We start from the raw sequence: 236888 nt of genomic DNA on the forward strand, positions 1-236888 counted from the left end.
TATTGTAAAAACCCATTTGGTTCACTATGTCTTTTAAGGAAGGGTATCTGCTGTCCTCACTTGGTCTGGCCTACATGTGATTCCAGACCCACAGCAATATGGTTGACTCTTAAAAATGCCCCCTGAACAAGGGCAATTAGGGATGGGCAATAAATGCTGGCCCAGCCAGCAATGCCCACATCCCATGAATGAATGAAAAAAAAATAGTCACTGCAAAGGATCCAAAGATGCTCAGAAATCTGCTGATCACTTTCATAAATGTAAGACTTGCTCTTTTGAAATAATAAGCAATCCTAATGGACAGGGCTTTATACATCCTCCTGAACTCACTATTAATCTCTAATGCTAAGTTAGCTGTGTGTTGACTGGACTGGAGGAGTTGATACCTTAGCATGTTGAAGTAACAGGATTGGATGATAAATGACAACTTTTTCTTATTTAGTTTGTACTTTGATGAGTGATTTTCTGCTTCTGTAGGTGCTGTGTCAACGAAAACACATGCCACCTGTCACTGAGGTGTTTTCTCACAACGAAAATTTCTAGGTTACCACTGACAGCAAAGAGCATTATATCAACATAATTTTATGCCTTCCATTAAAAACATTAACACATGCAATGTTGGAGCCAAGATAACATGCTTCAGCAAAATCAGCCACTTATCATCAATGGTGGAATCTCATTCACGAACTTATTAGAATAAAAAACATCACTGGGACATAAGTTATCCAATCAAAACAATATCCAGTAAAGTCACTGTTCATTGGCTGAAAGAAATGCTACAAAATTAGGACTGTAGCCAATTAATATATTTTGTATGCTCTCAACTATGGACAGTTGTTATGACGTGACAGGTGATGTGCGCCAGGTAGACCAAATCCACAAGGGAAACTTGGCCACACTATCACAACGGTTTTGCAATTTGTTTTTATTATGAGAAGACTTGTGCACTGAATTTAGAAGTAATGAGTCCACTAACATCTTTAGAGATTTTAAAAACTAAATTAAAACATTTATTAACAAAAGAAAAGATTTCAAGCACATATATAAGATTACAGTTACTTAATACTATAACAACTTCCAAAATTCCTAATTAACCTGACTCCCAAATGCACACCCCTCTTTAAGGCAACAGTCCAAAATAGATTTTAAATTTAAATAACAAGCCAGCAAGTTAACCACAGCACCTACTCAACAGTGGAATTCCAAAGGCTTTCCTCCACCTTTTGTTACTGGATACATAAAACTTCTGCTAAAGTGGCTGGAGGCTTCCCCAAGGTTGTTTCCTATGGTCCTTCCATCTTTATATACATTTCTCTCTCTTTAATTTGTAAATTCCGTTGTTATGTATGTGTTTGGAAATGTATTTTTCTCATTAAATTAAAATCTTTCATGTTGCCAATATGGTCAGTGCCTTTTGGGAAAAATAAACTTAATAGCCTTGCCCTCTCCCTCCCACGGGACCTTCCCACGCAACCGCAGAAGGAGCAACACCTGCCCCATTACTTCCCCCCTCCTCACCGTCCAAGGGTCCAAACACTCCAAGCAGCACTTCACTTGCACTTCCCTCAATTCACTGGTCCCAATGCGGTTTCCTCTATATTGGAGAGACCAAACGCAGACTGGGTGACCGCTTTGCGGAACACCTTCGGTCTGTCCGCAAGCATGACCCAGACCTCCCGGTCACTTGCCATTTCAACACACCACCCTGCTCTCATGCCCACATGTCCATCCTTAGCCTGATGTAATGTTCAAATGAAGCTCAATGCAAACCAGAGGAACAGCACCTCATCTTCCGACTAGGCACTTTATAGCCTTCCGGATTGAATATTGAGTTCAACAACTTCAGGTCATGAAATCTCTCTTCCATCCCCACCCCCTTTCTGATCTCCCCTTTTCCAGTAATTTATAATTTTTAAAAAACATTTTTCTTTCCCCACCTATTTTTAAATTTATTTCAATCTACCATTTTATCTCCATCTTTAAGCCCATTTCGATTCCTTTCCCCCACCCCATCCCCACTAGGGCCATTTGCCACTTGCTACCCTTAATGTCCCCATTAACACATTCCTTAGATAATATCACCACTGTCAACACCCCTTTGTCCTTTTGTCTATAACATCTTTGGCAATCTCTCCTTTTCCTCCAGCTATCACTGGCCCTCTATCCAGCTCTACCTGTCCCACCTCCCTCTACCAGTTTATATTTCACCTCATTTCTCTATTTCCTTAGTTCTGATGAAGGGTCATACGGACTCGAAATGTTAACTGTGTTCCTCTCCGCAGATGCTGTCAGACCTGCTGAGTTTTTCTAGCTATTTCTGTTGTTGCCCTATTAATTGTTAGATGTAAACATCCTACCATCCCTTTGAAACCCAAACAACTCCTTCACTTATCTAAAAATGCAAATTTCCTTCACACTCTACATGCTAAGACCTCATCCCTGTTTACTCATTAGCATTTCAAATGCCTTTTACCCCTAACCTCTTTTGATCATCTCAAGCTTGCAGCCTACCGGACTCTAATTTAAATCACAGACAGAACTACCTGCACTCACACTCATAAACCTACTTTACAATAAACCACAATAATTTTATGAAACTTATTACAGTTTGATGAATGAACAATAGACATTCTCGCTATGTGTAGAAGAGGGACAGAAAGAGAACAACTGACAGAAAAAAGGTGATTTTTGTGTAAACAGATCATAACATTTTAAAGAACTGTGGTTCGGTTGTGAAACTTGGCTAAAGCATATGAAACGCATTTTATTAATATATCAACTATTAGTTTAATCTCGACATTCAGGTGAATAATTATTCTATATAAATAATTCCTGTTCTTCACTTAAATGAAGTGTAAAATTAAAACAAGATCCATCCCAAGATCTACAAAATATTCTAGAGATGCAGACACCCGAAGACATAGTAACCCCTTAAATATTATCACCTATGATTGCACACACACGTGTAATGAGAAAAGCAATGTTTCTTGCTTCAGCTACTGGAGTTGACAATCAAAGAAGTCAAATGGAGATTGTTTCTAGGCTATAACATGGAAAATCTTGCATAACTGTTTTGTGAAAAAATAACTATAGGGAAAATCAATGTAGGAGAAATTGGGCTGTGTTGCATCAGGTACACCGGGGACGGATTTGAGCAGCTGGCATCTCAAACTCATTCTTTTACTGAAGTTTTGGCAGCCACATTATTGTCAGGGCATTTTCAGGATGGCCACTTGAAAGGAGTGCTGAGCCATTTGAAATTGAGAAGAGTCCTTACCTGTAGGATGACCGCATTTGAAAATTCACAGATTCCTAGGTTTGCCTGGTGATTTGTGGTAACAAACCAGCAGGCTGTATCAGTGATAGTTAAAGAGATCCTCAGCTGCACTCAGTCTCTCATTAGCTGTATTAGGCTGCTAGTGGGCTTGGAAACTTATTTCTGGGTTCCATGTTTGAGATATTTATGTGGGAAAATCCTGAAAGTGACGTTGTCACTTTGTATAGGGACTTCAGTGGATTACTGAGGTAAAATGGATGTGTTGCTGGGCCTGCCTTTGGAACTAGAGAATGAGTAGCAGGAAGCAACTGCTGGCACAACAGACCAAAGGAGGACAGGGCCTAGGAGGCGTTACAGCACATTTCTACAACAGGATCTCCTACCTTAACCATGAGTGGGGTGCAATATGTTTGTCACCTCTGCTTCAGCAGGAAGGCTATGAATGAGTTCTCTTACTTGTTGCCACAACATTTGCAATGCAGCAGCACAGCTCACACCACACTGCCTGTAGCTGTTAAAGTGACTATGGCCCTCAGTTTCTATAAGACAGATCATTTCAGGCTGCAACTGGCAACATCAGAAGTGCACTGCAGCATAAGACAGGTAACAGCTGCACTCTTCCGCGACAGGAACAATTTCAGTATTTTCCCCATGGAGAATGCTGAGCAACAGGAAAGAGTTTTGCAATGCCTGAATTGCTGACTTCTCAAAAGTCAAGAGAATAATTGATTGCACAGACTGGATAATACAAGGCTGTGCTCTGTTTACTGGCAGTTGTCAAGACATCTTTGTCCTGCTCCAGTACTCAATTTCTCCTCTCTCTTCGACCCATACAAATGGCTCAGAGGCTGATTAATTCGGATGGTGGTTACTACCTGAGCACCCGGCTTATGACATTGTCAGAAACCAAGAACAAACACAGAACAATTCCACAATCAAAGAGACACAGCTACAAGCACTCTCATAGAGCAAACCCATTGGTGTTCTGAAATTGGCTGCCTGGGAGGTCTTGGGTGGTCCACTAGTACTTTCCCAACAGGATTTGAGAGTCAACCTGGTCTGTTGCGTTCCTCATAACTTCACCCAAATGAGGGAGCAGTCCTTGGAGCCATCTCATGAAGAAATGGAGCAACAAGATAAAGAGAAGGACCAGGCAGGCAAGGAATAGAGAAGAGAAAAGATCAGCAGTTCTTCCGGCTGCCACGGCTCTGCGTCAACACAAACTGATTTTTAAAATTCGTTCTTGGGTGTAGGCTTCACTGGCTAGACCAGCATTTATTGCCCATCCCTAATTGCTCTTGAGAAGGTGGTGGTGAGCTGCCTTCTTGAACTGCTGCAGTCCATGTGGTGTAGGTACACCCACAGCGCTGTTAGGGAGGGAGTTCCAGGATCTTGACCCAAATGAATGGTTCTGTTGAATCATCCCACTACCACCATCTCCCCTCCCCCGCAACGCAATAATATTCGCTCCAATCTTCACAACAAATTCTTTATACCCAATTGATTCATACCCCAATCATGAACTTGAACATCATTGCAAAGAAAGTGTAACGCAGCAGCAAACTGGTTGATTGTGGTTTATTTGAAATTGATTTACAGTGATACTTGAGAACAGAAACCATGCCTGTGCAAATGCCTAGTTCCTGTCTTCTGTGCTTGGTTGCCTAATCTGGTACACCTCCAGAGTCCTTCCATAGTGGCAATAACATGAGATTTGGAAAACTGCTGAACTTCCATTGACTGCACCTGAGATAAACATGCATGGTGGCCCTGTGGAGATCTAGCCAATGGTGCAAATGCCACTGTCACGGGGTTGTGTCTCAGCACACATAAGTGCTCCAATGTTGCATGGTGTACCTGTTGCTCATGTCATTGGGTACAGATTTTCAACATATTAAAGATTTTGTGCTGTGATCACTTCCTTGTACTGCATTTATTTAGTAAGTGAATTTGCACTGCAATTGAATAATAACTAGAATTAATGTTGCATTATTGTACACAGTCAACTATTCATTCACACTTGTTCAATCAAATTATTTGAATTATGAAACTGATTTTCACATTTTTGTCATTTATCTTACTTATTTGAAATTATTTGATAATTCATTGTGTTGGTGCAAAAATGACATTATCAGGTTTAGACTGTATTAATACAGTGCTGTTTACTGTCCTTTATTAATTGCATACAAAATCACAGGAGGTAGCCATTAGGGGAACATTATCAAAATACTTTTATTGCAAAGTTAAGCTGCTTCAGGGCAATTATCTGCTACAAAAATGCTTTCTTTAAATAATACTGTAAACATTGATAAACTATTGTGATTGATGCAGATATTGTCTTCACATAAGACAGAAATATAAAAACTTAAGTTCTAACTTAGAATTATGAGCAGTAGGTTCACCAAAATTGTCATTCTACTATTAATTATCTGCAAATAAAAATAATAATCAGTTTTGCCAAAATTATTTCAAGATGTTAATTAAAAATTGAATAGTATTTTTTAGTGCGATGTATAATGGAGTATAATGGGGAAAATGTGAAGTTGTTCACTTTGGCAGGAAGAATAAAAAGGCAGAGTATTACTTAAATGGAGAATGATTGCAGAATTCCGAGGTGCAGAGGGATCTAGGTGTTTTTGTGCATGAGTCACAAAAAGTTAGTATGCAAGAACAGCATGTAATCAAGAAGGCTAATGGAATGCTATCCTTTATTACGAGGGGAATTGAACAGAAAATTAATGATATTATGCTTCAGTTATACAGGGCATTGGTGAGACCACATCTAGAATACTGTGTGCAGTTTTGGTCTCCTTATTTAAGGAAGGATGTAAATGCATTGGAGGCGGTTCAGAGGAGGTTTACTTGACTGATACCTGGAATGAGTGGGTTGTCTTGTCAGTACAGGTTGGACAGGCTGGGCTTGTTTTCACTGGAGTTTAAAAAAGTGAGGGGTGACTTGATTGAAGTATATAAGATCCTTGACAAGGTGGACATGGAAAGGATGTCTCCTCTTATGGGTAAGTCCAGAACAAAGGGGCACTGTTTTTAAATTAAAGTTCACCTTTAAAAGACGGAGATGAGGTGAAATTTTTTCTCTCATGGGGTTTTGCAACTTTGGAACTCACTGCCTCAGAAGGCAGTGGAAGTGGGGGTCATTGAATATTTTTAAGGAAGATGAAGATAGATTCTTGTTAGGCAAGGGAATCAAAGGTTATCTGGGATAGATGGGAATGTGGAACTTAAAACACAAACAGATCAGCCATGATCTTATTGAATGGCAGGGGGCAGGCTCGAGGGGCTGAATGGCCTACTTCTGCTCTTATTTCGCATGTTTGTATGTAAAAGCTCCCATTTTCAATCTTCTAAAATTGATGGAATTAACCTGCCTCTTATTTTGGTATCATTTTCAAACTTGGGGATATTGCTTATAACATCTTTATCCAAAGCATTAATATATATTGAAATAGTAAGGTTTCCAAAACTGATCGTGAGATAACCTACTCATAACCTTTTCCTTTCTGAAAGATTTTCATTTCCTCAGCTTCCTGTTCCCAAACTTTCTTTATATCTAACACCATGGACTGGATTTCACTGTTAGCTTTGGGAGACAAATGTTGGGACTGGTGGCACAATCTTCTGGAAGGCAGCCTGCTAATTGGCCGCTCTGTGTTTCTCATCCTATTAAGGAAGGTGGGCGGGCTCCCAATGCTGCACATCCAATCAGAAGGCCAGAGGCTCTGGAGCCTCAGCAGTCCCACCAGGAGAAGTGGGTGCTGCTCAGACAGGTCAAGACACCTCTCCTCAGGGGCACCTCACCATGGTGGCACTCTTGCTGGCCAACACAGAGGGACTGCACTGATGATGTCTGAAGCTGGTAGGGACGTCGAAATGGAGGGGAAACCCCTCTGCAGGTCTATTCAATTATAGGACAAAGGACATTCAACTCCAACTCAGTTGAGCCTCTGGCCTCAGCACATGGATTTATTGGAGTTCTTTGAAGGAGTAACTTGCACCACGGACAAAGGGGAGCCTGTAGATGCACTGTACTTGGATTTCCAAAAGGCATTTGATAAGGTGCCACATCAAAGGTTATTGCAGAAAATAAAAGCTCATGGTGTTGGGGGTAACATACTAACATGGATAGAAGATTGGCTGGCTGGCAGCAAACAGAGAGTATGCATAAATGGGTCATTTTCTGATTGGCAAAATGTAATGAGTGGAGTGCCGCAGGGGTCTGTGCTGGGGGCTCAATTATTACAAATTGTATCAATGACTTAGATGAGGGGAGCGAAGGCATGGTGGCTAAATTTGGAGATTACACAAAGATAGGTGAGAAAATATGTTGTGAAGAGAACATAAGGAGTTAGCAGATGGATGTAGATAGGTTGAGTGAGTGGGCAAAAATCTGGCAAATGAAGTATAATGTGGGAAAATGTGAAGTTGTTCACTTTGGCAGGAAGATTAAAAAAGCAGAGTATTACTTAAATGGAGAACAACTGCAGAATTCTGAGGTGCAGAGGGATCTAGGTGTTCCAGTGCATGAATCACAAAAAGTTAGTATGCAGGTGCAAAAAGTAATTAAGAAGGTGAATGGAATGCTATCCTTTATTATGAGGAATTGAACAGAAAAGTAAGGATGTTATGTTTCAGTTGGACTGACAACGTCTCAAATACTGTGCAGTTTTGGTTTCCTTATTTACGAAAGATGTAAAGGCTTTGGAGGTGGTTCAAAGGAGATTTACTAGATTGATACCTGGAATAAGCGAGTTGTCTTATGAGGAAAGGTTGGACAGGCTGAAATTGTTTCCACTGGAGTTTAGAAGAGTGAGGGTTGATTTGATTGAAGCATACAAGGTCCTGAATGGTCTTGAAAAGTTGGACGTGGAGATGTTTCCTCTTGTGGGTGAGTCCTGAACTAGGGAGCAATATTTTAAAGTTAGAGGGTGCCCTTTTCAGACAGAAATGAGGAGAAATTTTTCTCTCAAAGGAACTCTCTGCCTCAGAAGGCAGTGGAGGAGGGGTCATTGAATATTTAAGGTATTTGAGGTAGATGGATTCTTGTTAGACAAGGAAATCAAAGATTATTGGGGTTAAATGGGAATGTAGAATTAGAAATACATACAGATCAGCCTTGATCTTATTGAATGGTGGAGCAGGTTGGAGGGGCTGAATGGCCTACTGCCGCTCCTATTTCATATGTTCCTATGTTTGTATGTTGGGGTTGTGATAATTGAGCCGAAATCAGTAAAATACTGGTGCTGGCTCAAAATGGCCCCTAAGTTGGTTCTTCATTGGTCTAATTGCCTGCCTGCCTCCATGCAACAGGCAGCTAATCTGATTCCCAGCCCACCCCAGGAAAGTACCCACGAGGTGGGAATGCATTGGGAAGCTATCTTGGCAGAGATCGGGAAAAACCAGCTCCATAATTCACACCATATTGTGTGCCTCCTAACCCGAGTCTTTCATTGCAGATATGATATAATTTTATAAACTTTCTGAAAATCCAATATAATATTTACTTTTGTGTCAGCATTGGCTCAGTTGGTAGCACTCTCACACCTGAGTCAGAAGTTTGTGAGTTCAAGACCTATTCAAGGATGTAAGCACAAAAATCAAGGGTGACATTCCAGTGCAATACTAAGAGAGTGCTGCACTGTTGGAGATGCCATCTTTTGGATGAGGCGTTACTCTCTGTGCCCTCTCACAGTGGTCATAAAAGAACCTATGGCACACTTTTGATGATGAGCAGGAGAGTTATTTCTGTATCCTGGCCAATATTTATCCCTCAAACAACATTAGTAAAACAGATTATCTGGCAATTATCACATTGCTGTTGGTGGGAGTTGCTGTGCACTAATTGTTTGCTATGTTATCTTTGTTTTATGTGAGTATCACTGCCAAGGCCAACATTTGCTCTTGAGAAAACAGTGAATACACTTCAAAAGTACATCATTGGCTGTAAAGACCTTTGAGATACCCGGTTGCCATTAAATGTGCTAAATAAATGCAAGCCTTTCTTTTTGTTTATTTTTTGCCTATAATGTCAGTAATGTGTTCAAGAAACTCCAGAAAATTAGGAAAACATGGCCTCCCTCTTATGAATCGGTGCAAATGCCCCTTTATGTATTTCAGAGTGCTTACAAGGCCTTTATATTATCATTTCAAACTTTCCTATAAAATAATGTTAAACTTAGAATCGTAGAAGGTTTATGGCACAGAAAGAGGCCACTCGGCCCATCATGTCTGCACCAGCCAAAAAACAAGCCACCCAGTTTAATCCCACTTTCCAGCATTTGGTCCTTAGCCCTGCAGATTATGGCACTTGAGGTGCATATCCAGACACCTTTTAAATGAGTTGAGGGGTTCTGCTTCCATTCTCCTTTCAGGCAGTGAGTTCCAGACCCTCGCAACCCTCTGGGTAAAAACATTTTTCCTCATCTCCCCTCTAACTTTCTACAAATCACTTTAAATCTACGCCCTCTGGTCATTGACCTCTCTGTTAAAGTATACAGGCCCCTCGGAATTTTGTACATCTCAAATAAATCTCCCCTCAGTCCCCCTGCGTTCCAAGGAGAACAACCCCAGCCTATCCACTCTTTCCTCATCGCTGCAACTTTCCAGTCCTGGCAATATCCTCATTAATCTCCTCTGTAGCCTCACTAATGCAATTACATCTTTTCCATAATGAGGTGACCAGAATTGCACACAGTACTTAAGTTGTGGCCTAACTAATGTTTTATACAATTCCAGCATAACCTTCCTGCTCTTATATTTTATGCCTCAGCTAATAAATGAAAGGATTCTATATTAAAAGCAAAAAACTGTGGATGCTGGAAAAAAAAACGAAAATACCTGAAAAAACTCAGCAGGTCTGGCAACATCTGCGGAGAGGAACACAATTAACGTTTTGAGTCCGAATGACCCTTCAACAGAACTAAGTAAAAATAGAAGAGAGGTGAAATATAAGCTGGTTAAGGGTGCGGGGTGGGGGGGGGTGGGGGTGGTATAAGTGGAGCTGGATAAAGGGCCAATGATAGGTGGAGATAACCAAAAGATGTCACTGACAAAAGGACAAAGAGGTGTTGAAGGTGGTGATATTATCTAAGGAATGTGCTAATTAAGGGTAGAAAGCAGGAGAAGCAAGGTACAGATAGTCCCAGTGGGGGTGGGGTGAAGGAATCGAGAAAGGCTAAAAGGTAGAGATAAAACAATGGATGGAAATATATTTAAAAATAATGGAAATAGCTGGGAAAAGAAAAATCTATATAAATTATTGGAAAAAAAGGGGGGGATTCGGAAAGGGGGTGGGGATGGAGGAGAGAGTTCACGATCTAAAATTGTTGAACTCAATATTCAGTCCGGAAGGCTATAAAGTGCCTAGTCGGAAGATGAGGTTCTGTTCCTCCAGTTTGCATTGAGCTTCACTGGAGCAATGCAACAGGCCAAGGATGGACATGTGGGCATGAGAGCAGGGTGGGGTGTTGAAACTGCAAGCGACCGGGAGGTCTAGGTAATGCTTGTGGACAGACCGAAGGTGTTCTGCAAAGCGGTCACTCAGTCTGCGTTTGGTCTCTCCAATGTAGAGGAAACCGCATTGGGAGCAACAAATGCAGTAGACTAAATTGAGGGAAGTGCAAGTGAAATGCTGCTTCACTTGAAAGGAGTGTTTGGGCCCTTGGACGGTGAGGATAGGGCAAGTAAATGGGCAGGTGTTGCACCTTCTGCGGTTGCGTGGGAAGATGCCTTGGGAGGGGGTTGAGGTGTAGGGGTTGATGGAGGAGTGGACCAGGGTGTGCTGGAGGGAACGATCCCTGTGGAATGCCGCCGGGGTTGGGTGAAGGGAAGATGTGTTTGGAGGTGGCATTATGCTGGAGTTGGGGGAAATGGCGGAGGATGATCCTTTGAATGCAGAGGCTGGTGGGGTGATAAGTGAGGACAAGGGGTACCCTATCATGTTTCTGGGAGGGAGAGGAAGGTGTGAGAGCGGATGCACGGGAGATGAGCCGGACACGGTTGAGGGCCCTGTCAACCACCGTGGGTGGAAAACCTCGATTAAGGAAGAAGGAAGACATGTCAGAGGAACTGTTCTTGAAAATGGCATCATCAAAACAGATGCAACGAAGGCGAAGGAACTGAGCACAAGCCCACCGACTCCCACAGCTACCATGACTACATCTCCTCACACCCCGCTTCCTGTAAGGACTCCATCCCATTCTCTCAGTTCCTTCGCCTCCGTTGCATCTGTTCTGATGATGCCATTTTCAAGAACAGTTCCTCTGACATGTCTTCCTTCTTCCTTAATCGAGGTTTTCCACCCACGGTGGTTGACAGGGCCCTCAACCGTGTCCGGCCCATCTCCTGCGCATCCGCCCTGACACCTTCCTCTACTTCCCAGAAACATGACAGGGTCCCCCTTGTCCTCACTTATCACCCCACCAGCCTCCGCATTCAAAGGATCATCCTCCACCATTTCCACCAACTCCAGCATGATGCCACCACCAAACACATCTTTCCTTCACTCCCCCAGCGGCATTCCGCAGGGATCATTCCCTCTGGGACACCCTGGTCCACACCTCCATCACCCCCTACACCTCAACCCCCTCCCACGGCACCTTCCCACGCAACCGCAGAAGGTGCAACACCTGCCCCTTTACTTCCCCTCTCCTCACTGTACAAGAGCCCAAACACTCCTTTCAAGTGAAGCAGCATTTCACTTGTACTTCCCTTAATTTAGTCTACTGCATTTGTTGCTCCCAATGCGGTTTCCTCTACATTGGAGAGCCCAAACATAGACTGGGTGACCACTTTGCAGAACACCTTCAGTCTGTCCGCAAGCATTATCCAGACCTCCCTGTTGCTTGCCATTTCAACACTCCACCCTGCTCTCATGCCCACATGTCTGTCCTTGGCCTGCTGCATTGTTCCAGTGAAGCTCAATGCAAACTGGAGGAACAGCACCTCATCTTCCGACCAGGCACTTTATAGCCTTCTGGACTGAATATTGAGTTCAACAATTTTAGATCATGAACTCTCTCTTCCATCCCCACCCCGATTTTTTCCAAAATTTATATAGATTTTTCTTTTCCCACCTATTTCCATTATTTATCAATGTCTTTCCATCCATTGTTTTACCTCTACCTTTTAGCATTTTTCGATTCCTTCACCCCACCCCACCCCCACTAAGGCTATTTGTACCTTGCTTCTCCTGCTTTCTACCTTTAATTAGCACATTCCTTGGATAATATCACCGTCTTCAACATCTCTTTGTCCTTTTGTCTGTGATATTTTGGTTATCTTCACCTATCACTGGCCCTTTATCCAGCTCCACTTGTCCCACCACCACCCCCCCAGACCAGCTTATATTTCACCTCTCTTCTATTTTTACATAGTTCTGTTGAAGGGTCATTCGGACTCAAAATATTAACTGTGTTACTCTCTGCAGATGCTGCCAGACCTGTTGAGTTTTTCCAGGTATTTTTGTTTTTGTAAAGGATTCCATATGCCTTGTTAACTGCCTAATCAATCTGTTCTGCTACCTTCAGGGATCTGTGGACATTCACTCTAAGGTCTCTCACTTCCTCTACACCTCCCATTTATTGTGTAATCCTTTGCCTTGTATGACATCCCCAAATGCATCACCTCATACTTCTCTGGGTTGAATTCCTTTTGTTACTTTTTTCCCACCTGACCAGTCCATTGATATCTTGCTGCAGCCTACAGCAATCCTCATCGCCATCTACTGCATGGCCAATTTTATATTGTTTTAGACTTAGTGTCTATTTTTCACATATAACCTTTTGTAAATGATGGAATTATGTTAGCCATTATCCTGGCCTCTAGAACCCCTCATTTAAAGAAATTACACAAAAATAAACAGCTCAATTTGGTTAAATTGAATTTGCAGTGTGACCCTTAAAATACATTTGACGTTATACCTCCAGCCAGAGCTCATTTAAAGAAAATAGAATTACTTTGTCTAAATTTTTAGGATGTAGATTGTTTTAATGGGCCACTTAGTTTATGTTTCACTAGTGACTGATTTTATTTTGCTTACAGCAAATTTCTTGTCTGTTAAACAAAATTGTGAAATGAATCATGAAGCTTTAACTTCAGTCCAGATTGTTTTGTTACAAACAATGTTACAGCAAATAAAAATAATATTCCCTGCAATTGCTAATGGATAAACAAAAAATAAAAATCTAATTACTGTCTCTCTGACAATCTGTCATTCTCTTCCAGTTTTGGGGTGGAATTTTCTGTGCCCGCTGGGATTAGGCATCATGGTGGGCGTGAGCAGACAATATGATGATAGAGCCAAAAATCGGCTTCACAGCGTCGTGAAGCTAGCTTGCAATCGTCCACTCCGCCCATCAATGGCGGGCTGTGGTTCCTGTCATTGGACATCAGGAACCTCATTATAATACATATGCATATCATTATAAGCCCAGCTTGCCAGAATCATCCCCCCATGTCAGATCATCCGAGCATGTCAGCGTCATTGCACGCTGATGTGTTTCACAACAGCATTTATAAGGTGTGTGCACTTGGCGAGCTGCATTTTGAGGGGAACTTGGAGGTAAATGCAGCCATGCATTCAAGCGAGGACACAGGCAAGATGCATTTTCCTGGCTGGTTAACTGTGCATGCTCGGGCAAGGGGCAAGAGCCCTACTGTGGTTGAGATGAGTTGGGTTGTGGGGAGGAAAGGGCTAGACTGCTAGAAGGTAGTGGCACAAGCATATGTGAGGTTGGGGGAGGGAAGCAGCCATGCATTAGGGAAACCTTATATAAAATGACCATTTCTCCACAGCTGAGACAGTTCAGGCAATGCCACATTGACATGCTTGGAGTTGGGCCACTAGCTTACCTGCCCACTCAATCAATGCAGAGGCATGAAAGTGCCACCAAATGCTCCAGAGCTTTTCAGCCCTGCAAACTAATGAGCATTTTAGTGGACTGCAGAACAATTGGATGACTGGACATGTTATAAAATCTCCTTGTGAAAGCTGGCCATGGAGCAGTCACTGGTGGAGTCGCTCACAGCCCTCTGCAATGTCATCATCCCGGTTTGAACCAGTCTCCCCCATGGTTCAACTAACAATGCAGCCTTGCAGTGCGGTTTAGGAGAATGTCTGCGCCTGAGCTGAGAGCACAGCATGCAGTCCAATGAGCAAATCTGCCGCCAATCAGTCAGGTGGAGTGGGGCAGAGGTGGGTGAGGTTTCGGGCAGCCATGCAGAGCACTAATCTCTGGCCATCCAAGTGGTGGCCAACACTCTCCGGGAAGCATTAAGGGGCTGTCAGACTTAACCAAGAGAAGTTCTTAATACATTCAAGCTAACCCACGCATCTCTCTCTTTCGTCCTGCAGGAGAAGTACATCAGGAGCTTGGAGACTGATGAACTAGCTGTATGCCTCATGGCTTACTGAGAATGGAAACAATGGAGAAGGGAGTGATGGAGGTGCAGCACCTTAAGGAAGAAGGGGAAGCTGGGGCTCCCATACATAGCACTGAAAAGCCACAGCTGGTCAGTGCCTAGCTAAGCCCGGGGTTTATAGATGGCGCTTGTCATTCCTGCAGGTGACCGAGAACCAGTGTCAATGAAGACTGCGCATGTCCAGGGAACTGGTCAGTCACATATGCCGCCTGCTGTAGGATTTGGCACCATGGGGACCTGGAGGGCATTCACTGCTAGTGGCTGTGAAAGTGACTGTGGTGCTCAATTTTTATGCCAGTGGTTCCTTTCAGGGCTCCATAGGTGACCTCCAAGGGATATCACAAACTTCCACCCAGAGATGGACATCCATGAAGTCACGGACACCATCTTCACAAAGACACGCAACCTCGTGCATTTCACCATGGAGCAGGAAATCCAGGATGCAAGAACACTGGGATTTGTGCAGGTCTCAGGTTTTCTACAGGTGCATGGTGACATCAACTGCACTCACATGGCATTCAGATCTCTGTGGCGACAAGCAGTCAACTACGACAACCACAAGGGCATTTTTTTTCTATTCATGGGATTTGGCAGCGACTGCTGCTTAGGGCCAGCAGCATTTATTGCCCTCGTTCAGAGGGCATTTTAAGGATCACATGTAGGCCAGACCAGGTATGAATGGCAGATTTCCTTCTTAAAATCTCCCTAAAGCGACATTAGTGAAGCAGATTTGTACAATAATTGGCAATGGTTTCATAGCCATCATCAGACTTTTAATTCCATATTTTTTTTTTACTGAATTCAAATTTCACCATCTGCCATGGTGGGATTTGGACCTGGGTCCCCAGAGCATTACCATGGGTCTCTGGACTACTAGTCCAGTGACAATACCACTACGCCACCACCTCTACTCACTGAATGTGCAGCTGGTGTGCAATCACCACTAGCGCATCCTAGTCTGCAGGTCTACGCATGGTTCCCAGGGACTGTCCACAACTCCTACTTTCTCAGTTAGTCACAGACCCCGGCAGCCTTCCGGGGTCCACAGAGGCTGAAGGATTGGCTCCTCGGGGACAAGGGCTACCCACTGAGAACGTGGCTGATGACACCCATGTGGCAGTCTTAGAGTGCAGCAGAGAGAAGGTACAATGAAGCTCATGTTGCAACTTGCACCTTTTGGTGGAGCAAACCATCGTAATGTTGAAAATGTGGTTCCAATGCTTAGACCAGTCTGGTGGAGCCCTGCAATACAGTCCACAGAGGGTGTTATATATCGTCATCGTCTGCTACGCCCTTCACAGCCTGGCGCTGCAATGACAGAGGATGGGGGAGCTGGCTGATTAGGGGATGGAGGAGCTGTACAGCTCTTCTGATGAGGAGGATGTTGAAGAGGATGAGGCTGAGGAAGCCCTCAAAGGCAAGGATGATGGCAATGAGGCCATTGCACTGGCCAGATGAGCAGGCGTGCTTGGGAGGCCCTCATAGCTGCTAGACTAGTGGAGGATAATGACATTATGCAGTGAGGAGATACCATAGATCCTCACATTCCATCTGTGAACGTTTGACTCCTGCCTGGCTGCTGGCAGAGCACATACCCTCTGTGATAAGGCTTCTGTCATGGAGATGCAACAGATGCCCATAGTCCCTATGTTCTAGGAGGATAATGATGACATGCAGTGGAGACACTACATAGAGCCTCACGTAACTTATGTGAATGTCTGACTCCTGTCTGGCTGATGGCACCTCGCTTATGCTCTGTGAACAGGGTCATCTCATGGAGATCCAGTGGGGAAACTTTAACTTCTCCTGATCCTATGGCATCCTTTGTGAACTGAACCCTTCAGAACCACACTGTCACTGGACATAGATACTGATGAGATGGGTGGGCCAGCCACACCTCAAAGGTGCTGGGAGCGCTCAGAGGGAATGACGGAACTCTGTGTCGCTAGCCCAGGACATCCTGGCAGCAATGATATGCCCATCGAGGTTCAGGCATGACTGATATGACCAGTGACAGTGAAAGCGCACCATCAGTGTGCTGGGAAGGTTTCACAAAGCATTGGGAAGAGACCCTGGACTGAGGCACCTGCCTTTATCTTTTGCAGGGACCGAGGTTTCACATCTGAGTGACATGAACACTGCTCATCAGAACAAGGAGTCATAGGCTGGGAGACATTCTTGGGAGTTTATTAAAAAAGTGAACATTATGGACAAGTGATTAATTCCAGTGCCCAGGCTGTGCAACCACGTCTTCTTAACCTTCCTAAACGTGCTGCTACATCTTGGTGCTCCCGCGACATCCACAGTGGAGGCAGCCACTATACCCTGCTACACCCTGTCTGTGATTAACTTGATTGGTGTCCTCTGGAGGGCCAAAACCTGGAGGGCTCCAGCCTGCTTTCGAGGTCCTTCTGTGTGGCAATGACACCCTCCATGGCCTATGGAGCTGGATTTGCTGGGGTCACAGGAAGAGGACATTCGGATGGGCTGGACACTCTCCAAGTCACTGGGTGGATAATCCTGGGGTGTGTACCTGCTGATCCTCCTTCCTATGGGTGCCCGAGGGCCCTTGGCTAACTTCTTGAGGAGTAAGGGAAGTTGGACTGAGATCAAGCTGTCCCACACCCCTCTCACATTGAAACTGTTGGGGGCCAACTACAGCATCAGTGATGGTATTCAGCCTGCGCAGCAATCCAGGACCAATGTCCTGGACCAAGGTCTCTGTGGAACCATCCTACCAGTGTTGATCTCGGTGCTTTGGCATGCCGGCGCTATCACCTCAGACTGAAGGAGGATAGACTCCTCCATCATCCCTTGCAATCTGACGAGTGCAGCGGACATCCCTTCCTGATGTTTCCGAGCTTGCCTTTGCAGCTCCAGCAACTGAGGTATAACTGAGTCCAGAGGCTCCTCATCTGACTCGGACTCAGCAGATTTCTGCTTTCCAGCAGTCCTCCAAGTGCTGGAAATCTGAGATGCCCTTGCCTCTGCCTGCTGTGAATCAGACAGTGCAATGCGCTCAATGTGCTCACCAGATTGTGGCCCCAAGGTTACTTTAAAGCTTGGTCCCACCAAGGTGTGTGTCTCTACGCTGATGGAGAGTGTGGGTGAGCGCTGTGACAGGTCATCAATGAAGGTTTCAGCAGATTCCTCTTCTGAGCTGCTGATTTGTGGGCTCCCTCAGCTGTTTCCCAGATATGCCTGCAAAAGCAAGGAGAGATAATTAGTTCATGGCAGTGTTCTGTGAAACAGGACACATCACTCACAGGATGGTTGTCTGATGGATAGACTGCTAGATGCTCACTTGGTTGAACACTGCTGACCTCACTGTCAACACAGGAATGGTCCAGATCCTCATCAGCCAGCTGATGACTCTATTTTCAAAGTCTGTGAGGACCTTGACTTCAGGAATTCCTCCACCGGTCTGCGATATCTCCCTTTTGCTTTGTGCCAGATGTCCTGCATGAATACAGATGAAGACGCCTGCCAGGCCAGAAGATAAGTATGCCTGGCACATGTGAGTGGTGAGTGGTGCCATGGACAGAATGAGGACAATGAAGGTGTGTGTATGAGAGAGTGAATGTTGATGTCCCTTTAACTGGCAGTAAGTGAGACCCCTGTGGATGTGTGATGGGTTTGTGAGTGTGTGAGTTGAGAATGATGAGAAAAGTGACTTTCCCTGGCGGAACGAAGGAGATCGTTCATCCTCTTTCGATGCAGGGTGGCTGTCCCCTTTTGCTGGGCATTGGTGCTGACCACCACGGCATCCAAAAGGCATTCCAGGGACGCATCATTGACTCAGGGGGAGGGTGCTGCAGTACCCTTGCCTCTCAGGGCCATGTCTTCTGTGCAGCAGCACTGAACTGGAAGCACTGAGAGGTGTGCATGCGGCTGCACTTTAAATATGGTGCCCGTCATGTAGAAATGTGAAGTGATGGCTTGGTGGGTAAATCGGAGGCCGCCTGCCAGTGAAACGGCATGATTAATGAGGCGAGATTGGGACGATACGATATGAAAAGCCACCAATCTGACAATAACATAATAAATATTTATCATTAAGTTCTCCTCCACACATTCCATGTTTTGGCTATTTAGTTCAATGTCTTTGTTGATTTCTGGTCAAACATTGATTGAATGTTTGATGTTGAATCTATTAAGGCTCTTAGGTCTCTTTCAGCTTCAACATTAGTAATTTCTCTGCTACCTCTTTCGATTGCATTCAGAGCTAACTGAATGTGACAGTTGGGAAGTGGGGTGATGGTTGTGAGGATCTTCCTAGATGGATGAATCAAGAGGGACCAAATGTCCAAATTGTGTTTATGTTGCGAAAATTGTAGAGGAGGGTTGGGGTGTCAGTTATACATTTTGTGTAGTGCTCCTGGGAATGCAGCGGTGAGTAACTTTGAGGGTGGGGTTGAGGGGGAGCTGTACAGCATAGGTTGGTGCTGTAATGAATACATTGGGAGGTTAGTGTTTTCACATTTTTTTTATTCCATGGGATGTGGGTGTCACTGGCTAGACCAGCATTTATTGCCCATCCCTAATTGCCCTTGTTCAGAGGTAGTTAAGTGTCAACCACATTGCTGTGGGTCTGGAGTCATATGTAGGCCAGACCAGGTATGGAAGCCAGATTTCCTTCCCTAAAGGGCATTAATGAACCAGATGGGTTTTTTTTACAACAATCAGCAATGGTTTCAAGGTCATCATTAGACTTTTAATTGCAGATATTTCTTGAATTCAAATTTCATCATGTGCCATGGTGGGATTTGAACTTGGGATCAAACCCAGGTCCTGAGAGTATTACCCTGGATCTCTGGAATACCAGTCCAGTGACAATAGCACTTGCCACCACCTCCTCAGGCATTCTTTAAAATTTATTTGTTCATAGGAAGTGGGCCTCACTGGCTAGGCCAGCATTTATTGCCCATCCCAAATTTCCCTTGGTGTCCTGTGGTGAGCTGTCTTCTTGAGCTGTTACAGTCCATGTGATTTAGGTACATCCACAGTGCTGTTAGGAAGGGGGTTCCAGGATTTTGACCCAGCAACAGTGAAGGAACAGTAATATATTTCCAAGTCAGGATGGTGTGTGGCTTGAAGTGGAACTTGCAGGTGGTGGTGCATGTGTCTGCTGCCCTTGTCTTTCTAGCTGGTAGAGGTCGCGGGTTTATAAGATGCTGTTGAAAGAGACTTGGTGAGTTGCTGTAGTGCATCTTGTAGGTTGAAAGAACAACAATTAAAGTCACAGATTAAACTACAAGAACAACATAATTTAATCTGCCATGCTGGCTAACTCCTTAATGTGTGATATCTGACCTTCCAACATCCCAGGTCGGGTGACCCCCATATGTAGTACAGAGTGTACCCTACAGTATCTTATCCGAGTACCGTATCTAGTATCTAACACTCAAGACCACACACACAATCAGCTATCATCATGACATCCCTCCTTTATCAAATCAAAACATGTTCATGATTTTTTTCTGCCTGGTGTATGTAGCTTAAACTCCATCCCATACTAAGCATACTGCAATAAATTTTGCAAACAAACTTAACGAACCAGCTCTGAAGAAGAGTCACACACACTTGAAATGTTAACTATATTTCTCTCGCCACAGATGCTGTCAGACCTGGTGAGTTTTTCCAGCATTTTCTGTTTTTATTTAACAAATCATTCTCGCTCAGAAGGAGGGTCATATGGACTCAAAAATGTTGACCCTGTTTCTCTTTCCACAAATGCTGGTCGACCTGTTGAGGTTTTCCAGCATTTTCTGTTTTTGTTTCATTATTTATCTACTCACAGTAAATGAATTTACGAATGCATCACAATGCAATACAGTTTAAGTCTTTTGTTCAGTATTTCACTTTCTGAAACTGTTATTTCTCCTTCATTATTTAACTGTGGCATCCCTTGCAATAAAGATCAGTATGCAATTTGATGCTCCTCAATGATCCAATCCAAACGCTTTCACGTGAATTTGCAAACATCACAAACAAGAACTTCAAAACCACAAGTGCAGTGTTCGGCCCTTGGCAGTGCAGGAGGCGTCTTTTCCATATTGCCCCAAGTTGTCATATCTGAAACACTCTCTCTCAGACTTTTGCTGTTTACATTTACATGTATCTGGATTCCGTTATGCCGCTCAGTTAACCTCAACTTTTGTTGTGCCACTGGCAGATGTGGGACCAAGTTTCATGCTGTGAAATGGTCCATCCACTGCTTCTAATGCAGCTGCTATTTTCAAATTGCCACCCAACAATAAATCACCTCCTCTTTCCAGCAGCTTAAGCCTCAACTTATCTAACTTGCAATTTGGACCACCTGATCCATTATCTGGTTATTCAGATTTGTCACAATGGATCACAATGTCACAATTGCATCCATCCAACACCTGCCTCCCATTGAGCCTCAAATTGGCTGACTGTTTCCCTTGTCTCATCTGACGGAAAACATGCCTTTGATATGTGGCATTTGGTATCACCACATAATGGTCCTTCAAAACTTTCACTGCATGTTCATAATACACCTTTTCTCCCATGTCAGATAAACTCTTGAAAGTCTCCCTCACCGAAGCACCCACATTGAACAACATTAAGGCCATTCACTCTGCTCTCTGCGCCACTGTCACCCTGTCCAAAAACAGACCACGAATGTCAGCTTACGCTTCAAACTCCTCCAGTCTGGTTTTCCATTTCACGCTGACAGTACTGGCATCATTGTGGATTGGCACCCCTTCCACAAACATTCACTACCTCCACCACCGTGCATATTGGCAGCAGTGTGTACCATCTCCAAGATGCACTGCAGGAACTCACTAAGACTCCTTAGGCAGCACCTTCCAAACCCATGACCACTACCATCTAGAAGGGCAAGGGCAGCAGATTCATGGGAACACCACCACCCCCCAAGTCACGTACCATCCTGACTTGAAAATATATCACAGTTCTTTCACTGTCACTGGGTCAAAGTCCTGGAGCTCCCTCCAAAACAACACTGTGGGTGTACCTACACCACATGGACTGCAGCGGTTCAAGAAGGCAGCTCACCACCACTTTCTCAAGGGCAATTAGGGATGGGCAATAAATGCTGGCCTCAGCAGCAATACCCACATCCCATGAATGAATAAAAAAAACCCGTCGGATCAAATGGCTTAATTCCCCAGACTGCAGACATATCAGCTCTGATGAATGTCATGACACAATCCTAAATATCTCCATATTTATCCTCATTGCCAATGTCACATCTCAGGCTGACAACAACGCTCAAAGTCATTGATTTAACTGCAAGGACAACATCATTTAATCCGTCATGTCGGTTAACTCCCTAACATGTGCTATCTGACCTTCAACCCACCCCACCAACTAGGTTAGGTGACCCCATATGTAGAACAGAGTGCACCTTACAGTATCTTATCCAAGTACCGTATAGTATCTAATACAGCCAACTCCCGCTGTTTGCAAGGGTTCTGTTCCTGTGAGATCTCTCAAAGGGTGAAATTGCCAACAGAGAACTCAGTTTATGATGGGACTAAATTAGATATGTTCCAGCCATTCCCAAATTTCACATTTTTACAATAATGGATTCAATAAAACTGTATTTTTTCTATTAAATTGAAGACAATTTTACTGAAGAAATTGTCAACACAAGAAAACAAAAGCAATTTAAAACTCTTCAGTTACAGAATACAGTAATACAATTTACTAATCACAGTAGTACATTACTGTACAATACATTGGAGACAATTTTACTGAAGAACTTGTTTGTCAACATAAGAAAACAGGAACAATTTAAAACTTGTCAATTACAGAATACAGTACGTACCTGTTGTACAATTTACAAATCACAGTACTGTACATTACTGTACTGTGTAGTACTGTACGGTACAGGTACCGTACTTTACCTGAGAGTGGATGTAGATAGAGTGGGGAACATGCCGGATGAAGATGTTGATGTGGATGATTTGAATGAGAAGAACAATGTTATTGTTGACTGCTTCGCCTTTAGTTTTTCAATTTTGTAAAGCTCTCTGTAAGGAGCAAAGCTGTGTTAATCACTGTAGAAAAGGTGATGCTTCTTTCCATGCTTGTATCATAGCCTGTTTGTTCAAATCTTCGGCTGACCTTATGAGATCTGCCATCTGCCATCATCTTGGTTGTAAACTGAGCCTTTTTAGGCTCTTCTTCCTGCTCCTGCTACTGCTTAGGCTCATTTAATCTGATCAGTTCAACCAATTCCCCCAGAGAGAGTTCCTCTTGATGAGATTGAAGCAACTCATCCACTTCAGCTGTGGTCATGTCTTCAAATTCCTCCCCTCCAGTTTGTTTTGCCAAGTCGACAATCCTGGCCACTTTAGTATCCACATTGGGGAAATCTGTGAAATCGTTCACAGCCTCAGGCCAAACATTTTTCCAGTAGGTATTTATGATTGAAGCTGTAACTACATCTTGTGTGTCCTTAATTATGCCTGCTGCTATGAGGATATTGAATTCCTTCCAGCAATCACAGACTGTGGTTCAAGGGTCTGCTTCCAGAAGATGAAAGAAGTGGCTGTAACTTGGTCAGGTGTAGTAAGCCTCGGATGAGGCCATGACCCCCTTGTCCATTGATTGGATAAGTGGGGTCATATTTGGGTGTAAAAACAAAATGTCAACATCTGGATGGTTCTTGACGAGTGAATGTGGATGCCCAGGTGCATTATTGAGGATTCGTAGGACTTTGAAAGACAACTTTTTTCCCCACAGATAAATGTGGACCTCTGGCAGAAAGCAATTGGCAAACCAGTCTTCAAAGTCTGCTGCTGTAACCTAGGCATTGCTGTTAGCCTTCCAAAAGACTGGCAGATGACATTTATTTTTCTCTTTGAAAGCTCAAGGGTTTTCTGGCCTATAAACCAGCATTGGTTTGCATTTAAAGCCAGTGACATTGGCACATTGCTGCCTTAAACCCAGGAGCTGTCTTTTCTTCTTTTGAAATGTAAGTCCTACTTCCAGAACAGGTCAGTTTTGTCTGCATTGAAGACCTGCTCTGCCTGGTAGTCTCTCCTCAATGTATCCCTGCAGCACCTTTGGAAACTCTCCTGCAGCTGGATGGTCAGCAGAAGCAGCCTCCCCCACCAACTTCGCATTATGCAGCCTGAAACGCTTTTTAAAATGAGTGAACCACCCTGTATTGGCTGACATTTATTTGGAAATAGAAGGAGAGGTACCTTCTACATCACCTTCATCGTCACCAGCACTACCCACTTTACTACTTTCTATGTTCTAGTACAAATCAAGGGCTTTGTTTCAACTGATTGGGTTATTAGCTGGGATCCTCCTATGATCCTGATGTTCTTTCACTCATTGAATATCTCATCCATTTCCTCTAAATGTGGATCTCTCCTACTCACAAAAGTTAACTTGGCAGTATGACTATCAGAAACACTAACACTGGCCCTTACTTTTTCTTCAGACTGCTTAATATACCTGATTGTAGATTAACTCACAGAACATTCCTTGGCCAGCAGGGAAGCACTTGCACCATTTTGCAGTCTATCTAGGATTGTGACTTTTTGTTCAAGTGTTATCACCTTCCTGGAACGTTTTCTGCTTGGCTCTGACTCACACGTTTTTAATAAAGCGCTGTACTGTCTTTTAATTGTAACTTGTAACCCACGTGCATGGGGAGACTGCACATGCGCAGTGAAGGGATGTTTGCAGTGCACACTTTCTTCCAGGAAGAGAGGACAAACAGCGTTTTTTTATGGTTTCTGAAGAATTTTATAAAGTAAGTTCTTTATTAGCCTTTCGGGATCATGTGCAGAAACTTGAAATGTTCGCTTCTGTCAGAAGCATATCTTTTAAGACTGAATATTTCTCTTACAAAATGGAAGAACTTGACCTGAGCTGGACAGGTGGACACTAGCCTGGGATCTAGTTTCACTTTTGAAATGGAGACAACAAGTCTAAGGTTCTATCGTATACCTGGTTTTTTAAAGGAGTTTTATGATTGGAAGAGTCGTTTGCATTAATTAATGGAAAGTTTTACAACCAGGCAGTCACATGGGAGAGAGGGAAAAAACTGGGACTGTTGCCTGGTTGCCAGAGGTCACAGAGAGAGAACAGATAGTAATTATGGTTTTATTTAGTGTGTAATGTACCTTTAAGAATAATACTTGTTAAGGAAGATCACATGATCTGTAGTAACCTATAGTAGAGTAGCGTGGGCTACCTCAGCAGTCATTGTAGAGTCAGAATTAGAGTTGAAGGTACATATATAGTTGCTGTTGAGTGTATTGTAAATATACTTAATGTTTCCACCCAAGAAGTTCTGCAAATTAGGTCTATCACTCGTAACACAACTCAGCCACCTTACAACAAACTGGTGACAAGGATAAAATAGGATTGAACAGAAGAAATCAAGTTAGAAAGAAATTGGCACTGTACCACGCCCAGTGATTGTAAGTAGCAAGCTCTGTTAGAATTGAAGAAGTTACCCCCTCTCAAAATGCCACAATTTGGGAGAATTGATCCTTTTAAACCTGCCACAGATGATTAGTCTCATACGTAGAACGCCTCACATTCTTTGTTCAAGTGAACGAGATTACAGGAGAAGAGAAGAGGCGAACAATCCTCTTGTGTGCTTGTGGGAGCAAAACCTACAGCTTGATTCGAAGTTTGATGGCACCCAGTGCCCCAGATTCAAAGAATTTTGATGAATTGGTGGACCTCGTGAAGGGTCACTTTAAACCAAAGCCCTCAGTCATGATGCAGAGGTTCAGGATTAATTCACGAAATAGAGCCATGGGTGAGACAATTGCATGCTACATGGCAAATTTGAAGCAGTTAACGGAACATTGTGAGTTTGGCACAACTCTGAATGACATGCTCAGAGGTTGTTTAGTGTGTGGTGTGAAAGAGGACACTATTCGGAAAAGATTATTGTTTGAAGTGAATTTGGATTTCAAGAAGGCACTGGAGATAGCGCTGGCCATGGAAAGTGCAGTAAGAGATTCAAAAGCAATATGGGGTACGCAAAATGGTGCTATCCTCCACAGCGGGCAGGAAACCTCAGGCGCAAAAAAGTGAGACTGCCAAGAAACGGGAAAGAACCCCTTTTAGCCGAAGAATAAAGAAAAATAACTTAACAGCGAAATCGAATATTAATTTTAATAGAGGTGGAAATGGTCAGTCTTTTAGCGATTGACAGTTTAAAAAAATCGAATGCTACTATTGTCATAGAAATGGACATGTGATGTGGCAATGCAAGGAAAGATTCAAGCAGGCTTGTAATCAAAAGAAGAAGCCCAATGAAATCTACAATGTAGAAGAGCCTGAAACAAATTCAGACATTCATTCATTGTTTAATCTGAAAGTTGGAAAGACAGAACCAATAATTGTCACAGTGAAAATAAATGGCAAACCTGTTAGAATGGAAGTGGACACGGGAGCTTCCACTACAGCAATTGGGGAACATACATTCAAATATCTGAATAATGGTGAACATGAATTAAGTTTAGAAGAAACAGACGCCAAGCTAAGAACATATACAGGTGAAGACGTTCAAGTAAAAAGCATAAGCAGAGTAACTGTCCATTATGGAAGCTAATCGGCAAAGCTACCCTTGATGGTGGTAGCAGATGAAGGGCCAAGCCTTTTGGAATGAAACTGGTTAAAAGAGTTTAAGTTAGAATAGTCTGAAATTTTCCAGTTGAGAGCAAGTGGGCTACAAGAGCTACTTAGAAAGTATGCCACCATCTTCAAGGATGAATTGGGGAAAATCCAGGGCCTGCAGGCCAAGGTTCATGTGGATCTGGAAGCAACCCCTCACTTCATGAAGGCGAGACCGGTGCCATATGCCCTGCAAGAGAAAGGTGACATTGATCTGAACAGACTAGAGAAATTGGGCATTATACAACCTGTTCAGTTCTCTGAATGGGCAGCACCCATAGTCCCCGTCCGAATTTGTGGTGATTACAAACTGATGGTTCATAAAGTAACTAAGCTACACAGGCAGCCATTCCAAAAATTGAAAAGGCCTGTGTGCCAAGCTGGCAGGAGGGACAATGTACACAAAGTTTGACATGAGTCAGTAGAGTTGGAAAATGCCTCCCAGGAATTTGTCACAATTAATACCCACAAAGGGTTGTACCAATATACCTCCACTTGTGCCATCTTTTAGAGAACAATGGAAAGCTTATTACAGGGACTGCCCCAGGTTGTAGTCAATCTAGACGATGTATTGGTGACAGGATTCACTGAAAAAGAGTATTTGCAAACTTAGAAGAAGTCTTAAAATGTTTCTTGCAAGCTGGAGTGTGTTTAAAAAAAGAAAAGTGCACATTCCAAGTGAGAGAGGTAATCTATTTGGGTCACTGGGTAGATTCACAGGGCCTCCACCCGGTTGAAGAGAAAGTGAGAGCCATAAGAGAGGCACCTGCGCCAAAGAATGCCTCAGAGCTCAAATCATTCCTAGGAATGATCAACTATTATGGGCGGTTCTTACTCAATTTGTCTACAGTGCTGGCCCCCTGCATTCTCTACTCAAAAAGAGCCAATGTTGGTCCTGGGAGGTGCCCCAGAAAGGAGCTTTCATAAAGGTGAAACAATTGTTGCACTATCCAACCTATTAGTGCATTATGACTAGACGAAAGAATTGGTGCTGACATATGGCACATCTCCCTACGGAGTGGGAGCAGTGCTCTCTCATTGGATGGACAACGACACATAACGGCTATTAGGTTACGTATCAAGAATGCTCACCACAGAGTAAAAGGAATACTCGCAGATAGGAAAAGAAGGCTTGTCCATCATTTCTGGTGTCAAGAAATTTCACCAGTACATACATGGCTGCCATTTTACAATTGTTTCAGGCCACAAACCATTGCTAGGATTGTTTAGTGAGGACAAGGCTATACCACCCATAGCCTCAGCAAGAATACAATGATGGGCTTTAACTCTGGCAGCATACGAATACACTTTCATACATAGGCCTGGCAATCAAATCACAAATGCCGGTGCCCTTAGTTGTTTGCCTTTACAAGAAAATGAGCAGCATGTCCCAGTTCCACAGGAACTTGTTTTATTGTTAAATTTCTTAGATACCTAGCCGGTTTGTGCTCGACAGATCAGAGACAGGACAAGTCAGGGCCCAGCCCTATCTCAGATATGAGAACAAAATGACAAAATGAAACCGTACTTCAACAGAAGACATGAAATAACCATCCAGGATGGCATCTTACTGGGGGAAGCATGAGTGATAGTTCCTCCAAAGGGAAGGGAGCCACTTTTAATTGAATTACACAGTGCCCATCCAGGAATTTCCCTAATAAAGACCATAGCACACAGTTATCTATGGTGGCCTGGGATGGATGGAGAAATAGAGAGTTTAGTAAAGCACCGTGTGCAATGTCAGCAATTGCAAAAGTTGCCAGTGACAGCTCTTTTACACCCATGGGAGTGATCAAGTAGACCCTGGGTGCAGTTACACATTGACTATGTCGGACCTTTCCTGGGAACCATGTTTCAGCTCATTGTCGATGCCCATTCAAAATGTATATGAGGTGAAGTCACCAATGTTGACCACCACAATTGAGTGAATTGCCATTTGTGGATTACCTGAAGTAGTCATTTCCAATAATGCCATGGTATTTCAGTGAGTTTCAACGGTTTATCAGTCTCATGTGAAAATTGAACTGTACCACCCTTCCTCAAATTGACTGGCCAAAAGGATGATTCAAGCCAGTCATGAAAAAGCTAACTGGTGAGTCCTTGGCAACCGAGCTAGCATGCTTTCTTTTTCATTACAGGATTACCCCTCACACAACAACAGGTGTCACACCTGTGGAGTTATTTGAAACATCGTCTTAGGACGGGATTGAGCTTAATAATGCCAAATTTAGAGGGGAAGGTGGGAAGGAGCCAGTGAAGCCAGAAAACCAGACACAACTGGCATAGTCATGAGAGGAAATTTACCATGGGAGAGATAGTATACTTAAAGAACTTTGAAGAAGGACCAAAGTGGTTACCGGGTGAAATAAGTGTGGTGACTGGACCTCTATCTTACCACTTGGAGGTAGAAGATCAGATTATCTGTAAACGTGTGGACCATTTAAGGAAGAGAGAGACAAATCATCAAGATATGGTTCCACCAGTGATCCTGACCCGGTCTGCATTTCCAGTTGAGGATACTCAACCCAGGACGGGCATGTCTGATGTTTCTGTAAGAGTTGAGGATATAGAACTGCAAATGCACACTGAAGCACCGGATGTTTAGGCAACTCCGGAAGAGGAGGTTCCTGACAAAGAGTCTGCAGTTGTGGAGCTGCGACATTCCACATGTACCAGGAAACCATCTGAAAGACTTGAACTTGTAAGTTCCTTACCCAGTGTAAATATTATGTGTCTTGAAAAATATGTACTTGTAAATATAATATTTATAGCTGAGTCAAAGGGGGAGGAATTTAGTAATTATGATTGTATTTAGTGTGTAATGTATGTTTAAGAATAATACTTGTTAAGGGAGATCACATGATCTGTAGTAACTAATAAGAGAGTAATGCGGGCTCCCTCAGCAGTCAGTGTAGAGTTAGAGTTGGGGTTGAAAGCATACTTGTAGTCACTGCTGAGTATATTATAAATAAACTTAATGTTTCCACCCAAGAGTGTTTGCAGAACAACTCTATCATTAATAACACAACTCGGCCACCCTACAACAGAACTTTAGTTTGATTTGGAAGCTGTTGTGGGCAGTTTGGTTGGAGATTGCAGAGATAGCAGATCCAACTGAAGCTGAAGGCTCTCTCTCTCTCCTCCTTTGCTTAAAGTGTGTATAGCTATCAACTGTAGTCAGAACCCGCATGAGTGCAACTAGTCTGCAATTGGGCACAGCTGAACAAGGCTCGTGAGAACTCCTAGGCTTCCACCAGGACCAGTGGCCCATCATCACATGAGAGAACTCAAAGTCAACAGTGTTGAGACCCTACGGCCTTTATCCTTTATTTTTAAAACATCCTTAAAAGCCAACTCTGCTGGGAGACATTATCTACTTGTCCTTTATTTGTCTGTGTGCATGTTTTGAGGAACTATTTAGGAAGAAATCAATAGTTACACTGTAATTGTTTGTTAAGTAGTGCTTTCAACTTCTTAAAATAAGTTTTGTTTTCAGAATAAAGTAATAATTCTGCATTTTTGAAAGAAACCTAGTCATTGTCTCTTCTTCAAGGTACTAGTAATTTGGATACCCAATTGGCCACTTTGGGATAAAATTAAACTTAAAAATTAATGGTAAGGTCTGTGGAGTAGTGGGCCTTGATGACTCATGCATTCCTCCCATTCCGGTCATAGCACTTCTGTAAATGCTGTTTAGTTTGTGCTATAGTATTCCAAGGGTTGGAGGACAGGGGAGCAGTGACTCTTTGAGTTTAATGTTTCTCTGTGTGCAGTGACATCTGTGCTTTAGGAGGGTTCCAAGTCACGGGATTTCCCATCCATTATGCAGGTGTGTACTGTTTAATTGTCACTGTGAACTTGTGGCTTTGACAGGCTGCTTGAGCTTGAAGACCTGCAAAAAGAGGCAAGTTTGTGTCTCTCAAGTGAGGGTCATGAGGACTCGAAACGCCAACTCTTTTCTTCTCCGCTGATGCTGCCAGGCCTGCTGAGTTTTTCCAGGTAATTCTGTTTTTGTAATAGTTGCATGTGTTTTTGTTTTTTGATTTGACTTTTTAAATTGATAGCATTTGCATTGTTGCATTTTTAATTGCAGATGAGCGAAGCTTTGGATGGCAAACTGCGGTTGGATATGCTGTTACGAAAGTATAATAATTTTAAGAATATTTTTCTGGTTTGTTGTGAAGTAGGTTTATGCGTGTGAGTGTAGATTGTTCTGTCTGTGATTTAATTTCATTTGGAGTCAGGTAGACTGCAAGCTTGAAATTATCTAAAGAATCTAGGTATAGAAATGTACTTGAAATGTTCATGAGTAAACATGGCTGGGATCTTAGCATGTAAGCTGTGAAGGGAATTTGCATTTTTAGACATGTGAAGGGATTGTTTGGATTTCAAAGGGATGTTAGTCTGTTTACAACTAGCAAGATAAGCAAGGCTAAGGAGTGTGTTTATTTTTCCCAAAGCTAACTGACAATATTGACATGAAGGTTTTTATATCATGGGAAAGGTACAGTTCCAAAGACATATGGAACAATGGAATTTACATATTAAAGAGAGAGAAGCATATATAAAGGAGAATGAAAGGCCATGTTGACGACCATCTAACATCTAGCAAGAGTGTGTGAAACAGCCTTCGGGAAGCCTCCAGCCATTTATGCATTAGTCTGCTATTTCCAGTAACTAAAGTTGGAGAAAGCTATTTGGAATTCCACTGTCAAGTGGGTACTGTGTTAACTTGCTGTTTTAAAAAAAAAATCTTTTTTTGGAGTGTTGCCTTAGAGGGGGTGTGTAACTGGGAGTTAGGTTAATTCAGAATTTTAGGATTTGTTGTAGCAAGTAACTGTAGTCTTGTGTATGCGCTTGAAATCTTTTAATTTTTTAAATCCCTAAAGGTCTTAGTGGACTCATTACTTCTGAATTCAGTGCACACATCTTGTAATAAATACAAATTGCAAAACAGTTGTGTCATCGTGACCAAGTTTCCCCTGTGGAGTTGGTCCGCCTGGCACACATCATCTGCCACGTCACAACATACATAAATAGATTTGTGTGGGTAAACAAAATCATAATGGAAGGGAATGCAAATGGCAGGAGTTGACTGTACTTAAGTCCAGACACACAATCAGCTATTAACATGACATGTGCAATCCCTGGGCTATGCATCTGTGAATATATGGCTGGGGGGACGGTGTACATGATGTTCTTCTACCTGGGAGGTGCAGCAGTTATTAGGTTTGGGGGTTTGGAGCACCTCGGGTGGGGGTGGGGGTGGGGGTGGGGAAGCTGCAGTAAATTGTGGGTGTCAGTGTGCAGGTTTTGTATGGCATCAGGGAGGATTGCAGTGCCCACGAGTGGGGTTGGGGTGGTTGGAAGGGATTTTACAGTGCTGTGGTTAGGGGGTTTTGCTGTGTTGAGGGGATGGGGGTTTGCAGTGATGGAGGTTTGGGTGTAGGGGTTTTGCAATGCTGGGGTAGGTATGGGACTTACAGTGCTGGAGGTTTGGAGGGGGGGTGGTTTGCAGCGCTGGGTGCGTAGGGGGTTTGCAATGCTCTGGGATGAGAGTAAAGGTTTTGCAGTACTGGGGTATGAGTAGGGGTTTTGCAGTGCCGTGGGGGGTAGGAGGTTTTCAGTGTTGGGGGATGGGGTAGGGAGTTTACAGTGCTCTGTGGGGGTGGGGGTAGAGTGTTTGCAGTTTTATGGGGAGTGGGAGGTGGGTTAGAGGGTTTGCACAGTTGGCGGAGCGGTCTGTAGTGCTCCGGAGGTAGGAGCCACCTCAGTGTCCACGCCGTCAGCTCGCTCTCTCTGTGCTTTGGAACGTTGCGGGGCGGCTCGCGCGCTCTGACGGTTGGTTGCCCCGGTAACGGAACAGGCGGCGGAAGATGGAGCCAGATTCGCTGCACCGGCAGCTCTCGGTCACCATCGCTCACATCGTGCAGCGGCTCCGCGGCTCTAAGCTGCACTCGGAGTTGGAGCGGGAAGCTAGGGTGAGTCCGGGCCCGGCGGGGAGGAGAACCGGTTGGGGGCGGGTGTCGGGGATTCGACATTGAGGAACTTGATCCGCGGCCGAGCCCTAGTCCAGGCCGGGGCTGTCCTGGTTCTGGGTGCACTCGTGATGTAAAGAAAAATAAATAGCAAATCGGTGAGCTGCACATTGTAACTGGAGCACAATTTCACTGCAGGGAAGGCAGGAGCTGCATAGCACCAGCCAGCACCCACAGGTCGAAGTTTGGGTTGATGCTGGGAAACCCTCATTCCCCCATCCACTCTGCTCTCCTTCACTACCTGATACACCTGCTGTCTGCTTCCCGCATAACCTGCAATAGTCGTGGTTTTCTCACCCAAGACCAGAGAGGGTTTTGGAGAAGGACCTGTGTTTCCTTCTGTTGGAGAAACAACCGACTTTGGTGACTGCTTTCTCTCTCTCCAGGTACCATGCCCTAAGAAGGTGTTGGTGACCATGGACCTCCATGTTAATGTTATTCTGGATGTGTGGATTATCTTTGTTGGTGGTACATTCATCCAGTTTGCAACACTCCTTAGAAAAATAATTCTTTGTCTACCTTTTCCCAGCATCAGACTTTTTAAATCATGATTTCTTGCTTCATGCCCAAGAAATTCCAACTGTCTCTTTCTGATCTTGGTCAGCAGAGTTCTTTTGTGATTTTACCAGCACCTCTTCATTGGCAGTGTGACTTGTTCAAGATATGGTGACTGCTTTACATTTTTAAAATCCTCTGGTCGCTTCACTTACAGACTTCTCAGTAAATTGCTTTTGTTTTGGGTTAAATGATGGCCCCATTCCTGCCAGTTTGTTTTCATTGTTTGTTTAGGCTTTTTGAGCCTGTAGCTTTACAAAGGGTGGTTTCAAATGCTTTTGATTTATTGCTGAACCAAACCAAAATCAGAACACCAACTCCTGTTAGCATCAAAAATCTGATTTTTTTTTCCAAATTAAATTAAGTGGCACATAGATTTAAATTTGACGTGCTTCCTCCCACCCAGAACTTCATCGTCCAACAAAAAGCTTTGGACACCCTCTACTTTAGTTCTGTGCTGGTGTCACCTGCTTGTGAATTGCAACTCTTTGCATAATCGATTAATTTCAAGTAAATTTGTTGGATTAACTAAAAAGACTGCTAGAAAGATATTTTTAAAACTGAGTCTTTGTACTACATGGCATTTGCAAATCTGGCAAGTTTACTTTGTATTGATGTCTGCTGTGGCAGAAATGTCTGATGTCTGCTGTTTTGTAAGGGACAACACCAGGACTGATGTCAGGTCATATAAGGACAGCCAAAGAAAGCAATACAAGTCAGTAGGTTTAGGTGAAGATCAAAGTACTGTGATTGTTTCAAGTGATTGTATCTCTAAACTATATGATATCTGTTTTTATAATGTATATATTTATAGTTCTTTTAATTTTTCACCAAGTTTTCCACCAAATTTTGATTGAGCTGTGATTTTGGAGATGTTTGTTTCTTGTCCTTTGCTTTCTCTTTTACAAATACTACCTTTCCCATGCAGAAACCTGTAACTTCAAATTTTCAATCAGTGACAGGAGATGTCAGTAGGTTCTTCAAACCCTAGCATTGGCCTGCATGCTGTTCAGGAATTGACCATGTTAGACAATGGCACTGCCAGAAATCCCAGATTTGAAGGCTCGTGCAGACAATTACTTCATTTCAAATGCTGGATACTCTGGTGTTAGCATGTTGCACCATTGACGAAAGGGCATTTGCGCAGGACATGTTGAATAGCTTGACTGAAAATTGCCGGCTTAGCTCACCTGCCCCGGGAGAAAGTGCCTGCAAAGGCAGGATCTTCAGTACTGGGGACTAGTGCGGGCTGGAGTCAGGCCAGCAGACCCAGGAAGAAGTGCAGAGGCGGCCGTAGGGGCTGCCAGGTGCTGTTTAAAAGGCTCGCCTTGGTGCTGTGAGATATTATCCCAGTGAAAATAAAAACACAAAAACCCTCAATCCTTCACCGCTTACATCCCTTCTCTCCAAACACTCCCCATGCCCCATCCATGCCACTTCGTGTCCCCCACCCACCCTCTTTTTTTCTCCCTCATGCCCCCTATGCCAAGCTCTGCCCTTCCACCCACCCCTATGTCACCTCATGCCCCCTATGCCCCTCTACCCACCACCTGTGATCCCTCATGCCAAGCAATGGCACCTCCATGCCTATTGATCCACTGTACACTTCCTAGGAACAACGAACCCATAGTGTATAATGGAATGTGTAGAATAAAAGCTTTTGAAAAAAGTTATTGTTGATAACTTTGTCTTATGTTTGAAAAAAGATCTGGACTGCAAGCTAATAAAAGTGTCAATCATCTATTGAAGTTTGAAGCTTTGAAGTTTCAAAAACTACAAACCCTTGAAACTAATTAACTTGTGTCAACAAACATTGTAAAATTGACTGCAGAGATCAAAGAACTGAGCTGTCAATCAAACAATGTTTCCTCTGGGGAGCAGGTGTTCTGTTAGTCTAATAGATGCTAGGGCACTCGGCCGAGTGTACATAATGAAGCTGATATCTCACTCTTTGGCTTGGTGTCAAAATTTGACTGATATTGTTTTTCCTTGGATTATTTTACTACATTATAGATGTTTTATAAAAACACATTGTTGTAATATCTGGTTCCTAAATACCATTATCTTGGAGATTTTATGACTTGCAAACTTTGGGATACAACTAGTTTACGTCTAAGTGATACTTCTGTGGTATTAGGTTTGCTAGAATGTGATTATTTTGGCGTAGTATTCTGCCAATACTGAGTATGCATAGACTCTGTGCTGAGAGTGGTGGTAATTTGTAAAAATAGGAGCCGGAAGAATTTGTGAGCTACTTTTTCTGTATTGAATACTTGAAGTAAAATGATTTATTTGCTGTCAGAAATTGAATTTATACTGAACACTTTGGGATTTGAAACCAGTGTAAGACCAGCTCTTGGAGGAACCTTGAACCACAAGGCTTTAATGCACTTAAACGATGGTTGAGATTTACATTGATGCTTATCCAAAGTACTTGCATCAGTTCAAGAGTGGCAGCATGAATGCCACCTACATCTTGATTTCCATTTTTGCAAATTCTGCTCTACCGTAATTATTGGAGAAATTTTCTAAAAACTAACTTCAAAGGAAGGTATTGTGCTGTCATATATATTTTTTAAATTATTGCTGCATTTGTATAGCTCTAAATGAAATTCATTTTTTTGCATATGGCTGAAGGCCAGAGTTGGAATTGTTTAATGGCTGTTTTGTGTTGAGTGGTGCACACTTGAAAAATTGGGGTGAAATAGTTCCAGTTAAGATTTAGTTTTGTCACACATTGCATGAGTGTTATTTCTTAATTCATATGAACAATACAAGTATCAAATTAGTATTCATTTTCCAGTTCTTCTCCCCCAAATTGTTTGCAGTTTGATCTCTTTTAAAATCACATGTGTATGGTCTTATATATGTCTAGTTGTTGACAGATTTTTCAGAGAAGTCCAGGAGGTTTATGTTTGAAAACATTGCTTTCAATGTATGCAAATTTTGATAACCTTAGGGAGGATCTCTATGGAGTTCCTCAGTAAGTGTTTGAAATATTGGCATTTATGTTTTCTCAAACACTGCCAAGGCTGAGTTAACAGTGATCTGATGATAACTGAGTGACTTCAGTCTTGTGCTTTATGGAATCGCAAGAACTTTTCAATAATGTTCCAGCATACAGAGCTAATATTATTTGTAGTAAAGAATACTCCTTAATGTTTACAAAATGAAGCATGTTTCACTCGCTTTCCCCAGCAGGTAAAACTACCCAACATTTCTCCATACTGTAACTGCTTATTTTGACTTATTTTGTTGCAGTACTGCATGTTTTTATTTACAGTTAATTGTCAGGCTTTGCTGTTCTTAGTGCACATTCTAGATTAATATACCGTTATTCATTCATTACCAGAGGATTTTCATAAGTATGAAACACCATTAATGTGTAAGCCATGGCTCAATTGGTAGCAATTTTGCCTCTGTGTAAGAAGGTTGTGTGTTCAAGTCCTCCTCCAAAAGCTTGGGCTGGGATTTTCTGCTCCCTCCTGCGGTGGGCGGTAGCGGAAAATATTGGAAGAAGGCAAAAAATCAGTTTTACATCATCGTAAAACCAGTTTGCGATTGGCGCTGCAGCCTTCAATGGCGGGACGCGTTTCCTGCTGTGACACATTGGGAATGTAAGTTCAATAGATTTGCGCCTCATTATAAGGACTGCTCGCTGGAATCAACCCCCCACACTGGATCATCAAGGAATGTCAGTGTGCAATTAGAATGATGTGTTTCACAGCGATATATAAGTGAAGTGCACCTGGCAACCTGCACTTCGTGTGTGACATAGAGGTTCATTCACCTACCTTGCATCGCGCAACGCTCACAGTAATCAGCGCCAGGCTCGTAGGCAGCAGCACATCGCTTTCAGGGGGTTATCACAGGCAACTCTTTACCTACCAGACCAGTGGTAAGGCAGGGGTGTCTTTCAATGGGTTGCAGGGTTAGGGCTGCACTGGGGAAAGGGGGAAACTGGCCCTAGGCATGTGAATGTGCTGTAGGGGAAGGGCTTCACTGAGGGGGTGAGGAAGAGTTAGTGTCCTCAGTGCCAGGATGGGGAGAGAGTATGTTACAGAATGACATAAGCCACTTGAGGCCAGAATGGGAGATGCGCTGAGTGAGGAAGCGCTTCAGTTTATATTGTTGAGCTGGTAAACACTGTCCTTGTCCCAGTCCAGGGAGGGGGAGGGCATGTTAATCCAGTCTCAGTTGTGCCCTGCTTGTTATGGGCAGGGCATTGTCGTAAAATCACATGCCTGGGTCTGTGGGGTTTCTGGCATCATACTGGGCCACAGATGGCATGCTTAGTCAGGGCAGGCAACTACAGCCTACAGAAGGGGAGAAGGTATTGTGAGGGCATCCGAAGGTGAAGGTCAGGTATATGTTTAACTGTGCAAATGGCCTCAAGATGGATAGGGGCGAGGTCCACATGGGGCATAGACACATCCACCTCGAAGTGTTCAGGGGCTAACAAATGGATAGCTACCACAATCATGTTGGGATCAAGGAATATAGTGGAAGGATTGAGAGATCTTGGAGGGAGGGAAACTTGAACATTAAGCTCCTCTGGGATGATGGGAGGGGTTTCCACACACTCACAGGGAGGGTCCAAAGCTGGTCTGACAGTGAGAGCTCAGCACCACCATCTTCTAACCTGCAGCGATGCTGCAGTACAAAATTAAAATGAGTAGAAAGCCTGCTGGTGAGGGTTCTGAGGGTCGATTGGAGGGCAGCTTCATACCCTGGGGGACCGATTAGAGGGGCACCCAACTGAACTGTGCATTCCCAAATGAGGAGAGAGGCACAACTGAGACATGTTAGGAGTATTTCAATGAAGATGCAGAGAATCAGGAAAGTGAAGCAATGAAGCACATCCATGCAAGACTAATCCAGATAGGTGGCACTAATCGTTCTCCTTGTACCGACCACTTGTTCGTAGTGTGGAAATTCCCCAGAGCAGTAACGAACTCCACAACAATTGGGCGCCTGGATGAACTTCAGATGCGTGTTAGAATTGTGGTGCTGGCTGGCTCACAGAAGAGAAGCCTCAGGCCTCCCTCAAATAATCTTATTCCCTTGTTAAACATTTTCCCTCATGTTTATTCCAAAGAGTGTAGTATTAGAGTGCAGTGAATGAAGATCCCATTGCCTTGGCTGAAAGCAGGCCATCCAAATGCCTGGCCAAAGCAATCTCATAGCAGTCGATCCACGTAAAGGGAATGGGGGGTAGTGGAAGGAGCATCTTGAAATGTACCCTGCATTGGCTAGGATTTCAGGGGCGAATAGTTGCCAAAACTGGAACAAAGCCCTTGAACCCACATTCATTGACAAGTCATTGATAGAAATAGGACCTTTTGGAGGCTAATGCTGACTTATGTCACAATAAGTTAATATGCAGGTACAGTCAGTAATTAAGAAGGCTAACGGAATGCTATCCTTTGTTACGAGAGGGATTGAACCTAAAGTTAAGGACATTATGCTTCAGTTATGCAGTGCATTGGTGAGATTGCACCTCGAATACTCTGCGCAGTTTTGGTCTCCTTATTTAAGAAAGGATGTAAATGCATTGGAGGTGATTCAAAGGAGGTTTTCTAGATACCTGGAATGAGTGTGTTGTCTTATGAGGAAAGGTTGGACAGACTGGGCTTGCTTCCACTGGAATTTAGAAGAGTAAAGGGCGATTTGATTGAAGTACACAAGATCCTGAATGGGTGAGTCCAGAACTAGGGGGGCACTGTTTTAAAATTAGGGGCCACCCTTTTAGAACAGAAATGAGGAGAATTTTTTTCTGAGGATTGTGCAATTTGGAATGTCTGCCTTAGAAGGTGGTGGAGGCAGGGGCATTGAATATTTTTAAGGCAGAGGTAGATAGATTCTTGTTAGGCAAGGGAAACAAAGGTTATCAGAGTTGGATGAGAATGTGGAAATCAAAACACAAGAAGATCAGCCTTGAGCTTATTGAATGGCGGAGCAGGCTTGAGGGGCCAAATGATCTACTCCTGTTCCTATTTCTTATGCCTGGTTTTCAATGATGCTGCAGAGAGGAGACCATCAGGAGGATGGAGCATAGTGTTATTGCTACCTGCATAATCGCATACAAGCAGTAGAGAAGAAGGAGAAGATTGTGACAGAGGCGCCTGGCTCACCAAAGGGAGGAGTAAAACCCTCAAGACCAGGGGGCAGCAGGGCCCCCACTGGACACAGAGGATGAGGCTCACAGAAACATGCATTGGAGACTTGCAAGGCCAAGGTTTTACACAACTTGCAGATGAGTGAGCAACAGGATTGTTGATGCCTCCGCATGTCCAGGGATCTGGTGACACATTTGGCACATTCTGCAGGAATTGGCGCCATGGTAACTGGGAGGGCATCCATTGCCAGCGGCTCTGAAAGTAACAGCTACACTTAACTTCTATGCCACTGGCTCCTTCCAGGGCTCCACTGGGGACCTCAGCAGGATCTGTCAAGTGTCCACGCACAAATCCGTACATGAGGTAACACGCCCTTTTTGCCGATAATTACTTAAACTTTGACAGAGATCAAGCAAGCCAGATGCCAAACCACTGGGCTTTGCTGAGATTTCTGGGTTCCCATAGATACAGGGTGTCATCAATTGCACTCATGTGACTGTAAAAGCTCCCTGGCAGCAGGGACTCCATTACGTAAACCAGAAAGGCTATCACTCGCTCATTGTACAGCTGCTTTGCGACCATAAGAAAATGATCATGCAGGTTTGCACCAGATAACCAGGAAGTGTCCTTGATTCATACATCTTGAGTAGATCGCAGATCCCGGACATCTGCAACGGACTACACAGGATACAGGCTGGCTCCTTGGTGACAAAGGGTACCCTCAAAGGACGTTTTGCAGGTATGCATCTATTCAGAGATGACTGAATCATAAGAACATAAGAACTAGGAGCAGGAGTAGGCAATTCAGCCCCTCGAGCCAGCCCTGCCATTCAGTACGATCATGGCTGATCTCATTTCGGCCTCAACTCCAATTTCCTGCCCTCTCCCCATAACTTTTCAACCCGTTACTAATTAAAAATCTGTCTATCTCCTCCTTAAATTTATTCAGCATTCTGGCGTCCACTGCTCTCTGAGGTAGTGAATTCCACAGATTCACGACCCTTTGAGAAAAGTAATTCCTCTCCATCTCTGATTTAAATCTACCACCCTTTAATCTAAAACGATGGCCTCTTGTTATAGAATGCCCCACAAGGGGAATCATCCGCTCCACGTCCAATTTGTCTGTCCCCTTTAGCATCTTATATACCTCAGTTAGGTCTCCTCTCATCCTTCTAAACGCTAGAGAGAATAGACCTAAACTGCTCAATCTCTCCTCATAAGACAAGACCCGGATCTCTGGAATCAATCTAGTGAACCTCCTCTGAACCGCCTCCAGTGCAACTACGTCCTTCCTCAAGTAAGGGGGCCAAAACTGTGCACAGTGCTCCAGATGCGGTCTCACCAATGCCTTGTCCAGTTGCAACAACACTTCCCTATTTTTATACTCTAATTCCTTTAGCAATAAATTTCAAAATTCAATTTGCCTTCCTTATTACCTGCTGTACCTGCATACTAGCTTTCAACAATTCATGCACAAGGACATTCAGATCCCTCTGCGCTGAAGCAATCAGAAGTTCCTCTCCATTTAAATAAGTCGCCTTTTTATTCTTCTGACCAAAATGGATAACTTAATACTTTTCCACATTAAACCCCATCTGCTAAATTTTGGCCCGTTCACCTAATCTCTGTGACACCTTCTTCTCAATCACATTAAGATCTGGCACCCTCAGTTAGGGATGCTGGCCTGCTTTTATCCTCACCTTACCATGCATTTAGACTATCATGAAGCTGTTAATATATATAATATTATTGGAAAATATTTTTCTTTTAAAATAGAGGTTTAGTCTGTGGGTGTGTCTTAATTGGATTAAAGTCAGCTAGTCTGGGTGCTTTGATGAGTATTAGTTTTGATATGTGAGGGAGATAGTGTGCATTTGTATTTTTTGAATAGGACATTCAAGAAGTGCGGTGAAAAATGACACCTATCTAGCAGCCATCAAGCAATATGTTTATATTACTAATTTATAGTACCAATATTAAGGGGTTTCATTGTTAAAAGGTGGAGTTCAAAGAGGCTGGTGTTACAATGAGAATTTACATTCAATCAGTGGTAGGTATAACTTCAGTTTTGTGTGTGCAGGGCAGAGGCAATGAGAGATGAAAAGGCAGCTGTAAGCATCCAATTGGCTCTATAGGAACCAAAGTGAAAAGAACCTTGTTTTGAATTCGTAAGGTGAAAATACTTTGACTGGTGTCTGGCTAAGTCTATGGGCTGCTGTTGCCTTAATGGAGATTAGTTTGGGAATTTGTTAAAAGTTATGATAGTAGTAATCTGTAGCCAGCTGTATTTATATTTTAACCTGTGTAAATTAATAAAATGTTTAATTTAGTTTAATGTAAAACCTCGAGAACTGGTGGTCTGATTCCTGAATTTAGAGTTGCATCTCAAACATAACACTTAAAATTATAGATTATGACAGTTGTTTAAAAATTTCCCACTGAGATTTTTAAATAACTCAGCTTTACCAACTGCATCGGTCATAACTTAGACCACCTGAGGATGACGATGTTCAACCACTTGCATGCCAGACATTGAAATGCCTCATTTTTAAGACACACATTGTGCCCTCATGGCCAGCTCTGGCCCTTGCAAACTTATAAATGCTGAGACACCATGAAGCCCTTAGGTGATGAGTCATTGTTAATAAAGAGCACACTTCAGCTTCGGTACATCCTTGCTATTATACCATTGCTACCCTCACCAAGGTTCTGTACAACTCCAACATGACCTCCCTACTTTTGTAACCTATACTCAATTGATAAAGGCAAGTGTCCCATATACCTTTTTCACCACCCCATTAACATGCCCCTCTGCCTTCAGAGATCTGTGGACACACACGCCAAGGTCCCTTTGTTCCTCAGAACTTCCTAGTGCCAGGCCATTCATTGAATACTTCCTTGTCAAATTACTCCTTCCAAAGTGTATCATCTCACACTTTTCAGGGTTAAATTCCATCTGCCACTTATCTGCCCATTTGACCATCCTTCTATTTCTTCCTATAGCCCAAGATACTCAACCTCACTGTTTACCACTTGGCCAACCTTTGTGTTATCCGCTTACTTACTAATCCTACCCCCCACATAGTCATCTATGTCGTTTATATAAATGACAAATAATAGGGGACCGAGCACAGATCCCTGTGGTACGCCACTAGACACTGGCTTCCAGTCACTAAAGCATCCTTCTGTCATCATCCTCTGCCTCCTACAACTCAGCCAATTTTGAATCCACCTTATCAGATTACCCTGTATCCCATGTGCATCTGCCTTCTTTATAAGTCTCCCATGTGGGACCTTGTCAAAGGCTTTGCTGAAATCCATATAAACTACATCACCTCACTACCCTCATCTACACAGCTGGTCACCTCCTCAAAAAATTCAATCAAATTTGTTAGGCATGACCTCCCTCTGACAAAGCCATGCTGACTATCCCTGATCAAACCTTGCCTCTCCAAGTGGAGATAGAAACTCTCCTTCAGAACGTTCTCCAATAGTTTCCCTACCACTGAGGTGAGACTCACTGGCCTGTAGTTCCCTGGCTTATCTCTACAACCCTTCTTAAATAGCGGAACCACATTAGCTGTTCTCTAGTCCTCTGGCACTTCCCCCGTGGCCAGAGAGGAATTAAAAATTTGGGCTTGTTACACCTTCCTATCACCCTAGAGGGAACATGTTGAGCCTGTACCCTCCCTATATCCTTTTTGAACATTCCCTCCACTGCTCCTCTGTGGATTTCCCCACAAGTAACTGTTCCCAGTCTACCTTGGCCAGATCCTACCTTATTTTACTAAAATCCACTTTCCCCCAATCCAAAACATTTTTTTGCAACTTGTCTATCTTTGTCCATAACAAACTTAAACTGTACCATGTTTTGGTTGCTATCAGTAAAATGCTTGCCCACCACCACCTCAGCCACCATTCCCCAGAATTAGGTCCAGCAATGCGCCGTCCCTTGTTGGACCTTCTTCATATTGACCTAAAAAGTTCTCCTGTACACATTTCAAGAAATCCACTCCATCCAAGCCCTTAATATTGTGTCCATCCCAATTAATGTTTTGGAAAGTTGAAAGCACCTAATATAATTACCCTATTGTTATTGTTTTTTTTACACACCTCCACAAATTGTGCAGATATTTGCTCCTCAATTTCCCGCTGACTATCTGGAGGTCTATAATAAACACCTAACAATGTGGCTGCCCCTTTTTTATTCCTAAGCTCTACCCACAAAGCTTCATTCGATGCCCTCTCCAAGATATCATCTCTCCTTACTGTAGTAACTGACTCCTTAACTAATAATGCAACGCCTCCTCCTCTTTCACCCCCTCCCCTGAAGATTCTATATCCCGGAATGTTGCGCTGCCAATCCTGCCCTTCCCTCAACCACGTCTCAGTGATGGCTACCATATTACAATTCCATGTGTCAATCCTCACCCTTAACTCATCCATTTTACCTGGAATACTCCTGGCATTAAAGTAGAGGCCATCCAGCCTTGCCTTGCTCCCTTGAAGCTAATGCAGCTGTACTCCCTCTGATTTGATTGTTTTACTGTATTATGATGTGTCCCTATTCTGCTAACATTCTGTGTCCCCCCCCCCCTGCCGAATTAGTTTAAACTCCTCCCAACAGCACTAGCAAACCCACCCGCAAGGACGTTAGTCCTGCTCTGGTTCAGATGTAGACAGTCTCGTTTGTACAGGTCCCACCTTCCCCAGAAACAGTTCCAGTGATCCAGGAATCTAAAACCCTCCCTCCTGCACCAACTCTTAAGCCACATACTCATCTGCGATACTCTCCTATTTCTGAGCTTGTTAGCATGTGGCACTGGGAGTAATCCAGGGATTACAACCCGAGAGGTCTTGCTTTTCAGTCTACTACCTAACTCCCTAAATTCTTGATGTAAGACCTCATTCCACTTTCTACCTATGTCATTGGTATCAAAGTGTACCATGACCTCTGCCTTATCACCCACCCCTTCAGGATGCTTTGCAGCCGTTCAGTGATATCCCGGACCCTGGCACCAGGGAGGCAACATACCATCCTGGAGTCATGTTGATGACCTCAGTAGTGCATCTGTTCCCCGACTATAGAATCCCTATTACTATTGTTCTTCCTCCCCTCCTGTACAGACTGGCTGCTTGTGTGCCAGAAGCTTGGCTCTGTCTGCACTCCCTGGAGGAACCAGTGCCCTCATCAACTTCCAAAATGGAATATTGATTTGCGAGCAGGACCCCAGGGGACTCCTGAACTACCTGCCTGTTTCTCTTGAACTGCCTGGTGGCCACCCATTCCCTTCCTTCCTCAAGTCCCTTCATCTTCGGTGTGACCACCTCTCTAAACGTGCTATCCATGATGCTCTCAGACTCGCGGATGCTCCACAGTGTCCCCAGCTGCCATTCCAGCTCTGAAACCCAAGCTTCCAGGAGCTCCAGCTGGATACACTTCCTGCACACATGCTGGTCCCGAGCAATGGAAATGCCCGCGGCTTCCCACATGGAGCACACCACGGCTTTGAGCGCTCCTACCATGATTTATCACTTTAACTTAAACCTTTTAAGTTAATTACTGTAGGGCCCTTCTTTTCTGATCCTCGTTACTGTAGAATATACAAACTATAAACCACAAAAGGACCTTAAACTATAAGCAATTAAAGTGGTAAACACCTTACCCACTACTTACCAGTGATTCTTTTCTCTTGTGGCCCCTACTGCTGCAGCAGGGCAAGACCCATGCTCTGAAGATTGAAGAAGTTGGATAGCAAGGAAAAAATGCAAAGTGCATCTCATCCCCTATGCACCAAATTGCCAATACCCACTCTGGCTGTGCCCCACTCAGCATGTGCTCTCTTCCCTGTTCATGTGCAAGCCAGACTGTAGTGTGCTTCTAGATTGTCCTTTTCTTAAATAGAGCTCAGGTGACTCACCACTAGTTTAGCTTCAAATAGTAATTAGCACCTGTTCAGGCCCTAATCAGGCTTCAGGTGATCGACAGTTAACTGTCACATAGTCAGCTGAGTCAGGTACCTTAACAACCTTTTACCTAGACTACTGAATTTACAAAAATAAAAGTGAAATTAAAGAGAAAGACTTACCAGTTCAATTCCCACTTTGCACCAAATTCCAAATACGCACTCTGGATGTGCCCCACTCAGGATGTGCTCTCTCCCCTATTTGTATGCAAGCACACTGTAGATGTACATTCGGAAAGTCGGAAATGCAGTTGGCAGACAGGAGCGTGCACAAGCTCTGAATATGGGCTCATAGCATGAAAACCCTGCCGGATGACAGAGAGGATATGGAGTTGTGTGATATATGATCCTTGTCCATACATAAACACACCTCTCTTTGTACACTATACCTTCACTTTTCAAGAATGCAGACGAGCTAGAAGAAGTCTTCCTCAATCTTATACAGCCAAGAATAAACATGACATGATCCTGCAAAGCATGCGAATGAGGTTCCTTCCACAAGCAAACCTTAAGACATCACTGATGTTGAGAATGATCTGAAGAAGGGGTATGCATAAGGGGTATGGTGATATGGAAGCATACTACTTAGATGAGAGGTAGCGACAACTGCGATAAGTGGGGGAGGGGTCATGGTATCACACCTGATTGACAGCAATACAGCTCATCATAAAAAGGAGACATACACTAGAGGAGATGTGAAATGGGTGCAATTCTATTTACATTTGTGCACATTAGATACATATTGTGAATACCGTTGTGCTCCTAAATTTTTTAAACTTTTCTTGCTTTCCTGACATCCACCATGGAGGTGGAGGCAGCCTTGTTGTCTGTAACAACTTTGGTGGGTGTCCTCTGGAGGGCCGAGACCTGGAGGGCTGTGGCTTGCTTTGGGTGTCCTGTTGTGTGGCAGGTGCACTGTCCTTGGCCTGTGGAGCTGAAGTGATAGGGACACAGTAATACTAGATTGGGATTGGCAGGACAGTCCCAGAGTCACCTGGGTAATGGCTCCGGGGTGTCCAGCTGTTGGTCTGCCTCCCCATGCGTCCCCAGTGGCCCCTGGCTGACTCCTTGAGGAGAAGGGGCAGCTGGAGTGAGATCTAGGTGCCCAGCCCCCTTCTTGCGTAGCCACTGATGGATTCCACCGATGGAGTGCACAGTCTATATGGTTTTGTGAAAGGGAAAAAATGTTTGACCAATTCATTGGAGTTCTTTGAAGGAGTCACATGTGCTGTGGATAATGGGGAACCAGTGGATGTACTGAGATTTCCAGAAGGCATTTGATAAGGTGCCACATCAAAGGTTATTGCGGAAAATAAAAGCTCATGGTGTAGGGAGTAACATATTAGCATGGACAGAAGATTAGCTAGCTAACAGGAAGCAGAGGGTAGCCATAAATGGCTCTTTTTCTGGTTGGCGGGATGTAACGAGTGGCATGTTATAGGGATCAGTGGTGGGGCCTCAAATTTTTGCAATTTATATAAATGACTTGGAGATAGATACCAAAGGAATGGTTGCTAAATTTGCTGACGACACACAGATAAGTAGGAAAGTAAGTTGTGAAGAGGATGTAAGGAGGCTAAAAAGTGACATAGGTTCAGTGAGTGGGCAAAGATTTGGCAAATGGAGTATAATGTGGGCAAATGTGAAATCATTCATTTTGGTCGGAAGAATAACAAAGAAGCATATTACTTAAATCGTGACAGGTTGCAGAACTCTGAGATTCAGAGGGATCCAGGTGTCTTGATGCAAGGAATTAGGAAAGCTAATAGAATGTCATCATTTATTTTGAGAGGAATTGATTACAGAAGTAGAGAGGTTATGCTTCAGCCATACAGGGCACTGGTTCACATCTGGAGTACTCTGTACAATATTGATTTTCTTGTTTAGGGAAGGATGTAAATGCGTTAGAAGCAGTTCAGAGAACTTTTACGAGACTGATACCAGGAATGGTTGCCTTATGAGGAAAGGTTGGACAGGTTAGGCTTGCATCCACTGGAATTTAGAAGAGTAGGAGGTGACTTGATTGAAACCTTTAAGATTCTGAGGGTTCTTGACAGGGTGGATGTGGAGAGGATGTTTCCTTTTGTGGGAAAATCTAGAACTAGGAGTCACTGTTTAAAAATAAGGTGTCACCCATTTAAGACAGAGATGAAAATAATTTTTTTTCTCTAAGGGTAATGAGTCTTTGGAGTTCCCTTCCGCAAAAGGAAGCAGAGTCTTTGTTCTCAAGGCAGAGGTAGATAGATTCTTGATAAACAAGGGGGTGAAAAGTTATAGGGGGTAGGCAGGAATGTGGAGTGAAAGTTGCAATCAGATCAGCTATGATCTTACGGAATGGGCAGCAGGCTTGAGGGGCCAATTGGCCTACTTCTCCTAATTTGTATGTTTATATGTATGTTAGTATGTCCTGGACCAAGGTCTCCATGGTGACTGCCATCCTACCAGTGTTGACCTTGATGCGTTGGCATGCCGGTGCTATCACCTCAGACTGAAGTCAGACAGACTTCTCCATCATCCATTGCAATCTGAGCAATGCAGCTGACGTCCCTTCCTGATGGCCCTGTGATTGTCGCTGCAGTTCCACCAACTGATTTAGGACCGAGTTCGGAGGCTTGTCATCTGACTCAGACTCCGCAGATTCCTTCCTCCAACAGTCCTCCAGGTGTTAGTGATGTCAGATGTCCCTGCCTCTGCCTGCTGTGGACCAGATTGTGTGCTATGCTTACTAGATTGTGATCCCAAGGCTGCTCTAGCACTAGGTCCCACCGAGGTGTGTGCTTCTGCGCTTCTGGAGGGTGTGGGTGAGTGCTGTGATGGGTCTTCAACAGTGCTGTACTCGGGTCCCCCTTCAGAAGTGTCATCGGGGCTCGAGCTAAGGGCCTGGCTGGTTGAGGGCCTTGGGCGCTTGGCGGAGATGCCTATGAAAGAAAGTGGAGATAATTAGTGCATGGTAGGTGACTCTAAAACAGGACAATACACTCACAGTATCATTGTATGAGGGTTGAGCTGCTGCAAGATCCTCATGTGGGTGTTTGCCGCCGACCTCACTGTCACCACAGGCACAGTCCATGTCCTCTCCAGCCAGCTCGATGGCTCTGTTCTCAAAGGTAGTGAGGACCATGTGTTCCAGCGTTAAACCTCCTTCCAGGACCTCTCCCTGCGATTACGTGTGAGCTTATCCTGCATAAAGACAGATGGATAGTGTGAGCAGAGCACACACCAGGGCAGATGGTAAGGATGCCTGGCATGTGTGGGTGTTGAATAGAGCTGCGGACGAGATGAGGATGCGAACTGCAGAGGATGTGAAGCCAGATCGAAATCTGAAGGTGTGTGTGAGAGTGAGCGGTGATGTCCCTTGAGCTGGCAGTATGTGAGATCCCTGTGAATGTCTGATGGGCTTGAGTGTATGAGCTGAGAGTGATGAGATGATTGACTTACCCTGGTGGCACAGATGAGATCATTCATCCTCTTTCTGCGCTGACCTCTTCTGTGCTGCATTGGCACTGACACCGCTGCCACCACTGCCTCCCAAGCCGGCGTGGTGAGGTTGGTAGACCTCCTCCAGCCATCGTGGGAGTAGAGAACATTGTGGTGGGCTTCAACTGTATCCAGCAGGAGTTCCAGTGAGGTGTAACTGAATTTTGGAGTAGCATGCTTCTTCCCTCTGGGAGCAATGTCTTCCGTGGAGCAGACCTGGGCTTCAGACATTGAAAAAGTTGTGCATGGGTATCATTTAAATATAGTGCCTGGACTGAAGAGGCTGTGAGTTTAAGGCGGGGCGGGTGAATCAGAGGCCGCCTGCCACGATCTGGTGTGTTTCCCATGTGTGCATAATTAATGTGGCGGGAAGTGGATGATATGACGTGAAAACCTGCCATTGCAGCCGGCAGGTAAAGTGCTGTTTCACGCCTGCCATCTTTCTTAGTGCACCAAGGGGAAAACCTTGCCCTTGAGGTCAAACTTTAGGCTGACACTTTAGAGTTGTACTGATGGATGCTGCACTTTTGAACTGCAAGAACAACTTGCATTTATATTACACCTTTAATGCAGAAAAAAAACCCTAATGTGCTTCACAGGTGTAATCAGAAACGTATTGGATGGTGACCCAAAGAAAGGGAGGTGTATCAGGATGATAGACCAAAATCTTGATCGAAGAGATGCATTTTTAAAGAGACTTAAAGAAGGTGAGGAGAGAGAGGAACTTAGGCAGGAAATTGCAGATTGAGGGCTCAGGTGGCAAAAGTGCTTGAGTGTTGATGGTTAAGGTCAGCAGAGAAATATGATGTATTCCTCAACCTTGGCAAGCAGTGATTTGGTGAGCTACTTAATGGAGCTGCAGATAGGCAAATGTGACTAATGTAGTAGCCTTGAAGAAGCTAATAGATACTAATGAGTAATGTCAGAAGTGAGGATATTCACTGATGATTGCGCAATGTTCAGCACCGTTTGCGACTCCTCAGATACCGAAGCGGTCCATATCCAAATGCTGCAAGACCTGGACAATATCCAGGCTTGGGCTGACAAGTGGCAAGTAACATCGCGCCACAGAAGTGCCTGGCAATGACCATCTCCAACAAGAGGGAATCTAACCCCATTGCCCCTTGACACTCAATGACATTACCTTTGCCAATGTTCCCACTATCAACATCCTAGGGATTACCATTGACCAGAAACCTAACTGGACTAGCCATATGAATATTGTGGCTAAAGAGCAGGTCAGAGGCTAGGATTCCTACGACGGGTAACTCACCTCTGGACTCCCCAAAGCCTGTCCAGCATCTACAAGGTACAAGTCAGGAGGATACTCTCCTCTTGCCTGGATGAGTGCAGCTCCAACAACATTCAAGAAGCTTGACACTATCCAGGACAAAGCAGCCTGCTTGATTGGCATCCCTTCCACAAACATTCACTCCCCCAACCACCAACAAACAGTGGGAGTATTGTGTACCATGTACAAGATGCACTGCAGAAAGTCACCAAGGCTCCTTAGGCAGCACCTTCCAAAACCACAACCACTACCATCTAAAAGGACTATGGCAGCTGATACATAGGAACACCACCACCCAGAAGTTCCCCTCCAAGTCACTCACCATCCTGACTTGGAAATATGTCGCTGGACCTCCATCCCTAACAGCACTGTGGGTGCACCTACGCCATATGGACCGCAGTTGTTCAAGAAGGCAGCTCACAACCACCTTCTCAAGGGCAATTAGGGATGGCAATAAATGCTGATCTAGCCAGCGAAGCTTACAACCTGTAAATGAATTTTTTAAAAATGTGGTATATGAATTTCAGTGTCAGTTTGATGCTAGGTATGTAGGCCGTACATCCCAAATACTGGCGGATCGTATTAAACAACATGTCCCAGCCACTGTTTGCAATGGGCAAGATACAGACTGTACCCAACCAACCTGTGCTTGCAAAACTCAAAACATAGTGTCCAAAATGAGATGTGATTCTGCGATTGGACAATATTTGCGAAATAATCCTCAATGTCAGTCGGGCTTGCGTTGTGGTGCATTTGCATGTACTGGAAGCTACATATATTAATACACAGGGCCCTGTTCTTTGCAAACAGAAAGAGCATGTACACACGTTGCGCCTGTTTCAGCTAAACAAAATAAGTGACAGCCATTCCTTGGTTCATTCCCCAGGGCAATAGGGCCAATCAGAGTCAAGCTGCCTGGTTTAAATTTCAAACAATGCTTGGCAGTTAACTGTCAGTGACCATCAATTGGTGCATTCCCTATGACAACACCTATACCAATCAGAGTCTACTTGCCAACTAATCAGCACTGTCTCCTCATACTGTATAAATTTGCTGTTTCCTCTGACATTGGCATTTTCTTGCGAATTGTCCTGGTAAATGCAAGACGAAAAACTTCGACTAAAATGTTTCTTTTTTAAGCAATTTACAATTATTATTGGAGATTTTAAAGCATTTTTTACTTTTCCTTTCTGTCTCTTTTCTTGCTCTGCCTTCATGCTATCTTTATTTCCCTCTTTATTTTGCTTTTTGTACCTGATTTGACATTGAATTTATTATTCTAACTTCCTGGTTCAGAATCTGCATTGCCCACTAACAATTTTTAAATCTAGTTGTGGAGATATGCAGTTGCCCTGAAGACACAGATCCCAGATGCCTTGTAGAGGGCACCACATTATTTTACTCTCCTGCTGATAGCAACTTACCTTGCGAAGCCCCATAGAAAGTCTATACATAAAGGCAAGTTTAATTGCCGCTCACAGCAAAATCTTGCCCTTTGTTTTGGAAAAGTGTATATCAACATTCAGAGCCTTTGAAATGAGTCACTTATGGGATTAGTAAGCCAGACAAAGCAGTTTACATAATTTTCCTGCTGGTCTTAATTACATTCAGTGCAATTCTGGCTTAAATAATACAACTTTTGGGACAGCAGGTTTTTGCCTCATTATTGTCCTGTTATTTGCATGCATTCACAACTTTGGGCAATGGGTGTAACTTTTGTTGGCAGTCCCTTCCATTTGAATTTAACATGTATATTTGAATTGGTGTAACCCTGGTCTGTCTGATTCGCACCCCAAAAGTCACTCCTATGCATGAAACACAGTGGCGTCGTAGTAATAAGAATATAAGAACTTAAGAAATCAGAGCAAGAGTAGGCCATTCGGCTCCTCAAGCCTGCCCCGCCATTCAATAAGATCGTGGCTGATCTGCCCAAGGCCTCAACTCCTCTTTCGTGCCACCTACACCTAGCCCTCAATTCCCTGATATTTCAAAAATCTATCTACCTCTTTTTTAAATACTTTCAGTGATCTAGCCTCCACAACTCTCTGGGGTAGAGAATTCCAGACAATTACTAGTCTTTGAGAGGAGAAATTCTTTCGCATCTCAATTTTAAATGAGTGTCCCCTTATTCTGTAACTATGTCCCCCAGTTCGAGATTCCCCCAATAGTGGAAACATCTTCTCAACATCTACCCTGTCAAGCCCCCTGAGAATCTTGTACATTTTAATAAGATCACCCCTCATTCTTCTAAACTCTAATGAATAAAGGCCTAAGCTGTTTGGCCGTTCTTGATAAGCCAACCCCTTCAACCCAGGAATCAGCCTCGTGAATCTCTTTTGAACTGCCTCCAATGCCAGTGTATCGTTTCTTAAATACGGGGATCAAAATTGTACACAGTGTTCCAGGTGCAGCCTCACCAACACTCTGTACAGTTGTAACACGACTTCCCTATTTTTAAACTCCGACCCCCTAGCAATACAGGCCAAAATTCAATTTGCCTTCTTAATTACTTGCTGCACCTGCATGATAACTTTTTGTGTTTCATGTACAAGAACACCTGGATCCCTCTGTGCTGTACTTCTTTGGAGCCACTCTCCATTTAAATAATAGTCTATCTTTTGATTCTGCCAACCAAAGCGCATGATCTCATACTTTCCTACATTAAACTCCGTTTGCCAAGTTTTTGCCCACTCATTCCTCTTGCAGATTCCTTATGTCTCATCGCTACATGCCTTCCCACCTATTTATGTATTGTCAGCAAATTTGGATACGTTGCACTCTGCCCCCTCCTCCAAGTCATTAATATAAATAGTAAATAATTGAGGCCCTGGACTGATCCTTGTGGCAATCCACCAGTTACATCTTTCCAACCTGAAAAAGACTCATTAATCCCGACTCCCTCTCTTCTGTGTGTTAACCAATTCTCAATCCATGCTAATACATTCTCCCCAATACCGTGAGCTCCCATCTTGTGCAATAACCTTTTATGTGGCATCTTATCGAATGCCTTCTGGAAGTCCAAATATACTACATCTACTGGTTCCCCTTTATAAACTCTGCTTGTTATATCCTCAAAGAACTCGAGCAAATTTGTCATACATGATTTCCCTTTCACAAAACCATGATGGCTCTGATTGTGTTAAGCTTTTCCAAATGTCCTATTTCTTTCTTAATAATGGACTCTAGCATTTTCCCAACGACAGCCATGATGGCTCTGATTGTGTTAAGCTTTTCAAAATGTCCTATTTCTTCCTTAATAATGGACTCTAGCATTTTCCCAACGACAGATGTTAGATTGACTGGCCTATAGTTTCCTGCTTTTTATCCCCCTCCCTCCTTGAACAGGGAGGGGTGTCACATCAGCGGTTTTCCAATCCGCTGGGACCCTCCCAGGATCCAGTGAGTTCTGGAATATTTCAATCAATGCCTCCACTATCTCTGCAGCCACTTCCTTTAAAACCCTTGGACGCAGGCCATCAGGCCCTGGCGACTTGTCTGCTTTTAGTCCCATTAGTTTGTCAAATACTTTGCCCCTCGTGATAGAGACTGTTACAAGGTCTTTCCTTCCATTCACTCTTTGCTTATCTGATATCTTTGGGATGTTTATAGTCTCCTTCACCATGGAGACTGATGCAAAATATTGGTTTAAATTATCTGCCATTTCCCTGTTTCCCGTTATCAATTCTCCAGTTGCATCATCCAAGGGTATCATGCTCATTTTAGCCTCTCTATTTCTTATCATATACCCATAGAGGCTCTTGCTGTTTGTTTTATATCTCTTGCCGATTTACTTTCATAATCAATTTTCTCCCTCTTTATTAGCTTTTTAGTCATCTGCTGCTGGTTCCTAAAAAATACCCAATCCTCTGGCCTACCACTAGTTTTATCCGCTTTAATGTTAGTTGTTGATTGGATACTCTCCTTGACCACCTTTGCTAACCACGGGTGGTTCATCCTTCTCATTGAGTCCTTCTTTTTGACCGGGATAAATTTTTGCTGAGCGTTACAAAATATCTGCTTAAATGTTTGCTATGTCACTGGACTCGTGTTCCAGAGTCCAGGCTGATGCTCTGAGGGGTTCAAATCCCGTCATGGCAGCTGAGGGAATTTAAATTCATTTAATTAATAAACCTGGAATTAAAAGCTAATTGCAGTAATAGTGACCATGAAACCACAGTCGATTACTGTAAAAACCCATCTGATCGCTAATGCCCTTTGGAAGGAAACCTGGCCTAGATGTGACTCCAGACCCACAGCAATGTGGTTTGACTTTTTGCACATATGCAACAGTGTGTATTGCAACAATTCATTTCGGCTCCAGTGACACTTCCAAACCTGTGACCTCTACCACCTAGAACGACAGGGCAGCAGATAAATGGGAACACTTGTAAGTTCCCCCCCCACAAAGCAACATACCATCCTGACTTGAAACTGTATCACCGTTCCTTCATTGTCTCTAGGTCAAAATCCTGGAATTCACTTCCTAACAGCACTGTGGGTGTTCCTACACCACATGGACTGCAGAGGTTCAAGGAGGTGGCTCACCACCACCTTCTGAAGGCAATTAGGGACGGGCAAAAAATGCTGGCCTGGCCAGCGATGCCGACATCCCATGAAAGAATAAAACAAAATTGCCCCAAATATATTGTAGAATTGGTAGCCCTGTATTTTTACATTTAAGTGTACCTATGTTTAATTTGCAGACATTAGTTTTAATTGCTTCACCTTTGGTAGCCATGCCTTCAGCTGCCTTGCCCCTAAGCTCTTAAATTCTCTCCCTAAACCTCTTCACCTCTCCACCTATCTTCATCTAAGATGTTCCTTAAAATTTACCTCTTTGACCAAGTTTTTGTTGTAGTAGCTGCTCCTATGTCTCAGTGCCAAATTTTGTTTGTCAACGCTCCTGTGAAATGTCTTTAGCACTTTATAGGAACTATATAATTACAAGTTGTTGTGAGCCCATTAGACCCAGTAACTGCACCAAACCAGTTTCTTTACAATACCAGTATTCGTTGTAGGGAGAAACACCATGAAAATTGCAGATAAATTATTCATAATTCTTTGAAACAAGAAGGTAGAGGTTAGGAGAAGATTTTTTATACAGTGTTTGCCCTTTCAGAAATGGTCATAGAAGCCAAACTTGTAATAGCTTTCTTAAAAAAAAAGTTGATTGTTGTTAGAAAAAGTCAAATGTAACATGGAACACAGAGGCGGGGTGTTGGCGGGGAACGACAACAGAATGGGATTGCTCTCTCCGAGAGTCAGCACAGGTGCATTGGACCAATTGACCACCTTCTGTCCAGTGTAAAATTCTATGACTGTATGATGATGCTTAAGTTTTAAAAAATATTTTCCAGTTAAATTTGCTAAATGCCAATTTATAGCACATAACAGTGGAGCTGGAGCTTAACATTGCATTTGTCACGTTGGATATTCTGAATGTTATTCGTAACCATGAAAGAGTCAAAGTGAAAAATGCGGTATGCTGTATATTAAGGAGAGGGGCACTTTTTTCCTCCAAGTCTCGTGGTTATACTTTCTTAACCATGACCGAGCTACAAATAGAAGGACTGTCTGGTTTGTTAACTTATATTTTGCATCAAACTTTTTCACACTCTGTCTCTGTCTTCTTTGCAGACCTGCCTTCATAAATCAGAGGTTCGGATTGAATCTTTGAAGGAGGACCTGAAGGACTTCTTGCGAAAATCAGGTTAAAAAAATTCCACCTTCGCTTTTTGCCTTGCAAATCAAAACTCGCATTAAAGCCTAAACCGATATTTAATAAAATAAGAGTAGAAAAAAATAACATTATAAAGGAAATGTAATTACTGAACTTTATATGGACCTTGTGGTATATAGTTTGTAGTGCTTAACATTATAAGTATAGATGATAGTTTTGAAGTTGCATGTAGGGTTTTGCTGCTGTTCTTCATATTATTAACTGTATTGTTGTAATTTTTGATAAGCCACCCTGCTGGTACAGTACTGCCATTTTCTTTGAAGTCTAGGTAGGCTCTGAAATATGCCTCAAAATTTACAAAAGTATGTCCTCTCCTCTTAATTCTCAGTCTCTTGGTTCCACTGCAATGTTGTGTTATAATGTTGTGGAGTTATAAAAAATTCTGCTTTGTATTCTTGTCTTCCTCAGTTTGTAAAGGGACCACTCAAGATGATGAGATATTTTTCTAGAGTTTATCAAACCATTTATAAAATACAAATCATATACCTAGGCCTGTATTTCTGTCTCAGGCTCACGAACCGCAAGTTAGACCCTTTTGCAATTTCTGAAGCAGGAGCCCGCCTTCCAACCCAATTCCTGCCATACTTTTGTCTCTGAGAGATGTGGGGAGATGGTTTGGGTTTTGCGAGCTGTCAAGCAGTGCAGGAGGAATGTGGGTGCAGAGGCAGGCTGGTTAGAAGGCCCGCCTTGGTCCTTGGGGACAGCAGTTCCACTCTCAACTTCATTATTATGCCCTCTAAACCTCACCCCTTAGTCCCTCACACCCTCATGCCCACTCCATGCCACCTCATACTCCCAGTGCCCTCAAAGCCCCCTTATATACCCATGCCTCCTATTTATCCACCGAAGCACTGAGCCAGTAACCACTATGGGCAGAACTCAGGCTGCTTTGAAGTGAGTATAAGTAAATTTCTAACAATCTCATAAAGCTGTCATTCAACGTACTTCATACTGAAAAAAACTTTTAATTCGTAAATCCGTTCAGAAAAAATATAGATCTGCTCAAGTTGTCAGTCTTTTGTAAAACCAAATATCTATTTCACTTACCGCATCAAAGACAGATTATCCTTTAGTAACTTCTTAAAACTGTCAATCTGTAAACATAGCCCGTTGCTGAGATAAGTGTTCATTAGCTTTTGAAACACAATCAAGCATTCATAATAGGCTCAGCTGTCAAATAAACCTTGGGAAATGTAAACAATGAAGTCCATTGATTTGGAAACTAGATGGCCTTTTTCCCCCTAAGCCTATACTACTAGATACCTTGTCAATCAAAGTAGACCCAAGAGCAGGTAGCTGTTTTTTCTCTAGTTAAAAGCTGCACTAGGTTTTTAGTCAATTTAAAAGGCGTCTGGGCATTTATATCATTTCAGATTGTTACATGAGAGATCTCAAGCAGTTTTGTTTGTGTAGGCGCACGTTTCCTAATGAGAAAGGTACTCTAATGCATCTCAAAGCTAAACAATGCTCGCCAACGTAATGGACAACTTATCTTTTCAGGAAACAGTCCTATGATGAATCACTACAGTTAAGACACATCTACATTACAATATATCATCTAATAGTGACATTTGAGAGGATCAAAAAATTTAGCTGTCAAAGCGTTCCTGATTCCTCAGCAGACTTCTCTCCAGCAGTCACAAACTCTCCAACAAGGCAGGTTTTTTTGGGTTTCCAAAACCTGTGCCAGCACATGAAAATAGTGGGAGTGGAGTGCGTGGGGGGTGCAGGAAGTGGTTTGGGGTGTTCGAAATTCAAATTTCCTATGGGGCTCACAGGAGGGCGTTTTTCACAATGGCAACCTCAACCTCAGAAGACTTGTGTCACAATCCAAGGCCCTCTGATTAAAATTGCCACATAAAACTACTGCAGAGACAGAAAGGCACTGCAAATTTGAAATCAATGCAAACATTTCTAAGCTTTTCTCATTTCCCACCCCATTCCTGGATCCACCACCAGTAAGAAATCCGGCCCCTTGTGTTTTAAGTTATATAATTTCAAAAATGTAATGCTTCAAGTCATCACATAAATCTTGGACAAGCTGACAATAGACATAAAGTATTCATTTGCTGTATAATGAATCTTTTCTTTTAAAATTATCGATGGAAAGACTTAAGCAGCTGACCTACTCCACTGCGTTGAGCTTTGGTTGAGGCCACTGCCACCAATAATAGGACAGAAGAAGATGGAGAAGAATGTACAAAAGGTCAAAGTTGGAGGAATGAAGATTCAGTTGTCGGACTTGAAGGGGTTACAGAAAGTGAGGGGCTAGGCTCCAAAAGGATTTAAACATGAGGATGGGAATTTTAAATTTGAGGCATTGAAGCCAGGAACCCAGATAAGCAAGGGTAATTGGTGAGATGTACAATGCGCTAGATTTTATGCTCCCCCACATACAGGATTAGAAGGTGGCGAGCTGGTTAAATCCAGTGGGCAGCCTCCCCGCCACCTCCTTGCCCGTTCCTGCCCCATTGCAGTTAGACCAGTGGCAGGGGTGCTTCAGGTGGCCTGCCCAGCAGTGGGCCATTTGAGGCGCTTAAGTGGGAAATTGATGCCCACTTAAGGGAATCATTTTGCTACTGCCGGGATAGAACCTGCAGCAGGAGAAGCCCAAACCAAACAGCCAGCTCGGCAGGTTTCCTTGTGTGGGTTGGTGGTGGTTGGAGGTGGATTCCATCTTGACAAGCACCCTAGGTCCATCGCACCTACCCACCACCCCCCCTTCCCCACCCCCCCCAACCCCAACCCCGAGGTTGCTCCTGCCTCTCTGCCGATGTCCTCTCAAAATTCAGCTGCTCACCTCTCTCACCCCTCTCACCAGGGCCTGCTAGCTTGGCACCTGGTGAGAACCCCAAAAATATACACAAATCTGATTCAACGCTGTATGCCCATCCCGAAGTGCTGGCGAGCTGATGACCTCCGATTGGCAAGTGTCTAAGGTGTCTAAGGTCTTGCCTCCAGCCTAGTGGCTGCGGGGTGGCATGGGGTTCCCCTCTGCGGGTTCATCCCCCCCCCCCACCCTTCCAACTTTTTACTTGGTGTGGGAACCTGGTGCCTTTGTGCAATTCAGCTCATTATGAAAGTGGGGTATGAGCCACAAAGTTTTGGATAAGCTGAATTTATTAAGCGTGGAGGATGGTAGGTTAACCAGTTAAATTTGGAGATGATTGGCTAAGTTGCGACAGTGGTGGTGTTTTTACGAAAGTGGAAGTAGGTGATCTTTTTAATAGAAAGACAGCTTGGGGATAGATAGGAAGCTAAGGTTACGAACTGTCTGGTTCAGTGTGAGACAGTACCAGGGAGGGGGGTGGATTTGGTGGTGAGGATACTTAGCTGTGATAGGGCCAAAGACAATGGGCTAAATTTTTGCCCCCCCCCCCCACCCCGGGCTGGATGTGGAGGGAGGCTGGGGGTAAAAATAGCCCCCTTGGCCAGGGTGGCAATTCCCCGGCTCCATCCTACCTCTGGGCCATTTTTGTGGTGGGTAACCATCCGGCTTTAAAAGAACCACTTGTGTCCAATTAAAGGAGACTGTCTAGAATTTTTAGTTGGCCTCCAGGTTCCCGCAGGCAGAGGGAGCAGTTTAAGTGTGTCTGGTGATGGCCTAGAGCCTCACTTGTCTGCCTGGGTGGAGAAGCAGCCTCAGGACCCTGTAGATGGTTTCCACCAAATTAAAATGGTGCCTGACTGCAAAAAACAATTTTTAATGTAGATTTGAAAAAATTGAAGAGAGGGCATCTCCATCTTGAAGCACTTGTTCTCTTTCTTGCCATCCATCATAGCCTGCTGCACTTTTCAGGCTGTAGTGCCTCTGGCCTTCCAGCTTTGAGAGCCTGCTCACCATCTTTAATTGGACGGCAAGCTTGTCTCCAGGCTGGTTAAGGGGCGCTGCCATGAAAATCACAATGAGTGACTGCTTTTTCCGGAGGTTAGAGTTCAGTACCTGGAAACAGTCCTGACCTCTATGGCAAAGGATCTCTCTTCCTTCCCGTACATCATTACCTCTGGAGTCCCTCACAAATATACTCCTGGCCCCCTCCTCTTCCTCATTTACACGCTACCCTTTGGCAACACAATCTGCAGAAACCAGATTTGCTTCCATCTGTATGCTGATGAAGTCTGGCTCTTCTTCCCTATTATCTCTGTCAACTCCTCCATTGCTTTTGTTCATGCTTCTCAACCTTTTAAACGAGTGGGCCTTTAACTTAGCGGTTGGATTCCCACTCCTGAGTTAGAAGACCCTGACAACTTTCGGTGAGTGGATCTCCAGGTTCTGAATTGGGTTAATACCCAGTGGGAAACTTGTGTTCTTCCACTACTTCACGTTATTCAGGTACTAAAACAACCGTCACCTTTTAAATACTGAAACACTTTTTAAAAGAAAAAGTTCATTTCTTTGAGTTTCCTTTTGTAACTTTAATTTTCCTTTTGTAACTTTTGAGACTTTATTCTTAGAGCCTAGTAGTTCTTATCTGGATTTTCCATGTATTAATATCCTTTTGAAGGTAGAAAGGGAAAACTTGTTACTTCTAAATTATTTCAGATTGGTTTTACCAACACATTTTGTTTGTTTTACAGGTTGGGAAAAGAAGTTGCAGAATGCTGTCTACCGTGAGCTCAATGTGTAGGTGTTTTAAAGATGTGCATTTCTATAACAAGTGTGGGAAAGCTTTGCATATGTAAGCTTTCCTCCTTTTATTCTTGTATGCTTTAGATGTTTTGCAAAAAAATTTTGAACAAAAATAACACTTTTAAATTTCTAGTTTGTGGGTTTAATTTTCAATTTGCAGTGCAGCCCTGGTATCCATGGTCAAAAGAGCAGGTGGGAATCAGCTCCAAAGTTTACAAAGCACTACATTTGAGATGGGAGATGTGTGCAACTAACCTTGGCATGACATGTTATTGATATTTTATCTTTCCCTTCAAGGAGGCCCCTGGTGTTGATTCAACATTGCACCTCAGCAAAGTATTTGAAAACTGAGACTCAGCTGAGTGGCAAATCCAGCCTTTTTTTAAAAAAAAAACTCTGCTGGTGTATGTTTGGATTGTTCTACAGTGCTGTTAAAATGAATAAACTTATAACTAAAATATTACAGAAACACCTGGAACTATTTCAAATAATATTTTTGCATAATAAATTATGGCAATGAAATTAATTGCTTTTTGTAGCATTAGAAACGATAGCAATTCTGGATTAAGTATCTTCTGCACACTGCAGTATAGCCTAAATTTGATTTGTTCTAAACAAACCCTGCTTGTACGCACATGATGATGTTGGTAGCAGTGCAATTAGGAGATGCAACACATGGTCTCAAACCCCTGTGTGATATAAAGTCTGGATCTGTGGTATTTTGCCAATTTTTTGTTGTTTTTCCAAGCAATTTGAAACATCTGTACTGTTGGTTAGTTAGTCTAAATTGCAGATGACACAAAACTTGGAAATGTTGTGAACCATGAGGAGGATACTAATAGACTTCAAGAGGACATAGATAGGCTGGTGGAATGGGTGGACACATGGCAGATGAATTTTAGTGTAGAGAAATGTGAAGTGATACATTTTGGTAGGAAGAATCAAGAAAGGCAATATAAAATAAAGGGCATAATTCTAAAGGGAAATTAAGAACAGAGAGACCTGGGGAGGGCCTATTTGCAGAAATCATTGAAGATGACAGGGCAAGCTGAGAAAGTAATCAAAAAGGCATACAAGATCTTGGGCTTTATAAATACAGCCAGAGTACAAAAACAAGGAAGTTATGATGAACCTTATTGAAAAAACTAGTTTGGCTTGAACTGAAGTTTTGTGTGCAATTCTGGACACCGCATTTCATGAAGAATGTGAAGGCTTTAGAGAGGTGCAGAAAAGGTTTATGAAAACACTACCAGGATGAGGGACTTTAGTTATCTGGATAGATTGTAGAAACTGTGGTTGCTCTCCTTACAGAAGAGAAGATTGAGAGGTATTGAACATCATGAGGAAAAGATTAAAACATGGATTATTTGGAAAGATCACAACATATTCACCTAGCATTACTGTTTAGATAGACTTACTGCACATGATGTCATCTTTGACAGGCCTGTTCTGGTGGCTGGTGTTACAGATCACCTGGATTGGTGTTCAGCCCCATAATTTTATTATTGTACATTATTCTCCTACAGTGTGAAAAGCTGCTTAATGAAGAAGAAAAACAGATTACCTGTTTTGTAGGGCTTTCATACTTCTTGCAACTTCCACACACAATCTTACTTATCTATCCCATTCGACCCTGAAGCTGTATAAAGTTTGGGATTAAAGGATTGATAGCTTTCAGTCAAAACAAGCTGGCGTAGTGATACAACTTCTAGAACTTTATACAACATAGGTACAGATCATATTCAACATCACCCATTTGCAATATCATGGGTTAAAATTTGCTGTGCATGCTAAACATGTGGTTTCACAAAATCAACAGATTTTACTCCTGTGGTGTATAGAGGATGCACACCATTTGAAGAATGGTACAAGGTAGTCAAAATTTGAATATTTACTTTGTAGCTTTCTACTGTTTTGGCCTTTTAACCTATTCCACTTCTTTATGAAATTCTCTGCCATTGACAGTTTTATGCAATTTTTGTTAGCCTGTATCCTAAATTGAAACATTTTAGGGGATTATTTACAAAAATGTAATTTGAACTTTTGCTTTTAATTAATTTTTCTGTCTACTTAAGTTATTTTCTTCGTTAGGGCTAAGTACAGTGTCATTTTCATGTAGCTGACAATATAGCTATTGAACCGATCACAAATCAAGGCTGAACAGCATGTCTGGTTTTATTCATTGCTCCCTTCTTCATCAGCTTTTTGGAGGCAACTTTCCCTTGATTGGTTGGCTGAGATAGAAACTTGCAACATGTTGACTAATAAGGTTGAAGATAGTCGAGCGTAGAGTGACATTGTGATAATGCATGGATTTGTAGCAGTATTCTCCATAGCCATCTCTATTTATTGTTTTAATTATGTTTGTAAATCCTGAGACTGTCATTGCTTAATTGCTTCAATTGATGAGACTGACTCTCACCCTAAATGCAAATCTTTTCCATGTGCAGCCTTCCCCAACCTGGTCATCCAGCTGCCCCACCTGAGCACACCAAGGAGGGATTGATGTACATGAGACGTGCACAGGTTGGTACAAACTAGGTAGTTGTTATTTGACATCAGCTTAGTGCACTATCTTCTAGGTTTTACTATACTCTAGAAATTAATTAAGGTGGATAACTTCAAAATTGTAAAGATTTTCTAAGCTACCAATTTAGAAATGAGCATACTTAATAAAAAAAACCTGTCTTCTATGCTCAGGGACCACCTGAGCATACTTACACATTTTTCACCACTGTACACCCAAACCAATTTTACTTGTACTTTGCCATGCCGTTTTGCATCAGATTGAAATTCAGCATATGAAAGCGTCTGTTTTTCCCCATATGTTTAGTGCGGTTTGTTCATCATAAAGCAAGGCATTTTCTTGTGTGACTCCCTCAAAGATGGTAACATTTAAAAAAAAAATCCTAGCCATGACAACAGTTTGTTACTCCAAAAATTATACATTTTGATACTTCTGAAAGCAGAGGATAGAGTAATACTCATTGCATTAACATGTGATGATTCTAAAACCATGTTCGCTGACTTTGCTCTTTTCCTGCCTAGTTTCTACCCATCTACTATTATGACACAGCTGATGGTGAATGCTGAGTTGTTCAAATCCCTGAAGGAAACTTGAAACAGCTGTCTTAACTAATTTTTGCAATTTGTATGTTTCGAGATGCAGGCTTTGAATTCATTTTTAATAAGACCACCGAGTCTCAAGAGGTTTTTATAAAACTAAATTAAACATTTATTAATTAAAAGGTTGTAAGCACATACAGATGTCTACAAATTACTGCGATAATAACTTCTTAAAAAAAATCCCCAAATTAATCTGACTCTCAGTTACACCTCTATTAAGGCAACATAGATTTAAACAGATCCCTGGCAAAGCACACTCTGGACAGCCGCATTTAAAATGCGTTTCTTTCAGCTCTGAGTCCTTGCAGACAGCCTCTTGAGGCTTACAGGTTGTAAGCTTTAGATCTTAGAATCCCTCTTCCTTTACCAACAACCTTCCCTTCCTTTATACATATTTTCCCCTTTGAATGCAAATTCTCATTGTATCACTAGGTTTTTTGAACCTTATCTCTTCTAACAATAAAACCCTTTCATAACACCAATTTTTTTAGTAAGGTTTGGAAAAAGTGAACACATTGTTTGGCTTCTGGCTAGGTGTAATATATCACTCATTCTTTTGAATGGTTTATTTAAAAAAAACAAATTGCCCCCTTTACACTTCACCTTGTAACTTCCATATGTTTAGCTAATTAACATTTCAAACCTACTTCTCTTCTGTACATCAAAGCCTTTAGACCATCTGGCTTTAATCCAATTAAGGCACAGACATACACACACGCATAGACACAGACACCACTAGAAATCTATTTTAAAATAATTTCCAATAACATTATAGACATTATTTTATCTTCTGGACACTACACTATTCTTTGTTGTTTGTTCCTCTTGGTTTTCTATGTACCTTATCTCTTCTCTTTGTTGCTATGTCCTGGTGCCCTTGCCATGTGAAATTAGGTAAGCAGTCCCCAGTCCCCCCATAGTGCTCATTAATGTCCCTATGAGGACATTGGTTCCAGTCCAGATCAGGTGCAGCCCATCTGGCTTGTACAGGTCGCTCCTGCCCCAGAACTGGCTCCAGTGTCCAAGGAATCTGAAGCTCTATCTTCTGCACCACTTCTCTAGCCGCACATTCATCTGTGCTAATCCATGTTTCTGTGCTTACTAGCATGTGACACTATGAATAGGCCAGAGATTACCACCTTTAAGACTGTTCCTTAACCTTTTTCCTAGCACCCAACATGCTGTCGATAGGACTTCAACCGTTTTCCTACCTGTGTCATTGATTTCAACATGGCCCATGACTTTTGGCTTTTCCCTTCCTCCTTGCAGGATGTCCTGTACCTGTTCAGTGATATCCTTTACCTTGTCACCAGATAGGCACACATCATTTGTGACTCAGGTCTGTGGCTGCAGAAACAAATGTCTATACTCCTGACTGTTGAATCCCCTATTACAACAACATTTCACACTGTTTTATACCCCACAGTGTGGCTTGGTCTCCCATGATAGTGTGGATTTGCTTTTGACTGCAGTCCCCTAAGGCGTCAACACCCTCACTGATATTCAACACTGAATATCCTTGGGTTGCAAGTGCTGCACTCCTGGGCGGTTCTTGCAGTGTCTGCCTGGAGGTCCCCCCTCTCCAGAACTCTGTAGCTGCAGGGTGACCACTTCCCAAAATGTGCTATCCATGAAACGGTCAGCTTCTTGTAAACTTTCCTACTTTTATATTCCAATCCTTTTGCAATAAACAGCAGCATTCAATTTGCCTTCCAGATCATTTTCTGTACCTGCATACTAATTTATTGAGATTCATGCACTAGGACACCTAGATCCCTCTGTACACCTGGATCCCTCTGTACACCGAGTTCTGCAATCTCTCTCCCTTTAAATCGTATACTCCTTTTCTATTCTCCCTGCCAAAGTGGACAAGTTCAGATTTTCCCACATTATACTCCATATGTCAATTTTTGCCCACTCACTTAACCGATCTGTATCCTTTTGCAGATTCTGTACCTCCCCTTGACAGCTTACTTTCTTCCCTGTCTTGGAGTCATTGACAAATTTAGCAACTATACATTCGGTCCCTTCATCCAAATGATTGATATAAATTGCAAATAGTTGAGGCCCCAGCCCCGATCCTTGTGGCACTCCACTTGTTACAGCATAACAGAACATATCCATTTATCCCTGCTCTCTGCTTCTTGGTAGCACTCACTGTACCTCCCAAAGTTGTCCTTTTTGTTAAAAAAAATCTCTGATCATGAGTATTGCAGGTATGGCCAGCATTTGTTTTCCATTCCTAATTTCACTGAGAAGGTGTGATTGATCTTTTTGATTTGCTGCATTGTAGCAGTTTTATACAACTGAGTGGCTTGCTAAGGCAGTTTAGTGTTATTCAAGTTGGCGTGGGACTGGAGTCACATACAGTTCAGACTGGGTTAAATCAGCAGATTTCCTTCCCTAAAGGACATTGAAAAAATAAACTACATTTATGTGATGACTTTCACAATCTCAGGACATCCAAAGTGCTTCATAGCCAATGAGGTATCATTTGAAGTGTAGTCACTATTGTAATGTAGGGAATTGTAACAGACAACTTGTGTATAGCAAGGCCCCCCTAAGCAGCAATAAGGTAATTGACCAGCAAAACTGTTTTAGCTGAGTTGGCGAGAGAGAAATGTTGGCTAAAGCAGCATATCCTCAATACTGCTCTTAAGTCTGTGGAGTGAGGCTTGAACGCACAACTTACTGACTCAGACAAGAGTGCTATCACTATTAGTAAACGTTTGATTTTTTATGACAATCAGAGTTTTATGATTGCTTTTATTGAAACCAACTTTTTATTTCTGGATTAAAAAAACATAATTGGATTTTTCCCAGATAGACGTTGAGTACTTTTGAAGATGGGCATTGTATAATGAAATCAATGAAAGAGGGCTTAGGAGTGAAAATTAAGCAAACAGGAAATGAGAGGGGAGCAGGAGGTTTCATGGCCATGATGTGTTTGGTGAGGCCTGTAAAGGAGATGAATGAGAACTGAAGTATGGAGGGGCTTAAATGCAAGGAGTGAGAAGACCTCTGGTTGCCATGGAGAGGCAAGAGAACTAAGCAGATTGCTCCAGTTTTAATACAGAAATCCACCAGTTACTCTCTACCTTATCCAGATAAGGATGACATGGAAGGAGATCAAGGGGAGTAGTTGATGAAGAGAGTTGGAGTTGTTCATGCTATCTGGGATGATTTTGGAGCCCAGTGTAAAAGTAGACAGCTATTATACAAAAATGCAGCATTCACAGTTAACTTAAAAAGCATTCGATTCCTTGGAACTATTATTTGGGATCCATTTAGAAGAAAGTTACATACATAAATGGTGTGCAGTTTCAGTTTAAAAAAAAGCCTTGAAGTGCCAACTCTGAGATGGAGGTACTCAAAACAAAGCGAGAAAAAGATTGCCTCATTTTTTGATTGATGAGCAATGAGTTATGTCTTTATAAAAGAGCAGGAAGCTTTTCTTTAACAATTACCATTGTAACACTGATGCTATGTTGCTGAATTGTTTTGAAGATTAGTTTAATAGCTATACAACCCAATTATAGTAAAATATTTGTTAGTTGACATGCTCTGGGAATGGGTGGCGCTGTTTAATCAAAATGCCGGTTAATGGAGCGTTACATTACTCTGAACACAGAAAAGTGGTGATCTGTCTTTGAGAGGTTGAGAGGAGAGGGGAAGCAGCTGGGCCGTCAAGGGCCCTAGCAAAACAGGGCATCACAGTAAAGTCACAACTGAAGTCCAAGCTGACACCACAACTGATACCATAACCTTCAGACTGGCTTTTAAAACAAAATTGATCTGTCAGTTTTACTGACAGTTGCTCTTAGTGGTAACTGCTGCTTCCAGTTTTCAGGCAGCTTTGTTGGTTTCTGGCCAGCTTTTAAAAAAAATCAGAACCAAACAGATCACCACCATGACTGTAGACCAAGCTGACAGCACAAATGAAGACCTACCCTAACATTGGGGTTTCGGAAACTTCTGATCCCGCCAGCAGTGGGGTATGCTTGGTGGTCGGGGAACTTAATTTGGCATGAAGCCAAAAATCAGTTGAATTTTAGCAATTATGTTCTTGGGACTGTAAAGGTGAGCTGAACTTCCCAACGAATAATGTCGGGAAGCCTATTTGCGTGCATTAGCATGTCATGCATGCTCATTGAAGGGCCAGCTTGCTGGAATTAAGTTCCCCCACTAAATTAAGTTCCCCGTCAGCGGGGAATTAGGACGTTCACTTCTATGACTGCTCATAAGTGGTGTGCACCTGGTGAGGTAGACTTCTTCCATTATCACTGGTGCGTTGTGCTGCATTGTCCTCCTGGGGAGCATCTGTAAATGCCAGGCTATGTTTGAGACCGGGTGGTAACCGTGCAACTTGCGTGGAGGATGACCAAGAGAGGGAGAAAGGGTTAGCGGGGAAGGGTGGAGCAGTGGCCAGGTAAAGGTGGAAGGTATAGTGCAGGCTGTCCATGTGCCCCTTAAAATGGCCCCCAGATCTTCGACTCCATGAGGTAACGATGGGGACAACTTCCTGGTTGCCCCCACCATGAGAATTGGTGAGCTCCGTGCAGCTGCACATTTAATAAGCTGAACAGCGCAAGATTACGTGTGGTCAGCAGTCAGAAGATGCAAAAAGTAACATTCCACAGTTTTGCTTTTGGATTAGTGTCCCATAATAGCTATTTTATTTATTATCTCTAACCAATTAGGAGAAAACAAATTATAAAGATGTGCAACAATACTGATGTTAACAATGCAGTATTATATTAAATGATAAATAAGGAAATATTTATAGGGATTCATAAAGCTGTATGTAGTGTATGCATATGCAGCTCTGTAATATTCATGAGCATGTCTCCTGATATCTTAACCTCCTTTTTTGCAGGTGAACTGGGAAAAGCGTGTTCTGAAAAGTTTAAATAGTATGTGTGCAGAGCTGGCTATCCCTTTAGCAAAAAAGGTATAGAAGAACCAGCTTTACTCGTTAAAATGAACCTTTTATGGTTAATTGAAATATGGGGCAGAATTTTGCTGTTAGCGTGCAGGGGGCGGACCCGACACGCCGAGGGGTAAAACGATGCGCGATGACGTCGGGCGTGTGTCCTGACGTCACCATGAGGCATCACGATATTTCGGAGGGCGCATGACTTCTGAGGTGCGCCCACCAGTAATTAACGGGCGCTACAGGCAGGTGGGTAGGCCACATTTAAAAAAAACCTCATCCACAGGCATGATAAGAGGGGTGAGTGGGCTTGCGAATGCAAACTGTTAGCACTTTACTTTTTAAACTTACTGCTACTTGCTTGAGTGAACAGGACAACTTCAATTCTCTTCAGAGCTGCTTTGACAGAAAAAACAGGCTTCAGTTCAGGACTCTGGAGGAAACACAGAAACACAGGGGTCTTGCAGGTTTCATGGAGTCCCCCCTTACCCTGGGAATGGGGATTGTGCTCTCCACTGGAGGCATCTGAGGAGGGCCAGAAGGGGGAGGAGGCCAGGAGTCCATATTCAGCCGCCAGGGGAGCCACCTTTGGGAGGACAGGCACAGGGCCAACAGGAAGTGCAAGGCAGAAGGGGCTACAGAAGACGCCACTATCCTGCTGCCAGGGTTTACAGGCGGTGATGCAGCTACCTCAATATGTCTGAGGTGCAGTGCCGAAGGAGGCCTCATCTCTCAAGGGAGACAGTGACCTCCATCTGTCAGATGATCGGCCCTGAGGTCAGCTCCAACTGGATGGGTGGACACCCCCGTGCCAATGGCTCTGAAGGCCATGGTTGCCCTCAACTTCTATGCCTCCGGCTCTTTCCAGGGGTCAGTGGGTGACTTTTGTGGAGTTTCCCATTCAGCTGTCCACAGTTGCATCAACCTGGTGACAGACCAGCGTGCATTGACTTTCATTCGCTACCACTCGGACGAGGCCAGCCAGGTGGAGCCAGAGGCTTTGCAGCTATTGCTGGGATCCCCCGTGTCCAGGGTGCAATTGACTGCACACGTGGCCAAAAAGGCGCCGGCGGGTGAGCCGCATGCCTTCGTCAATAGAAAGGGATTCCACTCCATGAATGTGCAGATAGTCTGTGACCGTAGGTTGTAGACTCTGCAAGTCTGTGCAAGGTACCCAGGCAGCTCCCATGACACCTACATCCTAAGATACTCCCAGGTGCAGAGGCTCTTCAGTGCTCCAGCCTGACTGGATGGATGGCTGTTGGGTGACAAGGACTCTCCCCTCAAAAGGTGGCTCACGACGCCCCTCTGCTATCCAAGAATAGAGGCCGAGCAGCGGTACAATAGGAGGCATGCTATAGGAGCGGTACAATAGGACTGTGGTATAGAAAACCATCCGTCTTCTCAAAATGCGCTTCCAATGCCTGGACTGTTCAGGGAGCACACTCCAATACCCCCCAGATCGTGTGTCACTGATGGTGGTTGCATGCCGCACTCTCCACAATTTGGCGCTGGAAAGGGGGGACTCAGTGGGGGAAGAAGGTGTAGGCACAGATACTCTGGTTGCAGACGATGAGTCTAGTAGTGAGGATGAGTATGCTCAGGAGAACCCTGAGGGGATAGACGCGGACCCGGGCAACCTCCAGGAAGGCAGGGACACCTGTGAGGCTTTGATCCAACACTCCTTCAGCTAGCCTACCAAAGATGAACCTCCAAAACATGCCAGGGCTGCAGGCTCAATACTCGATACCTGAGAGCAACATTTGCCTGGTTAGGAACGTTAACTATGTGCCTTGTCAGTAATGTTCAATGACAAACAAGTCATTCATAACATCTTGGGTTCCCCTTCACCTGCAGAACTAATGAAGCACCCAGAGGTTTGTTGAGAACCAAAACATTTAATGATTAGCTACTTGCATACAGAAATGAAAGTCCATTAAAAGGTGTTGAGCAGCACACCTATTGAAAAACAACTGAAACAGAGGGCAAAAGAAAACCACCAGTGATAAGTCAATTGTCTTCCTAAGGTGATTTACGTTATGTTTGCAGGTGCGACGTCTAGGTGCTCCCCCCTCACTGGTATTGGCATTTGAGACAGCCTGCTCACTCTGCTGCCTTGTTGACCTTGATGACTCTGGCCTGTGGAGCTTGTGCTGGCCCCGACTGGGTGGGAGCAGCCAGTGGCATGGCTAGCATCTTCCCAGTCGCTGCAGCCTCATCAGATGCCGGGGCGGAGGGGCTGCAGCTCTCATCTGGAGTGCCCTGAGAAAAGCCCACAGAGATGACAGGCAGCTCGTGCGCCAACGTGAGGTCGCTTTGGACCTCCCTGCTCACCATTGCTGGATGGACACCTAGCTGGGATACTGGGTGCCCAATCCTTCTCCCACACTGACACCTGAGGTCAGTGCTGCTGTGAGGGCTTGAACGTCTGAGTGCATCCCCTGGAAGCCCTGATTGTTTTCCTGGAGGAGCCTCTCCATGAGAGTCGCCTCTCCTCTCCATGGAGGAGGCATTGCGCTCAGCCATGAGGTACATTGCATTGCTTATTTTCTGCATGGACTCCTCCATCACGGAGACCATGGCATGCATTCTCTCATGTATCTCTGCCAGATCCTCCTGCACACCCTGCTGGACTTCCAGCATCTGCTGCCTCAGGAACGACTCCAGAGGCACATCATCAGCCTCCGACTGAGTATGTTCCTAGTCCCCAGCAGTCCTCCGACTGCTGGTGCTCTGGACACTCTCTGCCTTCGCCTACACCTTAAGTGCACCGAGACACTAGTTGATAATCTTATCCCCACTGGTGCGCTGGTGGCTGCCTGGCTGAAAGGGTGTGACGCTGCTGTGTTTATATTTTATGGGCCCTCAGGGGTCAGTCCCTCTGCCTCCTGAGTGTGGGTGTGCTCTGGAGAGGCTGAAAGGACATTTGATTAGTAGAAGTCGTTACACTGTTAATGTGCATGCCTGGCACCTGGATCAGGATGTGCACCTCCTCCCGTTATCAATGGACAACCCAATATACAGTCAACAGTGGAATGTTTGCGTTGACAGACATTGTGACCTCAGTGCACGGCACTCTTACCTCCCAGTGGCACCCCAACCTCACTGCGGCCAGTTGACCTGGGCGCATGGCGCCTCTCCAGTTCAAGAGCTTCCTGCTCGTAACCAGTCAGCATGAGAAGGCACGCCTGTCCGCCAGTACCCAACTGCTCGGCATTATTGTGTGGCCTTCCCCTGAAAGGAGAGAGGAGCATGAATTAGTCCACCCTGTACCAGCATTGCCATTTTAGCTTTGCCACCCCCACATCGCCACCTGGAAGTTCCCCTCCGAGTCATTCAGCATCCTGACTTTGAAATACTTCGCAGCTCCACAACTGTGCCTTGGTCCAAATCCTGGAGCTCACCCCCAAACAACACTGTGGGTGTACCTGCTCCACGTGCAGCAGATACAGAAGGCAGCTCACCACCACTCTCTTAGAGGCGACTAGGGATGGGCAATAAATGCTGACCCACTCAGCGAAGATCACATGCTGTAAATGAATGAAAGCAAAAACAAAATTCTGAGTTGGGGGGAGGGGGCAACCTAACTGCTGTGCTAAGTGACCCATGCCAACACAGTATTCACCCTTCCCGATCGGAAGAGGTCATTAAACCTCTTGCAGCACTGCACCCACATGCGTCTAATCACATCTGGTCGACCCTTTCTGCCACCTCCTCCTAGGCACGTTTTGTCATCTGGGGTGGCCACCTCCTCCCATCCCTTGGCACAAGGATGTTGCGGCGTGCTACTAGCTCCTCAAGGAGGGCAGCAAGGCACTCATCTGAAAATTTTGAGGCACACTGCTCTGCCGACCTGCCCTCACGCCTGGTCTGCTCCCCGAGAGCGCTGTCAAACAACCTCCTGTGCGACATCGGTGGCAGCCTTTGGAAGGCTGCCTGTGCCATTTTTGAATAGGCCGCCGGGTCGCCATTGGGCCCGGTGGTCATTGGACTCCCGCTGCTGCCCGCCCATTCCTGCTGTTTTTGGGAGCTGTGATTCGTGCTGGGCAGGCCTTAATTGATCCGCCTGGGTAAAATGACAGTGGGGAGCCAATCGCAGACCGTGTTCGGCTCCGCGCCTGCTCCCAACCAGCCCGCCTGCAATAAGTAAAATCCTGGTCATGGAAACATAAAGCTTGAAGCCACTGAATAATAATCTATTCAATCATATTCTTTCCCCATACAGCGGTCAGCAGATGAGCAGAAGGAGCTTTTGAACAAATGGAATGAAATGGGGACCGATGAACCAGGTATATAATAACAAATATTTGAATGACGTGAGGCATTTAATGACTGTTGCGACATAGGAACTGGTTCATCTGACATTTCGCCATATTCTGAATTGACAAATGTGCTTATAGCTGCTTCATCCAATGAGACTGCTGGTTAATGGATGCATTTTACATGATTTAATTTTGATTTTGTAGTTAAATGATTTCTTCAGATTTGAAATTTTTGTGTTTTGGGGGACAAGATGGCAATATGGTTTTTCAGCTTCAGAACCAGTCTAACATGACCAAATTTCAAGATATCATAAATACATGTTGAGTCCTGTATAACTGATGCAAAGTTAAATTGTTTCTTTCCTTTACATGCTGTGTATAGTGTGAACACTGCTATCAAAGCTGTTATCCTTAAATATTCTGTGGATGTAGCTATATTAGCAGGAATATAATTTAAATACTGTTGTCTGAGGGAACTACTCATACTGTTGTTACCTCTCAGTAGGAGTGTCCTGATGTTATGCCTCTTCCCAATTAATTGATTTGTAGTGACCTTATTCACTGAAATGTATGTTGCTTTTTCGTCTGTGCTAAGTATTGAAACCACTGGATCAAAATTCTTGGGCATCGTTTTTTCCTAGATTTGAGCCACTTTCGACCCGTCTATGCCCCTAAAGATTTTCTAGAGGTAAGATTTCCTACCTGAAATGACAATTATCCACAGTTAAAAATTCAGAATTATGACTTGGTTTGCTATTTTGAGTGTGATATCATTAACTTATGCATTATTGCTTTTTCAATGTTTGATCTAAAACTTTAGCAAATAATATTGGTGTTAAAAACTGAGAGTAAACAAATTTAGTTATCAGGGTAGAAATTTCGCTATTTGCTTTTTGACATCTCTTTGTTAAATTGTCAGCCATCTGTAGTAGTGAATAAATAGAAAACACTCATGTGCAACACTCAGAGGCTGAAAGTTTGCAGCATTTCCAATGCTGTCCAGCAGCGGGAGGTTTTGGAAAATGGATGTGGGCGGCAGAGGCACAATAGTTACATCAGTGGTGCGGGAAAGTGTGCATGTGCCTGAGGACGGAGTGGAAACTGAGTTCCTGTTTAAAGGCAGGAGTTACAGTGATCTAAATGTGTTTCCCCATCAGATAGGGTGGGCGGAATTTTCTGTGCGCGCTGGTTGCAGGCATGATAGGTGGTGTGAGCGGACAACATGTTGCAATTGGTTTCACAACAGTGGGAAGGCAGGTCACGATTGTCTGCTCAGCCCGCCAATGGCAGGATGCGTTTTCCACCATTGGCAGTCGGGAACGTCATTGTAATACATCAGCATATCATTATCAGACCATCCGGTCAGGCTCTTGCACCCCTGATGGATCGTCTGTCCACATCGGTGGGAAAGCACGCCGACGTGTTTCACAACAAACAGCACAGAGGCGACGCAAACTTGGTGGCCTGCACTTTGGGTGAACTGGAGGTCAGTGCATTGCAACATTCTGCAGAGCTTGCCAGGGTCGTCTACTGCTTTGGAGGCTTCAGGGGCACGGCGGGGGGGTCGAAGTTAAGCGCCGCCCTGCCCGACTGATGGTGGAGGAGGGAATCAGGGGGTAAGTGCAGCCCTGCCTCTGAGGTGACTTTTGAGGTGAGGGGTGGGGGGGGGCGCGCGGGCTGCGGCGGCAAGTACAATCTTGCTGTTGAGGCAGCTTGTGAGCAGGGTGCAAGTGCCATTGAGGCGATTTGTAAGGTGGGGAGGCAAGTGCAGCCTTGCCGTTGAGGCAACTGGTGGCGGGGTCAGGGGGGTGGTGGGGAGCATGGGCAGCCCTCCCGTTGAATATAGCACACAAGCGTTCGGGGTTGGGGAGTAGGGTGGACGAGGGAAGTGGCTACGCTTTTGGGCAACCTGTGGAAAGTGACCTTCCTTTGCAACTGAGACAGTTCAGGCGCAGCCACATTGATATGATTGGGGTCAGGCTCCTTGCATATCTGCCCACTCAAGCAACACAGAGGCATCAAAGTGCCACCAAGTTCTCCAGAGCTGCTCCCCCACCCCGCACCCCCGGCACTGACTGCAAATTCATGAGCACTTTAGTGGACTGCAGAGCAGTTGAACTGCACACGTTCTACAATATCCTTGCTAAAGTTGGCCATGTAGCAGTCACTGCTGGAGGTGCTCACAGCTTCTTGCAATGTCAGCATCCCGTTTTGGACCAATCTCTCCCATGGTTCAAGCTAACAGGGCAGCCATGCAGCGCGCTAATCTCTGGCCGTCCAAGTGGCGGCCAGCGCTCTCCGGGAAGCATTAAGGAGCCGTCATGTTTAACCAGGACAGGTTCCTAGTACACCTATGCTAACCATGTGCTCCCTCTTTGATCCTGCAGGAGGACTACATCAGGATCATGGAGCCTGGTGAATTAGCTGTATGCCTGATGGTTTACAGAGCGCGAAGAAGAGGGAGGAGAGAGCGACTGAGGCTCCTGGCTGCACAGAGGCAGGAGCAGCAACCTCAGGAAGAAGGGGCGGCTGAGGTTCCCACATACACCGCCCAAGAGCCACAGTGAGCCATCGCTGGTCAGTGCCTAGTGACACCCAACGTCCATAGGCTGTTGTAGGTGCGCACACCTACAGGATGCATTTCTGGTGGTTGCACACCAGCTGCACATTCAGAAAATGGAAGCCCTTGTGGTTGATGTAGCCCACCATTGCCGCCTTTCATTCCTGTAGGTGACTGAGAACCAGTGATGCCAAAGATTGCGCATGTCTAGGGAACTGGTCGCTCACATCTGGCATTTACTGCAGGATTTGGCGCCACGGGGACATGGAGGGCATCCATTGCCAGTGGCTGTGAAGGTGACCACGACGCTCAATTTCTATGGTAGTGGTTCCTTTCAGGGCTCCACAGATGACCTCTGTGGAATCTCTCAAGGCTTCACCCACAAATGCATCCATGAGGCCATGGATGCCATCTTCATGAGGACACACAACTTTGTGTATTTCACCCGGGACCAGGACAGCCAGGATGCAAGAGCGATTGGATTCGCCTAGATCTTGGGTTTCCCACAGGTGGAGGGTGCGATTGACTGCACTCATGTGGCACCCAGACCTTCGTCACAACACATGGTGGGCTACATCAACCACAAGGGCTTCCATTTTCTGAATGTGCAGCTGTTGTGCAACCACCAGAAATGCATCCTGTAGGTGTGCGCATAGCTTCCAGGGAGTATGCATGATGCCTACGTCTTCAGTTGGTCACAGATCCCTGGAGCCTTTCAGGTTCACAGAAGCTGCAGGGATGGACAAGAGCTACCCACAGAGGCTGTGGCTGATGACACCCATGCGGTGGCTTCAGACTGCAGCAGAGTGACGTTATAATGAGGCTCATGTTCAGCTTGCAACTTTGTGGAGGAGACCATTGGGATGCTGAAGATGACGTGCCTGGTCCGGTGTTGTGGTGCCCGGCAATATAGTCTGCAGAGGGTGTCACGCATTGTCATCGTCTGCTGTGCCCTTTACAACCTGGCGCTCCAGTGGGGAGATGAGCTGCCTGAGGAGGATGTGGAGGAGCTGCACATCTCCTCTGATGAGGAGGATGCTGATGTGGATGAAGCTGAGGAGGCTCTCAGAGGTGACGATGACGGGGATGAGGCCCTCGCACTGGCTAGACGAGGCAGGTGTGCTCGGGAGGCCATCATGGCTGCTAGATTTGTGGAGGATGATGATGACATGCATTGAGGTGACCCCATAGTTCTTCACATTGCATTTGTGAATGCTTGACTCCAGTCTGGCTTATGACAATGCAAACTTGCTCTGTGAAAATGCTCCTGTCATGCAGACATGGTAGAGGCCGTAATAGTTGCTTGATTGCAGGAGAATGATGACGACATGCAGTGAGGACACTCCATAAGTCTTCACATAGCCTCTGAGAATGCCTGATTCCTGTCTTGCCAAGGGCAGCTCGCTTGCACTCTGTGATTGGGGTCATGTCATAGAGACGCAGCCATGGAACTCCTGATGCTTTGTCTGCCTTCAGCACCTGAACCCTTCAGGAACTGGAGCACAGTATCAGTGGTCACAGATGCTGAAGATTTGGGGGCTAGTCCCTTCCTAAAGGTGCTGAGAGCACACTGAGAGAATGAGAGAACTCTGTAGCGCCTGCCCACTACATTCTGGCAGCAATGACAAGCACCGCTGAGGTGCAGGCATCAGTAATGTCTCCAGGGAGTGTGAGGCCAGACTATCACTTTGGTCTGAAGGCTGCACAGAGCACAGAAAAGAGGCCCTGGATTGAGACACCTGCCTTTATCTTGTACAGAAAGGTTTCACATCTGAGTGACAAGAACACTGCTCATTAGAACAAGGAGCCATAGGCAGGGAGACATTCTTGGGAGTTTATGGACAATCGTGAACAATATGTACAAGTGATTAGCACCCGTGCCCATGCTGTGCAACTAATTCTTCTTAATTTTCCTAATCCTGCCACTGCTACGTCTTGGTGCTCTCCGGACAACCACGGCGAAGGTGGAGGCAGCCTGCTGACTGCGACGCCCTGTCTGTGATGACTTTGGCGGCTGTCTTCTGGAGGGCTGAGACTTGGAGGGCCCCGGCTTGCTTTCAGAGTCTTGTTGTGTGGCAGTGGCACACTCCTCAGCCTGTGGAGTTAGACCTGCTGAGGTCACACGAAGAGGGGAGTCGGATGGGCTGGATATTATCGGAGTCACCTCGATGGATGGGCCCAGAGTGTGCACCTGCAAATCCTTCTTCCTGTGGGTGCTCGAGGGCCCCAGGCTGACTCCTTGAGGAGTAGGGGTAGCTAACTTGACTTCAAGCTTCCTGGCACACTTCTCGCATACACACTGTTCGAGGCCAATAATGGCATCAGCGATGGAGTTGATCCCATGCTGCAGTGCAGGAGCGAAGTCCTGGACCAAGGTCACCATGGCAGTCCCCATCCTACCAGTGTTAACCTCAGTGCATTGGCATGCCGGCACTATCACCTCCGACTGAAGGTGGATAGACTTCTCCATCGTGCCGTGCAATCTGAGGAGTGCAGCAGACATCTCTTCCTGATGTTCCCAAGCTTACCTTTGCAGCTCCAGCAGCTGTGACATGACTGAGACCAGAGGCTTGTCATCTGACTTGGAATCAGCAATATTCTGGCTTCTAGCGGTCTTCCGCGTGCCGGACACCTGGGAAGTACCTGCCGGAAGTGGATCAGACAGTGCAATGTGCTCACCAGATTGTGATCCCTAGGCTACTCTAAAGCTAGGTCCCATCAAGGTGTGTGTCTCTGCGCTGGTGGGGGGTATGGGTGAGCGCTGTGATAGGACTTCAGGGAGGATGCCTCCAGATTCCTCTGCAGTTGTTTCTTCATGGCTTGTCGGAGGCCCTGGGTCATGGACTCTGTTGGCTGTTTGGCAGATGTGCCTGCGAAAGCAAGGAGAGATAATTAATGCATGGCAGTGGCTTGTGAAAGAGAACACATCACTCATGGAATGGTTGCCTGATCCATGTTGCACTGCTGGATCCTCACTTGGTAGAACAGTGCCAACCTCACCGTCAGCGCAGAACTGGTCCAGAGCCTCGCCTGCCAGCTGGATGATCCTGTTTTCAAAGTCCGTGAGGACCTTAATTCTGGAATTCTGCCACTGGTCTGTGACCTCACTCTCTTGCTGTGTGCTGGCTTGTCCTGCATGGATAGAGATGGAGAATGTGTAAGTAGGATGCCTGCCAGGCCAGATGACAAGTATGCCTGGCCTGTGTGGATGTTGAGTGGTCCCATGGACAGGATGAGGACAACGACAATGATTGTGAGAGAGTGAATGATGATGTCCCTTGAACCAGCAGAGAATGCGGGCCCTTGTGAGCATGTGAGTTGAATGATGAGATGAGTGACTTACCCTGGCGGAATGGAGGAGACCATTCATCCTGTTGCGGCACTGGGTGGCTGTCCTCTTTTGCAGGGCATTGGCACTGACCATTGCTGCCACTACCTCCAAAGCCGGGTTACTGCTTTTGTTGCTCATCCTGTGACCAGAGCGGCAGTAGAGGACATCCTGGCGAGCCTCCACAGCATCCAAAAGTCACTCGAGAGACAGATCGCTGAACCTGGGGGCTGCAGTCTTCTTCAATTTCAGGGCCATGTGTTCTGTGCAGCAGTGGTGAGCTCGAGGCACTGAGATGTGTGCTTGCAGCTGGACTTTAAAAATGGTGCCCGGTGTGATGCAGCGGCAGAGTGATGGCAGGTGGGCGAATGGGAGCCCGCCTGCCATGGAAACGGCGTGTTTCCCGGGAGTGCATAAATAATGAGGCGGGTTCAGGATGATACAGCGTGAAAACCCGCCATGGCGGCCAGCGGGTAAAATGTCGTTTTACCCGCCTGCTACTGCACTTAGTGCAAATTTGGGAAAATTCGGCCCAGTATACCTGTGGGGGAGAGGCTCCCAGTATGGGAGTTTCCCTGTCTGCCTGGATGGCAGGAACTGATATCATTCAGTGAGAGGAGGCACTCTGACTGCTACAGAGGTGCAAGTGCCTTCCTCCACTCTACCGTGATCAGGGTCAGACTTAAGGCCTGGATGCCGATAGGAGTTTTTATCTAACATTCACCTGGACTTTGCTTTACTCACCGCTGCCTCCAGGAAAGTTTCCAACATAGATCTTGCGATCAGTATAGCATGGATTTCCATTTTTCTGTCGTCAGTTTGAATCTGGTGCCAAGTCAAAGGGATTTCCAGGTTTCCAGTGGCAAAGTGTAGAATACCTGACACCAATTCCTAGATTTCCACTCCAGAAGTTGCTGTTAATTTCAGAGGATCAGTGATAGCGAATGCTGGCGGTTTCGCTGTCATTATTACTGCAAAATCTGGGCTATTTGTAGCTCCTTTATAAAGGGGCCAAATGTACACCCATGTGGAATGTTTCTGGAGGACTCCTAGCACTTCAATCACTCCCTTGCCCCAAAGTGACAGTGAATTGGGTGTAAAAGGAGTTGACCACTTCCTAACCCGGCAGGTTTGAAGGCAAGAGGGACTTAAAATGCATAGCAAGACTTGCCTGCCACCTACCTGCCCACATGTCTCCCATTTTGCGGGGGTCAGTGGAAGCGTTTGGGGGGGGGGGCGGGGTGCGCCCACCTTTTGAGGCCCTTAAATGGCCCAATAATGGCCACTTAACTGCCTCATCCTGCCCCTGCAGCTATTTTACATATTGCAGGGGGAGGCCCATGCCAGGTGGTAGCATGGCAGCTTTTACTGGGTGAGCTTATGTCAGGCAAGGGTAGGAGACCTCCTTTGGGGGACCCTGTGCTCATCGGCGACACCCTCCCCACAAGGTCATGGCCTCCCCTTTAACCCCCCCCCCCCTCCCCCCCGAGGCTCTCAAACTTGGCCCCCTCACCCCCCTCACTGTAGCCTGCCAGCTGGGCCCTATCAATACGGCGGACTTATCTATAGTGCGGCCTCTATTAGCTCCTCTTCTTCAGGGACTGCCTATACTCCCAGCAATGGTCACTGCTTGAACCCGGCACTGCTGGGACTAGAGGGCTGCTGGCCATTCTGATTAGCCAGCACCTTTCTAAGACAGGACTTCCTCCCCAGATGGGGGCAGGTGTCTAGCCTTTGGCCAAGTAGCACCCCACTGAGCATTAAATGGATGTGGGACAGCCGGTGTCGGCGAGGTAGCATTCCCCATCGACTCTTCGGATGGAGGGGTCGGGAAACCCCACCGTCTGAAAAATCTTCCCCATGAGCTTTGATGACTGGCAATTGCAATATGTCAGCCCTACAAATTTGTATCCCTTCTAGATTTACATACAGCTTCAGAAGAATTATTTAGAAGTACTATGTGATATTTCTGTGCTTCCAAACAAACTTTGTTTTCTTCAAATATACTATTAAATCTGCTGTGGCTTTACTCAGTGACTTGCAGTTAATTTCCTGGAAGAGGGAGTGGTTCTTGGGTTTAGAGGTGGTGGAACAATGAGTATTTACAGTAAAATAATTCGAAAAGTAAGAGATCTTTCAAGAAGATAGTGAAGTGTGTTTTTTGATTACTTTTTGGAAGAAATATTTTTCTTACCATCTAGATAGATAAATGTGTATTTTTGGATAAGCAAATAAATTTCTGCATTTCGTAAGAAGAATCAACTTTTTCATCTTTACTGTCCATCTGTTTAGCATGCAGTTATTTGTGGTAAAGACCAAAAAATACGGAAAACATCATTTTACTCTTTTCTTTCTTCATTAAAAAAAGGAAAGTCTAAATATCTCCTCAATGTATTTAGTCAACCTTTCTATAAACAATTTTTAGTTGAGCTCCCTCTGAACTTCAATAATTGTGGCAATTTTCACGTTAATTGCTCACTCTTCCACTTTAGTGCAACAAGAAGCAGTTATTGGAAGAAAATAAATGCAAGGATCGAAAAAGTATGTAAAAATATATAAAAAGAAGATATTTTTTATCCATAAGTCATTATTGGTCTTTCAGGTACTAATTAATCTTCGCAATCCAAATTATGATGGTAGTGATCCAACTGGTCTGCGTGGCAGCTGGGGTTTAATCAGCATTCCTTTGCCAGTAAAAGACCTTTCTGAGCTGGTAAGTGGAATTCTACTAAGAAAAACTAACTGGTGAGCTAGTCGGCAATTTCTGCTTTGCCAGTACGAAAAGAAAATAGAAAAATAATCTGCCAGTTTTGGTCCACCGATGAATAAACCACAGTTCAAGATGATGGAGGTGGAAAATACTCTTATGCTAAGAAGTTTTGCAATAAGTCACGATCTCTCCCACTCTTCCTTCCTCCTCAGCCCACCCCCAAATTTGCAGTATTTGTTAGATTGTTTCTTCAGTTCACTTTATCCTCTTCCAGTAATAAAATTCTGATATATTACTGATGTATTAAACAAAAATGATGAAAGAGGCACCAGACCCTAATGTTGCACATCCTAGAATGCTGTGGGTAGTCAGATAGGAGATAGATGCAATATCTTGAATACCAATTTATATGAAACCTGTGTGAGAAGACTAGCAGGTTGCCAATGTAACCAATCTTTTCAAAAATGGATAAAACAGCTAAACAGAACTGGCTTGGAATTATAAAAGACCAGCTGTGTCGAACCAATACAGGTTCTTGAGGAAATAATATTGTATTGATAAAGGAAATGGAATAAATGTTTTGTATATGGATTTTCAAAAGGCATTTGATAATGTGCTGCATGGAAGGCTCCTTAATAAGTTAAGGCACATGTTATTACAGAGACTGAGTCAGTACGGATAAGACGTTGACTTAAAGGACTGCAAACAGATGGTAGGGGTAAATAAATTTTTATTTTGAATTGAAGTGATGTAAATAGTGATGACTCTTGGGTCAGTGTTAGAGTTATTGCTCTTAAATAATTAATTAGATGCATTGGCTGTAGGGACACTATTAAATTTTGCAGATGGCACAAAAAGTAAGGAGCATGATTAGCTCTGACCTCAGGAGGGCAAAGGCTGGCAGATTTATAAGGGCCCTTAAAGCACTTTTTTCTTGCAGATTTTAAAAACTAGTGTTAGATTTTATATAAAAACAAAAAACTGCGGATGCTGGAAATCCAAAACAAAAACAGAATTACCTGGAAAAACTCAGCAGGTCTGGCGGCATCGGCGGAGAAGAAAAGAGTTGACGTTTCGAGTCCTCATGACCCTTCAACAGAACTGGGTGAATCCAAGGAGAGGGGTGAAATATAAGCTGGTTTAAGGTTGGGGGGGGTGGGGGTGGTGTGGTTGTAGGGACAAGCAAGCAGTGATAGGAGCAGATTATCAAAAGATGTCACAGACAAAAGAACACAGAAGTGTTGAAGTTGGTGATATTATCTAAACGAATGTGCTAATTAAGAATGGATGGTAGGGCACTCAAGGTACAGCTCTAGTGGGGGTGGGGGCATAAAAGATTTAAAAATAATGGAAATAGGTGGGAAAAGAAAAATTTATATAAATTATTGGAAAAAACAAAAGGAAGGGGGAAGAAACAGAAAGGGGGTGGGGATGGAGGAGGGAGTTCAAGATCTAAAGTTGTTAAATTCAATATTCAGTCCGGAAGGTTGTTAAGTGCCTGGTTGGAAAATGAGTTCCTCCAGTTTGCGTTGGCCTTCACTTGAACAATGCAGCAAGCCAAGGACAGACATGTGGGCAAGAGAGCAGGGTGGAGTGTTAAAATGGCAAGCGACAGGGAGATTTGGGTCATTCTTGTGGACAGACCGCAGGTGTTCTGCATAGCGGTCGCCCAGTTTATGTTTGGTCTCTCCAATGTAGAGGAGACCACATTGGGAGCAACGAATGCAGTAGACTAAGTTGGGGGAAATGCAAGTGAAATGCTGCTTCACTTGAAAGAAGTGTTTGGGCCCTTGGACGGTGAGGAGAGAGGAAGTGAAGGGGCAGGTGTTGCATCTTTTGCGTGGGCATGGGGAGGTGCCATAGACGGGGGTTGGGGAGTAGAGGGTGATGGAGGAGTGGACCAGGGTGTCCTGGAGGGAATGATCCCTACGGAATGCTGCCAGGGGAGGGTGAAGGGAAGATATGTTTGGTGGTGGCATCATGCTGGAGTTGGCGGAAATGGCGGAGGATGATCCTTTGAATGCGGAGGCTGGTGGGGTGATAAGTGAGGACAAGGGGGAACCCTATCGTGTTTCTGGGAGGGAGGAGAAGGCGTGAGGGTGGATGCACGGGAGATGGGCAGGACACGGTTGAGGGCCCTGTCAACGACCGTGGGTGGAAAACCTCGGTTAAGGAAGAAAGAGGACATGTCAGAGGAACTGTTTTTGAAGGTAGCATCATGGGAACAGATGCGACGGAGGTGAAGGAACTGAGAGAATGGAGTCCTTACAGGAAGCGGGGTGTGAGGAGCTGTAGTCGAGGTAGCTGTGGGAGTTGGTAGGCTTGTAATGGATATTGGTGGACAGTCTATCACCAGAGATTGAGACAGAGAGGTCAAGGAAGGGAAGGGAAGTGTCAGAGGTGGACCACGTGAAAATGATGGAGAGGTGGAGATTGGAAGCAAAATTAATAAATTTTTCCAAGTCCTGACGAGAGCATGAAGCAGCACCGAAGTAATCATCGATGTACTGGAGAAAGAGTTATGGAAGGGGGCCGGAGTAGCACCGGAACAAGGAATGTTCCACATACCCCATAAAGAGACAGGCTTAGCTGGGGCCCATGCGGGTACCCATAGCCACACCTTTTATTTGGAGGAAGTGAGAGGAGTTGAAGGAGAAATTGTTCAGTGTGAGAACAAGTCAGCCAGACGGAGGAGAGTAGTGGTGGATGGGGATTGTTCGGGCCTCTGTTCAAGGAAGAAGCTAAGGGCCCTCAGACCATCCTGGTGGAGGATGGAGGTGCAGAGGGATTGGACATCCATGGTGAAAAGGAGGCGGTTGGGGCCAATTTCCAGTTCCCTGCGGAAGCGGTTGGGGCCAGGGAACTGGAAATTGGTCCCAACCGCCTCCTCTTCACCATGGACGTCCAATCCCTCTACACCTCCTTCCCCCACCAGGATGGTCTGAGGGCCCTTAGCTTCTTCCTTGAACAGAGGCCCGAACAATCCCCATCCACCACTACTCTCCTCTGTCTGGCTGACTTGTTCTCACACTGAACAATTTCTCCTTCAACTCCTCTCACTTCCTCCAAATAAAAGGTGTGGCTATGGGTACCTGCATGGGCCCCAGCTATGCCTGTCTCTTTATGGGGTATGTGGAACATTCCTTGTTCCAGTCCTACTCCAGCCCCCTTCCACAACTCTTTCTCCAGTACATCGATGATTACTTCGGTGCTGCTTCATGCTCTCATCGGCACTTGGAAAAATTTTATTAATTTTGCTTCCAATCTCCACCCCTCCATCATTTTCACATGGTCCATCTCTGACACTTCCCTTCCCTTCCTTGACCTCTCTGTCTCAATCGCTGGTGATAGACTGTCCACCAATATCCATTACAAGCCTACCGACTCCCACAGCTACCTCGACTACAGCTCCTCACACCCCGCTTCCTGTAAGGACTCCATCCCATTCTCTCAGTTCCTTCACCTCCGTCGCATCTATTCTGATGATGCTACCTTCAAAAACAGTTCCTCTGACATGTCGTCTTTCCTTAACCGAGGTTTTCCACCCACGGTCGTTGACAGGGCCCTCAACCGTGTCCGGCCCATCTCCCGCGCATCCGCCCTCACGCCTTCTCCTCCCTCCCAGAAACATGATAGGGTCCCCCTTGTCCTCACTTATCACCCCACCAGCCTCTGCATTCAAAGGATCATCCTCCGCCATTTCCGCCAACTCCAGCATGATGCCACCACCAAACACATCTTCCCTTCACCACCAACCCCCCCCCCCACCCCGGCGGCATTCCGTAGGGATCGTTCCCTCCAGGACACCTTGGTCCACTCCTCCATCACCCCCTACTCCTCAACCCACGTCTTTGGCACATCCCCATGCCCACGCAAAAGATGCAACACCTGCCCCTTCACTTCCTCTCTCCTCAAGGGCCCAAACACTCCTTTCAAGTGAAGCAGCGTTTCACTTGCATTTCCCCCAACTTAGTCTACTGCATTCGTTGCTCCCATTGCGGTCTCCTCTACAATGGAGAAACCAAACGTAAACTGGGCGACCGCTTTGCAGAACACCTGCGGTCTGTCCACAAGAATGACCCAAATCTCCCTATCGCTTGCCATTTTTACACTCCACCCTGCTCTCTTGCCCACATGTCTGCCCTTGGCTTGCTGCATTGTTCCAGTGAAGCCCAATGCAAACTGGAGGAACAGCACCTCATCTTCCGACTAGGCACTTAACAACCTTCCGGACTGAATATTGATTTAACAACTTTAGATCTTGAACTCCCTCCTCCATCTCCACCCCCTTTCTGTTTCTTCCCCCTTCCTTTTGTTTTTTCCAATAATTTATATAGATTTTTCTTTTCCCACCTATTTCCATTATTTTTAAATCTTTTATGCCCCCCCCACCCCCACTAGATCTGTACCTTGAATGCCCTACCATCCATTCTTAATTAGCACATTTGTTTAGATAATATCACCAACTTCAACACTTCTGTGTTCTTTTGTCTGTGACATCGTTTGATGATCTGCTCCTATCACTGCTTGCTTGTCCCTACAACCACACGACCACCCTTCACTTCTCTTCTCCCCCTGCCCCCAACCTTAAACCAGCTTATATTTCACCCCTCTCCTTGGATTCACCCAGTTCTGTTGAAGGGTCATGAGGACTTGAAACGTCAACTCTTTTCTTCTCTGCTGACGCTGCCAGACCTGCTGAGTTTTTCCAGGTAATTCTGTTTTTGTTTTAGATTTTATATTTGTCTCTGCTCCTAATATTGAGTCAATCTGGACAGAATTGGCAAACCCAGTGTAAGAGATTGGGGGGATTTTAAATAGACGTGAGTTACACATGAAACCACATGTATGTTTTCTGTGATCTTTTACATTGGTTAATGGTTCAACTAATTTGGATCAGGCCCTGCCTGCAAAACTGGTCACGGTCCCCTACCCCCAAGTCGAATTGCAAGATGCTGGTTCAAGAAGGTTCTTCAAATGATGCACATTTCTTAGGCACAGAGGCGCTGTGTGAGATGTTTTCATATCAAAAAATATTTCTTTACTAAGAAACTGACTTGTGTACATCAATGAAACTGTTAAATGGTTCACCATTTTTTGGGGGTAATTTCCAGTGATTTTACATAAGGGTATTCACAGGCGGAGGATGGACACCTTAGTAGAAATGCTAATTTTTGCTGATTAAACCCTTTTTCAGTTGTATTTATAAAATTGCACCAGGTTATCACTATTCAACACATAAAGGAACGCATTTTAATGGAAATTGGGGAAGAGTCTATTCGGCTTGTAGAAGATCCTAGGTTTGTGATTATTGAAATGTGTATTACTGGAAACAAACTATAACTTAACGAGTGCAATTTTGAACGCATTTCCCTACAATTTCCTGATTACATCCAAAGTGGAAACTCTACTCCTGAAGTTGGTCAGTTGGTTTTCCATTTATCCTTACCATCAAAAATTAGGGGGAAAATTAGAGCCTGGAAGCCAGTGAGAAGTTTGGGGGGAAAAAAATCAGTTTTTATTTCTAACATCATTCAACTGTAAGAATATAAGTGAGAATAACAAGGTATAGTTCAGCTAAATGATAACTCATGATTATTTACACAGTTCAGACGCTCCTTTTTTAGCCCCAGTGGCAGATCCAGAAGTAATATAAGTTTTCTGATCACAAAATACTATCAGGCTAGTATTTCAAACTGTTCACTGCTAAAATTAACATTTAAGATAGAACATCACCATAGTATTGTGAAGTACAATTTTTTTTAAAAATCTGACAGAAATAGTTGTTAAGATGTAAATTTGCATTATGTGTAAAGGATGATTTATTGAGATTATCGTATGCCATGTTTCCATCTGTACTAACATAGCTTTAGTAATTACCAAGACACCAAAATGCATTCTAAAATTATGGATGTAACCTGCGTACATCCCTGGACTTGATTTTTGCTGAGGGAAAAAAATGCAAGTTTTAGGAAATTGTTTTTTTTTTCCAATTCACCATCCCAACAGATTCTGGAATTTATTATGGAAATTAGAAGGAACTGATTGTAACAGTAATAGAATAGGGAGTGAAGTAGGGAAGGATGATGCAGCTAATGATTTACAGAATGGATCACTTGTACGAGTGGGAGGGCAAATGGCAATCTAATTTAATATTTGCAATTGAAATTTAATACAGACTGTTGTAAAATATTTTGGGTGAAATTATGAGTGGCTTAAATATACAGTGGAAGGAGTAGAATTAACAAAGGTACAGTTAGGAAGGGACCTGAGATCGGTTAAAAGCAGAATTGGGGAAAGGTCTTGAAAAGAAATGATAGAGTGGAAAAGGGGAATTCTTTAAAATGAATCCTATTCTATTAAACTAAATTAATGTGACGTTTTGTAATGTTGCTTTTGGACAATTAGATTTTACAACTTCAAAATTGATAGTTACCATAATTATTGGCCCTCTTGCTAGTGGAATTATTATTCGTAAAATTTTTGTTATTCAGCTTTCTTATTATTTGAACAATGAACTTGTTTTGGATCTGTTCAGCAAGTGTTAATGTGTTTTGGTTTGGCGATGCTTTTCTCCAGTTTATCTTGTTCCTGTGTGCATCATTTCCCAGCAAGATAGAAGGCAGGTGACCTGTTCCTAGGCCTATCCCTGGCCTGAATTTTTGCTCTCACATCAGGGAAAACTCATGGCTCCACAAACACAACTCCTGAAAAACTGCCCCAAATGTTAAGATTTTGGTTCCTGGTTGGTGGGTGGTGGTGAAGTGGGTGGGGGGGAGGGGGCTGGGGCGCTAGGAATGGTGTTAACAGGAGTACAGGAGTCAGATCCGCTGCCCCCGGAAACAATGGGGAGGCAGCCACAGGGGTTGCCGGGTGCAGGAGTGAGCTTTGTGAAAGACCTGCCTCAGTGCTGCGGGACTTGGAAGGAAATTAATAAAACAAAAAAAGCTCTCTAGTCCTGAACTCCCCCCTACCCTCATGCCCTCCACCCACCCCATGTCCATTTATAACTCCCATGACAACATAGTGTCAAGTAATGGCAACCCATGCATGCCCACCTACCACCCTTTTCCCCTCGCATCCTCCATGCCAACTCAACCAATGTCCACCATGGGCAGAACTCAAGACCAATGCTAAGATGGGGAGGCGATGGTGTAGTGGTATTGTCGCTGGGTTAGTAATTTAGAGACCCAGGGTAATGCTTTGGGGACCCGGGTTCAAATCCCGCCACGGCAGATGATGGAATTTCAATTGAAATTGAATTCAGTAAAAATCTGGAATTAAAATGATGACCATGGAACCATTGTCAATTGTTGTAAAAACCTATCTGGTTCACTAACGTCCTTAGGGGAAGGAAATCTGTTGTCTTTACCCGGTCTGGCCTACATGTGACTCCAGACCCACAGCAATGTGGTTGATTCTTAAATGCCCTCTGAAATGGCTTAGTTGTAACAAAAGTGACCAAAGAAGAATGAAACTGGACGGACCACCTGGCATTGACCTAGGCACCAGAAACAACAAAGGCAATCTCAGCCCTGTCGACCCTGCAAAGTCCTCCCTACTAACATCTGGGGGCTAGTGCCAAAATTGGGAGAGCTGTCTCACAAGCACAAGCAACGGAATCATACCTTACAGATAATGTCCCAGACACCACTATCACCATCTCTGGATATGTCCTGCCCACCGGCAGGACAAAGCCAGCAGAGGTGGCAGCACAGTGTTATACAATCAGGAGGGAGTTGCCCTGGGAGTCCTCAACATTGACTCCGGACCCCATGAAGTCTCATGGCAGCAGGTCATACATGGGCAAGGAAGCCTCCTGCTGATTACCATGTATCACCCTGCCTCAGCTGATGAATCAGTGCTCCTCCATGTTAAACACCACTTGGAGGAAGCACTGACGGTGGCAAGGGTGCAGAATGTTCTCTGGGTGGGGGACTTCAACGTCCATCACCAAGAGTGGCTCGGTAGCACCACTACTCACCGAGCTGGCTGAGTCCTAAATGATACGGCTTCTAGACTGGGTCTGCAGCAAGTGGTGAAGGAACAAACAAGAGGAAAAACATAGTTGACCTCGTCCTCACCAACCTGCATGCCACAGATGCATCCGTCCATGACAGTATCTGTAAGAGTGACCCGCACAGTCGTTGTGGAGATGAAGTCCTGCCTTCACTTTGAGGATGCCCTCTATTGTGTTGTGTGGCACTACCACTGTGCTAAATGGGATAGATTTTGAACAGATCTAGCAACTCGAGGCACTGTGGGCCATCAGTAGCAGCTGATTGTACTCGATCACAATCTGTAACCTCAGGGCCTGGCATATCCCCCATTCCACCATTATCACCAAGCCAGGGGATCAACCCTGGTTCAATGAAGAGTGCAAGAGGGCATGTCAGGAGCAGCACCAGGCACACCTAAAAATGAGCCTGGTGAAGCTATAATACAGGACTACTTGCATGCCAAACAGCATAAGGAGCAAGTGATAAACAGGGCTAAGTGATCCGACAACCAATGGATCAGACCTAAGCTCTGCAGCCCTGCTGCATGCCACCTTGAATGGTGGTGGACAATTAAACAACTCACTGGAGGAGGAGGCTCCACACATATCCCCATCATTGATGGAGGAGCCCAGCACATCAGTGCAAAAGATAAGGCTGAAGCATTTGCAACAATCTTCAGTCAGAAGTACTGTGTGGATAATCCATTTTGGCCTCCTCTGGAGGTGCCCAGCAACCTAAATGCCAGTCTTCAGCCAATTTGATTCACTCCACATGATATCAAGAAATGGCTGAAGGCATTGGACACTGCAAAAGCTATGGGCCCTGACAATATTCCGGCAATAGTACGGAAGACTTGTGCTCCATAATTTACCACTCCCGTAGCCAACCTATTCCAGTGCAGCTGCAACACTGGCATCTACCCGGCTATGTGGAAAAATACCTAGGTATGTCTTGTAAACAAACAGCAGGACAAATCCAACCAGCCAATTACCGCCCTATCAGTCTACTTGCGATTATCAGTAAAGTAATGAAGGGGATATCAACAGTGCTATCAAGTGGCACTTGCTTAGTGGCACCTGCTCACTGACGCCCAGTTTGGGTTCTGCCAAGGCCACTTAGCTCCTGATCTGATTACAGCCTTGGTTCAAACATGGACAAAAGAGCTGAACTCCCAAGGTGAGGTGAGAGTGACTGCCCTTGACATCAAGGCAGCATTTGACCGAGTGTGGCATCAAGGAGCCCTAGCAAAACTTGGGTCATTGGGAATCAGGGGTAAACTCTCTGTTGGTTGGAGTCATACCTAGCACAAAGGAAGATGTTTGTGGTTGTTGGAGGTCAGTCATCTCAGCTCCAAGACATCACTACAGGAGTTCCTCAAGGTAGTGTCCTCGGTCCAACCATCTTCAACTGCTTCATCAATGACCTTCTTTCCATCATAAGATCAGAAGTGCGGATGCTCACTGATGATTGCACCATGTTTAGCACCATTCACAACTCCTCAGATACTGAAGCAGTCCACGTCCAAATGCAGCAAGACCTGGACAATATCTGGGCTTGAGCTGACAAGTGGCAAGTAACATTTGCACCACACAAGTATCAGGCAATGATCATCTCCAACAAGAGAGGATCCAACCAATTAAACCCCTTAATGTTCAATGGCATTGCCGTCACTGAATCCTCCACTATCAACATCCTGGGGGGTACTATTGACCAGAAGCTTAACTGGACTAGCCATATAAATACTGTGGCTACAAGAGCAGGTCAGAGGCTAGGTATCCTGTGATGGGTAACTCACCTGCTGACTCCCCAAAGCCTGTCCACCATCTACAAGGCAAAGGTCAGGAGTGTGATGGAATACTTCCCATTTGCCTGGATGAGTGCAGCTCGCACAACACTCAGGAAGCTTGACACCGTCCAGGACAAAGCAGCCCACTTGATTGGCACCACATCCATAAACATTCACTCCCTCCACCACTGACGCACAGTGGCAGCAGTGTGTATTATCTACAAGATGCACTGCAGGAATTCACCAAGGCTCCTTCAACAGCATCTTCCAAACCCATGACCACGACCATCTAGAAGGACAAGGCCATCAGTTGGATGGGAACACCGCCACCTGGAAGTTCCTCTCCAAGTCACTCACTACCCTGACTTGGAAATGTATCGCGTTCTTTCATTGTCGCTGGGTCAAAACCCTGGAACTCCCTAACAGCACTGTGGGTGAACCTACACCACAAGGACTGCAGCGGTTCAAGAAGGCAGCTCACCGCCACCTTCTCAAGGGCAACTAGGGATGGGCAATAAATGCTGGCCCAGCCAGCGAAGCCCACACCCCGGGAATGAATTTAAAGAAAAGTGTCTTTGATGAGTTCACTGCTTAAAAAACACTCTAATTGATAGAGAACCCATTTATTCAAACATTTAACCCATATTTAAATTCATTCAAGTACTTAATCCCTTGTAAAATAAGCATTTTTATTCATAGTCCCCCCATCAAAGACTTTATAACCACTTGGAACTGTCAACGAAACTGAATTGACAAGCACCCCACTGTGATAATGATAGATTGTGAAATCAGTCATGCAACCAGAATTCTATACTGATAACCCGCAGGCCTATGTGAACAGACAGAGTAAAATAGCAAACACTGACTTTTTTCAAACTTTTGTTTAAATTTAAAGCAAACAAGATTTAAATTCCTTGATAGTTTAATAGTTCCAAGGGAATTTAATTACTTCACAGCTTGATAGTTACAATAAGTTTATCCACATGTTATATACATTCATGTCCATTTGTAACAATCCCACAGGGGATTTGACCACTCCCAAAGGGTATCCTACCTCTCCTAAAATCTCCGGTAAGATTAGACTTTCTCCCGAAAAGTGTAAGCCTACAAGTCATGTTTTGGACACCCCACTGATGAAAGTTGGATCTTTTTGAAGGCAGCTACACTTTTACATTTGCAGCTGCCTCCGTGAACCATGGATGTGTAAACAATAACCCACCCCTGTTCCCCCCTGGCAAAAATTTGGGGAAGGGATTTCTGGAATCGGGGTTCCTGTGCCAGTTTGGCTAACCTGGATGCACACTCTGGCCCCGTGAAAATTCAGGCCCCAGTGTAGCTCTTGAATTGTTGTGAGCTAACTTAGAATCTTATTCATCTACCTATTCCTCTGTTAGCTTGCTTTCCCTTGGATCTTCTTTTGGCATGTCTGATGTCAGGAATTTGTTTTTTGTGGGGTTCTGGAATGGAACTGTGTCTGTGATGCAGTATGTTGGAGCATAAAGACACTGTGGTGCCTTAAATTTGCTTCTTAACACATTTGATACCATTATGTTCTGAAAAGCTTTTTATTGAAACAAAGTCTTCTTCAATGCATACAAACTTTTTGATTAAATTTTCCTCTTTTTTTATGCAAAGAGAGATCTGTTTACTGAACTCGGTTTAAACTATGAACAACTTGGTGTTGATGACTCGATGCAGATCCCGAATGGTGAGCACTTTTTAATGTTTAATGTTTTTAGAGCATTAAGGAATTCTTCATATTTGGACTTTTTTCACAAAAGAATTTATAGCTGGAATAACTGACCATTCAAACCAACCTTATTTTCTCCTGTAAAATACATATTCTATGGCTACAATCACTAAATAGTTTTATTTGCATTGTCAAGATTAGGAACTAATTTTGTAGGAAATCCTATGCACAAAGTCATGCCATAATAGCTTGTGAAATGGTGTTGTGTAGAGCCAATATAAAGGTCCATTGCATAAACAGAAAAAATACCTTTTAAATGCAATATTTTTCATAGATTTTTACATGTCTGTTATGAACTGATTTCTCCCTCCTTCCCATATAGGTTTGGGAGTAATTTTCTGGAGTGAGGCTGACAGTGTAAGGTCTCACGAGTTAGTGCTATAACATTGTAATCCTGGTTATTTGATTGGCACTTGCTGTATTGTGCAAAATTTATGCCCTTTTTATTATTTACTTTATCATCGCCATCACCTGCAAGTTCCCCTCCCAAGCCATGCAACATCCTGACTTGGAACTATGTCGCCAGCCTTTCACTGTTGCTGGGTCAAAATCCTGGAGCTCCTTTCCTAACAGCACTGTGGATGTACCTACACCTTGGGGACAGCAGCATTTCAAGAAGGTGGCTCACCACCAAATTCTCAGGTCAATTAGGGATGGGCAATAAATGCTTGTCTAGCCAGTGATCACATCCTGTGAACAAATAAATAAAAAATAATTTTGTTAAATGCCACAGTATTCTAGTGCTGATCTGCTGATTTTTTTTGACTTTGATGGAATTATGTAATGTAATATAAATGCAATTGAGTGTATCACACTTTTAAAAAAAAAACTCCTTTACTTCAAATATTGAACTGCTGTTTGTTTCTTGCAGCAATTATGGTTTTAGAAATAAGCATGGAGTAAATGATAAATTTGTATAAAACGTTGGCAAGGATACAATTAGAGCATTGTGTGCAGTTTTTTGGTGCACCATTTTAGAGAAAGTATTCTAGCCATAAGGTGTGTACAGAATTGATTCAGTAAGATAATGGGAGGGATTTTCTGGCCTTGCCCACCGCAGGGATCATCCAGTCCTGCCAAAAGTCAGTGGACTTTGGTTGCCCCGCTGCATCCCCTGTGACGCATCCTGCCATGGTGGGGCCAGAAAATCCCGGCCAATGACTTGGGTGGAAAACTCTAGCCATGAGTAAGACCTTGGGCAGAATTTTACCATCGGCGAGCAGGGGGCGTGGCCCAATCACTGACACGGGATGACATCGGGCGAAACCCCCGACGTCACCCCACCCGATTTAAATTTTCAGGAAGGTGGGGGTGCAGCAAAATCAGCTGCGAGCCTGCCGACCTGTCAATGGCCACTTGAGGTTGGCGGGTTGGCCAGGAGCCCCAGCGGCACCTAGAAAAAACATGAAACCTCATCCAGCGGCGGGATGAGGTTTCACGTCGGGTTTTGAAAATTGTAATTAAGTTGGTCTGTAAATTATGAATATGTCCCAACTCATTGTCACATGAGGGGACATGCAAGGGATTTTTCTTTTTTCTATTTTTAATATTTTTAAAAGTCGAGGCAATCTCCCTGAGGCTGCACTCTCGATTTTAGGGATTCCCCCCGCCCGCACAGGGAGCGCATAGCACTTCCTGGCGGATGTCACGCTGAGCAGGCCTTAATTGGCCATTGGCCCCCTCATGTAAAATGGTGGTGCGGCCCCAATTGCTGGCGACGATTGGCTCCGCGCCCGCCTGACAAACAGGAAATTCTGCCCCTTGAGATATTGGATCCACTGTAGAATGGAGATTCAATTGCAGTGTTTTTTTCCCAAATGAAGGATGAATAGGAAAAAAACTAATTTCTATAGTGGGGTCTCAGTAATGAGGGGTCATCAATTTAAGATTAGTACCAAGAACAGCAGTAGGAGAAATTTATTTGCATAGAGGGCTTTTGGAGCATGGCATGCTTTAAAAAGAGCAGTGGGATGGATTTTGGATTGCACTAGCAAAGAGGTGGCACAGACATGATGGACTAAATGTTCTCCTATGTTGTAAACTTTTATCATTCCAAATACAGTAATTTCTGTCAGTGTTTTCTGATTTGTAAAATTTTGTTAAATGACCTGGAGGCTTTATAGAAAATGTGGAGTTATTTTCTGTTTCTGAATATTACAATACTTTAATTGCACATTGTCTCTTACAGAGCTGTTTGAAAGCGAGTATATACGTCTTGGACAAAGAGGTAAGAACCTAATGGAAACAAACCAGAAGTGCACAGTTGACCTGATTTTCTTTTTTATATGCCAAGTCCGTGGTGCTAATAGGGTTTTCAAGAGATGTGAGCAGCTCTATTGATTGCGTAGAAAAGGAGTGACGTAGTTGGCTTTTAGTTATCCGGGCTCATACTTGAGCCGATTACAGGACACTAGGCAAAAGTCTGGGAGCAGATATTTTGTCCTCTCATTTAGATAATTAATTATGTATGGTGTAAGGAGGCTTAGTCAAGAATAAGTAGTAAAATTGTGCACATAAAAAATATTTAACTTTAAGGAATACCAAAGTTTCTTGAAGCACTCAATGGGCTGGATTTTAAGCTCCCCCGCTGTTGGGTTTTAAGGCAGTGGTGGGGGCAGTGGGTTTGTAAAATCCAGTGGGTAGCCTTCCCGTGGCCTACATACTCTCCCCCACCTGAAGTTTTACAGGTGGGCGGGGGAGGCACCAGATAATGGCCACTTAATGGCCTCATCCTTACCGGCAGGGGAAGGCCCACGCGATGCTGGAAGCCTGGCAGCTTTAGCTGAGTGGGCTAATGTTGGGCAAGTGGGGGTGATTTCCTTTATGGGTCACCTGGACTCATCGGAGGCAATGCCCCTACCCCCAGATCATTCTTTCCCCTTTACCCTCCCCCCATGCCTCTCGAACCAGGCCCCCACCCCCTTCAGCCCCCCTCGCTGGGTCCTGCCAGCCTGGCCCCGGCGATACCCCGGATTTACCTCCGAGTCTGGGCTCCTGTTCGTTGGGACTGTCGCAGCAGTAGCCACCTCTCCTGCCTGGCACCGTTGAGACTACAGAGCTCTAGCTATCCGATGGGCTGCAGTTCTCTAAAGTGAGACTTCCTTCCGAGATAGGGTTGGAAGTCTTGCCTTAAAACAATTAACGCTGCTCTCGGCATTAAGCTGATTCAGGGCATCCTTTTTTAGCCGAGTGGGGCTGACGGAGACTGAGGAGCCCTGTAATATCCAGCCCGATGTTATTTACAGTGAAGAAGTTGCTAGTGGACTATTTTCTTCCCAGCTGGGATGTAGGGAGCTAGACGCAAGTTGCTTGTTTGTGGTGTTTGAGGCTTTTCACACATTTTCACAATACATTTTCATTTCATCAGTAGGTCCTGCTAATGTCAACCAAATTTATCTGCATTCAGTAATATGGTTGCTTCAAGTTCTCACCATTTAATGTTGCTCTTGGGGGAAAATAATCTCCATTAATCTTACCTTTCCATTGGTGGTCTAGGTCACTGCTCCCGTGCTTGTTAGCCGCTTGTGCTGTTCATTGTTACTGGAGTTACTGGGTAATGGTTAAAGCATTATACAGCCTTACTTTTCTATTCCTCTCATTTCTTTATTTGTTATCATGTGTGCAGTGGAAGCTGTGGCTCAATTGGTAGATGTATTGCCTCTAAGTCATAAGATTTTGGGTTCAAGTCCTGTTCTAGGGAATTTAGCACAAAAATCAAGGAGTGCCGCCCTTTCAGAGGTGCTGTCTTCCTCTTGGGTGAATGTAAAACATGCCATGATGTTATTTCAAAAAAGAGCTGGAGAATTATCCCCTGAATCCTAGAAAATATTCATCCTTGAATCAATATCATTAAAACAGATTATCTGGCCATTATCACATTGCTGTTCACGAGAGTTTGCTGTGCACAACACTTCAAAAGTACTCCATTGGCTATAAAACACTTTGAGACATCCTGTAGTTGTGTAAAACACTATATAAGTTCTTACTTTTAATATCTAATTACTTGTGCATATTTTGTTTAGATTTTTATTTGGAAACTGGTGTAACAACCCAATGGATGTTAAATTGAGAGTCTTTAATGTGATCCTGTCATGTGAAATTACGTTGGTAATGCAACCTATTGGCACAGCGCTCTTACAATGATGCAAATATGCAACCTTTTATAATATATAAACTACTTAACTTTTGGGAGCGGGAGATGAGAAAAATCATTTTCCTCAAATTACATGCACTGAATTATCCAAAGACAGAAGCAGCATGCTCTTTGTAACTTTTGATGACTTCTGTATCACCCATTCATTACCAAGTAGTGTGGAACTGACTCCTTATTTAAGCTAAGGTGCCTCATTTTCTCATTATAAATGTATCAGCTACTGATATAGCTACTTGTCTATAATACATGATATTAACGTCTAATTATATTTCTATTGAATAAAATTAAATACTGTATGACTACAGACCATTTTCTGTTTTGCATATAACCTGTATCTTCAGTTTTTGACAAAACCTAATGTTGAAATGTTGTAAACCTGTTTGGCAGGTTGTAAGGGAAAAAATACTTTTGCTCTTGGACTCAATCCCAAACCACTTACATCAGTGGATTTCATGCAATAGTTAATTTCTTTGACGCTGGAGAGATGTGACTGAGTTACCACAAGGTCATAACTGCAGCATCATATGAAGCATTGCTACCATTGAAGTCCGAGCTTTACATTTGGGCCAGAAACATATGTTCTGCAATTTCACTTTGACGTTTTTGTATTGAAGTCTACACAAAATGTTATTTCACTAGCATTTTCTGATTTTATTTCACTAGCCAATCCCCTTGTTTCTGAATGCTATCTGTTTAAACTACGTCTTTTACCAGCATGCATCCAATTTGAGTTCCTGAATCAGGGTTGCTAGAGTGTGCTAGAGTCTGCAGGAGATATTGACATGAATGTTGGAATGCCACCATCAGCCATTAGAATCAAATCTTGAGAGGCACCTATCCTTGTTACAGTTCGTTCTGGTTGCTATCTATATTTCCAAAAGATGTGAAAAATAAACAGTCTGCATGGAGTAGGACAAATTAGAGTAACAACATTTTTTGTTGGCATAAAGACAAAAAGTAGAATATAAATGTACTCCTCGGGGTGCTTTAAAAAAATTATATGTAACTCTTAAAATAAATTTTAAAATCTGTTTGCTTTGCCTGTAGACCAATTATTACATAAAACATGTATATATTACCTTCAAGAGTTGTATAAAGGAGAAAGTGGTTGTCTAAACTAATAAAAACATACAATATAAATGTTTACAGATATTATTTGTAGGATAATGCACATAGAACAACCAACATATATTCTATTTTAACTATACTGAGTATAGAAGTTGTCTTTCAAGCAAATGTGGTCACAGCCAGCCTTGTTCCAGTTCCTTATTTTGTATTTCCTTTGCGCTTCCCTTCATTAGAAAATATTCTTAATAGCCTCAACATGACTTTTGATGTTAGTTCAGTTTGTCATGCATACCTAATTTTTTGTTTGCCTGTAGTTTTGTCTGAACAAGATAGTGCTGCAGCTCAGCAGTACATTCGACAGGGTTGCCCCACAGGACTGCGTGCGGATATGTGGGCTCTTATTCTGAATATTGACAATCAACTGGAGGTAACAAACGACTAATTATGCTTACTTTTATGAATCAATGTTGTTATTTCATGCAGACAGATGAGCTCCATTTGCACTACAAGCTTTTGTTCTGGCATGAATTTGATATTTGCATGACATTGCTTGGTGCCATTGCACTTTGAAATCATGCCTTTCAGCTTACATCTCAGGATGCACTGGAAAATTTTGCAGTTATATTGACATTTTGTAAAATCATAATTTAGATTGTTACAGCATTGAAACAGGGTCTTCATCCCATAAAGTCTGCACTGGTGTTTTGCGCTACACGATCCACTTACTCCAAACACACTTTGCTGGTCATTCACTTGTCTTTTCATGTTCCTCTTTTTGAAGCAACTGATTTCCTTTTAAAATAATTTATGGACCTGAATAAACTAAACTGAAATAAGATAAAACAGTTGGTCTTAATTCTTTGTATGATAGAATTTAAATGTCATCCCTCTTTTTACTGATCAGTGGAAACAATCATTATTTATCTCATCAACCCTTCAGAATCTTGAAGATCTCTATCAGATTAACCCATAATTTCCTACGGTCTAGTTTAACAAAAAAATGTAATTTCAAATCTGCCTTCATAACAATAATCGCTTTCCCCGGTAATGTCCTCGTATATCCACCCCATATATTTTCTCTGGTTTTCTATTCGTCATGTAATGGGGTGTCCAAAACTGTATGCAATACTTCACATCCAGCCTTACATAGATCTTACGCAATATTAACATCTTACTTTTGTATTCTGTGTCTCTAAATGCAAAGTGAAGAACTGCATTTGCTGTTTTTAATGATCTGTTTACTGCTACTGCCACTTTTTTAATGACCTGCGTCTATACATCAAGATGGTGGTGTGATGATGTTGTTGGACAGAAGACCTGAATCTCGGACATGAGTCCTAATCCCACTGCGGAAGTAGGTGGAATTTGAATTCAATTAATAAATCTGGAATATAAAGCTAGTCTCAGTAATGGCGACCATGCAGCTGTCATCAATTATTGTAAAAACTCATCAGGTTCATTGTATTTTCGAGAAGGAAATCTGTTGCCCTTGCCTGGCCTGGCCTACATGTGACTCCAGGCCCACAGCAATGTGGTTGATTCTTAGTTGCCCTTTGAAATGGCCTAGTAAGCCACTCAGTTCAAAGGCAATCAGGAATAGGCAACAAATACTGGCCAAGCCAGTGGCACCCACATGAAAGATTAAAGAAAAGTCTATTAGTACTTGAAGAGAGGTCCCAAGATTCTAGAAACAGTGGAAAAGAAAGCTACTGGAACACAAGGATAGGCTTGGGACTTAGAATTAATGAGAGGGGTGTATCTGGGAGCATTTAGAAGGGTAGCTGGAGTCCTTGGGCATTTGTGGTGGTTCTGGGATCAGGGTGTGCTAGAAGCATTGTCCAGATATTTGTGAGCATTGGTAAAGGGGGTGTGGGTGGGGAACGGGTGATTCCTGCATCCCTTACCCAAGAAAGCGGTCATAGGATTCTGCAGGAATGGGAACAGGACTTTGAAACATTGTGAGGGCCGCTGTCTGGTATTGAAGCTTATTGCGACTTGGCCATATAAGGGTGAGGATAAGGGACCAGCAGCGTGTTGGAGAAAGAGGGCTGAGGAGATTAGGTACCAAATTGTCACTACCTTGTTTCAAACCCTCTAATACATAACCCCACCACACCCAACACCACCATGTTCCCATCTAACTACTGTAAGACCATAAGATGTAGATGAAGAAGTATGCATTTTGGCCCTTCAAGTTTGCTCTGCCATTCCATGAGATCATGGCTGGTCTCGTAATCCTCAACTCCACTTTCCTGCCTTTTCCCCATAACTCTTGATTCCTATACTGATTAAAAATCTGTCTATCTCCACCTTGAATATACTTAATACCCCAGCCTCTATAGCCCTCTGTTGCAAAGAATACCACAGATTCACCACCCTCTGAGAGAAGAAATTCCTCCTCATCTCTGTCTTAAATGGGTGACCGTTTACACCGAGATTATGCCCTCTAGTCCTAGACTCTCCCACAAGGAGAAACAACCTCACAACATCTACTGTCAAGTCCCCTAAGAACCTGATATGTTTCAATAAGGTTGCCTCTCATACTTCTAAACTCCAATGAGCACATGCCCAACCTACTTAACCTCTCCTCATAAGAAAATCCCTTTATACCTGGGATCAACCTAGTGAACCTTCTCTGAACTGCTTCCAATGCCAGATGCACTGCAGGAATTCACCAAGGCTTCTTGGACAGCACCTCTCAAACCCACAACCACTAACATCTAGAAGGACAAGGGGAGTGGATAGATGGGAACATCACCACCTGGAAGTTCCCCTCCAAGCCAACACTCCTGACTTGGAAATATATCAGCGTTTCTTCACTGTTGCTGGATCAAAATCCTGGAACTCCCTCCCTAACAGCACTGTGTACCTACACCATATGAACTGCAGTGCTTCAAGAAGACAGCTCAGCAGCACCTTCTCAAGGGCAAATAGGGATGGGCAATAAATGCTGGCCCTGCCAGCGAAGCCCACATCCCATGAATGAATTTTTAAAAAATATATCTTTCGTTAGATAAGGGGACCAAAACTGTTCATAGTATTCTAGGTGTGGCCTAAATAGTGTCTTGCATAGTTTTAGCAGGACTTCCCTATTTTTATAATTCATTACCTTTGAAATAAAGGCCAATATTCCATTTGCCTTCCCTATTGCCTGCTGAACTTTTATGCTAGCTTTGTGTGATTCATGCATGAGGACACACAAATCCCTCTGTGCTGCAGCTTTTTGCAGTCTTTCTCCATTTAAATAATATTCAGCTCCTCTATTCTTCCTGCCAAAGTGCAAAACCTCACACTTTCCCACATTATACTCCATCTGCCAAGTTTTCACCCACTCACTTAACATATCTATATCGCTCTGTAGACGCTGTGTCATCATCACTGTTTGCCTTCCCACCTATTTTTGTATCATCCACATTCACTTCCCTCATCCAAGTCATTAATATATATTGTAAATAATTGTGGCCCCAGTACTGATTCCTGTGGCACTCCACTCGTTACAGGTTGCCATCCTGAAAATGCCCTGCTTATCTGTCTGTCTTCTATTAGTTAGCCAATCCTCTATCCATGCTAATATACCACCCCCAACACCATGGGCTCTTATCTTATTAAGTAGCCTTGTGTGCGGTACCTTATTAAACACCTTTTGGAAATCCAAATATGTTACACTTACTGGCTCTCCATTATCTATCTTGCTTGTTATCTCTTCAAAGAATTCTAATAAATTTGTCAGGCATGATTTGCCCTTCATGAAGCCATGCTGATTCTGCTTGATTATATTATGCATTCCTAAATGCTCTGCTATTGCATCCTTTATAATAGATTCTAACTTTTCCCAATGACGGATGTTAAGCTAATTGGCCTATTTACTAAACCAACCTGTGTTTTGTCTCCCTCCCTCCCTTTTTGAATAAGGGTGTTATATTGGCAGTTTTCCAATCCTCTGGAACTTTTTCAGAATCTAAAGATTCTTGGAAGATTACTACCAGTGCATGCACTATCTCTGTAGCTACTTCCATTAATATCCTAGGATGCAACCCATCAGGTCCAGGTGACTTATCAGCCTTTAGCTCCATTATTTCCCCTAGTACTTTTTCCTCTAGTGATTGTTATTTATTTCTTCCACTGCACCCTTTTGGCCGTTGGTCATTTAGTATCTTTGGAATGCCGTGAAGACTGATGCAAAGTATTTATTCAACTCCTCTGCCATTTCCTGGTTCCCCATTATTATTTCCCCAGCCTTATTCTCTAAGGGGCCTATGTTCACTTTGGCCTCTCTCTTTATATATTTAAAGAAGCTGTTACTGTCTGTTTTTATATTACTTGCTAGCTTACCCTCAAAGTTTATTTCCTCCATCTTTTTGTTTTTGGTCATCTTTTGTAGGTTTTTCAAAACTTTCCCAATCCTCTGCCTTACCACTAATCTTTGCTGCATTGTTTGTTCTTTTCTTTCAATTTGATACTATCCTTAACTTCTTTTGTTAACCATGGTTGGTTTATACCCTTTCTGGAATCCTTTTTCCTTAATGGGATGTATCTTTGTTGTGAGTCATGAACTATTAAATGTCCGCCATTGTTCACCAACTGTCTTTTCTGCTGAATTCCTTTCTCAGTCCACTCCAGCCAGCACTGCCCTCATTCTTTTGTAATTACCCTTATTTAGCACAGTTGTTTCTGACCAAAGTTTCTCAGTCTCAAACTGAATGCTAAATTCGACCATGTTATGATCACTGTTTCCTAGGGGATCTTTTACACTGAGATCATTTATTAAACTTGCCTCATTACAAATTACCAGATCTAAAATAGCCTGATCCCTCGTTGGATCCACAGCATATTGTTCGAGGAAACTGTCCCGAATACGCTGTATGAATTCTTGCTCGTGGCTACCACTTCCATTTTGACTTTCCCAATCGACATGAAGATTAAAGTCAACCATGATTAATGTACTGCCTTTTTAACATGCCCTCATTGTCTCCTGATTTATTCTCTGTGTTATAGTATAGCTACTGTTAGGGGGCCTATAGACTACTCCCACCTGTGTCTTCTGCCCCTTGTTTTTTCTTACCTCCACCCATGTGGATTCTACATCTTCCGATCCAGGATAATTTCTTGCTATCGTACTTATTCCATCTCATACTAAAAAAGCTACCCTAACACACTTTCCTTCCTCCCTGTCCTTTCGAAAAGTCACATACCCCTGAATATTTTTATGATTTCTTACCCCCTTTGACCCACTTTGCTGCGGTTTTTTTGTTTGTACACTCTGTCCCTTCCTGTTACACTCTGTGTATCAATCCTTAAATAGCCACCCTGCAAGGTTGCCATATCCTTTTGCTTTGTAACCCTACGTAACCCCTCTCCAGAACACACCACCACCCCCCCCCCCCCGATTTAGTTTAAAGTTCTCTCTACAGCCTTAGCTATTCAATTCCCCAGGGTACTGGTCCCAGCATGGTTCAAGTGAAGCTCATCCCACCAGAACAGCTCCCTTTTCCCCCAGCATGGGTGCCAGTGCCCCATGAACTGAAACCCATTTCTCCCACACCAATATTTGAGCCACACATTTAACTCTTTGACTTTACTTACCCCATGCCAGTTTGCCCGCGGCTCAGGTAGTAATCTGGAGGTTATTACCTTGGAGGTTCTGCTTTTTAATTTAGCCCCTAACTGTTCAAATTCTTTCAGCAGAACCTCCTTTCTAGTCCTATCAATGTCGTTGGTACCAAGGTGGACAAAGACAACTGGATCCCTCCCCTCCCACTCCAATTTCCTCTCCAGCCCTGAGGAGATGTCCTTAACCCTGGCACAGGGCAAGCAACACAGCCTTCAGGAATCACGCTCATGGCTGCAGAGGACTGTATCTATCCCTGTAATTACACTGTTCACTACCACTTGTACATTCCCATTTTCTCCCCCTACTTGAATGGCTCCCTATACCATGGTACCTTGGTCAGCTCGCTCATCGTCAATGCAGTCCCCGATTTCATCCGTACTGCTTACAAGACCCTCGTAACTGTTGGACAGTTGCAGGGGCTGCAGCTTCTCGAATGCTACCCCTGGGTCCCCATATCTGCCTCACCTGCAGTCACATCCTCATAGACCACATCTGAATTACCTAATCTGAGAGGTGTGACCACCTGCTGGAGCAAAGTGGCCAGGTAACTTCCTCTCTCCCTGATATAGCACTGTGTCTACAGCTTGGACTCTAGCTCCTCAACTCAGATCCGAAGTTCCTCGAGCTGCAAACACTCACTACAGATGTGTTCGCTCTGGATCACCTTGGTGTCCAGCAGCCCTCACAGGCTGCAGCAACAACACATCACCCCTCCTGCCATCACAATCATATTTTATTTAATTAAGTACTCTAGTATCCCTGCTCTTTACACTTGAAGAATCCCTGCTCTTTATGCTTTATTGTAATTACTTTCTTTATAACAGTATCGATCTTTTACTTCACAAGCTATTTTTAAGAAAAAGAGAAAAAAAGACTAGAGACCTTAATACAAACTAAAGATCTTTCTTTTACTTTAAAGACTAGAAATACTCACCGATTCTACTCACCAATCAGCTGTTTTCCCTGCACTCGTGTCACGCTGTAGTTTGTGACGTCACTCCGCTGCTGGTCTCACATGAACCCTCCCGCTCTTTTTAAAATGAACTCTCCGCACCCTTCCCGTTCTTTTTAAAATGAACTCTCTGTGCTCTTTTAAAACGAACTCTCTGCGCTCTTTTTAAAACGAACTCTGTGCTTTTTTTAAAATGAACTCTCCCCGCTCTTTTTAAAATGAACTTTCCCCGCTCTTTTTAAAATGAACTCTCCTTGTGGGGTAGGATTAGTAAGTTGGCGGATGACACAAAGGTTGGCCGGGTGGTTAAAAGTGAGGTTGAGTGTCTTGAGGTACAGGAACATATAGATGGGATGGTCAAATGGGCAGAAAAGTGGCAGATGGAATTTAACCCTGAAAAGTGTGAGGTGATACACTTTGGAAGGAGTAATTTGACAAAGAAGTATTCAATGAACGGCATGGCACTAGGAAGTTCTGAAGAACAAAGGGACCTCGGCATCTGTGTCCATAGATCTCTGAAGGCAGAGGGGCATGTTAGTGGGGTGGTGAAAAAGGCATACAGGACACTTGCCTTTATCAATCGAGGCATAGATTACAAAAGTAGGGAGGTCAGGTTGGAGTTGTCTCGAACCTTGGTGAGGCCACAGCTAGAGTACTGTTTGTGGTTCTGGTCGCCACTTTAGAGGAAGAATGTGATTGCACTGGAGGGGGTGCAGAGGAGATTCACCAAGATGTTGCCTGGGATGAAACACTTAAGTTATAAAGAGAGGTTGGATAGACTTGGGTTGTTTTCATTGGAGCAGAGAAGACTGAGGGGTGACCTGATCGCGGTGTACAAGATTATGAGGGGCGTGGATAGGGAGTAACTGTTCCCCTTAGATGAAGGGTCAGTCATAAGGCGACATAAGATCAGGGTGAGAGGCAGGAGGCTTAGGAGGGATGTGAGGAAAAACTTTTTTACGCAGAGGGTGGTGATGATCTGGAATGCACTGCCTGGGAGGGTGGTGGAGGCGGGCTGTCTCACATCCTTTATTAAGTACCTAGATGAGCACTTGGCCTGTCATAACCTTCAAGGCTATGGGCCAAGTGCTGGTAAATGGATTTGGTAGGTAGGTCAGGTGTTTCTCACGTGTCGGTGCAGACTCGATGGGCTGAAGGACCCCTTCTGCACTGTGAGATTCTGTGATTCTCCTCACCCTCCCTGCTCTTTTTTAAAATGAAGTTTCCTTGCTGTCCCCACTGTTTTTAAAATGAAGACTCACTCTCCCCGCTCTTAAAATGAAGTTTCCTCGCTATCCCCACTCTTAAAAATGAAGTCTCCTCGCTCTTCCCGCTGTTTTTTAAAATTAAGTCTCCTCAATGTCCCTGCTCTTCTTTAAATGAAGTCACCTCGCTCTTTTTGAAATGAAGTCTTCTCACTCTTCCCCACTCTCTTTTATAATGAAGTCTCCTCGCTCTCGCCGCTCAATTTTAAGTGAAGTCTCCTTGCTCTTTTTTTATAATGAAGCCTCCTCGTCTCCCTGCTCTTTTTTGAAATGAAGTCTCCTTGCTTATTTTAAAATGAAATCACCCCATTCTCCCTGCTGGTTTTAAAATGAAGTCTCCTCACTCTCCCCGATCTCTTTTACAATGAAGTCTCCTCGCTCTCGCCGCTTATTTTTAAGTGAAGCCTCCTCGCTCTCTTTGCTTTTTTCAAATGAAGCCCTCCCGCTCTTTGTAAAATGAAGTCTCCTCGTTCTTTTTAAAATGAAGTCTACTTGCTGTCTGTGCTCTTTGTAAAATGACATCTCCTTGCTCTTCATGCTCTTATTTATAATGAAGTCTCCTCGCTCTTCCCGCTCTTTTTAATAACTTCTTCCCCCAGCCCGTCTGTAACTCATTTTCTACTTACAGATTACTAATCCCACTGCTTTCCTCATTGTCAACAGCTTTCTAATTTTTTTAAACATGTTTGCTTTTAAAGCATTTAAAAATAAAATTTCTACTTCCTATAATGTAGGGCTGAGTGTGCATTTCCTTGATGGTACCCCCCCACCCCAAGAAAAGGAAATTATCATTGAGTTTGTCAATTTATACAATCCTTAATAAAAATATCTTTCTATAAACAAACAAAAAGCTATTTCAGAAAATGCTCAAAAGTTTGTTATTTACTCCTATTTCACAGGATTTAATGCTGGGGATAGGGGTCTCATTGGAGAACTAGTGGGAGTTCGTATTGCTTTTTTCTGGGATGCCTCATGCTATTTCATTCCAATCAAGCACTTACCTGTGCAGCATAAGGCCTCTTGTCCTATTACAGCAGAAGTCCCGCCAGCAGCTCTCCAGTATTTGGAAGCCCCAATGGGAGCGGTGGCTATTGCCGGTACTGAAGCAGGGCCTTCAGGCATCGCCAATGGAGAGAGGTGAGTATGAGCGGAATGGGAGCCACAGGTGAGTGGCAGGGGAGTTGGAAGCAAGGGCATGGGGGCGGGTCCTCATTGAATTCATGATTCTTGGTCAGGCCCAAGGTACCCCTGAGCAAGGGACCCCCATCCTGGCATGCCGCTGAAAAATCCAACAGGGTTTGCTTTTGGGCCTCCCTGGCGAGTCCCTGCCCACTGCCAGTTGAATATTAGCAGTGGTGGGATAAGGGCCTGAATTGACCTCCAGGTGGGAAGACCACTTTCGTGTCTCAGAATTGATTGGAGGGAAGTGGGAGGGTTGTGGGATCTCTACTTTGCACCCTCCTGCGCAATCACCTACCCCACTCCCAAACTTGCTTGGCATTACATAAGATTTTGCCCTTTGAATCCAGGAATGATGTCCTTCTAATTAAAAGAAAAATTCATAAAATTTTGGGATAGGCTTTCAGAAAAGCATACAAAAATTAACTAGCACCATGTTAATCGAGAAGACTTATTTTTGAGCATTGTTCAGAGATTTTGGAGGTACTTAATCCTGTATACAATTGTGCTCCATTTATGTTGCAGTATACTTAAGAAGGAAGGAATATGCAGATTATGAAACACAGCCACTGAACAGTCTTGCTTTTATCCTGACAACTTAATTCACATTGGTCTGGGTTTTGCGATAAAAATAATGGTGTGACTACCAACGCTCACTTAATAAAGAATAACTTGGAGAGCAACTTCTGCCAACCACAAGCGTAGTTAAATCGGGTAGTTGCTGTACGAGTTGTCCTGTTGCTCCATAAGTTTCGCAGTAGTATTATCTTGCCAAGAGACTGCATTGAAATACATGGGCCAGAAATTTCCCCCCATTGGGCTGGTTGTGTGGGGGTGGGCGGCTGCACAGAGGTGCCTCAGGGAGATTTGTTCAAGTTTTAAACATCTAAATAAAGGAATTAAAAACTTTTAAAACATGTCCCCTCATGTGACAGTGTCACATGAGCTGGGAAATGTCAATGAATTTTTTAAATAATTTTTATTTAATTTAAAAACACTTCATGAAACCTCACCCTGCCCATTGATGAGGTTTTTTGAAAAATGCAAAGGCTGCCTGGCCTATTCACCTGCCTGCCAACCTTAAGGTTGTACGGGCAGCTCACTTAACTGTTTAAATTAGTATTTAGCAGGCATTAATAGGCCTTTCACAGTTTGGCAGGTGCGCAGCCAATTGGCTGTGCTCCCACTGAACTGAAAATCTAAATGACGCGTGGTGACGTCAGGACGCCTGCCTGAGGGCACCGCGTGTTATTTTACAAGTCGGCGAGTGGACCCCGCCCCCGCTCACTGACCGGAACATTTTTCCCATGGAATTCAAATGTGAATATGTGCTACTTTTGTGATAGGTAGACACAGAACTTGCCAGGAAAAGTTGGGGCTTATCCATTCCAGTACAAATAAATATTTAAGACTTAATTATTGCCGAACAGCATCTTTGACATTGAAAATTAACTATTAAAAGTGTGGCAATTCATTCCTTTAGATTTTAATTATTGTAGGAAATTTTAAAAAATTTAAAATTTAAATAATTTATTTTTAAACATTTTCTTTCTGTCTCTTTAATCATTTATTTCATGCTCTCTTTATTTCACTTTCTGTACATAACTTGGCATTGAATTAACTATTCTAATTTACACTTCCTGATTCAGCGTTTGCATGGCTCACTGAAGATTCTTCATTGTGATTGGGTAAGGAGATACTCAGTTGCTTGCCCTGTTCACAGAGGTCCCAGGCCCACTGAAGAAAGGGCTGCACTGAAATGGGTTTCTAAGCACTATAAGTTTCCGTGCAAAATCACATAGAAAGTCTGTGAGTAAGTGTAATGAAGGCCTTTTTTGTTCATCATTAAATGCAAAACCTGTAAGAGTTGACTGTTATCATCAAAAAGTATAACCCATCTGGTTCTATTCCCAGGAGCACCTGCCTGCATTTTGATCCCCTGAAAAATAAATGTTTGACCAAACGTTGGAAAGAATAAAAGAAGTTTAAACAAATTCAAGGTTACATTAATGCCTTTTTTGTTCATATTTAAAGATTGTTGACAAAAAAGGCACATTTTTAAAGTGACTTCATTATAGCTTTTATTTTCTGTTGGATTTTCAGGCATTCTGACTACAGCTACAAACCCAGAAATGAAATGATCTAAGCATTAAATACCATGCCTTTTAATTGTATTAAATATTCAGGAACAAGATAAAATTAAATTTTAATTTGTTTTACTTGGCATTCTTTGTTCATTTGATCTCTGGTACTAAAGAATGTTTTCAAATTAAGAAAGTGAACACTGAAATTGCAAAGAATATAGATGTTCCAAAATACAATCGTAGTAGTTAGTTGAGCATAAATTAGCATTTTCAAACCATGCAACATTTTGTAAAATGAATAAGAATTAATTTGATAAAAACAGAAAATGCTGGAAATACTCAGGTTAGGCAACATCTGTGGAGAGAGAAACTGAATTAATGGGCTGGATTTTCATTGAGTCAAGATCACTTGAGAGTCCTTTAAAATGGCTGGCACCCGATTCAGGGACTCGCAACCCCATTCCTGGAGTTTCCTATTTTCGGGAGTGCCTATGGGCTGGTTTGGGTCAATAGCTCGTACCGTACACATTCAACCTTGCCGGCTGAAGATGCAGGGTTAGACATGCCCTAGTCCTCCGTGATTTTCATGCAGTCAGGCCAGGTTTTTAATGAGTCATGGTTGACAGCACCTCAAAGCTGTTGTGAGCCATAGTCTATATGAGGGGACCTTTTAAAAGGCAAGTTCACAAGGTCCTCCTCATGCCCCCCATGTCAAGGTATATCTCTCACCTATCCCCCCATACTGCCTATGCCAAGCTATGCCCCTCCACCCCCCCCCCCCCCCCCCCCCCCCCCATGGTCCCTCATGCCAGTTATTACTACAGGCACTGAAAATGCCAACTGTTCAAAACCTTTGAAGTTTCAGTAGCTGAAACTGCAAGTTCTAAAACCTCTTAACCTTGTGTAAATAAACATTGTGGAATTGCCAGCAGTGATCAGAGAGCCAGAGCTGTCAATCAAGCAGTATTTTCTTGGGGCTCAGGTGTTTTAGTATTCTAATGGTTGTCTGGGCTCTAAGCCAAGAATGTATAATGGGGCTTGGCTGAGAGCCCAGAAATTCATGAGTCTTGAAACACCTGAGCACCAGAGAAAACATTGCTTGATTGACCGACTTCTCTGCTTTTTGCCTTACACGTGCATCGGAACAATTCACAAGAAAATGCCAATATCAGGGAAAACAACAAATTTATACTGTATGAAAAGAGAGTGCTGACTGGTTGGCAATTGGACTCTAAGGCAAAGCCTCTACCAGTCGGAGTCTAGTTGCCAACCAGTCAGCATGCTGTTCTCAAACCGTATAAATTTGTATTTTCCCTGACATTGGCATTTTCTCGCAAATTGTCCTGATGACTAAAGACACAAAGTTTTGACAAAAATGTTTTTTTTCGGTAACACTACAGAATTAATTGGAATTTTAAGTGATGGACCTAGAAATAACCCACAAAAACACATTTTGCATGTAATAGAAGCCACATACCAGAATTATTGATAGCAGAAAATCCTTCATGGTGGCAATTTCCATGTATGAGCAATTCAGAAGAAAATTCATTACAATAAAATGTTGCTTGTTCAAGACCAAATGATGTTCCAAGGATAATTCTCTAACAGCTGTGAATTTTTTGCTGCTCTCCAATGCTTCTGATTGCTCATTTAAACATGTTTAGTGAGCGGTATTTATGTACAATGTACATTAGAAGGTTACTGCACAAGCTAGTAACTTTCTCCAGAGCATAGGGACACAGCTGAATGCAACAACATATGTCAGGTGGCTTAGATGAAACAGGAAAGTGCTATTAAATAATGAAAATATAAAATCAAACTAATTTAGCAAAGTCTATATAAAGGCTCTGTAACATTGGGCCTAAACTTACTGTGAGCATCCTTTGTTAGATTTGACCTTGCTCATACACTTGCAATAAAAGTTAGAGATTCAAATGACACAGCGCCCTCTACAGGGCAAATGGGCCCTTTGTGCACACGATAAGCAACTTTATATCTCCATGACTAAATTGAAGAATTACCAATGAGCAATGCAGAGTCTGAACCAGAAAATATAAATTAGGATAATGAACTCGATGTCAATTTAGGCGCTGAAAGTTTAAAAAAAGGAAGGGGAATGGGGGGAAGGTTTGATTTTGGAGAGAGAAGGAGACAAAGAGAAAGTAACTTCTTTTCCCAATCTCCAAAATTAATTAAAAGCTTAAGGAATAAGATTCCACACTTGCAAAAAATAATTTTCAGTGCCAGAGACATTGTTTGGAAACAACTAAAACTTATCACATTGGTGCTTAGACTTGAATGTGTAATCCTTAAAATATTTTAATGAGTTTAGTCCCTATGCACCATGTCAGTACAGGAACTTCATACCATTCAATGTGTTGGAGTGGTGAGCCAGATAGCCAAAAGCTGTTTTTGCAAAGCTGTTAGAGGTGTGTTGTCTCTGACAACAACTTGGCTCGCTATAAGTTGCTGTTGAGTGAAAAGGGAAGGTGGTTAAGCGTTCTGTTTTCAAAGGTAGTCTTTGCCTAGCATATGTCGCATGAATGTCACTTGCCACTTATCAGCCAAATCTAAATGCTGTCCAGGCCTTGTTGCATGTGGGCACTGATTGCTTCATTATCTGCTTTTGTAAATGGAACTAAATATTGTGAAATTGACAGTGAACATCCTCACATCTGACTTTGATGGAGGAAATATCATTGATGAAGCAGCTGAAGGTGGTTGGGCCTAAGTCACTGTCCTGAAGAATTCCTGCAGTGATGTCCTGGGGTTGAGATGATTGGTGTTCAGCAACCATAACCACCTTCCTTTGTGCTGGGTATGACTCCAGCCAGTGAAGAGTTTGCTCCCTGATTCCCATTGACTTCAACTTTACTAGGACTTCTTAGTGCCACACTCAGTCAAATGCTACCTTGTTGTCAAGGACAGTCACTTTCACCTCATTTGAAATTCAGCTCTTTTGTCCATGATTGGATCTAGGTTATAATAACACTGGAATTAAGTTCCCCTGGCTGAACTCAAATGGAACATTTGAATGAACTGGTTTTGCTGAGTAAGTGCTGCTCGCTACCACTGTTGACAACACTTTCCATCACTTTGATGGTAATTGAGAGTAGGATAATGGGCAGATAATTTTCTGGAACAGCTTTTGTGGGAAGGGAATACCTGGGCAATTTTTCACTTTGTCAGGTAGATGCCGGTGTTGTTAGATATACTGGAAAAGCTTGGCTAGAGGTGTGGCTAGTTCTGGAGCACAAGTCTTCAGTGCTACAATTGGGTTCTTGTTAGAGCGCATAACCTTTGCTGTATCCATTGTGCTCAACTGTTTTTGTAGAATGAATCAAATTACCTGAAGACTGACATCTGTGGTGGTGGGGTCCTCAGTGGGAGACTGAACTGAATCATGCATTTGGCTGAAGATGATTGCAAATGCTTCACCCTTGCTTTCTGCAGTCATGAGTTTGGTTTTGCTATGATTGAGGATGGGGATATATGTGGAGTCTTCTCCTGCCATCAGTTGTTTGGTTGTCCGTCATTATTCAGGACTGGATGTGGCAAGACTGCAAACCTTTGATCTGATTTGTCAGTTGGGTGATCGCTTAGCTCTATAGCATGCTGTCTGTGAGCACTGTTAGCCTCAATGTTATTTTCATTGTCAATTCTAGCTATTGTATAACCTGCTTATAAAAACAATAATTGTGGCCAAACAACTTGTATTTATGTAGTACCTTTAATGTAGAAAAAGAGATCAACATGCTTCAAAGAGGCATAAGGACAAAAATCAACCCATAGGAGAGATTAGATTCAAAATTTTAAAAATATGGCCAGCTTTTCTTTTGCATCCATTCAGAAAGCACATTTGTTGTTTTTTCTGCAGTTAGTTACAAGCACTCTAATTTTAGCTCATTCACCTTTTAATTTGTAATTTGATTGGTGTGCGTTTTCATTTCATTCGTCTCGATGAGGTTCAAAGAATGAAAGAACAACAAATTCTCAAAGTGCATCCCAGATCTTTTCTCAGTATACTGGGTGGAATTTTCCCAGAATTGCACTAAGTGCGGTAGCCACCTACCCACTGACAAAAATGGGTTTGCACGCCATATTGTCCCAAGCCCGCCTCATTATTAATTCCCAGGAAACACGCAGTTTCCATGGCGGGTGGGCTCTCATTCACCCGTTCGCCATCACCCCACTGTTGCATCACGCTGGTTGCCAACTTTAAAAGGCAGCTGCCAGCAAAGCGCTTATCGCCACCAGCTCATCACCGCTGCCTGGGAGACATGACCAACAAAGCAAAAAGGACTGCAGCCCCTGCTTCAACGATGGGTCCCTCGAGTGTCTGCTGGATACCGTGGAGGCCTGCTGGGATGTGCTTTACCCCTGCTCTGGCCGCAGGATGGGCAACAAAGTCACCAGACCGGCTTGGGAGGCTGTGGCAGTGGTGGTCAGCGCAAGCGCCCTGCAGAGGAGGATAGCCACCCATTGCCACAAAAGAATGAATGATCTTCATTCTGCCAGAGTATGTAACTCTTTTCATCACTCCCAACTCTCACACTCTCAAACCCTTCACACATCCACAGGGCCATCACTTGTTGCCAGTGGAAGGTACATAACCATTCACTCTTTCACACACACTGTCATTGCCCTCATATTGTCCATAGGACCAATCACTGTCCACACAGGCCAGGCATACTTATCATCTGGCCCAGCAAGTGTCCTGATACACTCTCCCCATCTCTATCCATGCAGGAAAAACTGGCTCACAACAGGAAGGAAAGGTTGAAGACAGGTGGAGGAATGCCAGAGATCAAAGATCTCACAGAATTTGAAAACAGAGCCATCAAGCTGATGGGCGAAGACCGGGACCAGTTCTGTGCTGATGGTGAGGACGGTGCTGCTCTACCAAGTGAGGATCCAGCAGTGCAACATCCATCAGACAACCATGTCATGAGTGATGTGCCCTTTCACAGGCCACTGGCATACACTAATTATCTCCCCTTGCTTTCGCAGCCACACCTGCCAATCAGTCGACACGGTCCATGGGGCTCCAATTAAGCCCCAAAGACACCTCTGAAGAGGAATCTGAAGGCACCCTGCCTGAAGTCCCATCACAGGGCTCACCCACACTTTACACCAGCGCAGGGACACATACCTCGGTGTGACCTAGCTTTACAGTAGCCTCGGGATCACAATCTGGTGAGCACATCACCTGCTGTGGGTCAGAAAGTGCGGAGGCAGGGACTTCGCAGGTGCCTGGCACTTGGAGGACTGCTGGAGCCCAAAACGTTGCTGAGTCTGAGTCAGATGACGAGCCTCTGGACTTGGTCATGTCACAGTTGCAGGAGCTGCAAAGGCAAGCTAGGGAACATCAGGAAGGGATGTCCACTGCACTCCTCAGATTGCAAGGCACGATGGAGGAGTCCATCCATCTTCAGGCTGAGTTGATAGCGCCGGCATTGCAACGCACCGAGGTCAACACTGGCAGGATGACGGCCGCCATGGGAGACCTTGGTCCAGGACATCACTCCTACACAACTGCATGGGCTTAACTCCACCGCTGATGTCATTGTTGACCTCCAACAGTATGTACGCAAGAGGGGTGCTGGGCAGCTTAATCTCACTCCAGCTACTCCTTCCGCTTACGGGACCAGCCAGGAACCCTCAGGCACCCACAAGGTGGAGGATCACGTGCACACTCTGGGGCCATCCACCCAGGTGAATCTGGGAGTGACCAGCCCATCCGAATCCCCTCCCGTGACTCCGCAGCTCCAGCATCACAGGCCAAGGAGGGCGCCATTGTCACACAGCAGGACCCCGAAAGCAGGCCAGAGTCCACCAAGCCTTGGCCTTCCAGAGGACGCCACCAAAGTCACCACAGACAGGGCGTCACAGTCAGCAGGCTGTCTCTACCCCTGCTATGGATGTCCAGGGAGCACCAGGACGTAGCGGCAGTGTTGGGAAAGTTAGGTAAAAGTAAATCTTTCGAGTACAAACCCGTTTCCATCTGTTCCTATTCAGATGAAGTTACATTGTTTCATAGTTTGCCATTGTGAGATTTGAACTCTTGATCTTGAGGTTACAAACCCAGTACCATAACCACTTGGCTATTTAGGCCAAGCTGCAACCACTGGTTGAGGTGCAGTCACTGTTGTAACTCTTTTGAGTACAAACACGTTTCCATCTGTTTATACAGATGAGGTTACATTCTTTCATAGTTTTGCCATTGTGAGATTTGAACTCTTGATCTTGGGGTTACAAGCCCAGTACCATAACCACTTGGCTATTTAGGCCAAGCGTAAGTTAGGTAAAAGTAGTTGCACAGCCTGGGCATGGGTGTTGATCACTTGTACATAGTGTTCAGTGTTGTCAATAAACTCCTAAGAATGTCTCCCTGCCTGTGGCTCCTTGTTCTGATGAGCAGTGTTCTTGTCACTCAGATGTGAAACCTTTTTGAACAAGATAAAAGGCAGGTGTCTCCATCCAGGGTCTCTTCCCTGAGCTCTGTGCAGCCTTCAGACCACAGTGATGGTCCAGCCTCACACCCCCTGGAAACATTACTGATGCCTGCACCTCAGCGGGTGCTGGTCATTGCTGCCAGAATATAGTGGGCAGGTTCCACAGAGTTCTCTAATTCTCTCTATGTGCTCTCAACACCTTTAAAGTGGGGTTGGCCTCCATCACACCAGCATCTGCAACCAGTGATGCTGTGCACCAGCTCCTGAAAGGCTGAGGTGCTGAAGGCGGACACAGCAACAGATGTGTCTAAAGTTTCATGGCTGTGTCTCTGAGATGGCCCTGATCATGGAGCGCAAGCGAGCTGCCCTCAGCCAGACAGGAGTCAGACATTCTCAGAGGCTATATGAAGATCTATGGAGTGTCCTCACTACATGTTGTCATCATCCTCCTGCGATCGAGCGACTATTAGGGTCTCCATTGCATCTCCTTGACAGAAGCATTCTCACAGAGGGCACTGGCGCTGCCATAAGCTAGACGAGTCAAACGTTCACAACAGCGATGTGAGGATCTATGGAAACCCCTCACTGCATGTTGTCATCATCCTCCACAAATCTGGCAGCTATGAGGGCCTCCTGAGCACGCCTGCCTTGTCTACCCAGCGCGAGATCCTCATCCCTGTCATCACCACCACCGTGGACCCCCTCACCCTCATCCCGGTTGGCGGCATCCTCATCGGAGGAGATGTGCAGCTCCTCCATCTCCTCCTCAGCCAGCTTCTCACCCTGTTGCAGTGCCAGGTTGTAAAGGGTGCAGCGTACAAGATGATGCGTGACACCCCCTGCGGGCTGTATTGCAGGGCTCCACCAGACCAGTTCAGACACTGGAACCGCATCTTCAGCATCCCGATGGTCTTTTGCACCAAGTTGTGAACTGCTGCATGAGCCTCATTATAGCGTCACTCTGGTGCAGCCTGAGGCCGCCACACTGGTGTCACCAGCTATGGCCTCTGCAGGTAGCCCTTGTTCCCAAGGAGCCAACCCTTTAGCCTCTGTGGACCCTGGAAGACTGTAGGGATCTGCGAGCAACTCAGGATGTAGGTGTCGTACACACTCACTGGAAACCGTGCGCACACCTGCAGGTTGCGTTTCTGGTGGTTGCACACCAGCTGTACGTTCAGTTACAATTGATGAAGTCCACCGAGTGCAGCGACAGAGACCTGAGTGCCACATGAGTGCAGTCAATAGCAACCCTGCACCTGTGGGAATCTTGAGATCAGGTGGAATCCAATGGCCCTTATATCCTGGCTGTCCCAGTCCTGGGCAAAATGCACAAAGTTGTGTGCCAGGGAGAAGATGGTAACCGTGACATCATGGATGCATTTGTGGGTGGTGGATGGTGAAACCGCATAGAGGTCACCCGAGGTGCCACTGGCATAGAAATTGAGTGCCGTGATCACTTTCACATCCACGGGCAGTGGATGCCCTCCATGCCCCCTTGGTGTTGAGTCCTGCAGTAAGTGGTAGGTGTGAGCCACCAGGTCCCTAGACATGTGCAGTCATCAGCGACACTGGTTCTCAGTCATCTGCAGAAATGGCAGGCGGCGTCTATAGACCCTGGGTGTTGCTAGGCGCCGACCAGCCACGGCTCGCTGTCACTCCTGGGTAGCATGTGTGGGAGCCCCTGCTGTCCCTTCTTCATGAGGTTGTTGCTCCTGCCTTTGCGCAGCCAGGAGCCTCAGTCGCCCTCTCCTCAGTCTTCTACAGTTTCTGTAGGCCATCAGGCATACAGCTATGTCATCAGGATCTATGACTCTGACGTGTTCCTCCAGCAGCATGAAAGAGAGAGAAACATGGTTATCATGGTTGTATTTAGCATCTTTCCTGGCCCTCTCTTACTGCCCTTTAACGCTTCCCGGAGAGTGCTGGCCCCTCTTGGATGGCCAGAGATGAGTGTGCTGCGTGGCTGCCATGTCAACTTGCGACATGAGGGGACGCTGATCCAAACCGGGTGCTGAGATTGCAAGGGGCTGTGAGCACCTCCAGCAGTGACTGCTACAGGTCCAGCATTGGCCTGGAGATTGTATGCTGATTGTACATTGTCCAACTGCTCTGCGGTCCAATAAAGTGTTGGCGGATTCAAGGTCTGTGCTGGGGGGTGATGGGGGTGGTAAGGTATGGAGCTCTTGGTGGCCATTTGGTGCCTCCACGTTGCTTGCATGGGTGGGCAGGCTAGGAGCCCGACCTCAATCATATCATCGTGGCTGCGCCTGATCTGTCTCAGTTGCAGAGGCATGGTCAGTTTGTACAGTTGTCCCTAATGTGTGGCTCCTTCTCTCGCTTACCCTGCCCCCCACTATGATTGCTCATGTGTGGGATGCAGTGCCAGGGCAGCACTTGACCCCCACCAACAATGGTGTCGTCACCGAACTGGCCCCTTTCTCCGGCGGATGTGAAATAAGTTCACCTTTTATTCTTTGAGTTGGCCTGTGCCAATTATAGTACAAAAAATTAGCAATACAAAAGTGGTGCAGTTTTTTTTGTTGTCACAAGCTCAATAATGGAAAAGAAATCCAGAATCTCATTAAAGTTGGTAGATTGCAATTTTCTTCTGTGGGTTTTTGATGGTTTTATTTCCTAGAATTGATTGAAGTGAAATACTTTCTTTCTTGACACTTACTTGACACTTAATTCACAGAAGGAGCTGAAGGTCTGTTTAAATCAAGGCATGGTTAAAGTAGAAAAATCTTCAATTTTTCTGTGTTGATAAGTATTTTGTGATTTAAATTAAACTTGCTGTGATGGGGAAGAAAATTGAGTATAATTATGTCAGTTCACAGAAGTGACCAGATGGAATCCTTTTAAGGTGTTGTTGACAATATAATTGTGCATTGGTAAAGATTGAGGTTTGGAGAGAGATCAGTTAGTCTTTTGAAAATAATTTTTAGTACTTCTGTGTTTCCCCTTTTATGGCATGGCAGATGGTAAATGTCAAGCTGCTCAACTCGCAGAGGGAATCTTGAAACAGCTGCCAAAATGGTTTCTGCAGTTTGTATTATATGAGGAGCAGTTCTGAAATCAGGAAATGATTTCCCCTACTACTTGTGATGATTTTATAAAGTGAATGTTTTTTAAAAGAATAAAGGGGAAAAAAACACAATTACTTTTAAACACAAGAATGGCTTCACACAACGCAAACTGGAGGAACAGCACCTCATCTTCCGACTAGGCACTTTACAGCCTTCCGGACTGAATATTGAATTCAGCAACTTTAGGTCTTGAACTCCCTCCTTCATCCCCACCCCCTTTTTGTTTCTTCCCCCTTCCTTTTGTTTTTTTTTTCCCAATAATTTATATAGATTTTTCTTTTCCAACCTACTTCCATTATTTTTAAATATTTTTAAATCTTTTATGCTCCCCCCACCCCTACTAGAGCTATACCTTGAGTGCCCTACCATCCATTCTTAATTAGCACATTCGTTTAGATAATATCACCAACTTCAACACCTATGTGTTCTTTTGTTCTTTTGTCCGTGACATCTTTTGATGATCTGCTCCTATCACTGCTTGCTTGTCCCTACAACCACACCACCCCCCTCCACTTCTCTCCCCCCACCCAACCCCCCCCCCCCCCCCAAAACCCCCCCAACACCCCACCACACACACACACACACACACACACACACCTTAAACCAGCTTATATTTCACCCCTCTCCTTGGATTCACCTAGTTCTGTTGAAGGATCATGAGGACTCGAAACGTCAACTCTTTTCTTCTCCGCCGATGCTGCCAGACCTGTTGAGTTTTTCCAGGTAATTCTGTTTTTGTTTTGAATTTCCAGCATCCGCAGTTTTTTGTTTTTATTTTAGTACTTTAAAACAGTTACTTGAATCTTATCTTAACTACTCCCTGAGCTAACCTTTCCCTTTTCTGTTCAGCAACTATCCTTATAGATTTTAAAATCTATAGAAGTCCAGTAATTTTACCACTCAGCGCTTTTCCCTTGGAGTGTCCTCTGAGACTGACAGCAACTGGGTCTTCAGGTCTGACCTTGTTCACACTATCTTCTGGGAGCTCTAAGTAGCTACCCTGCTGACTTCTGGGAGATGTAAGCAGCCACTCGTGCTTGCCCACAAACAGGAGAGAGAGCACATCCTGAGTGGGGCGCAGCCAGAGTGGATATTCGGAATTTGGTGCAAAGCGGGAATTGAACTGGTAAGTCTTTCTCTTTAATTTTTGTAAGTTCAGTAGTCTAGGTAAAAGGTTGGTAAGGTACCTGACTCAGCTGACTGTGTGACAATTAACTGTCAATTACCTGAAGCCTGATTAGGGCCTGAATAGGTGTTAGTTACTATTTCAAGCTTAACAAGTGGAGAGTCAACTCAGCTTTATTTAAGAAAGGGACTATCTAGAAGCACGCTACAGTGTGCTTGCACATGAACAGGACAGAGAGCACATCCTGAGTGGGGCACAGCCAGAGTGGGTATTCAGAATTTGGTGCAAAGTGGGAATTCAGTGCAGAGGGGACAAGGTGCTCTTTGCACTTTTTCCTTGCTATCCAACTTCTTCAGTCTTCAGAGTGTGGGTCTTGCCCTGCTGCAGCAGTAGGGGCTACAAGGGAAAGGAATCACTGGTAAGTAGTGGGTAAGGTATTTACTACTTTAATTGCTTATAGTTTAAGGTCTTTTTGTGGTTTACAGTTTGTATACTCTACAGTAACAAGGATCAGGAAAGAAGGGCCCTAAAGGTTTAAGTTGAAAGGATAAGTCAGGGCAGGAGCGCTCAAAGCCATGGCGTGCTCCATGTGGGAAGCCGGGGACATTTCCAGTGCTCGGGACCAGCATGTGTGCAGGAAGTGTGTCCAGCTGCAGCTCCTGGAAGCTCGGGTTTCAGAGCTGGAACGGCGGCTGGGGACATTAGAGCATCCGCGAGTCTCAGAGCATCATGGATAGGTAGTCACACCGAAGATGAAGGGACTTGAGGAAGGAAGGGAGTCCAAGAGAAACAGGCAGGTAGTTCAGGAGTCCCCTGGGGTCCCGCTCGCAAATCAGTATTCCGTTTTGGAGGCTGATGAGGGCGCTGGTTCCTCCAGGGAGTGCAGACAGAGCCAAGCTTCTGGCAACACAAGCAGCCTGTCTGTACAGGAGAGGAGGAAGGTAGGAAAAGCAATAGTAATAGGGAATTCTATTGCCAGGAGAACAGATAGGTGCTACTGAGACAGTCAACGTGACTCCAGGATGGTATGTTGCCTCCCTGGTGCCAGGGTCCGGGATATCACTGAACGGCTGCAGGACATCCTGAAGGGGGAGGGTGATAAGGCAGAAGTCATGGTACACTTTGGTACCAATGACATAGTTAGAAAGAGGGATGAGGTCTTACATCAAGAATTCAGTGAGTTAGGCAGTAGACCAAAAAGCAAGACCTCTCAGGTTGTAATTTTTGGATTACTCTCAGTACCACGTGCTAGCGAGCTCAGAAATAGGAGAATAGCGCAGATGAATACATGGCTTAAGAGGGAGGGAGGGTTTTAGATTCCTGCATCACTGGGACCGTTTCTGGGGAAGTTGGGACCTGTACAATCGGGATGGTCTACATCTGAACCAGAACGTGACTAACATTCTTGCGGGTGGGTTTGCTAGCGCTGTTGGGAGGAGTTTAAACTAATTCGGCAGGGGACACAATGTTAGCAGAATAGGGACACATCATGATACAGTAAAACAATCAAGTCAGAGGGAGTACAGCTGCATTAAGCTTCAAGGGAGCAAGGCAAGGCTGGATGGCCTCTACTTTAATGCCTGGAGTATTCCAGGTAAAATGGATTAGTTAAGGATGAGGATTGACACGTGGAATTGTGATATATTAGCCATCACTGAGACATGGTTGAGGGAAGGGCAAGATTGGCAACTCAACATTCCGGGATATAAAATCTTCAGGCAAGACAGGGGAGGGGTAAAAGAGGAGGAGGCGTTGCATTATTAGTTAAGGAGTCAGTTACTGTAGTAAGGAGAGATGATATCTTGGAAGGGGTATCGAATGAAGCTTTGTGGGTAGAGCTTAGGAATTAAAAAGGGGCAGCCACATTATTAAGTGTTTATTATGGACCCCCAGATAGTCAGCGGGAAATTGAGGAGCAAATATGCGCACAATTTGCGGAGGTGTGTAAAAACAATAACAATAGGGTAATTATATTAGGTGATTTCAACTTTCCCAATATTAATTGGGATAGACATAGTGTTAAGGGCTTGGATGGAGTGGATTTCTTGAAATGTGTACAGGAGAACTTTTTAGGTCAATATGTAGAGGGTCCAACAAGGGACGGCGCATTGCTGGACCTAATTCTGGGAAATGAAGCTGGACAGGTGGCTGAGGTGGTGGGCGAGCATTTTAGCGATAGCAACCACAACATGGTGCAGTTTAAGTTTGTTATGGACAAAGAAACAGACAAGTTGCGAAAAAAATGTTTTGGATTGGAGGAGAGTGAATTTTAGTAAAATAAGGCTTGATCTGGCCAAGGTAGACTGGAAACAGTTACTTGTGGAGAAGTCTACAGAGGAACAGTGGGGGGTGTTCAAAAAGGAAATGGGGAGGGTACAGGCTCAACATGTTCCCTCTAAGGTGATAGGAAGGTGTAACAAGCCCAGAGAATCATGGATGACCAGAGATATTCAGGTTACGATGAGAAGGAAAAGAGAGGATTTTAGCAGGTACAAGGGAAGCAAATCAGCAGAGGCATTAGTGGAAGACAGACAGTGCAGGGTGGAGCTTAAGAAAGCAATTAGGAGAGCAAAGAGGGGATATGAGAAAGCTCTGGCTGGTAAAAGTAAGGAAAATCCCAAGATATTCTATAAGTATATCAAGAGGATAACCAGGGAAAGTAGGGCCCATAAGGGACCAACAGGGCAATCTATGGGTGGAGCCAGAGAACATCGCTAGAGCATTGAATGAATACTTCACATCCATCTTCACCCAAGAGAATGAGGATGAAGGTATCGAACTCGGGGAGAGAGACTGCGAGGTTCTTAAGCAAATTGATATGGTGAGTGACAATGTATTGGAGGTGTTGGCAGGCTTAAAAGTGGACAAATATCCAGGTCCAGATGATTTGTGTCCCAGACTGCTGAGGGAGTCAAGGGAGGAGATCGCAGGGGCTCTAACCCAAATTTTTAATTCCTCTCTGGCCACGGGGGAGGTGCCAGAGGACTGGAGAACAGCTAATGTGGCTCCGCTATTTAAGAAGGGTTGTAGAGATAAGCCAGGGAACTACAGGCCAGTGAGTCTCACGTCAGTGGTAGGGAAACAATTGGAGAAAGTTCTGAAGGAGAGGCAAGGTTTGATCAGGGATAGTCAGCATGGCTTTGTCAGAGGGAGGTCATGCCTAACAAATTTGATTGAATTTTTTGAGGAGGTGACCAGCTGTGTAGATAAGGGTAGTGCAGTTGATGTAGTTTATATGGATTTCAGCAAAGCCTTTGACAAGGTCCCACTTGGGAGACTTATAAAGAAGGCAAATGCAGATGGGATACAGGATAATTTGATAACGTGGATTCAAAATTGGCTTAGTTGTAGGAGGCAGAGGATGATGACAGAAGGATGCTTTAGTGACTGGAAGCCAGTGCCAAGTGACGTACACAGGGATCAGTGTTCGGTCCCCTATTATTTGTCATTTATATAAACGACATAGAGCACTATGGGGGAGGTAGGATTAGTAAGTTTGCGGCTGACACAAAGATTGGCTGGGTGGTTAACAGTGAGATTGACTGTCTTGGGTTACAGGAACATATGGACGGGATAGTCAAATGGGCAGATAAGTGGCAGATGGAATTTAACCTTGAAAAGTGTGAGGTGATACACCTTGGAAGGAGAAATTTGACAAGGAAGTATTCAATGAACAGCATGATACTAGGAAGTTCTGAGGAACAAAGGGACCTTGGTGTGTGTGTCCATAGATCTCTGAAGGCAGAGGGGCATGTTAGTGGGGTGGTGAAAAAGGCATATGGTGAAGGGTCATATGGACTCAAAACGTCAACTGTATCCCTCTCCACACATGCTGTTATACCTGCTGAGTTTTTCCAGGTATTTTTGTTTTTGTTCCCCAGAGCATTACCTTGGGTTTCTAGATCACTCGTCCAGTGACAATACCACAATGCCCTCGCCTCCCCTATCGTCAGAAGAAAAATATTGCAATTTCTTGTTTTCTTGACACCCCTTCTCTCTCTCTCCTAATAAGTTAACTGATGATTGTGTCAACATTGAAAAATAAATCTGTATGCACAAATGCTAACTTTTAAAACATTAATTTAGTTGCTGTAATGTAGCAGCTTCTTTTTAAGAGTTTTTTTTAAATGGTTGCTTCCAATGAAGGTGATGTTGCATATTTATATTTACCAGTTCTACTTGCTGAAATTGAGTTGTTTTGTATTTTTAGCTTCCCGGTTTTCTGTATTTAATTTATTCATGTTTGGTATTAATTTTTGTTGATTAAATTCAGTGTTTGAACTCTTTTGTTGAAGCTCGTTGAATAATACTTAAGTTATAATATTCATCACAATATTGTCGACATTATTGATTAAAATTCTAAAAATGTAAAGCAGCAGTTCATTTAAAATGAGTCATGTTCATAAATCAAGCTTGCAATAAATCATGTTGTACATTTTCATATTCTCATTTAGAACTTTTACATCTTTGTTCCTTTTCACTTTACTGTAATTATGGTTATGTGGTGCTTAAATTTCTTTCTGAATGCTTCACTGAGCAAAACTTGTGAAGCAGCTTGCCAACTGCTTCAGTAACTGATTGCTTATTGTTTTCACATGAACTGATATTTAAACAAGAAACCTCAGTGAATGACAAAATCAACATTTGTGATTACATTTGTGGACTTAATATCAAGTAAATGACTCAAATCACCAATTAGAAAGCATTTGTAATCAGGGTTTTGGAGACCGTCAGAGGATTGCTACAGAGGCATATACATCTTTCAGTTATCAAACAATTTCTAAATCAGAGCAGCAATGGGCACAGTATTATAGAATGTCACAATATCTAGGTCAAGCGTTGGACCTGTCTATATACTTTTGTTTATGCATATGAAAAGTTGTGGGTACATATGCACCTCATGATTTCATTGGCATGGAAAGCTCAACACTGCAAATATGGAATTTTTGCCTTTACACGGCAAGTAGATAATTTTCAAATATTTAGGTCGACTATGGTGCCTTCTTGACACCTACTGTGCACTGGCAAAGATTATCAATGGAGACATCAGTTTGATTATACTAATTCCATGTGCAGGATTTTGGTGCCAATTATGGGGGCTGGAACAGAGGTGGGCAGGCAGGAATTTCCCGATGCTGGCCTGCTTGCTATTTCCCTGCTACGGTCCCAAAGCCTGTTCATTTTCCCAAAGGCTGAATTGTATGCAGAGTGGCTGCCCACTGCAAATGGTTTGTAGTTTGTTAAGACATTTAAGAGCCAATTAGGGCCATTTCTCAGAATTCAACTGGAATTTTCCAGTTAACCTTTGGACTCCTGTGGCATCAGGAGCAGGGCAGATGCCTAGAGGTAGTCGCCAGGATCATTTTGAGGCCCCACTGCCACCATACTAACTTGGCTGCAGCTGTGGTTTCCCTCCTCAGTGGTGGTCTGGCAGTTATGGCCATTTCTTTTCTTTGGTTTTATGCAAAGTGCTGTGAGGGCACCTCAGGATGGAGGGCCTCCTGTTGGCCCTCCATCTTTGAGATCCCCAAGAATGACAAGTGGCCCCTCTGACCACTTATTGGATAATCCAGCAAAAATTGCTCTTGGGTGACTAGTGTCAACACGGTGCAGGGTCAGGATCCGGATTTGTTCCTGATATTGGGGTTCCAACACTATATGGAGAATCCTAGCTCAGATTTAACAACAGATCCAAATTTTGCACAGCATCTTTTTCATCCTCTTCCTTTTGAACCTAGTTTTTCTAAATCTTAATAATGGATATGTGTCTTGGTTTTTGAATTTGGCATTTGTCTGGAATTATGACTATTCAAAGGCTGGTTTTAACATGATATTGTTAAATAGCGATACCTGCAGAACAAAATTTGCATCGTTACCAGTGAAATTAGGATTATCCCTAACAACAACTCATTTTATATAGTGCTTTTAATGTAGTAAATGGTCCAAAGATGCTTCACACGAGTGTTATCAGATACAATTTGATGCTGAGCCACCTAAGGAGTCTTGTGGATGGGTGACCAAAAACTGGGTCAAACAGGTGGTTTGTAAAACGTTCTATAGCACCATGTGGTCTTCAAATCATTTGGAGCTGTGTAATACAAGGATTTAGGATTTCATGGAGATTTAATGAGCCTGGCAGTGTGTCGTTAGTGATCAGAAGCAGTGTGAAACTGAGCCACATTGAAGAAAAGATATGAACATGATGAATCTCTTTGTGATAAATTTCCTGATATAATCATGGAAGCAGCTGTGTTGAGCTTAGAAACTTCAGAAAATTGGGAGAGATGTATAAAGGGCAACAGATTCAATATTGCCTCCGTTATATTACTATTCAAGGTCAAAGTTACCCAGCTGGCATAAAAAGCCCAGTGTGATTGACTTTTATATTTATTATGCTAGATGATTTTCTGTGACTCTTAACACCTGCATTTCTGGTGAATATTGTAGGAAAGGACCGCACCTCGGGAGTTCCCTTCCCTCCCAAATCACTCTTAGTATCCCATCATATCCCCTACACATTTTACCTTCTCAATATCTACTCCACTCCTGACATAGGAACATGGGAGTTAGGAGCAGGACTATGCCATTTGGCCTTTTGAGCCGCTCTGCCATTTAACAAGATCATGGCTGATTTGGTTGTGGTCTCTCCTCCGCTTTCCTGTCTTCCCCCATAACCTGTGACTCCCTTGTCTCGCAAATATTTATTTAACTCAGCCTTAAATAAATTCAGTGACCCAGCCTCCACTGCTTTTTGGGGAAGAGAATTCCACAGACTGACGACCCTCTGAGAGAAAAGAATTCTCCTAATCTCCATCTTAAAAGGGAGACCTCTTATTCTTAAACTGTGTCCCCTCATTCTAGTTTTCTTCCAAATGTGAAAACATCCTCCGGTATCCACACCATCAAGTCCCCTCAGGATCTGATATGTTTCTGCACTTAGAGTGCTTAAGTTGGAGTTTGGTGAGTGAGGGACTTTTAGGGGTTAATTTATATTTAAAGTCTAGTCTTTCTTCAATTTAGCAATGAATCAAAAGTTGCTGTTTGGGTTGGGGAAGGTGAGTTTTAGTCCAGCTTTAAAACAGGGGTTACACAGATTCTGCAGCTACTTAATTAGATAACTGGCTTAAACATGTTTTCAGAAGCTAGATTCAGAGAGCATAAAATCAGGCCATCCACAGTGCTGCCTTGGGCTGCATTAGAGTGCATAAGTTGGAGTTTGGTGAGTGAGGCCATTTGGTGAACATGGAAGGAGGTGATCCTTTCATTTTCTATCTTTGCTCAGAAAGAAGAGTGGCAGCCTTGGTAAGTAGGACCTGATGAGTATTTCTACTGTCCTAATATTCTCTCAACTAGAGAAAGTAAAAGTAAAGGGGGTAATTTAAGGGTAAGTCATGGCAAGGCAGCTCAGCCATGTGGAATGCTCCTCCTGTGCAATGTGTGAAGTCAGAGACACATCCAGTGTCCAGGGCAACCATGTGCACAGGAAGTATCCAGCTGCAGCTACTCAAAATCTGCATTTTGGAGCTGGAGCTGTTGACTGGAGTCACTGTGGAGCATCTGCAAGGATGAGATCTTTGTGGATAGCAGATACAGTGTGGTGGTCACACTGTAGGTAAAGAATGCACAGGCAGAAAGGGAATGGGTGACCACCAGACAGATTAAAAGCACTAAGCAGGTAGTGCAGAAGTCCCCTGGGTCCATCTCTCTCTAACAGATTTTCCATTTTGGACACTGCTGGGATGGTTTCTCAGAGGAATGTAACAAGAGCCAAGTCTGTGGCAACTCGCATGGCTCAGCTGCACAGTGGGCGAGAATAAAGAGTGGCAGAGCAATATCACAAGGGAAACAGAGGTTTCTGCGGCTGTAGGCGTGACACAAGGGATGGTATGTTGCCTCCCTGGTGCCAGGGCCAATGATGTCACTTAGCAGCTGCAGGACGTTGTGATATTGGTACCAACGACATAGGTAAAAAGAAGGATGAGGTCCTGAAAGCTGAATATAGGGAGCTAGGAAATAAATTAAAAAGCAGGACCTCAAAGGTAGTAATCTCAGGATTACTCCCAGTGCCACATGCTAGCTAGCTCAGGAATAGGAGAATAGACCAGATGAAGTGAGGGAGCGATGGTTTAGGAGGGAAGGATTTAGATTCCTGGGGAAGATGGGGCCTGTACAAGCTAGACAGGCTGCACCCCAGCAGGACAGGGACCAATATCTTCACAGGGGTGTTTGCTAGTACTTTGGCGGAGAGTTTAAACTCGTTAGGCATGGGGTTGGGAACCTGAGTGTGGAGACACAAGAGAGGGAGACAAAGGTAGGAATGAAAGACAGAAAAGTAGAAAGCAAAGGTGGAAGGCAGAAGAAACAAAGGCTAGCAGCAAATGGGGCCATACTGCAAAAAAAGGTGTAAAAATGTTAAAAAGACAAGTCTAAAGGCACTGTATCTGAATGCACAGAGCACTCGCAGTAAGGTAGATGAATTAATAGCGCAAATAGTTGTAAATGGTACATTGTGATTGTGATTACAGAGACATGGCTGCAGGGTGACCAAGACTGGGACTGAATATCCAAGGGTACTTGATAGTTAGGAAGGACAGGCAAAAAGGAAAAGGAGATGGGGTGGCATTGTTAGTTAAGGATGAAATCAGGGTAATAGTGAGAGAGGATATTGGCTCAGAAAAAAATAGATGTAGAAACAGTCTGGATGGAGCTAAGAAGCAACAAGAGTTGGAAAACCTTAGTCGGTTTTGTTGAGAGGCCTCCAAACAGTGGCAGTAAGGTAGGGGACGGCATTAAACAGGAAATTTGAGATGCATGTAACAAGGGTGCTATATTAATCATAGGTGGCTTTCATCTATGTATACACTGGGCAAAGCAAATTAGCAATAATACTGTGGCGGATGAAACCCTGGAGTGTGTACGAGATGGTATTTTAGACCAGTACATCGAGGAATCAAGTAGGGAACCAGCTATCCTAGATTTAGTATTGTGCAATGAGAAAGGATTTATTAATAATCTTGTTGTGTGGGGTCCTTTAGGGAATAGTGACCATAACATGATAGAATTCATTTGGATGGAAAGTGAAGTAGTCTGATCCGAAACTAGGATTCTAAATCTAAACAAAGAGAACTACGAAGGTAAGAGACATGAGTTGAGTAAGATAGATTGAGGAACTTCATTAAAAGGTGGGCAGGTAATGGCTAATATTTAAGGAACAAATGTATGCATTACAACAGTTATGCATTCCTGTCTGGCACAAAAATGCAACAGGAAAAGCAGCCCAACCATGGCTAACAAGAAATTAAGGATAGTATTAAATCCAAAGAGGAGTCATATAAAGTTGCTAGAAAAAGTAGAAGCCTGAGGATTGGGAGCAGTTTAGAATTTAGCAAATGAAGACCAAGAGATTGATTAAGAAGGGGAAAATAGATTATGAGAGTAAACTTGCAAGGAACATAAAAGCAGACTGTAAAAGCTTCTATAAGTATATAAGAAGAAAAAGATTAAAGAAGACAAATGTAGGTCGCTTACAATCCAAAACAGGAGAATTTATAATAGAAAGGAAATGGCAGAGCAATTAAACAACTACTTTAGTTCTGTTTTCACAGAGGAAGACACAAATAACTTCCCAGAAATACTAATGAACCAAGGTCTAGTAAGAAGAAGGAATTGGAATTGAAGGAAATTAGTATTAAGAAAAAATACTGCTGGAGAAGTTAATGAGACTGAAAGCCGACAAGGGGTCACAGTCTTTGGATGTGGGGTAGAGACATTTTAGGACTGAGAGGAGGAGAAACTTGTTCATTCAGAGGATGGTGAACCTGTGGAATTCTCTACCACAGAAGGTTGTGGAGACCAAGTCACTGGATATATTTAAGAAGGAAATAGATAAATTTCTGGACTCTAAAGGTGTCAAGGGGTATGGTGAGAGAGTGGGAGTATGGTTTTGAGATAGAGGATCAACCATGACCACGTTGTATGGCGGAGCAGGCCTAAAGGGCTGAATGACCTACTCCTGCTCCTATTTTCTAGGTTTCTATGTTTCTACTGATGTCATCTCTCATTCTTCTAAACTCCCACGGGTAAAGAGCCAAACTATTCATCCTTTCTTCACAAGATAAGCCCTTCATCCCAGGTATGAGTTGAATGAGCCTTCTCTGAACCCCTACTTATGCGTTTATATGCTTTGCTAAAATAAGGAGACCAAGATTGTACACTACTCAAGATGTGTACTATCCAAAACCTCTGCCATTTCCTTGTTTTTTAAATTCTCCAGACTCTTTCTCTAAATGATCAACACTAGGAGTACAATCTTCAGCTCGGTGAGCGGAGGCGGGGTCCGCTCGCAGAGGCATAAAATGCCGTGGGGTGATGTTGGACGTGTGTCCCAATGTCACTATGTGTCACTTAGATTTTCAGTTTGGCGGGCGCGCAGCCAAAGGCCTATTAAGGCTATTTAACAATCAAATAAATCAATAACCTGAGTTGCTCATCCAACCTTAAGGTTGGCAGGCAGGTGAAGAGCCCAGGTAGCCTTTGCATTTTTCATGGAACCTCATCCACGGGTGGGATGAGGTTTCATGAACATTTTTAAAGTGTTGGAAAAATTTTCATTAACGTTAGTGGACATGTCCCAGCTTATTTGACGATTTCACATGAGGGGACATGTCCTTAACATTTTTTTCACCCTTTGTTCAATGTTTTGTACGTGAAACTAATCTCTCTGAGGCACCTCTGTGCCTCAGGGAGATTTCTGTGATCTTTCGCGCACATGCACGAAAGGGCGCACTCCCTGACTCAGCCTACTCCCCCAGTCTGCACAGGGAGCGCTTAGCGCTTCTGGGTGTGTGTCACGCTGGGTGGGTCTTATTTGGCTCCCCCATGTAAAATGGTGGCGTCCCGCCGATCAGCTGCGCGCTCGCCCCCACACAACCCCCCTGACGGGGAGAAAATTCTCCCCTAGGTTTACAATGTAATTGCCGCAGATTTGCACTAAGTGTGGTAGGGAGTGTGAAAAAAGAAGTTTTACCCGCTGGCCAAAATCGTGGCATTTCATGCCTTATCAACCCAATCATTCCTCATTAATCATACATTCATGGGAAACACATTTTGCTGATGACGGCCTCTGATTCACCTGCCACACGGTCACCTCGCTACTTCCTCACCCAGGGCACCATATTTAAAGTGCAGCCGTGTGCACCCCTCTTAGTGGCTCCAGCCCAGGACTGCTGCACAGAAGACATGGCCCCGAAAGGCAAGAAGACTACAGCCCCCTGATTCAGTGACGCATCCCTGGAATGCCCTTTGGTCGCCGTGGATGCCTGCTGTGGTGCCCTCTAGCCCCGCTCTGGCAGCAGGAGGGGCAGCAACACCACCAATCTGGCTTGGGAGGTGTTGGCAGTGGTCGCCAGTGTCAACGCCCTGCAAAAGAGGACAGCCGCCCAGTGCCAAAAAGGGATGAATGATCTCCTCTGTTCTGCCATAGTTAGTCACTCTTCTCATCACTCTCAACTCTCACACTCTCAAACCCATCACACATCCACAGGGATCTCACTTTCTGCCAGTTCAAGGGACATCACCTTTCACTTTCTCATGCACACCTTCATTGTCTTCATCCTGTCCATGGCATTACACACCACCCGCACATGCCAGTCACTCATCACCTGGCCTGACAAGCGTCCTGCTTACACTTTCTCCATCTGTATTCATGCAGGACAAGTGGCATTCAGCAAAAGGGAGAGGTCGCAAACTGGTGGAGGAATGCCTGAAATCAAGGTTCCCACGGAGTTTGAAAATAGAGCCATCCAGCAGGCCCGCGAGGATCAGGACCGCTCCTGTGTTGATGCTGAGGTTGGCAGTGCTCTAACAAGTGAGGATCCAGTGGTGCAACATCCATCAGACAAGCATCCTGTGAGTGATGTGGCCTGTTTCACAGAACACTACCATGCACTAATTATCTCTCCTTGCTTTTGCAGTCACATCTGAGAACAGCTGAGGGAGTCCACAACCCAGCACCTCAGAAGAGGAATCTGCTGAAACCCTCATTGAGGGCATGCCACAGCACTCACCCACACCTTGCACGAGCTCAGAGACACACTCCTCGGAGTGATCAAGCTTTAGAGTCGCCTCAGTGTCACAATCTGGTGAGCACATCACGCTGTCTGATCCACAGCAGGCGGAGGCAGGGACTTTTCAGGCTTCTGGCACTCGGAGGACTGATTGAGACCAGAAATCTGCTGAGTCTGAGTCAGATGATGAGCCTCTGGACTCGGTCATACCTCAGTTGCTGGAGCTGCAAAGGCAAGCTCAGGAACCTCAGGAAGGGATGTTTGCTGTGCTCCTCAGGTAGCAAGGCACTATAGAGGAGTCCTTATTTCAGTCTGAGGTGATAGCACCAGCATGTAAATGCACTGAGGTCAACACTGGTAGGATGGCGGCCGCCATAGAGACCTTGGCCAGGACAACGGTCCTGCACTTCTGAGCCACCTGAACTCCATTGCTGACACCATAGTTGGCCTCCAGCAGTGTCAACTTGAAACAGATGCAGGGTAGCTCGATCTCAGTCCAGCTTCTCCTTCTCCTCAAGGAGTCAACCAGGTGCCTTTGCGCACCCATAGGAAGGGGGACCAGCAGGTGTACACCCTAGGGCTGACCACCCAGGTGGCTCGAGGAGTGTCTGGCCCATTTGAAGCCCCTCTTCCTGTGCCCCCAGCAAATCCAGCTCCACAGGCTGAGGAAGGTGCCACTGCCACACGGCAGAACCCTGAAAGCAGGCCGGGGCCATCCAGGTCTCGGCTCTCCAGATGACACTTATTAAGGTCATCACAGAGAAGGCGTAGCAGTCAGCAGGCTGCCCCCACATCTGCTGTGGTTGTCGGGGGTGCACCAAGATGTAGTGGCAGGGTTAGGAAGGTTAAGAAGATGTAGTTGCACAGTCTGGGCATGGGTGTTAAACATTTGTACATAATTTTACCTTTGTTTATAAACTCCCAAAAATGTCTCTTTGCCTATGGCTCCTTGTTCTGATGAACAGTGTTCATGCTGCTCAGATGTGAAAACTTGGGCCAGAATTTTCGGCTCAGTGAGCAGGGACATGCGTCCTGATGTCACCGCGCATCATTTAGATTTTCAGTTCAGCGGACGCCTGCGGGCGGGATAACATTTCATGAATCATTTATAAATTAAATAAATTTTTTCATTTATGTTCCTTGACATGTCCCAGCTCATGTGACACTATCACATGAGGGGACATGTCTTAAAATATTTTCTTTTCTTTATTTAAATTTTTAAACTTTGAACTAATCTCCCTGAGGCACCTCTGTGCCTCAGGGAGATTTCTGTGCTCTTTCATGCACACAAGTGAAAGAACGTAGGCCCCGAATCAGGGAACCCTCCCCCCGCACAGGGAGTGCACAGTGCTTCCGAGTGTGCGTCATGCTGGGTGGGCCTTAATTGGCCCACCCATGTAAAATGGCAGCGTGGCGCCAATTGGGTTTGCACCCGCCCATGCTCCCGCCCATTCCCGCACAACCCCCCCAATGTGGGGGGGGGGTGGATTCTCCCCTTGGTTCCTGCACAAAACACAGACCGGTCTCTCATTTCATGGCCTCTTTCCTGTGCTTTGTGCAACCTTCCCAGTACACGGATGGTATGCTTTCAGATACAGAACCTTTATCTCTGTGTTTTTACTATTTTTGCAACGTCTGGCCTTATCTACAAGTGCACACTTAATTTTGTAAGTTCTATCCCTTCCTGCCACTCTCTGGTTATCATTACCCTAATCGCCACCCTGCTGTGTATCTTGTCGTTTCCCTTTGATTTAGCACATATAGCTGGTAGATTGGGTCTGCAGCATTTGATGAGAGAACCAACTAGAGGGAAAAACATGCTTGACCTCATCGACACCAATCAGCCTGCCACAGATGCATCTGTCCATGACAGCATCGGTAGAAGTGACCACTAGACAGTCCTGGTGGAGGCAAAGTCCCGTTTTCACATTGAGGATGCCCTCCATCGTATCATGTGGCATTACCACCGTGCTAAATGGAATAGCTTTCAAACACATCTAGCAACTCAAGACTGGGCGACCATGAGGCACTTTGGGCCATCAGCAACAGCAGAATTGTACTCAATCACAACCTGTAAACTCAGGCCCGGCATAGGCCCACTCTACCATCACCACCAAGACAGCACCTTCATACCCACCATCAATGCCATCTAGAAGTACAAGGGCAGCAGACACATGGGACTACCACCTCCTGGAAGTTTCTCTCCAAACCACTCACCATGCTGACTTGGAAATATATCGCTGTTCCTTCACTGTCGCTTGGTCAAAATCCTGGAACTCCCTCCTTAACAGAACTCCCTCCTTAACAAAACTGTGGGTGTACTGACACCACATGGACTGCAGCAGTTCAAGAATGCAGCTTACCACTGCCTTTTTAAGTGCAATTAGGGATGGGCAATAAAGGCTGGCTTAGTCAGTGATGCCCACATCCCATAAAGGAATAAAAATAACACGATGGAGGGTGTCCTCAATGTGAAGACAAGCTTTGTCCTCACAAGGACTGTGCAATGGTCACTCCCACCAATACTGTCATGGGCAGGTGCATCAGTGACAGTGGTAGTTTTGTGAGGACAAAGTCCGGTAGTTTTTCCCTCTTGTTGGTTTTCTCCACCTCCGCAGATCCCGTCTAGTGGCTATCACAGAATCACCGAATTTTAATGGCACTGAAGGAGGCTATTCAGCCCATTGTGTTTGCACCGGCCCTCCAAATGAGCATTATGACCTAGTGCCATTGCCCCCCCCTTTTTTCCGTACCCTTGCACATCGTTTCTATTCAAATAATTATCTAATGCCCTCTTGAATGCCTCGATTGAACCTGCCACCACCACATTTCCAGGCAGTGCATTCCAGACCCAAACCACTCATTGGTTTTTTTCTTACCTCACATTTGCTTCTTTTGTAAATCACTTTAAATCCATGTCCCTCTCATTTTTGATCCTTTTACAAACGGGAACAGCTTCTTCCTATCTACTCTGTCCAGCACCCCCCCATGATTTTGAACATCTCTATCAAATCTCCTGTTAGTTTTCTCTCCAAGGAGAACAGTCCCAACCTCTCCAATCTATCATCGTAACTCAAGTTTCTCATCCCTGAAACTATTCTTGTAAACCTCTTCTGCACTGTCTCCATTGTGTTCACATGCATCTTATAATGTGGCACCCAGAACTGTCCACAATATTCCAGCTGAGATCTAACAAGTGTCTTCTTTAAATTCAGCATAACCTTCCTTGCTCTTGTACTTTATGCCCGTATTAATAAAGCCTAAGATACTATATGCTTTATTAACTGTTCTCTCCACCTGTCCTGCCACCTTCAATGATCTATGCACACGTAAATCCAGGTCTTTCTGCTCCTGCATCCATTTCAGAATTTCACCCTTTATTTTATATTGTCTGTCCATGTTCTTCCTACCAAAATGCATCACCTCACACTTCTCCGCATTGAACTTCATCTGCCACTATCTGCCCACTCCTCCAACTTGTGTGTGTCCTTTTTGAAGTTCTGCACCGTCCTCCTTGCAGTCTACAACACTCCCAAGCTTTGTATCGTCCTCAAACTTTGAAATTGTCCCCTGCACACCAAGATCTAGAACATTAATATGTATCAGAAAAAGCAAGGATCCCAATATCCTTTAGGACACAGCCAGCTCAGTCTGTAGCGGTACTATTGAGCCACTCTTGCTGATGGACATTGAAATCCCCCAGCCAGAGTACATTCTGTGCCCTTGCCACCCTCAGTCTCCGAGTGGTGTTCAGCGGGGAGGGGTACTAGTTCATCAGCTGGGCAGTAGGTGGTAATCAGCAGGAGGTTTTCTTACCCATGTTTGACCTAATGCCATGAGGCTTCTGGGGTCTGGACTCAATGTTGAGGACTCACAGGGCAACTGCCCCTGACTGTATATCACTATGCCGCCACCCCTGGTGGTCTGCCCTGTTGGTGGGACAGACCAACTGAGGTGGAAGCACAGTGGTGGTGGTGGTAGATCTGGAACACTGTCTATAAGATATGATTTGTTGAATATGCCAGGCTGTTTGACTGCCCTGTGAGACAGCTCACCCAATTTTGGCACAAGCTCCCAGATGTTAGTATGGAGCTATTTGCAGAGTCGACAGGGCTGGGTGTGCCGTTGCCACAGCTCGATGCTGGGTAACCTGTCCAGTTTCATTCCTTTGCAAATTTTATTTAGCTGTTGTAATATAACCGAGTGGCTTGCTAGGCCATTTCAGAGGGCACTCTTAAATGCTGTGGTCTGGAATCACATGTAGGCCAAATCTGGTAAGGATGGCAGTTTTCCTTCCCTAAGGAACATTAGTGAACCAGACGGGTTTTTATAACAATCAACAAGGATTTCATGGTCACTATTACTGAGACTAGCTTTATTTTTAGATTTATTTAAATTAATTGAATTTGAATTCCACCAGCTGCCGTGGCGATATTTGAACCCATACCCCCAGAGCATTAGCCTTGGCCTTTGAGTTAAGTCATACTGTTTCATATTAAGAGTGTAAGAAATTGTGTGTATATGGCAGGTTTTACAGTTATTACAAACATTATAGACAAGTTGCACAAAGTGAAAATTGTTCTTTATAGACCATGATTTATTTCGATTTCCTTCCTTATAAGAACAGCCACTGTATCAAACCCAGAAGAGTGATGTTCCAGTACTGGCCATCACAGCAAGAATTACCTTAAGAAAATAGCTGAGCAAAAAAAATTTGAGCAGATACTTGTGAGGAGCCATCTGTCTGGTTTATATAACATATACAAGATGTTTTGAACTTTATATAAAACTTCTATATGTGTTTAGTGACTAAAGTATTGACTTTTTTCTGCATTTACAGGATTCTTTATATTATGAACAGCTGAAATCGAATGTGATTCAACATGATCTTTTAGTTGACAACCTCATCTACAAGGTATGAAACAAGTCTTTTTTTTCCCCTCTTTCCACCAGTGGCATAGCTGGTTGATAAGAAAAGAAGAGATCTGGCACCTGTGGCATTCTTCTCTTCTTCCTGGCTCCTGCACACTTGTGGCCGGTGACCAGCATGAGATCCGTCATTTACCCGAGCCTCTAATGCGCATGTAGTGTCAGTCTTTGAACTCGTGGCTGCAGGAGTATGTTCAAGTGACCGTGCACCTTCATTATCCCTCTATTCATCATTCTGCACTGGCCGAGGCCGTTGACCTGAAATTAAAAAGGGTCAAGGGATTGCTTTTGGGTTTGACAGAGCAGGGAAATGGAAGTGTGCGCTGACAGCACCTGTAATTTCTCATTCAGAGTCCAGCCTGAAGGAGATGTGAGAGTAGAGAAGGAGGATTAGACATGCAGAAACCCAGCCATGCAATTCCTCTGAAGCCAACAGTGACCATGGTCCAGCCATTATGGACAGCACCATTTCCTCAAGTGGGAAAGGGATGTGCAGTCACTGTTCCTCAATCAGTGACCACCTACATCATCCTCTCGTGCATGAAAGAGGGAAGTGTGTTGGTGAGAGTCTTGCAGTGTGTTTGAGTGATGTGACTGTTGTCTTGAACATCTTGCTACACCCCTCTCCTCTGTCTCTTCCATCCTCACCTCAAATAATAAGTGTGAGCAGCTCATGGGCTTCTTTGTCATGACTGTTACCATCTAGAAGGACAACGGCAGCAGACACATGGGAAGTTCCTACCTGAAAGTTTCCCTACAAGTCACTCACCATCCTGACTTGGAAATATATTGCCGTTCCCTCACTGCCCATGGGTCAAAATTCTGGAACTCCCTCCCTAACAGCACTGTACCCACACCACATGGACTGCAGCAATTCAAGAAGGCAGCTCTCCACCATTTTCTCAAGTGCAATTAGGGATATGTAATAAATGCTGGCCTAGCCAGCATTAAGAAAAAGATCGAGGCGATCCTATGGTGCCTGAGCTATGTCCTTCCCTTCCACTAGCCCACCATACCCAAACTTCCCCTAAAATTCTCCCCTGCCCGAACCCTGAACTCTCATCTTTCTCTTGTTTCTCTCCTATCTCTTCTGATTCTCTCACCTTGTCCACAAGATCCATCTCTTGCTCCCTCAACCCTATTCTCACCAAACAACTGTCCTTCCTTCCTTATTTTCGTGTTAGCCAATGTTGTTAATGGTTCTCTCTCTTCAGGCATTGTCTCTCTATCCTTTAAAGCTGCTGCCCTCTCCTCAAAACACCAACCCTTGACCCTACCACTATCCTTACAAACTACACCCCCTCTCAACCTCCCTTTCCTCTTCAAAGTCCTTGAATATGTTCTGTCGAAGGGTCATGAGGACTCGAAACGTCAACTCTTTTCTTCTCCGCCGATGCTGCCAGACCTGCTGAGTTTTTCCAGGTAATTCTGTTTTTGTTTTGGACTTCCAGCATCCGCAGTTTTTTTGTTTTTATCCTTGAATATGTTGTTGCCTCCCAAATCTGTTTATAACATTTCCAGAACCCAATTTTTGTATCTCCAGTCAGGTTTTTGCCCCTGCCACAGTATTGAAACAGCCCTTATCAAAGTCACAAATGACAAACCTAAGCTATGTCTCCTCAACCTTCTTGACCTGCCTGCAGCCTTTGTATAATTGACCAAAACATTATCCTCCAATGCCTCCCCACTGTCATCCAGCTGTGTGGGTCTGCTCTCACCTAGTTCCATTCTTATCTGTCTAATTGTAGCCAGAAGCAATAGCTTCTCTTCCTGCTCCTGAATCGTTTCCTCTGATGTCTCCTAAGATTTGATCCTTGGCCTTTTCTTGATTTTCATCTACACGCTGTCCCTTTGTGACATCGTCCAAAAACACAGTATTAGTTTCCAGATGTACGCATGACATCACCACCAGCGCTCCCGACTTGCATTGTAACATCCAACATCCAGTGCTGAATAAGCAGAAATTTTCTCCAATTAAACATTGGGAATACTGAAGCCATTGTTTTCAGTTTCCACTTCCAACTTAGTCCCTAGCTATTGACTCCATCCCTCCCCCTGTCAACCGTCAGAGACTAAACAAGATTGTTCGCAACCTTGGTGTCACATTTGATCTCGAGATGAGCTTTTGATCACATAAGTTGTGCCATCACTAAGGCTACTTATTTTCAGCACTGTAACCTTGCCCTGTCTCAGCTCATCTGCTGCTGAAACCTGTATTCTTGCCTTTGTTACGTCTAAGCTTGACTATTCCAACATACTCCTGACTGGTCTCCCACATTCTACCCTCCATAAACTTCAGTTCATCCAAAATTCTGCTGTCCTGCGTCTTAACTTGCATCAAATCCTATTGACCTTTCATCCATGTGCTCACTGACCTACATTGGCTTCCTCAATCAACATCTTGATTCTCAAATTCTCAGCCTTGTTTTCAAATCACTGCACGGTCTTCCCCTCTCTATCTCCGTAATCTTTCCCTGCCCCACGACCAGCCAAGATATTTGCGGGCACCTGATTTTGGCTCCTTGAGAGCATTCCCGATTTTAATTGTTCCACCATTGGTGACTGTGTCCTAAGGTGTCTGGGTCCAATGCTCTGGAATTCCCTCCCTACAGCTCTCCACCTTTCTATCCTATTTTTCTCCTTTAAAACACTCTTTCACGCCTCTCTCTTTGACCAAGGTTTTGGTCATCTGCCTCCTGTCTCCTTATATGGTTCAGTGTTAAGTTTTGTTTTATATTGCTCTTGTGAAGTGTCTTGGGAAATATAATTTATTACATTAAAGATGCTCTAAAATGTTGACGTTGCTGTTGTCATGATCGAATAGCTGCCAGTGTGCAATTTTCATGCCCGTTTTCCTGCATTATTGAATTTAACCTCCACTAAGTACTAATGCAGAGATATTAATTACAAAAATGTTTCTGATTCCGTTGAAAAATAAAGAAATGTATCTTAGATGTCTCCATTCAATATTTAAGCATTTCAAAAAATAGGGCTAGAAAGTGGATATGAGGGGCTACATCTCAGCCTGCCTACACCAATTCAGATTGAGGTTGGCAATGTGCAAACTTCATGTACCCACCCCATCTGAATCATTGTATTGTTGACCCAAGAAAATCCCATGCTGTACTCTTGAACATTGCCTGTGGCCTCTGGACACAGCAGGAGGGCCCATGGCGTAGTTTGTATATTACTTGTTACAGCCACCCTGCTCTTAAAGGCAGGCAGTACCTTAAAAGGGATATTGCATAAAAATTTCACTGCAATATGTAAATTATTACAAGGCGAACTCCAAGACAGAAAGTAGGATCCATAGTGTTGGATGCGGCACTGGAAGCATTAGTAGTGCAGGTGGGCAGTAGCAGGGACACCATGGATACAATGCCAGGAGACCTTCAAAGGCCGTCCTCAGAAAGGAGAAAGGAGCTGGTGGCCAGAAAAGTCAACTCTGGAGTCTAGATCCAAGGACCAAACAGGAGTGCCACAAGAATGCTGCTCAGTACACCCCCCCGCCCCCCCCCAATAACTCACCCAGCAGTGCTTTCTGACACTCAGGACCCATGCCTAACACCCAGATACTCCACTTCACTCTCACGCCTGTCAATGCTGACAGCCTTACACCCACCTCTCACTCCCTGCATCTACCTCCTGTTATTTAGTTTGGCAGGCCTATCACTCAAACACAGCGCTATACAACTATTTATATCCTGCCCTCTCTTTTGCAGGACTAGATAGTACACAATAAAAAGGGGCAGAGTAGAACTTGTGGAGCATATTGATGTCTATATCTCCTGAGTCCTCAGAAGAAATGGCTCCCCACATCATGGGGCTGACTGCAACGGGACTTCATGGTATCTGATATCACTCAGAAAATTGAGGATGTTGGTGTGTTTTTGCCTTGTGCACTTTCTTAACTCCTGGCTAACTCTCTCTGCTATCAGACATGAAGTGCAAGCTGCTGATGGTGTCATCATGGGCCTCTTGCTTCTCATCCACTCGCCTTGCCTCATATCTTCCTCTTTTGAGATCCGGCTTTCAGTCATCCATGAATTGCCACATGCCCAGCCACAGGAACCCCAGGAGAAGGAAAGAAAGCAACAGGATAGCACTAATGAAGATACCCTGTCACTTGATCTGACAATCACAGCCGCTGGCTCAGATGCTGGCACTGCATATAATTTGTGAGACTGTCAGCATTAACAGGTGCGAGGGTCAGATAGAGTATTTGGATTTTAGGTGTGACTTCTGAGTGCCACAAAGTGCTACTGGGTGAATTATGGGGGTGCAGAGGAGTACTGTTGCAGAGGACTCAGATGAGAACCTTGATGGTGAGTCATACAGAAAAATGCTTAATGGGCATACACACTGAAATGCTGGCTGCAACAGTTAGCCTGCCACAGTGCCTCCTGTGAGTAGGGAAGAATTCAACTCCAACTTGACAGAGAGGATGGCACAGAGGTTGCCTTCTCTGTTTCATCTCCCTGCCGTTCTACAGACTCAAGTTGCTGCCACTGCAGCACAGTCTACCTTTGAGGCAGCCTTTGAATGTACAGGTCACCTGCTTCTCTGGTCCCTCACTCCTGAGGAAGCAACAACACTATCTGGCAAATCCAGGGACTTACTTAAACACCTCCAAAAATACACAAGAATACTTCCAGACAATTTGCAATACAAAAATTCCAAAAAATTAACTTACCTGCAATCAGGATGCCTGGCCCTTCAAACAGTGTTCCTGCAGGGCTCATCTTAGAGCTTCACACTTGTTTTATTTTGAGTAAATATTGCTGATAATGCCTGGACATTCATTGGCCAAATTTGAGAACTTGGCACCAAATCAGCAGGCTGGGCTGTTTGATGTTAGGACAGTACTTAATCAGAGCCTTATGCCTGGGACCTTGCTATCCTGGCATAACGATGTGCAGGCCATGGAGGTGTGGTTTGAGGAGGCAACAAAGTGTTATTTCCCTTGGTACACTCTCCCTCATCCATCCTCCTGACCCAGAGCAGGCATGTTTTAGCTTCACTGGCAAGTACCTTAGCTTCTTGCGGCATGGATAACTGCATTTTGACATGCAAAGTACAGAATCTCCCCAGATCCCACAATGCTTCAATATTGAAAGTTGTGGCAAGCATCTCTCACCTCTTTCACCAAGATGTGCACTCCTCTGCAGGAGTGGGGGGTCAATGGTAGGACTGCACAAAGCCTCCGAAGCACTGCTACAAGCATGCTCCACACAAAATTTCTCGCCCGTAATATTTTCATGCGTGTAGGAAGATTCCAAAGGATGCTGCTGTATAATCCTTTTCCCCCTATGTTTCCAATCCATTTTGCCAAACTAGGAATGCTGTTTATATAAGGCACAGTGATTTATAATTTTTTTCAGTTTTAAATCTGAAGATCAAAAATTTTTAATGGTTGATCACCAAATGTGGTGTTTCCTAGGTGCAGGAGTCTAAATGGAAATTCAGTTCTCTATCAGTGAATTGTGGGATTGAAGAGCCTGCATAACTTATAAATAATGTATGACATTTGCTGCATGTTTCTGATCAAACTAAAAGATGCTTTTACTTATAATCTTCTTTTGAATCATCCTTGATCAGTGTTGGACACCAGCTTCTGAATCTGTTCTGCAAAATCTGACATTTCTCCTCATTAATTATCCAGTTAATTATCTTACTCAAATAATGAAAGTGGCACTGTATTCTGTATTGTGGGTGTAAGGTTAATTTCAATGATATGTTCACCAGATATGTTTCTTTGCAGTAGTACTTTGTTCTTTGCTGCTGGGTTGTGTAAAATTCTGATTATTCCCAGCCTTGGCTATGCATTCACCATACTCCCTGACCTTTCCCTCTCTGATGCTGAACATTCAGTGCTAAGCAATGGACTCAGTTCCATACCCTTCCGCCCTCACTTCAATGAACTCCGGGCTCGGTATGATGCTGAACTCTTCTTCCGCTGCCTTTGTCCCCATGCTCACTTCTTTGGGCAGGAGTCCTCCCCGGTTCAACGGATCCTTTCACCCAACTCCAATATTCTCCCTCCACCTGGACTCCTCCCTCTTGATCTTTTCATTGAGAAATGTCGGCGTGACATCAATCATCTCAATTTCTCTGCTCCTCTCAACCACTCTAACCTGTCTCCTCCTGAACCTGCCGCACTCCGTTCCCTCAGGTCCAACCCTGACTGTGTCATCAAACCTGCTGACAAGGGTGGTGGTGTTGTCTAACGTACTGACCTCTACCTCATAGAGGCTGAGAGCCAACTTGCAGACACTTCCTTCTACCTCCCCCTGGACCATGACCCCACCACTGAACATCAAGCCATTGTTTCCAGGACTGTCACTGACCTCATCTCCTTTGGAGATCTTCCCTCCACAGCTTCCAACCTCATAGTCTCCCAAACTTGGACGGCCCGCTTCTACCTCCTACCCAAAAAACAACAGATAGGACTGTCCCGGCAGACCAGTCGTGGCAGCCTGTTCCTGCCCCACGGAACTCATTTCTTGCTATCTTGCCTCCATTCACTCTCCCCTTGTCCAGTCTCTCCCCACCTTCTGTGATTCCTCTGATGCTCCACATCATATCAACAATTTCCAGCTCCCTGGCCCCAACCCCTGCTCTTCACAATGGATGTCCAATCCCTCTACATCTACATCCCCCACCGGGGTGGTCTGATGGCTCTCCGCTTCTTCCTTGAACAGAGGCCCGAACAATCCCCATCCACCGCCACTCTCCTCCATCTGGCTGAACTTGTTCTCTCACTGAAGAATTTCTCCTTAAACTCAGAGATAAAATCAAAAAACTGCGGATGCTGGAAATCCAAAACAAAAACAGAATTACCTGGAAAAACTCAGCAGGTCTGGCAGTATCGCCGGAGAAGAAAAGAGTTGACGTTTCGAGTCCTCATGACCCTTCGACAGAACTTCTTGGTCGGCGGGTGCTTGCAAAAGCCAGAAGTGCACCTGCTGACAACTAAGCCCATTAATGGAGCAATTGACTCCTATTTTTCATGGTCCAACCAACGTTATGGTTGGCAGATGGGTGAATCAGCCATGCGGCATTTACATTTATCATGAAACCTCTGATGCTTGGAGAAAGTGCCGGAGCAGAGTGGCATGCCTTCCACCTAGCCCACCTCCACACCTGGTAGCCTATTTACTCGTTCTGGGCTGGAGGGCTGGACTTTTAATCCACGCCCATTTCCCACCCCTGGGACGAAAGTCAAAATTGCGGGCAGCCAATTTTAAAAGGTCAGGTTCGCAGAGCTGGGAATTCTTCTGTCTCTGCGCGCCCAACCTAGGCGTGAAAATGTGGGCCTAAATTAGGAATTCATTCAGAGAAAAAGACAGCTGGGTACACTGTTTTGGTTGAGTTTAAAGCATAATGCTGAGGTAGTGGAATGGAAGTTTCATACTGGATCTCATTTCTCTCTGCCAAATTTGTGTGTGTTTGATGCCAAAAATTCTCTTCCTCGGTATGGACATTTCTCACCTTAATGACAGTGTAAGTTCATTCACTTTCTCTGCCCCCACACAAAATAGAACATTTATAGAGCAATTGGAAAAAAATGTAGCAAGGTTTTGTTATTTTTTGAAACATTTCCATTTTTTTGTTCTAGGATGTGAAGCTAACAGCTAGCAATGATGACTACTACTTTGTTTTTGAAGATTATTTGTATCAGGTCAGTTAAAATATTTCTGATGAAGCTAATACGTACAGAGGAATAGGATGCTTAATTTCATTGCAGCTCTTTTTAGAGGAAATTTGAATGTGAAGTTTTGAAAGGTTAAAAGATACAAATAAGAAAAAGAAAGTGTTGAGGTGTTGACTTTTTATGTCTAGGCCCTTTGCATAAGCTTTTCATATTCTTATTCTTTCAAGAATGTATTTTTTTTAAGTAAAATTTTTGTGGCTTTCATAGTATAGCAACTAGTTTGGGACAGATAGCTGCTTGGATGCTGATCGCAGAAACCATTGTGTCTGCACTGAAAAGAAAGAGAAAAAAGAAGCTAACCACTCATTTTAATCCCACTTTCCAGTATCTGGTCAGTAGCCTTGCAGGTTACAGCTCTTCAGGTGCATATCCAGGTACCTTTGAAATGAGTTGAGCATTTCAGCCTCAACCACCAGCTTAGTCAGTGAATTCCAGATGTCCACCTCTCTCTAGGTGAAAAAGCTTTCCTCATGTCCTCTCTATTCCTTCTACCAATCACCTTAAATCTATGCCCCCGGTAATCCAGCCCTCACCGAGCGGAAACAAGTATTTCCTGTGTACCCTATCTAGGCCCTTCATAAGTTTGTACACCTCATTTGGGTCTCCCCTTAGCCTTCTCTGTTCTAAGGAAAACAACCCTAGCCTATCCAATCTTTCTTCAAAGCTGCAATTTGCAAGCCCTGCGCTCTCTCCAGAGCAATTATGTCCTTCCTGTAATGTGGTGACGAGAACTGTACCCAACATTCCAGCTGTGACCTAACCAGCCATTTATACAGTTCCATCATTACATCCCTGCTTTTGTATTCAGTACCTCGCCCAAAAAAGGAAAGCATTCCATATGTTTTCTTCACCACCTTGTCCACCTGACCTGCAACCTTCAAGGACCTGTGGACATGTACCACTCCAAGGTCCCTCATTTCCTCAACCTCTCTCAATAACTTCCTGATAAAAACAAAAAACTGCAAATGCTGGAAATCCAAAACAAAAACAGAATTACCTGGAAAAACTCAGCAGGTGTGGCAGCATCGGCAGAGAAGAAAAGAGTTGATGTTTCAAGTCCTCATGACCCTTGAAGGGGGTCAAGACCCATGAGGACTCGAAACGTCAACTCTTTTCTTCTCTGCTGATGCTGCCACACCTGCTGAGTTTTTCCAGGTAATTCTGTTTTTGTTCTCAATAACTTCCTGTTCATTGAGTATTCCCTTGCTTTGTTTGCCCTCCCCAAATGCATTACCTCGCACCTTTCTGGATTGAATTCCATTTTCTGGCTTTTCTTAATTAATCTGCATTTGTCCATGTGACTGTTAATTTTGTCTTGAATTATTGTGTCTAGAAGTTAAATCACCACTGAAGTTAAACTGACTGGCCTGGACTTAACTTTAAACGCTTTTTTGGTGTAATGTTTGCAATCCTCCACACTTCCGGGACCATCTTTGAGTCTAAGGAAGACTGAAAAATTATGACCAGTGCCTCTGCAATTTCCACTGTCACTTCCCTCAGTATCCTTGGGTGCATCTCATCCAATCCTGGTTCCTTATCAACTTTAAGTACAGGGAACTTTTCCAATACCACCTCCTTTTCAATTTTAAACCTTTCCAGTTTTCTGAATTACGCCTGCTTTTACCAGGGCTTGGGTAGCATCTTCTTCCTTAGTAAAGACAGATGCAAAGTATTAATTTAATACCTCAGCTATGCCCTCTGCCTCCATGTATAAATCTCCTTTTTGGTCCCTAATTGGCCCTACTCCTCCTTTTACTACCCTTTTACTATTTATATGCCAATAGAAAACTTTGGAATTTGTTTTTTTGTTAGCTGCTAGTCTATCTTAATACTCCCTCTTTGCTTCTCTTATTCTCTTTTTCACCTCCCCTCCGAACCTTCTATATTTAGCTTGGTTTTAATTGTATTTTCTACTTGACACCTGTCATAAGCACACTTTTTCTTCTTTATCTTAATTTCTATCTCCTTTGTTACCAGGGAGCTCTGGATTTGTTTGCCCTATCTTTTTCTTTCGAGGAAATATACCTTGACCATGTCCGAATTATCTCTTCTTTGAAGGTAGCCCATTAATCAGCTACTGTTTTTCCTGCTAACCTTTGACTCCAATTCATTTGGCCCAAATCCATTCTCACCCCATTGGAGTTGGCTTTCCCCCAGTTAATTTTTCTTATTTTGGAGTGTTCTTTGTCCTTCTCCATAGTCAGCCTAAATCTTATGACACAATGATCACTGTTCCTTGAATGTTCTCCTGCTGATATTGATCTACTTGTCCCACCTTGTTTCCAAGAGCTATGTCTAGCAGTGCCTCCTTACTTGTTGGACTGAAAACATACTGTTGAAGAAAATTTTCCTGAACACACTCTAGGAACTCTTGCCCCCCTCTATCCTTTACACCACTACTATCCCAGTTTATATTTGGATAATTCAAGCCACCATTATAAGTACTCTATAATTCTTACACAGCTATGTAATTTCCTAACAAATTTGTTCCACTACATTCTTCCCAATAGTTGGTGCCCTATAGACTACATCGAGCAATGTAATCATATTCTTTTTGTTTCTTAGATCTAACCAAATAGGTTCTATCCTTGACCTCTCAAGGACATTCTCTTTCTCCAGCACTGCAATGCCCTCCTTAATCAATACCCCCTCCCCTCCCCTCCCCCTTTTCCTTTCCTTTCTTTCCTGAACAACTTGTATCCAGGGATATTTAATATCCAATCCTGACCTTCTTTGAGCTATATCTTTGTTATAGCCACAACATCATATTTCCACATGGCAACCTGCACCTGTAACTCACCAATCTTATTTACCTTTTATTGTAGTTGGGCAGCTATACATACTGTCTAGTTCTTGCCAATCTTTAGCTCAGGAGAGAACTCTGGACCGAACTCCGCTACTAGTGGTTACAACTTAATTGTTTAACGAGTGTGCATTGGAGCACCTGCCTTGTTTTAAACATTTGACTCAAATTCAGGTAAACTTACGAACTGTCCAGAAAGCTCAAATGACCCCTTTGAGCACGTCTTAAACCTGATTTGACACCAAACTGGAGTTGGATTCCATTTGAGGTCAAGTCAAAAACATGTGAGACTGTCTGCCATGGAGCTTTCAGTAGAGAGCGTGGACCAGTCTTGACATCTGCTGTTCACAACCAGGTCAAGCCCTTACTCTAGGTTTATACTGTAATTTTAAGCATTGCTACATTGTAGAATTATAAATCCAGACTTTATTGTCTAACGAAAACGATAGATGGATCCTCTGTTAATTTGGAAAATTGTACCAGTGATGCAGTATCCTGGGATTTTAAAATTTGTTGTGAGCTAGGAAGAGTTATAATTGAACCCGTTGTTCCAGATTTCTACTGGCTAAGGAAATGGTGGTCATAGATATCTACAATTTTCATAAATATTAAATAATGACAAATGCAAGATTTTTATTAGAAATTGTAACCAAACAAATTTAGGAAAAGTTATTCATATTTTGATGGACCTTCCAGCCTAGATTTTGCAAAGTTTAGCACAATCGATATTAGTATTGGCATTATAGTTCAAAGGCCTGAGAGGTCTGCAAAAGTGGTAGACCTTCCTCCCTGACTTCTGGGTGCAAACCCCTGTCTGGAGAGAGTGCATCCTTTGAGAAACATCAAGCTATTGCATGTGACCTGCCTCTGGAAATATGGTTGGGTTCAAGTCAGTTATTTTAGGTCTGCTCCATCTAGCTAAGGGAAGGGGGAGGAGGGAATTTTACCCTCATTAATTGTATTAAATTGCAAGCTATGGCATTTATGTATAACAGGAATTTATCAGTTGATGTTAAAAAAAGCTTGAATCTTTTTGTTGCTTGAAAACATAATTTGTAACTTTTCTGATGTTTGATAATTATACATTATAGCCCAATATTTATCTTTTTTAACTTGGTTGGGATTTCTGCACCTAAATGTTTTATTATAAATGGATAATTGAACTGGAAATTTCCTGTGTATCTGATGGTTCTGACCAAATGACAGGTACTAAAATAATGTATGGGAATCTGCTTTTGAACTTGGATTAGGTTGGAAAGCAGAACTAAAAACATGATGCACTTCATACAATTTAAGGTGTTACAGTGTATAATTATGTTTGAAAAGGCAAAACTCTTCCGTGTACTGAAAATATTATTGGTCATCTCTTCATTAACAGTGTGACTATAGTGGATGTTTGTTCAGTGGGTGATTTTCTGTTGTGTTGAGAAAAAAGGCTGACTGTTACCACAATCTGGGCAAATTTAATGCAAGTGTGCACAGGCTTGGGCAGGGAACACAGAGAAATTGATTCATATCTTGTGAGATTAACCCTTTCTTCTTGCTTTAATACACTTTTTGTGCCAGTGCAACAAGTACAGGAATGCACATGATTGGGCAGGAAGTGGGAAATATAGCTTAGTGGTAGTTCGTAAAGGACTGCTGCCTGTAATTAAAAGGGAAGGGATTTTTTTTATGGCCAAATAACTAACTTTATTAAATGTATCAGATGAAATATTATCTGAAAGCAGAAATGCCGGGAAACTTCCTTCACCTTTTGATAAAAGAAGAGCTGATGGGCATCCTCCTATGAAAATAGAATTGTAAACTGCATAGCTTGAAACTTTTGAGAAAATGAATTATGCAAATATCAGTATACCTACCATTATACAGCTTGCCACTGAATTTCTTTGGGGATGGTGTTGGCATCTGCAGGGAATTCCTAGCAGATTGAAGCTAGATCTTTGTCTTAGTCCAACTTGTATTGAGACACCACTTGAACAAATGATAATAAAACAAAAATGTTGAAATGTCGTAATTTACGAGAACAAAGAAATTATGTTATCAGCTCTTAATTTTGTAAGAGCTGAGCTATTGAAAGATCTCCAATTTATTAGATCAAATTGATCTTGCTTAAATAGAGGTGCCATTACTCCAATTATGTGGAGATTCCAGAAAGAAAAGAAACACTGCCCGTTTACCTTATATGAGTTTGGTGATGAAACTCTTTCAGGATATGTAGTAAATGAATTACATTGTATATGACATTCAAGAAGAATAGGAAGCTAGGTAAAAGTGGAGAGGTAGCACAGTTAATCAAATATTGCATTTGTGCAATTGTTAAAGATGACCTTGGTTCAGGAGATCAAGATGTTGAATCAGTTTGAGTGGAGATGAGAAATAGGAGCAAGAAGTCAATAGTGGGAGGGGTCTACAAGCCCCCTAACAGTAACCACAATGTAGGACAAAGTATACAAGAAGAAATCTTGGGTGCTTGTGAAAAGGACAGCAATAATTACGGATGATTTTAATCTACATATAAACTGAAAACATCAGATTGGCAGTGTAGCCTGGATGAGGAGTTCATGGAATGTTTTCGAGACAGTTTCTTCGAGTAGCACGTTCTGGAACCAACCAAAGAGCAGGTTATATTGGACTTGGTATTGTGTAATGTGACAGGATTAATTAATGACCTCAGAGTAAAGGTATCCCTAGGTAGCAGCGACCACAATACAATTAAATTTTACATCCAGTTTGAAGGAGATGTGGGCATGAGAGCTGAGCTAGCTGAAGTGAACTGGGATATTAGGCTAGAAGATAGATCAATAGAGGAACAGTGGGAGACATTAAGGGGATATTTCAGAATATTCAGAATAAGTACATTCCTTCTATAAAGAAATATTCTCTGGGCAGGACCCCCCATCTTTAGTTAATTAAAGTAGTTAAGGAAAGCATCAAACTTAAAGAAAAAGCATATAACTGCACAAAGATGAGTGGCAGCTCAGACGATTGGTCAGAATATAAAGAATGGCAGAAAATGACTAAAAGGATAATCAGGAGAAAGAATTTGGAGTATGAGAGGAAGCTAGCTAGAAATGTAAAAACGGATAGCAAGAGCTTGTTCAGGTATTTAAAAAGGAATAGAGTAAATAAAGTAAATAATGGTCCTTTACAGAGTGAGAATAGGGAATTAATAGTAGGTAACAAAGGAAATGGCGGATGAAATGAACAAATATTTTGCTTCTGCCTTCACTATGGAGAATACAAAAAACATTCCAGTAATAGCTGTAAATCAAGGGATGGAAGGGAGAGGGGAACTTGGTGAAATTACAATCACTAGGAAAGCCTTTGTGAGCAAACTATTGGAACTGCTTGCTGGCAAGTCTTTGGGTCCTGATGGACTTCATGGTCTTAAAAGAGGTGGCAAATGAGGTAGTAGACGCGCTGGTGTTAATTTTCCAAAACTCACTAGATTCTAGAAAGGTTTCATCAGACTGGAAATGAGCAAATATAATCCCCTATTCAAGAAGGGGGAGAAGCAGAAAGCAGGAAACTATAGGCCAGTTAGCCTGACGTGGGGAAGGTGCCAGAATCCATCATTATGGAGGTTATAGCTGGGCACTTAGAAAACCCAAGGTAATGGGGAAGAACAGCATGGATTTGTGAAAGGGAAATCATGTTTAATCAATTTATTGGAGTTCTTTGAAGGAGTAACTTGCACCATGGATAAAGGTGAGCCTGTAGAAATACTGTATTTGGATTTCCAGAAGGCATTTGTTAAGGTGCCACATCAAAGGTCATTGTGGAAGATAAAAGCTCACGGTGTAGGGGATAACATATTAGCATGGAGAGAAAATTGGCTGGCTGGGAGAAAACAGAGAATATGCATAAATAGGTCATTTTCTGTTTGACAGGATGTAATGAGTGGAGTCCAGCAGGTGTCTATGCTGGGGCGTCAACTTTTTACAATGAGGTTAGCGAAAGCATGGTAGCTAAATTTTCAGACGATACAAAGACAGGTAGGAAAGTATGTTGTGAAGAGGACAAAAGGAGGTTGCAGATGGATTTAGATAGGTTGAGTGAGTGGGCAAAAATTTGCCAGATGGAGTACAATGAGGAAAAATGTGAGGTTGTTCATTTTGGCAGGAAGAATAAAAAAGCAGAAAATTATTTAAATGGAGAACGACTGCAGAATCCTGAGGTACAAAGTGATCTAGGTCTTCTAGTGCATGAGTCACAAAACAGTTAGTATGCAGGTATAACAAGTAATTAAGGCTAATCGAATGATATCCTTCATTACGAGAGGAATTGAACATAAAAGTAAGGATGTTATGCTTCAGTTGTACAAGGCATTGGTGAGACTATATCTCGAATACTATGTGCAGTTTTGGTCTCCTTATTTAACGAAGGATGTTAATGTATTAGAGGCGATTCAGAGGAGGTTTACTAGATTGATACCTGCAATGAGTGGGTTGTCTTATGAGAATAGGTTAGACCGGCTGGGCTTGTTTCCACTGGAGTTTAGAAGAATGAGGGATGACTTGATTGAAGTATATGAGATCCTGAATGGTCTTAACAAGGTGGACACTGAAATGATGCTTCTTCTTGTGGGTGAGTCCAGAACTAGTGGCCACAGCCTTAAAATTAAGGAGCACCCTTTTCGGACAGAGATAAGGAGCAATTTTTTCTCTGAGGGCTGTGTGACTTTGGAACACTGCCTCAGAAGGTGGAAGAGGCAGGGCCATTGTATAGTTTTAAGATGGAGGCAGATAGATCCTTGTTAGACAAGGGAATCAAAGGTTATCGAGGGTAGATGGGAATCTGGAATTAGTGACACAAACAGATCAGCCATGATCTTGAATGGTGGAGCAGGTTCGAATGGCTTACTTCTGCTCCTATTTCATATATTCATTTGTTCAATTAATGAGGAAAATTACATTGAAGATAGGTGGTCTTTTTTCTTCCCTACAATAAGAAATCAGTATTTCTGTCTCTGTAGTTTATTATTATCACAACATTCTAAGCTTACATGCTCCCATTTATTCCTAGGTGCTATTGTGCTTTTCTCGAGACACATTAGTTCTTGATCATTTCAGTTACAGCAGTGCTTCTCCCCCCAAGTCATATATCAGAGGTAAGAAAATCTGCTTGCCATTGTTTTCTGTATTACACATGTATAACGGAGAATTCAATTAGGTTATGAAAGGAAGTGTCTCGGTATGCAGACTTTAATTGCTATCCATATACCAAAGTACCTCCAAACAATAAGTAATGTTAAAATCATTTGAATCTCAATCAGGATCTTTCAAAGACTGTTCAGCTGTTTGTATCAGAAATTGGTTTAATTTTTGCATGATGGAAAAGATTGCTATTTGTGACTAAGGACTGTAACTTTAAAAAAAATACTAAGCTATACCATAGCAGCATATTTTCTATTCACTTCCTTGCTGTTTTTTGATAGGGAAGCTTGCATTAGAAGATTATACCGTTGTGTATCCTCCAAATGGTAAGTGTGATGGAAGGGATTTCTCCAATAGTAGATCTGATACTTACAATTACAATATATGGATTTTGTAGTTTCTCATTTTTCTTTGTTTCATGTGTATCTTTTTCTGTGGATATTGATGTTGAATTCAACATTTAAATTGGTGACTACTAGTCATTGCTTTTAATGGTTAGGGCATACCTAAGCAGTATTTCACATTGTTGAATAGATGTCAGTTGTTTGATAATTCTTTATTACAGATATATCTAAACTGAAAATGACAGTTAATTCTAATATACTCACTATATTTAATAAGATGGCCAAAACGCAATTATAAAACAAAGATCCATTGTCTGTCATATTCAACTAAATATATTTGTTTTGCGCAGGGGTAATTCCATTTCATGGATTTGCAATGTACGGTAAGTAATCTTTCCCCTCTAAATGTAAAACAAGTCACTAGAGGTTAGAATAGGCGTTTAGCACACCGTTTGATTATTTGCAATTGACACTGTTTATGATTCGACCTTACTGCATTTCTTAATATGCTATAGGCTTAGTTTCTGTGCTTTATCTGTTGTCTCAGCTTCTCTACATATATTGTATTTTGGATAAGGGGTGTCTATAATTGTTCTTTTCATCATCAGTGCCCTGTGGGAGTGACTTAACGTTGCATGTTCATGTTTATCAATTTTCCGCATTTACAATCTTTGCAATTGTAGAGGGTGAGAACAAACTGTACCTCAAATTAAAACGGCTTTTCCAAATTGTCAAGCACAAAGAATTCTAGGTTTCAATAGGGATCAACCTCCTAATTAATGCCAACATTCATTAAGAATGAATAGAAAATTACTTTTTCCATCTGAACGGTCATCAACTTAAAATGATCATTGAGAGTGGGGAGTGAAGTTAGGAGAAATTTCTTCGCAAAGGGCATTGCCAGATCATGGAAAGCTTTGCAGCAGGGAATGGTTGAGGCAGAAACTATTGTATTTGTCAAGGAAATATTAGGTAGATATATGAAGCAAAAGAAAATATGGGGCTGTGGGGAAAATACGTGAAGCTAGAGAAAACAGCAATAGTATTAGTTTTGGAATGCTCTAGCAAAGAAGCAGAGCAAACTCGATAGGCTGAATAAGTTCCTGTGCTATCAACATCAGTGGTTCTGTGCTTCAAGGTACAGCGAAAGAAGAGCATTGTCACTGATCAAGGAGGGAAAGCAAATAGGACTCAATAATAAAACTTACAGCTCCACATGCAGTTAGGCAAGTCCTTTCACATCCCCTGGAAATGGTCATCTAACCTTCTCCCATTACAAAGGCTAACCCTTCTAAATTGTTCACACATCTGGTTGGGTTATATTTCCCTCCAGCTATATTGATACAAAGGTAGGGCTGAATTTTAATCTTCAAGGGGAAATGAGATTAGGCGAAGATAACAGGTTAATGACCCCCACCAAATTCCACAATTGACTAGGATGTGTTAATTTGTGTACACACAAATCCCTGTGGAAATGCACGTTGTCAATTTCTACATCGCCATTGCTCAATTAAACCAATATTGACACACTGCTTTTAGTTTAATATTGGATTCATGGATTTCAGGGCTTCCTGAAACTCATCAGTGAAACCAAGGCAAGTACACAATGGCAACTTAGGCGACTGAAATAATCTCAGGGCAAAGGGTCAATAAACACTCAGTGCTCACAGTTGCTTTCGTTTGTGAATGGGAAAAGGTTTCTTCACAGTACTTTTGCTGAGAGGTGATTTTGTATAATTTAGGATCAACCCAGGTTCAATGAAGAGTACAGGAGGGCATGCCAGGAGAAGCACCAGGCATAGCTAAAAATGAGATGTCAACCTGGTGAAGCTACAACACATCCAGTCGTGAATGGTAATGCACAATTAAACAACACACTGGAGGAGGAGTCTCCACAAATATCCCCATCCTCAATGATGGGAGAGTCCAGCACATCAGTGCAAAAGACAAAGATGAAGCATTTGCAACCATCTGCAGCCAGAAGTGCCGAGTGGATGATCCATCTCAGCCTCCTCCACAGAGATATCAGTCTTTAGCCAATTCAATTCAATCCACATGATATCAAGAAATGGCTAAGGGCACTGGATACTACAAAGGCTTTAGGTCCTGACAACAATCCAGCAATAGTACTGAAGATTCATAGATGTTTAGAGCACAGCAGGTGGCCATTCGGTCCATCGTGTCCGCGCCGGACTGCAGTCATCACGTTTTTCAGCGCTTGGTCCATATCCCTGGAGGTTATGGCAAGGCAAGTGAATATCTAAATACTTCTTAAATGTTATGAGAGTTTCTGACTCAACCACCCTTTCAGGCAGTGAGTTCCAGACTCCCACTGCCCTCTGGGTGAAAAAGATTGTCCTCAACTCCCAGCAATACTCCAGTTGTGGCCTAACCAGCGTTTTATACAGTTCCAGCATAGCCTCCCTGCTCTTGTCTTTAATGCCTCAGCTAATAAAGGCAAATATCCCATATGCCTTCTTAACCACCTTATCTACCTGCCCTGCTACCTGAGGGATCTGTGGATATACTCACCAAGGTCCTGGTGATCTTCAGTACTTTCCAGGGTCCTACCATTCATAGTGTTATCTCTTGCCTTGTTAGCTCTCCCCAAGTGCATTCCCTCACACTTTTCTGGGTTGAATTCCATTTGCCACTGCTCTGCCCACCTGACCAGTCCATTGATATCCGCCTGCAGTTTACAGCTATCCCCCTTACTATTTATCACCCTACCAATTTTCCATGAATTTCTTGATCATACCTACATTTAAGTCCAAATCATTTATGTACACGGAAAACAGCAAGGGCCCCAGCACCGAGCCCTGCGGAGCCCAATTGGAAACAGACTTCCAGTCATACAAACATCCTCCAATCATACCATCATCCCCTGCTTCCTGCCTCTCAGCCAATTTTGGATCCAATGTGCCACTTTGCCTGGATCCCATAGGCTCTTACTTTTCTTGACCAGTCTGCCATATTAGACCATATCAAAAGCCTTGCTAAGTCCATGTAGACCACATCAAGTGCATTATCCTCATCAACATTCCTGGTTATCTCCTCAAAAAATTGGATCAAATTTTTCAAACACGACCTTCCGTTAACAAATCCATGCTGACTATCCCTGATTAATCTGCCTCTCTCCAAATGCAGATATATCCTGTCACCCAGAATTCTTTCTAGTAACTTCCCCACCACCGAGGTTAGACGAACTGGCCTGTAATTTCCTGGCCTATCCCTTCCTCCCTTTTTTAATAATGGGACAACGTTAGCAATCCTTTGGCACTTCACCTGTGGCTAGAAAGGATTTGAAATTTACTGCCAGGGCTCCTGATATCACTTCCCTTGCCTCCCTCAACAGCCTGGGATACACCTCATTTGGGCCTGCAGATTTATCCACTTTTAAGGCTGCTAAACTCGCAAGTACCTCCTCTCTCTGTCTCTCTCTCTCTCTATGTTAATTTCCTCTAATATTTCATAGTCCTCCACCCTGATGTATATATCTATGTCGTCCTTTTCCATTGTGAAAACTGACGCAAAGTATTAATTGAGGACTGTATCCACATCTTCCGGGCCCACATACAGATTACCTCTATGGTTCTTAATTGGCCATAATTATTCTTTTGCTCTTTATGTATTTAAAAAACCCTTTGGGTTTTACTTTGTTCTGCCCACCAAAGCTTTCTCATGCACTCTTAGCTTTCCTAATTTCCTTTTTTAAGTCCCCCCGTGCATTTTTTATACTCCTCTAGGCACTCTGCCGTATTGAGCCCTTGGTATCTGCCATAAGCTTATCTGTTTTTCTTAATCCTAACCCTTATGTCCCGTGACATCCAGGGTTCTCCAGACTTGGTCATCCCCTTCATCTTTATGGGAGCATATTTGCCTGTACTCTCACTATTTCTTCACTGAATGCCTCCCACTGCTCCAGAGCTTGCTGTGTCCTTTGGCGAGCTGTTCCAGTACAGCTACAACATTGGCAATGTGATGGAAAGTGTCATCAACAGTGCTATCAAGCAGTACTTAGTCAGCAGTAACCAGCTCGTTGATGCTCAGTTTGGGTTCCACCAGGGACACTCAACTCTCAACTTCATTACAGCCTTGGTCCAAACATGGACGTAAGAGCTACAGTTAGGAGGTGTGGTGAAAATGACTGCCTTTGACATCAAGGCAGCATTTGACTGAGTGTGGCATCAAGGAGCCCGAGCAAAACAGAAGTCAGTGCGATTCTGGAGATAAACTTCCACTGTTTGGAGACATACCTAGCACAAAGGAAGATGGTTGTGGTTGTTGGAGGTCTGTCATCTCAGTCCCAGCATATTGCTGCAGGAGTTCCTCAGGATAGTGTCCTACGCCCAACCAACCTAAGCTGCTTCATCAATGACCTTCTTTCCATCATAAGGTTGGAAGTGGGGATGTTTGCTGATGATTGCACAATGTTCAGCATCATTTGCAACTCCTCAGATACTGAAGTAGCCTGCATCCATATGCAGCAAGTTCTGGACAATATTCTGGCTTCTGCTGTGCTACATTCTATACAACTTTTCACAACAGCAAGGCTTGGATCTGCAGGAGGAATAAGGTGAACTCAAACCTTCCTCAGATTGCTCAATGAGGGTGGAGGAGAAAGAAAAGGAGGAGGATGATGAGAGCAGTGCACTCCCAGCTGCTCCCGTTGCTGCCAAGGATGCCAGGGATGCTGTTATGAATACATGGTTCAAGGAGGGGGGGGTGGTGGAACAGTCATAATTTTGATTGACAAAACAGTAATAGTTGTGAGTATGGGTAATATCTAGAAGGAGCATCAAATGAGACTATATGGTTTGAACCAGGAAACAAAGAAGGGACAATCACATTTCTGGGATTATACTATAGACTCTCAAACAGTCAGAGTGAGAGAAAAACAAAACTGTGAGCAAATTGCTGTAAATTGCATGAAGAAAAGGGCAGTAATAATAGAGAATTTCAACTACTGTAACATTAAATGGGATAAATTCAGTGTGAAAGGTACATAAGGCACAGAATTCTCAAAATATATCCAGGACAACTTCTTAGCAGTATGGAGCAAGTTCATCAAGGGCAGGGGCAATTCTGGACTTAGTTTTAGGGATTGAATTTGGACAGGTGGAAGGATATCAGCAGGAGACCATTTTAGTGACAGTGATTATAATTCAATTAGATTTTATGTAGTTTCTGAAAGGGATCAAGATAGATCAAGAGTAAAAATTTTAAACTGAACGAAGGCCAATTTTACAAAACTGAGATGTCATTTGTACAGCATGTGCAGTCTGATTGCTCTGTGGTCCAATGAAGTGGTGGTGGACTCGAAGTCTGCACCCCCTCACCCCCTGGCATAGTCTTCGAGTCCACCATCACTTTATTGGATTGCAGAGCAGTTGGACTGCACATGTTGTACAATCCCCTCGCCAATGCTGGCCATGTAGCAGTTACTGCTAGAGGCGCGCACAGCCCCTTGCAATCTCAGCATCCTGGTTTGGACCAGTGTCCCCATGTCGTAGGTTGACAGGGCAGCCATGCAGCGCACTCATCTCTGGCCATCCAAGGGATGCCCAGCACTCACCAGGAAGCATTAAGGGGTGGCCACACAGGGCCAGGAAAGGTGCTAAGTACAGCCATGATAGCCACGTCTCTCTCTCTTTCATGCTGCAGGAGGACCACGTCAGGATCATGGATCCTGGTGACCTAGCTGTATGTTTGATGGCCTACAGAGACCATAGAAGAGGGAGGAGAGCGCAACTGAGGCATCAAGCTGTGCAAAGGCAGGAGAAGCAACCTCATGAAGAAGGGGTCGCAGGTTCTCCCGCACATGCTACCCAGGAACGACAGCGAGTCATGGCTGGTCAGTGCCTAGTGACACCCAGGGTCAATAGACGCCGCCTGTCATTCCTGCGGATCACTGAGAACCAGTGTCGTCGACGACTGCGTGTTTAGGGACCTGGTGGCTCACATCTGCCACTTACTGCAGGACATGGCACCAAGCGGATATGGAGGGCATCCACTGGCAGTGGATGTGAAGGTGGCCGCTGCGCTCAACTTCTATGCCAGTGGCTCCTTTCAGGGTTTCCACTCACTGAATGTGCAGCTGATATGGGACCACCAGAAACGCATCCTGCAGGTATGTGCACGGTTTCCAGGGAGTGTTATGACGCCTACATCCTGAGTCGCTTGCAGATCCCTTCAGTCTTCCAGGGTCCGCAGAGGCTGCAGGGTTGGCTCCTTGGGGGCAAGGGCTACCCGCAGAGGCCGTGGCTGATGACACCCATGCGGCAGCCTCAGACTGCAGCAGAGCGATGCAATGATGAGGCTCATGCAGCAGCTCGCAACCTGGTGGAGCACATGCTGAAGATGTGGTTCCGGTGCCTGGACCGGTTTGGTGGAGCCCTGCAATACAGTATGCAGAGGATGTCACACATCACCGTTGTCTGCTGCCCCCTTTACAATCTGGCACTGCAAGCGGGTGAAGTGCTGGCTGAGGAGGTGTTGGAGGAGCTGCATGTCTCCTCCAATGAGGAGGACGCTGTCAGGGATGAGAGTGAAGGGGTGCTAGATGTTGACGATGACGGGGATGAGGCTCTCACAATGGCTAGATGAGGTAGGTGCACTCAGGAGGCCCTCATAGCTGCCAGATTTATGGAGGATGATGACGACATGCAGTGAGATGTTCCCATAGATCCTCACATCGCAGTTGTGAGCGTTTGACTCCAGTCTGGCTTATCTCAGTGCCAATACTCTCTGAGAGAATGCTCCTGTCATGGAGATGCAGCGGAGGCCCTAATAGTCGCTCAATCGCAGGAGGACACTCCATAGATCTTCACATGACCTCTGAGAATGTCTGACTCCTGTCTGGCTGAGGGCAGCTCGCTTGCACTCCAAGACCTGGGCCTTCTCAGAGACGAAGCCATGAAACTTTAGATGCATCTGATGCTGCATCTTCAGTACCTCAGTCCTTCTGGTGCTGGTGCACAGTTTCAGTGGTCACAGATGCTGGTGTGATGGGGGCCCTGCCCCACCTTAAAGGTGCTGAGAGCACATAGAGAGTATGAGAGAACTCTGTGCGGCCTACCCACTACGTTCTGGCAGCAATGACCAGCACCACCGAGTTGCAGGCATCAGTAATGTTTCCAGGGAATGTGAGGCTGGACCATCACTGTGGCCTGAAGACTGCACAGAGCACAGCAAAGAGGCCCTGGACTGAGACACTTGCCTTTTATCTTGTGCTGAAAGGTTTCACATCTGAGTGACAAGAACACTACTCATCAGAACAAGGAGCCAAAGACAGGGGGACATTCTTGGGAGTTTATTGACAGTAGTGAACATTATGTACAAGTGATTAACACCCGTGCCCAGACGGTGCAACTAATTCTCCTTAACTGTCCTAATCCTGCTGCTACGTCTTGGTGCTCCCCAGACATCCACAGTGGAGGTGGAGGCAGCCTGCTAACTGTGACGCCGTGTCTGTGATGACTTTGATGGATGTCCTCTGGAGGGCCGAGATGTGGAGGGCCCGGCTGGTTGTGTGGCAGTGGCACCCTCTTCGGCCTGTGAAGCTGGATGTGTGAAGCCCACAGGAAGAGAAGAGTCAGATGGGCCGGTCACTCCCAGAGTCACCTGGGTGGATGGCCCCAGAGCGTGCATCTGCTGATCCTCCTCCCTATGGGTACCTGAGGGCCCCAGGCTGACTCCATGAGCGGAAGGGGTAGCTGGATTGAAATCGGGCTCCCCACCACCCACCTCGCGCACACGCTGTTGGAGGCCAACAATGACATCAGTGATGGAGTTAAGTCCGCGTAGCAGTACAGGAGTGATATCCTAGACCAAGGTCTCCAAGACGGCCGTCATCCTGCCAGTGTTGACCTCGGTGCATTGCAATGCCGGTGTTATCAACTCAACCTGAAGACGGATGGACTCCTCCATCGTGCCTTGCAATCTGAGGGGTGTAGTGGCCATCCCTTCCTGATGTTCCCGAGCTTGCCTTTGCAGCTCCAGCAACTGTGCTATGACGTCCAGAGGCTCGTCATCTGACCCAGACTCAGCAACGTTCTGGCTTTCAGCAGTCCTTCGACTGCCAAGTCCTGGGAAGTCCCTGCCTCCACCTACTTTGGATCAGAAAGTGCGATGCGCTCACCAGATTATGGTCCCAAGGCTATTCTAAAACTAGGTCCCACTGAGTTGTGTGTCTCTGTGCTGGTGGAGGGCGTGGGTGAGCGCTGTGATGGGACTTCAGGGAGGGTGCCTTCAGATTCCTCTTCGGAGGTCTCTTCGGAGCTTGCTTGGAGGCTCTGGGTCGTGGACTCCCGTCTTCTGCTTCCTAGACGTGCTTGCGAAAGCGAGGGGAGATAATTAGTGCATGGCAGTGGCCTGTGAAAGAGGACACATCAGTCACAGCGTGGTTATCTCATGGACGTTGCACTGCTGGATCCTCGCTTGGTAGAGCAGCGCTGACCTCACTGTCAGCACAGGAACAGTCCTGGTCATTGCTGGCCAGCTGGATGGCTCTGTTTTCAAATTCTGAGAGAACTTTGAATTCTGGCATCCCTCCACCTGTCTGCGACCTTTCCCTCCTGTTGTGAGCCAGTTTGTCCTGTATGGATAGAGATGGGGAGAGTGTAACAGGACACCTGCCGGGCCAGATGATAAGTATGCCTGGCCTGTGTGGGTGGTGAGTGGCCCCATGGACGGGATGAGGACAATGACGATGAGTGTGAAAGAGTGAATGGTGATGTCCTTTGCACTGACAGCGAGTGAGGACCTTGTGAGTGTGAGAGTTGGGAGTGATGAAAAGAGTGACTTACTCTGGTGGAATGGAGGAGATCATTCATCTTTTTGCGGCACTGGGTGGCTGTCCTGTTCTGAAGGGCATTGGTGATGACTACTGCTGCCACCACCTCCCAAGCTGTGTTGGTAACATTGCTACCCATCCTGCAGCCAGAGCAGGGGTAGAGCACATCTTAGCGGGCCTCCGTGGCATCCAGCAGTTGCTCGAGGGACCAGTCATTGAAGCGGGCGGTCACAGTGTTTTTGCCTTTGCAGGCCATTTTTCCCAGGCAGCAGTGGTGAGCTGGTGGGGATGAGCGCTTTGCTGGCAAATGTCTTTTAAAGACGGTGGCCAGCGTGGTGGAACAGCGGGGTGATGGCGAGCGGGCAAATGAGAGCCCACCCACCATGGAAAGGGAAATGTTTTGCGGAAGTGAACATATAATGAGGCGGGCTCGGGAAAATACGGCATGAAAACCCACCATTTCATCGGCAGGTAGGACTCCATTTTACCCACCAGCCATCGCACTTAGTGTAATTCTGGGAAAATTCAGCCCAAGGTATAAATACATGCAGAGCAAGAGGATGACTAAGAAAAAATGGAGTGGATCAGAGCCCATAAAGGTAATGCGTGTGGAGGTCGAAGACATGGGCAGAGTTCTTAATTAATAGTTTGGGCCATAGATTTGCAACTGAGGCGAGTAGCTCAAGTTGGGAAATTTCCTGACTTGACGGACCACCTCAGTAAAAAGTGCTCCGACATGCTGAGTTTTCGCTCCATAGATGGGGGCGGGGTGGCTTTGGTGCTGGGGTGAGATAGAATTGGGTCTGCCGATCCTGGAGGTAGATCGTATCCAGAAGGCAAACAGTAAAAAGTGGGAAATGAGAATATGGGTCCGAACTGCTCTTGGAAACCTTATAATGGAATAATAGTAAAACGGGTAAATAAGAGTACTGGTCCGAACTGTTTTTTCCTTCTGGGTAGGCAGAAGCGGGCCCTGATGACAAGGGGAAGGATCACATCTTGGACCCAATACAAAGGGCCTCCCTGGACTCAGTCCCAGCTGTGAAGGTGGAAATTGGTTCCTGGGAAGAGACATCTCTCAGCAGTCAGGTCAATCAGAACTGTAAATTTTGGCCGACTGGTTAGTTACACTGGAAGAGATGGCTCACCATGGACCTTCCTTAGGAAAATATTCAGATCAGTGTTGCCTATTGACCTTGTCTAATAAAGGATCACACCGCAGTAACTTAATGCTTACAAAGCTTCACAACATCCAACCATGGAGATGGCTGCATCTTGGCGGGTTCAGCAGGTCCCAACAATCTGCATTAAGTGAGATTATCGTAATGCCTTAGGGGCTGATTTTTAGACACTGCATTCAGAAACTTTGTCCTTTCACTTTTCTTTTCACCAACCATCTATCAGGGTATAGGCTACCAAATGTGCCTTGTCAGTGCACTCATGGCAGCGCACTGTCATCACAGACTAATGTGACTCAGGGAGCAGGCCAGCACGGGACATGTGCACTCCGGAGCAAACCATGCCTTGTTGGCATGGCGTGTAGGCTGTGGAAGGAGCCGGCCGCATGGAAATTGAGGGTATCGATAACCTTGAGCGCAACAGGCAGGGCATGGGGATTGGTTGCTTGTACCACAAGATCTTTTTCCACCATGGCACAGATGCCTCTATTTCTCTTGACGTTCAGAAACTTCGCCTGCATTGCCTTTCACTCATATCAAGATAGCTTCTTCGAAGATGTACATCCTTTGCTCAGGGTAATATCTCCTCTTCCTCTTCCCCCTTGCTGCACTCTGTGACGGCTCTGCCAACTTCTGGCCTGGTTCCTGTTTGTATGAAGGTGCCATGCCTATTTTTTTCAACAATTCGTCTGCTACTCACTCTTCACCCAGAGAGCCTGGCCGTCTGTCCTGTTTCCCACTTGACTGCCTAAGGCAAGGAACATTCCTGGGGGGCCAAATAGATATTCCCTTCCACTATCACAACCACCATCCCCCCCCACCTCCCACCTCCCTTGTGGTCTGGCACCAACCTCTATCTTTGAAGTAAGGCTTCTGTGTTCAAAATTTAACTTTGCAGAGTTCTCCACAAGGGAAACACACCTAGGCCTTCAGAAGCATTTACAACTCCTCCATCAATTCATGACTTCCATTTTGCAATTTAAGGCAATTGCAGCAGTGAAAATTGTGTCCATTTAAATTCTCCACTAATTTTAAATGGATTATTAGACTCGTGATTCGCGGCAATGCGAATCACACCCTGCCCCCTTTCCCCTACCGGAGAAAGTGGTTTCGGCCTGAAATGGAAGCAGATCTTCCACATCCTGGTCCCACCAATCATTTTTAAAGTTTTGGAGAACCTTCCTGACTCCGTGAAAACCTGGCGCTTTTTGTCTATTTTCTCAAAAGAGAGGGATAAAGCAAGCACTGTAATTGAAGAGGAGTGTAAAATATTTGATGGGATAAAGAGGAGAAGAAATATTAAGATGTTTAGCATCCCTGAAAATGGATAGATCGTCACACCTGGATGAAATGTATCCGAGGGATCTAAGCTAAGCAAGGGAAGAAATAGCAGAAACTCTGACCATAATTTTTCAATCCTCCCTGTAATACTGGCATGGTGCTGGAGAACTGCTAAAGTTGTACCATTGTTTAAAAAGGGAGGAAATGTTAGACTTGTTGTGATATGATGTACAGGTATTTTTAAGGGAGCATATCTTAAACTTCTGTCAATCACTACCACTGAGACAGATGTGATGTAGTAGTCCCATGACGTTGAACTCAGTCTACAGCAGCAGTGGTCAAGGTCAGACATGCACGCACAGCCTTCCAGTTAACATTATGTATATAGTCTTATCATCAAATAAATAACTCGTTATTGTTTCACCAATCCTTGTGATATGATTGGTACGTATGCCATATAGAAGAAAGTAACAAGGTGGCAGCGTGATTTTTGAAGATTTTATTGAGAAATATACAAGCTTCAACCCCTTCAAGTGTTGCAAAAGAACTGGTGTGGAAGTAAAACACCCATCAAATACTAATTCACCATGTGTATGTAACCATAAGACGTAGGAGCAGAAGTAGACCATTCGGCCCATCGAGTCTGCTCTGCCATTCAGTGAGATCATGGCTGATCTGATAATCCTCAACTCCGCTTTCCTGCCTTTTCCCCATTACCCTCGATTGCCTTAGTGTTTAAAAATCTATCTCAGCCTTGAATATACTTAATGACCCAGCCCTCTGCAGTAAAGAATACCACAGATTGACTACCCTCTGAGAAAAGAAATTCCTCCTTATCTCTGTTTTAAATGGGCCCCCCCTTACTCTTAGATTATGCCTTCTGGTCCTAGACTCTCCCACAAGGGGAAACAACCTCAGTATCTACCTTATCAAGCCTCCTAAGAATCTTATGTTTCAATAAGGTCACCTCTCATTTTTCTAAGTTCCAATAAGTTTAGGCCCAACCAACTTAACCTCTTCTCGTAAGAAAATCCCTCCGTCCATGTGATCAACCTAGTGAACCTTCTCTGGTCTGCCTCCAATGCCAGTATACCTTTCCTTAGATAAGGTGACCAAAACTGTTCACAGTATTCTAGGTGTGGTCTAATTAGTGCCTTGTATAATTTTAGCAAGACTTCCCTATTTTTATATTCCATTCCCTTTGAAATAAAGGCCAGCATTCCATTTGCCTTACCTATTACCTACTAAACAGGTATGCTAGCTTTTTGAAATTCATACACAAGGACCCCCAAATCCCTCTGTGCTGCACCTTTCTTCAGTCTTTCTCCATTTAAATAATATTCAGCTCCACCATTCTTCCTGCCAAAGTGCATAACCTCACACTTTCCCACATTATATTTCATCTGTCACATTTTTGCCCATTCACTTAACCTGTGTATCTTGCTCTGTAGACTCTTTGTAACATCCTCACCACTTGCCTTCCCGCCTATTTTTGTGTCATCCACAAACTTGGCAATAGTATATTCATTTCCTTCCAATATTGTAAATAATTGTGGCCCCAGCACTGATCGCTGTGGCACTCCACTAGTTACAGGTTGCCAATCTGAAAATGCCCCAACTCTCTGTCCCCCAACACCATGGGCTCTTATCTTATTAAGTAGCCGCATGTGTGGTACCTTATTGAAAGCCTTTTGGAAATCCAAATATATTACATCTACTAGTACCCCTTTTTCTATCCTGCTTGTTACCTCCTCAAAGAATTCTAATAAATTTGTCAGGCATGATTTCCCCTTCATGAAGCCATACTGACTCTGCTGGATTAGATTATGCACTTCTAAATGCTCTGCTATTACATCCTTTATAATAGGCTCCAACATTTTCCCAATGACAGATGTGAAGTTAACTGGCCTATAGTTACCTGTTTTTTTTTGTCTCCTTCCCTTTTTGAATAAGAGTGTTACATTGGCAGTTTTCCAATCCTCTGGGACTTTTCCAGAATTTAAGGACTCTTGGAAGATTACTATCAGTGCATCCACTATCTATGCAGCTATTTCCTTTAACATCCTAGGATGCAACCCATCAGGCCCAGGTGACTTATCAGCCTTTAGCCTCATTAGCTTCCCTAGTACTTATTCTCTAGTGCTAGTTATTTTATTTATTCCTCCCCCCCCCACCCACTGTTTTGCCCTGTGATTATTTAATATTTTTGGTATACCATTAGTGTCTTCTACTGTGAAGACTGATGCATAGTATTTATTGAACTCCTCTGCCACTTCTTGGTTCCCCATTATTTTCCCAGCCTCATTCTTTAAGGGGCATATAGTGACTTTGGCCTCTCTTCCTTTTTATATATTTAAAGAAGCTCTTACTATCCGTTTTTATATTACTTGCTAGTTTACCTTCAAAGTTTATTTTCTCCCTCTATTATTTTTTTGGTCATCTGTTGGTTTTTAAAACTTTCCCAATCCTCTGGTTTACCACTAATCTTTGCCATATTGTTTGCTTTTTCTTTCACTTTGATACCATCCTTAACTTCCATGGTTGGCTTATCCCCTTCCTACAATCTTTCTTCCCCACTGGGATATATCTTTGTTGTGAGTCATAAACTATTTTCTTAAATGTCTGCCATTGTTCATCAACCCTCTTTTCTGCTAAACTCCTTTCCCAGTCCACTCCAGCCAACTCTGCCCTCATTTCTTTGTAATTACCCTTATTTAAGTTTAGCACAGATGTTTCTGAACTCTCAAACTGAATGCTAAATTCCACCATGTTATGGTCACTGTTTCCTAGGGGGTCTTTTGCTCTGAGATAATTTATTAAACCTGCCTCATTACACATTACCAGATCCAAAATAGTTTGATCCCTGGTTGGATCCACAACATATTGTTCTTGGAAACTGTCCCAAATACACTGAATTCTTGCTCGTGGCTACCTCTGCCAATTTGATTTTCCCAATCTACATGGAAATTAAAGTTGCCCATGATTAATGTACTGCCTTTTTTTACATACCATCATTATTTATTCTTTATTTATTCTCTGTCCGAAAGCATAGTTACAGTTAGGAGGCCTATAGACTACTCCCGCCAGTGTCTCCTTCCCCTTGTTATTTCTTACCTCCACCCATATGGATTCCACATCTTCCGATCCAAGATCATTTCTTGCTATCGTACTTATTCCATCTTATACTAACAAAGCTATCCACCACCCATTCCTTCCTGCCTGTCCTTTCGAGAAGTCACATACCCCTGAATATTTAGTTCCCATCTTTGATCTCCTTGTAACCATGTCTCCATAATGGCTATAAAATCATACCCATTAATCTGTATTTGTGCCATTAATTCATTTATTTTGTTCTGAATACTACGTGCATTTAAGTAAAGAGCCATTTTGCCTTTTTACCATTCTTTCCCCCTTTTCTTTTTCCTGCTTTTTTCAAATGTCTATATACTCTGTCCCTTCCTGTCACACTCTGGGTATCATTACCTAATTAGCTGCCCTGCAATGCCGCCATATCATTTTACTTTGTAAGCCTACTTATCCCCTTTCCAGAACCCTCCCCCCCACCCCATTTAGTTTAAAGCCCTCTCTACAGCCCTAGTTATTCGATTCACCAGGACACTGGTCCCAGCATGGTTCAAGTGAAACCTGTCCCACCAGAACAGCTCTCTTCTACCCCAGTACCTGATGCCAGTGCCCCATGAACTGAAATCCATTCCTCCCACACCAATCTTTGAGCCATGCATTTAACTCCTTGACTTTATTTAACCTATGCCAGTTTGCCCATGGTTCAGGTAGTAATCCCAAGATTATTATCTTGGAGGGCCTGCTTTATAATTTAGCTCTTAACTGTTCAAATTCTTTCAGCAAAACCTCCTTTCTAGTCCTATCAGCATTGTTGGTACCAACATTGACGATGACAGCTGGATCCCTCCCCTCCAACTCCAACTTCCTCTCCTGCCCTGAGGAGATGTCCTTAACTCTTGCACTGGGCAGGCAACACAGCCTCGCTCATGGTTGCAGAGAACAGTATCTATCCACATATTATACTATCCCACACCGCTACTACGTTCCTATATCCTCCCCCCACTTGTACCACGGTGCCATGGTCAGTTTGTTCATCCTCCTTGCAGTCCCTGCTCTTGTCCACACAGCTTGCAAGAACCTCGTAACTGTTGGACAATTTCAGGGGCTGAGGCTCCTTGAACGCTACCCCCTGGGTCCCCACACCTACCTCACCTGCAGTCACACTCTCCTGTCCCTGATCACAGATCAAATTCAACTTATCTAACCTCTGGGGTGTGACGGCCTCCTGGAGCAAATTGTCCAGGTAACTTTCCCCGTCCCTGATGTGACGCATCTAATGGGTCTGCAGCTCAGACTCCAACTCCTTAACTTGGATCCAAAGTTCCTTGAGCTGCAAACACTTACTACAGATGTGTTTGCTCAGGATCACCTTGGTATCCAGCAACCCCACATGCCGCAGCAGCAACACGTCACCCGTCCTGCCATTGCTATCTTATTTAATTTAATTTAGTTTATTAATTAATTACTCTAGTATCCCTGCTCTTTACACTTTATTGAATTTAATTATTAACACCAGTATCGATCTTATACTTAACAGGCCATTTTTAAGAAAGAGAAAATAAAAACCAGAGCTCTAAACACTAACTGTAGACCTTAATTTTAATCTAAAGACTAGAAATACTCACCAATCCAACTCGCCAATCAGCTGCTCTCCATGCTCGTTTTAAGTGAAGCCTCTCCGCTCTGTTTTAAATATAGTCCACATGCTCACCTGTTCTCTGTTTTAAATAAAGTCCATGCTCATCCTCTGTTTTAAATGAAGTCCACATGCTTACCCACTTTGTTTTAAATTAAGTCCACACGCTCACCTGATCTCTTTTAAATTAAGTCCACACGCTCACCGACTTGCTGTTTTAAATGGAGTCCATGCTCACCCATTCTCTGTTTTAAATGAAGTCCACAAACACTCTGCCTGTAAATGGCCCCACTGCTTTTCTCACGCGCTCTGCCTGTAAATGGCCCCACTGCTTTTCTCATGCGCTGTAGCTACAGTACTGTAGGAATCCTACACACTTTTGTTCTGGGTCATCGAACCTCGCTGCAGTCAGCATGCACTAGGTCCTTGGAAGATTGTGCTACTTGGGAGAATGTCAGTAGTTTAAACTTTTCTGCTGCTTACTATCCCTCGCAGGAGGTTAGGGAGAAATTAAACTTTGGGCACTGGGCTAGGGTAGAAGAGTCCATCCGGTAACAGCCCCCAACAGCTTGAATAAGGTAGAAGACATTGCTGTTGTGGTACAAAGCATTATGCAACAAGATAGGATTAATTTATATCCTCATTGTGAAGGCACCCCTAAGTAACAGCGGTATGATTGAATTTTACATTCAGTTTGAGGGAGAGGAGGATGAGTCCAAGACTAGTATTTTAAACTTAAATAAGGGCAGTTATGAGGGCATGAAAGCAGAAATTAGTTAAAGTGAACTGGCAAAGGGATAGGTGATGTAATAATAGACATTTAAAGGGATATTTCAGAACACACCGAATAGATAAATTCCAATGGGAAAGAAAAATTCCAAGGGGAGGATCCACCATCTGTGTTTAACTAAAAAAGTTAAAGACAGTATCAAACTTAAAGAAAAAGCGTGTCATTGCGCAAAGACAAGTGGCAGGTCTGAAGATTGGACAGAATATAAAGTACAGCAAAGAATGACTAAAAGATTAGTAAGGATGGAAAAATTAGAGTATGAGAGAAAGCTAGCCAGTAATGTAAAGATGGATATTAAGAGTTTCAATAGATATTTAAGTACGAAAAGAGTTAACAAGGTGAGCATTGGTCCTGAAGAAAATGAGTGTGGAATTAATATTGGAAACTAAGGAGATGGCAGATGAATTGAACAAGTATTTTGCATCAGTCTTCACTATAAAGGATGCAAGTAACATCTCAGAAATAGCTGTAAATCAGGAAATGGGAGGGAGGAACTCAAGAAAATTACAATCACTGGGGAAGTGGTATTGAGCAAATTGTTGGAGCTGAGGGCTGACAAATCCCTGGGTCCTGATGGACTTCATCTGAGGGTCTTAAAAGAAGCAGCTAGTGAGATAGTCGATACATTGGTTTTAATTTTCCATAATTCCCTAGATTTGGAGAAGGTTCTATTGGATTGGAAAATAGTACATATAACTCCTTTATTCAAAAAGGTAGGGAGATAGAAAGCAGGAAACTACAGACCAGTTAGCTTAACATCTATCATTGGGAAAACGTTAGAAGCTATTATTAAAGATGTTATGGCAGGACGCTTAGAAAAATTCAAGGCAATTAGGCAGAGTCAACATGGTTTTGTGAAAGTGAGATCATGTTTAACCAATTTATTGGAGTTCTTTGAAGAAGTCACGTGCTGTGGGTAAAGGGGAACTGGTGGACGTACTGTAATTAGATTTCCAGGAGGCATTTGATAAGATGCCGTTTTAAAGGTTATTGCAGAAAATACAAGCTCACAATATGTAGGGGGTAACATATTGGCATGGATAGAAGATTGGCTAGCTAACAGGAAACACAGAGTAGGTGTAAATGGGTATTTTTCTGTTTGGCTGGATGTAATGATGGTGTGTCACAAGGATCAGTATTGGGGCCTCAACTTTTTACAATTTATATAAATGACTTGGATGAAGGGACCGAAGGAATTGTGGCTAAATTTACTGATGACACAAAGATAGGTAGGAATGCAAGTTGTGAAGAATTAGGAGGCTAAAAGGGAATCTAGAACTAGGGCTCACTGTTTAAAAGTAAGGGCCGCTCACTTAAGACAGACATGAGAAATTTTTTTCTCTGTGGATCCTGTGTCTTTGTTTCTACTGCCTTTTGAGGAAGAGAGTTACAGAGCCTTTGAATAATTTTTAAGGCAGGGGTAGATAGATAGATTCTTAATGACCAAGGGGGTGAAAGGTTATTGGGGGTAGGTGGGAGGCTACAATCAAGTCAGCCATGACCTTGTTGAATAGAGGAGCAGACATAAGGGGCTGAGTGGCTGACTCCTCCTCATTCATTTGTTCACATGGAACACAATTGAAGTTTGCATTTCCTGATGGAAACTGCATGCAGAGAAGGTCTTGTGTTTAATACTCAGAGATGCAATTTCAATGCTACACAGACAGCTTTTTCGTATCCATCTATTCTGACAGGCATCTGCCTTGACCTTAGCAAGCTAGAAGACGTCAGTGCAATACCCACTCTGCAAGACAAAAATGATCTGCAACGTTTTGGGTTGTTTAATTTCCTTTCACCCTATGTACCTAACTTTGCCCAGAAAGCAGCCCTTGTGAGCTTCTGAAGAAAGAACTTTTTTGGTGGGTGTGTCACCAACATGTTTTCAATGACCTTAAGAACTCATTAACCAAAGGACCGACAACTCCAGTTTTAACACCTGACTGAGGAACTACGCTTGAGGTTGATGCATCACAAAAGGGACTTGGAGCATGCTTCTTCCAGAAGTGGAAGTGTATTGCTTTGCCTCGCAGAGTTTGTCCACTGCCTATGCTTATTATTCAATATAAAACATGAAACTTTAGCACTCGTATTTGGAATCCAGTGGTTCAGCATTTATTTATTTAGAAAGTAGTTAGTTGTGGAAACTGACCATAAGCTGCTTGAAATGATTGGCAAAATCCCCTATCTTGTGCATCACCAAGATTACAGTGCCTACTGTTCAAAATACAAGGCTATGATTGTGACATACGCCACAAGTCGGGTAATTCCATGGACACATCCAACACCCTAAGTTGTTTACCAAATGTACAAAAACTGCGGACATCTCCCTAGCTGCGAGACCATAAGACGTAGGAGCAGAAGTAGGCCATTTGGCCTGTAGAACCTGCTCTGCCATTCAATGATATCATGACTGATCTGATAATCCTCAATTCCACTTTCCTGCCTTCTCTTCATAACTCTTGACCCCCTTACTGGTTAAAAATCTGTCTGTCTCCACCTTGAATATACTTAATGAACCAGCCTTTATAGCCCTCTGCAGTAAAGAATTCCACAGATTCACTATCCTCAGAGGGAATTTTTCCTAATTTCTGTATTAAATGCGCAACCCCTTACTCTGGTCCTAGACTGTCCCACAAGGGGAAATAACCTCTCAGCATCTGCTCTGTCAAGTCCCCTAAGAATCTTATATGTTTCAGTAAGGTCACCTTTCATTCTTCTAAACTCCAATGAGTACAGGCCCAACCTACTCAACCTCTCCTCAAAATCCCTCCATACCTGGGATCAACCTAGTGAACATTCTCTGGACTGCCTCCAATGCCAGTATATCTTTCCTTAGATAAGGGGACCAAAACTGTTCACAGTATTCTAGGTGTGGTCTAACTAGTGCCCTGTATAGTTTTAGCAAGACTTCCCCATTTTTATACTCCATTCCTTTTGAAATAAAGGCCAGCATTCCATTTGCCTTCCCTATTACCTGCTGAACTTGTGCAAATTAGATCTCATAGACATTGAAACAGAAGTTGTTCTACACGTTAATCTTATGCATTTTCAGTAATCTAAGTATCAAGCATTACAGTAGGAGACGCCCAATGATCCTGTACTACAGCAATTATGGATGACAGTGATTGGCATATGGCCAGGTTCCTTCCAGGACATTCCAGAGGCTTTTACAACCACTGTGGCCCTATAGAGATGAACTAGTGATATCGCAAGAGATCATATTTAAAGGCAATGCAAGTAGTCATTCCAGGATCCATACAACCTGACATCCTCCAACAGTTGCAACAGGCACACATGGGAATTGATTGAAGCAGAAGATTGGGTAGCAGGATGGTCTATTGGCATGGAATCCACTAAGACATTGAAATGGTCATGAGGGAATGTCAAACCTTCATGCCTAGCAAACAAAAAGAACCATTATTATCTCACAAGGTAGCCACACATCCATGAACCAGACTCGCAACTTACCTCTTTAGTGTCTTGGAGATGATTGTTTGTTGTAATGAATTACTTTTCCAAATTTCCCATTATCCGACAGTTACATGACAGATCTAGTACAACATTTACGACATATTAAATTTGATATTCAGTCTGTTCGGGACATGACAAGAAGTCTCTGACAACGGACTCAATACACTGGATGACCCTTTAGGACGATGTGTGAGAAGTGGGGAGTCAACCATATCACTTCATCACCACATATCGCCAGATCTAATGGACTGGCGGAGCATATGGTTCAAAATGTAAAATCGTTAATCATGAAGTGCCAAACAAAGCATTATCTACACATGGCCATGTTGCATGTTAGAGCTCAGTGCGACTCTTCCCTCACCTGCAAAATTACTATGTGGCAGACAAGCATGGACAACCCTTCCCAGTCATCACTCATAGATACTCCCAGGTGTATGAGATGCATTAATTGAAAAACTGGGGAAGATGAAAGGTACCCATGGCCAGCATGCAGGCAATGAATTACCTAACCTAAATGTCAGACAAAAAGACCAAGTACAGCATCCAACTGATGGCATGTGGAATCTAGCAGCAATCAGCACATGCCCAAAACCAAGATCTCACCATGTATGAACTCCAAGTGACATAGTGCGATGAAACAGATCTCAAATCAGAACAATACCACAGCCATAAACACGGACGAACCCTGTTAAAGCCATTTCTAACTTCCGGATAACTCTTGTAAAGACCCAGACTGACCTCTGCAGGGGACTCCCCTCACCCTCCAACTACACTGATCCAGTTGTAAAAATATTAACATCGTTGGTGATTTCTCTATATAAAAAAAGGCAATTGAAAAGGATTTTTTACGTAACTGCTTCCAGTGTCACAGTTGATTTTATTGAAGAGAAACGATGAAGAAATAGCAGAAGTTGACAGCTGATGTAAGAAACTATTGGTTTTTTTCCCCTCAAACTTCCATTTTACTCAATTGGCCTCATGGGAAAAACAGGACTGGGTGTGAGGGGGCATTCTGGAAACTATTGCAATCTTGGATTTAATATTAGTGACTTATCAGTACTCAAAGCTATAACATACATGGGTAGAGTTTCCATTAGATTGCACTAATATTTCCAGCATGGTTCACCCAAAAACGGCCATACCTGAGAAATAGCAGAATTTAAAACCCAAGCTACGTTCAGCCAGCTGGATCTGTCCAAAAAGCTGCATTGTGCCCAGATCAAATTAATGGCCATGCAAGGGGACCCTTAAAATTAAGCTATTTTTAAGCACAAGGGCATTTAAAAAAAATCACCATTTAAAAGATTTTAAATGTGAAAATATATTTGACTTACCGAGAAACTGACTTCCATACATCAGTGAAACAAGAAATTAGTTCTGTATAGTCATTTAAAGACATTTTCAATTTAAAATCTGGTCACTCTCAGGATTTGGACCAGGCACTCCTGTTAAAAATGCTTTTTCTTTGGAAAAACCATTTTCAGCTGTATTAATAAAAAATGCACCAGGCTACCAATCTATATCAAGGATGCTTTTAATGTAAAAATGAAAATAAATACATTATAAAACTCTGATCGAATTGGTTCACAGACAATATCATATTTGTGATTATACAAATAAGAAACTTGAAGCATAACTTCTTTTTTGAAATTGTAATTTTGAGCACAATTTGTGCCTGGATTGCCAACTGCACTATTTTTAAAAAAAATTATGATGGTGTCTCATATACTAGGTTGAGGATATAGTTAAGGATTGTTTTAAGTAAACTGGCTCTGGTCAATATAGGATCCAAGATATAACTTATGTCGTGCAATCTTGGATTTTACTTTGTATTGTTCCCTGCTTATTTGCAGTTGCTCCACTCTGTTTCCTCTACCATGAACCGTCCAAACTATACCAAGTTTTCAGAGAGATGTATGTGCGATATTTCTTCAGGCTTCATTGCATATCATCCCATTCCTCGGTAAGTTTTGTGAAGGCCTGAAGATTCAGCAAGAAAAAAATTACTTATTTACTTAAAGGGTTATGCGTTCTTCCTGGAGGACACGATTTGCACAAGTCAAGATGGATAGTATCAAAATGTAACAGAAGGTAAACCTACTTAAGTAATGTATTATTTCTTTGCTCTCGTTTTTTTAAATAATAGCAGTGCCCACTGTTTGTGCTCAGCCCTTTGTCTTCAGCAGGGATTAAGTGAAATGAAGAGAGAAATAAAAATATTAGTGCCAAAACCGCAGAAAGATTATCTGGCCTTATGACTGATGGCAGCTGCCTAATCCATCTCAACTGAAGAACAATGACACACTGACATCAGTTTCATTTCTAGTCCTGAATACTAAACTACTAATCTGCACAATATTGAGATTATCAAAACAAAGAAAATTACTAAATCCAAAACCCAACAAGTCAAAAATGAAACCAGAAGGTCTCCTGATTACCACATTATTTCCTGATGCTTCAGCAATTAAATTCATCTAATCTGTTTTGCTGATATAAATAGATGGTAATTTAATCTACATTGCTGTTTGGGTGATTGAAATTAGCGTTTGAACTCCTTGTAACTTTACAAATATGCTCTAATTCAATTAACATATTAATTGCTGGATAAAACAGGACCAAGGTACATCTAGTTTGCTTTGTATCATCCTAGTCATTATATGTTACAACAACAATGGAGTTGCTGGATAATTGTGACTACCAATCTCCTATCAGTTGGACATGAAACTTTGAATTAAGAGTTCTCCAGCTATCATGCATAAAGTTAACAGCAGGACACCCTCTAGATTTTATTTTGCGGGTTTCCCACCTGACAGCCAGTCAGATTAGTAGGCTAGTTGCCTGTTGGGTGGGAAAGCCTGTGGCAGAAGACGACGGAGGAGTGGAAAGAGAGGGAGGGAGAGATTACGGGAGAGGTGTTGGTAGATGGCAGGATCTGTGACAAGATAAGCTACTTGATTCAAATGAAATGCTCAAGCTTCTCCTGGTCCAGAGTCAGTGTTATGAATACATTCACCTTCTTGCCCCCTTTTATTGGCCAGGTTTTCTGAGCCCTGGGAAACCTGGCCAGGGTTAACATTAAAAATTGCGTTAAGATGGAAGCACACAACCTCAAAAAGAATTTGGTGACCCACCAACCACCTAAGAGCAAATTTGCCATCCAGCTGTCTCCCATTAAAACTGGAACTGGACAGGTTGATTTTAAAATGATAATTTCCCATCCACCACAAATCCACCTCAATGCTTCCACAGGATAATTCTGCATTTACCTGTATTTCAAGTGCATGTGTGTTTTCTTGCTCTACTATTCTGGGCATATTGAAACAGCTTGTTGTGGTCTACCTTTCCCAATCCCTTTAGAATTCTAAAAAGAACAACATTCACATAATTTCTCAACCCACTCTTCCAGTGACAACATGCTTAATTTACATAATCCAATCCCTCCATCCCCTCTGTCATTCTGGTTGCCCGTTTCGGTATCCTTTCTGTGATTATAATATCCTTTTTTTAATTGCAGCGACCAAAACTGTATTTTAAGCATAACCACACCAAACATTTATAAAGTAGCAGGATTACCTAATTTGTTTGACTCAGTATTGAACTTTTAATAGCTCACAATATCTGATATGGTCCACTTGCCAACGAATATTGTTGCGATAACTTCAATATATTATCGACTAATTAACTTGGGGGACAAAGACTTCTGATGCGTCATCCCATTCCCACCATCTGCTGTTACTTACCACTTGTTAGCCCCAGCCCGGATATTGTCCAGGTCTTGCTGCATTTGGAAGTGGACTGCTTCAGTATCTGAGAAGTCGCGAATGGTGCAACCAGCGAACATCCACACTTCTGACCTTATGATGGAAGGAACGTCATTGATGAAGCAGCTGAAGATGCTTGGGCCTAGGGCACTATCCTGCAGTGATGTCCTGGAGCTGAGATGACTGACTTTCAACCACCACAATCATCTTCCCTTATGCTAGGTATGACTCCAACCAGCAGAGGTTTTTCCCCCGATTCCCATTGACTCCAGTTTTGCTTGGGGCTCCTTGATACTACACTCTGTCAAATGTGGCCTTGATGTCAAGGGCAGTCACTCTCACCTCACCTTTGGAGTTCAGCCCATTTGTCCATGTTTGAACCAAGGCTCCAATGAAGCCAGGAGATGAGTGGCCCTGGCGGAACCCAAACTGGGCGTCAGAGAGCAGGTTATTGCTAAGCAAGTGCCGCTTGATAGCACTGTTGATGACTGCTTCCATCACTTTACTGATGATGGAGTGTAGACTGATGGGGCGATAATTGGCTGGGTTGGCTATGTCCTGTTTTTTCTGTACAGGATATACATGGGCAATTTTATACATTGCTGGGTAGATGCCAATGTTGTAGATGTTTTGGAACAGCTTGGCCAGGGCACGGCAAGTTCTGGAGCACAAGTGTTCAGTACTATTGCCAGAATGTCAGGGCCCATAGCCTTTGCAGTATCCAGTGCCTTCAGCTGTTTCTTGATATCACATGGAGTGAATTGAATTCGTTGAAGACAGGCATCTGTGATGCTGGGGACCTCCGAAGGATGCAGAGATGGATCATCCACTCAGCATTTCTGGCTGAAGACTGTTGCAAATGATTCAGGCTTATCTTTTGCACTGATGTGCTGGGCTCCACCATCATTGAGGTTAGGGATATTTATGGAGCCTCCTCCTCCTCCTGTGAGTTGTTTAATTGTCCACCATTAATGACTGGATGTGGAAGGACTGCAGAGCTTAGATCTAATCTGTTGGCTGTGGAATTGCTTAGCTCTGTCTATCATTTGCTGCTTATGCTGTTGGCATGTAAGTAGTTCTGTGTTGTTGCTTCACCAGGTTGACACCCCTTTTTTAGGTATGCATGGTGCTACTGCTGGCATACCCTTCTGCACTCTTCATTGAACCAGGGTTGATCCCCTGGCTTAGTGGCAATGGTAGAGTGGGGCATATGCCCAGCCATGAGTTAAAGATTGTGGTCGAGTACAATTCTGCTGCTGCTGATGGCCTACAGCGCCTCATGGTTGCCCAGTCTGGAGTTGCTGGATGTGCTTGAAATCTATCCCATTTGGCATGGTGGTTGTGCCAAACAACACGATAGAGAGTATCCTCAATGTGAACATAGGACTTTATCTCCACAAGGCCTGTGCAATGGTCCATCCTACCGATCGTATCATGGACAGAAGCATCTGCGGCAGGCAGATTGGTGAGGATGAGGTCAAGTATGATTTTCCCTCTTGTTGGTTCCCTCACCACCTGCCGCATACCCAGTCTGGCAACTATGTCCTTTAGGACTCAGCCAGCTTAGTCAGTTGCGGTGCTACCGAGCCATTCTTGGTGATGGACATTGAAGCTTCCCCACCCAGAGTACACACTGCTCACTTGCCACCCTCAGTTCTTCCTCCAAGTGGTGCTCAAAATGGAGGAGTACCAATTCATCTGCTGAGACAGGAGGTAGTATGTGGTAAGCAGCAGGAGGTTTCCTTGTCAATGTCTGACCTGATGCCATGAGACTTCATAGGATCCAGAGTTGATGTTGAGCGCACTCAGGGCAACTCCCTCTTGACTGTATACCACTGTGCCACCACCTCTGCACGGTTTGTCCTGATGGTGGGACCAGACATATCCAGGGATGGTGATGGTGATGTCAGGGACATTCATACTTACAGAATCATACTTTACAGACCATGTCAGGCTGTTGCTTGACTAGTCTGTGAAACAGCTCTCCCAATTGTGGCACAAGCCCCCAGATGTTAGTAAGGAGGATTTTATTGGGTTGACAGGGCTTAGATCGATGCCAGGTGGTCTGTCCGTTTCATTCCTTTTTGACATTTTAAGCAGATTGATACAACTGAGTGGCTTGCTTGGACATTTCAGAGGGCAGTTAAGAATCAACCACATTGCTGTTGGTCTGGAGTCACATGTGTAGACCAGATCAGGTAAAGATGGCAGATTTCTTTCTCTAAAGAGCATTAATGAACCAGATGTTTTTTTTTACAACAACCGAAAATGGTTTCCTGGTCAACATCGGAGTTTTAATTCCAGATTTGTTTTGAATTCAAATTTCACAATCTGCCATGGTGGGAATCAAACCTGGGTCTCCAGAGCATTACCTGGGGATCATTTATAGAACATATCAGTACATATTTTGAACTGGAAAGCAATTTTATGTGATGTTAGTATACTGTGATTTACAAAAAAAACTGATAAGATGGAATGCTATTATATAAAAACTTCTCAAACTACTATTTGAATTTTCACCTCTGCATTTACCCTCCACATTTTCCATGCTGTAGTCCATTTGATTATGAGGCTTTTGATCACATTTACATGACATAATTTTATTTCAAATAATATGTAAAATGATTGCATAAAATTTCACTGATGGGCACTTAACCAAATACTGACCAGGTCAAGCAAAAACAATAGTAGATCCATCAGTGAAAAGAAATGGTATGTTAACATTTTGAATACAACCTTTATAAGTTATAAATGCTGCCTGTGTGTTTCTATATTGTTTTTGTTAGATTTCCAGCAATTGTATTTGTTTTTTCACAAAGAACAAAATTGTTTTAAACAGAGATAGTTGCTCTCTAGTAAATTTTTCACTTTTGAAATGAATTGCACCTGTAATTTATGTGCTTGCTCTAATTAGAAAATTAGAAAGAAAGAAAATGTATTGAATAGTGTGTTGCACACTAGGAGGCTGAAACCTATTTGACTTCATACCAGAATTGCTGGCTCTTGCTACCTTTCAAGTTTAGTTATTTTACAGAATTCACATTAATCATTTTGGTTAAATTTCTAGAATTCAGGCTTTTTAATAAACTAGAATGTCAGTTCTCTGGTGGTCATGGTAATCATCTGTTTTCTTTCACTGAATATTACAGACCCCAAATTAGATGGTCTCAGTCATTGGGCGATTTATTTTTGTCCCGATTTCTTTTTGTCATTCATTTTATTCTGATTCCTTGACCCAAGATGAGAAGCACAATAAAATAGCCTTGCTCAAAATCATAATCCTCAGACTTGCAACAAGTAATGTTTTGTGAATAAGAAAACCATTGGTCTAAGTAACCAACATTTGCAAATCTACCCGCTTAATTCTACTTATAGCTCTGCATTTACTTCTATAGCAAGAATTCATCCCGACCCCTTAAAGAACTTTGCATTGGCTTTCTGTTTCATTGACCCCTACTGGTAGGTTGTTTCAGCTTTTTACCAAAAATAAACCTACCTAAATTTCCTATTTTCAATTGACACCATTAAATAATAGCCCAGAACTTCCGATCTCTACCCAGGAGGTATCCCAGAAGATACGCCAGAGGACCCTCTGGAAGTCCTCAAGCAAGAACTGCATGGCAATTGTCCGGCAAGTCCAAACTTCTGATGGACAATTACCTTGCTCTGGGAACCACCCGATACTTGGATTTGAATTAGAGACTTCAGATGGTTCTGACTCTCAGCAGAATAGTTACCCAGGAAAAGTTAGAAGGATTAAAACCACTTCTAACTCCTGGATAACTATAATACTGACTCTCCCCCCCACCCCTCCATCCCCCCTTTCATCACCTCCCCAAACCTATGGCTCACATTGAATCAGACTGCAAAATCTTATTATTAAGCCTTCATTTCAAAAATTCATTTGAAAAAACAGTAATACTCTATGTAAAACAATTTTGCTCTATGTTGTAGAAAAAAATGAAACTGCTGGAAATCTAACAAAAACAATCCATCGCCAAGGTGGTAAATTTCTAGCCGTGCAATATCATTCAACTCTTCCCCTTAATAAACCTTCATTCAGGTATTTGTCATCTGTAGATTATTCAGTAGCCTATTTTCTGACCTGTCATCCTCCAATATCCAAAACTCCATCTTATCAAAAACATAGATGCCAATATCCAGTCCTCCTCCAGCCTTGCATTTCCCCCATCCTCTCATTCCTCCATGGTACTCTATTCTTAAAACGCTTTGCACTTCCTCTCACATAGTTGAAAGAAAGCTTTGAAAAATCTTGAACAAGCATTTGGTCACTCCTCACTTGTCTCTCTCTTCCTATCTTGTTAATTTTTGAACTTAACCTTTGGATGTTTTGTACATTAAGGTGCTAGATAAATCCAAGTTATTTCAATAAGTATAAACAGAAGTTACACAAAGACCCACAAGTAAAGAATAAGTTACTTGAATGATCAGTTAATTTGTTTTTGGTGATGTTGACTGATGGAAGAATGTTAGTTAAGAACTGGAAGAACTTCTTGCTTGTTTTTAAATTGTTCCACTGGATTAATGCTGTCCTTAATGGTCTTTTCTGATAGAAAATTCTGTTTTTATTGTGATCACTTTGGATATCATAAGAATGCTGTTAATTGTCTATTCTTAGGGAATTGTGTCACTTTGCCTCGTGTTTGAGACACTCGTTCAGACCTACCTCCCTCAACTCTTTTACCATCTGCGTGAAATTGGAGCACAACCGTAAGTCCTTTCATTTTATGTTGAATGGTTAAATGTTTCCCAAATCTTCCAGAGAAACTTAGAAGAGTATTCTAGCAATTAATCTCTAGCAAGGAAAAATTTGTTCAGATCCTTTTTTGGGCATAGGAGCCATGATTACCCTGTGTCCAGTCCCATTGAGGCAAGCAGCATTCAAACTTCTTGCGATCTCCTCACCTAAATGATTTCAGTGTGCAACTCTGCATGGAACTGCTGCTGCCTGGCTACTTACTCAACAGGACAGTGGGTGGGGGGATGGGGTTCAGAGGCAACCAGTGTGCCTATCATGACACATGGCTGGCTTGCACCTCTTAAATGCAGCCTCCCCTTCTTAAAAGGGAAATGCACTCATTGTACATAAACTGTTGCAGACTATTGAAGATTTGGATCAAAGGAGAGAAACATACCAAGAGAAAAGACTTCCAGGTATACTAATGATAGTCCAAAAGATGGAAAAGAGGAGATGCCATATTTTGACAGGGGATTAGGAGACCCTGAAAGCACACTGAGATGCAAATGGGAGCAGATGGCCAGTTTCCAGAGTCTGACCCCAAGAACCTGGCTAAAACGCTGGAAAACATTCAGTAACCTCACATGGGTGCTCGAGGTCAATGACTGCATCTTTACATGACATCACTTACCCACTGCACCACCTACCTCTCACGCTGCTCAATGCACTACACCCCAATCACTCACCCGTCAATAATCTTTAGTAATTCAGAACTCGTACCTAACATTCAGATATTTCATCTCACACGTATGCTTATGCTACCAGCCTCATACCCACCTCTTGCTGCTTCCTCATAGCTATTCAGCTATGACAGGGGCACCAAACCAAAATATTGCAATGCACACATGGATATTCTTCCCTCTCTCTTGCAGGGCAAGTTGGCCAACCACCAACATTCTCTGTAATTTTGTTGGATGCAAGACTTAAAATTTTTTTCCCACAGCAACTTAAAACTAGTTGCCCAAAGCCATGGGGAGCAGTACCAAACCGATGGGGGCATGTCTGCATACCTGGGCCCTCTGGGGGAGACAGTGCTCCACATCATAGAGCCACTGTGAGTATGGCCATTGCATCCAGCTTTGCTGAGAACATTCAGGATGGTGGTATGTTTCTGCCTATGGCCCTTATCAAATCCCACCTTGCCCTCATCCTGGTGTCTGGCATGATGTGCAAGCCGTTGATTTGGTTTCCACCCCGCCCCTTCTTCCCGACCCAAACTGCTTTCAGGTACAAAGAATTTCTGTCTAAGCATCCACTGCACCCTCATGACTAAGGGTGACAGCCACACCTGACTTCTATTGAAGAAACATCTGACATTCACAGCCACCAACTCAGATACCGGCACTGCGCAAACTTTAGAAGCCAGTATAGAGTCAGATTCTGCCTGTGGTGAGTCATTGTATTCTAGTGGGCTGCAGCTAGACCAGGAAAGGAAGTCACATTTGCAAGCTCACCGGAGACTCCTGCCAAAATTCCAGGTGTAAGTGTCAGATTGTTTGACATGGAGGCAACATCAGCCTGATTCTGTAGTCATCCAATGTCCACAAATGCACACTCTGGCAGATTTGTTTCCTCTAGTTACTCAAAAACAGACTAATCAACCTGTGCAAAGAAAATTGATTAGGTTAATGTTTTGGATGTAGGTACTTCATCAGAACCCAGACTGAATTAAATCCAAAATCTAGTCTGTTGCTAAATAGTGCTCTGTCGGTACCTCCTCCCATTAGGCCATTGTGGAAACCAATCTTGGCAAAGGATGGAAAATACATCAATGTAAATGTCTTTGGTTAGGCGTGTAAGTCCTCAGTACAGTTCATGCTCACTAGAGTACATCTCCCTTGTGTGGTTAAATATGGACATTGCAGTATTTCACTGCTAGGCAAACTACTGACAAACTGAGAGTTTGCCAGTTAATGTTGGTTTCTATTCAATCATACGGCATTGCTCGTTGACCCCAACATGGTTTTCACTCAGTGGCCACACATGTATCAGGATAGTGATTAGAACAAGGAATCCCAGATGATCCTTGCTGTCCAACCTAAAGCACTAAAGCCAATAGAAGTGCACTGTAATTGTTGTGACTGAGATCAGCAAGCTCAGCTACACAGCAGGAAATAACCTGAACTTCAAACTTGGGACCTTTCAGGTCTGCATGGCTTGCTGACAAAATTGTTGAACTACCAGGGACCTTTGTCATAGCATTCATCAGATGTCGGATGAATATTCAGATCCATTTTTTTCTATCCTGAAATGTTGGTCTGAACTCATGAAATTTTAAAAAATGGACAAAATTAAAATTGTGCCCCCTCAATCCTGGTTTCTGTCCAATGCTAGTATAGCTCCTCTTACACGACCATCTGAACTCAATATTTCTTCCATTTCTTTTTTCTAGACTTCGAATATCGTTTAAATGGATGGTACGGGCATTCTCTGGGTACCTAGCAACCGATCAGCTCTTGTTTCTTTGGGATCGGATTCTGGGATACAACTCACTAGAGATTCTTGCTGGTATGAGTACAAAGAAATTGGTATTCTTTTCATTGCATTTGTAATTCTCTATCAGAGTTCCTGCAATATGTTTTAATTCTGACTGACTGCCACTAGAGGGAGCTACAATCTTTACGTGGCTCACTGTGTGCCCAAAGAGCAACACATTTCTGCATGAGCACTTTAATTGATGAAAGGCCCGAATGTTTTGAAAAATGCTGATAGTTGGCCTATTATGAACACCCCCCCCCCCCCCGCATCAATTAATTTTCCAGACTAGCACAGTACTGTTACTCGGTTGGTTTGCTAAACTTTGCTTGTATTTCTTCCTCCTCAAATTGACAAGCTAACTTTTTTAAGCATGGTGAGGTAAAAATTGGCTAGGGCCCATTCTTCAATGTAAAACTGGTGGCATGCCATCAGCATGCACCCAAATCCTGTCTTGGACCTCAGTTGCATTATTGAGGCTGGTGCCTGTCATGCCTCCACAGGCAGCTTGACCTTTTTAAATTGATGAATATGTGGATAGTAACCTCACTATCAGCAGCCGTTAAGGTAAGCCCTGGGAAAGGAGATACTGTCGAGTCAGGGGAGCACTACTGCCTGACACCTACCCTGCTCTCATTGCATTCCAATTTCTACTTGAGGACCATTTTGACATTTTACAAAACAAAGTACTTTACAGATATAACAATGACCAAAGTAGTGCATGTTGATCATTTCAATATTAAAAAAAAAGAGAGTATGAAAGTATTTAGTACGTGTACCAATTTTACTCCCCAGGGATGCAAACCAACATCAGAAATTAGCTGAGCAGCTCTGAAACATTGCTACTGTGCTGACTCAATTTCTTTGCGATTGACATGTATATGAAAATAGCTTTGATATTTATTTATGGTTGTACTATTGGTTACATTCAGGGACAACAAAATACACCAATCAGTAAGCTACCCAGGTACTTGATTATACTGTCCTGGAGACCTGTTAACTCTGTTGAATACAGTTTATTTTATTTCAGTGTTGGCAGCTGCTGTATTTGCTTTCAGAGCAGAAAACTTAATGGAGGCAACATCACTTGCTACAGCTGAAGTAAGGAGTTCTAACTTCACTTTGGAATTGGGGGCACTATACTTTCTTGGGGGAAGGAGGTAGAATCATTGGGGTGGGGGAGGAAGGAGGGTAACAGCTGTTGCTTTTTCAGCAGTGATTGTCAATCTCAGTCATGTGGTTGTAGAGATGTGCTAATTGGTGGCTAGGAGTCCAAAATTCAGATCTTCAGCACTCGGTTCTTGGGCATTTAGTATAGTATATTAGAGGTCCAAAATGGTGTTTGTGGTGTGTTGTGCAAGTTGTGCTGGAAGCCATATCGGCGAGGCTCTGAGTGACCAACAGAAGTATGCACATTAGGTAGATCATAGCATCAATCAATGTGCAAAGCTGCTTTGAAGTCAGCACCGCCATTTTGGAACTCAACACTTTAGCTAATGCTCTTCCCTCTTGAATGCTTCGATCGAACTTGCCTCCACCACACTGAGGCAGTGCATTCCAGACCATAACCACTCGCTGTGTGCAAAAGTTCTCAAACCGCTTTTGCTTCTTTTACCAATTACTTTAAATCTGCGCCATCTGGTTCTCCATCTTCGTGCCAATGGGAACAGTTCCTCCCTATCTACCATGTTCAGGCCCCTCATGATTTTGAATACTTCTGTCAAATCTCCTCCCAGCCTTCTATTCACCAATCTATCGTCATAACTGAAGTTTTTCATCCCTGAAATCATTCTTGTAATCCTTTTCAGCACTCTAATGCTTTCACATCCATCCTAAAACGTGTTGCCCAGAACTGTATTCTGGAGCAGTACTCCAGCTGAGGTTAATTAGTGCCTTATACAAGCTCAGCATAACCTCTTTGCTCTTGTACTCTATGCCCCTTTTAAAGCCCAGGATACTCTATCAACCTGTTCTACCCTCCCTTTAATGACTTATGCTCCTTCACCCCCTTTAGAGTTGTGCCCTTTATTTTATACTGTCTCTCATTGTTCTTCCTACCAAAATACTAACATATGAATCAGAAGGAGGAGTGGTACGCCACTTGGCACCTCGAGCCTGCTCTGCCATTCAATAGGACCGTGGCTGATCTGATTATAACCTCAATTCCACTTTCCTGCATACCCACCGATAACCTTTCACCCCCTTGCCTTTCTACCTCTGCTTTAGTAATATCAAAAACTCTGCTTCTACCATCGTTAGAGGAAGAGTATTCCAAAGACTCTCGACCCTCAAAATATTCTCCTATAAGACCACAAGATGTAGAAACAGAAGTTCATTTGGCCCATCAAATCTGCTCTGCTATTCAATGAGATCATGGCTGATTTGATAATCCTCAGTTCCACTTTCCTGCTTTTTCCTCAGAACCCTTGGTTCCCTTACTGATTAAAAATATGTATCTCAGCCTTGAATATACTTAATGACCCAGCCTCTACACCCCTTTGCAGTAAAGAATTCCACAGATTCACTACCCTCTGAGAGAAGAAATTCCTCCTCATCTCTGTCTTAAATAGGCAACCCATTGCTCTGAGATTATGCCCTCTGGTCCTAGACTCTCCCACAAGGGGAAACAACCTCTCAGCATCTACCCTGTCAAGCCCCCTAAGAATCTTACATGTTTCAATAAGGTTGCCTCTCATTCTTAACTGAGTTCTGTCGAAGAGCTATGAGGACTCGAAACGTCAACTCTTTTCTTCTCCGCCAGACCTGCTGAGTTTTTCCAGGTAATTCTGTTTTTGTTTTGGATTTCCAGCATCCGTAGTTTTTTGTTTTTATCTCACTAATCACTTCTTTTAAGATCCTAGGATCACAGCTCACAGCTCCATCAATTTGCTCAGTACCATTTCCCTGGTGAGTGTAATTTTATTGAGTTTCTCCCTCCCTTCCATTTCCTGATTTACAGCTATTTCTGGGATGTTAGTTATTTCGTCAATAAGGAAGACCAATGCAAAATACCTGTTCAATTCATCTACCATCTCCTTATTTTCTATTATTAATTCCCCAGACTCACTTTCTGTAAGACCAAAGCTCACTTTGTTAACTCTTTTCTTTTTAAAATCTATAGAAGACTTGTGCTGCACAACTTGCCGTGCCCCTAGCCAAGCTGTTCTGGTACAGCTACAACACTGGCATCTATCCCGCTATGTGGAAAATTGCCCAGGTATGTCCTGTACACAAAAATCAGGACACATCCAACCTGGTCAATTACCACCCCATCAGTCTATTCTCTTCCATCAGTAAAGTAATGGAAGGGGTCATTAACAGTGCTATCAAGCTGCACTTGTTCAGCAATACCTGCTCATTGGCCTCATTATAGCCTTGGTTCAAACATGGAAAAAAGAGCTGAATCCCCGAGGTGAGGTGAGAGTGACTGCATTTGACATCAACGCAGCATTTGACCGAATGTGGCATCAAGGAGCCCTAGCAAAACTGGAGTCATTCGGAATCAGGGGGAAAACTCTCCGCTGGTTGCAGTCATACCTAGCACAAGGGAAAAGGCTGTGATTGTTGGAGGTCAGTCATCTCAGCTCCAGGCCATCACTGCAGGAGTTCCTCAGGGTAGTGTCCCCGGCCGAACCATCTTCAGCTGCTTCATCAATGACCTTGCTTACATCATGAGGTCAGAAATGGGGATGTTCGCTGATGATTGCACAACATTCAGCACCATTCACGACTGCTCAGATACTGAAGCAGCCCATGTCCAAATGCAGCAAGACCTGGACAATATCCAGGCTTGGGCTGACAAATGGCAAGTAACATTTGCGCCACACAAGTGTCAGGCAATGACCATCTCCAACAAGAGAGAATCCAACCATCACCCCTTGATATTCAATGGCATTACCATCACTGAATCCCCTGCTATCAATATCCTGGGGGTTACCATTGATCAGAAACTGAGCTGGACTAGCCATATAAATACTGTGGCTACAAGAGCAGGTCAGAGGCTAGGAATAGTGCGACGGGTAACTCACCCCCTGACTCCCCAAAGCTTGTCCACCATCTACAAGGCACAAATCAGGAATGTGATGGAGTACTACCCACTTGCCTGCATGATTGCAGCTCCAACTACACTCAGGAAGCTTGACACCGTCCAGGACAAAGCAGCCCACTTGATTGGCACCACATCCACAAACATTCATTCCCTCCCCCACCAACGCACAGTAGCAGCAGTGTGTACCATCCACAAGATGCACTGCAGGGATTCACCAAGGCTCCTTCGACAGCACCTTCCAAACCCATGACCACTACCATTTAGAAGGATAAGGGCAGCAGATAGATGGGAACACCACCACCTGGAAGTTCCTCTCCAAGCCATTCATCACCCTGACTTGAAAATATATCGACGTTCCTTCACTGTCACTGCATCAAAATCCTGGAACTCCCTTCCTAACAGCACTATGGATGTACTTACACCACATGGACTGCAGCAGTTCAAGAAGGCAGCTCACCACCTTCTCAAGGGCAACTAGGGATGGGCAATAAATGCTGGCCTGGCCAGTGAAGCCCACATCCCATGGATGAATAAAAAAAAGCTCTTACTATCTGCCTCTATATTTCTGGCTAGCTTTCTCTAGTACTCTAAATTTTTCTTCCTTCTTAATCTTTTAGTCATTCTTTGCTGTTTTTATATTATGTCCAATCTTCCGACCTGCCACCCATCTTTGCACAATTATATGCTTTTTCCTTAAGTTTGATACTATCTTTAACTTTTTTAGTTAACCATGGATGATGGGTCCTCCTCTTGGAATTTTTCTTTCTCGTTGGAATGCACCTATTCTGTGTATTCTGAAATACTCCCTTAAATGTCTGCCACTGCATCGTTATTGACCTATCACTTAACCTAATTTGCCAGTTCACTTTCGCTAGCTCTACTTTAATGCCCTCATAATTGTCATTATTTAAGTTTAAAATACTAGTCTTAGACCCACTCTTCTTTCCCTCAAACTGAATGTAAAATTCAATCATATTCTCATCTCTGCCACTTAGGGGCACCTTCTCTATGAGGTCATTAATTAATCCTATTATTGATCCTAAATGTATCACCTCACATTTCTCTGCATCGAACATCATCTGCCACCTTTCTGCCCATTCCACCAACGTGTTTATGTCCTTTTGAAGTTCTAACTGTCCTCCTCACAGTTTACAATACTTCTTATTTTTGTATCATCTGCAAATTTTGAAATTATTCCCTGTATTCCAAGGTTGAGATCATTAATGTATATCAGGAAAGCAAGTATCACAATACCAACCCCTGGGGAACTCCACTATAAACCTTCCTCCAGCCTGAAAAACATCTGTTAATCATTATTCTTTGTTTCCTGTCACCCAGTCAATTTTGTATCCATGTTGCTACCGTCCCTTTTTACCCTTATCGACACCTCCTTGTTACTGCTTAGGATTTCAGTCAAGTTAGTTAGACATGATCATCTGACAACAAATCCATGCTGACTGTCCTTGATTAAACTGTGCTTTTCTAAATGACGATTTATTCTGTGTCTCAAAATTTTTTCCAGTAATTTGCCCATCGCTGAAGTTAGACTAACTGGCCTGTATTTATTTAGTCTAATAATTCCTTTTTAAATAACAGTACAATTTTAGTAGTCCTGTCCCAAGCCTTTAGCCAGAGACAGCAGAAAGGATTGAATGTTGATGGTGAAAGCCTCCACTATTTCTTCCCATACTTCAGTTCGCCTGAAATACATTTCATACGGGCTGCGTGATTTATTCACTTTCAAGGATACTAAACCCCTCTCTCACTATGCTTACCCCATTCAATATCTCACACATCTCCTCCTTAACTACCATGTCTACATCATCACTGTATTTTCTGAAAACAGAGTTAAATTATGTACTAAGAACCATGGCTACGTTTTCTTCCTCCACACACAAGTTACCTTGTTGGTCTCTTATTGGCCTTTCTCTTTCCTTAGTTATCCACTTGCTCTTTATGGTTTTTATAAAATGTCTTTCGGGATTTCCTTGATTTTATTTGCCAATACTTTCTCATATCCTCCTCATTGTTTCCTAGTTTCCTTTTTATTTTCACCCCTGTGCTTTCTATACTCCTGGAGACATTTTGCAGTATTGCGCTCTCGGATCTGACATAGGCCTTTCTTACCTTACTGTATGCTCTTAGACATACGGGGTTGGGGTTCTAGATTTAGAAGTCCCACTCTTTTCCCTTTGTTCTGAACCTTCACTATCTCTTGAATACCTCCCATTGCTCTTACACTGATTCTTAATGTAGCTGTTTCCTGCTAATTTTTTCCAAATCAAATTTCAGCTTAGTAAATGGGCTTTCCCCCAGTTTAAAAGTTTTACTCTTGGCCTATCTTTGTCCTTTTCCAAAATTGCATTAAATCCAACTGAATGATCACTTCCAAAAAAATGCTCTCACTGATACCTCTGTCACCTGCCCAAATTAATTCCTCAAAGCTAAGTCGAGAACTGCCCCTTCTCTTGTTGGGTTTGCCACATACTGGCAAAAAGCTTCCAAATGCATTTTAAGAATTCTGGTTCCTCCTTCATACTCATGCCAGTTAGTATGAGGGTGGCTGAAATCCCCTAATATTTCTGCCTTGTAGTTTCTGCATTTCTCAGTAATTTTCCTACATATGTGCCCTTCTGTCTCCCTCTAGTTGTTTGGTGATCTAAAGTATACTCCCAGAAGTAAGATTGCCCACTTTTTGTTCCTCAGTTCAGCTCATTTGATCTGATTTGATTATCTTTCTAGCAAATTATCTCTTCTCCCCTCCTTTATTATCCCTATCTCATCTGAAAACCTTGTAACCAGGAATGTTCTTGTCTTCCTTTAAGCCATATTTCAGTCATAGCTATGATAGCACACTTCCAAATATGCTGTTTTATATCACGACACTCCTTGCCTTAAAGTATGTACTATTAATAACTGAACAACTCCTTTGTATATTTTCTAGCTTTTGTTTTCTCTGCTCTCCATTCTCAATTTCTAATTTTCTGCTTTCTCTCCCTTCAGAATCTAGTTCAGGTTCCCATCCCTGCCAAGCTGGTTAAAACCTTCTCTAAAAGCACTAGCAAACCTCCCTGCAAGATATATTTGCAGCACTGTGAGGTGCATCTTGTCTGGCTTTACAGGCTCCATCTTCCCCAGAACCAGTTCTCAATGCTTCAAAAATCTAAAGCCCTCCTTCCTTCATCATTTGTCCAGCCCACATATTCATTATCACTATCCTCCTATTTCTATACTCACTAGTGCATGGCATCAGGTAATCCAGGGATCACTACCTTTAAAGCCCTACTTTTTAATTTCTTTCCTAGCTCCTTAAAATCTGCCTGGAGGAACTCATTCCTCTTTCTATCTCTATCATTGTTCTCAATATGGACCATCATCTCTGACTGTTCACCCCTCCCTTCTCAAAATGTTCTGCAGCTGCTCAGTGACATCCTTGACCCTGGCACCAGGGCGACAACAAGTCATCCTGGAAATCACATCTTTGACCGCAGAAATACCCCTCTGTTCCCTTAACTATTGAATCCCCAATCATTGTTGCTTTTCTGACCTTCCTCAGGTTCAGCCCCACATTCAGATCTGTCCTCAGAAACTTTACGGAAGGATTTCAGGGTTAAGGATTATAGACTCATAGATGTTTACAGCACAGAAGGAGGCCATTCGGCCCATCGTGTCTATGCCGGTCAACAAATATCTGACTACACTAATCCCATTTTCCAGCACTTGGCCCATAGCCCTGGAAGTTATGGCAACACAATTGAATATTTAAATACTTCTTAAATGTAATGAGAGTTTCTAACTCAACCACCCTTTCAGGCTGTGAGTTCCAGACTCCCACCACCCTCTGGGTAAAAATATTTCTCCTCGACTCCCCTCTTAGCCTTCAACCTGTTACCTTAAATCTGTGCCCCCTGGTTATTGACCCCTCTACTAATGGAAAAAGTGCCTTTCTATCCGCCCTATCTGTGTCCCTCATAATCTTATACACCTCTATACAGTTCCCATCTCAACCTTCACTGCTGCAAGGAAAACAACCCCAGCCTATCCAAACTTTCCTCATAGCTCAGACCCTCCAGCCCAGGGAGCATTTTGGTAAATCTCCTCAGCACCCTCTCGAATGCAATCACATCCTTCCTATAACGTGGTGACCAGAACTGCACGTAGTTCTCCAGTTGTGGCCTAATCAGCATTTTATAGAGTTCCAGCACAACCTCCGTGCTCTTGTATTCTGTGCCTTGGCTAATAAAGGCAAGTATCCCTTCTTAACTACCTTTTCTACCTGCCCTGCTACCTTCAGGGATCTGTGGATACTTTCAGTACTCTTCAGTACTTTCCAGGGTCCTACTGTTCATAGTGTAACCCCTTACCTTGTTAGCCTTTCCCAAGTGCATTACCTCACACTTTTCTGGGTTGAATTCCATTTACCACTGCTCTGCCCACCTGACCAGTCCATTGATATCCTCCTACAGTTTACGTCTATCCTCCTCACTATTTACCACCCTACCAATTTTCGTGTCATCTGTGAACCTCTTGATCATACCCCCTACATTTGTCCAAATCATTTATGTACACGGCAAACAGCAAGGGCCCCAGCACCGAGCCCTGCAGAGTTCCACTGGAAACAGACTTCCAGTCATAAAAACGTTCTTAAGTTATACCATCACCCTCTGCTTCCTGCATCTCAGCCAATTTTGGACCAACGTGCTACTTTGCCTTGAATCCCATGGGCTCTTACTTTCTTGACCAGTCTGCCATGAGGGATCTTATCAAAAGCCTTGTTAAAGCCCACGTAGACCACATCAAATGCATTACCCTCATCAACACTCCTGGTTACCTTTTCAAAAAATTCGATCAAATTTGTCAAACACGACCCCTTAACAAATGCATGCTGACTATCCCTGATTAATCCATGTCTCTCCAAGTGCAGATATATTCTGTCCCCCAGAATTCTTTCTAGTAACTTCCCCACCACCGAGGTTAGACTAACTGGCCTGTAATTTCCTGGTCTATCCCTTCCTCCTTTTTTTGATAATGAGACAACATTAGCCGTCCACTGGCACCTCACCTGTGGCTAGAGAGGATTTGAAAATTAATGCCAGGGCCCCTTTTATCACTTCCCTTACCTCCCTTAACAGCCTGGAATACATCTCATCCTGGCCTGCAGATTTATCCACTTTTAAGGTGGCTAAACCCGCTAGTAGCTCCTCTCTCACTATGTTAATTTCCTCTAATATTTCACGGTCTTCCACCCTGATGTTAATACTTGCGTCGCCCTTTTCCATTGTAAAGACCAATGCAAAATATTCATTGAGGACTGTCTTCCAGGTCCACACACAGATTACCACTATGGTCCCTAATTGGCCCTACTCTTTCCCTAGTTATTCTCTTGCTCTTTATATATTAAAAAAAACCCTTTAGGTTTTCCTTTATTCGACCCACCAATTCTTTCTCATGCACTCTCGTGGCTTTTCTAATTTCCTTTTCAAGCTCCCCCTGCACTTTTTATATTCCTCTAGGGACTCTGCTGTCGTTAGCCCTTAGTATCTGATATAAGCTTTTCTTTTTTTCTTAATACTCACCTTTATGTCCTTTGACATCCAGGATTCTCCAGACATGGGGCCCCCCTTTGTCTTTACAGGAACATATTTGCCCTATATTCTTGCTATTTCCTCCTTCAATGCACTCCCACTGTTTTATCTGCAAGTAGTTTCTCCCAGCCCACTTGGGCCAAATCGTATCTCACTTAAGTAAAATTAGCCTTTCCCCAGTTTAGAACTTTTATTCCCGGCCCAACCTTATCCTTTTCCATAACTACCCTAAATCTTACTGTGTTATGGTCACTGTTTCCAAAATGCTCCTCTACTGATACACCTTCCACTTGCCCAGGCTCGTTTCTGAAAATAGGTCCAGAACTGCCCCCTGCCTTGTTGGACTTTCTACGTACTGGCTAAAAAAAGTTCTCCAGGATGCAACTTAAGAATTTTACTCCCTCCCTACCTTGCACACTAAAACTGTCCCAGTTAACATTTGGGTAGTTAAAATCCCTACAATTACAGCCTTTTTAATCTTACACTTCTCTGAAATTTGATTACATATTTGATCCTCTATCTCTCCCTGACTGTTTGGGGGCCTATAGTACACACCCAACAGCGTGTTTGCCCCTTTTGTGTTTATTACTTCTATCCATCTGGCCTCATTTGTTGATCCTTCCAGGATATCATCCCTCCTCACTGCTATAATTGATTCCTTGATCAATATTGTACTCCCCCGTGCCCGCTCTTCTATCCCCCTCCCTATCTCACCTGAATACCCTACAACCAGGAATGTTGAGCTGCCAATCCTGCCCTTCTTTTAGCCAAGTCTTGGCCACAGCTATGAAATCATACTCCCACATGTGTATCTGTGCCCTCAGTTCGTCTGCCTTATTCCTCAAGCTCTTTGCATTAAGATATATTCCATTTAGCCTTTTAAACTCACTTCTTTCTTATCTAGCCTATGTTTCCTTTGCCTTCCAGGTTCACTTACTAGCGTTTTAACTTCTAATTCCATCTCAGCTTCTCTCCCCTCTGAAGTACTTGTCAGGATCCCATCCCCCTGCCAATTTGGTTAAGATCCAACAGCATTAGCAAACCTCTCCACGAGGATGTTGTTCCCATTCCTGTTCAGATGTAACCCGTCCATATCACGCGTAGTATCTTAACTGATCATGTTTTCAGCCTGCTAACTGTTCCTAAGCTACAAATGTCCCTGTATTTGCTGTTAAGGATGTTAATTTTCATGTTCATTGCTGTTCATACAATATCTTCTACTTGATGGCTCAGTGTCAGAGTAGTTGTGAGGAGAAAGTTGAAAGCTTAAATGATGAATTGCAGTGTTGTTGAACTCATCAGTAAGACGTGCACCACAGGCGTTATTGGGATGAGAGGTTGAGGCATTGATAGTTTACAAATTTCCTATGATATAATTTTTATACCATTGACTTTGTCCTGAAAGTTTGACCCAAGTTTAGATTTTCATGCGTAGAGTCATAGAGGTCTACAGCACAAAAAAGGCCCTTCGGCCCATCAAGTCTGCACCGGTCAAACAAGTACCTAACAATTCGAATCCCATTTTCCGGCACTAGGCCTATAACCTTGGGTTACGTTATACAGTATAACGCTTTGTTCGGATCTGACCGTTATTAATGGAATCGAAGGAGACAACTGATTATAAATGTTACTTTGTTATATTTACACAACTACAAACAATAATCTCACATCCTTCTGCCTGTCGGGGACCCCCTGGCAACGGCTGATCAAGAAATATCCTCAAGTTCCTTGGCACTGGTCACGAACCCAGTCCACAGATGAAGTCCGAATTCGATTGGAAGGTCTTTATAGTATGGTACAAACAAAGGACTTGTTTGCTAAATTCTTTCTCGAGTTAGTCATGGCCATCTGGTGTTTGCAAGCATTAGACAGATCATGCTATATTATATCATGCTATACCATGAGCATCATTCTAAGACCGTGGCAATCCGCACATTCCCACACCTTGTATGCCATGGCATCGCAAATACATATCCAAATGCTACTTAAATGTTATGAGGATTTCTGCCTCTACCACACTTTCAGGCAGTGAGTTCCAGGTTCCCATCACCCTCTGGGTGAAAAAATTCTTCCTCACATCCCCTTTCAACCTCCTGCCCCTTACCTTAAATCTGTGCCTCCTGGTTATTGAGCCCTCCACCAAGGGGAAAAGTTCCTTCCTGTCTACCCTATGTATGCCCCTCATAATTTTATACACCTCAATCATGGCCCCCCTCAATCTCCTCTTATCCAGGGAAAATAACCCCAGTCTATCCAATCTCTCCTCATAAATAAAACTCTCCAGCCCAGGCAACATCCTGGTAAATCTCCCCTGCACTTTCTCTGGTGCAATCACAGCCTTCCTACAATGCAGATTCCAGAACTGCAAGCAATACTCTAGTTGTGGCCTAACCAGCGTTTTATACAGTTCCAGCATAACCTCCCTGCTCTTATATTCTGTGCCTTGGCTAATAAAGGCAACTGCCCCATATGCCTTCTTAACCACCTTATCTACCTGGCCCACTTCCTTAAGGGACCAGTGGACATGCACAACAAGATCCCTCTGATCCTCGGTACTTCCCAGGGTCCTACCATTCATCATGTATTCCCATGCCTTGTTTGTCCTGCCTAAGTGCATCACCTCACACCTATCCAGATTAAATTCCATTTGCCACTGATCAGTCCATCTGACCAGCCCGTCTATATCCTCCTGTAATCTAAGGCTATCCTCCTCACTGTTTACTGCCCCACCAATTTCCATGCCATTTGCGAACTTACTGATCAACCCTCCTACAATCAAGTCTAAATCATTTATATATACCACAAACAGCAAGGGATCCAACACTGATCCCTGTGGATCCCCACTGGACACAGGCATCCAGTCACAAAAATACTCCTCAACCATCACCCTCTGCTTCCTGCCACTCAGCCAATTCTGGATCCAATTTGCCAAATTGCCTTGGATCCCATGGGCTCTTACCTTCGTTATCAGTCTCCCATGTGGGACCTTATCAAAAGCCTTGCTGAAGTCCAAGTAGACTACGTCAAATTGACCTCATCTACACACCTGGTCACCTCTTCGAAAAATTCAATCAAATTGATCAGACATGACCCCTTAACAAAACCGTGCTGACTGTCCTTGATTAATCTCTGCCTCTCTAAATGTAGATTAATTCTGTCCCTCAGATTTGCTTCCAATAGTTTCCCCACCACTCAGGTTAGACTGACTGGCCTGTAGTTCCCTGGTTTATCACTTCCTCCATTCTTGAAGCAAAATACTCTGATCTGATGATAAGTCACAGACTCAAAGCATTAACTCTCCATAGATGCTGACAGACCTGCTGAGTATTTCCAGCATTTTCTGATTTTAGTTAAAATTTTAATTTTGTACACGAATCTTAATATTAATGACAGTTTTAGCACGTGTATAAGGCCATGAAACCTACATGGAAAAGCATCAATTTGTTGCTTATCTGATTTCTAAGAATACAGTTTGCAGCTGGGAGTTTATAGCAGAAGTAGTATTAGTAGACATCTGTCCGTCTTGGGGGACGATGGACCGCGCCTGGGTTGTATGTCACTTCTGGATTGAACATTGTCTGTTCTGGCTGTAGAGGCTGATTTGTGAGTGGCAGCCCCTTCTGCAACTAGCATAGATGAATAGTGTTGGCCCGAGGTTGACTGATGTTTTTTCCTCGCACTGGGCTCTCTGTTCTACCATATGGTTGTTTCTTTTGTCCTCTGCTTTTTCTACACCCTTCTTAACTGCTTGTCTCCAGGCACTCCGGTCAGCAGCAAGCACTTCCCATGCATCGACTCCTGTGCCGTCAATTTGAAGTCTTGCTTGCCGACATCCGTGCATCGCAGACTTGGGTGACCTGTTGGTCTCGTGCCGATAGCATGTTCGCCATAGAGCATGTCTTTGGGGATGGAGCCAATCCATACAGGCAAATGAATTGGGAGCAGAAGTAGGCCACTCGGCCCCTCAAGCCTGCTCCGCCACTCAATAAGATCACGGCTGATCTGATTTTAACCTCATATTCCTGCCTACCCCCGATAACCTTTCCCCCTTGCTTATCAAGAATCTATCTACCTCTGCCTTAAAGATATTCACCACTTCAGCCACCTTTTGAGGAAGAGAATTCCAAAGTCTCTCAACCCCCTGAAAGAATTTTTTTATCCTCATCTCTGACCTAAATGGGTGACCCCTTATTTTGAAACAATGACCCCCAAGTTCTAGATTCTCCCACAAGAGGAAATATCCTTTCCACATTCACCCTGTCAAGTCCCCTCAGGATCTTATATGTTTCAATCAAGGCACCTCTTACTCTACTCCAGTGGATACAAGCCTAGCCTGTCCAGCCTTTCCTCATAAGATAACCTGCCCATTCCTGGTATTAATCCAGTAAATATTCTCTGAACTGCTTCTAATGCATTTACATCTTTCCATACTCCTGTTTATTGCAAGGGGAATTGAATACAATAACATTCTATTAGCTTTGCTAATTATTTGCTGCACTTACACACTTATCTTTTGCAATTAATGTACTAGGACATCCAGATTCCTTTGCATCTCAGAGCTCTGCAATCTCTTAAGATAATATGCTTGTTTTTTAATTCATCCTTCCAAAATGGACAGCCTCACATTTTCCTACATTACACTCTATTTGCCAGCTCTTTGCCCATTCACCTAACCTATCTATATCCTTTGGTAGTCTCCTTACGTCCTCTTCACAATTTACTTTCCTACCTACCTTTGTGTCATCAGCAAATTTAGCAACCATACTATCGGTCACTTCATCCAAATCATTTATATAAATTGTAAAGAGTTGAGGCCCCAGTACTGATTCCTGTGACACACCACTCCTCAGATCCTGCCAACCAGAAAATGAGCCATTTATGCTGACTCTGTTTCCTGTTAGCTAGCCAATCTTCTATCCATGCCAATGTGTAACCCCCTATAACATGAGCTTTTATTTTCCGCAATAACCTTCGATGAGGCACCTTATCAAATGCCTTCTGAAAATCTAAGTACAGCACATCCACCAATTCCCCCTTCATCCACAGTATCTGTTACTTCTTCAAAGGACCCCAATAAATTGGTTAAATGTGATTTTCCTTTCACAAAACCATGTTGACTCTGCCTTATTACCTTGCATTTATCTCAGTGCCCTGTTAAAATGTTTTTAATAATAGCTTCTAAAATTTTCCCTATGACAGATGTTAAGCTAACTGGTCTATTGTTTCCTGTTTTCTGCCTTCCTTTTTGAATAAAGGAGTTGCATTAGCTATTTTTAAATCTATTGGAAACCTTCCACAAATCTAGTGAATTTGGAAAGTTAAAACCAACGCATCAACTATCTTATTGGCCACTTCTTTTCAGACCCTAGGATGAAATACATCAGGACCTGGGGACTCGTCAACCCGTAGTTCCAACCATTTGATTAATATCACTTCCCTGGTGATTTTGAGTTCCTCCCTCCCTTCTAATTCCTGATTTACAGCTATTTCTAAGAAGTTACTAAGTGAAGACCAATGCAAAATACCTGTTCAATTCATCTGTCATCTCCTTATTTTCCATTATCAATTCCCCAGACTTACTTTCTACAGGACCAACGCACACTTAGTTAACTCTTCTAAATATCTATAGAAACTCTTACTGTCTGTTTTTACATTTCTATCTAGCTTTCCTTCGTGGTCTAATTTTTCCCTCCTTATTAATCTTTTAGTCATTCATTGCTTTTTTCATATTCTGCCCAATCTTCTGACCTGCCACCCATCTTTGCACAATTATATGCTTTTTCTTTAAGTCTGATACCAACTTTAACTTTTTTAGTTAACCACAGATGGTGGGTCCTCCCCTTAGAATTTTTCTTTCTTGTTGGCAAACATGCTGAGAATCCCTGCACATTGATGTACTTTTGTATTCACCCATCTGCCCTGCCAGGATATGCCCAATATTTGTCTGAGGCAGTGGACTGCTACCTTTCTTGACTTGTGTAAATTGTCATGGCTTCACTGCTGTAAAGGAGGGTGTTGAGAACACAAGCACAGCACATAAGGAGCTTTGTACTTTTAATTCTAAGGATATTATTTGCAGCAGGGACTTTGTGTATATTTAATCAGCACATTTGTTCTTTTTACAGGCTGTACTGGCTGATCTTTCCACGCTGAAGGTCATGCCTCTTCTACAGCTTTTCCTGTTTGCAACTTCTAGTTGAACTATACATTGCCTGCAGAGATCAGAAGTCAATATATAATCATCTTACCAATCCTTCACCGTAACATAACAGTATGATGATGAGCCATTTAGTGCCTACATAGAAAGTGAAAGAAAATGTATGCATGTGGATCATGGACTGCCTTCTATTTATATTGAAAAGTGAAAATTAATGATGATAAGAATCACATTTGATGACCAGTGTATAGTTTGACACAGCAACAGACATACCTGGTGTATAATTGAGAATAACATAATTGCTTGTAAAAAAAAATAAATTAATTCAATTAAAATTACTTTTCCAGTTTCTTTTTAAATATATATATATTGAATGTTAGTTTAGAACAGAAAGCATTTTACATCAGTTGGCCAGTGTTTATACTGGTAGAGTCCTGAATATTTGCTGTGCTGTTATCATATATTCTTGCTATTTCATAATGGGTTAGCTCCTTCTATAATTGACCATTCTATGTTGCTAAACAAATAATGTCTTAAAATGTAATTTATATTTATTCTTTTATGTGAGTAAAACCCAATATGGGAATAATTTAATGTTTTAAAAGAGTTGGCATGTACTACAAATGTGGCTTGACTAAAGCAGTTTTAATTAAAAGAAAAGAGCTGCAATACACTTGGATTCTATTATTGAAAAATGTTTAGTTTATAAATCATTTTTCATATGAATTTTTAAAAAGAATTTCACAGGAAAAGCAAAATACCACAACACGAGCACACCTTTAGATACCAAATTCAAACATTTTTCATTGTGTTTATATTCCACTTCATGAGTTGATATCTTTTGTTTCCTAAAAAGACTGTGGGCAGAATTTTATGCTTGATGCGTGGGTGGCGGAGCCCGCATGTCAGCACTTAAAATGTCACGCGATGACAAGCAGGCTCCGCCACCCGCATAAAATTCTGCCCATAGTCTTTTTAGGAAACAAAAGGTATCACGATAATTAGGTGGGCGGGCGCGCTATGAAGCGCAACACGCACCCGCCATTAATTAAAGGGCTTTTTAAGGCCCTTAACTCAGCAATTGAAGCCAATTTTGAGGAGCCCGTGCTAACTTCGCCTCAGTGCATGGGCCCAACGGGCAGCCGGGTAACTGATCTTTTAACAAACCTCATCCATGGGCAGGATATGTGGGCTCAGAGGGGTTGTTCATGTTTTTTCTGAAGTTTTTGGTGCAGAAAGTGTTTTAAATTTGCCTGTGTGATTGTTACCAGTTCAGATCAATTTCCAATAGCTTTCTCTGTATTTTGAAGCTTCAGCTCAGCACTCTGCAGACAGTAATCTTCATCGGGCCTGCAGCTTTCCGGAGGCCTCCATTTAGCCTAGGTATGGGTTCTGACATCTCCACTGGAGGCAGCCCCTCTGAGGAGGAAGGGAGGGATAGAATAAGGAGGAGGCCAGGAGTGGACAATCAGCCTCCAGGGGAGCCACCTTTGGGAGGCCAGGCGCAGGCACAAGGGGCGCAGGGCCAAGAGGTTGTCCAAGGTGGAAGGGGCCGCAGAAGACGCCACTATCCTGCTGCCAGGGTATACAGGCGGCGAAGCAGCTATCTTAATATGACAGGTGCAGTGCCGAAGGAGGCTCCGTCTGTCAAGGGAGACAGTCAACTATATCTGTCAGATAAAAACAAAAAACTGCGGATGCTGGAAATCCAAAACAAAAACAGAATTACCTGGAAAAACTCAGCAGGTCCGGCAGCATCGGCGGAGAAGAAAAGAGTTGACGTTTCGAGTCTTCATGACCCTTCAACAGACCAGAACTTCAATCAGCTGTACACACTTGTGTCAAGCAGGTTACAGATGCTCTGTTCAGACAGGCATTGACCTTCATCCACTTCAGCTGCGACCAGGCAAGCCAGACACAGCGAGCCAGAGGTTTTGCGGCAATTGCTGGCTTCCCCCGCGTCCAGGGTGCTCTAGACTGCACACATGTGGCCATCAAGGCACCAGCAGGTGAGCCCGGTGCCTTCATTAAGAGGAAGGGATTCCACTCCATGAACGTGCAGATAGTGTGTGACCACAGGATGCAGATTCTGCAAGTCTGTGCAAGGTACCCAGGCAGCTCCCATGACACCTACATTCTCAGACACTCTCAGGTGCTGGCGTTCTTCAGTGCTCCGGCTTGGCTGGGTGATTGGCTGCTGGGTGACAAGGGCTATCACCTCAGAAGGTGGCTCATGACCCCTCTCCGCCATCCAAGAACAGAAGCTGAGGGGCACTACAATAGGAGCCATGGCACCACAGGGGCTGTGGTGGAGAGAGCCATTGGTCTTCTCAAGATGCGCTTCCATTGCCTGGACTGCTCAGGGGGCGCACTCCAGTACTCCCTAGATTGGTCTGCCCGTGCAAAATGGTGACACAGCCCGTTTCGGCGACGACAATCAGCTGCCTGCTCACCACCGAGTCGAACATTCCCATCCGCCCACCCGTCAAGCGCAAAATTCAGCCCTATGTCTTTGGCAGCCATTGTGATAGTTGGAGAATGTTGTTATGTATGGCTGTTCAGGTGGGTAGACAGACTTGCATAGGTAAACAGGTGTCTTGTGCTACTTTGTCCTCTATATTGGATAATTGTACCAAGAAGATCTCTAGAAAGCGGTTGCTGGTTATTGGTGTGTAGATGTTACTTGGTGGCACTATTGATGAAGCCTTCAATCGCTTTAGCGATAATTGAAAGAGCAGTAATTGGCTATGTTATATCTATTTTGTATTTTTAATGGCATGAAAGCCTTTCCTGTTCATGACAGTGAGAGATTGTCATATGGGCTTTGGATGCCACATGTGTCCCACAAATTCTAGCTTCACCTGTCAGTCTGGAGAACCTAATGGTTATCTAACTCAGGCAGAATTTTCTCAAATCCGGTGTGACAGGCAGGGAGGGTATAGGCTGGAAAACTGGCAGGGGACTGCAACAGGACAAAAGCCTTACATGTTCCTGCCGTTGTTAAGGTTTTCTGGAGGTGACTGGGGCTGCTGGGTGGACATCATGCTTATTGGTGACAAGCGGCAATTGACCCAGTTAAGGAACAAATGAACACGTATTTCCTTTTTTGAAGCTTTCAAATTTTTCCAGGGACAGACAACTTATATTGTATAACACCTTTAATGTAACGAAACATCCCAAGGAACTTCATAGCATTATGAAACAAAATATGACACTGAGCCATATAAGGAGATATTAGATAAAAACAAAAAAACTGCGGATGCTGGAAATCCAAAACAAAAACAGAATTACCTGGAAAAACTCAGCAGGTCTGGCAGCATCGGCGGAGAAGAAAAGAGTTGACGTTTCGAGTCCTCATGACCCTTCGACAGAACTTGCCAACTTTGGCAAGTTCTGTCGAAGGGTCATGAGGACTCGAAACGTCAACTCTTTTCTTCTCCGCCGATGCTGCCAGACCTGCTGAGTTTTTCCAGGTAATTCTGTTTTTGTTAAGGAGATATTAGGTCAGATGACCAAAAGCTTGGTCAAACAGGTAGGTTTAAAGGAGTGTCATAAAGGAGGAAAGCGAGGTATAGAGGCAGAGAGGGAATTCTGGAGCTTGGGGCCGAGGCAACTGAAGGCACAAACTCAATGGCAGAGCAATTATGATTGGGAATGCACAAGAGGCTACAATTGGAGGAGTGCAGATATTTCAGAGTTGTGTAGTTGGAGGAAATTATAGAGATAGGAGGGGCAAGGTGATATAGGAATTTGAAAACAAGAATGAGAATTTTAAATCACGATGTTGCTTGACTGGGCGCCAATGAAAGTCAGCAGGCACAGTGGTGATAGGGGAACAGGACTTGCTGCAAGTTAAGACAAGGGCAGGAGAGTTTTGGTTGACTTCAAGTTTATGGAGAGTAGAATTTGGGAGACCAGCCAAGAGTGTGTTCAAACAATCAAATCCAGATGTAACACAGGCATGGATGAGGATTTCAGCAGCAAATGAGCTAATAGAGGGGTGAAGCTGAGTGATGCTATAGAGATTGAAAGCAGCAGGTTATTGTTGCTGCAGTTGGCAGCCATTGTGAGCACCAGTGTTGTATAGGGTGAGAGTGAACAAAATGAACGTGTGACAAGCTAGAGACTGGGCAAACTTGGCAAACACATCCAAGGCATAAAGGTGGATGTGTCTCTCCAAATCTTATATTATGTATGGAGAATAAGAGGAGTGAGAGAACTTAAGAGGTGAGTGTTGCACGTTACAATGGACCTCGTCTCTAACAGTCACCACCCTTTTCAGGCCTCTCACTCTCTGCTTGTGCTCCCTTACATCAGAGTGTTGTCTCCCCTTCAAACATGATGCCTGCTTCTCAGGTGCCTGGACTTCCACCACCTGCTCCCTGTTGTTGACCAGCTCCCACACCTGTTAACCATTAATTGGATGGCCCTGACAAAATGCCCTTTTATCTTCTGCTGCTCACAATACCTACTTTGAGTCCTGAAGTTGGGACCTCCTCACTGGTGACAAGATTCCACCTTTCATTTCTTTGGTTCTGTTGGAAAATAATTGAACGGTGCAGCCTGTCTGAAGAGAGGATGAATGACCTTCCTAATACAGTGTTGAGATGTCTGAATCATGCCTGGCAAAGAAATCAAAAGCAGTGATTATTTTGACTGATGACCTACATGCTTTGGGGAAAAACCTATATATTGGGGTGATGGTCTCTGTAAGAACTAGGTTGCTCTGAAAGGGAATTTCTTTGAGTAAATGATCAAGTGACCAGGTTGCCTGGATTACAACCAATAAAATAGCAAAGGATCAACAAGAAGTTTATTATCAGGGGAGTAGATTGTGGGTGTGATTTTGTTTCAAAAAGAATTTAGTTTTTATTTTAGAAGAAGCTGGGTGCAGGAAACATGTCTTTCAAGCAGGATTCAGTGAACTTCTGTGTGTTGGCTAAAAGAGTTTAAAACTTGTTAACTGAAGGACTTCTAACAGTGAATTGCATTTATGGGATATGCAAACTGAGAAGAGAGAGAGTTTTAGATGCAACACTCTTTGAGTTAAAAAATAATACAACAGGAGAATTCTGACCCGAAGTGGCTGCTAGTGATATCTGTGTTGAATGGGGAGTTGACTACCGTGGAACGTTTGGAGGAGAATTGAAGGGAAGACCTTGCCAGAAGTAACCTGCAGGTCCAAGAAATCCCAAAACTTATTTGAATCTTTGAAACAATCCTCAGACCAAGTGGTTAAACTTCTAATATCTGTTAAGTATCTGACATGAGTTTTTTGGAGGTGTAAGTCAAATGGATACGGAAATATGGTTTACGAAGTTCAGTTTAGAAAATAAGTCACTGTGTTCATTGTACTTTGAATATCTTTAATGTAACCAACTATTTAAGGTAGAGTGTAGTTATTAGTATACACGATCTTTGATTTTGGTGTAGTGAAATTCTTTTGTTTTAAACCGTGAATCTTATGGCTTTGTTGTTTTAGTAAATACCAGTTTTTCATTAGTTCACTTTCAATATGAATATATAGTAATGGAATACATGATTAATACACCACATCATGTACTAAAATATGACTGAGTTCCTAATCTGCTTTGGTGGACTTTTGGCTATCAGAATGTTTCTTAAGGGTACAATAACAAATAACCATTGCTATAATAATGCTTTAACTGAGTTATAATATGCATGACATGCTTCCATCCAGATACATTTGATAGACTTGATCTAGTAGATCAATAAAGTGGACGGAATCGTCCGGTCCAATTGGCGTTGGGTGTCACGGCAGGCAACGGGGTGGGGTGCCAATTCAGCGTGAGGGGCAGAAATCAGTTTCACGCCAGCATGAAAGCACAGCAGGATCATCCGATGTTGTCTGCCGTAGCGGAACATGAATCTTGCTGGAGGACGGCATGAACCTGATTAGCATCCCGGTGATGGGATGCAAAGTAAGGCCCGACCGGAATCAGCCCCCACGCCTGATTTACCAGAAAGCCCAGAACACATCTGGACAAGTGTGACATGCAGAAGTCAGTACTTACTGTTAGGGCTTCCTCGGAGTGCGGACATCCGAGGAGAAGATGATGCTGGAGCCCTACAACATGTGCATCACATGCTGAGTGGGTTCCCACGGACATGGCTCCACTGCGAAGCAGCTCACGGAAGGTGGGAGGTCTCCGTTGATGCTTCAGATCTATTTTGGAACATGATGGTCTTGGCCATGGGCTGCTACGGATGATCAGTGAAGTGGGGGGAGAGGAAGGTATACGGGGGGGCGGTTGAGGTTGGGAGGGGGGAAACAATGGTGTCGGGGTTGAGGTTGGGAGGGGGAGAGGAGAGACTATGTGGAGAAGGGTATAATGGGGAGAATGCAGCATGTGAGGAGGTTGGTGTAAGGGGGGAGGAAGATGTAAGGGAGGGAGTTCAGAGCGGGGTAGATGTCTAGGGGAAAGGGAGTTCAGAGGGTGGAAGTTATCCTGGGGAAAGGGAGTTCGGAGGAGGCAAGTATCCTGGGGAAAGAGGGAGTTCGGAGGGGGGAAGGTGCCTGGGGGTAAGAGGGAGTATGGATTAGAGAGGGTGTAAGGAGGTAGATCTCCAGGTGAATGTGCAAGGGATGGGTCTGTGGAGTCAATGACTGCCTCCTGGGTGGTGGACTGAGGGTGGGTGTGGTAGGAGGGAATGGTCAGTATGAGAGGGGGTAGAGGGGGCCGGTAGGGTGAGAGGGTGAGGGTGCATTGGTAGCGGTAGAAGGACAGTGAGGGTGGTTGGTGGGGAGTCGGAGTCAGACATGGACCTGAGGAAGTAGGAGGTCAGGGAGGTCAACGCGGATGGAGGTGGGATTCTCAGGAAGGTAGGGACCGTGCACATTCACCTGGATATCTTGGAAAGACAAGGGTTCGGTTTGGTAGCTGATGGTGGGGAGGTGGAAGGTGATGCCAGGGGAGTAGTTAGTGATGGGGGAAAGAACATGGGTGACTGGGGGAGGGGAAGGGGGTCTAACAACATATTCCACTACTACCATGTTGTCAAAATCGAAAGTGAGCAGAGCCTCTTGTTAGAAGGGCACATGTGACTATAAGACATAGGAGCAGAAGACGGCCATTCAGCCATTGAGTCTGCTCCGCCGTTCAATGAGATCATTGCTGATCTGATAATCCTCAACTTCACTTCCTGCCTTTTCTCCATAACCCTTGATTCCCTTACTGATTAAGATCTGTCTGTATCAGCCTTGGATATACTTAACGGCTCAGCTTCTACAGCCCTCTACAGTAAAGAATTCTACAGATTCACTACCCTCTGAGAGAAGAAATTCCTCCTCATCTCTGTCTTAAACTGGCACCCCCTTACTCTGAGATTATGCCCTCTGGTCCTAGACTCTCCCACAGGAGGAAACAGCCTCTCAGCATCTACCCTATCAAGCCCCCTAAGAATCTTATATGTTTCAATAAGGTCACCTCTCATTCTTCTAAACTCCAATGAGTACAGGCCCAAACTACTCAACCACTCCTCATAATAAAACCCCTCCAGACCCCGGATCAAACAAATTGAACCTTCTCTGGACTGTCTCCAATGCCTATAAATCTTTCTTCAGATAATGGGACTAAAACTGTTCACAGAATTCTAGGTCTGGCCTAACTAGTGCCTTGTATAGTTTTAGCAAGACTTCTCTATTTTTATACTCCATCCCCTTTGAAATAAAGGCCAACATTCCATTCACCTTCCCTATTACCTGTCGAACTTGTATGCTAGCTTTTTGTGATTCATGCACGAGGACCCCCAAATCCCTCTGCGCTATAGCTTTCTGAGGCTGAATTTTCACTTCAGTGCGCAGACACGTGCCCAACATGCACGAGCGTGAAATAACACATATTTCGGTTGGCGGGCGTGTGTGCGGGAGTCGGCAACATGCCCGCTGACCATATTAAACCAGTCAATAAATTAATTAAACTGGATTTTCCCCCATCCGTCCAACCTTATGGTTGGCGGGCAGGCAAAAAGGCCAAGCCTTTGGATTTTTGAGGACACTTCATCCATGGTTTCCTCATGTGTCATGTGACAGTTACAAGAGGGGACATGTTTTCCTTTCTTTTCCTTTTAAAAACTTTATCATGTGAAAAATCTTCAGCTCACTGAGGCAGATCTGTACCTTCAGGGAGCTTTCATTGAGCACACCCGCTCCTCCCCCCAGCGCACAATTCATGCTGGCTGGCTGTTAATTGGCTATCCAGCTTGAAATTGCGGTCAGGGCCCAATCGTGGGCAGCGGGCTGTTGCACGGCCGCTCCCGGGCCTTCCCGCCTTGCCCGCCCGACAAGGGGAAAATCCTGCTCGTGCAGTCTTTCTCCATTTCAATAATATTCAACTCCTCTAGTCTTTCTGCCAAAGCGCACAACCTTACATTTTCCCACATTGTATTGCATCTGCCAATTTTTCCCCACTCATTTAACCTGCCTATATCCCTCTGTAGACCCTTTGTATCATCCTCACCACTTGCCTTCCCACCTATTTTTGTGACATGTGCAAACTTGGCGATAGTACATTCAATTCCCTCATCCAAGGCATTAATATATATTGTATATAATGGTGGCCCCAGCACTGATCCCTGTGGCACTCCACTAGGTACAGGTTGCCATCCTGAAAACGCCCCCTTATCCCAACTCCCTGCCTTCTATTAGATAGCCAATCCTTTACCCATGCTAATATACTACCCCCAACACCATGGGCTCTTATTAAGTAGTCTTATGTGTGGTACCTTATCGGACACCTTTTTGAAATCCAAATATATTACATGTTGTTTTAGCAAGACTTCCCTGTTTTTGCCTATTATATTGCAAGGGCTGCATGGGAATGCAATCAGTGGGTGGGCGGAAATGCAGGTCAGCTCAGATGGAGAACTGAAAGAGAACCCCAGCAGGCAGCACTGACAATGCTTGGAACAGTAAGATGAGTGTGACCGATGAACTGCGTGGAACAGTGCTTGCGCAAGGCTCTGAAAGGCTCTGCCATACATGCACTTCTCCCTCCAGAAACACTTGTGGTTTGGCTGCATGCAGCTGAACTGCTAGTGGGGAGTGATGCAGCGGGAGGACTTGCGAAGCCAGTCAATGAAGCTGAAAGACAACATTATACATTACTCAGTGAAAGTGAATATATTTTTAGATTATAAAGTGATCATCCTTGCAACCACTTGTGATCAGAATTTCTTAACTTTTCTAGGCCTACCACTTCTAGGTGCTGCCCTGACATCTGCAGCAGGGGTGGAGACAGCCTGTGCAATGTTGGCCCTGTTGCCTCTGATGACTTCGGTATGGGTCCTCTGGGGAGTTGAGGCCTTGAGGGCCCCAGCTTGATTTGGCTGTCCTCCTATGGGCCAGCTATTCCCTCTGTGGTGACAGGATGAGGTTGAAGGGGCCACAGGGAAAGGGGACTTGGAGGGATGACCCATGAGTGCCCAGCTGCCACTCCTCCTCGCTTCGGGTTTCTGAGGGCCCCGGCCTGATTCCTTGAGGGGAAGGAGCACCTGGGAGGGATACCGAGGTGGCCCATTTCCCTCTCGCGTTGCCACTGCAAGAACTCACGCACAGTTCCCACGATGAAGTGCAGGTCTGCGCTCATCTCTGTGTTCTGCTGCACCAGAGTCTCCATGCTATTCGCCATCCCCTTGGAGACCTCCATACACGCACATCTGGGTACCACTTCTTCAGAGAGCAGGTGGACACACTGCTCCAACTCACATTCCACTCTGTTGAGGGCTTCCAACATTTCTGTGTGATGTTCCCCCACATTCTGCTGACTCACCATGATGAGTTGGAAAGCTGAATCCAGAGAGTCATCATTTGACTCAGACCTCACTGATGCCTCTTCCCCAGCAGTCCTCCGTGTGCTTAGGAGCTGGGCCAAACCTGCCTCCTCCTGCTGTGGACACATGTCCATATAGTGACCACCAGATTGTGAACCCAAGCCTGCTCCTAGATCTAGGTCCCACCAAGGTGTGTGTCTCTGAGCTGTGGAGGGTGTGGATAAGCGCTATGACAGGTCTTCCAGGCTGCTTATTTCCAGCTCTTCAATGAAGGAGGTATCCTTTTGGCTGGAGGTGAGGACCTGGATGGAGCTGAGGGACAGGCTGGCTGAGGGCATCCGTTGCTTGGCAGAGCTCTCTCTGTAAACCAGAGAAAATTAGTGCATGGCAGCAGAGTCCAAAGCAGGAGAGAGAGCACTCACAATTTGCATTGAGAGAGGGATGATGTGGTGCAGGACCCACTCATGTGGGTGTTTGCTGCTGACCTCACTGTTGCCACAGGCCTGGTCCACGTCCTCACTAGTCAGCGTGATGGCACACCGCATAAAGTGGGTGAGGGGTCTAATGTTGGCCATTCCACCCCCGGTCTGGGACCTCTCCTTGCTGATGTGAGCCAGCTTCTCCTGCCTGAAACAGATGGAGAGAGTGTGAGAGGATATATGGCACTACATGGAATGTTTGTGTGGTGAGTGGAGCCATGGATGGGATGAGGACACAAGCTCCAAAGGATATCAGCTTGATGGAGATGTGAGGATGTGTGAGAGAGTTAGTGGCATTGTCCCTTGTGGTGTGAGATCCCTGTGGATGTGTAACGGGTTCGGGAGTTTGTGAATTTAGAGTGATGAGGTGGCTGACTTACCCTGGTGGAACGGATGAGAGCATTCATCCTCTTCATGCACTGGATGGCTGATCTTCTCTGTGCTCGTGTGGCGCTGACAACCATTGCCACTGCCTCCCAGGCTCCACTGGTGACTCTGGTAGACCTCCTGCAGCCAGAGCAGGTATGGAGGACAATGCAGCCGCCTTCCATTGCATCCAGAGAGGCGTCACTAAATTTGGGGGCTGCTGTCATCTTTGCATTCAGGGGGCCATCTGTTGCCTGGAGCTGTTCTGGTCTGAAGACATGGGGCAGACTTTTCAGGTCGGCGTGCAGGGGTGGGCCTGACACACCGACATGTAAAATGATGCATGATGACATCAGGCATGCACCCAACAACACCGCGTACCATCACGATATTTCGATAGGTGGGCGGTATGAGTTCTGAGGTGCACCCACCACTAATTAACAGATCAGTTAAGGCCCTTGAGACTGCAATTGAGAATGATTTTTCGCAGCCCGTGTGATTTTCAGTGCATCACACGGGCACAATGGGCAGGCGGGTAGGCCACATTTTTAAAAACCTCATCCACGGGTGGGATAAGAGGGGTGAGTGGGCTCACTAATGCGAGTTGTTAGAACTTTGGTTTATTACTTACTGCTGCTTGCTTGTGTGAACAGGACAACTTCAATTCTCTTCAGAGCTGCTTTGACAGAAAGAACAGGCTTCAGTTCAGGACACTGGAAGAATCATAACACTTGGGGCCTTCCAGGTATCAGATAGCCTTCCCTTACCCTGGGAATGGGGATTGTGGTGCCCAGTGGAGGCACCTCTTCTGAAGAGGAAGAGAGGGCCAGAAGGGGGACGAGGCCAGGAGTCCATATTCAGCCTCCAGGGGAGCCACCTGTGGGAGGACAGGCACAGGCACAAGGGGCGCAGGGCCAACAGGAAGTCCAAGGCAGAAGAGCCCGCAGAAGATGCCATTATCCTGCTGCCAGTGTTTACAGGCAGCAATGCAGCTACCTCAATATGCCTGGACTTCAACCTTGAGGTTGGTGGGGCTGGGGGTGGGCAAGGGCAGCCCTGCGGTTGAATATAGTGCACAAGCATTCGGGGTGGGGGGTAGGATGGGCGAGGGAAGCAGCCACGCGTTAGGGACACCTTATATGAAGTGACCATTCCTCTGCAACTGAGACAGTTCAGGCACAGCCATTGATGTGATTAGAGTCGGGCCTCTAGCTTGTCTGCCCACTCAAGCAACACAGAGGTATCAAAATGCCACCATGTGCTCCAGAGCTTTTCACCCTTTGGGCACAAACTGAGCATTTTAGTGGACTGCAGAACAGCTGGATGATGAGCATGTTGTATAATCACCTTGCTAAAGCTGGCCATGGAGCAGTCACTGGTGGAGGTGCTCACAGCCCCTTGCAATGCCATCATCCCAGTTTGGACCAGTCTCCCCAATGGTTCAAGCTAACAGTACAGCCTTGCAGTGTGGGTTGGGAGAATGCTTGCACCTGAGCTGAGAGCACAGCATGCAGTCCCTTGGGCAAAACTGCTGCCAATCGGTCGGGTGGTGTGCGACAGATGTGGGTGGGGTTTTGGGCAGCCATGCAGTGCACTAATCTCTGGCCATCCAAGTAGTGGCCAGCACTCTCTGGGATGTGTTAAGGGGCCTTCACACTTAACCAGGATAGGTTCTTAGTACATCCAAGCTAACCATGTATCTCTCTCATTCATCCTACAGGAGAAGTACATCAGGATCATGGAGCCGAGTGAACTACCTGTATGTCTCGTGATGTACAGAGGGTGAATATGAAAGAGGCGAGAGTGACTGAGGCACTTGGCTGCGCAGAGGCAGTAACAGCCCCCTCTGGAAGAAGGGGCGGCTGGGGCTCCCACACATGCCGCCGAATAGCCACAGGGAGCCATTGCTGGTCGGCGCTTTGCGACACCCATGGTCTACTGATGCCACCTTTCGTTCCTGCAGATGACTGAGAACCAGTGTTGCTGAAGACTGTGCACGTCTAGGGAACTGGTCAGTCAAATTGGCCAACTACTGTAGGATTTGGCACCTTGGGCACATGGAGGGCATCCATTCATAGTGGCCATGAAAGTGACCACGGCGCTCAATTTCTACACCAGTGGCACCTTTCAGGGCTGCACAGGTGACCTCTGTGGGATATCACAAGCCGGCACCCACAAATGCATTCATGAGGTCCCGGATGCCATCTTCGTGAGAGCATACAACTTTGTGCATTTCAGCAGGGACAAGGACAGCCAGAATGCAAGAGCAATTGGATTCGTCCAGATCTCGGGTTTCCTACAGGTGCCATCGACTGCTCTCAGGTCAGGTCTATGTCACAACACGCGGTCAATTACATCAGCCGCTAGGAATTACATTCACTGAATGTACAGCTGGTGTGCGACCACCAGAAACACATCCTGCAGGTCTGCGCATGGTTTTCAGGGAGTGTGCACGACTCCTACATTCTCAGTCGGTCACAGATCCCTGATGTATTCCACAGAAGCTGCAGGGATGGCTCCTCGAGGACAAGGGCTACCTGCAGAAGCTGTGGCTGATGACACTTTTGCGGCAGCCTCAGACTGCAGCAGAGGCTCATGCTGCAACTTGCAACTTGGTGAAGCAAACCATCAGAATGATGAAAATGAGGTTCTGGTGCCTGGACCGGTCTGGTGGGTCCCTGCAGCATAGTCCACAGAGGGTGTCACGCATTATCATCGTCTGCTGTGCCCTTTACAACCTGGCGCTAAAAGGGGAGAAGAGCTGGCTGAGGAGGAGTTGGAGGTCTCAGATGAGGAGGATGCCGACGGGAATGAGGGTGAGGAGGTGCTCGAAGCTGGCGATGACGGGGATGAGGCCCTCGCACTGGCCAGACGAGGCAGGTGCACTCGGGAGGCCCTTATCGCTGCTTGATTCGTGGAGGATGATGATGACATGCAGTGAGGAGACACCATCAGTCCTCACATTGCACCTGTGAATGGTTGACTCCAGTCTAGCTTATGGCAATGCAACCTCTGTGATAATGTTCCTGTCATGGAGAGGCAGTGGAGACCCTAATAGTTGCTCAATTGCAGGAGCATGATGACGACACTCCATAGATATTCACACAGCGTCTGAGAATGTCTGACTCCTGTCTGGCTGAGGGCAACTCGCTTGTGTCGGAACTTTTGTTCGGCTTGGGCTTAAGACAACCGTGTGTTTTGCAGAGGGAGGAGTGAAGACCAATGCAGAGAACTGGGGAGAAGGGGTGTGTATGTTGCCTAAGATCTTGCCACCCCTTCCTCACTCCACCCATGTCTGAGTCCAGGTAGCTGGTGCTGCCTGGTGAAGACATCGCCCACCCTCTACGGGACGAACAACGAGGCGCCCCATCCACGCTCCACTCCATCGAGTGACACCCACCCACCCTGCACCCTTTACCTCCTGTGTCTCCCTGTCCTTTTCCCTCTCTCTTTCCTTCCCTCTCTACCTCTACCGCCAGGAAGGAGAAATTATGCCATCTTCCCCGCCCCCTCCCCCCCTGGGGCCATACTGTCTGGACTTGCCAGAAAGAGCTCAGGGTGGGTGTGGCCCAGCCCCTACGGCTGCAACAGGGTCACCGGCAGCCAAACCCTCCGGGGCAGCTGTGGAGGTGGCACTATCACCAGTGGCGGGGCTCCCCATGAAGACCTATGTGGGAGTGGCTGCTGCTGTGGCCCCCCCAACCCCTGCTCCCGCGGCCCCGTTCCGCCTCTTAACAAAGACCCTAAGGATAAAGAGCTACACTCACCCCGAGATGAGCATAGAAGTGTGTGTGAAGGCTTTGGCTGGGGTTGCCAGCCTCTTGGACATCGTCACTGCCTCAATTACATATAGGAAGGTGGTGTTCTTCCTGAGGTCCGAGCGAAGCGGTGCACCTGGCCCTGGCTAAGGGGGCTCACTATGGGCATGACCTGTCTGGCGGTGGACCCTTTAGAGGCCACCGTGGAGAGGCTGGTGTTATCCAATGTCCCGCCCTTTGTTCCCGGTGAGCTCCTCCTCCCCCACCTTCACCAGCAGGGGGTGGTCAGGACCGAGGTGGTGCTGATCCCGCTTGGCTGCAGGGAGCCCAGTCTCTGCCAGTTCTTTGTTCACCTGGCCCGGGAGGAGTGCACAGAAGTTTGATGTAATTTTCGGGGGGGCCGCCTACCAGGTATTTTGGACGGTAGATGGCGTGCGGTGCCACACCTGCAAGGAGGTGGGGCACGTTAGGAAGAACTGCTTCACCTCCAAGGCCGCAAGCCCCACCCAGGCGGCTATAGCTGGCACCGCTGCACCTTCCCCAACCACCACTCCAGCTGCTCCCTCGCAGTCAGCTAATGTTATCTGGGCTGCCGGCGAGGTGGGGGGAGAGAATCCACACCGTAAGAAGGTGCAGAGGTGGCCCCCAAAACCCTCCGAACACCCCAAAAACACCCTGATCCCAAGACCCCTGAAGACACCAGCTCAGTGAAAAATAACATCCGGCCCTGGCTCATGCTCCCGGGCCTGTGGGCACCTCAGCACCAAGTGCTGGGTGTCATCCCTGTGCGGTTTTCTGGCTCAGGTGGCGATGGGGTGCATGACCCCAAGCTGGTGGTCTTAGCAAACTGGATGGACCTGCTAAAGCTCCCAAGGGCATAGGATCCGGGGGGGGTTGGAGGAGGCAGCGGAAGCCTTACAGATGGAGGCCACCCCAACCTAACCAGGAAGAGGCACCACCCCTCGGAGGGGGAGGACCTCGCCACTTGTGAGGTCGGAAGTGTCTCCTCCCCCAATGAAAACGTATTGGCGTCTCCATCCTGCTAGTCCTTGCTCTGCCCTCTGGGGGCAGCCCATATCCCCGACCCATTGCTGCAGTCCCCTGAGCAGGGCTCCTTGGGGGTCGGTGAGGATATTGCCCTTGTGGTAGCACTCAGCCCGACCCACCTTGTACCCCTGAGATGCCATCAGGCCTGCCAGGCCATTCATGGCCCCAAACCCTGGGTCATCGGAGGTCAGTGCTGAAAAAGGCCTCCCCGCTCCCACCCAACCATTAGCGCTGGGCGCCTCCATCCTAGGCCCCAAGCTTTTTTTGGACTCACCAGGCGACCCGGTGCCTGAGGGGAAGCGGGGCTCTGAGCCACAGTCGCCCTTTGGCCCAAATCCCCCAGAGGAGACCAGAGAGAACCCCTCTGCCCTTGATCCCAGGGGTGGGATTGAGTTGGAGGTGGAGCCAACTGGCAGCTCCGAACCAGTCCCCGTGCTCAATCCGGGGGAGGGGATGGAAGCTGGAGGCAACGAGCAGGAGGAGGACGGGTTTTGGTGGTGAGCACCGGGGACGACTTGGAGTTGTTGTCAGGTGAGGCAGTGGATCCCTGGTGCCCCCCACTGATTCCTCACTCATCCCTTTACGGGAGCTCCAGAATTTTTTAGTGAGTAATCGCAATTGCATTAGGTGATGGTAGCGCATACTTCTGACAATGAAGACTGCCATAACCAGCCTCAACATCAGCGGCAGCAGGGAAGCACAGCGCAGGTCCCAGAACTTCTCAGGGACAGGAAGTATGCGTTGTGCTTCCTGCAGGAAACCCATACCATTCCAGGAGACAAAGCTACGTGGCTCCTGGAGTGGCGAGGAGAGCTCTACGTGAACCACCCAGCCTCTAATTCTGGCGGGGTGGCTATCTTGTTGGCCCCACATTTTCAGCTGGAGATCTTGGGGGTCAGGGAGCTGGTGCTAGGCTGGTTGCTGCACCTTACTGTGCTCTGGGGGGCGCGGCGCTTCACTTTGTGAATACGTACGCTTCCCTGGGCACGCAGCAGCAAGCGAGCTTCTTTGAGGAAGTCTCAGCTTCATCGGCGCGGGCGAGCGCATCGTCCTTAGGGTAGGATTTCAACTGTACCTCGAGTTCAGGGTCCATCACGGTGCCCAGCACCGCTCGCCAGGAGTGAGTAAGTTGTAGGACCTGGTCGGATTGTTCGACTTGGTGGACGTCTGGTGACATCTCCACCCTGATGCCAACGTTTTCGTGTCACCTGGAGTTTGAGCGTACTGACTCGACCACCTTTACGTTTCTAAGGCGTTTGTGTCCTGCGTTCTGTCGGTTTCTGTGCAGTGGGTGCAGTGCACGGACCACCATCTGGTGTGGGCGGAGCTCGGTCTGTTCTGTGCTCAGACGGGGTCCGCGTACTGGCACTTTAACAACCTGCTGCTGGAGGACAAGCGGTTCCTGGACTCGGTCCTTCATTTCTGGGCCAGCTGGAGACAGAGTTAGGGAGGTTTCCCCTCCTTGAGGCTATGGTCTGACGTGGGTAATGCTCACCTTCACGTCTTCTGTCAGGAGTACGCGAGGGGGTCGACAAAGAGGCGGCAATCCAGGGTCGAGGAGTTGGAGAAAGAGGTGCTCGACCTGGAGGCACGTCTCCATCAGCCCGATGGGGACCTGGCCCTGCGGTCGGCGTACGATGAGAAGAGGGGCGCGCTGCGGGACCTGCAACTCGTCGGATCTCGGGGCGCGTTTGTGATGTCACGGATCCTGTTCCTCAAGGAGCTGGACCGTGGCTCCCCCTTCTTCTACTCACTGGAAAAAAGGCACAGGGTCCGTCAGCAGCTCCTTACACTGCTGGCCGACGACAGATCCCTTGTCTCGGATCTGGAGGGCATCAAGGCCATTACCCAAGACTATTACACTGCCCTGTTCTCTCTGGATCCATCCAGCGAGGATGCTTGCAGAGTTTTGTGGGAGGACCTGCCGCAGGTCGGCCCGGAGGGAGCCAGAAAGTTTGACTCCCCTATAAGTCTGGAGGAGCTGACCAGCGCCCTCGACGGTCTCTCCAGGGGCAAGTCCCCAGGGCAGAGTATCACGACCTGAGAGATGCCCCTCTCATGGCACAGCGCCGTGATTTCCCTGCTGCCTAAGAAGAGAGATCTCCAACTCCTTAAGAACTGGTGACCAGTCTCCCTCCTCAGCACGGATTACAATCAAGATCTTAGCCAGGGCAATGTCTTCTCGTCCTGGCACCGTGCTGGAGGACCACATGATCCACCCTGACCAGTCCTAAATAGTCCCGGGCCACATTAATTTTGATCATAGCCATCTGGTACGGGACACTATCCACATTTCCCAAAGGGCTGGTCTGTCAAGCGCCTTTCTGTCTCTTGACCAGGAGAAGGCGTTCGACAGGGTGGATCACGAATATTTATTCAGGACTCTGCGAGCATTCGCGTTCGGGACGTATTTCATCATCCGGATCCGACTTCTGTACACTGCTGCAGAGTGTCTAGTGAAGGTTAACAGGTCCCTGACGGCGCCCCTTCGCTTTGGGAGAGGAATGCATCAGGGCTGCCCCCTGTCTGGCCAATTGTTTTCTATCTGCATGGAGCCTTTCCTGCACCTCTTGCGGAGAAGGTTATTGAGATTGGTTCTGCATAGTCGGGTGGTCCTCTCGGCTTATGCTGATGACGTGCTCCTCATGTTCACCAACCCGGCTGACCTGCGGAGGATGCGTGAGTGCCAGGAGGTCTACTCTGCCGCGTCCTCTGCCAGGATCAACTGGGATAAATGTTCTAGACTTCTGTTTAGTCCGTGGCAGATGGATCCCCTACCCGAGGAGCTCAGGCCTTTCACCTGGAGCAGGATCAGCGTCTTCTGTCTGGGGGTCCACCTCTGCCCTGCTGAGGAATCCTGGCCGGCGAACTGGCAGGAGCTGGAGGCCAAAGTCACCCCTCGCCTGCGGCACTGGACAGGACTGCTCCGAGTGCTATCTTACCGAGGTCGAGTTCTGGTCGTAAACCAGCTGATCGCCGCCATGTTGTGGTATCGGCTGGTCACTTTGACCCCTTGCCCCGGACTTAGTCACAAAAATCCAGAGAATGCTCATTGACTTCTTCTGGGACAAAAGATTGCACTGGGTCACTGCTGAGGTTCTGAGTCTCCCGCTTAGGGAGGGCGGTCAGGCGCTAGTGTGCCTATGCACACAGGTGGTGACTTTCTGCCTTCAGGCCCTGCAGCAATACCTTTACGTTGAGCCCCCTCTGAGATGCTGTGCCCTGACAACGCATTTCTTCCGGCAGGTGCACGGACTGAATTATGATGTGCAGCTCCTGCTTATAGAGCAGAGGGGCCTCAGTGGCTTCTTGCAGGGGTTGCCCGTCTTTTACCAGGACCTGATCAAAGTCTGGAACATGGTCGCATCGCGATGCAGCTCTCCGCCGTCAGGCGTAGCGGCTATCGTCAGAGAGCCACTGCTCAGGAATCTGCACCTCCAGCCTTTTCAGTGGCTGGTGGAGAGGAGGGCTCTGGCTGCCGGGGTGACCAGGATTGGGGACGTGCTGGGTGGCGGAGGAGTGGGCTGAATGATTCCCCAGGAGTCCGGTGGGCATCCGGCTCGCGGCCAATGCCATCCAAAACGTTGGTCTTCCGTCCAAGCGTACCCCCATTCGGAGGAAATTCCGCATTTGCCCCAAGCCTCGGGAGCCGGTGCCCCGCAACCTGAGTCACCTCGCGGAAATGCCCTCCATGGCCTTTAGCACGGCATGGAGGGGTATCCTGTATGGGCTGCTGCTTTATGCCCTTCACTTCCTTGCCCTCGCCTGCCGCATGGACATGCCCTGGCGTGCCTTGTTGCCGTCCAGCAGCAGAGGTCCCCAGTGGGGGGTCCCCTACGGAGGTGTCCTCTCCTTTTCCATTGGGGACCTGGGGTGGAGGGTGTTTTATGCAGCAGTCCCATACAATCACAGGATGTGTTGTTTCACAGATTCCCAAGATGCCTGTGTCTTTTGCAGCCTTGTGGAGTCAATGGACCATGTTTATATAGGGTGTATTAGGTTGCACTCCCTTTTAAGTTCTTGAAAAACCTTTTACTGTTGTTTTATTTGCACTTCAGCTCCTCGCTCCTGATCTACAGCACCCGGGCCAGGAGGGAGGAGGACCTCCTCGTGAACCTGCTCCTGGGCCTGGCCAAGTTGGCCATTAACAGGTCCAGGCAGCGGCCAATTAAGGGGTTCGTCCGATCCGACTGTCTGCCCCTCTTACGTGGCTATGTTCATAGCCAGGTATCCCTGGAAAGGGAGCACGCGGTGTCTGCCGGCACCACCTAGGCCTTCTGTGCTCGGTGGGCACCGCGGGGACTGGGGTGTTTTATCGACACCTTTAATCACATTTTGACTTAATGTTGGTAAGTTTCCTTTTCATTTTGTCTTTTGTTTTTGCAATTTCCCTTTAAGGGGCTGCCTTTTACTTTGTCCCTTGATTCATTAATTTAGTTTATTTGTTTTGTAACAAAAAGAGTTACACCTTCTTAACTTTCCTAACCCTATGACTACACCTTGGTGCTCCCCAGACATCCACAGCGGAGATGGAGGCAGCTTGCTAACCGCTACGCCCTATCTGTGATGACCGAGGCGGGCGTTCTCTGGAGGGCCAAAACCTGGATGGCTCCGGCCTGCTTTCAGGGTTCTGCTGTGTGGCAGGAGCTAGAGCTGCTGAGGTCACAGGAAGAGAACATTCAGATGGGCCGGACACTTCCGGAATCACCTGAATGGATGTCCGCGATGTGGGGGGACACCTGCTGATCCTCCTCCTTATGGGTACTCAAGGGCCCCAAGCTGACTCCTTGAGGGGTAGGGGTAGCTGGGGTGAGATCGAGCTGCCCAGCACCTCTCTCACGTACACACTGTTAGAGGCCAACTATGGAGCTAAGCCGGTGTAGCAATGCAGGAGCGACATCCTGGCCCATGGTCTCCATGGCAGCCACTATACTACCAGTGTTGACCTCAGTGCATTGACATACCAGCACTATCACCTCAGCCTGAAGGCGAACAGACTCTTCCATCATGCCTTGCAATCTGAGGAGTTCAGCGGACGTCTCTTCCTGATGTTCCCAAGGTTGCTTTAGCAGCTCCAGCAACTGTGATATGACTGAGTCCAGAGGCTTGTCAACTGACTCGAACTCAGCAAATTTCTGGACTCCAGTGGTCCTCTGGGTGCCGGACACTTGGGAAGTCCCTGCTGCCATCTGCTGTGGATCAGACAGTGCAATGCGCCCACCAGATTGTGATCCCGAGTCTATTCTAAAGATAGGTCCCACCGAGGTGTTTGTCTCTGTGCTGGTGGAGAGCGCAGCTGCCACCACCTCCCAAGCCTGATTGGTCACGCTGCTGCCCATCCTGTGGCCAGAGCAAGGGTAGAGGACCTCATGGCGGGCCTCCATGGCATCCAAAAGGCATTCCAATGATGCGTTGCTGAACCTGGGGGCTGTAGTCTTTTTGTCTTTTGTGGACATCTTCCCTGCAACAGCCGTGGGCTAGAAACACTGAGATGTGTTCGCGTGGCAAGACTTTAAATGCGGCGCTTGGCATGGTGAAGCAGCGAGGTGATGGTCTGGTGGGCACATGAGAGCTTGCTCACCATGGATACAGAGCGAAAACCCGCCATCATGGCCAGCGGGTACCTGCCTGCTGCTGCACTTAATGCAAATCTGGGATGATTCTGCCCCAAGTTTCTCTGATAAGAGACCAAAAACCTGTCTATCCCATCCTTCAATGTATTCAACAAAGAGGCATCCACAACCTCTTGGATAGCGAATTCCAAAGATTCACAACTCTTTGGTCTGGGAGCTTCACTTCATGCCAGATTTGCCAAAAAAGTATAGGCTCTGCACAACTAAGTCCCTGTCGAGCGAATACACCTCAGCTGGGAAAACATTCTGGCGAGTAGCCTTGTTGTTTTTGGCTTGTTCAATGGCTCAGAGAATTGCGTCCAGGGACGGTGGGTCGGTGAGGGATTTGTTCACTGGGTGCTGACATACAGAGTCAAAATCCATATCCAAGACCATCAAGTCTCAGTTGAGAAGAGCCTTAACATGCTCTCTCCACCTGGTCCTGATGGGGTCACTGTCTGTCAGCAGGGTGGACCTGTCAGCAGCTAATACTGGTGTGGGGCTGAATGGACGGGGACCAGAGACGGCTTTTGTGACCTGCTAGAAACATCTTAAGTCATGCTTTTCAGGGTACAGCCATATCTCTTTGCCTTTCTCTTGCCACCAATTATTCTTGGTCTCTTGGATCACTGTCTGGGCTTTAGCCTTGGATTGTCAGTAGGAGGCTTTTAAAGAGATGCGTTTGGTGTCACTTTGCCATAAGTGGAAGGCAGCTCTCCCTGATTTAGTACATTTTCAATTGTGGTGTCATTGTTATCGAATCAGCCTTAGAGGCGATGACTGGTGGAGCCCAGTGTTTCAACACAGGCTAAAATGATGCCGGCCTAGAGATCAGTTCCAGATGGCCACACCAGATGCACCAGCTTTGAGAAGGGCTTGCTAGAAGGCCTCACAGGTCGTCTTTTCTTGGAGGGAGCTCATGTTGACTCTCCCATGGGCAGCCTTCACCTGCCTGTGCTGACGTCAGGTGGCCTGAAAGTTCATGATCAACCTAACTGGATGATAGTCGGTCCAGCGGTGTCATGCATCGCTCTTGTGGCACAGACATCTATTCAGTCATTGGCAAAATGCTAGAATCCACTATTAAGGAAGTAGTAGCAGGACCAATAGAAAATCATAATGCAATCAGGACATGGACAATTATGTAATCGATGAGATGCCATTGTTGGGAACAGGTGTGGTGCCAGGTAGTCTAGTACCTATCACATTGGTGTAACACATTGTTAGTTATTAGAAGCTCATGCTTAGCATATTTACTCAAAAGTAAGATGCCATTGGAGTTCGAGCATTTTACCCTCTCTTTCTTAAATTTCCCCTTCCAGACCAAGTAATCATGCCCAACTCTGACATTGAAATCTCCAAGTAAAGTGAGCTTGCCATCTTTTGCGATACCATACAAGGCGCTGTCTAGTTCCACGTAGAGCAGTTCCTTGGTGGTCTCCTCAGAGTCCACACTGGGTGTACACACTGATCACAGTTGTGACACATCCATGTGAAAGACAAAGGCAGAAGGACATCAAACATTCACTTAGACCCGTCAGTTGTCCCAGCAGTCAGTTGACAAAATCGTTCTGATTGGCAAAGTAAACTCCATGGATGCGCTTCTCATGGGGCTCTGTCTTTCCAAAAGAAGGCTTAGCCACCACCCGTCTCCTTCAGCATTACTTCCCTGGGGCACCTCGTGATGCTGAGGACAGCAATGTCGATCTTGAGGTTTGCAAGTTCGCTTGTGATGATGGCGGTTCATCCTTGGGAACACAGATTGTCCTCACTGTCCATTAGGAAGCGAACATTCCAGGTCACAAAGACTAGGGTTTGTTTGTGACCCTTTCTGGGATTTTTGGTAATCTCATTCATTCAACCGCAGAAGAGTGATGCAGTTGTCCAACCAGTAAGGGGTAAGACAGCTTTTTTAGGGCACATTTTCTAGCTTCTTCCCCATGTTGGCTGAGCAGAGGGGATCCTAAAAAGGTCTTCTTAGTCACACTATCCACTGTCGAGAAGCATCTGTCTTATCTAGGCGCTTAGCATCCAAGAGTATGCTGGCCGCACATGTGCATACTTAAGGCTATGGACTTCCGGTTGCACTAGTCCTGTCTCCATCCCATCTCATCTATCATCACAGGGCTTTTTTACAAAAGGGAGTGAAGAGAAAAGAATAGAGAGGAACAAAAAGGAAAGGAAGAGTGGCAAGGGACTGTGCATGGTGTCTTTCAATGTGGGGAGACTGTTGCGTCTGCAGCTACCACACATAGGAGCTTGGCAGGAGGCAGCTTGAACCCATGGTCATGAGATCCGGGATGACTGCTGGTCAACTTCCTGCTGTAGCCTTCATCTGCCATCACAGCAGCTGAGAATTAGGAATTCTTCTTCCACCTGATCTGCCATTGAGGACTTGAATTCTTTTGGGTCCTATTTGGTGCAGAGTTTCTCCCCAGGCCTGTTCATCCCACCAGGAGCACTAGCCTCCAGACGTCATAGCCCTGGGGTTTACTAGGCCACACAAGCTCCTCCACCATGATAAGGTAATGATCCATGGAGGGGCTTAAACTTAAATACATTATAAAGGCATGAGGACAGAGTTAGCTAAAGTGGGCTGGGAAAATAGGTTAAAGGTTAAGATAGTAAAGAAGCAGTGGCAAACATTCAAGGAGATCATTCATAACCCTCAATAAAGATATATTCCATTGAGAAAGGAAGACTCCATAAGAAGGATGCATCATCTGTGGCTAACTACGAGAGTTAGGATGGTATCAAATTGAAAGATAAGGCTTACATTGTTGCAAAGATTACTGGTAGGCCAAAAGATTGGGAAATGTTTAGAAACCAGCAAAGGAGACTTAAAAAAAGAGGGAAAAATTAGAGAATGAGAGAAAGCTAGCAGGAAGTAAAAAGCCAGACAGTAAAAAGTTTCGATAAATATATAAAAGGGAAAAGAGTAGTTAAGATGAGCATTGGTTGCTTAGACGATGACGCTAGGGAATTAATAATGGGAAACAAAAAAAGGCAGAGACTTTGAACAAGTATTTTGCATTTGTCTTCACAGCAGAAAGCACAAAAAGCATCCCAAGAACATTAGAAAATAATGAGGCAAAAGGGAGTTAAAACAATCACTATTACTTAGAGAAAAAGTTTAAAAAGAGAACTAGAAAAAACTAATGGTACTAAAGACTGACAAGTCCCCTGGATCTGATGGTCTGCATCCTCGTGTCTTAAAAGAAGTGACGTCAGGGATAGTGGATGCATTAGTGGAACAGCACCACTGGAAGTTCCCCTCCAAGCCACTCACCATCCTGACTTGGAAATATATCACTGTTCCTTCACTGTCGCCGGGTCAAGATCCTGGAACTCCCTCCCTAACAGCACTATGGGTGTACCTATACCACGTGGATTGCAGCGGTTCAAGAAGACAACTCACCACTACCTTCTCAAGGGCAATTAGGGGTGGGCAATAAATGCTGATCTAGCTAAAAAGCCTACATCCCTTGAATGACTAAAAAAAATGTCAAAACTCCGTAGATCCTGGAAAGGATCCACTGGATTAGAAAACCACAAATGTAACATCTTTTTTCAAGAAAGGAGGGAGACAGAAAGCAGCAAAACTATAGGCCAGTTAGCCTAACACCTGTCATTGGGAAAATGGTAGAATCTATTATTAAGAAAGTAGTAGCAGGACATTTAGAAAACTATAGTACAGTCAGGCAGAGTCAACGTGGATTTTTGAAAGGGAAATTATGTTTGACAAATTTATTAGCGTTCTTTGAGGATGTAACAAGCAGAATGGATAAAGGGGAACCAGTAGATGTAGAGTATTTAGATTTTCAAAAGGCTTTCGATAAGGTGCCACACAAATGATTACTACACAAGATAAGAGCTCAGGGTGTTGGGGCTGATATATTAGCATGTATAGAGGATTGGCTAAACGACAGGAGACAGAGTCAAGATAAATGGGTCACTTTCAACTTGGCAAACTGTAACTAGTGGAGTGCCGCAGGGAGCTCAACTGTTTACGATCTATATTAATGATTTGGATGAATGGGCTGACTGTATTGCAGCCAAATTTGTTCATGACACTAAACTAGGTCAGAAAGGTGAGGAGGATACAAAGCACCTACAAAGTGATATGGATAGCTTAAATGAGTGTGCAAAAATTTGACAGATGTGGGAAAATATGAGATTGTCCATTTTGGTGGGAAGAATAGAAAAACAGAATATTATTTAAATGGAGAGAGACTGTGCTACAGAGGGACTTGGGTGTCCTGGTACATGAATCACAAAATATTAGCATGCAGGTACAGCAAGTAATTAAGAAGGCAAATGGAATGATGGCCTTTATTGCAAGGGGGATGGAGTATAAAGTAGGAAGTCTTGCTATAACTGTATAGGTCAAAAGTGAGGCCACACCTAGAATATTGCGTGCAGTTTGGTCTCTTTACTTATGAAGGGATTTACTTATATTGAAAGCAGTTTAGAGAAGGTTTACTAGGCTGATTCCTAGGATGAAGGGGTTGTCTTATGAAGAAAGGTTGGGCAGGTTGGACCTATACTCATTGGAGGTTAGAAGAATGAGAGGTGATCTTATTCAAACATAGAAGATTCTGAAGGGGCTTGACTGGGTAGATGCTGAGAGGATGTTTCGCCTCCTGGGGAAATTTAAAACTTGGGGACACAGTTTAAAAATAAGATGTCTCCCGTTCAAGACTGAGATGAGGAGGAATTCCTTCTCTCAGAGGTTGTTAGTCTTTGGAATTCTCTTCCACAGACAGCAGTAGAGGCTGGGTCATTGAATATATTCAAGGCTGGGTTAGACAGATTTTTGATCAATTAGGGCATCAAAGGTTATGGGGGGCAGGCAGGGAAGTTAAGGCCACAGTCAGATCAACCATGATATTATTGACTGGTGAAGCAGGCCCGATGGACAATTGGCCTATTCCTGCTCCTATTTTTTATGTTCTTATAAATAGTGAACAGACATTTATCATGTTATTTTCAAGAGTTGACAGTCCAGAAACACCACACGGATCTGTACTTGGGCCCATAAATCTTTAAATAAGTGTAATGAAGCATATTTCCATGTATACAGATATTCCTTTATGCAAGCTGTAGTAAACAATTAGTTAACAAAAATACAAAGGGCGCTGGCAGCAGGCATAATAGGGGGGCGTGCACGAACAATATGGCACGATCGGTTTCACGATGGCGGGAAGGGATGTCGTGATCTTCTGCCTAGCCCACCAATGGCAGGAAAGCACACTGACTTGTTTCACAACAGTACACATGACATACACTAGGCAGCCTTCACTTTGGGGGAACTGAGGTGAGTGAACAGCATTGTTTTCCACAGCTCACCAGGGTCGCCTATTGCTTTGCAGGCTTCAGGGGCGCTGGGCGGCCTGGGTGGAGTGCCGCCCTGTCTCGGAGGCGACTGTTTTCAGAGGGATGGTGTCCGGGGTCAACTGCTGCCCTGCCGCGGAGGCAACTGCTGTCGGGGGCAGAAGGGCCGGGGGCAACTACTGCCCAGCCTCAGAGGTGACTGTTGCTGTTGTCAGGGGAGGTGGGGGCGGGCAATTGCTGCCCTGGCGTTGGGTCCCACATACAAGCAATCGAGGTGGGGGCAGGGTAGGCAAGGAAAATGGCCATGCATTAGGGACACCTGTATAAACTGACCATTTCTCTGCAACTGAGACAGTTCAGGCACAGCCACAGTGATATGATTGGGGTCGGGCTCCCCAGCCTGCCTGCCCATGCAAGCAAAGCGGAGGCACCAAGGTTCCACCAAGCGCTCCAGACCTTACCCCCCTGGTCCTCCCCCCTGGCCTAGACTGCAAGTCTGCGACCACGTTACTGGGCCGCAGAGCAGTTGGACTGCACACGTACAATCTCCTCGCCAACGCTGGCCATGTAGCAGTCACTGCTGGAGGTGGTCACAGCCCCTTGCAATCTCAGCATCCTGGTTAGAAGCTGTCTCCCCCATGTTGCAGGCTGACAGGGCAGCCATGCAGCACACTTATCCATGGTCATCCAATGGATGACCAGCACTCTCTGGGAAGCTGTCACAAACAGTCAGGAAAGGTGCTAAGTTCACCCATGCTAACCAGGTCTCTCTTTCATGCCGCAGGAAGACCACATCAGGACCATGGAGTCTTGTGACCTAGCTGTATGCCTGATGGCCTACAGAGAGTGAAGAAGACGGAGGAGAGAGCAACTGAGGCACCTGGCTATGCAATGGCTGGAGCAGCAACCTCATGATGGGCTCCCGTACACACTGCCCAGGAACAACAGCGAGTCATGGCTGGTTGGTGCCTAGTGACACCCAGGGTCTATAGATGCTGCCTGCCATTCCTGCAGATGACTGAGAACCAGTGTCACCGACGACGGCGCATGGCGCATGTCTAGAGGCCTGGTGGCTCACATCTGCCACTTACTGCAAGACTCGGCGCCAAGGGGACATGGAGGGCATCCACTGCCAGTGACTGAAAGTGACGACAGCACTCAATTTGTTTGCCAGTGGCTCCTTTCAGGGCCCAACAGGTGACCTCTGTGGGATATCACAAGCTGCCACCTACAAATGCATCCATAATCTTCTTGAGGGCACACAACTTTGTGCATTTCGCCTGGGATCACGACAGTCAGGATGCAAGGGCCATTGGATTCGCCCGGATTTCAGGATTCCCACAGGGTGCAGGGTGCAATTAACTGCACTCATGTGGCGCTCAAGTCTCTGTCACTGCATACGGTGGACTACATCAACCACAAGGGATTCCACTCACTGAATGTGCAACTGGTATGCGACCACCAGAAACGCATCCTGCAGTTGTGCGCACCATTTCCAGGGAGTCTGCACAACGCCTATATCCTCAGTCGGTCTCAAATCCCTGGAGTCTTCCAAGGTCCACAGAAGCTGCAGGGATGGGTCCTCAGGGACAAGGGCTACCCTCAATGGCCATGGCTGATGACACCTGTATGGCAGCCTCAGACTGCAGCAGAGTGACAGTATAATGAGGCTCATGCTGCAGCACGCAACTTGGTGGAGCAGATGATGAAGATGAGGTTCAGATGCCTGGCCCGGTCTGGTGGAGCCCTGCAATACAGTCCACAGAAGGTGTCATGCATCGTCGTTGTCTGCTGTGCCCTTTACAATCTGGCGCTGCAACAGAGTGAGGAGCTGGCTGAGGAGGAGATGGAGGAGCTGCGTTTCTACTCCGATGAGGAAAATGCTGATGGGGATGAGGCTGAAGAGGTGCTCGGAAGCAACAATGGCAGGGATGAGGATCTTGCACTGGCTAGATGAGGCAGGCATGCTCAGGAGGCACTCATAGCTGCTAGATTTGTGGAGAATGATGACAACATGCAGTGAGGTGATTCCATAGATCCTCGCATTGCATTTGTGAACGTTTGACTCCAGTCTGACTTATGACAGTGCAAATACCCTTTGAGATAATGCTCCTGTCATGGAGATGCAGTGGAGGCCCTAATAGTCGCCCAATTGCAGGAGGATGATGATGACATGCAGTGAGGACAGTCCATAGATCTTCACATAACCTCTGAGAATGCCTGATTCCTATCTGCCAAGAACAGCTCGCTTACGCTCCGTGATCAGTGTCATATCATAGAGATGCAGCCGTGAAACTTTAGAAGCATCTGATGCTTTGTCTGCCTTCAGCACCTGAGCCCTTCAGGAGCTGGAGCACAGCAAGAGTGGTCACAGATGCTGAGGAGATGGGGGCCAGTCCCTCCATAAAGGTGCTGAGAGCATACCGAGAGAATGAGAGAACTCTGTGGCACCTGCCCACTACATTCTGGCAGCAATGACCAGCACCGCTGAAGTGCAGACATCAGTAATGTCTCCAGGGAGTGGGAAGCTGGTCCATCACTGTGGTCTGAAGGCTGCACAAAGCACAGGGAAGAGGCCCTGGACTGAGATACCTGCCTTTATCTTGTGCAGAAATGTTTAATATCTGAGTGACAAATGCACTGTTCATCAGTACAAGGAGCCACAGGCAGGGAGACATTCTTAGGAGTTTATTGACAATAGTGAACATTATGTACAAGTGATCAACACCCATCCCCAGGCTGTGCAACTAACTCTCCATAACTGTCCTCACCCTACCTCTATATCTTGGTGCTCCCCAGACATCTACAGCAGAGTGGAGGCAGCCTGATGACTGTGATGCCTTGTGTGTGATGACTCTGGAGGGCCGAGACTTGGAGAGCCCTGGCCTGCTTTCGGGTTCCTGTTGTGTGGCAGTGGCACCCTCCTCGGCCTGTGGAGTAGGAGCTGCTGAGGCCACAGGAAGAGGAGATTCGGATAGGCTGATCACTCCCGGAGTCACCTGAATGGATGGCCCCGGAGGGGGACACCTGCTGATCCTCCTCCCTACGGGTGCCTGCGGGCCCCAAGCTGACTCCTCAAGGGGAAGGGGTAGCTGAATTGAGACCGAGCTGCCCTGAAATCATCTTGCATACAAAATGTTGGAGGCTAACTATGGCATCAGTAATGGAGTTGAGCCCGCGCAGCAGTGTAAGAGCGACATCCTGGACCAAAGTCTCCCTGGCGGCCGTCAACCTACCAGTGCTAACCTCGGCGCATTGGCATGCTGGTGCCATCATGTCAGCCGGACTCCTCCATTGTGCTTTGCAATCTGAGGAGTGCAGCGGACATCCCTTCCTGGTGTTCCCAAGCTTACCTTTGCAGCTCCAGCAACTGTGACATGACTGAGTCCAGAGGCTGGTCATCTGACTCGCTCTCAGAAAACTCCTGGCCTCCAACAGTCCTCCAAATACCGTACACCTGGGAAGTCCCTGCCGCCATCTGCTGTGGATCAGACAACGCGATGTGTTCACCAGGTTATGATCCCGTGACTATTCTAGAGCTAGATCCCACTGAGGTATCTGTCTCTGTGCTGATGGAGGGTGTGGGTGAGTGCTGTGATGGAACTTCGAGGAGAGTGCCTTCAGATTTCCCTTCAGAGGTTTCTTTGGGGCTTGATTGGAGGCCCTGAGTCACGGACTCTGTCGGCTGTTTGGCAGATATGCCTGCGAAAGAAGGGGAGATAATTAGTGGATGGCAGTGGCCTGTGAATCAGGACACATCACTCATGGCATGGTTCTCTGATGAATGTTGCACTGCTGGATCCTCACCTAGTAGAGCTGCACCGATCTCACTGTCAGCACAGCACCGGTCCAGATTCTTGCCAGCCAGCTAGATGGCTCTGTTTTCAAAGTCTGTGAGGACCTTGATTTCGGGCATTCCGCCACTGGTCTGAAACCTCTCTCTCTTGTGTGCCAGCTTGTTCTGCATGGATAGTGACGGAGAAAGTGTAAGCAGGACACCTGCTGGGCCAGATGATAAATGTGCCTGGCCTGTGCAGGTGGTGAGTGGTCCCATGGTTGGGCTGAGGACAATGAAAGTGTGTGTGAAGGTGGGTGATGTTCCTTGAACTGGCAGTGAGGGCCCTGTGGATGTATGCTGGGTTTGTGTGTGTGTGAGTTGAGAGTTATGAAAAGAGTGACTTACCCTGGCGGAACAAAGGAGATCATTCATCCTTTTGTGACACTGGATGGCTGTCCTCTTCAGAAGGGTGATGGTGCTTACCGCCGCTGCCACTGCCTCCTAAGCCGGATTGGTCACGTTGCTGCACAACCTGTGGCCAGAGCCGGGGTACAGAACATCCTGGCGGGCCTCCGAGGCATCCAGCAGTCACTCAAAGGACCCATCATTAAACTGGGGAGCTGTGGTCATTTTTCCTTTGCTGGCCATGTCTCCCAGGCAACGGTGGTGAGCTGGTAGTGCTGCATGGTGTGCTGGCGGCTGCCTTTTTAACATGGCGGCCAGTGTGATGCAATGGCGGGAGGACGAATGAGAGACCGCCATGGAAAAAGCGTGTTTCCCAGGAATGCATAAATAATAAGGCGGGTTTGGGACAATACGATGTGAAAATCCACCATTGCGGCCGGCGTGTAAAATGTCGTTTTGCCTGCCCGCTACTGCACTTATTGCAAATCTGGAAAAATTCCGCCCATAGTCACAAAGCAGATAAACTGTCCAATCCAATCGTCTTGCTAAATGCAGCAACACTTCCAGTTAAAATCTCACATTGATAAGATATATTCTTCTGAAAATAAAGAGTTAAATTATATTTCAGTCAGGAGAATTTAAGGAATTTGATCCTGAAGGAGTTTCAAGTACAATTCATAAGCTTCAGTTTCTGAAACATTCCAATGCCATGTCGTCACTGCATAGCTACGCCTGCCAAGAACAATTCTTTCACAATGGCTGTTTTTCTGAATTTACTGTGTAAAGATGGTTGAATGTCTTGTGCATTCTGCTCATCACAACTCTTACAACAAAGCTTATAAGGACAAAACAAAAACAGAATTACCTGGAAAAACTCAGCAGGTCTGGCAGCTTTGGTGGAGAAGAAAAGAGTTGACGTTTCGAGTCCTCATGACCCTTCAACAGAACTGAGTGAATATTAGAAGAGGGGTGAAATATAAGCTGGTTTAAGGTGGTGGGGGGCGGGGGGTGGGGGGCGGTGGTGGTGCGGTTGTAGGGACAAGCAAGCAGTCATAGGATCAGATAATCAAAAGATGTCACAGACAAAGGAAAAAAGAAGTGTTGAAGGTGGTGATATTATCTAAACGAATGTGCTAATTATGAATGGATGGCAGGGCATTCAAGGTACAGCTCTAGTGGGGGTGGGGTGGAAAGACTAGCAGGGGATACAAGATTTAAAAATAATGGAAATAGTTGGGAAAAGAAAAATCTATATAAATTATTGGAAAAAACAAAAGGACACCCTGGTCCACTCCTCCATCACCCCCTACTCCTCAACCCCTACCTATGGCACCTCCCCATGCCCACGCAAAAGATGCAACACCTGCCCCTTCACTTCCTCTCTCCTCACCAAGGGCCCAAACACTCCTTTCAAGTGAAGCAGCATTTCACTTGCATTTCCCCCAACTTAGTCTACTGCATTTGTTGCTCCCAATTCGGTCTCCTCTACATTGGAGAGACCAAACATAAACTGGGCGACCGCTTTGCAGAACACCTGCGGTCTGTCCGCAAGAAAGACCCAAACCTCCCTATTGCTTGCCATTTTAACACTCCACCCTGCTCTCTTGCCCACATGTCTGTCCTTGTCTTGCTGCATTGTTCCAGTGAAGCCCAACGCAAACTGGAGGAACAGCGCCTCATCTTCCGACTAGGCACTTTACTGCCTTCTGGACTGAATATTGAATTCAACAACTTTAGATCTTGAACTCCCTCCTCCATCCCCACCCCCTTTCCATTTTTTCCTCCTTCCTTTTTTTTCCAATAAATTATATAGATTTTTCTTATCCCACCTATTTCCATTATTTTTAAATCTTGTATCCCCTGCTAGTCTTTCCACCCCACCCCCACTAGAGCTGTCCTTGAGTGCCCTGCCATCCATTCTTAATTAGCACATTCATTTAGATAATATCACCACCTTCAACACTTCTTTGTTCCTTTGTCTGTGACATCTTTTGATTATCTGCTCCTATCATTGCTTGCTTGTCCCTACAACCACACCATCACCCACCACCACCCCCCTACAACTTCTCCCCCCCTCCACCCCCTCCCCACCTTAAACCAGCTTATATTTCACACCTCTTCTAATATTCACTCAGTTCTGTTGAAGGGTCATGAGGACTTGAAACGTCAACTCTTTTCTTCTGCGCCGATGCTGCCAGATCTGCTGAGTTTTTCCAGGTAATTCTGTTTTTGTTTTGGATTTCCAGCATCCGCAGTTTTTTGTTTTTAAAGCTTATAAGGAACTGTTTCAGAATGGGATCATTGTCATTGCTTCATATTCTTCCAATCTTCACAGGCAAGTGGAAATTTCTATCATCCCACGGAGGAGGAAAATAAATCACCTAATGGAGAATGGGCCTTCCAACATGTAGCCTGTGCTTTGGCCCATGAGCCACTTTTAACCAGTCCTCAAATTACTAATGACTCTTTTCATCTTAAGCACATAAAGCCAATTTCAATGAAGGTTGAACATTAGCACTTTAAACCACCCAAGCCTGGAAGACTAGAAAGGGCTGATTCTGAATTAGCAGATTTAGGCCAAATAGGGAACAATACTTTTATAAACAATGCATTCCTGGGATATGGTGTTGCTGGCAGGGCCAGCATTTACTCCCCATCCATAGTTGCCCTTGAGAAAGTGATAGTGAGCTGCCTTGTTGAATCACTGCAGCCTCTGTGCTGAAGGTGCTCCCACAATGCTATTGGGTCAATGAAGCGACAATCAAAGAATGATGATATATGTCAAGTCATGATGATATATGACTTTGAGAGGAACTTGGAGGTTACAGTGTTTCCATGCACCTGCTGCCCTTGTCCTTGTGGTGACAGATCACAGGTTTGAGAAATACTGTTGAAGAACACCAGTTTTCACTATTCTGGCAACTTGCCTAGGAAATTTAATGAACTAAAGCCAGAGCTTCCCAGTTTCAAGCTTAAAAGAAAAGATGGATGAGGGTGGGCAGGGAATTGGATTTGGATTTTTTGTAAGTATTGGGGTTTTGCACCACTTTTTACATACATGGGGATCTTGCTTTTCTTGGGTATAGTGGTTTGAACTTTCATACATGTGGGTGTTTGGATTTTCTGTATGTTGGCTCACATATCTGCAAAGTCATTGCAGGTCCACTCAGTGGTTTCTGCAGATATACTCATCGCCCAGCTTCAAAAGATTGATATTAGAAATTCTGCCTTAGACATTCTCTTGTGTTCAGATCATCAGACTCTCTCATTAGCAGACCAGTACCTCATGATTGGGAGTTTACTTTCACTGTCCAGTATCAAGATTTATGATAGTGTAACCCAGAGAAAGATGTAACAATGAGGTTCCCTATGTTATTTAAAGTAGATATCATGATTCACACATATATCCCAAGGATGCTTCTCTGTTTTCCAACAGGCAGACCAATTGACAATTTATTAAAGGGAGATTAGATATGAATTTGTTAAGCTGTCTTATTTTGTAGTCAGTAAATTAAGGTATAAAACAACAATTATAAGGTTTCAATTCATTTTAGTTAAACTTCTATTTAAAGTTCCTGCCCAACATAAAGAAAATAATAAACAATACCGTAGTGCATTCTGAACTCACATCTTTGTGTAGTTTCTCTCCTCTCTCCCCCTCTGCCCACTCTGATCTCAACTTGTCCATGAGACCCATCTCATGCTCTTTCGACCCTATTCCCACTAAACTGATGATCACCCAGTTTCCCTTCCAGGTCCTCAACAAGCTTGACTGATAATCTTAAATTGGTTGTTAGTACAATTCTTAGCACACTCTAAATTAACAACCAATTTAAGATTATCAGTCAGGCTCACAATGTGGCTCACTTATGTTTGTTAAAAGCTACATACATTCATACATAGGGACCTGTCCTCTGCAGGCAAAAGGAACATGCCCGGGCATTGCACCTTTTTTTAATTAAACAAAAGCATGCAGGACAATAGTTCCCTGGTGCATTCTCCGTGGCAATGCTTCAATCAATCAGATTCGACTTGCCAACCAGTCAGCACCCTTTGCTCATGCAGTTTAAATTGTTGCTTGTTTGAAATTTGGCATTCTTGCATCTGTTCTGATGAGTGCAAAATGAAAAGCTTCGTCAGCATGTCTCTTGTTTCTGCACAGCTACTAACTGAAATCTGACCTCTATTCTAAATTGTTGTTAGCCTCTGGCCTGCTTCTCATAATGGCTTCTCTTATTGGAGTCAAATAGTGTCTTTGTTATGTTTTGTGACCACAAAAGTCAGGACAGGAGGTTTGACAATTCAACCCCTGACTTCTTCCCTGTCCCAGAGTTGGCCATCAGCGCTGCCAATTATGCTTACTAACCTCCCCACCCTGCCCCGATCCTTGGTGAACTTTGTGAGTGATCTCCCTGCAAAATCCCAGGCACATTTTAATAAATATTACACCGTTCACTTCTATAATAAAATGTTTGAAAATTCAAAATGAAGACAATTTGATATCCCTGACCTGGGGGAATCTAAAAAGAAATTTGTGCCATTGTATTAACATTTTAATAAGATGTTCTTCCTCCATTATCGTCTATATAAGTCTTTATTCTGAATGCATCTGTACTTTTTTTTTCTGTCTCTATCATCAATCTTAACTTTTGGCTAAACACAATAGTGATAGTTTTTTTCATTATTTCTTATGTTTTGCTCAATGTTGTTTGCAGTAGAGAGTAATGGTTCAGTAAAAGCCCTTTTTTAGAAGTTTCTTTTTTTTGGAATAAAACATTCAACACATTAGCTGATATTTCTGTGAGCAATATTTGAATTAAATTCTAGTAATTGCCTCTGCAGCCTCTAGTCGCTGCCAGTTTTAGGTTTTAACACTTGCTTCAGATGTTATGAATCCATCCTAATGACTGATATCCAGTTTGCTACAATAATACAACATATAAAAGTGTGAAACTTGCTCCAACCTCAGCAACTGTCTTGTCCTTTGAAATGTTATCCTGATGATGAAACACAGAAGCGCATCAAAAGACATTCTACCTTTCATCAGAAAAGGTCTCAAGTTGAAGCTATCGGGGAGGTGGTGGCATAGTCAATGGACTGGGCTAGTATTCCAGAGACACAGGGTTATGTTCTGGGGACCCGGTTTCAAATCTTCCCCTGGCAGATGGTGAAATTTGAATTGAATCCCAATAAAAATCCAGAATTAAAAGTCTAATGATGACCATGAAACATTGCTGATTGTTGTAAAAACCCATCTGAAATCTGTCATCCTTGCCTGGCCTCCAGAGCCACAATAATTTGGTTGACCTTTGAATGCCCTTTCAATGAGGGATGGGCAACAAAATACTGGTGATGCCCATCCCATGAATGAATTAAAAAAAAGCTCAAGTAGCTTGGGAACAAACATGCTGTTTATGTGACCTAAACTTTGCATTTTGGACCAAGAACGAGTTAATCCAGGACCTAGACAAAGAACAATGTAGGATGCACAGTTAGATAGATAATCTGGAGATTCAGTTGGTTTATCTCCTGAAAAGTGGGAGGAACTTTTGATTGGAGATAAAATGATTTGATTGAGATCCTAATTGAGCTCATTGTTACATGCTCACTGAAAGACATGAACTTAAAAACAAAAAAAAACTGCGGATGCTGGAAATCCAAAACAAAACAGAATTACCTGGAAAAACTCAGCAGGTCTGGCAGCATCGGTGGAGAAGAACTTGTTGGGCAAACTAGTATTACCATCATTCAAACTGTCTGGGTGTACGAAAGATGGCCAGGAGGAAGAAGCCTTCAGTCTACTTAATTTTGCAGATACTGTTGCCACCCCTGATTTCTATGTAATCAGTAGTGAAAGACCATATTCAACAAAAATAGAATTGTTGTCTTATTGGATACATTGATTAAAAAAGTCAGGGAAAAACTATGGACAGGATTTACTGGCCGCTCTGTGCGGGCCCACTGTGTGGGATGTGGTGGGCTAGCTAAAAGTCCATTGATGTTTGGTGGGACTGGAAGATCCCAGCATCAGGCAGGGCTGGAAAATCCTGGCCTGTGTCTTTCACTTCTTGGGGTCTTTTTCATAATTTATGAAGTTGATTTTTTGAACACATTCAGAATTGTGTAGACCATTGAGCAGCTGGTTATCAAAGAATAGAAGTTTTGCTGAAAAAAGAGTCATATCTAAGCTTTTCATCTTGCACATATCAGTACACTTTGCAAGAATACTAACTTAAGGGGAAAACAACAATTTATATTGTATGTGAAGATTGGCTAGCAAGTGGACTGTGATTGGTGTTGCCGTGGAGAATGCACCGGTGATCGTGACTGACAGTTAACAGTTAAGCATTGTTTGAATTGTAGTGTGCTAAGAATTACACTGACAACCAATTGAAGATTGTCAGTTGAACTCACAGCGTGGTGCATTTGCATGTACTGGAATCTACATATATTAATACACAGCACCCTGTTCTTTGCAGACAGAAATAATATGTACACACAGATTTTTATAGTTTAAGAGTGAGTGCGTGCAGTTGTTGGGTAAGAAAGTCTAAATTTTTATTTTGTACAAACCTAATTGAGTTTGTAGCTGGCATTAAACTGAAATCTACAGTTTAAATCCTGTAGTTGCCAGCCTTAAGCGGGGTTTTTTCAAAGGTTCCAGTGAAAGAGCAG

General features: G+C 44.5%; 1 protein-coding gene across 1 annotated transcript; it reads left to right on the forward strand.

Moving 5' to 3' along the window:
* Positions 1-32235: 32235 nt before the first annotated feature.
* tbc1d19 (TBC1 domain family, member 19) lies at positions 32236-200311 on the forward strand. The gene is made up of 21 exons (XM_041182732.1): positions 32236-32340; positions 55443-55515; positions 60124-60169; positions 62626-62701; positions 68178-68252; positions 72460-72523; positions 73138-73184; positions 80987-81097; positions 92516-92588; positions 94819-94857; positions 98166-98278; positions 136515-136589; positions 144222-144284; positions 152149-152233; positions 152561-152605; positions 152974-153006; positions 174711-174820; positions 181258-181349; positions 183770-183885; positions 184883-184953; positions 199611-200311. The coding sequence occupies exons 1-21, from the start codon at positions 32236-32238 to the stop codon at positions 199683-199685; spliced, it is 1587 nt and encodes a 528-aa protein (XP_041038666.1). The 3' UTR covers positions 199686-200311.
* The last annotated feature ends 36577 nt before the right edge of the window (positions 200312-236888 follow it).

Source organism: Carcharodon carcharias, chromosome 1, assembly GCF_017639515.1.
Source record: "Carcharodon carcharias isolate sCarCar2 chromosome 1, sCarCar2.pri, whole genome shotgun sequence".
Lineage (NCBI taxonomy): Eukaryota > Metazoa > Chordata > Chondrichthyes > Lamniformes > Lamnidae > Carcharodon > Carcharodon carcharias.

Excerpts from the sequence above, each read along its gene's own strand:
- tbc1d19 (XM_041182732.1), top strand. The coding sequence starts at position 32,236 with ATGGAGCCAGATTCGCTGCACCGGCAGCTCTCGGTCACCATCGCTCAC. Across the intron at positions 32,341-55,442 it reads AGTTGGAGCGGGAAGCTAGG|ACCTGCCTTCATAAATCAGA; the intron begins GTGAGTCCGGGC and ends TCTTCTTTGCAG. Across the intron at positions 181,350-183,769 it reads CGTGAAATTGGAGCACAACC|ACTTCGAATATCGTTTAAAT; the intron begins GTAAGTCCTTTC and ends TCTTTTTTCTAG.